The sequence below is a fragment of the Mauremys mutica genome, chromosome 8 (assembly GCF_020497125.1).
Source record: "Mauremys mutica isolate MM-2020 ecotype Southern chromosome 8, ASM2049712v1, whole genome shotgun sequence".
Classification (NCBI taxonomy): Eukaryota; Metazoa; Chordata; order Testudines; family Geoemydidae; genus Mauremys; species Mauremys mutica.
The window spans coordinates 12,788,777-13,077,134 of NC_059079.1; the positions used below are offsets into that span (position 1 = coordinate 12,788,777).

At 44.7% G+C, this 288,358-nt stretch overlaps 4 protein-coding genes and 3 long non-coding RNA genes across 11 annotated transcripts; 4 read left to right on the forward strand and 3 right to left on the reverse strand.

The window, feature by feature from the left end:
• Positions 1 to 3,378: 3,378 nt before the first annotated feature.
• LOC123376379 lies at positions 3,379 to 21,612 on the reverse strand. Its single transcript, XR_006581766.1, has 3 exons — positions 21,475 to 21,612; positions 12,851 to 13,074; positions 3,379 to 4,624 (listed from the first exon to the last, which is right to left on the reverse strand). It is a non-coding gene; the product is annotated as an uncharacterized LOC123376379 (long non-coding RNA).
• TMEM61 (transmembrane protein 61) lies at positions 13,242 to 27,763 on the forward strand. Of its 3 annotated transcripts, XM_045028320.1 has the most exons (4): positions 13,242 to 13,574; positions 13,865 to 13,912; positions 19,023 to 19,387; positions 25,310 to 27,763. In XM_045028320.1, the coding sequence occupies exons 2-4, from the start codon at positions 13,871 to 13,873 to the stop codon at positions 25,593 to 25,595; spliced, it is 693 nt and encodes a 230-aa protein (XP_044884255.1). In that variant the 5' UTR covers positions 13,242 to 13,574; positions 13,865 to 13,870; the 3' UTR covers positions 25,596 to 27,763. The 3 variants fall into 3 exon arrangements, with proteins under 3 accessions (XP_044884255.1, XP_044884256.1, XP_044884257.1); XM_045028321.1 differs by lacking the exon at positions 13,865 to 13,912 and having other exon boundaries at positions 13,243 to 13,574; XM_045028322.1 differs by lacking the exon at positions 13,865 to 13,912 and having other exon boundaries at positions 13,243 to 13,570.
• Positions 27,764 to 27,938: 175 nt separating this feature from the next.
• On the forward strand, positions 27,939 to 49,069 carry BSND (barttin CLCNK type accessory subunit beta). Of its 2 annotated transcripts, none has more exons than XM_045028319.1 (4): positions 27,939 to 28,277; positions 44,753 to 44,844; positions 45,685 to 45,951; positions 48,377 to 49,069. In XM_045028319.1, exons 1-4 carry the CDS (start codon positions 28,248 to 28,250, stop codon positions 48,813 to 48,815), a joined length of 828 nt encoding a protein of 275 aa, XP_044884254.1. In that variant the 5' UTR covers positions 27,939 to 28,247; the 3' UTR covers positions 48,816 to 49,069. The 2 variants fall into 2 exon arrangements, with proteins under 2 accessions (XP_044884254.1, XP_044884253.1); XM_045028318.1 differs by lacking the exon at positions 27,939 to 28,277 and adding an exon at positions 41,134 to 41,333.
• Positions 28,350 to 62,389, reverse strand: LOC123376380. Its single transcript, XR_006581767.1, has 4 exons — positions 62,268 to 62,389; positions 31,291 to 31,475; positions 28,588 to 28,647; positions 28,350 to 28,473 (listed from the first exon to the last, which is right to left on the reverse strand). It is a non-coding gene; the product is annotated as an uncharacterized LOC123376380 (long non-coding RNA).
• A 3,665-nt stretch (positions 62,390 to 66,054) lies between these two features.
• On the forward strand, positions 66,055 to 85,523 carry PCSK9 (proprotein convertase subtilisin/kexin type 9). The gene is made up of 12 exons (XM_045028093.1): positions 66,055 to 66,486; positions 68,665 to 68,856; positions 70,827 to 70,950; positions 71,775 to 71,908; positions 73,839 to 73,980; positions 74,748 to 74,944; positions 75,912 to 76,095; positions 79,362 to 79,532; positions 81,357 to 81,505; positions 81,876 to 82,056; positions 82,749 to 82,930; positions 83,163 to 85,523. Exons 1-12 carry the CDS (start codon positions 66,310 to 66,312, stop codon positions 83,361 to 83,363), a joined length of 2,034 nt encoding a protein of 677 aa, XP_044884028.1. The 5' UTR covers positions 66,055 to 66,309; the 3' UTR covers positions 83,364 to 85,523.
• A 1,705-nt stretch (positions 85,524 to 87,228) lies between these two features.
• On the reverse strand, positions 87,229 to 199,875 carry USP24 (ubiquitin specific peptidase 24). 2 transcript variants are annotated; one of them, XM_045026979.1, is made up of 67 exons: positions 199,481 to 199,875; positions 176,824 to 176,989; positions 175,704 to 175,771; positions 172,023 to 172,166; positions 171,039 to 171,161; positions 169,744 to 169,779; positions 169,009 to 169,074; positions 166,271 to 166,336; positions 164,276 to 164,350; positions 162,758 to 162,916; positions 161,557 to 161,671; positions 160,871 to 160,974; positions 156,435 to 156,542; positions 155,866 to 155,961; positions 155,607 to 155,768; positions 153,709 to 153,816; positions 152,705 to 152,854; positions 151,910 to 152,041; positions 151,071 to 151,182; positions 150,731 to 150,807; positions 149,596 to 149,736; positions 149,379 to 149,432; positions 148,747 to 148,862; positions 147,245 to 147,311; positions 146,938 to 147,048; positions 146,441 to 146,539; positions 146,189 to 146,359; positions 145,607 to 145,692; positions 145,353 to 145,446; positions 143,793 to 143,948; positions 140,103 to 140,200; positions 139,227 to 139,322; positions 138,831 to 139,059; positions 136,897 to 137,056; positions 136,497 to 136,652; positions 135,302 to 135,372; positions 131,789 to 131,949; positions 130,903 to 130,964; positions 129,905 to 130,096; positions 128,834 to 128,951; positions 127,922 to 128,066; positions 127,306 to 127,425; positions 126,737 to 126,862; positions 126,406 to 126,504; positions 122,853 to 122,935; positions 121,802 to 121,943; positions 121,031 to 121,150; positions 120,394 to 120,614; positions 119,497 to 119,621; positions 118,928 to 119,069; positions 118,431 to 118,581; positions 117,186 to 117,281; positions 116,310 to 116,413; positions 114,402 to 114,515; positions 112,457 to 112,553; positions 108,234 to 108,350; positions 107,572 to 107,661; positions 107,129 to 107,231; positions 106,020 to 106,141; positions 105,513 to 105,626; positions 105,156 to 105,221; positions 102,462 to 102,528; positions 94,804 to 94,882; positions 93,748 to 93,823; positions 91,892 to 91,978; positions 91,447 to 91,557; positions 87,229 to 91,237 (listed from the first exon to the last, which is right to left on the reverse strand). In XM_045026979.1, the coding sequence occupies exons 1-67, from the start codon at positions 199,808 to 199,810 to the stop codon at positions 91,175 to 91,177; spliced, it is 7,815 nt and encodes a 2,604-aa protein (XP_044882914.1). In that variant the 5' UTR covers positions 199,811 to 199,875; the 3' UTR covers positions 87,229 to 91,174. The 2 variants fall into 2 exon arrangements, with proteins under 2 accessions (XP_044882914.1, XP_044882912.1); XM_045026977.1 differs by having other exon boundaries at positions 107,572 to 107,664.
• A 414-nt stretch (positions 199,876 to 200,289) lies between these two features.
• On the forward strand, positions 200,290 to 203,705 carry LOC123375744. The gene is made up of 3 exons (XR_006581573.1): positions 200,290 to 200,497; positions 200,786 to 200,981; positions 203,436 to 203,705. It is a non-coding gene; the product is annotated as an uncharacterized LOC123375744 (long non-coding RNA).
• Positions 203,706 to 288,358: the final 84,653 nt, after the last annotated feature.

The following is a 288,358-nucleotide window of genomic DNA, read 5'->3' on the forward strand; positions in this document are numbered from 1 at the left end:
TTTTTCTGTTGTTGTTTTTAAGGCCCTATCCAGCAGAGGGGAATAGATGGGTCCAAGAGTACAACACAAAACACTGCTTTGAGACCGGACATGCAACTGACCATTAATATAACAGTGAAATGGACTAAACTAAGAGCAATGTCAAATGCACAAAGTAAAGGAACTGATGAAATAGAGACAATTTTTTTCATGCCAGCATTTTTCAGTTTTAGTAATGTTAGGTGTTACTTGTAAGAATGGTAGATAAAACAAAATTCGGACAGAAATCTAATTTTCAAGTCCACAATCTTCCTTTGGTGTCTTCTACAAAAGTAAAATTCTAAATCTGATTAGTCAATCAATGTACTTTGTGGCCAACGTAACACTGATTGCCCTTGTAATTTTATACAGTACTCCCAAAGTTTAGGGAATAGGATTTATTAGCATACAAAAACTCTTACGAAAAAAGAATGAAACAATTGGGACTGTTTACTTTAGAATATAAATCCTTCGACTTCAGAGCATAATCCAACCTCAAACTAATTTTCCATAATTGCCTACCACAGTGCGCCTTGCAGTATCCTTTCAGGCAGCTGGTACTGGTCACTCAGAAACAGGATACTGGATTAGATGGACCACTTATCTGATGCACTATGGTAATTTCGGTATAACAGGCTCCCCTTGCTGTCTGACTTCACCACAGAGCACTGAGCAGGATTGAAAGGGATTTTTTTAAATCTTCTGTTTAGCCATGTTTGAGTCTCCACCCTACTGAGAAAAGATTAAAACCGTATAAAAATCAAGTATAAACCAGTCTCAATAATTGTATAGTTCAGTTCATGAAAAGAAGCTCACTGTTGTGCAAGAAGAATCTGTTTCTGGCAGGTGTGTGGGAATCAGAAGAATGGTGCAAAGCTACGTATATTTCATTGGCTCAGAAGAGAAGTCTGTTGGAGCATGAAGGCTAAATGAGCCATTCTGTATGGGACTAAAGGGCTGATGCATGTCATTCTAGATTTGATCTGGAGGAAGACAGGCATCCTGAGCAGATTTTTAACACATGATTTCAGAGAGAGATCAGGTTTCAAGTTAAAGACTTCAATGAAAAAAATGTGGTGGAATATAATCAACCATTCTATAAGCCAGTAACTATTATTCCTTACAACAAAATTCCAGAGTAATGGCAAACAATCCTGTTCTAATATGATTGTAAAATGTAGTGGTTTGGACTATTTCCGTAGAATAGCATAGTCAGTCATTTTTACACTAACTAAGAATTTAGAGCTAACTTGTATGATGAAGCAGGGCTGAGCTAGGAAGGAGGAGCAAGTGCCATACCTGGGTGTTAGTTACCTGGCAACATTATTGAGTAAGGGATAATAGCACCAGAGGAGTTAGGGTCGTTATGCCCTTTAAAAGGTGCCAGAGCTTTACAGTGTGCCTGGGGATAAGGCCAAGATGAGACCTGGGAACACTTAGGAGAGATAAGGAATGGCTCATACGCAGGTGCACAAGGGGTAGAATGTGTCCCTGCTCCCTTTCCTCACCCTAATGCACATGTGCAGGGGCCAGCATAATTAAGAAGATTTTCAAAGGCACAAATGTGTTCGGTGTCCAATACCCATTGACTTTCAGTGGCAATTGGGCTCTCAGTTGCCCTTTTGAAAATCTCCCCCTTAGATTTTATGTGAAAAGAATATTATCTGTTGGATGTTGCTCAGTCACCCTGGTATCTAGACATTTACTAATAACTAACTTCAGGGAGACATTTACAAATAAATTATTGCTGGATATTAAAATATCAATCTCGCATGGTTCCTATCACCTGACATGTTCTGCAAATATTTCAAGTTAGGGAATAGAGGCAATAACTTTTGGTGAGGAGCACCTGAGGGTCGATTGTCATAATCACATCTAGTGTTGAGTGTCAGAAACTCCATTTTACTGGCAGACGACTGTACTGGACAATCACTTTCTAGCATGTTAGCAGTCTCCAGATGGTATTCAGAGAGGGTGAAATTCATCCCTCTGTAGAGAGTTCAGATAAGGTCCACCGCACCACTTGACCCCAACTTAACTCTCTCATTATAGGCTTGACTGGGACATAATCGATAAGGAATGTCTGGTTTGAGCTCTTTGCACTGGGAAGAATTTCATCTGAAGAAAAGGATAGTTTAGTGCAGGGGTGGGCAAACTATGGCCCGTGGGTCACATCCAGCCCGTGGGACCGTCCTGCCCGGTCCCCGAGCTCCTGGCCTAGGAGGCTAGCCCCTGGCCCCTCCCCGCACGGTCCCCCCTCCTCCGCAGCCTCAGCTTGCTCGCTCCGCCGCCGGTGCAATGCTCTGGGTGGCGGGGCTGTGGGCTCCTGGGGCAGCGCAGCTGCAGAGCCCGGCCTGACCCGGTGCTCTGTGCTGCGTGGTGGTGGCAGCAGCAGTGTGTGGCCCAGCTCCAGCCAGGCGGTGCGGCTGTAGCGCTGCCAGCCACCGGTGCTCCAGGCAGTGTGGTAAGGGAGCAGAGAGGGTGGGTGGGCTGGATACAGGGCTTGGGAGTTCGGGGTGGTGGATGGGGCAGGAGTGTGGAAAGCGGTCCGGGCGGTTGGGGGGGAACAGGGGGTTGACTGGGGGCAGGAGTCGAAGGGGGCAGTCAGGAAGGAGGGGGGTTGGATGGGGCAGCGGAGGTCTAGGGACAGTCAGGGGACAGGGGTGTGTGGATGATGCAGGGGTCCCAGAGGGGCCGTCAGGGAACGGGAGGGTTGGATGGAGCAGGAGTCCTGGGGGGGGCAGATAGGAGGTGGGGGCCGGGCCACAACCCCCTCCCCTAACCGGCCCTCCATACAATTTACGAAACACAATGCGGCCCTCAGGCCAAAAGTTTGCCCACCCCGGTCTAGTGGTTTGAACACAGACCAGAGAACCAAGCATTCTTGAGTTACAGTTTCAGCTCTGACACTGAATCCTTTTGTGACCTTATGCAAATCACTTCACTTCATAGCTCTAGTTTCTGAATCTGTAAAAGAGAGGCTAATAATACTTCCCATCTCACAAGGGTGTTGGTATGAGGCCTTATTAATTAACTGGAGTGGGCAAAGTGTTATATAAATGGAACCATATATTTGGATTATCAACCAAGCATCAATTGCATAATAAGATGGCATGATCAGTGCTGATAGAGAATTTGGATACACCTGCTGCTGTAGGGGTCACATTCATTGTGTGGGGAGGAAGCAGATGTATAATGTGAAATAAAATTTTGAAGTTTAGCAAACCCCTGCATTTGGCAAATGCTTTGGTGGCTCAGCACCGTAGGTCAGGAAGCAAGGTCAGCTAACGGTCAGAACATTCACAGAGCTACTGAAATAAACATGCTGCGGAACTTCCTAGAGCTTTTGTGGATTGTCTCTAAAGTTTATTAAATGCAGCTTTACAACGGCCTGTGAAAAGACACACTGTCTGGGGTTTATAAAAATAATAACTAGTCAAAACAAAAAGCTGGGCTGGGAAAGTGATTTTGATCCTCACTGCATTGTCACTGTGGGGCTGTGCCACGAGCAGCAAAATAAAATGGCTGTGACCAATCATCACTCTGCATTAAACCGTTGGGAAGGAGGTCCGGAATCTAGTGCTACAGATGGACATCTACCGCATCTGGTATGTCATGCAGCACAGAAAGGTGTACGCGGCGGGAGATGGCAATGGTGGTTTCTTGGGGTGGCAATGAATCGAGAGTTGGTTTTGGGCCCCGTTGAGCCCATGTATGCTGCTGTTCAGGAGTGAGCAGTGGCAGCAGCCATAGGGGAGGCTGTGATTGTTCCATCTTTTCCTGCATGAAGAGGTGCCCAGTGAGATCTAGGATTGTGATGGGGCTCAATAGCAGGAGAAGTGAGGTGTGATGAACAAAAAAGCCTGGGTTTATTCATATAAAATTTCATTAAAAGGGCTAAGAAAGGATCCATTTATGTGGCAATATTGGGCTACCCTTTTCCCTCCGTTCAGAATGTTATCAAGCAGCAGTTCTCAGTCTGTGGGTTGCGATCCTTAAAGGGCTTGTCAGCTGTTGTCGGGGATGCAGGGCGAAGGGCTCGTGAGCAACTTCTTCCTTTCCTTGCCTCTGATCTCCTGATTGAAGCAGATTTGCTCAGTCACTAGTACTCTGTCCTCAGAGGCCCAATAAACCATTATGCTGATTATCACATGCAGCACCTCCATTGCAACACTGTGGGACACACACAGAGTATTCTGGTGTAATCTGAGGATTGAGGTTTGCAAACATCTTAATGTGAAGTAATGGAAGGGAAAAAATTCAAAGTTATTTTAATGGAAGGGATGATATGGACCAAATTCTTAGTCACATTTTCAGCTCCCAAAGAAGATGCACCTGCACTCTGCCACTTAACTGCATAAGCCACAAGTACATTTATTACTACCATTCTTCCAAACAAAGCTAAGACATTCATGGCCTTCACCATTCATTTCTTTTCATTTAATAATCTGCTCCCTGTCCTACTTGGTTTATTTACAATTTTTTTAACTGTTATGGGCCAGATCCCCAGCTGATGTAAACTGGTGTAATTCCAAGCTATGCACTAAAAAAAACCCCTAGTTTAACTCCAAGTCAGCTGTGGATCCAGCCCTTCATCTTCATTTACCTACACAAAAGAAAAAAATAATAATGTAAAAAAAAAAATACAGACAGGAAACAACCAGTTAAAATTGCTGGTTGGCTATTATGTAGTTAGCTATCACATCATTTACATTGCTTCCAAGCATTTAAAACAGGTAAATTAATAGTTAAGGACATCAGAAAACTTACAGTGCCCAAATAATAAATAAACATATTTTCTGATCATCAGTGCTCTTCTTTCATCAGACATCTTAAAATATAAACACAGTGGAAAAACCACTCAAAAAAGAAAGAAAAGTTGTGTATGTTCACATTAATCAGCCTTAAATGCAAGCTCATGTAACTTCACACTAAATTGTTAATGTTCTGCACTTTGCTATGGTATGGAACAGCCACTATTGCAATCCAGAGTCTGTAGCAGCTTCCAAATACAATTGGTCTCATGCTTGTCAGTGGATAGAGCCTGGAGGGTTTGGCTAGTTACTCCTGGGGGAATTCTGTGCCACTGGGCATGTGCAGAATTTATGTCCCCTGCAGATTTCTTTGCTTCCCCGCAGAAAAATGGCTTTCTGACAGGGAAGCAAAGGGAAGCCACAAGAGTGGTCATACGACCCTCCCCAGCAGCATGTTTTGGGTGCCCAGGGCAGCTGGCAGAGAGGTAAATCACTGTGGGGCAGGAGGCGGGACTGGGGAAGACCCGTCTGGTGGCTCCTACCCTGTGCCGGGCTCAGTTGCTAGTCCTGGCTGGGCTTGGAAGGACAGGACTTCCTCTTCTCCTGCATGACATCTGGAGCTGTGTCAGACCCACCTCTAGATTTCTCCCCTGGCTGTAGGAAGCTCTACAAACTCTGTCCCTACCACTGCCTGCACCCATGACTCCTCAGCTGCAGGGGGAGGGATTACTGTACAGGGAGCTGCTCCCCCATCCACCTAACCCTTGTGCATCCAGACCCCTTCATGCCCAGACCCTCCCGCTGAGCCTCACTCCCCCCACACCCAGAACCCTCTCTGACAAGCCCCACTCCCCCTGAACCCCAATGAGCCACCCACACCCGAATCCCCACTCTACCATGCCCTAACCAGTTGCACCTGGTTCCCCACCCCACTGATCCCCTCTCCTCCAACATCTGGACCCCCACTCTGAGCTCCTCTCACTCAGGCCCCCCTGCTGAGCTCTATTCCCCCAAACCCAGACCCCCCTGCTGAGCCCCAACCACCTTCACCTGGACCCCTCTGCAGTGTCCCATTACCGTTGCAACCAGAACCCCCCCCAGCAAGCCTCCAGCGCCCAGATCCCCCACTGAGTCACCCACACCCAGATTGCCCCACACAGAACCCTCTCAACCCACACCTGGATCCTCCCACGCTAAGCCCATCCACACTTGGATCCTGCCTTGCTGAGCCTTCCTGCCCACACCTGGTGCACCTGGCACGGAGGGGCAGGGCCCTGGGATGTTTCTGGGGACGGCCCGGTCCTTGCACTGTGTCAGGGTTGGGTGCAGCCTCACCACTGAGTCCGTGTCCTGAGTAGTGGGGAGCTGCACAGTGATCTCCCACCTCTGAGCAGCTAGTGGCCTGTGCTTCCCAGTGCCACGCTGGAGCCTCCACATTTATTTGACAAATAAAATTTGCAGAATTTTAAAATACTGTGTGCAGAATTTTTAATTTTTTGGTACAGAATCCCCTCAGGAGTAGCTAGTGGATGGATCATGCACACACACTGGAGAATGATGGGATGTGTTGGCATGTGTTCTTTATGGTCTGAAGTGGTTCTACTGCTTTTTGGGCTGTACACATCAGAGGAGGTGTCAAGATTACTACCTCTTAGTGCCACTAAGGTTTACCCCATCTGCCACTGTCTCCATCTACGGTGGGGTGGACAGGCCAAACCTGAGTGGTGTATGACACCGTGTGCCAGGTCGCAATGCCAAAGAACAGGGAGCCAGGCCCACTCCTGTTGAATAGAAGCTGAGGATGGGGTGAGCAAGCCTCCCTCTCCCTGGCCTCACCTTTCAACACCCCCCACTCTACTCTTGCGTATGTTGATGTAGCACAAACTACATTATTTGGTAACCTTTTCTGTAACTTAACTTCCCCCCTCATACCTGTGCAGTGAAATTTACTAAAAATTTTAATGTCATAATCATTGCCTTAACAATAATGTCTTCCCAGACGGCCTGCAGTGCATCTCTCCAGCACATATTAACACCTGTCATGCACTTCCTCAACAGAAGGGTTTTACTTGTACTGTTTCATTTAGGAATAAACCATGCTAGCATAACATTGAGATCGGGTGTCAAATTCACCACTGCTTTAAGCAGGCACAACTCCAGTGGAGTTGGGCCCACTTATACCAGCAGTGAATTTGGCCCTCCGACTTTTAATCCATGTTACAGAAAAGGTGCACCGTTTGCATCCTAAACACAGTTTGCATCCCTTATACAGGGTTTTCAAATATATTTCACAGTCATTTTATAACCCTGTGAAGGAGGTAAAGCCCAAAGCTTCAAAGGTAATTTAGGCATCTAACCCTAATTGAAATCAATGAGAGTTAGGCACCTAGCTACCTTTGAGGATCTGGTCCGAAGACTCTAACCTTGTTCTGAGGATGGGTCTTTTTAAGGCTGGCTGCATCAGCATTGTGGTAGTCTGATTTTGCACACAATTTCATAATACACTCGTGCAACAATGCAAATGCTTGCAGAGTGCCTGCTCCCAATCAGGAATGATTATACTGCTGTGTCAGTGAAAATAGTGCTGGGAAATCATATAGCCATGGTATGTCTATGGGCTGGGTACTATCGTATCACAGTAACCTGCTCCTTTGTGTTTCTGTACTGCCCAAAATGAAATAAAATAAAATACCTGGATATCAAGTGCTCCCTTGATACCCTGGTAATATCTGAGTGCAGTTGAGAGGGTAAGGCGGAAGCTTGAAAGATTGCTTAGAATATCTGGATGATGTCAGTTTATTTAAACATTATTGGGCTAAATTTATTGCTGGTGTAACTCAGTTGAATTCACTGGAGTTCCACAAGTATAGAATTTGGTCCATTTTCCCTATTATTTAGCAAGTAGTATTATAATTATTTGTATTACCAATCACCATCACACCTAGGAGCCCTAGTCATGGACCAGGAGTCGGACCCCTGTCTTTATGATGTGAACATTTAAAATCAAGGATGCACAAGAGTCATAACATATTATATTCAATCTACTTATTGAAACCTGACACCTTCTGGGTTTCACAGAGACAACGTGACATTCTGTGACACTTTGATATTTAGCTTAGGGATTGCAGCCATTTTGGCCAACAACGACTGAACAAGAAACAGCCCTAAAGTGTAAATTTCTACAGGTTGAGCTAAACAACAGGCTCTATCACCCAGAGTTGTAACAGACCCACCTCCTTGAATACTCTATTGAATAGAAGCTCTATGGAGTGGTCACAGAGGGTAACAAACAGTGACCAGAGGGGTGCGCAGGGGCTAGCACAATTATTGTCCCTAACATGCAGGAAGGAAGCCCAAACCTCCGAACGTTACACCATACAGTGGTTCTCAGAGTCAGGGGAAGTTTTGCTGGAGTAAGGATTGAGTAGGGGCTTTAGAATCTGGCCCAACGGTTTTAATGAATTCCTGATTCCTAGAGTCGGTGACAGCTTCTGCCATTGCACACCCTAGTGGAGGGACCCAGCGCTGGAACGTCCTCCGGAACAGGGTTCAGTGCACCAGTCCACAAGCACTGAGAGCAGGCCATCACAGACTCAGTAATGAGTGGCTCTACCTGGAGAGGAAGTGTAAACAAGGCAGCTGGAGAATAGTGCCCCCCGTGCCCATTAAAACTGCCCTCCCTGGGTGAAACCTTTGCGGCAGGACAGTCGTGCAAACATCATCTGCCCTGCCCTAGAGGAGAATGGTCCAGCAGGGGTAACTCACACCGAGCATCTTATTTCAGATTGGTACCTTTCATCCTTCCAGGTCAGGTGCTGTAAGTGCCACTTCTTGTTCTTGGCTTTCAAGGCATCACACAGCTCCTTCCTACACCTCTTCCCTGATCTCCAGTCCCATTCCCACCCTGTACGCTGTGCTCCATCGACACCAGCCTCAATCCCCCTTTCATCTCCTTTCACCAATGTCTCAGTACTTTCGTCCATGCTATCCCTCGTTCTAGGAACGCTTTTCCAGAATCCATTAACCAAGTCTCCACTTTTGCCTCATTCCAACCACGTTACTTCTGTAGCACAGGATACAAAAGACTCTTTAAAAAATCAATACAAAATTCCACGTCGTTTTACTCAAGGTGTACACCTTTACTATCCCTCACCCCTTTTGGGGTCTATTAAACCCACCATTTCCAGTGTAAACTCTTCAGAGAAGGAGCCTGCCTTTTTGTGTGATCCCTGTGAAGAGACAGTCTATTATTTTATAGCACACTTGTGACATTAGAAGAGAGTCAGTGGGAGCTGCGGTTGTGTAAGGAATGTGGAATCGCTTAATAATAACAATGCACTAAGCAGTTACTGTCAGAGGTCCAAGTTTTCTTTCTGCTGCTGCTGTGAGGTCAGTTTGCAAAAGTGCCACTAATTGTTAGCAGGAACAATATGGAGATATTATAATGTTTGTACACCGGGACATCATACATCCTGAAACACTTAAGCATGGCTCTGAGGGACATGGTCAGCTGATCCTACCTTTACCCAGAAGCAACTCTGACTATTTAATAAATGTTTAAAAAACTCAGACATCATATTTGTGTTCAAAATGAGACCAATCCAACTCCTTCTTCAGTCTTTACTCCCCTGGGTTCAGGGCCAGGGCTGGACCAGTCCCTTCACTGGAAACACATATGGGAAGGGCCTGATGGGGAAACTCCACAAAGATCTCAGAGTTTCTCCATCAGTCATTCTGGCTAGAGAGTGGGCTTGATTTTGCCTGTGTGGAATGAGACTCAGTTCCAGCCCCCAAAACTCCGCAGATCTCCTGTTTATCATACGTTGTTGTGTAGCACCTGTAGTGTTATATTAGGTAGTAGAACATCTAGATAAAAGCAGTTTACTTAGCCAGTAACTTTCTCTGCTCTCATTTTCACAGCTGAAGCTATTTGCATTTTCTCCTACATGTCCTCACATTTTTCTGCTTGATTCTCTGTTGAAACCATAATAATGGGGCTAATTCTTCAGTCTTAACTTCAATGGGAGTTTAGCCTGAGTAAACTTCAAGGCTAGAACTCAATGGGAATTTTGTCTAATTAAGGACTAGAGACCTGATCCTGGGAATTGCAGAGCATCCTCAATTACCTTTGAATCAGTACCTTGCAGTAGACAGTTAGCCAGTACATGGCTGCTTGTCTGCAAAGCAACACTGGAAGGGAGCACATGAATGGCTCCCCCTAAACACTAGAGAGAATTTAAGGTCATGGTTAATCTAAAAAGACCTCCATGGCCCAAGACTACCATACCTGCCTCTATCTCTGCAACAGGGCCTTCTCCAACAGTAGCGTGCCATCAGAGTGGTGCTGCTTTACCGACTGTGGTTCTGGTGTATGGTTATTACACCTTTAAGAGCTGGAACACTGAGTGACAGAGTTCTAAAGACTTGCCAGCTGGAAGAAGCTGCAGCTGGAGTTGTTTGGAGATTGAACCCAAGAAAGTAGAAGAACTGGATGTAGTTTATAAACATAGACCTACTCATTGTGTTAACTGAGTTCATTTTTCTTGTTACATTTTCACACTGTTATTCTGATCTAATTAAGGTCACTGTAGCCAATTAATAAAGCATATTTGGGAAAATGGATTTTGGGAGACATAACACTCAGGAACAATGGAGCTGTCCACAAAGACTGTACATCTCAGGACAGCTGGAGACAGCTGTAAAACTCCTTTCCTGGAGAGACCAGGATGACCATGAATCTCACAGCAACTTGAAACCAATATAACTTACACTTCATTATCATTGGAGGAGGAAAGGGAACACTTCATTATATTGTTGCCCGTCTGCTGAGCAGTAACATATATCCAGGGTTTGGCAGGTCAGTTTCCCAGTGGAGGACCATTGCTTCTACCCGGAATCTTGCATAAATAAAAATGACATCACAGCATGTCTTCCCAAGACTGAACACTTGCTCATGCACTAAGAAAAAGAATGTGGAAGGCTGTATATAACAGCTTCTCCTCATAACTCCTGCTGTAATAATGTTCTTTAATGTTCCGACGAAGTGGGCATTCACCCACAAAAGCTCATGCTGCAAAACGTCTGTTAGTCTATAAGGTGCCACAGGATTCTTTAATGTTCTTTAAGTGCACCCAGATTCTATGGGGGCCATAAACTGCTTTGCAAACATGAATGTACCAGGTTTAGGTGGAGGCAGCATAGACTAGTGGCTAGAAGTGAGATTCAATATTACTGCGTTCTATTCTGTGCTCTGCTACTGTGTGAACGTGAGCAGTTCACTTACCCTCTCTGTGCCTCCATTTTTCCCTCTGGAAATTGGGGAGACTAACCACTTTTGTAATGATGTTTGTGGGTGAAAGATGTTGTATACTTGCAAAGTGTTAATTCATTATTAATTATTACAATGGTAAGTCTTGCAGCACCCTTACAGGGATGTAAGTGAGCTACAGAGATGTTTAGCTGTTTCTGGGGAGAAACATGACAGCTTTTAAGCAGCGACAATTTCTGGTCATGCATGTCAAATTTTACAGAATTTCACCTGGACAATTAAAAAGCCCATAAATCCAGATAGCAAATAGAACAATAAAGGTGAACTGGCCACCAAACCTTAGGCTGGAACACGCTCAAACTTCACACTTGTTTGGAATCCAGATCCACAGGTGATTTGAGCCACTTCCAATTAAAAGTATTCAGCCTGGAAACTTATGCCAGAAACAGGGAACACTAGGTCTCTATCTTAGGTGCTTTTGTGGCCCCCATTACCACAATAGCCGAGCCTCACAATCTTTAATGACACACCACCACTGCAAGGCAGGGAAATGCGCCCATCCCTCATCTACAGGGAACTGAGGTACACAGAGGCTAAGTGACTTGCTCAAGGTCACACAGTACAGTTGTGGCAGAGCACAGACTGCACCCCATCTCTCCCCATGCCTAGGTCTGTGCCCTAACCACTAGATCATCCTTTCTCAGCTACCCTCAGCCTCTAAACTGCCCCACTGCTGCTACTGACATGTTTGTTTCTGTGCTGGCTTGTGCTCAGAGCCAGTGCCTTTCCTAAGAACATAAGGATGGCCATACAGGGTCAGACCGAAGGTCCATCTAGCCCAGTATCCTGTCTACCGACAGTGGCCAATGCCAGGTGCCCCAGGGGCACTGAACCTAACAGGCAGTGATCAAGTGATCTCTCTCCTGCCATCCATCTCCATCCTCTGACAACAGAGGCTAGGGACACCATTACTTACCCATCCTGGCTGATAGCCATTAATGGACTTAAACTCCATGAATTTATCTAGTTCTCTTTTAAACCCTGTTATAGTCCTAGCCTTCACAACCTCCTCAGGCAAGGAGTTCCACGGGTTGACTGTACGCTGGGTGAAGAAGAACTTCCTTTTATTTGTTTTTAAACCTGCTGCCCATTCATTTCATTTGGTGGCCCCTAGTTCTTATATTATGGGAACAAGTAAATAACTTTTCCTTATTCACTTTCTCCACATCACTCATGATTTTATAGACCTCTATCATATCCCCCCTTAGTCTCCTCTTTTCCAAGCTGAAAAGTCCTAGTTTCTTTAATCTCTCCTCATATGGGAACTGTTCTAAATCCCTAATCATTTTAGTTGCCCTTCTCTGAACCTTTTCTAATGCCAGTATATCTTTTTTGAGATGGGGAGACCACATCTGCAGGCAGTATTCAAGATGTGGGCATACCATGGATTTATATAAGGGCAAAAAGATATTCTCCGTTTTATTCTCCATCCCTTTTTAAATGATTTCCGCAGCATTGCCCACTCCAAACATTCAAAAACTATGAGTCTCCCCCTCCCCCCACATCATGAGATTGCCTTAAAATCAGGAGATTAAAAGAAAAACACAGTTGGGTTTCTTTTTATTTGCCTTCTCAGTTTTGAGCTCCTGTTTTCAAGCTTCTTTATTGTAATTTAACGGGCGAGGCTGGCTTGTTTTTAAATGAAAATTGAGCTTGTCCTGTAATTGCATCACTTTATACCTCATGCTCCCAGCAGGATGGGAAAGGGAAGGTGAATCAACAGCGAAACGGAGCAGCCAGCCAGACTTACTTAAATCTTGGGATCCGGCTTCTGCTTTACTTTAAACTGCAAGCCGAGCAGAAACAACCTTAGGCAAGCGTGGTCGCTGGGCAGCACAGGCAGATTGCAACACGCAGGGCTTTTCCACGAGGACTTCGGTGAAACAGCTGTAGCTTGGGGGAGGGGGCGTTGATGGGGTTCACACGACGTTCTGCCCACAGTCCGATTCTGGGTGAATGGTTTTGCTCTGATTCCTGTCGGGGCGAGAGAACGCGTGTATGGAAGACAAGCTTTCCGAGTGGGAGGGGTGCTTAGTGCAGGGCTGGGCTGTGGCTGGCTAGGCAGCAGGAGGAGCTTTGTAGCCACACTCCCTTCATGAGAACAGACTTTCCAAGGGCGTGTCAGTGGCATAACAGAGGGTGGGGTTTGCTAGTTTGCATGGAGGATCTTGTGCAGCAGCATCACTTCTGACTCTGAGATCACAGCAGCTGCTCTTGCTGTTTTGTGATTTGGGGGGGGGGGTGTTTTTGCACTAGCTCAGTGGGAGCCTCTCCCCTGGGGGGCGCTGCTGTTGCCAAAGTTTTCTTTGCAGGCTCTGGGGAGCTTGGACGGTCTGGCTGGGACCGGTGTATGCAAGGCTAGCGTTCCCCGGAGCGGAGCCGTCTAGTGCTCTGGCCCCTGCCGCTAGAAGAGTTTCATTGCTGCTCTCCATGTCAGCTGAGCGGATGGGGGGAGATCTGAGGCTGTGAGGTGGGTGAGTACCCCCCTACTTTGCCTCCCAGCCCTAGGCATGCAGTAAGGGAAGGGAGGAGCAGTGCTTGTTAGTGACTTTGCACCATGAAGATGTTAGAAACCCAGAGGGGAATAGGGTGTATTCTCTTGTTAGTGGGGTTGCTTAAAATCCAGATCTGGCTGATAGCAGTCAATATAAAGTGCCCCCCCCCTTTTTTTTAAAGGGCTGTGATCCCTATGGGCTGAGTAAGCTAGGCACTGTGCCTTGCTCTGCTAATCAGAACCTGACATGTTGCATAATTCTATCACCAGTCATTTATGTGTTACCAGTTTCCAAAAGATTGTGGCCCACAAGTTCAGGTATGTCTTCATTTTTGGGTGCACTGGGTACCAAACTCTTCTCATCCTTCTTTAGTCCCCCAGAGCACACAAAATCAGCAACACTTTTTGAAAATGTGGTTGCATATCCCATTGCAGAAGTGCTTCCATCTTGTAAATCTGCCATCAGGGCATGTGAGCTCATCCCTAGCCCACATATGGGAGGTTAATATATTAGCAGAGTTACTTGAATGCTATGTTAAAACTCAACCTGTGTTTTGATTTTGTTTTGCACAGAAATATGTATCTGTATATCTCAAATCTAAGCTAGATGGAACCTTCTTAAACAATCCAACTTCTCAGCCTACTTTGTTTTCTTAATTGTATTCCTGGTAATGTATTTGTGAGTATTAAAAGTATCAAGAACGCACAGTGGAGAGACTGGCTATGGAGGTGGATCCATACTTTATCTTGATATGGGGGAAATTCAAGCCTCATTCTGTCTCTTGTGGCTCTGGATAAGATGGTTTTTCTAACTAACAGTAGATCTTATGAATCATCATCTGCATAACTGTATGGGGGATGCAGTTTTAAGTATCTTATTGGAGACATCTATAGTAATAATGGTTGTATATGCAACATACAAATACATTTTCCCGCATAAGGATTGTTTAGAATCAGGTCAAAGGGTTTTCTCTTTATGGATTAATATAGGAAACGGGGTGGGTGGGTGGATGGGGGAACAAGCTATTCAAGTATCTCATTGGCTGGGTGACAGTATTTGAAATTAGTAATTAGCCATCCTTGGTGGGAGGAGGGGTGGTCTCAGTGCATCCTTCTCTTGGAAATTTGTTTGCTAGTACCTGATATGAGTCATTTTGGTGCATTTTGAAGAGCAGTTAAGTCTTTTGCCTTTGGAACTATGCGCACAAGGAAGAACCGCAGTCTCTTATAGATATGGTTTTAGCCATATCCGCAGAGAGGGATAAAGTCCTTTCCCTCTTTCCCCCTGCTTCTCTGTTCTCTTTCCCCTTCAGCTCGCACATCGGGATAAACGTTAAATGTTTGAGAAGCCTTTTAAAAATGGTTTCAAAGCATATCCTGCGCGTTTTGTTGTTGTGGGTGTAGTAAAAAAATATGCATGATGGTGGGAATGGAGATGGGGGTGTCAGAGCAGGAACCTCATGTTGGAAAAATCACCCTCTTGGATCCAGGCTGATGCGCGCTGGGTGGGTGGGTGGGTGAGGGAAGCTTGTGCTGTCACTGCCTGTGCTGTGCCTATTATGTCAAGAGAGAACTTTATTCTCTAGAGCTGTCAATCTATCACACTTCACAAGCATCGAGACTCCCTTCAGCTCTTAACCTCCCCCACGCAGTAATTCTGCAAGGCAGAACTGAAGAGCGTTCTCAGGGTTATTTGGATACAAAATAATGAACAGGCATCTGCTGGATTTCAGATAAAACCTCACCTGTTCAAGTTACCTTCATACTGTAGAGCCCTGCATCATCAGTCCTACCCATGAGGGCAATGTGGGCAGTACACGGGGCAGGAATCCACCCATCCAAAGCTGATTGCAGGATTGCCAACTCCAAACAGCCCAGAATCCTGAGCTGGGTCCCCAAAAATCATGTATTGGGGAAAGAATGAATATGGAGGTGTTTTTCTTTGCTTTCTGGGTCTTTAGGGTGCACTTAACTCATGTTTTCAAGCTTTTCTCGACAACTATTTAGGCTAGAATCTTATTTTTTGTTAAATGGAAGCTGAGATTTTCATGCAATCACTTGACTCCAGAAGCTGGGGCTTTAACAAAAAACATGAACTATCACGAGACTCATGATAAAATCATGAGAGCTGGCAATGCTGCAATTGCGGGATCAAGGCCTTTAACTTTAAATACTTTGATAGCTGTGTTAATTGAAGCCCTGAATGTACAGATCTTCTAAATGGTCTTAGCCTATGAAAGTCAATTGAAAAGCCTCCTAAGTGGGAGACGAAAACAAACACTTCAGTGCTTTTGAGAGGAAGTTGTGTTTTGAAGGGGACTCTGGTATTGAAGCCTTTTAGGTTAAATTGTTCATTGAGACCCTTCTCAGGATCTCACATTCAAAGGCCCCCTGATCCTGCAATCTGAGATGTACAGGTGGACTTCTACATCCAGCTGAAATTCCATTGGTGGGATGGATTTGACTGTAGGATCAAAGGGCTGAATTTTGAATTGGCATCCGTACTTCACTAAATTTGGGAATACTTAGATCCAGGACTTCGGTGTCAGGCTCATCGCTAATATTTCCATAAACAAATCATTTTTCTTCGTGGATTATTACTTCATTCATTTGAAAAAAACCTCAGTAGAATTTAATGCTCACAAAAAATACTGGATTGACAAACTCTGGAGAACAGAGTCCTCTGTCTGCATGATGAGGTACCACACTTCAAGGACAGCACATGGGCAAACTTCTCCATGCTACCCTGCTTACGTACCCTCAGGCTGCACTGTAGGGGTCACCTTCATCGGAAAGTTCAGTCTCCTTCTCCAGTCAATCCAACCGCTGCTTTCTCTGCTTAGATTGCCAATAACAGTACTAATTCCAATATGGAGACCTGTCTACTTACACACATGAAACACTAATTCATTTTGCAATGACCACTAACCAGTCAGCAGATGGTAATTTTGGCTTAGGGCTATCCTGGGGTGGATCTGAACCCATGACCTCAAGCCGAAAGATGTATCACATTATCAGTCCTCTGAGTCATCCAGGCTTCTGGTAACTTTAATAAATCTTGCTTTTCAACATCGCTCTTCATTAAATGTGGATCAGATCACATAGCATTTCTTTCACTACCAAGTAATTCAGGTTTCCATTTAGTTGGCCCGTCTGATAAGTAGCTGCAGTCTTGACAATGCTGAACTGACCTTGAACTTTTGGACATTTACTGGCGCTTTTGACGTAACTACACTTTGTGGGTTACAGATGTGGTATAGAGTCATCTGCCTACTCAGTTTTGAAGATGATCTTAAAGCTGACTTGTAACATGAAAAATGAGATTAACTGAATATCACTGCATCAAAAATACAGTAAAGGGCAACCTCACTGCTCTTGGAAAAGCTGCTGAACGACTGTATTCAGTTTGTGTAGCATATCGTGTGTATTCTTTCCCCCGCATTCTTTTTACTATGAGCATATACGTTATTATTATTATTATTAATTTAGTATTACTGTGCCTTGTACAGGCCCAACCAAGTTCGAGGCCCCAGGTGATGGGCAGAGTACACACACAGATAATGTCGTGTTTTACAGAAGGGAAAAATCCCATATTTAACTAATAGACATAATCTGATCCAGTTGCCAAAAGCCATTCAAATTCCAACCCATGTAGCAAGGGCTTCCTGTAGCCACAGAATCCACACCATGCCACAGAACTGGACTCCAGAACCTAGCTTTTCAGTCTAAACAATATTGTTTCTGACTCGTGTGGTTTTGAAGTTTATACAGATCACACTTTCAAGGTTAGCTGATACCTTCATGCAGCTGCAGAAAACAGTAGCTCCGTGTGATGTGAATTTCCTCATTCATGTCAATGTGTTTTGACTCTGGACCGTAATGATGGCATAAATCTGAATGCTGCTGAGCATTTCAGCAGACGCAGCCATCTAATTTGCTTATCCCTCAATCCCAGCCACCCCCAGAACTCCATATCTAGTTACTAAACTTTTCCCCTCATCCCCAACACCTTTTACTATGCAGAGATGCACCATCAATACATGTGCAATATCATAAACTGAGACTGCAGGAGAGAGAAAATAAATTACATTTAATTTCAAAATAAATGTCTATTTTCTTATTTAAATGAAACTGCCAGAGAATTAGAACCAGGGACCTTACTACAGAATTGGGGTCCAACTTGTTGAGGAGTGCATGGGAAAAGCAATGATCTGTTTGCCCTCCAAAAGGGCTTATTTTATACCCGGCGGACAGTGACGCCTATTAAAATCCTAGCTCAGAACTCAGTCTTTGATAGGAACTCTGTGATTGCCAGGTGCTGTAGTTCTACAGCTGAAAGTTAGAAGACTAAGACTTCTGTATATCTACATGCATTTACCCCAGTGCAATTCATTTCATTATTGTGGGTAGCTCCAGTGGAAGAAACTAAGATGCTGGCAAACCAGGAAGACATCCAAAGCAATAATTGCTCTGGGTGGAGACCAGAAATAAGCTGCCTGAGCTCGCATCCAGGAGGTTGGGTGGATCCAAGCTTGCATGGCTAGCGCAAGCCACCACGGGTGCCGCAATGTCAACACTGCTATTCTTAGCGCACTAACTCCAGCTGAGCTAACACAAGTCCATCTACCCAGGCTGCAGTGCAGATACAGCACCTGGCAATCACAGAGGTCCTAGCAAAGACTGAGTTCTGAGCTAGGATTTTAATAGGCGTCACTGTCTGCCGGGTATAAGATAAGCCCTTTTGGAGGGCAAACAGACACAGCCTGGTCTATCCCTCGTTGTGCTTCGGTCAGAATACCTGCTGTCACTGAGCCAGTGTTTTACAGTCACCACTCAGATGAGAAAACATGTAATAATTGTATCTGATTTGGAAGGGGTGTTAGCTTAGGTTTATGCCCTTTCCCCTAACATCTTGGAAAGAGCTTTGACCATAAAACAATCTGCAAATCTTCCAAGATGGTAGGAAGTCTGGAGTGAAATCTAAAGACAAAAAATTTGCAAATCTCTGAAGCTGACTTGGATACCAATTCTGGATTTTCATCTAGCCTGGATGTGAATGTTAGACTTTTTTTTTTTTTTTAAGACTAAAGATATTTACAAGGTCGCTGAAGGCATCACAGGCCCAAAGCCATAGCTATCTTTACTCTTGGGCTCACGGGGCCAAATTCCCTCCTCAGACACATGTGCAACTCCCATCTGAAATGGTGGGAAGTGCCTATGTGAGAGCAGAGTTTGGCCCATAGTAAGCAGTTTAAGAGGACACTGAAGTCTCTAAGCCACAGAGTGGTCCTTGTTTGACAGCTGTCCCATCTGGAAGGTCCTGCCTTCTGGAAACCATGACAGCATCCCTATCAGCTCAGTCCCTTTCCTTTAGTTCAGCGTGACCTAAGCCCTGTCACTTTCTTCTTTTCACCTGTTTGATATCTAGGCATCTGGCTGTAGAATGGCTGCCTCTCTCCGCTATGGAGTGACCATCACTGGAGCTATCCTGCTGGTGACAGGAACGCTTTGTTTTGCCTGGTGGAGCGATGGAGAGGTGGGACCCACGTCTAATAATGATGCTATGGCTGTGCCTCATGGAGAAGCCAAAGTGGTGCCAAACTCCTCCTCCTCTAATGCACTGCTCAGGTCTGTCAGCTTCTTCTGCTGTGGCATCGGTGGCATCCTCCTCCTCTTTGGGCTTCTGTGGTCGGTGAAAGCAAATGCTCGGGGGATGTCTCGACACTATCAGTACCACTTCTCCAGAGACCTACACTACTTCACCGTGGAACCTCTTGATAAAAGGACGTGCAGGTTAGTGCAATCTCTGCTACCGATGACTCTCAAAAGGGAAACTATTTTTTTTAAACATGAGTTCTTTTAAACTCTAGTTTTCATTGATTTTTAGGATATCCAGGACCAGACAATAAGTAACTTACATGATTAAACTACCATACAGTAAATTGAGTGTTTATATAGGATATGATATGTTCAAAGCACTGATCAAACTTAACCTCCCTCACGAAGGAGATGGGAGGGTTAGTTAAGTACTACTTACTCCAGTGTGGCCAACTATCAGGACTTTTAATCACAAGTATTCACTGTTTCTCTGAAAGCCCCAGCTGCTGGAATCAAGAGACTCTCAGCCTTTCTTTGTTAGTAAGTTTCTAGCTTTCACAACTTCAGAGAAAATCTTGAAAATGTGACCTGAGTGAACTCTAAAAGCTCAGAAACCAGAGAGCAAATAAAAGAATCCAAAACTCATGGTTTTTAAGTCAAACACATGATTTATGGGGCCCGACTCACAATGTTTGGGGTTGGCAATACCTTAGTACATACCTTTTTCCTACTGTGGGCCACTAGGAGATTACTACCTTAAGAAGACAACTCTCTGTCCCAATTCCACATTTTCCCTATGGTAACTCTTGTCCTTGGTTATTTTAAAAGATAATATTAGGACTGCATTAAGACAAGGTAGAAATAAGCTCACTTTGTTGTGATGGATGGTGCTGCTCAGATATATTTCCCATTGACCATTTTGTGTCTGCAGTATATTTCCTCTCCATGGATGTGTAGGACTGTATGCTCATTAGCATCAAAACTCCCGTAATTCCCTGTAGTCTCAATTGCTTTGTTCCCTTCGGGTTGCTTTGCAGTTTGGCTCATGTTTGCTGCTGCTCCATAGCTGGTGTCATCAGGAAATGTGGCTGTGATTGTTTTTACCTTCGAAGGAACAGCCACCAGACAGATTGTCTCTGTGACAGGTTTCAGTTTTTGTGCCATGACCCAACAAGCTGAAGACTACAGGACATAGATTCTTCTGCAAGAATCTGTGCAATTGAAGCCTTCTGGCAGGGCACAACTGCTTGTTTCACTTGCCTACGCGTCATTATTGTGACAGGTACAGCTCTGCAAACTCCTTGGCAGTGTTCTGTGGCTCAACAGTGGTGTTTGCGAAACTGTGGGATGCCATAAATATTAGGGCTAGGAAAAAACAATTTGTGACATTCAACCTGATCATCCTACATTGGGTGGGGGCTTTTGCTTTAGGACCAGCTCTCTCAGCTGGTGCGAATCACCGACTGAGCCTCCCCCAAATCCCATGGGAGTCTGGTCCATTGCCCAGTTGCTTAGTTGTGAGCCTTTTCCTTTTGCCTAACCTCAACTCTTCCTTCCTAAACTTTAGGGCAGGGCCGGAAGTGTACCACTAACTGTAGTAGATGCTGATTTCCAGGCACGTCCCACCACCAGGAGCATGTGGCCTTTCAACACAATAGGAATTGCTGGGACTTGCTCATGACGTAACCAAACCAAGAGTCCTTCAGGCCAGCTGGCTCTGCCCATGTGCGCATTGATCTCAGCCACCATTCTCGCAGCACCATATGCAGAAGGCTATTTCAAGGCACTGTCTTAGTAATAGTAGTGGGCATCTCACCACAGCATGTGGCAGTGGTTTTCATTGACTTCACTGTCCGTACAACTAATCTCAGTCATTTTAAATAGAAGCAATTTGTATTGGACACAGGGTAAAAAAAAAATACTGAAGAAAACCATCACAACTAACTGCTAAGTAGAACAGAAATGCAGTTAGACAAAAGGCCTGATGCAAAGTCCATTAAGGTCAGTGGAAAGATTCCCACTGACTTTGTTGGGCTTTGGGGCAGACTCCCCAGCACCCCAAAATGCACATTTAGCTACTTCATCCGGTTTGAATCTCTGGGACTTGTTCCCAGCTCTGAATCAAAACCATTTTTTCTTCTGTACTCATGCTGTCTCTGAGTGGCTTCGGGGGATGTTTTTGAAAACAAAATAAATAACCAAGGGGGAAAAAAGCCCTTAGAAATGTCTTCTATAAATCAGGCTATGGGAAAAATAAGTCTAAAAGGAACATAAGCACTTACTGTAAAAATTCTCTCTTGGGACACAAATTACAGGCTCCTGCTCATCCAGAGGCTTTTTGGGAAGCTTGTTAAAATCCCGGGCCAGAGCCTCAGCTGGTGCCAATCAGTGTAGTTCCTTTGGCTTCAGCGGAACAATGCTGGTGCACACCAGCTGAGGTCTGGCTCACCCATTTTGGCCTTTCTCCTGTACTGCCCCCACGACCTGGAGGTGATTAGCCCAGTACTGGGTTCACCACAAACACACAGTTCAGCAAAGAAAGCATTGCCGTTGTGAACGAGCTCATTCCACCACGGCAGCTGTGTTGGCTTTTGCACTTGGAAACCTTTGAACAGAGCAGGGCAGGGAAAGGTCATTCTGTTTCATGGAGGGCTGCAATATTTTTAAATTTGGTTTAGTTCTGATTTGGAATGAAACCACCAAATTCTCCACAAAGGGAATGGATCCCTGACTCCGGGGCAGTCTGCTTGGTGCCTACCCTGGAGCTGCAGGCAGTGATGAGCTGCCAAAATATTAACAACCGGTTCCCTCCTCCTCACCCCACAAGGGGGTCGTGCCCCCCCCTCAGGACTCCTGCCCCATCCAACCCCCCATGTTCCTTAACAGCTCTCCCCCCCGGGACCTCTGCCCCATCCACCCCCCTTCCCTGTCCCCTGACTGCCCCCTGCCACCCCATCCAACCCCTCCTCTCATTCCTGATGGCAGCCCGGGACCCCTGCCCCATCCAACCACCCCTTTTCCCTGTCCCCTGACTGCCCCCGGAACCCCTGCCCCTGACTGCCCCCTGCTGCCCCATCCAACCCCCACTCCTTCCTGACTGCCCTCCGGGGACCCTTGCCCCCATTCAGTCCCCCTGTTCCCTGCTCTCTGACCACCCGACACTAATCCACCACCCCCAACTCCCCTGCCCTCTATCCAACCCCCTTCCCTGCCCCCTTACCGGAGGTACGGGCCGGGCCGGAGCTGTGCCGCCCGGCTGGCCGGGGTTGGGGCTGGGCCAGACTGGACACGCGCCACCCGGGGACGGGGTCGGGGGCCAGGCTGGAGCCGTGCAGCGCCTGGAGCCCTCCTCACGCCCCCGCCCCCCTGCCCCACTCACCTGCGGGAAGCCGCTGCTTCCTTCTCAGCCCTCCCAGGCTTCCCATGCGAACAGCTGATTCGCAGGAAGCCGGGGAGGGGGAGGAGAAGCCGCGGGAGCGTTCAAGGGAGGAGGCAGAGGCGGAGTGAGGTGAGCTGGGGCTGGGGGAAGGGCAGGAGCTGCTGGAGCTTTTGTTAAATTTTAAAGCCCTTTTCGGGGCTAACAACTGGTTCCTGTGAACCGGTGGGAACCGGCTCCAGCTCACCACGGGCTGCAGGTCCTGGCTGCAGGTCCCCTGCTCTAAGGCCAACTGGCAGGTAGGCTGTCCTGGAGCCATAGACCCGGGGAGCCCTGGGCTCCCCATTTCTGAGGCAGTCTGGCAGGTGGGCTGCTGAGGAGCAGGCAGGAGCCAGGCAGGTTTCAGTCAAACCCCTGCCTGGGTTCCATTGGAAGTGAATGTCTCCGTGAAATGTTTTGTTTTCCACAAATCAGCAAACTCCAGTGAACAAATGTGTTCTTGGAATTTCCCCACCCGGCTTCCGTCCCACAGCCAGCCTGGGGCAAGTTGCTGATTTTCAAACTTGTTTGTTTGAAAAGGCCAGTTTCTCACCATAAGCGAATTGGGCAAATTCTGGCTTGCAACTAAATTAGCCCTGCTGACTGCCTGAGAACCCTGTTGACGGGTGTGTGGGTGTGAAGAGCTCCATGTAAAGAGGTGCACACAAGAAGCCACTTGCCGTGCACAGCAGGAAGAAATGTATTAGTCCTACAAACCCCAGGAACAATGCTGGATGTTCCTATTATTCATATTACCATGGCGCCGAGGAGCCCTCGGCATGGACCAGGACCGCCTGGTGCTTGGGGCTGTACAAACAGAATTCTTGAGCATCATCTACTACCACCTTATCTACTAACTATTTACCTATATGCAGACCTTCCCCTTTATAGAGCATTCCTGTAACAGATGGCAACTCTAACGGTGTTCGCACTAGGCTAGGACTGAGACCCGTTGGCAGGGCAGTGTAGGACAGCTTGCACAGTGGCGGTCTGGGCGCTGCCTGGTCTGTGGATAATTCAGGTAAACACCTCACATGTAGAATTCATTGTGTTCCATTCTAATGATGAAAGTCTCCTGTGGTGACCCATGGCCACCTGGCTGTGGCATCAGTCCCCAGTTTTTGGCTCCCTTAGGTACAACAGTTTACAGACTAAGGAAGAATCATGGCTCGATGCTTTCAAGGGATCCCACAGGGTTTCTCTGGAGTGTGTGTTTGTGTCGCCATGTCCTAACACTGCAAGACAAACATCAGTCTCAAGCCAGGCCCTGTTACAGATTTAACTGAGAGGTTTGTGGCCATGGCCTTACACACATTTCCCACCCCCTTTGAAAAATAATCTCCCCTTCAAGGAAAGGGGAAGTGAGAAGATCAAAGGTTGTGCAAATGTTTTACCTGTACACAGCCTATGTTTACTCAGCAAAACAAAGTTGAAAGGCACAAACGTTGTGTTTTTCCCAGGTTCTCCCCACTGCTGATTAGTTAATGATTAACAGTGGACACTATTAATAATGAATAATAAATAATAATAATAATATATGTATTTGGCTTGTAGCAGCATCCAGAGACCCCGGACAGGATCTGCCCATAACTGTTTTTGGTACCCTCATCCTCCCTTTCCTCCATTTTTCCTCCTTTCATTTGCCACACTCGCTTCTTGCCTCTTGTTTCAAATTATACCTGTCCAGGCAGGAATGCAACCTAGCAGCATGTTTGTACTGTCCTTGGCATGTTAGCACAATAAGATCTTGGATTGTCATTGGGGTCTTTGGTTCTAAATTACATGAAGATGTTTTTTAAAGACATAAATAAAGTGCGCTAGCCCCAGCTGCAACAGAATCTAGGCATCACTGGCTGGCTGAATTCCTCTAGACATCCCAGCAGAAGTAAATGCTAAAGAGCAATTTGAAGGAGAGGGTGGGAAGGAAGCTTGAAGCTATAGCATCTCTCCAGGTCTCCTGAAAACCATCTGCATGATCATGTCAGATCAGGAGAGGCCTGCACTTTGGGATGCCCAAACGCACAGACTGTTGACGCTGCAAAGTATTAACAGTTTCTCACTTTTCAACACACCGTTATAAGCACCACCACATGGCACAGAGTGGCAACGGGCCTTCAGTACTGTGGGCATCTGTGCCTTCAGTCACTTAAGATGGGGCTTCTCAAATGACTTTAATTAAAGTGGACCACACTTTCATGCAGAAAATTTCTCTTGAAACACCTCCCTTGACTTCCGTGTGATGACGACAACAGTTGCTTACATTAGTAAGTAATATGTAGCCACCCTGTAATGCAATGCTTAGCATCTGGAAGGAAGGAGAAGCCGCCAGCACCAGGGGGGCAGTAGAAGCTGTTAGATGCTGAGCACTTTTGCAACTTTTGTGTCCAGCAAGTGCTCCGTACGCCACCACCAAGTGCCCTGCAGACTCACTTTGGGACCACAGTCTAAGGACCTCTGGTTTAAGAATTGTGACTATTCTTATGCAATTGGTAGTGGTAGGTCCCCCCATCCCCCTTAAAGAAAGAGTAACCTGGTCAAATTCAAACCTCTCTATTGGGTAGCCAGGAGTTTTGGAGCAACCGCTAGCTAATGTGATAGCTACTTTTACCTAGTCCATGTACTTCATTATAAATCCTATTTTACAATCTGATGCATTTGATTTGGTTTAGCTTGATGCAGTTTTGCTTTGCTTTTTGTTTCAGTGCCTGGGATGCCAATGCTGTCCCCACCTATGAAGAAGCCCTGAACTGCAGGCCTGCTCAAAGTACCCTAGATTATATACCGCCTTATCGCGGGAAGGAGGAGACTTCACCCCCTCTATATGGAGACTTAGATGAGGATGATACGTGGCCAGGTGGCCGCAGACGCAGCTCCTCAGACAGTGTGCTGCTCAGGACCATGCCATCCAGGAGGGAAACAGAGTCATGGGGCGAGCCCAGTGCTACACCCCCGCCCTGCTACGAAGACATCAGTGTACGTGGTGTATGATCTACGGACCACATACAATGTGTTGGACTCTCTAGATTGCTGCCTAGTCTGTTTGCTTTGGAGCCGGCCCTTTCCTCCTCTAAAATAATGATCATAAAGTGAGAGGGGAAACATAGATCAGCTATTCAGATCAAAATGGCTGCTCTGTCTTTTCTAGGAGTAAATCCAGAATAATTACAGTAAATCCAGATAAGCTCAGTGCTGCCATTTTCTGAGCTGTGTGGATAATCAGTATGTTTTAAAGCTTTCATATTTTTAATACAATCACTGATGCTTGCAAATATTTGACAGGTAGCAGGACAGAGGAGAAAATATTTTTGAGATGCCTGTTGAAATGCACAGGGAAATCTTTACTAGAGCGATCCAGCAAAGCCTAGCATCTTAGGGTAACATTTTCATAACAGCCTGGTGACTTAGGTGCCTAAGTGCCAGCTTAAGAAATGATTTGGTCACTAAGGAGGCTAAGCTGCATTGCTGCTCAATGACACCAGCTAAGATTCTCCGTAGTGATTTTTGGGTGCCCAGCATGAGCCACCTTAAAGGGGTTTGATTTTTCAGACAGCGCTGAGCACCTCGCCTCTGAAAAACAGGCTCGTAAGGAGCCTCATGTTGAGCACCACAAGCTTGAGACAGCCCAAATCACCAGTTTCTTTTGAAAATCTTGGCCTTAGTTCCTACGTGCTGAATGTACTTTTGACGTTTCCCTAAGTCACCAGGAACCGAGATAAGAACACCGGGGCTTAAGCCTTACCCAACCATTGGTCATGAGCTGAAGTGCTCAGCACCTCTGAAAATCCAGCCAGTAGAGAGAGAGAGAGTGTGTATGTGTGTGAGAGAGAGAGAGAGAAATGTGCTTACTTCAATAGATTGTTCCCCAGGAGGAAAAAGAAACCAGCTTCCCTGTTCTGTGAGCAACGCAAGACAAAACTCTCCCAAATAATGTTTTGTGGGGAATCCTTGATACTAATTAGCTAAGGAGTCGAGGGCAGTGCTTTATAATCTGAGTGGTTTGTATTCAGCCTGCTGGCCCTCTAAATCAGTCACTTTGCGGCTGTCTCATGGAAAACCCAAGTGTCTTGGTGTTTCAGTCCCTCCAGAAACAGCTGTGGGTCACACTCCTGGTGAGTGCAGGAGAGTGGGGGAAGGGTAGCGTTGTCACTGTTATGGATGGCAGTGATGACTAGCCAGCATACTTTATGACTGTCATTCACCATACACACGGACACAAATGTAGGAAGTGCAGAGTTCTCGTTGTCGTGGGAAATCACACACAAGGCAGCGGGAGATAGCAATCCGGTAAAATCACCATGGTGACATATATCAAAGCATTAACAGGAGGGAAGCAATCAAGCAGCTTCAGGGAATCAAAATTTATGGCCATTTTAGAGCGAGACTAAGCTAGCTCCTCAGACAGTGTAAATTTGCAGAGTGGCATGACCACAGAGGAACTACACTGATTACACCAGCTAAGAATCTGTCCGCTGGTCTTTGGAGTGTTGCCTCTTTAGCTGAAAGTCTGCTACTGAGTCCACAGCAGTGAGCGCTCCCCAGGGCTTACAGTAAACGCTTCACAGTCGGATTGGAATTGTGTAAAAGAATTTGTAGTTGCAAAATAAAAATCTCTCAAAATTGTTGCGAAATTTTAGGCATCCTGCTTGGGATCTCTGCGATTCTGTGTGCGTTTGCATATACAGACACTCTAGAGACATGAGGAGATGAGGAAGAGTAGCTTGTAGTCATTGCTTTTGTGTGAGTGGTGGGGTTGTGGGGTCTCTGTTTCCTAGTAAATTTATTTCTCCTTCATGGGTGGGCTTGTCTCCTCCTATTTCTTGGGCTGGGAGGGGTTGGGTTTTTGTTTTTTAAGGAATTGTTGCTTGGTTCTTTTGTTGTTTGTTGTTGCAAACTGAAGTTAATGGACCATCTTCCACCCACAAAAAGATTAAAGCAAAAATAAAGCATATGCTGCGCTTACAGTTAATTTTCCAAAACGGTGACCAATAATTGCTTATAAAGGACGTTCATTCATATCTCAGCTGTTTCCTGTTTGTTCTCCCCTCCCTACAAATGACCTCAAATACTTGTGCTACTTCACTTACTGCCTTTTGGTCTTAAGCATGTAGTAGGGTTTTTTTTGTTTGTTTTTGAGTTTGATTTTCAGCTAGTGCACAATACACCCAGAGCTACTTCAATATGTTATACAGTTTCAATAAACAAATGTGCATCTAAGCCAGCAGTGAAGGCCAGATAAATTACAGGCTGTTGTCATTTGATCCTTGGCATCTAAGCAACAAACTCTGAAAAAGAGGGATTGTAGTGGAGTTTCTTCTGGCAGAAGGTCCATAACCTTAGATGTGTCCTTGTCAGAGGACGTTTATGTTGTGAAGCGCTCTGCAGACCCCATAGTAGATATGAAGAACAATTCAAGGACCTTCTCTGAATCTATAGTTCTTCAACAGCCTTAAAACAGCTCTGTTTCTAATAAATAATCTCTCGCTATCTGGGGATGGTGGACAATATCCAAGGCCAAATCTTTCCCCATGCTCAGCACAGACAGAACTGATGTAATTTCACTCCTTGCAAGCCATCTTCTAAGACCGTAACACTTACTAATGTGTGAAGGAAGGCCTGGCTCCCAAAGAACCTCCACATCCAATGAGAGAAACTTTGAAGGACGCTGCTGAGGTATTTTTCAAATATTGTTGTTGCTCCCTCTGACTATGAAAAGCTGTTCTCCTGCCATTATCTTTGCTCCTCCCTCCCTCCTACACTCCCACTGACTCTTTATGGCAGAGTCGCTGGCAGTTGGTTTCTTTGTATTTATTTACAAAGAGAATTGAAGCATTTGTTTTGGAAATAGAGCCAAAGAGAATTCCAGAGCCTGTACAAACAGACAGAAGATAAAGACAAGGTCAGATGAATTTTGGGTCTGTCACCAGCCTTAACAAAACCAGAAGGGCAGCAACAGAGAACTGGAGTGAAAAAACGTATTTACCTCATGGGATCTGCTTATCCTTAACCCCTCCGTGCCTGGGACTCTCTACAGGGCAGAGCTCTTAAAATAAAATCATGATGATTGTGTCTCAGTAACTGAATACTTTGCACTTCCCTTGCATCTTCCACCTGAGGATCTCACCATGCCTTACAAACTGGATCATTGGACTAAGCCTGGTAGGGCCCCTCTGTGGTGGGGTGGTGGAATTATCCCCATTTTGCAGGTGGAAGGCTGAGATGTAGAGGGCTCAGTCATGGCAGTGCCAGGAGCCTGGTGAACGACATTGCTTCACAGGCTGCTCCTGGAGCAGAGTAGCGTAGCTGACTGTGACCCCACTGCTGCCCAGTGCATGCTGGGGGATGGGGAGGGGATGTGTGTGAAGCCTTGCTCGCTCTCATGCCTCCCTCATCTGCGGGAGAAGGGGAGCAGGGGCTTTGCAATGGCTGCTTCCCCAGCTCCTCGGGCTCCTACCATTGATTTAGGGACGTGCCTCCCACTCCCCATATTCTCCAGTGTGGGGGCACAGAGCGGGCCCCGATCTGACCCAGAGAGTGTGACTTGCCCAAGGCCACGAGCTCCATCTGCAGTCCCATCGCAAAGCAACACTTGGGTCACGCCTAGAGTGGGTGAATGCAGGGCTTAAATTCTCAGATGATTTCCTGGGGCTCGGGGCTTCTGCCTCGTGGTTTTGAAAATATTGACCAGAGCTCTGCTCCGGACAGCTCTGGTTGAATTTAAGCCCTAGGTGCATGTACAGTTGTTGCTGGCTGGTTCTAGCATAGCTTCCCTGGCTGGTGGAGGCAGGTTTGTTTAGAAAACAATCCCTCCTGAGGTTCTTACTACCACAATGGGCTATCAGGGCATGTCTGCCTAGGAACCGCACACCCTCCCTCCTCCAAGGACATTTCTGGCTCATAGACAAAATGTTTGTGGGCCTGATTCTCCACTGCTTTGAATCTGACTGCACAAGCTGCAAGGCAGTGAGAGGTGGGCCCCAGAAGCTTACCAGGGAAATAGGGCTAGCACCCTGGTAGCTGGGTCTGGCCTGCAGCTGGGAATTAGCCTGCATGAGCTTCCAGTGGGATATGAAAATACAGGGAAAGTTCTACCTCCTGCCACGAAAATTGTTCCTGCTTAGACTTCCTGGAAAACCAGACAACTCAAGATCACAGGGAGTCCATATCCCCTGAAGCTACATTGCCACAGCTGCATTAGAGTTAACATTTCCACTTCCTTTTTAATCTTCTCTCTAGTTGCCAATCCCATGCCATTCTATGAATGTCTCTTAGATCCACCAAAATCAAAGCCAGCTGCTAAGCACTTATGAGCAACCATACAGAAGCACCTAAACGAGGAGATTATAACCAACGAGGAAAAGCCTTGCTTTAAACATATGAGAAATACGATGTCCTTTTAATTTAAAACCCCTCCGTGGGCTTTCATGTCAGGCTGCCCTCTAACCCTGACGCCCCCCTCCTTCTAGCATAATTACCACCCTCTTTAAAAATCATCGGGGCTGCATCTAGCTTCATAGATTCCAAGGCCAGAAGGGACCATTGTGATCACACAGTCAGACCCCCTGGAGAGCACAGGCTGTAGATTAAGGATGTGCACACCAGTGGAGCTACAGTCTATTCCTTTACACCCGAACAACCACTAATGCTGCACCAGCACAGACTGGGGCATACATTGGTGCTGCTGAATTTGGTACTAAAGCCAGCTGCACTGGGACATCATTAGGGGGTTGAGCCAGTGTCACTACATCATTGCAGGGTGGATTTCCTTAGTATACACCAGGGATCGGCAACCTTTGGCACCCGGCCGATCGCGGCTCCCACTGGCTGTGGTTTGCCGCTCCAGGCCAATGGGGGCTGCGGGAAGCGGCATGGGCTGACGGATGTGCTGGTTGCCGCTTCCCGCCAGTGGGATCGCGTGCCAAACCTGCGGATGCGGCAGGTAAACAAACTGGCCAGGCCCGCCAGGGGCTTTCCCTGGTGGGTCGCGTGCCAAAGGCTGCCAATCCCTGGTATAGACAGTACCCTAGTGTCCTAGTTGTAGAGTGGGCTCTGCAACAAAGGCCGTGCTCATTCTCTTTCAGGGGCTGAGCTGGGATCAGGGTACACTCAGGCAGGGCTCACAACGAGCACTTTACTGGCATAGGAATACCAGGTTACCATGCCGGCAAAGCAGTGCTCGTGTGGACACAGCTATACTGGCAAAGCGGCACTGTGTACTGGTACAGTGACACCACCCCCAGGAATGAAACAAGCTATACCAGCAGAAGGGCAGGTTTGCCAGTATAACTGCGCCTGCTCTAGAGACCTCTGCTTGTAGAACTATGCCGGGCAGGGACTCACACCGCTTCACAGCTATGTCGGCAGAAGCCTGTAGCACGACCCCGGCCTCAGGCTGTCAAGAGACACCAATCTGGGATCTACCGGCCATTGGCAGAGGGTTCGCTCAGACAGACTGGTGCCGGCCTGCGGGAAAGGTGCCCACCTTCCCGTCCAGCTCTGGGGAGTCCTCTCCAGGCAGGTTTTGCAGGGATCTGGCTTCTCAGAGCTGGTGGGATGGCCGGGCTACTCCCCCCAAAGCTGGGGGTGGAAACTCGCAAAATGGGCCCCTTGGTGCTGTAATCTCCCCTTTCCGTGTGGGGATGTGTGTGTGGGGGGGTGTCTGAGGTAGCGGTAAGAATAGAGGTACCTGGCAGCGTGGTCCCAGTGAAGCACTGCTGCTGAAGAGCGAAGCCTCTGTGGAGATGTCCATGATCTCTTGGGCTGCAGTTTCCAGGGGACCTGAGTCCCTGGATAATTTCTAGGGCACATGGGGGACTGGAAGGACTGGAACATTAAGCTCACAGGGCTCCCTCTCCCCTCGCAGGGTTATTCCTGTAAAGGGGAGAATAGGGTCCTTATTGTTTTACATCCATTAATCACTAATAGTTGTTGAAAGCAACAAAGAGTCCTGTGGCACCTTACAGGCTAACAGTTAGTCTATAAGGTGCCACAGGACTCTTTGTTGCTTTTTACAGATCCAGACTAAGGCCTGGTCTACACTAGGATCTTAAATCGAATTTAGCAGCGTTAATTCGAACTAATCGCTCAACCGTCCACACCAGGAAGCCATTTAATTCGAACTAGGGGGCTCCTTAGTTCGAATTTGGTACTCCACCCCGACAGGTGGAGTAACGCTAAATTCGCACTTGCTAGCTCGAATTAGGCTAGGTGTGGATGCAAATCGAACTTAGTAGCTCCGGGAGCTATCCCACAGTGCACCACTCTGTTGACGCTCTGGACAGCAGTCGGAGCTTGGATTCTCTGACCAGCCACACAGGAAATGACCCGGGAAAATTTGAATTCATTTTCCTGTCTGGGCACTTTGAATCTGACGTCCTGGCTGGACATCGGGGCGAGCTCCGCAGCACCTGCAACGATGCAGAGCTCTCCAGCAGAGGAGTCAGCCCAATGCAAGAATAGAAAGAGATCCCCAGCATGGACAGACCGGGAAGTCCAGGATCTGATCGCTGTGTGGGGCGAGGAGTCTGTGCTGTCGGAGCTGCGCTCCAACAAGCGTAATGCAAAGACCTTCGAGAAGGTCTCCCAAGCCATGACACAGAAAGGATACAGCCGGGATGCGATGCAGTGCCGCGTGAAAGTCAAGGACCTGAGGCAAGGCTATCAAAAAGTCAGAGCGGCAAACGGACGCTCCGGAGCACAGCCCCAGACATGCCGCTTCTACGAGGCACTGCATGCCATTCTCGGTGGGTCTGCCACCACTGTCCCACCACTGACCGTGGACTCAGTGGATGGCATAGTGAGCCAGGACAGTTCCTACTCGATGTTCGCCGATGGGCAAGACGACGAAGGGTCCGTGGAGGAAGGCGCAGGCGACAGCGAACACAATGCCGCTTTCCCTGACAGCCAGGATCTGTTCCTCACCCTCACAGAGATCCCCTACCAACCCTCACCGGCCGTGAACCCGGACTCAGAGTCAGGGGAAGGATCAGGCGGTAAGTCGTATAAACAAGAAAATATTTATTTGCTCGAAAACATGTATACCAAAAATATAAATTCTATCTATAAATACTATATCTAAAACTTTTTAAAGGGAAACTAAACGAACAGTAGGTCTACACAGATTGGGATGGAACAATAGTCCTCCATGGACAATTCCACAAATGCTTCAAACAGTTCCTCAAATACCCTCCGCAGGAGGTTTCGAGGAAGAGGTGCCCTATTTGGTCCTCCGGTGAAGCTCACTCTTCCACGCCACGACATCCTCAGATACAGGGGAACCATCGCCTCTACCAGCATGGCCGCGTAGGGTCCCGGTCGGTGAAGTGCTTCCCTTAACATCCTTTCTTTCTGCACTCGAGAGACACGCCTCAGGGTAATCTCGTTACTGAAGTGCTGCATCTAATTAGGGCAATTAGCGAATAGTTACTGTTCTTAATGGTTTACTTATACTTTGCATAACAAAGCCCCGCGCTTAGCAGCCACGTGCTGTAGGCCACACAGGAAAAGCATACATTGATCTTTCCCCTGCAGTGTCGGGAGTGGCTGCAAAAGGGTCATAGTATCTGATTTCCAGATTGCCGTTAGCACGATGGCACAGCTATCCGTTAACTGATAAGCATAATGTACTGTAAGGCTTACCAGGACTCTCTGCTAGAGGGATTCTGCTCTCTCTCCCGACTTCTCCGCTCTCCTGTGCAATGGCGCAGCCAATCAGAGCGTAGGCCAAAATGTTGTGCTTCTCTGGAGACCACGTGACACTTGTTGTCCGGTACGGTCTTCTTCATGGAAATTGACTAGACGGTGTTCACTGTTCGCGAAAATGTATCTGTACAAGGAAATCACTAACTTTCCCCATCACACAGCTTCGGGTCCTTCCCGGACTGCCCAGGCATCCCCCTCGCAGAGACTGGCAATGATTAGACGGCGAAAGAAGAAGACTAGGGACGACATGTTCGCTGAACTGATGGTCTGCTCCCGAGCAGAGGCTGCAGAGCAGAAACACTGGAGGGAGACCCTATGTGAGCAGCATCGCACACTCATGGAACGTGAGGATAGGTGGCGGCAGGAAGACCAGCAGACCACCCAAACGCTACTTGGTCTCATGAAGGAACAAACGGACACGCTTCGTCGCCTTGTTGATGTCCTGCAGGACCACAGGCTGGAGGACAGGGCCCCCCTGCAGTGTCTCTGCAATCGCCCTCACCAGCCAAGAAGTCCTGGCCCCCCCTCACCCAAAAGTACAAGACGGAGGGGTGGTAGAGGACGTGAGAACTGTCACTGAACCAGAGCAGAGCGGCCGTGTACCCCGCACTTCTCACGTTAGAAATTTGTAGAAGTGCTTCCCTTATAGGCTCAGCCAGTCCCAAATCCAAGGTTCATCCCCCCACTGTTTATTAGATTAATAAAAGCTGTTTGCTGTTAATCACTGTTTCCGTCATGTCTTTCCTGTCAGAGGATTTTTCGGTGTATGGGGTGGACAGGGGTTTCATACTTGCACGGTATAGCCTACAGTACCAGGGTACAGACTTGGGGAAAGGATCAACTGCGGGGCACACACACACTGCAGTCAGTAGGCACCAGGGTCATTCTGTGTTGTGTATGCTGCCCCTGTTCATTTCGTAATGTGTATAATTGTCCAGGGTCCTAGCGCCTGTCACGCCATTACTGTGAAGGCAGGCTGCCCTTACGATGCACTTGCAACGGATCCACGAGCCTATCCGCTGCCCTGAGCCCCAACCAGAGCCCTCATCCACGGACAGATAGTCACCCTTCTCCCACACCCATCACCCCTTCCCACGCAGAAACCCGCAGCCCACTGCCGTCATCCAAACCCCTATGCAAAGAAGGCACCACTCGCCCCTTCCTGCAAACCCTCCCCTTCATGCAGAACCACTGTCATCCGTCCCCCACCCCAGAGACCTATGTAGGAGCAGGAGGATGTCAGTCCTCTATGGAGGAAGCGGTCTGTACGTCAGTGCACACCGTGCCCAGCACAGTATGCGTCCATGTCTCAACACCAGAACAGAAATGCAAAGTAAAAGAAAGATTTATTAATAATGAGTGTAACAATTACTTTGCTTAAAAACGTGCTTTGGAAGTGGGGGAAACTTGGAGAACAAGGCATGTAGCCGCAGATCCAAATCGACACAAACTGACACAGGCCCAGGGTCAGTTTCTCTTGAAAGCAAGTGGAGAGTCATAGGTTACCCTGATCTCCGAGGAAACTTGCTTTCAAAGCCTCCCGGATACAGAGCGCTTCCCGCTGGGATATTCTCTCGGCACGGGTGTCTGGCTGAGCGTAAACTGCAGCCAGGCGATTTGCCTCAACCTCCCATCCGGACAAAAAGGCCTCGCCCTTGCTCTCACACAGATTGTGCAGCACACAGCAAGCAGCAATAACTACGGGGATATTCTTTTCGCTGATGTCCGAGCGAGTGAGTAAGCTCCGCCATCTCCCCTTGAGACGTCCGAAAGCACACTCCACCACCATTCTGCACTTGCTTAGCCGGTAGTTGAAGAGTTCCTTCTCACTGTCCAGGGCGCCTGTATAGGGCTTCATGAGCCAGGGCATTAGCGGGTAGGCTGGGTCCCCGAGGATCACTGTAGGCATCTGCACATCCCCAACCGTTATTTTGTGGTCCGGGAAGAAAGTACCTGCCTGGAGGAGTCTAAAGAGACCAGAGCTCCTGAACACACGCGCGTCATGAACCTTGCCCGCCCACCCGACGTTGATGTTGGTAAAACGTCCCCTATGGTCCACTAGTCCTTGCAGCACCATGGAAAAGTAGCCCTTTCGGTTAATGTACTCGCTGGCCTGGTGGGCCGGTGCCAGGATAGGGATGTGAGTCCCATCTATAGCCCCACCGCAGTTTGGGAATCCCATCGCGGCGAAGCCGTCTATGATGACCTGAACGTTTCCCAGGTTCACTACCTTTGAGAGCAGTTGCTCAACGATTGCGTGGGCTACTTGCATCACAGCAACCCCCACGGTAGATTTGCCCACGCCAAAGTGGTTCGCTACTGACCGGTAGCTGTCTGGCGTGGCAAGTTTCCAGAGGGCTATGGCCACTCGCTTCTGCACACTCAGGGCTGCTCGCATCCGGGTGTCCTGGCGCTTCAGGGCAGGGGCCAGCAAGTCACAGAGTTCAAGGAAAGTGCCCTTACGCATCCTGAAGTTTCGCAGCCACTCTGTGTCATCCCAGACCTGCAGCACTATGCGGTCCCACCAGTCCGTGCTTGTTTCCCGGGCCCAGAATCGCCGTTCCACACCATGAACTTGACCCATTGCCACCATGATCTCCACTGCCCGGCGTACCCTGCTTTGTGAGAGGTCTGCGCCACTCTCCTCACCGCGCTGCCGGAGCCTCCTCGCCCGATTTCTCAGTAGCTGACTGTTGCACAGGTGGACGATAAGGTGCGAGGAGTTGACAACGGCCATAAGTGCAGCGATGATCGCAGCGGGCTCCATGCTCGCAGTGCTGTGGCGTCCGCGCTGTAACCGACCAGAAAAGTGCGCGAACAGATTTCCCGCCGGCGCTTTCAGGGAGGGAGGGCGTTTGTGAGTGACGGTTGAATGATGACAGTTACCCAAAACCACCCTCGACACATTTTTCCCCCAGCAGGCATTGCGAGCTCTACCCAGCATTCCAATGGGCAGCGGGGAGTGCGGGAACTGTGGGATAGCTTCCCACAGTGCACCGCTTCCAAAGTCGACGCTGGCCCCGTGAATGTGGACTCAGAAATTCGAATTAGTGTATTTAGTATGGATACACAAATTCGACTTCATAAGGTCGAATCCACAAATTCGAACTAAGTTGATTCGAAATAGTCTTGTAGTGTAGACAAGGCCTAACACAGTTACCCCTCTAATAGTTGTTGGTGTCCCTGTAATATTGACCTTTGCCGGTGCAACTGTGTGTCAAATCCACACGGGGGCGCCAGGAGTCCAAAGCTTTTAGTCCAGCTATTCCTAAATCCATTTTTCAAAGGGAGATAACAAAATGAAAACATGGGAGCATTAAGAGTCGCAAGGGAAAGGCAGTCGTTCCTCCCACGTAATTGAAATCGCCCATTAACTCCCCAGGGTCCAGTGGAACCAGCTGAATGGCGGATAGGGTCTATGTTGCCCTCTGCAGCCCTTTAAAATACACTTACATGGGAAAAATCATGCAGCTGAAAATGATGTTTAAAAGACACATTTCTGTGATTTGATTGTTTGAGGCACCCGGGGATGGAGGAAGGACTAGCCCTGACTTCCTGACTCCACGCAGGTAGGCTACAAAGCACGTTGGTGTGACCTCAGAGGAGGGAAGGGTGGGGATCTGATACACGTTCGCATGAGGGCTCCCTCTCCCTAGGTAGTTCTGGTGTTTCCATCCCCAGAGTATCCAAATAACAAGGGTGGAACCTGAGATTGTCCCTCATGCTCTCTTGCTTTGGAGTAGCAGAGTCATCTGCCCTCTCATTTAAGCCACACTTCTCTCCTATCCCGCTAGTATGAATCCATTTAAAAATCAAAACAATCACGTGTCCTCCCAGCTGAATGGAAGCATGAGCTTGGTCTCTCCAGAGAGATGGCGGCCATCCCAAAGCCAAACACTCTATCCTGGGATTGGGAGAGGTGCCTGTCCCCCTGGGAAGTTCTCCCTCTCCATCTCTGCTCCTTCCTTCACAGTCTGTGGGTTTGTTTTTCACTCCTTCTGCTCTCCCTGGCTCCATTTCCCACCCTCCTTTCTCACTCAAGTTTCTCTCTTTCCCCCGTCCCTGCTCCATTTCTCCCAATCTCATCTATGCAGGACAATATGTGATTTCAAGTCAGCCATTAGGATCCACGACACAAGAGCGGGGCCTGCTCTGTGCTCCAAGAACTGTCCTGTGGGGAAAGTTTTCCATCCATCTGACTTCGGGCTAGTACCCAGGCCTATCAAAACTGGCGTCCCAATCCCATCTCCTGGAAAGCAGGGAGATGATGGTCATTGGCAGCTGAGTGCAGGGCGCACCCCAGCAAGAAGGCACGGAGGGCAAACAAGGAATGAAGAACCAGAGAAAGAAAAACATGATCCCTCATTTTGTGGGTGTGATTGATCTCTCCTTGTAGGGATTTCTGAGGGGCTCTTTCGGTGGCTGTTTCCTCAGCAGCACACATCACTAGAGTTGGTTGAAATGTGTAAATTTAAAGTTTTCTGTTATTTTATGAAAAAATTGGAAAGCAAAAAGTTTACAGTTGTTGTAAAAGCTTTACCAAAGCACTGAACATTTGTAGCAGAAATCAGTTTTATTTTTATTTTTTTTTGAAAATTAAAACTTTTTGAAAATCAGCGCTTCGGCTTTCTGTTTTACAATAAATGGGAAATTTCAATGAGAACCAAATAACCATAATTCCCCCCCGCCAAAGTTTTCTGCAAAAAAGTATGTTTTGACCAGTTCTGGCCAGAATCCCTTCAAAACACACCCAAAGCTCTTGCTCCTGGGGAATCATCATGGTGCGATTTCCCCCATAGCCATTGGTAGACATTCATCTGTCCTGCTTGAAGTGTGACCTTGCTCGTAGTCCTTGCAAGAAGAGGATGAAGTTTCCAGTGCTAACAAGGAATTATCCTGTTGCATCCTACCTACCTGTGAGCTCTTTGAGGCAAGGTCTGTCTTCTTGCTTAAGTGTCTGCACAGCACTTTGCACAATGGGGGTCCTGACATAAGAACATAAGAACGGCCGTACCGGGTCAGACCAAAGGTCCGTCTAGCCCAGTATCTGTCTACTGACAGTGGCCAATGCCAGGTGCCTCAGAGGGAGTGAACCTAACAGGCAATGATCAAGTGATCTCTCTCCTGCCATCCATCTCCATCCTCTGACGAACAGAGGCTAGGGACACCATTCTTACCCATCCTAGCTAATAGCCATTTATGGACTTAGCCACCATGAATTTATCCAGTCCCCTTTTAAACATTGTTATAGTCCTAGCCTTCACAACCTTCTCAGGTAAGGAGTTCCACAAGTTGACTGTGCGCTGTGTGAAGAAGAACTTCCTTTTATTTGTTTTAAACCTGCTGCCTATTAATTTCATTTGGTGACCCCTAGTTCTTGTATTATGGGAATAAGTAAATAACTTTTCCTTATCCACTTTCTCAACATCTCTCATGATTTTGTATACCTCTATCATATTTCCCCTTAGTCTCCTCTTTTCTAAGCTGAAGAGTCCTAGCCTCTTTAATCTTTCCTCGTATGGGACCCTCTCCAAACCCCAATCATTTTAGTTGCCCTTTTCTGAACCTTTTGAGGTGAGGAGACCACATCTGTACACAGTATTCGAGATGTGGGCGTACCATGGATTTATATAAGGGCAATAATATAGTCTCAGTCTTATTCGCTATCCCCTTTTTAATGATTCCTAACATCCTGTTTGCTTTTTTGACCGCCTCTGCACACTGCATGGACATCTTCAGAGAACTATCCACGATGACTCCAAGATCTTTTTCCTGACTCGTTGTAGCTAAATTAGCCCCCATCATATTGTATGGATAGTTGGGGTTATTTTTTCCAATGTGCATTACTTTTCATTTGTCCACATTACATTTCATTTGCCATTTTGTTGCCCAATCACTTAGTTTTGTGAGATCTTTTTGAAGTTCTTCACAATCTGCTTTGGTCTTAACTATCTTGAGTAGTTTAGTATCATCTGCAAACTTTGCCACCTCACTGTTTACCCCTTTCTCCAGATCATTTATGAATAAATTGAATAGGATTGGTCCTAGGACTGACCCTTGGGGAACACCACTAGTTACCCCTCTCCATTCTGAGAATTTACCATTAATTCCTACCCTTTGTTCCCTGTCTTTTAACCAGTTCTCAATCCATGAAAGGACCTTCCCTGTTATCCCATGACAGCTTAATTTACGTAAAAGCCTTTGGTGAGGGACCTTCTCAAAGGCTTTCTGGAAATCTAAGTACACCATGTCCACTGGATCCCCCTTGTCCACATGTTTGTTGACCCCTTCAAAGAACTCTAATAGATTAGTAAGACACGATTTCCCTTTACAGAAACCATGTTGACTATTGCTCAACAGTTTATGTTTTTCTATGTGTCTGACAATTTTATTTTTAACTATTGTTTCAACTAATTTGCCCAGTACCGACATTAGACTTACCAGTCTGTAATTGCTGGGATCGCCTCTAGAGTCCTTTTTAAATATTGGCGTTACATGAGCTAACTTCCAGTCATTGGGTACCGAAGCCGATTTAAAGGACAGGTTACAAACCTTAGTTAATAGTTCTGCAACTTCACATTTGAGTTCTTTCAGAACTCTTGGGTGAATGCCATCTGGTCCCGGTGACTTGTTAATGTTGAGTCTATCAATTAATTCCAAAACTTCCTCTAGTGACACTTCAATCTGTGACAGTTCCTCAGATTTGTCACCTACAAAAGCCAGCTCAGGTTTGGGAATCTCCCTAACATCCTCAGTCATGAAGACTGAAGCAAAGAATCCATTTAGTTTCTCCGCAATGACTTTATCGTCTAAACTGAGGTTCCTAGGTGCTATCACAATACAAGTAATAAATCAACATCATTTCCTTTTCAATAGCTCACCAACATAGTGGTGCAAAGACACACCCACGAGCTCAGGAACACCGTGCTGTATGATGTGCCTGGAAGGCATCAGCCTTATCTTTTCTACCAATGTGGCTCCAGAATAGCTCAGCAGCACAGGGACATCCGTAGCGTCTGGCCACAGCTGACATCGGGTCATTAATCTAACTGGGCCAGGTCTTTTTTGTCAAGGGCCTTAGTCTGTGCTAAGAGAATCAGTAGCCTTTGCTCAGCACTGGTGTAAGCCTGGGTGTAGATGGAACATCGATGACTTTGTCACCCCCTGATAGAAAAGTAGGTCTGGAAGGGAGCTCAGGGGGTCATTGAGTCCATCCCCCGTGCCGAGGGAGGATTAAATACACTAGACCATCGCCAGTATACCTAGCCTGTCATGCAGAGGGGTATTCATTTTCCTGCAGGAGATGTGCCCTTCACAGAGCATTGAAAAATAAACAGGCACTGCCCACCTGCCTGCTCTGGATTGCCCACCTCTGCCAAAATAGCAAGCCAGCTCCAGACCAAGCCGCTGGTATAGCCAGGCCTGGGATGCTTATTGCTGATCTCTGGGCCCTGGTGCTACTAACCTGCCCCCTCCCCCTGTGAACTCTCCCTTTCTGACTCACACTCCCTGGCTAAGGTGTTCTGGAGCCTGGGCTGCGCGTGCCTCGAGGGAAGGTTAGAGTGAAGTGCACTGGGCAGCTTCACTGGAGTGTGAATTTCAGGATCTTGTTTGCATTCATTACACTCCCATTAAAAACTGGCTGGCTCAGCCCTGGGCAGGACTGGTCTGAATGTGCAGCTGATCCTCAGTCCCTGGCAGCCTCTGGGAACACGCTTCTGGCTGTGCACCTGAGGAGTGCTTGGCGGGACACAGACAGGCACGGGACTCCCTGGCATCTGTCCCCTCCCATCCCCGGGCTCGCTCTCTGCATTCTCACTCTGCCCTGGGTTTCTACCTGTGTGATTTGCAATGGCTGAGGATAAAACTTTCCGCTACGGACTCATAGTGCTGGGCTTCTTCCTGGTGATGATTGGGATGTTCATCATGAGCGTGGACAAGCCCCAGGTCTACATCACCTTTTGCACCCTGGGGGTTTTAAGCATAGCAGTGGGGATCACCTGGAGCATGTGTCAGTGCTACCCCAAGGTAGGGCCGAGTCTCTTATCTGTGCTTTCTCACTCTGCCTCTCTGGCACAGGGGGGGACATGGGCGGGGCAAAAACCATCCACAGGTGCTTATCGATAGTCGCTGATGGCTTAAATTCCCATTGAGACAGCTAACTGCCCTGTTGAGGGGTAGGTGGTGCAAGGCTTAAGGCACCAGACAAGGAGACATGGGTCCTATTCCCATCTCTGCAACTGACTCACTGTGCAGCCATGGGCAAGTAATTTTACTGCTCTGTGCCTCAGTTTCCCCATCTGTAAAACGAGGATAGTGGTATTTACCCTTCGTTCCAAAGTGCTTTGAGACCCAGGGATGAAAAGTACTAAGTATTAGTATCCACTTATAGTCACTGTAAGGCTTGGCCCAGCCTTCCTTCTCTCCTTTGGCAGCTGATCTGTCACCGGTCAGTGCTTATGGCTGGCTCTGGGATATTGCTGAGTGTATATGTCCTATTGACTAGCTGGCAATTTCTCCTGGGTGTGTAATGCATTGCTTCCCTCGAGAGCATCAAGGGGCTTCAGAAGATGCCCTCTGCCACAGTTAGGCAATTCAGACTAACTTTCAAAGGGGCATTTAAAAGTTACCATAACTTTGGGTTAGTTTAAAAAAGAATATGTGAAACAATTGTGAGTGGAGCAGGGAAGAGAGGACAGACACTTTTTTTGCCTTACTTTCTCCACCTGCCCCATGGCACCTCCAGTTATCTCTGTGCATGGGGAGCAGACACTTTGCCACTGTCCATGGAAGGGGCTAGGGGGATTACAGCTAACTGGTGTTACAAAACTGTATACCCTTCCAGCTGTTCAAAGTGCTCCTTGATACCGAAGAGGAGATGCCCCGTAAGGACACACACGCTTTGTTTTTCTATCCCCAAAGAGCCTGCTTTCTGCCAGGTTTGGCTTTAACCCTTAGGATGCTAAGACAGCTGAGGAGGCTGGCTGCCGTTTCCGGAGAGTTACAGATGCAGCAGGCACAGGGGAAGCTGGACAGGGTGTCTTTCTTCTCTCTGATCCAGGGATAAAACCACTTCAGGCTTTACTGAAAGCAGTGCTGACTTTCACTGGGCAGTGCAGTGAATCCCTGTTCCTAATGAAAGAAGGAATCATTTAAAAGAAACTATCCTGTATGTCCCAAGCCCTTTGCTATACCTCTCAGTGGCAGCTGCAGTGTAAATCATTGCTGTGAAATGATGAACAGGAATCAAAGAATGAAGAAAGCCGTGATTCATTTCTCAGGGTCGCTGTTTGAAAGCCACCCCCAAAATCCCCATTCCCCTCCCCGATGGAAGTTGAGTAGATGATGGCCGGACCTTGAAGGATAAGGAGAGAGCCCCCTCCCCCATTTTCAGCCGGTCTCTTCACTGTCTGCTTTCCAAAGGGTTCCTCTTGCCTTCACAGGACTCTTGAAACAAGTTCTATTGGGAGACACGTAACAGAGGGGCAGGCTGGTGCAGCAGAAATGTTTTCATGCAAGCAGCTTATTGAACAGATTCATGACAGAAATTTGTAGAGTGGGGGGAGAGTGAAAGAAATTTGTAGAGTAGGGGAAGAACTGATCTTTTGCCTAAAGAACAACACAGCTGTGTAAGTGAAAGGTACAGGAGATAGCCAGGAAGCTGCTGGGAGGGGGAAGCGTTTATTTATTGCTCATCCATGGCTGATAGTTTTATATAAAGTTGTTTTAAATTCAGTTTAGATTAAGGGAAAAAGAACCCCTAGACCCTGCTGAATCCATGCCCAACCCCCAACCCCTGGACTTAGGTGGGTCATTAAAACCCCTTTTGGAAAATCTCCCGGTTAAAGAATGTTGATAGCGCAGTAAAACTAAACTCCCATCCTCTGAAGAAACATCAATCCAAGAACACCATTTTCCCACTGGAAACAAGACAGTAGCTCTAGGGTTATGTCTGTAGCCTAGAGTCCCTGAGTGACCCAGGGATACCGACCAAACCCTGGTGTAGACAGCACTATGTCGACAGGAGGGCTTCTCCTGTCAATGTAGCTACCATCTCTTGCGGAGGTGGAGTCCCGATGGCAACAGGAGGTCTCCTGTTGGCGTAGGTAACATCTGCACTAAGCAGTACAGCAGTGCCATTGCAGCACTGTATGTGTAGACAATCCCTCAGTGACGCCGAATGGCTCATTAGGAGACCCGGGCCTATGAGAGTGCATGTTGAGACACAGCGTGGGCTGGAGCGGGGAGCGGGCAGAACTGGAGGTTATAGCACAATGAGCTGAAGGGTTCACCTGTGACAGGGATCCGTTTCCAGAAATTTGTATTATATTGTGTCTTTAATTGCTGGCAATTAGGCCTTTTTAGTGTCACTGAGAGAGAGCTGTGAGCTAGAGTTTGGATCTGGAGCCAGACTTCGGATCTGGAGCCAGACTTCCTGAAGGTTGGGGTGGGGGTTGCAGGGGTTGGCTCTGGGGCTTTGGTTTGGGCCAGAATAGCGATAAAGGCCAGCCATGAAGTTTAGAAGCAGATCCAATCCTCAGAGTCTCTTGGGGCGTGGCTTGGGAATGCTGGGAATCTGACCCATTGGGCCCATCCTTTCCCAGATGATGTCTCCATTTCAGAACCACAGCCTCTGGGTTGCAATAACCTATTCAAACATTAATCCCTCTCGGGGAAGATTCCTACCTCTCATCCCCCAGAGCTCTGGCCACCAAACATGGCTCCTGGAGGGAGGGGAAAAGCCATGGAGCCCCCAGCTTCTCCTCAGACTGAAGTCCATGATGAAGCTCTGACTCCCTTGAAGGGTCCCTTTGGGGAACGGCCTGCCTGTCTCTGAAGGGGCCTGTCTCCCCTCCAGATCTGCCATCATTTCTGATGGTGCTGAGGGTGGCCAAGCTGGCAACTCCTGCTGGGATTTGTGCTTCAGCGCCTGCAGGGCCACCACTTGGCCCAGTACAAGCACGCTCTCAGTTCCACTTGGGACGAGTTGGCATTTCCCGACCTGTCTCCTCTGCGCCTCCGAAGGCAGGACACCTATTGTCATCCAGCAGGATGGCAGGATTGAGTATTGGTGACATAATCGAGTCCCAACCCGGCCAGGCTTGAGGTTCTGAGCATGCTGCATGGACCACTGAACACTCAGGACCTTTCACAACCGAGCCCCTGTCATGGTTCTTTTTATCAGCCGGAGTTTCCGGGCCCGGGGACCAGCGTGCATATTATCTATTCTTTGTAAATGTGAGCTGGGGGCTTAGAGAGCTTTTCCTTTGCAGTGTTTTGGATGTAAAAATACCTACTTGAAGTGCCAGTAAAGTGTGATGTCACCGCTGGGAAGGAGTTAATGATAGCCCCACGCCAAGGAAAACTCCTCCTCCGCTGCAGGAGATTCACCCTCTTTGTTCACATTCACAGGAATGATTCATCCCTCTTTTTTCCTCCCTCCCCAGATAACGTTTGTCCCCATGGAGACGGAGTCCGAGAAGTTCCTGTCACACAAGCCTGCTGTTTCGATAGAAAATGAAATTCCGGAGAAGAGCTGGTATGTTGGAAAGACCCCAGGCTCCCAGCCTCAGCTCAACAGTTTGCAATCTGGTTTTTAATGAGCGCCTTAGCTTGTACACAAGGTTATCTGTGTGCCTCCGGGGACGAGGTCAGGGTCTGAAAACCCTGGCACGAGGGAGGGCTAAAAATATTTTGTCTAAAAAATAAATAAATAAATAGTAAGCTGAGGGGGGAAAAAAGCAGCAGCTTGTTCTGGAACTGAGGACTCCGTTTCCATGTTCTTTCAACCCTTGACTACATGGCTTCTCTCTGATGAGGCTGCCAACAGTGGTGTGGAGGAAAGGAGGGGGGTGTGACCTGATCTGGCAGTCCTTTCCCAGCTAGACGTCCCACGGATTTCAGTCCTTTCCCAGGCAAGACCCCCCACTGAAGTCCTTCTCTGCTGTTCCGATGGTGGCCCTATTCTAGTGCCTGTGGAGCGAGTGCCAAATCCTGCAGTCCTGTCCTAGCCCACCCCCCACGTCAAACGGCCATCCACAGCAGCAGGGACGCGCTGCAGGCTCGCTCAGTAGAAACTAGGCCAAGACCTATAGTTAATGTCAATGCCTCTCAGCCGGGGGGTGACTGTTGATCACTACAGGCTGGATCCAAACCGCCCCAGCCTGGGGAGTTCAGATGTGGGGGATCTGGGTGTGGCCCCTCTCCAATACAAATCCGCTCGATGTGACATGAGCACGCTGCCCTTCCCTTTTGGGGCATTTTATTCGTTTCCTTCTCAGCTCATGATAAAATTCCTGTGTCTAACCAGAAACTATTGGAATCCAGTTAAATGGCAGAATTTAATAGCGTCCCTTCCCCTCTTTCTCCCTCACCCCAGCTCCCAGACTCCCTACACTAGCCCAGAAGACGCTAATGCCTATGAGAAAAGCCTGCCATCTTATGAACAGATCCAGAGGAAAGCAAAGGGCTCTGTGGAATGTCTGGGGATTCAAATGGCCCCACTCCTAGGTGACTGTGAGCTCAAGCCAAGAGGATGTCCCCATTCCTTTGTACAGGCCAAGGCTGAGGTCCACAGGATCTCAGAGAACAATGGAGAAACGCACAGAGATCCAGCAACCCAAGTGGTCACAGCAGCAATCAGCAGGTAGGTGACCTTGAGGCTCGGCTATAGAGGAGTCCAAAGGGCAGTAAAGTTGCACTTATGGAGATTCACACATTACAGACATAACAATACACAAAAAATAGGCAGCAGATACGGTGATCAAATCCTTCCAGCTAGATACACCCAAGAGGAACATGCCTGCTGAGCTGTTGGATGCTCCGGGTACCCGTAAGCTCTTTGGGCCAGGGACTGTCTCTTTCTATGGGGGAAAAATAACCTACAGCACCGAATCTCAGAACCTCGGCCTCGTGCTACGGTGGTTGCAACCAGCAGTGTAGGTGTTTAGGCTCAGGCTGGAGCCCCTCCCCCCTTGCCAGGTTTCAGAGCTCTGGCTCCAGCCTGAACCCAAAACGCCTGCACTGCTGTTTGCAGCCCTGGTGTGTGAGCCCAGGGCCGTACTTCGTGTGTGCATCCTGGGAGCTATTGCAATGTAAACAGCAGCAATGCAGGTAGAAAGCAGTGCAATCCAGTGCAGGTAGGGTGCACGGCTGTGATGCTGGATGTTCTGGGCACATCCCAGGCCCATCAGGAGACGTGACAGCAGCACAGCATAGGAGGTGGAGGTTCAGCAGTGAAAGGGTTATGGCAACCGGCTTCCTGCTTAGCCGCTGTGGTTGTGAAGCCAGAGAGCTGCGTGGGCCAGCAGGAACACGGTGCCTGGTGACTGGCAAATGTCTCTGCAGGCGAACGATGGGGCGTGAACTTGCTTGTCAGACGCGTCACACAGAGTTCTACAACTGGATTGAATCCATTCAGGCAATTTAGGACACTCTGAGTTCACATGAACCTAACTAGGTGCTGCAGCTTTCTCTCCTCTCCCAAACCCAATTCAAGGCCAATGCAACAGGCTTTTACTAGCCCCTTGTATGAAAAACAGAGCCTGGTCTCACGAGAGCCTGAGCCAGCACGCACTGAAGTCAAAGGAAGGGGTGGGGCTTTTTTGGGAGGGGGAAGGTTTTCAAATGCACCAAGGACAATTGGGCAGCCATTTGTGCCTTTGAAAATCACCCCCTGCAAGATTAACTGCAGGATTCGGGCCTTTCCTAGCCTTCCCGGGGGATTGCAGGGTTTCATTTCCCTGCTTTAAAGCAAAAACAATGACCTATTTCCCAAACCCTGATTGTCAGTAGGGTTTGGGCCCCTTAGCATCCCAGCTGGGTCCTACATAGGGATCCATGATGGCAAACCCCTGGATCACGGGGGCTCACGGGTGTTGAATATTATTTCAGTGCATATGTTCATTGAAATCATCATTAGACTGAACCTTGAATCTAGCTCCCCCTCTTGATGTAATCAGCTGGTATTTAGATAACATTGATGATTAAAATTATGTTCTCTTCGGGAACTTTTAATCAAAGTTTGGCAAATTGTTTGCTTTTTTATCCAAATTATTTGTAGCAGACCGGATCAAATCACTTCCAAAATCTGATTGGGGAAGGCAACTTCCTTACACTGTTATACGTTTCAATAAACAAATGTCATTCCTCAGAGTAAATCCATGTTCCCAGTTCAGAGTTTCAGGCAAAGAGAGACCTAACTACTTCTTCATTTAAAGACTTCAAGGAAGGCGTACAGATGCCACGGTGATGGGCGCAGTGTAAGAAGCTGGATTAGAATGGTCAGAACAATAAATCCTGTCGATCCCCAAACTGCTTTACAAACGCTACTAACTGATTGTATGAACTACTGATGTAGGACTCAGATGGCCCCTCCTTGCTGGAATGTGGCCATCTCTGGGGTAGAACATGGTGGCTTTTTAATGTGTCCATAAGCAACACTATTCAGCTGTTTAGGATGAGAGGTGAAGAGTATCATAGCCAACTAAAATGACATGGGGAGGTTAGCTGGGTCATTGCCTTCTGCCTAAGTGACATGCCCTTGGTCTGCTTAAACTATTTCTGGATAATCAGTTAGTGGCTCACCGCAGGTCTATCTCCTGGGTGATGAAAGGAGCTCTGAGCTCTCAGTTCTCCATGAACCACTGGCAGGAGAGCCACCTGTGCCAGGATTTACAGCAAGGAGACTGTCAAAGGACACAGTGAATTGTGCAAGCTCTCCTGGGAAGCTGCTGCACAGCAGATGAAGGAGAGGAGGAGGGATGGGCAGGTGGGCTCTTCTGAAGGTACCAAAATGGAGAGATTGGGCTCCCTACGTGTAGTGTCAGACTCTCACCTGACTGGTGGCAGCTGAGAGCCACAATGGGGAGGGGAAACAAACAGAACAACGTCATTATGAAAACCAGGCACAAGTCAGCTAGCGGAAGGAACACCACGAACCCAGCGAGCATCTGCTCAGCTTGATTTACTGTAAACCCCATGGCCAAAAACACAAAACAGGGAAACAACAGTACAGAAACCAGCCAGTAAATGAATCCGTGCCCTTCAATGTACCTTTATGCCATTTCCAGCCCATCAGAGAGGTCCCGCAGGGCAGCGCCGCTGGCTTCCTTCCCGGATGACACCGACCTTCCCTCTTCGGAGGGATCCACTTCCGGCAGTCTGTTTCTGGGGGGATCCACCAACTCACTGAGGAATCCACTCCCATCACAGGGGCACACCCAGAAGCCCAGGGCTGAGCTTCCTCGCTATGAAGATTTTGCCCTGATTGATTCACCGCTGGCGGAAGGGTGGCGTCCAAGCCAGGAGCAAACACCGGCCCTACCCCAGAACTACCCATCTGGGGCTGCCTCAGCAAGACAGTTTGCACTGGTCTCAGGTCCTGGTTCAAAGGCAGCAGAGTCAGGAGAGAGACAGAGTGTGGGAGAGGACGACATGTATTATGGGTTAAAAGAGGGGCCGGAGAATTTACTGATAGCGGATGATTTTGTCTTTGAGCCGGAGACCTAACCCCGGAGAGGGGAAAGTGACCGTCAGAGACAGGCCCAGGTTGCAGAGCTCAAGTGCTGCTCAATATCTCAAGTGCCTCGCAGATCAGCCCTGCTCAGACTGGGGGTCGGGGGCAGCTTGCTGGGAGGCCACAGCCAGCTGCAGGGTTTGTGGCTGTTCGGTCGGGTCCTGGCTCCTGGGAGTGCGCTGGTTTGTAGGGGGAAGATAGGATGTTTGGAACATTAAAAAAAGGTTTGATTCATTACGGAAAACACAGCCTGTCTCACAGTCACCTGTGCAATACGATTGTTTGGAGAGCTTTCGGAGAGCAGTGAATGCCCAACGGGCCAGTACTCTGCATTCACTCTCCCCCTCACCCCCGTACATATCTAGCTGCTGGCCCACCCGACATGGAAGCTGCAATCCCAGGGAGATGCCTTGGGTACTGGGAGTCCATTGGCATCAATTAACAGGCCTCCTCCCTGCACCCATGGAGCCAGGTTTTTAAAGGGGGAGATGTAGTTTGGGCTCATAAAACGTGCACCTGTAATTCTGTGCCCAAGCCCCAGCCAGTTGCACGACAACGCTCAGAATCCGGACACCCGTCTGTTGGGGCCCCACCGCTCGTTCTTTGGGCCCTGAGTGAATAGGAACAAATTTTATGGGTACTCATCCAAAAGGGAGGCCAGGGCTCAGGCTGGCTGAAAATGTAAACTCCAATGTCCAAGAAAGAACACACTGGATTTTACGTTTGCCCAGTGAAAATAATTAGGTAAATACGGTACTCAGGAAAGTGAGCCCTTACTCAGGCCTGGCGACCCAGGTCTACAAGTGGCTGATCACCTGGACGTTACCGGGTGGAATATGAGGCCCTGGTAGTACTTGTGATAGTCCAGGTCTGTGCTGCCTAGGCGCTGGGGAGCCGTTGTCTCTGCATATCCCCAAGATCTGTGGATTTGGCCGGCGCCACAGTCTTCATAACCCAGATCTCTTCCCTGAGAGCATTCAGTGCAAGTACCATCTGGAGATGGGAAACCCTGAGCCCCGCATGCAGGTTTTTCTGTAGGAGGCAGTCATACTGCACCATACAAACTATGGCACGGATACTGCAAAGGCTTACACGTGTGGCTTTCAGCCTGGGAGCGGCCCCATTGTCTTGACAAGGGCTGTCGATGCGAACAGAGTTCAACACACGCGAGAGCCTTGGCAGGATCAGGGTCAGATCATGTGCTTAGGAAGGGAGGAGAAAACTAACTTCTCGGATTGAGACAGCAGGTCTAGTTTCTAGGTAGGCAACAGTGTATTCACCCCAGGCGGACTTCACAAAGCAGAGATATGGCAAAGCTTTTTTCTAATCATAAAAGCCCCACAGAATTCAGTTAGTACCAATACTAGGGATCTTGAATGCTGTTTTGCTATAGTTTCCAGGTTAAAAGGCACTTCAGCTGAGAATGTCCAGCTCCTTAACGCCTCACCTCCACCGGTGGCCACAATTTGGGGGAGGGGTTCTGCAGGCGAGGGACAGCCAAGCAGAATGCAGCTCACGTGCGGTCACCTCCTTGCCTCCAAGGAACCACTTCATGCTCCGACAGATGCCTCGCGGGGTCAGCGGGGCAGAAAATCTGCAGTGACTCATGTCAGTTTCAGGATCCTGCAGCTGCTGAGCTCCTTGGCTGGTCAGTTTGCCTCCTGGTGCTGGGAAATGAAGCCAAGCTGACAGCAAGCCATGGAGCAAGCCAGGAGCAGCTGTGTGAAATTGACAACGAGCGGCAAAACAATTGCCAGCCATGTGACTCCTAACTAGGCCATCTGCAAACCAGGTCATTTATTCAGGACCCACAGTGCATCTCTGTTTGAAAACCTGGGCCCTTGTAGTGGTAAAGGGTAGGGTGACCAGATGTCCTGATTTTATAGAGACAGTCCGGATTTTTGGGGCTTTTTCTTATACAGGCTCCTATTATCCCCCACCCCCGTGTCCCAATTTTTCACACTTGCTGTCTGGTCACCCTAGTAAAGGGCCATGTTTGTGGCCTAAAGTTGAATGATACAGCGATGACGGTGTTGCAGGTTTTATCCCATTAACATCTGGTTTCATTTTATCACAAGAACATGTTGTGTGCAGTTGGAGTTTTCCACAGGAGCTAAGTGCAGAGAGTCCTTGATCTGCCTTTGCGCGAAGGGCCATGACACACACACACGGTTACTTGGCTTTCATTCAACAGGATCGTACGCTTGAGCACTAGGCTGGTGCTTCAGGCCATTGGAATTAAAGATCTCTACAGATTATTTCTAAGGGGTGCTTGGGGATCCGAGAGTGGTTGTGTCTCATATATTGGGCCTTGCATTTATGTTTGTCACAGGCTTTTTAATGCCTAAGGGAGCCCTTGATGTCAAACTAATGTGTTGTTTGGTTTTCTTATGATATAGCAAGATAGAGGAAATACCATGAGAAGACCAAATCTCACTGCTTGTCTGCTCCAGAAATGGCTCTCTGAGGTATTAAATAGCCTACAGAAGGCACATACCGAGGTGGATTTCTCCAAATGCTGCTGTTCGCAGCTGTGGGCGACAGGGCGTCATGCAGAGTCCTAATTTCCCACGGAGACTTGGGGGTACAGAGTAAGTGTTCTCCCTTCAGGCCTGATCCCCACTGCCCCACACATTAGCTGGTCATTTACACCTGAATAAAGTGGTTGCCAATGCTGCTGAATCGTAATTCTCTACTCACACGTGTGCAAAGGGCTGCCAGGAGTACTAGACAGTGACTATACAAGGTGCAAGGCAGGCCCTGGCCTGGTACTAAAAATTAACCCAAAGCAGAGCCCTGAATCCACACACATCCCCGCACCAGAGCCCGGGAAAGCTCAGACCCCATTCTGGCTTGGAGGCATCTTATGACTTGGGCATATCTCTAAAATGGTCAGAGACCCCAGGGAATGGAGAGGGAGGGATTCAGTGTCACCCACAAAGTCTTTCATTGGGACTGATTGTTACCAATCACAAGCTACTTAAGCAACTGGATGGCTCAGTTAACACCCCGCAGCAATACGCCCCTGGTTCTGATCTGGCTCCTAGGCTGTTGGTGAATTGTTGCTCGAAGACACTCCTAAGGAAAAAAATCCTCAGGGTAGTCTTTGCAAGCGGTCTGCTGCAACTGAAGGGTGTGCAAGTGAATTAATCAAGGAAGTTTCAGTTCCTAACAGCCAGAAATTGTCTGTGGTGAATGGATCCACTGACTTTCCTTGTGAACGATCCAGTGTGGGTAGCTCTGAGAAGGTCTCAGATGGAATGAAAATTGTTAAGAAAGTTGAACAGCCCTATGACCAAGTGGCTGTGCTTGGCCAAGGCTGCCCGGAGGATTCAGGGGGCCGGGGGCAAAGCAATTTTGGGGGCCCCTTCCATAAAAAAAAGTTGCAATACTATAGAATACTGTATTCTCCTGGGGACCCCTGTGGGGCCTGGGGCAAATTGCCCCACTTGCCCCCCCGTCACCGCTGGGTGGCCCTGTGCTTGGGCAGCTTGTTGGGAAGACAATGGCGTTGGAACAGCAATGTCGCCATGCTGATTCTGTGAGTGACCAGGCGGCGTCTCAGGTTCAGAGGGAAGACTGGGCAGCGAGGCTGTTGGTAGAAGGTAGTTCCCATCTGAAGAATATTGGGTCACGCCTGTGAGATGAGTTGGCGGTCTCCCTCCAGACTGCACTGTGTAGGTGCCTGGAACAGAACCACCAGTGATTTGTAGCTGGTAGTCTCATTAGATAGGTGAGTTGGCCTTTCATTCCCTGACCTCTCCCTTGGGTACAGATATTCCAGGGCAGAGCAGAGGCAGACCCAGGCTGTTTTCTTTGGCTCAGTTACATCCCATGACTCCTAGTTAAACCATTGGACCATCTCTGAACAATTCCCCTGGTCTGGTGGTGGTAACACCCTTCATGGACCTCCTGTTGAAGTGGTTGTACTCTGCATCAATAATGAAAGAGTGGATGGAAGGGAGAATGGGGGGATTGTTCCACTGTGGATAAACACTGAAATAGTCATTGGGCATGAGAGACTGGGAATGACTCTGGGGGCCAGAGTTTCAGGCACGCACCCGGGAGATGGGAGACCCCAGGTCCATCCCCTGCTGCTCCAACCACTCTTTCATTGTTTAATCCAGAGAGCAACAGCTTCAATGGGTGAATCGGAGTATCCCAGAGCTCAGTGGTTGGAGCACTCTCCTGAGAGGTGGGAGATCTCTGTTCAGATCTTTGCTTCCCCCTCTCTGCTAGGCAGGGGGCAATTGAACCTGGGTCTCCCACATCCCAGGCAAGTGCACTAGCCCCTGGGCAGCACCCCCACCCCTTCCTGGAATGGGGCCCAACCCAGTAGGCAGTCTCAGAGGATGCCTACCAGATGGGGTCCTGCATGCAACGCAGGCAGCCAAATGCCTGTCTCTCTCCAGTTCCTGTATTGCTGTGGGGCTACGTTGGGAGATGGGTGTCCAGATGCCTAGAGTGAGGCAGCAGCGTGCATACCAAGCGGCAGAACATAGGCACTGAGAGAACTGAGGCTCTGAAAAATGGAGATGCTGAGGGAGTTTAGGCACCTACAGGGTTTAGTACCGGATTTGTGGATTGGCTACAAAGCTGGGACATGGGCAACCAAACCCAAGACTTAAGCGGAGGCACTTACAGTTCTTTTATGGATCCCACCCTATCTCAATAGGAAGCATTTGGTTTAAGTCATTTTGTCAGAGACAGGCCTTGGCACCAGAAGAGATGAAAACATAATTGCTTTTAAAGTCTTGTTTACAATAAATAGAGAGGCCCAACCCAGTGGTAGCTATGACCTGTACACGCCCTTCAGAGTCCTTCCTGGAACTCTGGACAAGTCACAGACACTCACCTTACTGACAGCATATTGGGCATGACACAGCTTCCATATGAGGAGAGATTAAAAAGACTGGGACTGTTCAGCTTAGAAAAATAAAAAAAGAGAACTAAGGGAGAAATATGATAGAGATCTATAAAATCATGACTGGTGTGGAGAAAGTGAATAAGAAAGTGTTATTTACCCCTTCACATAACACAAGAACCAGGGGTCACCCAGTGAAATTAATGGCAGCAGGTTTAAAACAAACACAAAGGAAGTATTTCTTCACACTCAACCTGTGGAACTCGTTGCCAAGGGATGTTGTAAAGGTCAAAAGGATAACTGGGCTCAAAAGAGAACTAGATAAATTCATAGAGGATAGATCCATCAATGGCTATTAGCCAAGTTGGTCAGGGACACAACCTCATGCTTTGAGTGTCCCTAACCTCACTGCCAGAAGCTGGGACTGGATGACGGGGAATGGATCAGCTAAATAAATTGCCCTGTTCTGTTCATTCCCTCTGAAGCATCTGGCACTGGCCACAGTCGGAAGACAGAAGACTGGACTAGATGGACCATTGGGCTGACAGTATGTCCATTGTTTCTGCTCCTGTCCCTCCATTTGAAGGGTATTCAAAAATACCATGGCCAAAAATTTCAGAGGTGATTAGTGATTTTGGGGATCTCAGTTTTTGGATAAGACACCTTCCAGGTCCTGCCTTTCAGAGGATGGGTTTTCAGCCCTTTCTGAAAGCCAGTACCCATTTTTTTGCAGCTAAAGTCAATCACCCAATATTGAGACATCCAAAACTACTGGTTATTTTTGAAACTTGAGATCAGTTACTGGTTTAGTGTTGTTGCCAGGGTGCTGGAACGGGGGGGAAGGGGGCGGGAGGCCATGGCCCCATCACTTTCTACAGGCTGTAAGGGCGAGTGACAGGGGAGAGAGAGTGGAGAGGAGCCAGAAGGGCCTCAGTGGGAGTGGGAAGGGGAAGAGGTGACAGTGCCCCCCCGACTTTCAGGGAGCGTCTGATGTTCCTGTCTTTGGGGCAAATGTCAGCGCATCCAAGTGAGTTTGGGGAAAAGCTGATTTACACAAATCATGTATAGACCATTCTCCTTCAGTGGTATATGGTTTATTAGGGTGGGACCTTTCCAGTCTCATTCAATGGGAAACGCAGCCTCTTTTTTGGCATTACTATACTATCCCTGGGGAATGACCTTCCCAGGGAACACTGTTGGGTTAGGATATTGCTCTTTCTAACCCATGTTAGAGTAATGGTGTCAAGTTGCAGTGGGGGAGGTTTAGGTTGGATATTAGAAAAAACTTTTTCACAAGGAGGGTGGTGAAGCACTGGAATGTGCTACCTAGGGAGGTGGTGGAATCTCCTTCCTTAGAGGTTTTTAAGGTCAGGCCTCATCCCCTGGCTGAGATGGTTTAGCTGGGGATTGGTCCTGCTTTGAGCAGGGGGATGGACTAGATGACCTCCCGAGTTCCCTTGCAACCCTGATATTCTATGTTAGCTCTACTGGATGCTGCACAGTTCTCTGTCTCTGGGGACCATGCAATCTTCTCTAGACTGGGCGGGACACAGGGCCACCCTTGTTAAGTGGCTTCTTCGGTGTCTGATTTGAAGTTAAGCTGCGGTAAGTGAATCCTCCAAGGCCCACATGCAGGATCACATCCCAGAACTAGTGCATCAGGCCTTTCAAAGCCCCCCCTTAAGACCTACTCCCACTGTGGTCCCTACGGTGACTTGACACCTGCCAATGGCCAGCCAGCCTACCAGGGTCATTAAGATCATGGTTATTTCCTGTTTACGTATAGCAAACAAATGGACGGTCCTTTCAGCCTTGCCGACTCTGCACACCACTCCATCTGTACGTAAACCCTCGCCCGCCCCCCTCTCAGTTCTCTTCCGCCTACCTCCCACTAGCTGTTCCTCACTTGTATCCTAGGCTGTAAACTCTGTGGGGCAGGGCCTGCCTCCACCTAGGTGGTCATACGGCATCTAGCACAATGGGACTGACTGTCACACAAAAAATGACCTTTGATCCATGCTCACTTACGTCCTGCGTAGAACCAGAGACACTGGAAGGCAAAATCCAAGGTCAAAGACTGAGGTGAAATCCTGACCCCATTGAAGTCAGTGGCAAAACTCCCACAGGGCGAGGCTTTCTCCCACTGTGTATGTATTTATGGCTGACACTGCTGTGATAAAGGTGGGGAGTAAAGAGGAAAGTGTTTCCTAAATACTGCAGGCAGGGCGCGTGCAGCTGTCCAAAAGGAAACAATTATTCCAACTGTTTACACTTGGCTGGCTGTTTTCCCTTGAACTGCCATCTACGTTCTAGAACGACCGTTCTTTGGATCCTCCAGAAGTCGCCTCGTACTTAGCTCCTCTTCTGTCTCTTCTTCTTGACTCGTCGCACTCGGAGGGCGAATGCTCCGTTGAGACTCTTTCCCTTTCCACGCAGCTCTCTCCATTTCTCCCTCGAACCTTCCTTTCCCCTCGCTCCGTTTCTATGTGGCATTCTGGGTCTGCCTCACGTGACAGATAGCACATGGGCCATTGGTTAAACCAGCGGGGTCACATCAAGGGTGAGCTGTCTCCATGCTGGGGGAGGGGAGCAGGCTGGTCTGTTTAGGAGATTACCACTGGCTTTATCTTTTCATTATTTGTCAGACAGTTGGCCCGAGGGACAGCTGGGAACAGGACACGAGTAGATTAGGGGCAAAACTCTGCCCCACGTTACAGTTTGACTTCAGTGGGGTGGCCAGGATGTTACGGGGGTAGGATACAGCCCTACATCTCCACTTCAAATTCAGCTTTGGACAGTAGGTGGCGACAGCTATTGGCCGTTCATAGCTATTCTGTCTCACGTGAAGTGAGCCCTCTCTAGGTTCGTACGCAGGGCCCCATCACCATCGCACCTGAGTTGGTCATTTCAGTCCATCTTCCAGCAAGTGTCAGCTACAATCGCCATGGCTGATAAGCTCAGCAGAGACCTGTGAGTACAGAGATGGGGCTATCCCCTCGCTCCAAGAGGTGGCCCCTTCAGCTCAGGGTTCAGGCACATCAGGAGGGCAGCTGCATTGACCGAGCTCAGATGCCAAGTCTGTCCGTGCAGCATCTTCTGTGCACACGAACCACTACCAGACAGCCCCGGTGCGATAATTGCTCAGGGAACGAAGCTGACGTTAGTCTGAGTCTGAACTATTCTGCTATTGCGGGAGGTTAAACATTGTAGGAAGAGAGACATTCCTGCATGAAATTAAAAACGGTACAAAGCAGAAAGCTAAAACGTTGGCTGTATGGCTCAGCTGCTAGCTGGGCACGATCCTAGGAAATAACCTTGACGTGGTGCTGGGGGGAGGGCAAGGGAGCTAAAGAACCCACAAAATTTTCTAGCAATAACTAACTTCACCGGGGAAGAAATGAAAACCCAACGTGTTCCGATGAGCAACTCGTGTGCACCCCAGGTACTGTAAAGCACCCCCTCTGGCTAGGCGGCCTGCTCTAGCAGAGAGGGGACTCGGCTGGTACCCTGGAGATCTAACTCCGCCACCTGTGTGCTTGCCCTGCAAGGTAGGGCAAGTCACGTCCCCTCTGTGCCTATTCCCCTCCCACCCTTGGCGATGGAGAAGCAAAGATCTTTGTGGGGCAGGGTCAGTCTCTCAGCGTGGGTATGAACAGTGCCTGCCTGTGTGGCTGTGGAGGGCTGGCTGGCAGTGGATAGATTTTAAGGCCAGAGGCCCAGTTCCTGCACAGCCCAGTTGATCTGGTGCTGGTTAGGGCCAGCTCGGGGTAAGTGCCATGCAGCTCCTCCCATCTGCCCTCCATGGAGGGGACATGGTAGGGCTGGAGTAGCAGGGCTGCCTGGTCACTCCACCACCTGGGTTGGGAATAGGGGGAGAATCTCTTCCCCCAGCACCTGTACCAACTATCCGAGCCGGAGAGTGGGGTGGGTCTCTCGTTGTCCTGGTTTTAAGATGGCAATGAGAAGCCAGCTTTTGTCCCCCAGACAGCAGAGGTGGGGTCAGCAGAGAGGCAGATCTTTGGTTTTACAATAGGCTAGTGGAGGCAGGGACACGGGCACATTGTACATTGTGCAGCTCAGCTGCTGACAGCACAGCTTGCTGGTATTTTCAACATGAGGCAGGTAACAAAGAGGCCCGAGCTTCGAAGATGTGGCACACCCAGCGCTCCCATTGATTGGGTCACTTAGTGAGGTGCCTAGGTAGGGATTTAGGTGCCTTCCTTTAGGCACCCACATTTGAAAACGCTGTCCTGAGTCTTTCCAGAGTCCTTCCTTATTAATCAAACCTAGCGCTTGGCATGGGGTCTGCTCCCCTACTGGCAAGTTTGTATATTCGCAGTATATCTCTGGTACAGGTGGGTGTCATAGCCTCAAAGGGATGTCTTGGCTGAGAACATCGCTGGGGAGATGAACCTCCCGCTCTGTGATTTCAGTCTGTGTTTTTAAACCAGGGCTCCAAGTGGCTGCGTGAGCTAGTGGCAGAATAGAAGGCTCTGAAAACTTGCATCTCTGGCGGCTGTAGGGGAGACAGACATGCCCTGATTGCAGCTGGTTGAACCAATCCTGGGATGGTCAGTCAAACCTTTCGAGCCTAAATACCGAGCCAGCAAGCTCACCCGAACAGGCTCTCAGGGGCTGGGAATGGAGGGGAAACCACCTGTCAGGCCTTTCACTGCTGGACCTGCCCGTAGCTCTGGAGGGGTTCAACAATGGAACGCGAACCAACTGGGCCTGGTTTTCTCTGAACTAGGAGAGCTGCTCCTAGTCCGGCTACTGTAGGAGTCAGAACAGTTTTAAAAACAAGAGCACAAGACCCCCTCAGTTCATGATTTGGGCCATGTCTACACTTCTAAGCGTACAGTGGCACAGCTGTATTGTTACAGTTGTGCCACTGTAAGAGCGCTTTTGTAGCCGCGTTATGCCGTCGTGAGAGAGCTCTCTCGTCGACATAATAAAACCAGCTCAACGGGCCGCGGTAGCTATGTCACTCACCCATCAACATAGCGCTGTACACACGAGCGCTTATACCAGAAAAACTTATGTCGCTCAGGGATGTGGGTTTTTTCCACACCCCGGGTGACAAAAGTTTTGCCAACATATGTGCTAGTGTAGACCTCACCTTGTTGGTCTAAACCCTTTACACTGGCAGTTCTTTACCTGAATTCAACATTTAATCTCTTGGGCCAGTAGTGATACTAACACCTATTTCCCAGCCCCTAGTGTACTCTTACAGAGGAGATCTACAGTACACAAGCATGAATACGAGATGAATACATACAGGAAATACCCATTTGTGAGTGTCTCCATTGTGTTTTGACTTATGATTATTTGTGGTCTGAGTGCAGGACTGGTCAGGAAGTTGGTCTCGTTAACTTCTTAGGATAGGACAAGAAGCAATGGGTTTAAATCACAGCACGGGAGGTTTAGGTTGGACATTAGGAAAAACTTCCTACCTGTCAGGGTGGTTAAGCACTGGAACAAATTGCCAAGGGAGGCTGTGGAATCTCTGTCATTGGAGGTTTTTAAGAACAGAATAGACAAACACCTGCCAGGGATGGTCTAATTATTATGTAGTCCTGCCCTGAGTGCAGGGTACGGGACTAGATGACCTCCCGAGGTCCCTTCCAGTCCTACACTTCTATGCAGTCTCTCCTGGGAGAGGAAGCATGGGTATTAGTTAGAACTCAAGCCCCTGTTCTATTCCCTAAGCTTTGGCACCAATTCCCTCCCATTGGCACATCCCCCAACCTCACTGCTTCACTGTCTCCATCTTTAAGCTGGGGACAACAATTCTTATTTCCCTCACAGGAGGTGTGTGGGAGTTAATGGAAGCTCATAAGTGCTAAAGATTACGGCGCAGTCCCCTGGCATAAAATGTACCATTTTTCTCTTACCAATCTAAATAGTACAAGAAGTAACACAAATGCACAAGTGTTTTTTTGGGCGGTCTCTGTATAAACAGATTCAGGAGCTCAGTGGTAAAGCTCTCTACAGAAATACCAAAGGTGAACTCGAGTCTGCCTTCTGTGGCCTGCAGTCCCATTATGCAGCTCAGCTGCCGACCTACGATTTACTTATCAGTTTCCCTGGGGATTTTAATGTCTCACTTCAAGGCAAACATACGCTGCCCAAAGGAGTGTTTTGGGCTCTGAGTTTGCAGAGGATTGTGTGTTCCCCACTGAAAGAGAATTACATGCCAGGGGCCAGACCCTCCACTGGTTCGTGTTAGGGCTCTTTGGCCACTCCCCCTGGTTGGTGCCAGTATGGAAAGGAAGCGGGGTACAATCAGAGAAATGAGGCATGGCCACGATGCCCCTATGCCAGGCCAGGCTGATCCTCTGCTGCAGTTTTGGCACACGGCTGTTGCAGTCCAGCGGAAGTTAGAGCTGCCCGTAAGCAGCTCCAATAGAAGGCAAAGGAGTGGCCATGCACAGAGCAGCACTAGGATCAGAACGCAACACAGAGCCGAGCACTACGCCACCGGTGCGTGCTACCCCCCTGCCTCACACTGGGTGGAGTTTGGTAGTGCCCAGCTGGCTCAAGAGTTTGCTGCTGGAGTTTTGATAACCTTGTTGCCTCCTGCCCTCTGCTGGCAACGCGCATATTGTCATTCCCAGTGCATTGTAGATACTGCAGGGGAGGAGGACAGGCTGCTGCTTGAATTTTACACACTGAATGAGAGTAACAGTTACCTGCTTGCTGGTCTTTGACAAATTCAAAATTCACAAGCAAAAAGTTTCACTCAAAAGTTGACTCAGTTTCCCCAGCTGTAAGATGGGGATAAGGGATATTGACCCCTTTGTAAAGCAATTGGGGATTGTGGATGAAGGCTCTTTGTACCAAGAGCGAGGTATTAGATAAGGAAACTCATAATATCAAGCTGGGGATAGCAAACTCACCCAACACTTCTACTCGAAGCTCTGGCCTTTGTTCAATATGCTCATACTTGGTTTCACTAGAAGCATAGCCAAGTGCTGCGCGTTAAGCAGAGCAGTGATCTGCGTGGGACTTGTAAGCTGGGCTGCACGTCCCTTTGGAAGCAGCGAATCTGTGAGCACGGCGAGTGTCCTGTGGAGCAGGGGCTGGACGCTCCAGGGAGATGCTTGGAGGTCGGGCTGGGCCTATGGCTGCAGAGCGACAGCAGGGCCTGCGAGGCCTAGAGGGGAATGCTGGGGTTGCCTGTGGCCTATGGGTTGAGGAGCTGGCCCACAACAGGCACAGACAAGATGTGGTGAGGCTAAGGGCAGGGGGTAGGGAGGTGCCTCCCAGCCCTGCGAAGCATCGGCCGCCCTCCCCCTTTGAGAACAAGCCGCTGTACACCAGAGAGCCTCAGCAGCCCCGCCCCACTGTCCCCGGTGCACCCGGAGCACTCCCAGTACTAGGGGTGACGGGACGGATGGCTGTGTCCGAGGGCCTCGCTTCTGTGATCCTAGCAAAGCACCTCAGCGAGCTGGGCCACGGGAGCGCGTGAGCAAGACCTTGTCTCCCCATCAGACTGTGCCCATTTGGGTGCTTTGTTTCGCAGGGCTAAGGACTCGGTGATGTATGCACCACAGGCCTTGCAGGGAGGGATTTATACCAAGGGCTGCCACTATCTGTCAGCTTCCAGACACACGGACAGCGCGGGGCCTCTCGGGTATTCCCACAAGCTGACTCCAGCAGCCAGCCTCACCGCCTAGGTCACCCGGCCCCCAACAGGTGGAAGCAACAACTTAGCAACTGTGTGGTTCCCTGGCTGGAATCCCTACCTGCCAGCCCCACCTGAGCCATTCAGCAGCCTGGCTCGGGAGCCAGGGCTTTGGCGCACGGGAACCAGCGCACGGCTTGCTTTCTGGCCAGCAAGCCGCAGCCCCCACCCCAGGGTTCATACAAGATGGGTTCAGGCTGGAAATTGAACCTCACGTACACACACAAATGCCCAATTCCCCTGTCCACATCCCTCAACCCAGCCTCTCTGGGTCTTTAATCCGCCTGTTCCCCTATGTTCTAACGCCCTTTCCCTGCAGTATCCTGCCCGTCACATTCTCCCCTCATTACACTGCCTTCCTCCCTGCGCCCTGTCTTACCTTCCTCCCCGTAAGCCGACCTGTCTGGGCCCTGGCTCCCCAAGTTCCCTCATCCCTCACTACCTGCCTCCTGGACCACACACACTGATCGGGAGACAGCGACTTCCAACCCACTGTAAACAGGAGGGATGGGGACAGTCTTACTAGGGTTGCCTCACCTCCACTTGAGAATCGTGTAGGGAACTGGTGGGGGGGCCACATTAGCTGAGCACAGCCTGGCTCCATCCTCACCTGGTATTAGCCAGGTCTGAGCAGGCTACCAGCCTCAGGGCACCTCTCGATGGCCATGCACGGCAGGCCCTCTGCCTCAGTTTCCCCACCTGATCTGGTGGTTTACATGGCTCAGCCCTCCAGCCAGGTCACTACAACACTTCAGTCCCCTTCCCGGGGGAACAGAAGCCAGCGTCCCAGTCCAAACACAACATAAAGGAACGATTGGCCCAAATGGGCTCAGCACTCATCCCCTTTATTCATCCATTCACCCCGCTGGGCTCAGCTCTCATTCACTCTCCTACCTCTTCTGGTGAGACACCCCACTGCCAGGGTCTATCAGGTCCCCAGGTACTTCCAAATCGTTCCTTGTCAATGCCTGTCTTCCCTCCAGGCAGGCTCGATCAGGCACCAATCCTGGCTCAGCTCCAGGCTAGGCTCTTCTCTCACCACATGAATGTTATTGATCTGTGCTCCTCGTAGCCCAACCCCCAGCTGAGCAGGGCCTTCCTCCCTTCAGACCTGGCACCCTACAGGTGTAGCAGGAGGGGCTGATTGGGCCTACAGCGGCACATTAACCCTTCCAGGTCTGCCTGGGGTCTGTGCGAAATGGACAAGAGGCAGAGAATTGGCAGCAAAAGGATTGGTGGCTCCCCTCAGTTACCCCGCCTGATTTCTGATGTCACATGGGCTCGGACAAGTCACCCCTTCTGTCTTCTCATTATGCTAATTGATTTGTTTTAACAAGGTGAGTGGTCAAGTCCTGCCCCAGTAAGACTTGCATGCGCTCGGGACTTTAAATCAAAGCCATCTTTATACCAGATGGTGTTGTTGCCCCTTCAGCTGAGCTGTGAGTTCCGATTTGCTGCAAAGGTCCATTTAATGTTATTGCTTTTGCACCCGAATGTCCGAACCCAGAGCCTGATGCTGCAGCTGTTGTGAAGCACAGATTTTCACAGGGGCCTAAGGCAGTTTGGCACCAAAGTCCCACTGAGTTTCAATGGGTTTTGCTACCTAACTCCATTGGGCTCTTTTGAAAATCTCATCTTACATCAATAGCAAGGTTCCTACTGACTTCAATAAGAGCAAGCTCAGCCTCTGGTAATAGCTCATTTGTACCAAAGAGAAGCTGGTGTGATTATCTCAGTGTTGCTCAGCACATGGTATTTAGACCAAAGGACTGGGAAATATAAATAAGGTAATTTTAAATGTAAAATATTATTATTATTTCTTAATATTATCACATAACCCCCTCTTCTCTTTAGCCACAGCAGAGCCTAGAGGTGCAAACACATAGGAGACAGTCCCTGCCCTGAAGAGCTTACAGTCTAAATAGACATGTTAGAGGGGAAACTGAGGCACAGATAGGTGAAGTGACTTCCCCAAGGTCACCCAAAAGGTCAGTGGCAGTGCTGGGAACAGGATGCAGGTCTCCCGAGGCCCAGTGTATTGAACAAATCTGCCTCTCTGAATGAGCCCTCCAATATACTGTATATTTTGGACTAAACTACGATAAATTTTTGAAGGCGTCCTGCCTCAAAGATGCTCTGTATAAATACATTGTCCTCATGCAGATATGTTAAACATTTCCTAATGGTTTGGTAGCAAAGATTTGCAAAGAAATCCTGACAGCTGCCCAGAAATATAGACCAGAACACTGGAAGAAAAAAATCATTGCAGTGTGTGACGCGTCTGTAAAAATTCCTAAACAGGATTAGAGTCCTTCATGAAAATTCATCTCCAGAGTAAGCCCATAAGCGACTTACAAACCCCTTCCTCTGAAAACTGGCGTTTAGCTTCCACCTTTGATTTGCCAGGTCTCTCACTAATGCATGGAAAGTCTCAGTTAGATTTTTGTTATCAACAGCAAAAATAAAATATCCTGAGCAGAATATATTAGGGTTAGAGAGGGATCTCTTCCTCCGTCTCTCTGTAATGTTATTACACTTGAACCTTGCTAATTCTTTGCTCCTGTGCAAACATAGGAGCCACAACATGTTATCAGTTTTTAAGGAGACTTCCCGAATGAAATTCCCCCAGCTGACCCCCCATAAATGTCACAAAAGACTAGTGGGGGTGGTCCATTTCTCAGCAAAGGTTTAATAGTACTGAGTTGCAATTGGCTGTCATATTATAATGATTTGCCTAAAAATAGTAATGCGCAGTGTTACTTGGCGTCTGGTTTGTTTTGTATCGAGAGAGATTCCGTTTAAAGGTATATCACGGACCAAAGTTTCTTTCTTTTCGTTTCTTTCCTTGGTGCAAAGCACTGAATTGTCATGTTGAGGGTTCCAGATTTGTCATGGAATTTTTTATTAAAAAAATCACAGTCGTGGTAAATTTAGTAAAAGTCGTGTCGGCGCCATGATTTTTGATTAAAAAAAATGCCCTGACAAATGAAGGGGTACTGACTACCCCCAGCAACATCCGCTGCCCCAGCACCCCAACCCTAATCCTGGCTTAGAAGGGAAGGGAGGCAGGGGCTGGAGAATGAACCCACCCACACTCATCCTGGGCAGTGGTGGCTCCTGTGCCCCGTAGAGCTGAACCTGGCTCTCTGCTTCAGGTGCTGGAACTTGGTATGCTGGATTGCAGCGCCACTTAGGTTTGGCCTGCTGCCTTGCTCCTCGCCATCATGATGCATTGGTGGCTGGCCCAAATCTGAGACCCCACAACTGGGTTGCAATGCCCAGAGTGGGGAGGTAGGCCCAGCCCCACGGGACAGGAGCTGCAGCTGCAGGGTAAGTCACGGACACACAAGAAGATCATGGTCAAAAAGGAAAATCACACTATCCATGAATTTTTTTTTCAGCCATGACAAACCTGCAGCTGTAATCATGTTGCATGTAAACGTACACAGATCCTGCTGCCCTACTGTGGTTCATTGCTAGGGACAGTTTGCCAATGTCACCTCCTGGTGATGGCTTTTCTGTTGTCTTATGTGGGTTACTCTGCAGGTTGCCAGTGATGGGTCTGGGTTTGCTGTTCACTTGTTCAAAGGAGCAGGTGCAGCAAAGTGCTAACTAAGATAGATACATAGAGCATGTTCTGGTGGGCTGACTGGGTTCTCTTATCATGACGTTATTAATGTTTCCTGGGGACGGCTTTTATCTCACTCCAAATGTAGCTAGATCTTTGCAGGGATTAGTTTGCAGGTCACTCTGGATTTTATGGAGCAGCCCTTTTATTTTGTCTGCCTTAATCCTAGGGTTTTACAGTAGGTGAGGTGCGACAAGGAAAGCACTGAATCCCTGCCCTGAGGGTCATGCAGAACTGCACTAGCTGGTTTTAAGGTTCATTCTTTTCCAAAGCTTCTACTACTATTTTTGTCTTTTCTGGGACATCAGGATGTCAACATAACTGCTGCCCCTCCTCTGGACTGTTTATCTGGTGGACTGTGTGTTCTAGTAATGGACTTTGTTAACCCTTTATTTTTGCTAGCTAATTAAAAAAACAACCAAATTCATTTTCCCATGCTCTGTCTTATTTATAGGACTTGCAGTCAGGAGGCTTGTCCCTAGCTGGGCTAATTTGGTATGTCTGTGTACGTTGCTGTTTTAATGTTAGCATTTGCTTGTGGCTAGGCTCAATACGATTGTGTGATACGCCTGCGTTACCCTTGGAAAATATACTTTCCTGGGATCAAAGTGCTGGGAAAATGTTAATTTATTATACCCTGGAGAAATGGAATCAACTATTTCTTGTATGTGGTAGCAATGGAATAACCCCCAGTAGGGGTGTTTGCGAGTTTGTAATATGTGTACATAAAACTGCATGCACATTACAAGTATAAAATATAGCAATGTCTATTACATGCAATCACTGCTGAGGTGCATTTAATTAGACTGTTCTCCTTTGTGTATTTGGAGTGGATCATGCACAGAAAAATTTGCATTTTTCTTCCTCAAGCTGTGAATGGTTTTTTTTTTTTGTTTAAATAATCTTGTAATATGACGCCAGGAAAGAAAAAAGGGGCAGAAACCTGATCTCAATGGATAAGTAAAACTCCAATTAATGTTTAACAAGCTAGAATGGTCCGATGGGACAATAGTGGCGTGATCCGGCACATCCACGCCCAAAAGATTTCGGGAAGCACGTGGAAATCTGAGGGGGGGGGGGGCGGAGTGGCAACACCGAGTGTGTGTGTGAGGGGAGCACTTGCCATTCGCTAATCCGGCTCAGCCGCAGCAGCAGCAGCTGGCGGAGCAGCTTGCGTTCCCCACGGAGCTCTGCCCGCGCGCCCCCAAAGGCTCCGCGCTAGCCGGGTTCTAGGCTCCGCCTCGCGCCTCCCGGCCGGGTTCTAGGCTCTGCGGCGCCCGAGCCCTGGGTTCTAAGGCTCCCGGGAGCATGGGCCGCTGCCCCCGCGCGCTGCTGCTGCTGCTGGGCACGCTGGCCCTGCTGGCCCCGGGCCGCGCCGCGGAGGATGAGTACGACGAGCTGGTGCTGTCCTTCCCCTCCGAGGAGGAGAACCAGACGGAGGTCGCGAAGCACCTGGGCTCGGCCGCTTTCTACAGGACGAGCAAGGTGAGCGGCGCCGGGGCAGGCGGCAGAGGGGGCTGGGTCGCGGGCGAGGGGCACGTAGCCCGCGGCGCCCTGGGGAAGGGAGCTGGAGCCTGGGCAGCGCCCCGGGGGCCGCCGAGCACCAGAGCACGCGGCCGGGGAGCCGCCTGGTGCCGAAGAGGCGCTTGAGCTGCTCAGCCCAGGGCGAGACAGGGGAGCCCCGGGGGCAAGGCACGAGGCCGGGCGAGCTGCTTTCTGGTTCTGCCTCTGGCTCCTCGGCTGATCTTGGGCAGGTCCCTTAGCCGCGTGGTGCCTCAGTTTCCCTGGTTCGTGCACATGGCTCCACGCACATGCAAAATAAAACGAAGAACTCGCCCCACAGTGCTGGTCTCTGCCCCTTGGGGCTGCCCGGTTCCGGCCGTGGCCACCTGGTGCATGAGCTCCCCTCTCCGGACCACCCACCTCCCCAAGTCCTTTCCCTTGGGCGGGGTGGGCAGGACCATAAGTTTAGGAACTAGGAGTGCTGGGGGGCAGCAGCACCCCCTGGCTTGAAATGGTTTCCATCATAACCGAGTTTGGTTTAGCACCCTCCTCCCGACTATAAAAATGGTTCCAGAACCTCTGGGCAGGACCCAACTCTCTTCCCACTCCCAACCCCTCAGGGGCAAGAGCCTCCTCTTCCCCCAGGAGAGCCTCCCCCACCCCCAGGACTCCCTCTCCAGGGGGGGGGCAGGACCTTCCCCCACAGATAAAATGAATCAAACAAACTGTTACAAAGAATAAAAAGGATTTTGCAGGCTCTTGGTACCCTGCTGCTGCTTGCCCACCTGTGGGACCTCCTGATAAGAGGTCTCTGGGTTAGGGCTGTGAGTTGTGATGATGATCAGGTGGATCTCGGCATAGAAGAGCTGCTGAGACAGAGCTGACATGCCTAGAGCCTCTTGTGCAGCAGGCGAGAGGCGACTGTGCCATGGGATGGGTGCTTGCCACCTTGTCGGTGGGAGCTCCCTGGGTGGCTGTTGAGTGTCTCTTGTGCCCTGTGACAACCAGAAAAATCAGATAAATAAAGCTTTGCGCTGTGGAGCGTGCAGGGCTGGAGGATTGCAAGGCAGCCATGCTTGGGAATGAGGCTTAGGGAAGTTCACATTAGGGTGCGGGGGCAGGCAGTGACTTGTGGCACTAACTTGTTGCAGCTACGATGGGCTGGTGCCTTAGATTGTGGACCTGGCCACAGTAGTTTGTTTCCTACCTCTTTTGGGAGCAGGCTCTTAAGCCCTTGTAGACCCAACTGTGTGACTTTGGAAACAGAGCTCTGGCGGGACCCTTTTCTTACCCTGGCGGAGGGTAGGGTTTGGCTAGTGATGCGGAGAGCTGCAGGTGCAGAAGGATTTGGGGAGGAGAGCAGTTGGCTTGTGCTGAGAGCGAGGAAGGGTTCTGGTTACTGAGGGTGGGATTGAGTATATGGGATGGGGCTGGGTTGGTGTCCCACCCACTGACCTGCTAGACTGTGCACTTAACCCTCGTTCTTGCCTTCTACCTCCCCATGATGAATTGGTGATTTCACACTGTTTGGGGCCTTGGTAAGATGTTTTCCCAGTATAATGCAGCTGCCACAGCCATGGCATAGAGAGCGTCTGTGTCCATGCAGTTTAATGAGAAGTGTAGGGTATTTCATTCCCATGTTAAGCTCTGAATAGGCCTGGCACCTGCATCTCCCCATGACTTCTTCATCTGCAGCTGTGAGATCGCAGTGCCTTTCCATGAGTATAATATAGGCTCAGTGCATTCACAGTGTTGCCAGCTCTCGTAAGTTTTTCTTCAAGTCCCAGTTCCTGGAGTCAAGTAATGATGTAAAAATCTCCCTTTTGTAAGTTTCTAGCCCTTACGGTTGCAGAGGACAGTTTGTAAATGTGATCCACATGGGCTCTGCAGATTCAAAAACCAGAAGCCAAAGAAAACCTAAATTATTTTTTAAAAGATCTCATGAAGCCAATCTACGATTTTTGAATGGTTAGGGGTCACAGTACTGCGCACAGTTCTTTCCTTCTGATCATGTGTAGATTACATTACAAAATGAACTCTGCTGTGCTGATTAAAGTAACAGCTCAAGCCACTGAGCTTGCAGTGAGAATTTGAACAGCAGTGTTTGCTCTGTGAAGGTGCATGGCTTTGAAAAATCTGCTTCTGCTTGTTTAAATTCAGGACATGTGGAGATTACCCGGGCAGTACATAGTGGTGCTGAAGGAGGAAACTCATAAATCCCAGACAGAGAGAACCATCCGCAGGCTGCAAGCTCGAGCAGCGAAGCACGGCTACCTAACCAAAATCCTTCACATCTTCCAGGATCTGTTCCAGGGATTTCTTGTTAAGATGAGCAGTGATGTGCTGGATATGGTAAGAGGATGTTGCCCATCTGTCTTTTCAGCCTGCACTGGTTTTGTTTTCTGTTCAGAGGCATCTAGGGTAGGGCAGGCAGTATGGAGAGTAGGTTCCCCCCCAGTGGTAACAGTTCTGTTTGAGGCAAGAAACATGTAGATTGAAAGGCAGGCAGGCAGGAAAGCAACATAGGCTGGAAGTAAAAGGATCCAACCTAGAGAATGTTTGTCTGTCTAGATAGTGAGAACATCTAGAGTTGCAAAACTAAGGATTAAAATACCCACCTCTCCATCCACATGTTTGCAAGGGTTGTAAATCCTCATGCTTCAGGGCAGGGCCAGCTCCAGCGTTTTTGCCGCCCCAAGCGGCGAAGCAGGAGAAAAAAAAATCAAGCCGATTGGCGGCACTTCGGCGGCAGCTCAGTTGCGCCGCTTCATTCTTTGGTGGCAATTTGGCGGCGAGTCCTTCGCTCCCTCTCTTCCGCTTTGGCAGCAGCTCAAAGAGGAAGAGAGGGACTGAGGGACCCGCCACCGAAGACCCGGACATGCCGCCCCTTTCCATTGGCTGCCCCAAGCACCTGCTTCCTTCGTTGGTGTCTGGAGCCGGCCCTGCTTCAGGGCATAAACTAATCTCTAATTTATGGGTTTAAGGAAGAAACTCTCCTGTGGGTTGATTATTCCATAACTGCCTGCATGAGGCGTTTTGTAACTTCCTCTGAAACATCTGGTGCTGGCCCCTGTCCAAGACAGAATCCGGATTCGGTGGACCTTGGGTCTGACCCGTCCGGCAATTCCACTGTCCCTCTCCAATCTGACAAAAGTCATTGCGCTGATTTTGCATACCTGCTTTCCGATGCCCGCTGCTTTGCGTGGGATCACACTGATATTTGAAACAAATTGTGAACGGTGGGTCTGTAAAACTCAGAAAGAATCCAAAGTAAGGCAGATCCAGTCAGGAATCCAAGGTGATGCAAGTCCCAGGTACTCTACCCACATGGCTGGATACAGACTTGTGGCTGCTAGTCATAAGTCTTCACTGATCAAAGAGCACGTGGGAGTAATTTGCACTTAAGCTGAGGCAATACAGTGCTCCTCTTCTGAGGAGGTGACTGTGAGAAGAACATGGAATTTCCACAGGAGAAGCAATTCAGTTAAGGAGCTGTTTTACTTTTACTGGTCTCTCTTGACAGGGCTACTACAGATTTAGGAGCCTGGGCCATTCACAAGGTCTTTGTTTTTGCTGCGTTAGGACAATCATTTTGCAGTTGCAGACATGGACGTCAGCAACTCTCCATCTCCCCACAGCCCTACTCCGTCATGCTGTCTGGGGTCGTGTGCGCGTGTTGCCACATAGCGACTTGAGTTTGAGGTCTGCCCTTTGCTCCCAGGGCAGTGGGGAGTGCTGGGCACTGGTCTCTGTAATTACGCTTTGCACCTTCCACTTGAGGATCTCAGAGCACTTTGCTGAATTTAACCTCACAGAACTGAGGCACAGAAATTAGTAAATGAATGTGGTAGAGCGAGGCCCAGAATCCGAATTCCTTGACAGCCAGATCTGTGCCTTAGCCATCAGTTCCTATGTCTCTAGGAACCCCCTGGCCTTCCAGAGCAAGTGGCATTGATGAGCTCTGCAGGGAGCTGCATCCAGCACTGCTCACAGGAAAGACAGGTCACTGTGGTACATGCGTATTCTAGCAAGGAGGGCTACAAAGGGGCACATCCTTGGAGCTACAGGGGCAACCGCTGGAGGTGTCGTATCCTGTAAGTGGCCACCTCAATGCATTGGGAGGCTCCTGCTCCCTACCAGTATTTTGTCTGTGGTTGCACCTCTGCTTGGAGCTCTCCCACCCTGGTGAAAGATACTGGTCATGTGGCATGAGGAAGCTGCTAGATAGAACAGCTGAGAGCATCCCATGTTGTGTCTGTTCTGCCTGGTGTGCACCAAGTACTGTGTCCATGCCATCTCTCTGTGATGTCTCTTTTGCACAGGCTTTGCGGCTGCCGCATGTTGATTACATTGAAGAGGACTCCTACGTGTTTGCTCAGAGCATCCCCTGGAACCTCGGCCGGATCGTCCCGGCACAGTACAAGTCTGGCGAATATAATCCTCCCAGTAAGGGCTCCCTCTACCCCTGTTTGAATTTATTTTAAAGGAGAATTCATGGGGCAGCAGATGATTTTCTAGGGGCAATATTGCACCCTCCAAACGCATGCAGAGAAAGTAGGAAACATGCGCAAATGTAGTTCCAAGTGTGTGCAGAAAAGTGGGAGAACGTGAATCTCAGAGAGCACCTTTCTCCCTACCCTAGTGGGACCGATGTCCTCTTCTCCAGGGAGTTTGTTGGCATCTTTGGCACTCTGAGCTTTTGGGGGGGTGTGGCTTGCTAGGGAGGGGGCTGAGCCAATCGACTCTCCATGGTAACCTTCCCCTCCAAATCTGGGATACATTTAGCTTGTGAGGACGGGGCAGGTTGGCCTCATCTGGAGCAGAGCCCTTGGTCTACATTGTTTTCTCCTGCTCTCCCTGCGGCCTGTTAGCGCCTTCTGCGCTTCCTTGGGAGGATGGAGCCGAGAACGGAAGAAACCACTATAGCTATGGTTCTGGCGGGCCAGGGAGCTTGCATAACTACCCTGGAAGTCAGTGGGAGCTGAGTGCATGCAGAGTTTGCAGGATTGGGCCCTATATAGGCACTGGATGGATGCGTTGTTTGTTGTTATTTCCCTTGCAAGCCACTGTTTGCAGGAATTGATAACTTGGCTGTAAAAATGTAGCCATGTGGTTTGTAAGATGGCAGTGCCCAGAAAACATCTGTGTCTCATTGGCTAGAGTGCTGGACTGATGACAGCTACGACTGCTCTGGTCGTAACGGTGTGTGTGCGCTTTCGGGGGGCACTGCTGCCTTTCGCACTGACTGCGCCGTGGCTTGTGTTTGGTAGATAAAGGAGATCTGGTTGAGGTTTACCTGCTAGACACCAGCATCCAGAGCAACCATCGGGAGATAGAGGGCAGAGTGTTTGTGACGGACTTCGAGAATGTGCCAGAGGAGGACGGCACACGCTTTCACAGACAGGTGAGCGAGCCTGTGGGCTCTGTCAGGGTCCTGGGCTCTCACTGCCTGTGAGAGGAGTAGCTTGGGCCGGTGGAAAGTTTTGCGTCAAAACTGTTCTTCAGCGGAAAATGGAGTTTTTGATTACAGTTTGTCATGAAAAAGTGTTGGATTTCCATGGATGATTTCACCCTGTCATTGAGACACCCCCAAAATTCAGCCAAACATTTCTGTTGGGATATGCTGCCATGGTGTCACCTATCCCTCTTGCTAGCTGGACTCCATCGCCCATGAAGCACCCTGGCCAGGGGCTCCCATGATGCACCATCTCTCCAAGAGGGGAGACTGTAGTCCCTCCTGGGAGATGCAGTCCAACCAGGGAGCCAGGATACAGAGGAGAATGGGGGGACGAGGCAACCAGATTACAACTCCCATGATGCGCTGCTGCAGCATTTCTCAATCAGAACTTCCTGGGTTTTGAACGTTTTCTGATTTTCTAATTTGAGCTAAAAAATCAAAGTTTTCTCTGTGTGTGTGGAGGGGGGAACCCCCATTTTCCAATCAACTCTAGCAACAGCTTCAGGGAAGATAGCACAGTGACTGATGCCAGGGTGGGCACTGTCTGCACGAGGGTTTTCTGCTCTGTTCGATGGAGGATGCCAAACACAGCTCAGCTTTCCAAGCCTCACCTCCACATGCGGCTGTCCTCTGTTGTCCTGCTGATGTGGAGTCCCACACGTTTTGAATTCCTGTCACGCAGTGGGTGTTTCGTTTGTGCCCAGGCCACCTACACAGTTGTATTCATAGGCTCTTGGCCTTGGTAGAGTTCCTTGAGCCAGTATTCTGAATTTGAATTATTAGCTGAAGGGTCTTGGCTCCAGAAACCCCTGAATTCTTACTACCAAGCTCGGCTACTGACTGGCTGGATGACCTGGGCAACCTCTCTGAGTCTCGGTTTGCACATCTGTAAAATGGGACTAATAATACCTGCCATAAGGGTATTGTTAGGATTGATTAGCTAGTATTTGCAGATGGGCTCAAAGGCTAAGAACACCTGCATCTCAGGTTCACAGCCCAGGGCCTTCAGTGGGATTGGAGGGTGCCCAGCAAGGATGGTTATATGGATAACAAGACTATCCAGAGGTAATGCAAACAAAGAATTTTGGAAGGGATAAAACCTCATACTTCAGGGCTTAGGCCAGTCTCTAACTACTAGGGATCAGGATCAAACCTTCATGGGGGGCAGATTGTCCCACATCTTGCACCTGCCTGTGAAGCATCTGGTGCTAGCCACTGTCAGACAAGATACTGGGCTAGATGGACTATGGGTCTGACCCAGCCAGCAATTCCTGTGTTATTTAGCAGCTGTGTCACTGAAAATGGCTAATACACTAGAGCAGTGGTCCCCAACCTTTTTTCTGGCGGGCGCCAGCCGAAGGACCACTCCCACGGTGGAGCACCCGCCGAAATGCCGCCGAATTTCGGCGGCATTTCGGCAGCGACGCCTCTTGATGATGTCACTTGTTGGCGACAAAGCGGCGTCAGCGAGAGGCGTCACTCCCAAAATTCGGTGGCGACGCCTCTTGATGATGTCACTTGTCGGCGACAAAGCAACATCATCGAGAGGCGTCGCCGCCGAAATGCCGCTGAAATTCGGCGGCATTTCGGCGGGTGCTCTCCCGGGGGCCAGGACGCGGGCGCATGGCACCGCGTTGGGGACCATTGCACTAGAGAATGGCATAAAAGTGTAATGGTAGAAATGGTGGTAGCAAATAACGGGCCTGATCCTGCATGCACCGACATGCATGAGTCCCTCTATATTGACATCAGTGGAACCACTATCATGCGTGTGAGAGTGTTTGCAGGATTGGGCCCCAAGCGTGTGTATGGGGGCCAATGCATGGGATGATTCTGGAATCATTTGCTGCCTTGCTTGACTTCCCCTCTCTGGCAGGCCAGCAAGTGCGACAGCCACGGGACCCACATGGCCGGGGTGGTGAGCGGGAGGGACGCTGGCGTGGCTAAGGGAGCCAGCGTTCGCAGCCTTCGGGTGCTGAATTGCCAAGGCAAAGGCACGGTCAGTGGGACCCTGATTGGTGAGTAAGAACCAGCGAGGTGTGTAATGTCTAACCCTCGAGAGCCTGACGGGACAGGTGGGATTTTGGGGCCAATTCAACGCCCACTGAAAGCCAGTGCCCATTGGCGTCAGTGGCACTTGGCTCAGGCCTCTGGGGCCAGATTGTCAGAAGTGCTCAACTCCCATTTAGGCACCTAAGTGGATTTTCAGAAGTGCCCTGCACCCAATCTGCTGAGCTCTTTTGAAACTGACCTTTAGCACGGTCACTGTGATATGCCTCCGAACACCCTGTGGCGGGGTGCACTCGTCCCGAGTGAACAAGGGGTTAACCACTTTTCCCAGCCTCCCTGCCAGTGCACAGGGGAAGGACCACCCGCTAGTTGCTGCAGGAATACAGGGCTACGCACCCAACATCCTAGGGCCGGGCTGGAGCCCGGCCTGGGAGCGTTTTCTCTCTCTCTCCAGATTGTGTTTAGATTTCTGGTTACCATAAACCTGGTCCCCGGAAGGAGAGCCCCTCCCAGAGGGCACCTCTGCTGGGGTTCTGGTGACTCATCCCATCAGCGTGCTCGCCTGTACTGAGCAACGTTGCTGATTCACCAAGTCTCTTTCCCTGTCTCAGTCCGTGAAAGGATATTTATATGGAAAGGATCTTGCTTCTTTCCAGCTGGAGGGGAGAGCTGAATCTGGCCCCCCACTAGCCAGCTAGCAGGATGCGAGTGAGTCATTAGCGCTGCCCTTTTCTGTGACCATTCTCTGTCCGTTTCATTTGTGCGTGATCAACAGGCCTGGAGTTTATCAAGAAGACCCTGACTGCCCAGCCCTACACCCCCTTGGTGGTGTTGCTCCCTTTTGCTGGAGGCTACAGCCGTGTTTTGAATGCAGCTTGTCGGCTGATGGTGCAGACGGGGGTGGTCATGATTGCTGCAGCTGGCAACTACAAGGAGGATGCCTGCCTGTACTCACCTGCATCTGAACCAGAGGTATGGGGCTGGGACACTGTGCTTTCACAGACTGAGACACCTGGCTTCTATTCTTGACTCTGCCACTGTTTAGCTGTTGTCTGGCCTTGACCAAGGCACGTCACCCTATCTGTGCCTCAGTTTCTTTGGGTGTAGAATGGGGATAACAGTCGCTTCCTGCCCTTTGGACAAAGCGTGCTATGGGTCAGAGTCCCCCCGCAGTTTGTTCGCTGGCGGGGAAATAAGGAGCTTTGCCTCCTCCTTGCTCAGGCCACATAAGGCTATGCCCAATCGCGATCCCTGCTCTTGGGGGAACACACAGACCATTCTGCTGCTGCTTCTCTATGGCTCCCTAATTGGGACGGCAGAATCTCCCTCCCCCAGGCACTTTTGTGTGGGTTGTGCTCGAAAGGCACCGTATGGTGCAGGACCTGTTAAGGCTCCGTGGGCAGGGCTCGTTCGCAGTACCTGGGGTATCGCAGACAGTGCCACGATGTGGGGTGGTTTTGCCTCGTGCGACTCCCAGGTCCTGCCCCTTCCTTGTTGGCCGGGATGCTGCACCTTGTTGTAGATGGAGTGTCACTTGGTGGCTGTCAAGAAGCTTGTGTGTGAGGTAGAGACTTACTAGCTGGGGCAGCATGACTAGGCCTGAGTGTCTTTCATCGTGTGACTATCTGTAGTCTCCAGCACGTTACTGCTGCTGGAAGGAGCTCTGGGCTCCTGGCTATACTCACCCTTGCAGTGGACTTTCAGAGTCTCCCTGAGCAATTATATAGTCCTGGTCCTTTACAATTCCTCCAATCCTGAAGGAGGGGTGTGGCTTTGTGTTCCTGTAAAGGCAAAACGTTATTCAGTAGCATTCACCCTGGTGGGCAGGAGGAATTGTACAGGCCGGGGTGGATTTATTTGTGAGTTTTAATGCAATTATGGACCATCCGTTCGCTGCTGACGTCCCAGTTGACTCGTGTCATTGCGCTGTAACCCTCAGGTGATCACTGTCGGGGCAACCGACTTCCAGGACCAGCCTGCCTCCATGGGAGCCTTAGGAACAAACTTTGGCCGGTGTGTGGATGTCTTTGCCCCGGGTGACGATATCATAGGGGCCTCCAGCGACTGCAGCACCTGCTTCACTTCCCAGAGTGGGACGTCCCAAGCTGCTGCCCACGTGGCAGGTGAATCGATTTTTTTTTTTTAATGCAGCAGTAGGAAGCAAGCAGTAGTGGCTGTGTGACCGTGTGCCCAGCAGGGTAAAAATGAACCATCCCCTGCAAAGCACATTACATTGACTAGCACAAGTGCAACCTGGGCAGAACTGGGTTCTGTCACACCTCGGGGGTGTGGTTAAAATGTGAGTCCTAGCTCCTCTGACGGGAGTGGGGAGGCATTGGACCTGGGCTTCCTGTGTTACTTGGGGAAAGCCATTTAAGTTCTCTGTGCCTCAATTCCCCATTTGTGACACTAGGATAATAGTCCTTTGTCGATGTAGTGTGTGAGCTCTGTGGGGCAGGGACTGTCTCCTGTTATGTGTTTGTACAGCACCTAGCGCAATGGAGGCCTGATCTCCATTGGGGCTTCTAGGCCTTGCCATATAATACATCGGTGCTGTAAAGAGGAGCCATGTTTTACCCCTCTCAGGTAACAACTTCCGTGTCTCTCGTAGTAAAGACAAGACAGGACTTGGCTGCAATCAGGTGATTCGTTTCTGAGGCTGCTAGAAGGTGACCAGAGTCATGGAGTGTAGGTGGGGCCCTGCAGACAAACAGGCATCGTGCTGCCCCGGGGGAAGGCGTAAGATAAAAACTACAGTGCACAAGGCTGCAAGCAGTCAGTGCAAGGCCTGATGCTGCACTGTTCGAGAGCAGTGGCCCCAGGACAGCTGGAGCCCAGAGCTACCATTGGTATTGGCTGTGAGTACATCTACACTGCAAAGAAAATCCCATGGCACCAAGGTTCAGAGCCCAGATCAATTGACTCAGGCTGGGGGGCTAACAATAGCCGTGTAGATGTTCCCGCTCGGGCTGGAACCTGGGCTCCGAAACCTTCCCCCCCCTTGCCGCATTTCAGAGCCTGGGGTCCAGCCCAAAACGGGAACATCTACGCAGCCGAAGCCCTGAAAGCCTGACTCAGTTGCCCCCCGCTGCGGGTTTTTCTTTGCAGTGTAGACATACGGTGGCATCTGGGCCACATCAGGTAAGGCCCTCCCTGTGCTGTCCATCTACATCAGTACATCAATTTCCCCCCTCCCCGTCTCCAGCCTTCCAAAGCAGCTTCATGAAATCCATGCCTGTGCCCTGATTAAGCAGTGAGAAATGCCCGGCTGTGTGTTACTGTCTAATAGTGATATGCCTTGTGGATTCCTGGGCCCAAGGCTGAGTGCTGTTAACTGTACACATGTTTCCGTCTTACACCATAAATACACACGCTCTGTCCTAGTGCGATGGTAGAATGTGACTCCCTGCGGGATGAACAGGCAGGGGAAGACGAGAAAACGTTGACAATGAGGAAAATGATTTCAATTAGGCGGCAGGTTCCGTTAGGGGAAAATAGTCCCAGATGGCAACAGGTTTTTTTTTATGCTGGGTCATTAACATTTTTAATGGAAACATTTAGGTGAGTGAATCCTTTTTGAAGCTCACGCTGTGGAGAGGAGGCTGCAGAGACCTAGATGTTCCCTAGATGATTCTTGCCTTGTGCATCTCCCTCCACCAGGCTGATGTGTATCAGGGAAGAATTAAATGAAGAAACAACCTGAGCTTGTGCATTGAAATGTTTTTGCCTGGAGGTTAAGTTTAAGGATCTCAAACGTGGGATCTAGTCAGGAGAATATTGGTTTTGCAAAGCAGAACTTCCTTTCGGTCCTGATTCATCGCAGAGTGAAATGGGAGGCCTGCGCTGCACTGGAGTATGACTGAAGAGGCAGCATGATATCCAGGGTGCGATGAGGTCCAGTTCCTACTGAAGAGCTCGTCTGGTGCAGTGCCGTCGGTGTCACAGATCCACAGTGGCTGGTGCATGCCCCAGCCTGTGACCCCTTTCATGGGCTGGGCCCCAAGGACTCTGATAGGTCCATAGAGACAAGTGCAGGGCCTCCAAGTCTCTGAAACTGGGCTTGTGGGTGCCAGTGATCCATGGCTCCCTGCAGTGAATCCATCCAAGCCAGACTCCTGTGGGAGGCTTGTATGATGCCCCTTCAGGGCACTGTGCTCTCAGTGAGTCTTTGCAGCCACCCCCGCCGCCTCTCTGAAACAAGCTAACAATTTAGTAGGCACCTGGCCTGCAGCATCAGACACTCCTTAGGGTAGCAAAGAGAGGAAAAGGTGAAGACAGAGTCCGGCCTGGCTGCGGTGGAAGCCATCTTGTCTTGCTTTCCCAGTCTCTGTCCCTTGGTCCTTGGCCCCAGGTCTGTCTCTCTCTCTCCAAAGGCCAGGTAATAATTGGAGATATACCAATCTCCTAGAACTGGAAGGGACCTTCAAAGGTCATTGAGTCCAGCCCCCTGCCTTCACTAGCAGGACCAATTTTTGCCCCAGATCCCTAAGCGGCCCCCTGAAGGATTGAACTCACAACCCTGGGTTTAGCAGGCCAGTGCTCAAACCACTGAGCTATCCCTCCCTGTTAACCCAGGCAGCTGACACCTTGTTCCTTGGTTCTCCAGCTGTGGCCTTTGCTCTGCTTCCCTGACGAGGGGTCGGGGGAAAATCTCCTCCCTCTTGGTTGCTAGTTATGAATGTTCTGGCCCTTGGGGTTCCCACTCTCTTTCTGGATCCTCCATTGATATGGGTCAGTCTCAGCCAGTCCTTAGATGACCCATTCATACCATCCCAGGCAGTTATGTGATGCAACACCTCATGTCCCCTGCTCTGTCCCAAGAGTAGCTGTGTAACCTTCACCGTTCGTGCACAGCAATGTAAAACACAGAGGCACTGAGGCATACATGGGCATCCTAAAGTATTCCCAACATTCCCTCTTCATTGAGGATCACAGTCTCAGGTACTCCTGGATGTCTGCTCCAAGGAGAGTGCAGATGTCATTCACGTGACCTCAGAATGGGTCTTTGTCCCCTGCTAGTGGCTGATCTGCAAAAGAGACTTGTGAGCTGAGTATTGTGCTGCTAGGGGCTCAGTTGGGAAGTAGCAGCTCATACTTCCAGTGTGAGAGATCCTGGGTTCAAACCCCACTGATGGTCCATGGTCGGCGGTCATGTCTCTTCCCTCCTCCCCGTGAAAGGTGCCTGGTTCTGAATTGACATAGCTGCAGTGCAAATGCAAGTGTAACGAAGACTTGGTTTTGATGATACAAATTCTGCCAGCTGTGAGCTACCCTAGTCTAAAGCAGACGTGCGGCCGCTTGCCTGTATATTCTCCAGGGCTTTCTATACGTGTTTTGATGTTTAAATCAACGTTTTACAATCGAAATGGCGTGTGCGCTTCTCTCGTAGGCATCGCAGCCATGATTCTGAACACTGACTCTGCGCTGACGCTCTCCGAGCTGAGGCAAAGGCTAATTCATTTCTCCACCAAGAACGTGATCAATGAGGCTTGGTTTCCTGAAAACCAGCGGCTGGTCACACCCAACAGAGTGGCAGGACTGCCCAGCACACCCCTAGCAGGTAAGTCACATGTGCTCCCATGGGTGGCAAGTTTGTAGAAATTTTGGTGGTGCCCAGAACCCGCCCCCCCCCCCAACTTCGCCCCCACCTGCCTAAGGCTCTGGGAGGGGTTTGGGGAGGGAGGTCTGGGGTGCAGATCCTGGGCCGGGGATTAGGGTGCAGGAGGGGTGCAGGGTGCAGGCTTTGGGATGGAGTTTGGGTGCTGGGTGCAGGCTCCGGGCTGGGGCAGGGGGTGGGTACGCAGGAGGGGGTGAGGGGTGCAGGCTTTGGGACGGAGTTTGGGTGCTGGGTGCAGGCTCTGGGCTGGGGGTGGGGGTGGGGGTGCAGGCTTTGGGATGGAGTTTGGGTGCAGGCTCTGGGGTGGGGGTGTAGGAAGGGGTGAGGGGTGCAGGCTCTGGGAGGGAGTTTGGTGGTGGGAAGGGGTGTGTGGAAAGGGGGAGGGAGTTTGGGGATAGGAGGGAGTGCAGGGGTGAGGGCTGTGGGGCTGAGGATGAGGGGTTCATGCTGCGGGGGGGGGGGCTCAGGGCTGGGGCAGAGGATTTGGGTGCAGGGGGATGAGGGCTCTGGCTGGGGAAGAGGGTTTGGGGCATTGGAGAGGCTCAGGGCTAGGGCAGGGTAAGGGCAGCCTGCCTTGCCATTAGTGCGTGGCAGGCACTAGGACCCTGGGGCAGCAGACAGCAGTTCTGCCGGGAGCCGCTCTACTCCGGCAGCAGAAGTAGGCAGGGGAGAGGCGCTGTGCTGCTTTCTGTCAGGCAGGGACACGGCGGGGCGGGGGTGGGAGACCCGCGGGGGCCGGGGCCCGATCCAGGCAGGACCAGGGGAGAGACCCAGCTCCAGATATTGCTGGAGCAGGGCACCCGGCCCTGAATATTCCTGGTGCTCGAGCACCGCAAACATATATAACCCGCCGCCTCTGCGTGCTCCATGGGGCAGATGCGCAGCAAAGGGAGAGGCTCCAGGGAGCAGCATTGCCTTGATAAGGTGGCTGAGATGTGCATGACTGAAATGACACCCACTCCTCTGAGGATATGTCTACACTGCAATGAAAAACTCACAGGTGGCCCGTGCCGGCTGTTTGAATACGGTGTAGCTGTGAGGGCTGCAGCCTGAGCCAGAGCATCTCCATTGCAATTGAACAGTCCCTTGGCACCAGCCCGAGTCAGCAGCCATGGGCCAGCTGCGGGTTTTGAATTGCATTGTAGGCCTAAGGTAAGTTATCCCGAGTGACTTGGCCGTGCTGGATTTGTGCAAATAAAGTAATGTAGGGTTGCCAGGTGGCTCGTTTTCAACCATAAAGTCTAGTAAAAAAGGGGACCTGGCCGTATCCGGTCAGATGTACTGACTGGACACCACTGCGGGCAGGGGGGCAGGTGAGACACCAGGTTTTCAACCCACACCAGTTCCTGCTCAGCCGGGACCACCTCCTACCTGCATCTCCTGGGCAGGCAGGCAGGCAGCAGGCTCCCATCCCTGCCCCAGAGCAAAGGGAGCCCAGCTGTGGGGGGAGGGAAGAGGAACGGGTCAAGTGACTAGGAAGGGGGCGGAGGGAGAGCAGCGAGCAAGCCGGGGGCGAGGCCTTGGGGGGAATAGGCAGAGCAGGGGAGGTCCAGTGTTCAGAAGTTGCCAGGGAGTTTGTGCACGTCGAGGGCGCAGCGGGTCTTGCTCTCATTCTAAACCTCTTGCGGAGCAGCGATACGTGCGGCTTGGTGCGGAACCGAGCCCACTCGGGGCCGTTTTACTCACGTGAACAAACACGGCCCCTTGAGCAGTCCATGCGCTCCCGAGGACGCGGCAGCGACTGATGACTGAGCTGTCCCTTTTCAGGTGAGCAGCTGTACTGCCGCTCCGTGTGGTCTGCCCAGTCCGGGTCGACGCGCTCTGCCACGGGCGTCGTGCGCTGCAGTGGGAACGAGGAGATGCTCAGCTGCTCAAGCTTCTCCACGAACGGCAAGCGGCGAGGAGAGCGTATCGAGGTGATGCTCCGCCCAGGGGTGGTTTGGGGCGCCACAGCTGACCCTCAGGCATCTCATGTCTTGTTAAAACTCTCAGGCCCAGTTCCTCAGAGGTACATAGGCGCCTGACGACCATTGATTTCAGTGGGAGTCCGGCCCCTAAATACCTTAGGCCTCAGCCTGTAGGACCGAATAGTTCATTGAGGATCCCACTCATCAGGCCTTACGCAGGCAAAACTTCCCAGCACTCCAGAGGCATTTTGTTTCTGTCAGGGCTGTCGGATTTGTCCCTTAGAAAATAGTGTGCGTGGGGAACAACCTAAAGGCTCCTGCAACTCCCGTGAGCAGGGACTCGAAACGTTGCCTTACAGTGGTGCCTTCTGAATTGTAGGTGCATGGAGGCAGGAAGCAGTGTGTGGCTCACAATGCGTTTGGCGGCCATGGTGTCTACGCAATAGCGAGGTGTTGCATTTGGCCCAAAGCTGACTGCCAGATTCACACCCGCTCCCCGACTGTGGATGGTACTTCTACAACTGGAGTGGGCTGCTCCAAGGAGAACCACGTTTTGACAGGTACGGTCGGCTGTCTTGCTGACGACAACAAGCACCCTCTCTGCCTAGTCACCTGTGCAACCAGAATAATCCTACTACATTCACTTGGGAAGTTCAGTTTCATATTTGTAAAGTGCTTGGAGGCCCTTGGGTTAATTTATATCCGTGGTCTTATTTATGTGCTGTATGGGCTGGTTTGATAGTTCCTGAACTAAGCAGCCAGCTGATGCTTTAGTCTGTTTCCAGTACTTCATGTTCTCCTCGTATAGGAGATTGTGACACACACACATTCCCTTAGCATGGTGACAGCGTCAGTGACTCAAAGCACCTCTCGCTGTTGTCTGTGGGTTCCAGTTCCTGGATTTCTGGCGGTTTGCAAAATGAATAATCTGTTAGCCCTGACGTTCAAAATTAAACACCCTACTTAGGTCACAAGTACAATTTTTGGGTCTCGTCTTACCCTCCAGAGTGTATTTGCCCACGTATAACAATCGCCATGCTGGTTTGACTGGCATCCTCCACTCTGGAGCGGCCTCTGTTGGTGATATCCGGGAGCATTTCATACCAGGATTGAGGTGCACCGGCAGAGATGCCTCCCCCACACCATTCCGTGCTATTTCATGTTTTTAAGCGAAACCGATTTCCCTGACAACGAATGCTCAAAGCCTGCTCTTGTGAGCAATTAACCTTGAAACGTTCTGTATTATTGGCAGGTTGTAGCTCCCATTCTCTTGCTGGAGAGTTTAGTGACAACGTCAGACCCGTTCTAAGGATGGAGACCGGACACCACCAATGCGTAGGTAGAACGGATGTGACCTTGCATACTTCCTGCTGCCACGCCCCCCACATTGAATGCCAGGTGAAGGAACACTCACCTGTGGGCTTCCAAGAAAAGGTACGGCAGAACCAATCACCGTAGGTATTTGCAGAATCTTTTTGCTAGCTGTCTATTGAAATCATTCCTACTACATTCTAATGGTTCTTCATCCCCCACCCCAATAAAGCTGCTTTCTTAGCATCACTCCAGTCATTGAAATAAATGGAGCTGTCCCTGCTTACCCCAGTTCTCAATCTGACCCATATTTATACATCCCCACAAAGAGTGATTCCATCCCTCTTCCCGGTAGGTGGCCGTGTCCTGTGATGAAGGCTGGACTCTGACAGGATGCAATGCATATTCCTGGGGTCCTGGCACCCTTGGCGCCTACGCCGTGGATGACACTTGTGTGGTAATGAGCGCTCTCGCTGGCAAAGGGGCAGCGGCCATCGCCACTTGCTGCAGAAGCAGACATTTGGAAAACGACAAGCACTCTTCCAACTACAAGTGAGGATACTGCCTGTGGCCACAAGGCGCCCCTGCTGAGCCGAAACTGACATCACACCAAAAAAACCGCATTCCAAAACCATCACCTTTCCAGATTCCAGAGCTGAGGCCGCTACTCCCAGTTTGGTCAGGGGTGATTGTGGTGGAATAAGAATCACTAATTTACTTGCAGGTGGGAGATGTAATATCTAAAATGCAAGGGTTATTGGTGTCTGGAAATGCTCAATCCCAGCACCCTGAGGATGAGAGATTCCCTCCCCCCCCACTTCTTCCATAGGACCTCCTAATTTACCGCATACGCATTCTAGCAGGGCGACATTTGGCAAAAAGTCCTGGCCACCAGTTTTTCTATTACCAAGCAGCAAGGTTATAAGCTCAGTGTCAGTAAGTGGTTTGAGGGTGACCTAAGGAGGTGTATTTACTGCACCAGGTCAGCAAGCACCTTTACCTGTTCTTGGTATGGTGGCTAGGTACCTTGGTTCCCTCTCCAGCATTCTGTGGGTATTTGTGTTACCACCTCATCCTTTTTCCACACTCAGGGATGGATTCTCCCTCCTGCTATAGCCCCCGGGAGCCCCTTAGATTTGGCAAGGGGAGAATTCCCCTGGCTCAGGAACTGGTGTGATGTGGCGCTCTCTGCGTCCCCTAGTGCAGAGTGACGGGTGGGGGTGAAGCTGTCGGGGCTGCCATTAAAGTGATTCTGGCTGGTATAGTCTCCCATAGGCAGTTCAGCTGCCTAAGCTGTCTCAGCCTTCGCAGCAACACACACTTAGGGTCCAAAATGTGCCTTAAAGCCACAGTAGTCCCCCCCCCCCCCACCTTGGGCTCAGACTGATCCTCCCGGAGGTGCAGCACAGGGCCCTTGCTCTCTGATTTGCAATTAGCCAAAAACCCCAGCAGGGATTTAAAATTTTTGTTTGTTTGTTTCTAGTAAAAAACCTTTTCTGATCGTTCTATAGCTTCTGTCCTCCAAGCAGAGCCCCAAGTGCCTTACAAACCCCAGCTCCAGCAGTCATGGCACTGAAACGTGCCAAGTGAAGGCCTCTGTGCACAACAGAGCAGTGTGGGCAGTGCCATGGATTCCCCCACCTGGCTGCCTCGGAGCTGCTGAGACAGGTGAGGTCAATGGGGAGGGAATTATTCCCCGCCCCACAGTGGAAAAGCCACCAGAGAGGAATATCAGGGAGTTAGCCCCACTACGGCAGCAGCAGGAATTTGGCCCAGGCCTCCACTCGGTCTCCTCATTGGAAGTCATCCCTGGCCACACCATCCCCACACGCTGATCTCTCGGCGTGTGGAGGTTCTCTGTGCATAAGGCCTAGTACCCTCTGTCTGGGGCCTGTTTCCTTCATTAGCTGAGACCAGCCACATGAGGGTCTGTTCTGATTATTTTGGGGATACAGCCTCCTGTCCCCTAGGAACTGAACTGAAACCATCACTTCACTTTCTGTAGGCCCCACAGCAGGGATCAGCTGGTAACAACCAATACCCCAGTGCTGAATGCAGTATGAATTCCTAGGAAGGACATTAAAGCTCATCTACATGATTTGTAGCTTAGCCAGGCTTGGTTTATCTCACTACAGTCCCTGACCCCCAATGCATTGAGATTGTTTATGTAAACATTTATAGTACAAAAGTGATCTTTAGGGTGTATTCATTTACCTTGTCAGTTTGACAAAACCAGAATCTCTGTAACCAAATGCACTGTTGGTGTGGGCTTTTTTCTTGTTTACTCCTCAGATTTCAACTAGACCCCCTCAGCGCTAGCTCATCTAGTTTGGCACTTTTTGCAGCGTTAGCGTGGCAAGTAGACCCCATTTTACTCAGTCAAGCTTGCAACCTCTAGTTTAACTGCTTGCTTAATCAGATGTTAATCTGTAAAGATAAGAGTTTTTGTAGCTTTTTTTTTTTAAAAAGAGTGAAAGAAAGTTGAAGTATAAATGTTGACCTATTGTATTGCTTTAACTGGTCTCCTTTGGGGTCCTCCCTCCTGGGAAATTTGTTTGAATGAACATGCTGTAATTCATTACCTGTTTTTTTTTATAAAGAAAGCTTTCATAGTACTGTGGTTTTTACATTTGTATCTTGAAAATATTTATTCTGAGTTTTATAAACAGCACATTTTATAATGGTGTCTTTTTAAAATAAAAATCTGTATGCCACAGCTTGGAGTTCATCTGTACACTCAACTGTTTTAGTGTAACATGGCAGGAGATTAAATCTGGAGATAAAGCATTGTGAAAGGGCATCCATCTCCCTGGGAACTTGCATGGTGCTAAGCCATCCATGTTGCTTGAAGTTGACAGGAGAGGAGACAACTCAGGCGCACAGGAGGTTAGACCAAATACAGGACAGTGAGCAGGCGCCCTGGCTCCACTAAGGTTTAGCTGTGCTGAAGCTGGGAGCGAGCCGCCCACCTGGTGTAAACTTGTGCTAGCAGGGCTTAAGCCAGTGCACTAAAACCAGCACTGTGGATATTCCAGCTTGTGCTCCCAAACTTTCACCTGAGGCAGAATGGCTGCAGTGCTATTTTCAGTGCGCTATGTGGAGCCCCTATGCCTAGTGGGGCTGAAAGGATCACTCCCAACTACAATGGTAGATCCTGAGTGTTAGGCCAAGAGCTTGGACATATGAGCCGTTCTGTGCCTGTTACCCTCTCTTACAGGGTAGCAGTACAGCTCCTCTTAGGAGAGGTACTAGAAGGGCAAATTCTCTACCCGTACCCTTCCACTGTCACTTCCTCTAGCAGAAGTGATTGATTCTTCCCATGGGCTAACAGTGAAGCTATTCTACACAGGTACCCATGATAAGCCCTAGTGGTGAATAACAAAATTTGACTCCCACATGAACTGCATAAACCTGTTGGTTTGTGTTAAAAGAGGCCTTAGATGGCAAGTTACCAGTTAATAAATAGCACAGTGTTGGCCCTCTGATTAAAGGCTTCCACAGATTTGCTTCTAGTCATTCTGTTTAGAAGCTGCTTTTACCATATCATACCCATACTAAAGCTACCCTCCTAAGAATGTTTGAGCAATTGTCTCAAATAGAAGTATGGATTTAAACAGTATCTGACAAGTGCTCTAATTTAGAAGTACATGGAGTTTCCATAAGGGAACAGTTGGGCTGTTTTAACATGTAAAATGTTTGAACTTTAAACTGACCTGAACAGTCAGAGTGGATCTGACCATACTCTCTCCTTAAGATATAGCCCACCAAGGCGCTGGGAAAATTGAGTTCGAATTACAGGTGCCTTGGGTAGGATTTTCTGCAAAGTCAGTTATCTCAGTTTGGTGTACTAAATAAAATACATCTAGCAGGACTTAACCTGCACTTACAGAAGGGTGGCTGTAGTACAGATCGCTGTTGTAAGACGACAGCCCTATGTGGCAGGTAACCTGCAGCTAACAGTAGGGATGCAATGGGGTTGGGAAAGGTGGCATCTGTGATGTAGCATCTCTCAAACTTCTACTGAAAGCACATGCAATGGTGTGTGATCTGCAGGGGGAAGAGAAGGTAGCAGCTACGCCAGCTTGGCACTGAGTCGGCTGGCATCTGGCACTCAAGTTCTTTCTTCCCTCTGAACCCTAAACAAGGAATAAATCTCTTGCATTTAGCTCCCCAAGAAATGATAGGAATTAAGTTGATTCTGCTGCTTTGTGGGCTAGCTAGGGAACTGACCAGTGCTGAAAGCCTGGGCAGTCATGGAGAACACCGAGTCTTGGTTATGCCACATCTGAACACAGTACAGGAAGACTTTCGTCCACATTAAACACTTCCCTGGGGAGGTGCTTTATCATAAAGACATTAAAAGCAAGGATTGTTCTGCATAAAGGGGTTTAATTTGCTCAACTAAACAGCAAATAACCCATCTGAGGATTGTCATGTGATTAACATTAAGCAATCAAACACACTGCAGCAGATTAGACTTATTACAACCTGAGAGGTTTCTAGCACTTACTCAGTTTCCTTACAGATATTAATCAGTTTTAATACAAGATTAGCCCCTGCCTACCTGTGCCAAAAACACACTATGTTAGCGCTGTCAGGACTCGGATCTTTGCAACAATCTGATAAGTGTGTGCGCAATATTTTTTTTAAGCAATCAGGGACAGCCTGCTCGATTTTGAACTCAGGACATCTAAATCTGAGGAAAAATAGGAAACCTTTCCACTTCAACTTACAACTACTTAAGGGAGAAGGTTGGAGGGCAGAACACATTGCTGGTCAGTAGGATGCTCCTTAAAGAGCAGAAACAGATTTAGTAAAAGCTCAAAAAAGGGTATGGAAAATGATGTGCACTTTACTGTGCTAATTGGAACATTTCATGGCTTACCCAAAGAGATCAAAACTGATTTTCCTAAATGAGAGAGAGAGCAGTGAATAATTGCCACTGTGCCTGAACAACAAAACAGTAGCAACAGGGGCAGTTCTCTCTTTAACAGCAGCATGACCCATGGCAAATGAGTATTTTCTACTACCCTGAGGCATGCTAGGGCACTTCAGAGCCTTCTGACATCTTCCAATATGGTGTCTGCTGCTTCGCGGTTGATACATGAGCAAAGTGCATCGCTCCATTTGGTGAAGGGGTGAGATAAGAGAAAGCTCTCACAATGCTTAAGCCCCTGAGAAGTGTGGCGTAATAGCTTGCTCGAAGATGCAGATTGTCAACGGTTAAAGCACCAGTATATTTCACACTAGTGTATTGTCTCAAGGTTTTGGACTCCTGCTACCAAGTAATTAACATGATAGGGGGCAGCCTTATCATGCTTGAAGATTAGTTGTTTCTTCTTAACAGTGCAGAGGTGCTGTGCTTTTATTTTGCTGATTAAAACACTCATCCACAGGATACAGGGAGCAGGCATCTGTCAGGAAGGGTTTTGTTTAATTAAGAAATGTAGAGTTCCGACTTACATACCTGTTTGTAGCTATTGTGTCTTCTCCTTCTACAAGGAGGAAGACTGGGCACATATAACAAGTCTGATGTCGTTTTGTTTCCTGCTTTTCATACAAGTTCTTTCTTTGAACCAGCATAAGTGGAGTATGCAGAATCTCACTGTTTTATGCATCATGCACAAAGAAGTCAGTATCAGTGCAAAGTGTGGCCCTCAGGCAACTTCCAGCTAATCCTACTATGTGACAAGCAAAATATTCAAAGAGGTTAGCCAGTCTAATCAAGTGACTTTATTCTGCTGTAAGAAAGCAGGGTGGAGTAGTGCAGATGGCTATTACACCTGTCTATGCTTGTGCTTGCAGACAGCCACGCTGTAAGGGTGTACAACAGAATAGTGTTGAAAGTAATTCACCTCTTTCAAATTAGATGTCATCTTGTCCCGGGGCTGTCAAAAAAAGTGTATTAGGATAATAATCTACTGCTTATTACCTGAAGGACTAGCTATGGGAAGGTTCAGGGTAAGAGGATCAACAACATGACAGCACAGCTTTATGAACAATCTAAAGACTACACTAGTTTTCTGTGAAAGGAATAACTTTATTCCATTGACCAGGATTCCCAAGACTATTCATCAGGACTGCCTGTTTTTTCCAGTGCCAATGTCTATGCATTAGTTGGACAAATCTATCCCCGAGAGCACATAGGCATGCTATGGCTGCTCGCTTACTGAACATATTGTAAGATGTATAAAAACATTTTCATCCAAAAGACTGGCAGTAAAAATTACAACATAGAAACACGTCACAATTTACACAAAAAAAGCTACTTTTGTCAAACTATATTAAAAAAAATAATCTTCAGCAGGTTCAAATGACAGCAGCTGGAAACCAAAGTATTGAAAATTATAGCCACTGACTTTGTACAAGCATGAGCAGAACCATGAAAAGTTTCTATTGATGTGGAACATACAGTGGTGATCTGAGCCATCTTGGTGCAGTTGTGCAAGTGATGTTACTTTGGCCTGCAGTAACAGAGGGCATAGTTTCCATAGGAAATAATAGGGATTTGAAGTGACAATTGATGCTGGCCCCTAGGAACGACGACATCAAATCACTACTGTATATTGACTATTTCTGAGATGATTTATGACCTGTTATGAAGTAATAGGGAAGGTGGGGAAAGAGGTGTCTGAGAAATGATTTATTCAAAATTAATTTAAAACATCACATTTAAAATTTCCCAGCATGTTATCAGAAACATTTATAAAATCTGCTAACTCTGCCATATTTCAATGATGACATTGTTTTGAAAAAAATATCCACTACAATGCCATCCTTATTTTGAACAGGCAGTTTCTGACTTGGGTTCTCTAACCTGCAATAAGTTATAGAGCTGTACAACGGAAATCCTATCGGATGGTTGCTTCAACAATGAAATGACTGGTTAATTTCAAGATTAGTGCACAATAGTGAAAAGCCATCTGCCAGTTCGTGTTTTGACAATAGTACATAAAAGTAAAAAGAAAAAAGGCACTTTTTGGCTGGTTGTGCCTTTGACTTGGCAAATGTATCCATTTTGGAGGTACGCAGGCACTCCTTAAGATTTCCCCCATTTCTGTGCATTTTTTTTTTAAAGTAAGGCAGACTCCATAAATAAAGGCAAAAGCAGTGCAGACAATGTGAAACTGAAAATGCAAAAATGTACAAATATGAAAACTCAACTGGCACAAAAGAAGCGAGTATCCCGAGCTACTAGAAATGACTGAATTGCATTCAACATGGAAACCAAAACTCTGCTCATGTAGTTCAACTGGTTTCCAGTTATTTATGAGCCAATAAACCTAGCTGTGTTATTTTCAATGTTGCCTGGTCAAGTGAAAACACAAAGCCAAATCATTCTTTCCCTGCATTAAAATTATTATAAAATCCACACAAAAATGTCTCCAACTCACTCAGGGAATTATTCATCATATACAACCAATACCAACTTTCTCAGTAACTTCAAAGCATAAGCAAATGATTGCAGATCACATGATTAAGACTACAGTTTATTCAATATGTCTCCAAGTCTTAAAAAGATGATTTAATGGAGTCAAACTGCAACAATTCAATCTTAAAGTGCTTTTTTTCTTTTTAAACATTAAATTTTTTTTTTTTAAATCCACCTATGTCATTTCATACACACCTGGTACTAGAGAAAACAAAGCTTTTTTATTGCTCTTCCCAATTTGACATCAGAAGGTTATCAGAAAAAGCTCACCAGTTCCAGAGTTCTTGTGCCAAAGTCATTCTATAAGGAATCACAATCTTTGAGAGCTCTCTGCGTGACCCCTCTGTCAGGCGCTATACAAACGAGCGGGGAGACATATTAAATACAAAGGTCCTTGTGTAGACTGATTCTTAAACTAATATTTTACAATGTAAATGTAAGTCATCACACATCTTTACATAATTTTGAATATTCCTATTCAATATTATCAGAAAGATTAAAAATTTGCCCTCCATACCTAAAGGCAGACTGATTTTTTTTTCCTGTATAAAACCCAAAAGAATCTTTTTTTTTGCAGCATCACAGAAAAAGCAACAGTTTTACATTCACTCATTTAATGTTCACATAATAAAAATTTCAACCACTAGCTTTTTTTTTTGTATTTGATAAAATCTTGACAAACTTTTATCCTGCCTGGACAATCACACTAGCTACCGCAGGAGTTCTTTGCAGCATTAAAGTTCCTAAACCTCCACAGATGAAGAATGCTTTGAACTCTGAAGGAAACAAACTTCTTCAGGGGTGCCACTGATTCTTATAAAGCATTCTCTCTCCAGCCTCCTCTGAAGGTGTACACGATGGGACTCCAGTTTCAAAAAGGTGCCAGGCATTAAATATTTCAGTTTAACTCTTGCTCTTGAGTTCGTACATATCTTCTAAGGGTCAACGTCGTCAAGGTCACTTTTAGGCTCACCAATCACCATGGGAGACTCCGAGCCCTTTCAACACACAAAAATAATGATGGTAGTACACACATTGTTCTTTGAAAGGTATACAGTGAAAAGTTAGCACCCTGATTGCAGTCAGGGTTATTTTGTCTGTATCACATCTTTAAAATGCAGCCATTAAGTAAATATGCAGTACAGGGAATTCTTAGTGTGAAGCCCACCATGAATTCTTAACATGAGAAGATTATTATTTTATTTACCTGTTGTAGATACCTGTCTCCATTCTCATTGGCTGGACTACTCTCTGATCCATTACTGCTTCCTGATTGATCTCTCTCATTCAACAGGGCTGTGGCATACGCCAGCGTGTCCTAGGGTAGAATGGAAATTCAGGAGGTTAGATGCCAAAAAGGCCACATACCCCATTCATTCAATTATCGTAATTAAAAACTCAAAATCTGCCAATATTGATCACATGCTAACAGACCTGCCATAGTTTGGCAGGAAGTAACCAAGGTAACCACGTGGATTCACTTAAGGGTGCCCACTGTAGCCAGGAACAGACTTAAGATCCAACCTCCACAGGAAGAATGCATTTAAGTCCACCTGTCTATAGTAAGATGCCAAGAAAATGGCCACTCAGCAAGGAGTAGGAAGGGGAAATGAAAACAATATAACGCTACCTCTTGTGATTATGACATGTACCTGTGCTGAAATAGTGCGCTGGAAGGTTTTTGCAGTGGATGTTTCATTGGACACATTACTCTGTGGAGCCCAATAGTGTTCCGACATCTAAATAAAAACCAAAGTAGAAATTAAACCTGAGCAGCAGAAACACATTACATGCCTAAGGCCTTGCTTGTATATTCCACAGCAGGATGGGCCAAAAAGCCTGTGGCAAGGTTCCCCAAATCTGTGGCATACCTGTGCAGCACACTGGACAGCCTGTGTCCGCATCACTGAAACATTCTGATTTAATTCATTAAAAGGCACCAAAGCCAAGATGTATGATAGCAGTACAGTAACACTGTTCTATTTTTATAGCAAATTTCATTTCATGCCTGTTACCACATTTTCAATTTTCAGTATGGTGCAGTTTTTGCACTGGCAACACAACTGCCTAGTAAAAAGCTGTCAGGGAAAAAGATGGAGGTTTTTGCAGCTGGAGAGAGTCTCGGATTCTGGAACAGCAATGATACCCCATGCAGTGCTCACAGAGAGACCGTGGCCTAATCTGGACTGCAGAAGCAGAACATGGACTGGTTCTACTGACCTTCACACTGAAGTGTCTTTGAGTACTGGAGAGCATTGCCTGGCCTGCATTAGCTGGGAGCTAGAGTTCCTAGCCATGGCAGTGGGAATTGAGAGGACAGTGGTGTCTGTTTAATGCATACATTTTTCTGTGTTGAACCGCAACAGGTTGCAAGAAATCTCCAGTGGAAGGTGGCTCCCTGCACCAGTATGCTGGCAAGGGAAGGTTTCCATACTGGATTTTCTACATTGAACTTCAGCCTCTGAAAGCTTCCAAAGCTGGCTTTCCTCATGGGGAGGGACATTAGTCATGGGGACCAGCACTGATTTAAAAAAAATATTCTAATTTATAAAAACTATGCACGAGGTTTTTTTTAACTGCTACCTGTGTGTACATTTGTGTGCACACAATCCTTTCTATTTTAAAGTAAGGAGCCAAATAAAGTGACTTTTCCAAATGTATCCATTTAGCCATGTCATAATACTACTTGCGATTCCAGGAAAAACTTGCACTCTGTCATAATAATGATCACAGAAACCATGAAGGCATGATCACATGCCTATTCCAAAAATACAGCAAGGGAAGATTTGAGCTTATAATTAGAGCTGGGCGAATGACTGATTTTTCATTTTGGCCAGCAAACCCTCCCCCCCAAAAAAACAGGGACAACATCCGGGTCAGTTCAGAAAATGTTTTGATTTTCCTGATTTGGGAAGAAAAGATCTGAATCCGTATCTCCTACCTACCATGTGAGTGTGTCAATCACCAGGCAACAGTCTCTCTCACTCTCTCTTTAGTCCAACGAATATTTATAGATTTACACAAAGTGGAACTGTGGAGATTGACAATAGAATAGCCTAGAGCCCATTGGTTAGGGCACTCACCTGCTCAACTGAATATTTATGTATTTATACAAAATGGAAACCTTCAACAGGAAAGAGAGCAATCTACCACAGAGTAGCCTAGAGCCTGATGGCTAGGCTGCTTGCCTGGGAGGGAGATCTGTGTTCAAGTCCCTGTTCCAGATCAGGGATTCACACGTGGGTCTCCCACATCCCAGGCAAGTGTCCTAACTACTGGAGTAACAGTTATAAATGGAAGGACAGACACACAGAGACAGTTTTCTGAAGCTGATTGTGAAAACCTTTCCCCAGCCTAAACTATCAGGGGAAATTTGTGAATAGTTTTGGGTTAACAAAAATTAAATTAAAAAAAAATTCACATAGATCAATTTATAACAGAAATCTGCAAATGTAACAAGGAAGAGAAGACAGACAGTCTCTCCATAATATTGCCCCAGCCAAATTACCTTCTTCTGTAGCCACTGTACAGCCCAGCTCCAATGATGAGAATTCTCCTTGAAATAATCTTTAGCAGCAGGGCACCTTGGAAATTGAGAGCATATTTATTATCCACAATAAAGGCAATCCTTTCCGCTAAATCTGAAATTCAAAGACTGCTCCTTCCTTCACACACATTACAAGAACCAAGTCAGTCACTGTCTTCTCTACATGTCATTATTGCAAACATTTATTTATTTATTTATTTATTGAGGACAATGCTATAATAAATTAACTGGCTTAGTGATACACAAATAACAGTTGAATGAAATTTACATCAGATAGTCTATTACGTAAGTAAGTTAAAGGTGAACCAAGAGCATACATTTTAAACCTTTAATTATTAACAGAATACATGATTAGACTTAAAAACTCAAACATTTTGAAATGAAAGATCTGAAATCCTTCCTTATATTTATCTTCCAGAAACCTGCATTTTGCATGCAAGAATTGACAATTGCCTTAAACACTACAGAATACAGCTCTCCTGCTTTGGATTTCGATGTTGGTATTATCATCTGTGGCAGGAGAAATCCAACTCAGCAACTAGCAGATTTAAAAATACCCCACATACAACTTCAATCCATCTCAAGGGAACCTAGCATCTCATTTTCAAGAGATCCAGAAAACTTCTAAGTCGACTTCAAGAGCAGGCCTCTGAACTTCAACTGCATTACAGTAACCCAGCCGACAGGAGACAATTTGTGAGAACATAAGAACATAAGAAAGGCCATACCAGGTCAGACCAAAGGTCCATCTAGCCCAGTATCTGTCTACCGACAGTGGCCAATGCCAGGTGCCCCAGAGGGAGTGAACCTAACAGGCAATGATCAAGTGATCTCTCTCCTGCCATCCATCTCCATCCTCTGACGAACAGAGGCTAGGGATACCATTCTTACCCATCCTGGCTAGTAGCCATTTATGGACTTAGCCACCATGAATTTATCCAGTCCCCTTTTAAACATTGAGGCTGTTACTATGGAGAGATTAACATGAACTTTTCACTTTCTTTTACCATTACTTACTTCTGAGCAAGAGTAACAAGGAACTTGACACACTGATAGCAACGACTGCTGTCCACATGGTTACTATGGTGCATCAAGGCTGGAATGAGAGAAAAAAAAGTTACCTACCTTTTTGTAACTGTTGTTCTTTGAGATGTGTTGCTCATGTCATTCCATTTTAGGTGTGTGCGTGCGCCCACATGGGGGGGTCAGAGATTTTTGCCTCAGCTGTATTCGAAGGGCCAGCTGTGGCGCTCTCTTGAGCCGTGCTCATGCATCAGTATATCGGGGCCAGCAGCCCCACGGGCTCTCAGTTCCTTCTTGCTGGCAACTCCAACAGAGGGGCAGAAGGGAGGGTAATGGAACGGACATGAGCAACACATCTTGAAGAACAACAGTTACGGAAGGTAGGTAACTGTTTTTTCTTCTTTGAGTGCTTGCTCATGTCGATTCCATTCTAGGTGACTCACAAGCAGTAAGTATCAATGGAGGTGGGCTCAGAGTTCACGATCTTGCAGCACTGCTCTGCCAAAGCCAGTGTCATCTCAAGATTGCTGGGTAAGTCTAGAATGAGATGTGAACATGAGGACAGAAGATCAGGTAAAGGCCCTACAGATGTCTTGGATTGATACCTGTGCCAGGAAGGCCACTGACAACACTTGTGTGCTAGTCGAGTGTGCTGTCATGATCGCTGGTGGAGGCACCTTCGCCCGCTCATAGCGGTAACGGATGCAGGCTGTGATCCAGGACGAAATTCTCTGAGCAGACACTGGACAACCTTTTATTCTGTCTGCCACCGCAACGAACAACTGCAATGACATACGGAACAGCTTTGTTCATTTGTGTAGAAGGCCAGCGCCCTCCTGACGTCCAGGACGCGTATCCTGCACTCCTCATCTGACGCATGAGCCTTTGGAAAGACTGGATAAGTATATATCCTGGCCAGTCTGAAACTTGGAAACGACCTTGGGCAGAAATGCTGGGTGCGGTCGCAGCTGGACCATATCCTTGTAGAACACAGTATAGGGTGGCTCCAAAGTAAGCACCCTGATCTTGGACACTCTTTGGGCCAATGTTATCGCAACCAGGAACGAGACCTTCCAGGAGAGAAGCAGGAGACAGCAGGAAGCCAGAGACTCAAACGGAAACCCCATGAGTCTCGACAGCATGAGATTCAGGTCCCAGGGAGGGATGGGATCCTGGATGTGAGGGTAAAGACACTCCAGAACTTTCAAAAACTGTGCTGTCATGTTGCGAGCGAAGATTGACCTGTCTTGGAACAAAGGATGGAAAGTGGAGTTACTGGTCAGGTGGACTTTGATCAATGACAAGGACAAATCTTGGAGTTTGAGGTGCAACAGATAATCCAGGATCTCCTACAGCAGGGCCTGCTCAGCCCGAATACGCTGTTCCAAGGTCCAGCATGTGAATCTTTTCCATTTGGCCAGGTAAGTTGCTCTGATGGAGGGTTTCCTGCTATTCAGAAAGCCCGTGCTGTTGGACACGGGCTGAGCATGTCCGTTCTCCCACGCTTAACCATGCAGTAGGCAAGCTGTCAAGTACAGCACTGCACTGGTTTGGATGCAAAAGGCTGCTGTGGTTCTTTGACAGCAGATGTGGCCAGAGGGGCAGCTGCAGCGGGGCGGCTACTGAAAGGCTCAGCAACGTGCCAAACCAGCGCTCACGAGGCCATGCGGGGGCTATTAAGATAACTTTCTCCCTGTCTTGCCTGATCTTCGCAAGGACTCTGTGAATCAGCAGCACTGGTGAGAAGGCATACATCAGCGCCCCCGACCATGGAATGAGAAAGGCGTCTGATAGGGAGCCCCTGCCCATTCCCTGAATCGAACAGAACACGCAGCATTTTCTGTTCTGCCTGGATGCAAACTGGTCCTCCTGGGGAGTTCCCAACCTCTGGAAGATTATGCTGACCACCTCTGGATAAGTGACCACTCGTGGCGAGAGGAGAAAGTGCTGCTGATGTGATCTGCTAAGACGTTCCTGGTCCCAGGCAGGTGTGCGGCTATCAAATGAGTGGCATGCTGCACACAAAAATCCCCGAAGTGGAGAGATTCTTGACAAAGGGCCAAAGACCGGGCACCACCCTGCCTGTTGATGTCATACATCACAGCAGTATTGTTCATCAGGACCTGCACTACTTTACCCTTCAGGTGGGGCAAGAAAGCCTGGCAGACCAGGTGAATTGCTCTGAGCTCCCTGACGCTCATGTGGAGGGCCAGACCGTCCCACAACCAGCAGGGTATAGCACCAAGATATTATGTCCAGCACCCAGTGGTCTGAGGTGACACACAACCAGGCCGAACCGTAGGGATGAAGACGTTTGAGGAAAGGACAGGGTGGATCCGGGGAATTGATGGGGGCGTCGCTCTTGACCACACTCTCAAAATGAGCGCTTCTGGCCCTTGGGATGCTTTTTCAGGTGCGTGGGAGGACGTTTCTCAGCAGACCCCTGACACCTGAGGCTGCCAAGGCCTTGGTAGCAGGGGCGGCTACAACGGCTTCTGTGAAGACCGTGGTGTATGCATACCCAGCAAGCGAAGGGTGGCCTGAATGTCCTTCAACCCATGCAGCCTCACATCCATTTGTTCAGAGAAGACACTATTCCCATCGAAGGGGAGGTCCTGGATCAAGGTCTGCATCTCTTGGGACAGGCCGGGGGTCTGAAGCCAGGACCTGCGCCTCTTAACCACCGCCAACGCGACCACCCTAACCGCTGAGTCCACCATGTCCTACGCCATTGGGGCGGGGGGGGAGCAACTAGCCGCTGCGGTGCCTTCCTTCACCAGGGTGCTGAATTCTTGGGCCAAACCCTTTCGGGAAGGACTCCTGGAACTTATGGAGGGAGTCCCATAAATTAAAATTGTACCTGCCCAAGAGGGCCTGATGGTTCACCACCTGGAATTGCAGGCTGACAGCAGAATACATTTTCCTCTCAAAAAGGTCCAGTTTTTTGGCCTCTATTTTTGGGAGTTGAGCTGGTGTGCCCCTGCTTGTCTTTTTTGTTGGCCACAAAGACAATCAGCGAGACCGGAGATGGGTGGGTATAAAGGTACTTTGGCCAGGATAAAGTACTTCTTTTCGTCCCTTCTGGAGATGGGAAGGATAGAAGATGGGGTTTGCCAGAGGGCCTTGGCAATTTTGAAGACTCCATCATGCACTGGTAGTGCAACATGGGTCGGGATAGAGGCTGAGAGGACGTTGAACAAGGTGTCCGCCTGCTTGGCTATCTCCTCCACCTCTAGGCCCAAGTTCTCGGCCACCCATTGAAACAGGGCCTGGTGTTCTTTAAAGTCGTCAGATGGGCTGGCCCACGAGAGTCCCGGGACCCGCCTCGTCTGGGGATGTACCACTGGGGAAGGCCCCGGGACATCGTTCCCTGTGGGAGAGGGAGGTTTAGGGGTGGGTACAGTCTCCTCTACCCCAACCTCTGAGTGCGACTCATGAACCGAGTTTGGTGCTGCCGGTGCCGCCAACTGTTGCGCCGAGGCAGCAGCAGAGGAGCGGTGTGAAGGGGGCATCGTCATGACCGGCATGCCCCATGCACTCCAATAAGGCCAGTGGCCATGCTGCCAAGGCGGCACAGGCAGAGGCCTCTGCTCTCTTGGCACTGGGGGAGCTTGGGAAGGTGTCGATACAATCAGGAGTTTGGGTCCCTCCTGGTCCCAGGAGTCAGTGGTGGATCCTTTGGGGCTAAGGGCCCCGACAGGGGAGGCATGTCCACATGGCTTTGGAGTGGCAGGTCGGCCCAAACTGGGTCCTTTGCCCGATGGCCTTTCTAGCCCAGTTCCGAGGAGCCGTGCTTCTTTGTTTTCTTTCTGGGCACCAGAAACAGGGAGCAGTGCTGGGTGGAGCCTGGTGCTGGGGGTGCACTGCTCACTGAGGCCAAGGTACTAGGGGAGTCTTGGCAGGATGGCTTGGAAGCCGGACAACGGACAGCCTCCATGAGGAGAGCCCGCAAATGAATATCCTGCTCTGAGTCCTGGGTCGACATTTTTTACAAATATGACACTTGTTCTTCACGTGCGATTCCCCCAAGCACTTGAGGCAGCTGCCGTGGGGGTCACTTACAGGCATAGGCCTGTTACAGTCCATACAGGGCTTAAATCTGGGAGACTGGGGCATGCCCTGCCTGGTGTGAAGTCCTCGCTGGGACTCTAACTTCTAACTCCTAACAACATTTAACAACTACTTAAGACTAACTACTATAAACAAACTATTTACAAGGCCCTAAGGCTCTAAGTCAGAAGAGATGAAATCACTAGCCCTGGCTATGCAAGGAAAGGAGCTCCAACTAACCACCACGGGTGGTAAGAAGGAACTGAGAGGACGTAGGGCTGGCGGGGCCCGATATACTGATGCATGAAAGTGGCAATCAAGGGGGCACCATAGCTGGCCCTACGGATACCGCCAAGGCAAAAATTTCCAATGACTGTGAACCTGGGCACAGGCCCACCTAGAATGGAATTGACATGAGCAAGCCCTCGAAGAACAGAAATATTTAAAACATAATTCACACACAGTTTTGTGATACAAACAGCTACAAATTGGATTGAAAATATCAGGCTAAAGCAAAAAAATTCTGGCATTCTATAATTTAATTTTATTAGAGCTTTCAGAAATGTTAGACATTTATAAAATATTCACGCTAACAGTACTAATTTTGCTCAAGACTCTCTTACAGTTTATCTGAACCCTCCTTTTTGTCTAAACTAGATCAAAGTAAAACTGCAGGCAATTATTTTACGCACTGTACCTGGATTTCAAACAGCAGTTTACATACAAGCTGTAAATTTCTGGTAATACTGTTATCTTCCTCCTATCCATCCTACTATAGATTTTTACCTGGTTCCATCTACTAGGAAGCAAATTAACAATCAAAACCAGGATAAAGGACCCCAGCTCACCAACTTCCAACTGGAGTTAAAACTTCTAAAGCAATTATCAGAGGGGTAGCCATGTTAGTTTGTATCCACAAAAACAACGAGGAGCCTGGTGGCACCTTAAAGACTAACAGATTCATTTGGGCATAAGCTTTCATAGGTAAAAAACCCACATCTTCAGATCCATGCAGTTTTTTACCCACAAAAGCTTATTTACCCACGAAAGCTTATGCCCAAATAAATGTTAGCCTTTAAGGTGCCACCAGATTCCTTGTTTTTCTAAAGCAATGTCTAACTCCTCAATATATAAATGAAAGCAAAATTCATCACCCAGGAACCCCTTAATGGAGGATGAGCAAGACTACAATAAGCCATTACAAGTCAGTAATTTTCCTATGTTAAGTTTCTTGTCTCTGCATCCTACAATGGAGTCAGGGTGGATAAAAATATGTTAATTTTTTTTTAAATCAGATTTTGTTGAATTAAAACACATTTTTCTTTAAAATAACCATTTAAAATTGAATTTGAAATTATAACTAGTAGTTCTGCATCCTCTCACACCTAGTTCTTACTCAGAAATTGGAAAACAAGCTTTCCTGCTTTTTCAACTCCCAACTGGTTTCTTAACTCTGAATGAACGAGTCACTGAATTGAACTAGCTGAAAAAGCTGCAACGAAGAAAATATTCTCTCTGCACCTACAAATAGCTGACAAAAGCTGGTTTAGCACTTCAACAAACTCTGTTCTAGTAGCTTCCACCAATTCAGTGGTTTAATGTAAAAGATTTTAATAATGATTATAAGTTAGGCCGTAACATAGGTTCTAAAGCATGAAGGACATGGAGACCAGAAACAGCTAGTTCAATTAATTAACCACAGTTACTTATATTGTTTAACAAATCAGTTGGTTTTAAATGCAAAACATTGTTACTTGATTTTTTCTTATGTATCAGCACATAAGACTGTTTAGGAGTTAAATAAAACTATTTAAAAATTATTTTTGCGCATTTAAAGTCCAATTTTCATCCAGTTTGATACAAATCCTGAATTAAGGAATCAAGAAAAAAAGAAATGTGTTGTCATATTTTCTAACATAATAAATGTAAAAAAAATGAATCTGAATAAATGTATTTAAGCTCTATACTTGCTTAAATTTAAATATATGTATCTAGATATAGCATATCCCCTTGGCTAGCTAAAGAAATACCAAATTTAGTATAAAGGCTATATTTAGTTGCAAATCAGCATGTTTTAATGTTTGCCAACTGATGATTTAAATCAATTTGTTTTAAATAATCTACCCTGAGCAGAGGTTGCAAGAAAGGATTCCAGGATCTGCCAGAAGCGGACTTGTTACCCAAAGGTTGTTTTGTAAAGGCTTTGTGGTCTTAATAACAGTAGAGAGCACAGTAATGAAGCCTGTGCAGTATCTGAACAGTTTCCAGGAATTCCCGGTTTAACTTAGTTATCCTCATACCAATAGTAGGATCTTGTCCATGTGGCCAAGGACAGTAAGATTTCATGACAAATGAAAGATACCATAAGGGGGATTGATGTTCAAACTCACACCTGAGAAGAAGGGACAGCCCCGCAGCTGTTAAGGTACAAGATCCTTGAACAAATTTTCCTCGACATCCGGACAGAAAAGCTGCACCACCCTTGGAGAATCCTACTTACAAAACCCACAGTGGTAGAAGATTTCCTCCCCACCGTTTCCAAGAGCTCTGTGGCAAAGTAGTCCATGTGGGTGGGGAAGGGCTCAGCAACTTGCTGACTGGGGAGAGCTCTTGGTAATACCATTATTAGAAGGGGAGAGCAGCTCACATTAGAACCAAATCTGGGATGAGGCTGTATGTGTGTGTGTCACATCCCCTATAGTAAGAGAAGGTTCTATCATTCCATAGGAGATTAGGGCGGCTGCTGCCCCCCCACCCCCACTTTACCTTCCAGGTCAGAGAAGCTTTGGGGGAAAAGAACCTTGACTCATGGAGTGGGGGGGGGGAGGGGGGAACATCTTAGCTATGGAGAGCCTGCATTCGGATACCAGCCCTCTGATTCAGCAGGATCAGAGCACCTGGAGATGAGCTAAGGCCTGCATACAGGTTTATACACTTTTAAAGGCAGGACGCATGCATCAAGTCCTTGGTAAGATTATTGAATCAGAAGAGGGGTCACCACATTCATAAGGGAGAAAGACCGGAGGAGGCAGCAAAAATATTAAGATGTGTAAGGAGGAGACTCTCTCGAGGAGTCTTGTGCAACTGGGTTGAAAGTCAACCAGCAAACTGAGAGAAATTCCCATCTCTTCCACTTACTTCACATTTTCTTCACATCTTTTTTTCCCCCTAGGGAAAGGCCAAAAATGTTAATATTAGTATATAGGTTGCTTCCTATATACTAACCGCTTTTCCTCCTGGTCTCCAGTGCAAGGACTACATTGCAGAATGGGGCCGGGGAGAGAACCTTTATGACAATACTGTATATTTGTGTGTACACCCGCCCACCAATAGTTTGGACCTGATCTGAACTCTGAATGGCCTTCCCTGATGTACATGTGCTCCATCCCTCTATCAGCTCAATGATTTGTTTTGTTTGGGAGAAATAAGAGTCCATTTCCTCCCGTCTATCACCATGATGTTCCATGCTCTGCTTTTGGATAACATGTGAAATCAATTTCACTAAGAGGTTCTTCAGTTCAGCAAGATATAAAAACCAATAGGTTATCTGGACATTTGTCAAAGGAAAGCATTACCACATTTCACACAATAGGTCTACTTGCCTAGCAATCCATTTTCAGTCTCAAATGCAAATTTGACCCTCTCTACTTGTAAAGGGTCTTCAATAACCTGTGAAGAAAAAAAAAGGGTTGGTAGAACTTAGTGTTATGTGAGAGGTACTTGCAAGGTGGTCTCCATGATAACCATGGTCTCAGGTTCTTCAGATTTTTGTGTTCTAAATCATAGAATTGTAGGACTGGAAGGGATCTCGGGAAGTCTTCTAGTCCAGTCGCCTGTACTCAAGATAGGACTAAGTACTATCTAGACGAGGGGCGGGCAAACTTTTTGGCTTGAGGGCTGTGTTGGGTTTTGGAAATTGTAAGGAGGGCTGGTTAGGGGAGGGGGTCGTGGCCCAGACCCCACCTCCTATCTGCGCCCCTCCCCCATCCAACCTCCCTGTTCCCTGATGGCCCCCCCAGGACCAGTGGCCCGTACACCCCTCTCCCCGGGACCCCTGCCCCTGACTGCCCCCCCGCTGGCCCATCCAACCCCCCTCTCATTCCTGACTGCTCCCCTGGGACCCCGCCCCCATTCAACCCCCCGTTCCCCACCCTCTGATCGCCCTGACCCCTATCCACACCTGTACCCACAACCACCCCCCTGAACTGCCCTGTCCTCTATCCAACCCCCTTGCTCCCTTCCCCCTTACTGCACCGCTTGGAGCACTGGTGGCTGACAGCGCTATGCCATCACCACTGTGCAGCACAGATCACCGGATCCAGGCCGGGCTCTGCAGCTGTGCTGCCCCAGAAGCTCATAGCCCTCCCGCCCAGAGCATTGTGCCGGCAGCGGAGTGAGCTGAGGCTGCGGGGAAGGGGGAAAAGCAGGGAAAGGGCTGGGGTAGCCTCCCGGGCCAGGAGCTCAGGGGCCGGGCCGGATGTGGCCCGCAGGCCGTAGTTTGCCCACCTCTGATCTAGACCATCCCTGACAGGTGACTGTCTAACCTGTTCTTAAAAATCCCCAACAACAGAGATTCCACAACATCCCTCGGCAATTTATTCCACTGCTTAACTACCCTGGCAGTTAAGACGTTTTTCCTAATGTCCAACCTAAACCACCCTTGCTGCAATTAAGCCCATTGCTTCTTGTCCTATCCTCAGAGGTTAAGAAGGACAATTCTTCTCCCTCCTCCTTGTAACAACCTTTTATGTACTTGAAAACTGTTATCATGATCCCCTCAGTCTTCTCCAGACTAAACACACCCATTTTTTCAATCTTCTCTCTCAGGTCATGTTTTCTAGACATTTAAATCATTTTTGTTACTCTTCGCTGGACTCTCTCCAATTTGTCCACATCTTCCCCGAAATGCGGGCACGCAGAACTGGACACAATACTCCAGCTGAGGCCTAATCAGTGCCGACAAAGTACCGAAAAAGAGCGTTTATACATGCTGACTTTTAGCGACAGCTGCGTGGTGCAGACAAGCCCAAAGAAAGCTATCAAGTTGATTTGATACGATTTGTTCTTGACAAATCCACACTGACAGCTACTTCTCACATTATACAAACATCACACTAGGTGTTTGCAAACTGACTGCTTAATTATTTGCTCCACTGTATTTCCAGGTGCTTTCCAAGAACTTAAGCTGACTAGTCTGTAATTACCTGGGTCGTCCTTATTCCCCTTTTTATACGTTGGCACTATATTTGCTCTTTTCCAGTCCTCTAGAATCTCTCCTGTCTTCCATGACTTTTCAAAGATAATCGCTAATGGCTCAGCTCCTTGAGTATCTTAGGATGTATTTCATCAGGCCCTGGTGACTTGAAGACATCTAACTTGTCTAGATATTTTTTTAACTTGTTCTTTCCCTATTTTAGCTTTTGATTCTACTTCATTTTCACTGGCGTTCATTAACTTAGATATCTAAGTGCTACTAAACTTTTTGGTGAAAACAAAAAAGTCATTTAATATTTCTGCCATTTCCACACTGTTATTGTTCCCCTTCCCCCGCTCCCAGTGAGTAACAGGCCTATCCTATCTTTGGTCTTCCTCTTGCATCTAAACATGGCTGAGGGGTGAAAACATTATCTAAAGTTGTATCTGTTCTCTTTACCTCTTATGTCTCTAGCTAATTTAATCTTGTTAGGTGCCTTGGTCTTTCTAATTTTGTCCCTACATTCTTGTGTTGTTTGTTTATATTCATCCTTTGTAATCTGACCTAGTTTCCACTTTTTGTAGGACTCTTTGATTTTCAAATCATTGAAGATCTCCTGGTTAAGCCAGGATGGTCTCTTGCCATACTTCCTCTCTTTCCCATGCAGTGGGCTAGTTTGCTCTTGTGCCCTTAATAATGTCTTTTTGAAAAACTGCTAACTCTCTTGAACTCTTTTTTCCCTTAGACTTGCTTCCCATACGATCTCACCTACCAACTCCCTGAATTTGGTAAAGTCTGCCTTCTTGAAATCCATTACATTTATTGTGCTGTTTTCCTTCCTACCATTCCTTAGAATCATGAACCTGATTCTCTTCAGGTCCAAAATGAAAAAACAAGACTTGTAGCATTTCAATGACTACTGCAATACTGAGTAAGTAACACAGACAAATAGACAAACTCTCAGCTGAAAGGAGGAAAGATTACAGGGTGTGTGTGTCAGAACTGTGACCACCATAATAATGCCTTCCTTCAGTCAGGTATTTAAACGTAATCCAGCCTGCTTGGGCAGTGCTCCGTATACAAGTCTTTACTATTCACTTACCAATATCTCATGAAGTAACTGGAATATGTTCTTCAGTTCATGAGGGGGAGCAGTTTCCAGCTGATTCTGTATGTTAGAAATACAAAATTCATCAGATGGTAGAATACACCCCAGCATAAATTTGATGTAATTCAGTAATAGTTCAAAATATGCCAGATAGTTAACATTCCTTCTTTGTAGTTTACAAAAAACTGTTAGAACTATTTATTTGAACCTTAAATCCTAAAGGAAACTCCAAGGAGCGTACAGACTATACTTAAGATCCCCCAAAAATATTTAAAGCCCTCGGAACACAATCTGAAGTTCAAAGCCTGGAACAGACCATATGCTGAAAGTCTCCTTTGATTAGCTTTGTACCTTGATGAAATGTAGCATGGTGAAGGAAAAGTGCTCATTACAAAAGCAGCAGTACACCACCATCTCGATGAGAACTGACAATGATCCAGTTAGCTCCCGTAACGCATGCATCACCTAATGGAGAGATACATATATCATTTCAACACAGCTATAGTGTTACTCTTAAAAGCTATAGTGTTATGGGATTTTTTTAGTATCCTTCAGGGATGTAATTTTGCTTCCTACCCCACGGTGGCCAGGTCAGTCCACCCCCAATAGCATTCCATAACATTGCTGCTTTCCATCTCTGCTAAGCTTGCCTTCAACAATAACTTTGCTTGCAGCCCACTTATGAGCTATGTTACTGAAATTTCCCAGTGTAAAAAGGCTGAGTTGATATTTTCTGATGTGTGTTCCAAAGGCTAAAATGTTTGTTTTATTTCTCAAGTGTAGTGGTATTGCAAAGAACCAACATAACCCCAGCTTTTAAAACACACTAGATGTGGAAACATTTAGCACAATAGCTACCTCCAGTAAGTAAGGCTTCCCCTCAGACAGGAACAACAAGGCTTCCACTTCTTCATGGAGGGACAGAAGTGGACCTGAGACAGTGATGCTAAGAGGTGGACGCTGTTTAAAGATACCAGGAGCTAAAAGAAAAATAGAACACACAACCCATGGATATAACACTGTTCTGCACTTCAAAAAACACCATCATTTCTGTGACAACGTTGGGTTTGCTGCAATCTCTGTTGGCAGCAAATAGTTTCCAAGAACCTTCATCTCAAATGCTGCACCACATACAATACGAATCACCACACAATCACTTAAGCACAGAAAGTGAACCATTTATTACAGTGTCAGCATCCTAGTGACAACTTAATAAAGTGCTAAAAGACCACAGCAAACGAGTTTACTTACATACATTAACCTTGGATACTTTTATCTCAAGTTTTAAACACAATCACTACCACCACATTCAAGTGTTACAACAGAATTTAGCACCTTTCTAGTACTTTAAAATCTCAATCTCATCTCAAAGTTTGGCAAATTTAACAATTCTGTTCAGTACTGAAACTTTTCTTTCAAATGAGGGAGAGGATGTCTCTAAAGTCCCACTTCAAGCACTGAGGATCCCAACTTTTGTCTTTTTATCCCTTCCACAGCACTTAGTTTAACAGGGGTGTCTTTCCAGCGGCAGATGGCTGGATACTTAACTGCTTATTTAACTTTACCTAATAATTAAATATCCTTTTGAAAAGGATACGGAAAATGCAAGCAAAGTACAAAGTTGAAAGCTGGTTGTGTCTGGTACATGGTCCAGACTGGACTGACATGGCTTAATTCACTCATGCTGGTAAAACTCTCTTGGACACGTGGATGACAGGGTGCTATGAAAATGATATATTCACACATTCCTAGAGTGCTAGCCATATTTTTAGTTCACCATGGTATTCAAGAATCTCTACATGTACACAAATGAAAAACACGTGGGCTCTGCTGTACATCTCACACACACTATTGGTTTCAATGTTCAAGGTAATTTATTTCCCTCAATGATGACAAAATTAGTTCCCTCCACAAATGTAAGATCATCTCAGCAAAGTGCCATATAAAAACTGAAAAGTAACTCTTACCCACATTCCTCTGTGAGGAGACATCAGAGTGCAAAACAAGTAGTGCCACAGTATTGTGAAGGAATCCAAACTCCCGAGCTTGTGCTGAACTCCACCTGCGGTTCTGTTTGGCAAAGCATAGAGCAAAATATACATCACTCCCTACTTACATCGGTAGTAACACATTCAAAGCCAAGCTTCTATAACTTTTTCTTCCCTGGATGCAGTGAAACCTTTCTGTACTACATGTAATAAAAACCCACTCAATCCATCACAGCTACGAAACATCAATTCATTCAGACAAAGGTGGAGTTAAAGCACAGATGTAAAGGAAAATGATAAAATAATCAGAGGAATACGCCTTTTTAAACCTCATGAAAAGTTTGTCCTCTGACTTAAGCATATTAAAAATATGGGAATAGTCAACCTAAGCACACACGACATACATGCCATTTAGGTGTTACCTGGTTATTTTGCCGGTTGGGGCCAAGGAGAAAGTTGATCATATGCCTTAAAGCAGAATGTCGGAGAAGAAGATTGCTAGCCCTTATACCCTGCTGTCAAAAGACAGAATGCAAAGTTATATTGCTGTACAGATAAAGAATTACGTTTTTTAGGAGCAAAAGTAATTTGCTGCACAGGCTAGACTCTAAATTCCCTATTTACGAAGAAAGTGTTTCTCAATAAGCTACACCTTCACGTAGCAAGAGCACTGAATAAAGGATGCTTTATGAAATTCTTCTTTAGTGGTTTGTAAGCTTTGTGTGCCTTTAAAACAATTACAAACCATGCTGTGATGTACAGCACCATCCTCTGCTATTCAGCTTTCCACTGCAAACCTTTCAGCCTATTTCTTTAAATATTGTCAAATTATTGCATTTAGACTTAAGCAACACAGGCAGGGTTTAACATGTATACATTGCTTGTATTTCTATACTCTTCTGTCCCAATCTAGTGTTCAAAAGCCATGTACTTTACAGAGATAGGAGTTTTACTCATTTGAATTCTGGAAAGTTCTCTTTACCACTGTTTTCTTAAATAGGTTATAGAGTATCCAAAACCAGTTCCTTTTCTCACGCCCTTTTAAATTAAAATAATTTGAAAAGCTATTAGTTCATTTAGTTACCTTGTGTACAAAGTTGTTGAACAGGAAAAAGTACTGTGCACAGTTTTTACAGTTCTCGGGAACATCTTTATCCAACAGAGCAAGTAGCACCTCCATCAACTGATGTAGACTTTTTAACTGTCAAAAAGTAATATTTAAATTAAAGTGGCAATTGTCTACTGTGTAAATCATTCAAAACACCCCCTATTAAGGTTGAGGGCTAGTTAACATCACTGTGTTTATATTCAGATGTACTTATTGTGATGAGAAAAACCAAACCAGGATGAAGCAAAGTCAAAACCTGCTTTCCCCTTTCAGACAGTAATATTATGTACATTATGAAAATGAAAGCAAAATATCAACATTCAGCAGAACTTGCTCAGAGAAATGGAATTTGGCCAGCTGTGTCTCATTGGGCCATTTAGCAGACTTTCCTTATAGGCTTAATTAGACAACTTCCTAAACAGTGGCCCCAAAGGGGTAGGAACATCCTCCTCCCCATGAGAGAGTTATCTTAATCCATCACACAGAAGCATTCACTGAAAAAGTCCATATACAAAGTTAGGAAATTAATTTCTGCTGTGAATCGTAGTCTGGCAATTAAGATTAATTTAAAAGCCCATTGGCAATGCATGGAAATATGCTAGCAGCACAGAACGGTGATCATATTTTCTCAATTTCTCTTACAACTCAAGGACAATTCCATGAGAGTACGTCTAAATTCATCTTTTCCACCTGGAAAAAAACCACTGTTTAGAAACTACTCCTTGTTTCATATTTTCTTGCGGTTTCTCCCGGGTGGTATTACTAGGGACAGTTGCATGTAAGCAGGAACACTGAAAAAGCTCATCTACTGAGGCGAGCTCACCCAGAGTTAATCCTCTAATCACCATTGCATTTATATTCACTTCAGGGTACTATATTACACTGATGTCAGAGACTTCTGACTTCAGATAAGGAAGGGGAAGCAGTTGCAGGTAACTCAGATTCTGAATGTGTGTACACCAGACTTGGTAATATCAAAAGAGAATAAACCAAAACATGACAAAAAATGATTTCCAAACAATGTTTTTCAATTTTTGTGTGTGGGGTCAGCTTCTCCTTGAGACAACATACTTGAATGTTACTTATATATTTTTACAGGGAATACTGTGTTTTAACTAAACTTGAGCTCTTAAAATTGATGATTGATTGGTGATCCCTCAATTTCGAGGATGATCTCGATCTCTACCATGGATTTACATATGGGTCCTGAGATGACTCAGGAGTCTGATCCTGGGACGGCAAATCCGCCTGCAATAGGTACACATTTTGTGGCAGCTCAGAGGCTTGCTGGGAGCAAGTTATTTCTTTTTCCTTCCTCCTCTCTCTTTTCGGCTTCGAGGGTGTCGCAATCCGATATGAAGTTATGGCTTTGAATGGCCAATTGTCGGTCCACGGCCATCTTGTCCTGTTAAAAGGACAGGACTGCCTCCATCTTGGACTAGGTTCTTGTATATAGGAGAGGGCAGAGACTCAATCCTGCCCAGCAACACTGGCTGTGTATGTTCTCCTGTTGTTTTTTCTCTCTCCTGCTGGGCCATCTAAAGGTCAGGCTAGTTCTGTGTGTGAAGGCCTGATTCTGCCCGGCACCCTGTTTTTTTTGGGCCGGTCGTCTGGAGGTCAGGTTAATCCTGCCCAGCGATTCACTTTCCCGCTCTTTTTAGACCCAGTCATCTAAGGGTCAAGCTTGTTTACTTGTCAACTCCAGTGTGCCGTGTGCAAATCCTGCTAACGTGGGGTGGCAACAGCTTGAAGCCTGGAGGGAGGAGGGACCAGGGAGCCAATCAGATACCGACACGAGGGAGTGAGACCTCTTAATAGAACTAGGTTTCCCCACAAAATTTATGTGGAGCATCCGCGTGTTAGCTGAAGGACCTGATCAACCTTTTGGCCAGGGTCTCCTCCCGGTAAAGTGCGCTCGTATTGTATCGTTTGGATTCGTTGTCGTTTGGACCCGATCCCGGTCAGCTCGTCATGCTTCCGGTGTCTGTTCTGCTGGTCAGCTGCGCCTGGAGTGCGGTATTTACTTTTTGATATCTGACAGTTAGCTCATCTAGCCTCTTATTTTTCCCCTCCCTAACTCAGTACCAAGTATCTACTCAGGATATCAGGATTGTACTAATGAGCTCAGAATTGCACAATTGCTTAGCTAGCTTGTATAGTTGTTCTAGTTGTTAGTGAATTGTTAATTGCAAATTGTTTCATGTGTGTGAATCACTGCTCTGTCTTTGTCCGGAGTGCATGAATCTGTGAGCTGTCTCCACCTGGAGATTAGCAGACCAAGAGGTTCCCGTCCCCGCGGTCTGAGTGAGTGGAATCTGCCCAGCTGCAGCCGCACCACACTCTGGGTTACCCTTAGTGTGAAAGCAAGGGTGACTGAGGCAGTGGCCCGTGGGTCTCTTTTCTGTGTTGCACCGGGCACCGCCCTGACGAACCCGATTCCTATCTTGTAAGATTGGTGTGTCTGCCTATTTGGTGTGGTGTGGTGAGCAGTATAAAGTGTATTATTACTGTGTTTTGGGGTGTGTTTGTACTTTTGATACCATCCCAGCCAAAGTTGCCTACTCCCCCGGCCCAAGTTGTAATTATCCCCCAAATAAACATAGCCACTTAGCTTTTCACTGTTATTCTGGTCCTGCCTGTTTTTCCTCACTCAATACCAAGCTTAACGGACCGCAATCTATTTCGGACAGAGGACAAGGCACTTCTCCTCAAAGTGGGCCACTGTCTGATGGAGAATATGATGCCACTGGGGTCGGTTGGTAGCTTGCTCTTCCCAGCTTGTGAGGTCCACATCAGTTTTCTTTGTGTCTTTGTAGCATTTCCTCTGACCACCATGGGATCTCTGACCATGGGTGAGCTGTTTTGGGAGATGAGAGTCTGGCATCCGCACAGAATGTCCAGCCCTGCGAAGCTGGGGCATGAGGGTCATTGCTTCCATGCTAGTGACATTGGCTTCAGCGAGGATGCTGACGTTAGTGCGGCGATCTTGCCACTTGACGCGAAGGATCTTCCGGCAGCATCGTTGGTGGTATCCCTCCAAACTCTTGAGGTACTGTCGATAGGTCACCCAGGTTTCGCATCTATAGAGGAGTGTAGGAACAATAACTGTCTTATAGACCTGGATCTTGGTGTCCTGCCGTAGGTCACAGTCCATGAAAACGCATCGGAGCAATTTCCCAAAGGAAGCACTTGTGCACTGGATCCTGTGGTGGAGCTCACTCTCGATGTTTGCATTTTGAGAAAGTTGGCTATCAAGGTAGCAAAAGTGCTCAACTCTCTCCAAAGTCTGATCCTCGATGGTGATTTGTGGTGGGTCATGTGCAAGGCCTGAAGCAGGTTGATCGAGCACTTTAGTCTTCTCAATATTGAGTGAGGGTCTAGGCTTCGATAAGCTTGTGTAAGAAAATTCAGTATGGACTGAAGGTCATTCTCAATGTCTGCGAGAATGACACAATCATCAGCATACTGAAGATCAGTAATGGATGCCCTGAAGACTTTAGACTTTGAGTGGAGACGTTGAAGATTAAAGAGCCAACCATTCATTCTATATTGAATGTCAACTCCATTGGGGAGGTGATCTTTAAACAAGGACCAAAATGACTGCTAAATAGATGGAAAACAGGGTTGGGGCAATAATGCATCCTTGCTTAACCCCAGTTCTTATGGCAAAAGGTTCCATCTCAAGGCCATTACAGAGAACCGTAGCAGTCATCTGATCATGGAGAAGCCTTAGGAACTTAATAAATAAAAAATTTTGGCAGCCAAATTTGGCCAGCACCTTCCATAGGACTTCATGATTGACAGAGTCAAAGACCTTTCTCAAATTGATGAAAGCCATGTACAGGTCCTGATTTTGCCCCGAGACTTTTCCATCCTCTGTTATCTTAAAATTAAGGTGCATGTCATTCCCCAGCAAACTTAACTGCTATTTACGTATAGATAGAGGGCTGAGATCCCGTGATGTGCACCAGACATTCAAAATATGCAACTTGGGACTCCAAGACTGGGGTACACTGCATTATTGTGGCTAGAGGAAATGCACATGAAGAGATTCAAGAGCTGAAGAACTATGGAGAGTGAGGTTATTAAAACCTTCTACTTTGGTCATAAATAGAGGTGCATGCTATCTTCAGGCAATACAGCGCCAGCTATAACATTACAAAAATCAATACACTAATTCAGAATTAAATATCACTGACCTTATCCTGATAAAGCAAGGCACCGTCTAGAGTTTTTTCAAGAATGGTGGCAACAGCAATTCGCACCTCTCTTACACTGCACTCCAGCAGGAAAGTCCTGGAAAATACACAATGAAGCTGAAGGGAGCTTAGGATCAAACCTTCGGTTTGTCTATGCTACTACTTCATGTTGAAGTTTGGCATTTGGCATGTAAAAGGACAAAAGTTGAGGCTTGCATTCATGTTTGCTCCTGTTGCAATTGCCAATGTTTTAGTTTTTTAGAGCAGTGAACCTGCATTTGATCACTTTAAAAGACCTAACTGAAGTTATAGTACAATTAATAAGAAACATCTATACATATAGCATCAACATTCTTCAATCAGCGCTTTATTACATAGCATACAGTCCGGTTGCATAGCAGATTCCTACCATATGTTCCAGGTCACTCAGAAGTGATTAAATGGGATCTTGCCTCAACTTCTGAGAGCTGGCACACTTTCCCCACCCAGTGGTCTTCACCAATGGATGATCTTATACACGGCATGATTACCATGCAATCTTCTCTAGCAATAAAAAAATCCAAAAGCGATTTCATAACAGCATAACTACCACCATCACCTCCTCTCCAACATTTTCCATCTTAGATTACATGATAGGTGCTTTGGAAATGCCTACACTAGATATTTCCTTTTCTGATCAAGAACCAGCGAACTGACTTCCTGATATGAAATCCAACATACCTCGAAGCATATAGGTAATTCAGAGAGAACTTTGTTTAAACACTAGTGAGTTTTATGCAGAAAAACAAAAGGCCATTCAAAGTTATGGGTTCTCTCACAACTAAAGTTACGGAAGGAATGTCAACCTTGAATTTCTTTGCCTCAATTAGTGATTATTATTGCTAGTTAGCTAGAAATATACTACAACGATCAGGTGACACATGGGAATACAGTATGACAGCTGAAGAGCTATTCCCTCAAAGTAATTATGATTTATCGTCTAAATATTTAACACAATTAAGAAAATGCTTAAACTTAGATCATGAAGCTTTCTAATACATTGGAATATGTGCTAAAAAGTTAAGAGCCTTGGATGCAAAACAAAATTTTCTTGTAATCCCAAAACAAGCCAGTATTTAGTTCTGAGCTCTCCACTCACTGAACTGTAACAGCACCAGCAATGGCCTGGGTTTATTATGCTCAAAAGAGTTGCTGTGGACATCCCCACTGAAACCTTGGAATAGGGCAAGATAAACCCAACAATCTGCAAGGAGGATTTAATGTAAATGCCTCTAAGAAAGAAATAAACTAGGCTGAAGAACTTTTGCAAACAACCACTTCATAAAAAGCTGAGGACCGACAAAACTTGAGAATTCTCAATGAAAGGCATTCTGAAATAAGGCCTGACTAGCACATTTTGGTGGACTTTGTTTCTTGAACACAAATTACCTCCCTTTTCTATTAAGTACAATAAAAGCTGTTTGATAACATCCTTCTGAGCAACTTGAACCATGAAATTGCTCATCTAGGGACTTCACTGTAGAGGAGTCAGTGGGTGGATGAACTTATTCAAAGAATATGCTTTAGCTTTTACATCTTTGTAAGAGAAACAAAATTGAGAATTCCTGCAACGATCTTGTTAAACACATTTAATCGTGTTTTCTGTTCCCTTCCTCTCGTAGCACAAACAAGCCAAGAGCTCCACAAACTCTTGTATTTCAAAGCAATCACTAAAACGAGATTAGACATTTGTTTCTCCATTTACGTGGATATCACTATTTTATTATATTTATTGGCTTCTTCATGAAAAATTAAGCAATTAGACAATGACAAATACTATTTCAAAATATATGATTAAGGGATACAGAATATACTGAACAGCTCTTCTACTTTTATTAGTATGTGCCAAACCACACCTTTAAGAAATGTTACTTATATTGACTTGAGAGAGGATATTGGTACTTACTTTACAAGCTCTCGTCCCTCTGATCCAACCAAATATTCAACTAGCCACTGACAAGCATCAAAACTTTTAGAAAGCAATGCATCAATGGTGGCAATCCATTCTTCTGTATCAATCCTTTTATGAAGCAGAGACAGCAGGATCAGTAAAACAGCAGAATTTCATATCCGACTTTCTTGTCTGATAATCAATATCTGGTGTTTTTAGAGCAGGGGTGGGCAAACATTTTGGCCCAAGGACACATCTGGGTGGGGAAATGGCATGCAGGGCCATGACTGTAGGGCTGGGGCAGGGGGTTGGGGTGCAGGAGGGAGTGCGGGGTGTGGGAGGGGGTGCGGTGTGCAGGAAGGGGCTCAGGGCAAGGGGTTGTGGCAGAGGAGGGGTGCGCGGTGTACGAGGGGGCTCAGGGAAGGGGGTTGGGTTGCACAGGGGGTGCAGAGTGAGGGATGGGGCTCACGGCAGGGGTGCAAGGAGGAGTAGGAGGGGGCTCAGGGCAGGGAGTTGGGGTGAAGGAGGGGTACAGGGTGCAGCAGGGGCTCCGGTCAGGCTGTTGGGGTGCAGGAGGGGTGAGGCAGGGGGTTGGGGTGCAGGCAGGGGGCTAAAGGCAGGGGGTTGGGGTGGAGAAGGGGTTCAGGGTGCAGGCTCTGGCCCAGCGCTGTTCACCTGGAGTGGCTCCAGGATGGCAGCAGTGTGCACCGAGGCCAGGGCAGGCTCCCTGCCTGCCATGACCGGCTCCCTGCCTGCCATGGCCCTGCGCCGCTCCTGGAAGCGGCCGGCACCACGTCCCTGCGGCCCCTGGAGAGGCGGGGGGGCAGAGGGCTCTGCGTGCTGCCCTTGCCTGTGGGTACCTTCCCTGAAGCTCCCATTGGTTCCCCGTGGGCAATGGGAGCTTCGGGGGAGGTACCCACAGGTGAGGGCAGCAAGCAGAGCCCTCTGGCCGCCCTCCCCCAGGAGCCACAGGGACGTGGTACCTCCCCCTATGCTCCCCCTCCCTCACGGGCTGCAGGGACGTGGTGCTCGGCCGCTTCCAGGAGCGGCACAGGGCCCACGGCCCCACAGGGGTGGCAATCCTGCAGGCCAGATCCAAAGCCCTGACAGGCCGGATCCAGCCCGTGGGCTGTAGTTTGCCCACCCCTGTTCTAGAGGTAGTTATCGTTCTGCTGTGCAGCTTTCAGGGCAGCAGGACCCAACTGGTCAGTCAAAGGGGAGTGCTTTGATTCCTTTTTCTGGGGAGCTACTGCTTCCACCACTGAAAAATAGCTTAAGAATTTAACAAGATACAGTAACTCAGACCCTCTCTCTTTGTTTCACCTGTCTACAGCGTATAAAGGACCCATGTCTTGATCTGAATTGAAAACATGTTGGATAGCACAGGACAAAATAGTGAGACATTTAGGAAAAAGATCATCCATCACATTTTACTGTCTCAAATCTAGCCTAGCCATTCCTGCACTGAGATCCAAAAAGTGGGTTTTAACATTATTCATAAACTCTGCAATACTCAGGAAAAGTAAGTATTCATTTAAAACTAAGAATTTACTTGTGCTCATAAATTACCACGATTTAGAGTTCTTATTTCTCAATTCAGAATACACGCTAATTAAAACTTTGACCATTTTACTTGTATTTAAATCCTTTCTACCCCCACAACGATGTCATGGGTGACAACCACAGAAGTGGGCAACTGCAGTAGAAATAAGTTGTCAAGTTTCCCTCCCTGGATTTTTGTGTGTTGGGCAAATTCCGTTTGTATTTGGAATCCCACAGCTGGACAGTATTGCTGTGCTGGTGAAAATCAACAGGATTTGTGGAGTCAAGAGGTTTAAATGTATGTTTCAAAAAGTTACAGGATTTACAAGCCAGCAAATCTCATCGGGTGTGTGTCCATAGAGCACTAAAATGAGTCCTTACCTGAGTTTTTTCTTGGTTCGTAGATAGGTTTGGAAGAGGAACTGGACCGCTAGCTGTAGGCTCACCTTTGCCATACATGGGTAATAGGGGTGTTTTAGCTTAGTCTAAAAGAAATAACACATTCACTCCAGTCCAGCAGTACCACTTTTCTGTTCATATTTGTAAAGAATCAGTAAACATAGCAAAATACTTGTTTTTTAAAGTTTTGCTTCATTTGGAGGCACATTGGCCGGCCCCAAATTTTACCTACACTGAAATGAAGACTCTCCAGCTCAGAATACAAGAGCGATCTAAAACCAGGGCTATACCTTTGCTAAAATATGAACTAGCTTGCTGAAAAACCCAGCCAACCCAGGATGCTGGTTTGTTTACTGTTCCGTTATTGTGAGTAGACAGGACTGTATGAGCTCCAGGCCTCTGGAGTGCATCTATCAGAGCTGCTAGGCTTATAAATGTCCCTTTAAAGTTGGAAGCATTGTTTTACAGAAAGCTTCAAGAACTGGAAAAAGAATAATACGAAGGTGACCAATATCACTTGCGATCCACCCTTCATATAGAAAGGGAATGCTAACCAGCCAGAGCGTAGCAACTTGCATCCCTGTCACACAAGTTTTTAATTACAGAACTTTAAATCATACTTCTGTACATTTTACTGCAGTCTGATGACAACTGTTTCCATGATCAGGAACAGGAAGATAGCATCAGCTTTTAACTAGATGCTGTCACTAGGAAACGTAATTGGAGATATTGAATAGTTTAAACAAGAATTCCATTAATCCACCCAACTGCTTCTCTTCTGACTGGAGCTCAAACAGCTGTACGTATGCCCTCCTGTCCAATATTATAGCACCCAAGGATTAAAATCCAGTTACTTACAGCATTCAGAGAAGCTAACGACAGAACAAAACTGAAATAGTCACTACTGTACACATCTCTATTCTTCATAAATTTCAGATTTTCATCTCTCACCATCTGTAAAGGAGAAGTGGTTATTGTTAGTAATGAACGGCAAGAAACCATTACATTCTCCCAGGTTACAGTGCTCACATTAACATTCCAATCCTACCTACTCCGGAGGGATCGGCAGTGTTTGGCACATGGTCCTGCAACTAACTTATTTGTGCTTCGAGCTCACTGTATTGCTTTGGGGAAGTTAGTACTGAGAGATTTCCATAAAGGCAATTATTTTCTCCCAAAACATGGTAAGAATCACACTGGCAGCGTGCGAATAATTTACCCACTTGCCCAGCAAAAGACAGCTTGTGGTTTTGTTTGTATTTAGGAATGTTACAAGACTACGTGCCAAGAAAATGAAAGCTTAGGATCACTAACGTGCTATACAAAAGTTATTGGAACATAAAATTAGCAGGTGCAACAAAGAGTCACGATAACAGAGTCATGCATGCAGTTTCCCCCAAGCAAGTTTCACTAGAAACTTCACAATAAGTTTAAAACAAATTCTGTTTTCTGTGACTACATGTTTTAAACGCCATACTGCACTGTAAATCCTCCTGTACTCCACTGCTTAAACTATCACCAATTCTCCATCCATTGGCTTCCTATCTTACCAAGCCAACTTCAAAGCCCTCATAGGCAGAGGTAACATTTGTATGTCTGAGCTTGTCTCCTTCTCTTTGTTTTGGTTTCTCCCATTCTCCTCACCTTACGGTTCTCACACTTTGCTCCAAAAATAAGGACAGCTAGATAGAATTCCTATTTATCTGACAAATATCTTCTCTGTTCTTCTTCACACTCACTTCAAGGACTCCATCCTTTCTGCTCTCATCAATCATCTCTTCTCTCCCCCTTATATACATGGATTTTAATGTCCATTTAGATTGTTTTAAACTAAAAATTCTTCAAGGCAGGGAATCTGTCAATCAATGTTTTTGAATTATATGGTGTAAAAGTACCATGCTGTACAATTAGTTATTAGCATTGGATGGATGGCTACAGGAACGAGTCACAGTCCTGAAACATTTTCCACCTTTAATCTAGTTTTGTTTTCAACAAATCTATTTCTACATTACGGTCAGCTTCAAAATAATGTATTTCACCTGCTATGCCTAATAAATTAATTGACAGAAGCAGCATTCAGTCCCTATTTTTGGAGTTCTTTACCTGATATATTCGTACAGGCATTTTCTCTACAAAGAGTCCCTTCTTTTCTCCTTTTCTAACCAGCTTCGTCAATATGGAGAGACGGTCACTGTTGGGTCTGTGCGGTCGAGGTGATGACTGGGGTGAAATTTCTGGAGAAGATGGAGCAGACCTAAGAGACAGACAAGTTTAATGCTGATAATTGAATCCTGAGATAATCTTGCAAGGCAATTTTCAATATACCAACAGGAAAATGTCATCTTAATAAAGTGTTTTGATCCTTATCTCCATATATTTTTGGAGTCTGTTGGAGTCAGTGTCAGATCTCTCACTACAACAGTGGTGGGAGCATGAAAGTTACTCACGGAAGCAATAAAAAAGTACTCATTCAGAGCCTTTAAAAAACAGAGCAGACAGCATGCTCCTTTGGGGGACAGGAATTATCCTATTCTTAGTTTTTTCTACAGTATCTAGATATCATGGAATCAGAAATGCCTCAGATAGGAGGATAAACTTACAGCGAGAGATCCTCAGCTTCTTGCCGTACAACGCTGACTCGACTTTTCTTTGGTAAGACTGGAGAGTTCTGATCAGAGACTCTCTGGTAAAACAGCATGTAGGCATTCCAGTATCGCCGACGCACGTCGGGATAAGGGTTAGCTTTAAGGAAAAATGAGGTTCAAGTCAGTCTTTGTAGGTATAATTAGACTTATAATCCCTACAGGGGAAACACTACCTTTTGCATTAATTGTCTATTGATTTAAGTAATTTTAACCATTTTAGTCCCAGTCTACTCTGAGGGAAATGAGCACAAGGCATGAGGCTACAGGGAATTTGGTTCAATAAGTATTATTCAACCTTCTCTCTAATGAGCAGTGAAAGCATTCCTCAGTAATGTGGAAAGCTTTATGAAAAGTTGCCTAGGAAGGTTTCCTAGTCAAATGGAACTCAAGACATTCTAATTCTAGTCATTCCAAGTCAAAGTGTTAATCCTAGTATGTTTGGATAAAATTTACTTAATTCTAACTCTGCAGTGAATTAGTATGAAACAAAGCCATTATTCATTAAGCCTGTACTTATTACTTACACTGATCATATACTTTTGGTCTATACTCTCCACCAAAACATTCATATTCCAAGGTTTCATCAGTTAACTCAAATTCTTCAACAATGGTGTCATTGAATTTATACCATTTTCCTTTTCCACATCCCCTATGGTCAAACACAACAGAAAGTTGAAAGAAGTTACAAGATAGGTTTGAGTGCCTTAAATTAAAAAAACAATTCTCTAGCAATGAAATTCCTGAGACTGGATCTGCTTTGATGGTGAACAAGGGCTTAAAAGAATTCTGAAAGTTACAAAAAAAATTACTTTAATGAAAAGGTGTGATTTAAAATTCAAAAGCATGAAACATGTCATCTAATGTTCAGATATCATTGAAAGCCCCAATCTTGCAAGCCTACAGGGAACCCTAATGGGTATGTCTACACTGCATCTCGGAAAAAGCCTTCCAGAGCCTTGGTTAGACAGACGTCTGATAGCAGGACTCACCGTAGCACACTAAAAATAGCTGTATAGACGTTGCCACCTGGGCTGGAGATCAGGCTCTCAAGCCCCCTGCCCCTCCCCACCCAGGCTTGAGAGTCCCAGCTATAATGTCAAAGCAATGTCTACACAACTATTTTTAGCTCACTAGCGTACGTCTGTCTACCCTGGCTGGCCGGCTTGCACCCAGATGCAGTGTAGACACACCCAATGACATTAACTGGGGTAGCTTACAGGATTGGACCTTAGTTCACACTAGATTTGCAATTTTTTCCAGAAGCGCTTACGTTTTTTCAGTAGCTCACGTCTTTGTTGGTAGCTTTAAAGGACTCACTACGTTTAACAAGGAACCTGGGATGTTCCTTTTAAAACAAGTCATCTTCAGACCCAGTTGCTTTGGTCCTAACCCACTAACGTGTGATCATTGTCATTCGTTACCTCCTGTCCTTTATAAAGGAATAATAGTGCCCTGCATGGGCTTGGCCACTGTGCACAATCACACCAACAAGCTCGTAGTTTTCTGTAGGGGCAACTTTTTTTCGTGGGGATCCTCCACCTCCTTGATCTGTATTTCTTCCATTGTCACCAACTTCTGATGAGGAATCTTGTCGAGCCATTCCTGAAACTGTGTAGGGTTCCATGTTCAACATCCAGGGAAACTGTTCAAAAGCAAACATCTTGCATTAAACTAAGACACCATCTGGTATGTTACCAGCTTTGCTGTAGTTGCATAAAAACACAAAGACTTACTCATAAATGCCTTATACACTGGAAATATCAAATGAAAGTGCTGTGCTTTTGCCTTTTATCTGCACAATGTATAAGGTAGCCAGCATTTCTTTAAGAAGCAGGTTTTTCCTCTTGCTTTCCAGGCCATCAAGGACTTGGGAGTAAAGTGGAAACAACAGACTCAGCCCTTGAAAGGCTCCACAAGGAGCTACATTCAAACATTATCACTGCAGAGAAGTACAATGGTCTCTGAAAAAATGCTTTTTTTGAGGAAGGGGATGAAGGGAAAAATGGGAATTCAAGAGGAGCCCCGGGGGAGAGGGAGAATATAGAGCAGTTCTCTTACCCTTATCTGTTCATCATATTTAATGGAGCGGCCACTCTCCCAATCAAATCCAAATCTCATCAGGTGGATCACCAAAACACTGGGCAGAGCTTTAATGCAGGTGCGCTTCACTGTAGTTCTCTTAAAGAGAGAAGAAAGTCACCTGTCTAGATACCCATTAAAAACATTGTACGATTCTTGTCTAGTCTAAATGATTTTTAAAGAATGTCCCAAAAATTGTACACACTGCGCCAGATGAAAGTTAGAAACACACACACAAGCAATGAGTACAGAACCCACGCAGACAGGGTTATTTACACCTTTAGAAAAAACATCTTATATTATCCAGTCGCTCATCTGAGCATTCATAATGTACAAAACTCAAGTCATAGGGGACGGAACCTGATGTTTGGTGAGGGCTATAGATTTGGATTTAATCTTGTGATCATGAATGAAAGACATTGTTCCCTCAAAGAAATACTAAGAGCTATGTCGACACTTCACTTATGTTGGTAAAACTTTTGTTGGTCAGGGGTGTGAAAAAAAGCCCCACACCCAGACCGACAAAAGTTGTAATGACAAAAAGCGCCAGTGTGGACAGTGCTGAGTCAGCATGAGACACTCTCCCGCCACCGAAGCTACCACCCCTCACTGGGGGTGGTGAGAGCTCTCTCCTGGTGACAAAGAGCAGCTACATGGTGCACCTTACAGTGACAAGATTTTAGCGGCACGGTGTACACATAGCCAAAGTCATAGTGTGTATTTTAATCTCTCCTCACAAAAGTAAAGTACCTTTTCTTTGCATTTCTCACAATAGTATGCGTTACTTCCCTCCAGAACTTCTCCTCTAACAAATTGATCCAACGAAATTTCCAGACTTTGACATGAAGTGACTCCAAGATTGAGCGCCATGAAGGCTTCTTCGCGCTCGTACCTAGATTCAAGAGGGGGAAAAAAAAGCCCATTTAAAATATTCGAGAACAAAGCAAAACATATCTAGATTAGATATGTCCTCCTAGGTAGAATCTTCAAATTGTTAGAGCAAAGGCTGGAAATCAAGAAATGTGTGATTTATTCCCAGCTCTGCCACTGACTTGCTAAGTGATCACAGACAAGTAATAATCTGCTTATTAGTTTTCATAAAGATAAATAGCCACTTCTGGAAACTATAACTCATATAAAGAGGATCAGCTCTGAAAGTAGTTACAATTTCTGGTCAGAGCTTTTTTCACTTTTGTTGAGATTTCAGCTGCTGATTAGGATTATTTTCTTACACCTACCTGACTTTACAAGAGAATCATGACTTAGAATTATTTTCTATTTGATCTAAGTGGCCATCAACTGGTTACAGGGTTCCTGCTCTCATTTTCAGCTTCTATTTTGGAGCCACTAATTAGAAAAAAATGTGATGACCGATATAAGGAATTATGAAAGCCTTAGAGTTTTAGCTTGGGAATGCTAGATTTTTCCTATACTAGATAAGGTGCTGGAAGCATTTTAGTCACCAGCTGTTTACAAAGTACCATTTTGCTCTCCTTTTTAAAACTGGAGACATCACATGGTACTGTACAACTAGGTGACACGGTTCCAAATTTGCTCACGTAACATTAATATATGAGCAATTTTAAACAAGAAGGAAAAGTGGTCCTGAATTCTGAGCCAGTAGGACACAGGCATAGGAAATTAGGTTGTATAGGGCAAACGGTCAGTGAATATTAAAGGGATTTGCAATACTAAGATTACAATAAAGTTGAAAGTTTATTCCTCCTCTCACATCTGTTACTTTAAGAAGCAGAAGTAAACTCCATTATGTAGGGACGCCACACACTGCCTAGTTACTTACCTGTGAGGACAGTCCTTACAGATCTTCTGATCCGAGTAGATACCCTGAAAAGTATTCTTAAATATTTGGTCTCGTCCTATTTTCTGTTGAAGATAGAAAGTTAAAGTATCAGTTGGATATTTTTGTAATGTACAAAGAGCAGCATCCGGAATTTAGTCCCATTTTTACCAATTACATAAAAAAACCCTGTGCTAATGCAACATTAAGGTCACAAAGTACAAAAGCAGAAACTGCAGAAGTTAACTCATCGCAATGTTAACTTACTCACACTGTGTACAGAGTACTTCATATATACACCCCCCCTTGATTTTTAGTGTTTCATACAAGCTATATCACCAAGATGCATCCCCTCAAAAATTTGAAAAGCAAGTCTGTCTAAAATTAAGATCAGAGATAGTCTTCTATTTTAATCTCCATTTCATCATTCCCCCTCCCCATCTTACTTTGCCAGTGCTAAATCAATCCTCCTAAAACGCAGCATGTGTAATTTGATGCCGCATTATAATTTTTTCACGGAAGTTTAAGGCAAATAGGAACAGGCATTTGGGAAGTGAGGTTTTGAAGTTTAAAAGGTTGATCTCACATGAAAGATTAATAACCGTTTTTTAACTGTTGTTCAAGATGGGTTGCTCACGTTCATTCCATTGTGGGTGTGTGCACTCGCCACATGTGCCAGTGCCTGAAGTTTTTTCCTGTATCTGTAGGGGACCGACTCTGTCATCCTCTGGAGTGGCATGCGTATGCGCCGGTATGAGGCACACTGCCGGCCCCCTGCCTCTTTCAATTCCTTCTTGCCAGAACTCTGACAGAGGGGAAGGAGGGTGGGTCATGGAACGGACATGAGCAACACATCTTGAAGAACACCAGTTATGAAAAGTTAGTAGCTGTTTTGTCTTCGAGTGTTTGCTCAAGTCCATTCCATTGTAGGTGACTCCCAAGCAGTACCTCTGGAGGCGGACAGGCGTTCATGGATGGGTCAATTGCAACACCGCTCTGCCAAATCCAGCATCATCTCTGGCCTGCTGGGTAATGGTGTAATGCTCAGCGACTGCCAGGAACCTGCCGAGTAGTGGCTGTGGCTCTGTGATTCGGGACATGGAGGTGGTCCTGGCGAGTGGGCCGGGGTATTGTGCCATGGGGGTGACTTCTGTAGGAGGTGCCATTGAGGGCTTTCCCCTAGAAACGGGTGGGAGGGAGGGATCCTTAGGCTTCTCTTCCTGAGGAGTAGGCAGCACCAGGAGGAGAAAGATGTCTTTTGCCGCTTGAAAGGCTTCTGGGGCGAATGGCACCGTGAGGTACCATGTACCTCTACCATTCCCTGGGGTAGGAGGCAGATTGCGGGGCGGACTAGGCCCAATAGGCAAGGCTGCTGCGTGACTGCGCTCTGGTGGCGGCAAGATGGCCCGACTCGGTCCAGGGTTGTCATCTCCCTTATCCTTACAGGACCCTGGGGAACTTCTTGTGCCTTTTGGCTGGTACCGGTGCAAGGACAGTCACCGGGAGACAGCCGGTGCCGGGGGTGCACTTCTTGTCGATGCCGAAGTACTCGGCACTGAGTCTGAATGTGCCGACTCCGAGGCCGGTACAAGAGCAGACTCCACGAGGAGTGCCTGGAGCCTGATGCGTCTCTCCTTTCTGGTCTAGGGCTTGAATCCCTTGCAGATACAGAACTTTTCACAAATGTGGGACTCACCCAGACACTTCAAACAACTAAAATGCAGATTGCTGATTGGCATGGGCTTCTTGCAGGCTTGAAGCCCGAGGGTGGGCATGCCCCATCCCTGGACTAAGTCCCTCGGAGGACTATGAATAACTAAGTACACTAACACTATTAGGAACTGATAACTATACAACTATTTACACAATACAAATTCAAAGAACCACTGAAAGAGAAACTACTTGCTAGAGCAAGGGGAGCGCTCCAGCACCGACACTGGTGGTAAGAAGGAACTGAAGGAGGGAGGGGGCCAGCAGCGCCCCTTATATTGGCACATATGCGCGCCACTCCAGAGGGCACCAGAGCCGGTCCCCTACAGATATACCACTGAGGGGAAAACAGTGCATGGGGCGAGCACACACACCTACAATGGAATAGAAATGAGAAATCACTCAAAGAACTGCAATGACCTAGAAATTCCAGGTGCGTTTTATTTGTTTATCTGGATGATGATGTCTTTGATTAGTTGTGGTATTTTTGGGGTGGGGGCACGGGGAGGTGGTGAGTTTGTGGATGGAATTAAAGTAGTTCCTGAATACATTATGGCTCTAATGCAGATATAGTTCCCCAAATCCAGACAGGGAGAGTCGGTTTATGGAGGCCTGGTACTTTCTGGCTACTGTAAAATGATAACGTGGGCCATTGAGTAGACTAAAAACTTCCCTCAAAGTAGGTCTCTTTCCATGACTGGGTGAGTGGGAGGCATGAATCCACACTTGGAGTGTGAAAGAGAAGGGGCCTTTTTTGGGTGTGGAAGGGTGAAACAACGTGCATGGGGAGATGTGGTTCATTTCTGGGCAACTTGCAAGCGCCATGGGAACTGATCTCACTGAGGAATTCTTAGCCAAAAGAAAATTCACAAGCCAAACACTCCCATCTTAATAAAAGTGAAAGACATAAATATCTGTCAATAACTTTAGGGGAACACACACTGAAATATTGGAGTTCTCGGCCCTCAACATTAGAATGCCGGTAAACGAAAAGTTAATGTCACCCAAACACACCTTAACCAGGCCCCCAACTTTATCACTAACCAGAATCAATGGAAACAAAGATTTAACCCTAGTCTCAAACAATGCACATCTTTCTCATATCACTAAGTCCAAAAGACAGGCATGATTTAACTGGCCTCACTGAGCCATCTGTATAATTTAAATAAAAATGCATCTGTGATACATCAATACACCAGATTAATTTTCTGCCTTCTAAAAGCTCACCAGGAATGACTTTTTTTTACATTTCTTTCCCCACAAATGATTACATTCTGGAGAGTAGCTTGGGAACAATTTCCCCTCCAAAATATTAATCAACATAATTGTTATATGATGGATTTAGAATAAATGCCATATTTTGGGCTATGAATCACGTGGGGCCTTGACCTAAAGTTCCATTACCAAGGATTTAAGTGGTGGGGATCAGAGGCATCATGTGAAGGACCTAGGGTGGCAGGAATTATAGTTACTTATCAAACATACGTAACCAAAGCGATTTTTGCCAGAATTCTGGACACCACAGGCAAATTACACAAAGGAACCGATTTAGGAGATTTAAGGTGCTAAAGCTACAAGTTATGAACTTCTCAGAGTCTATCAAAACCACGTTTCCCAAAAGCCCATCCAAAATGCAAGGTGCAAAAGGTGTGCAGGGTGGAAGGTTGACAGGGCAAAACTACAGTTCATTTTAAATCTCTGTATTTTGTTATAAAATATTAGTAAGATTTTGTTGCACTTGACAAAAATTGTTAAGAACGACACAGCAGTTCTTAACTTACTTTCCAAAGGTGCAGGGACAAAAACCCCCACCAAAAACACAACAGAAACCCACACAAACTTCTACCTTGAGGTATTCATCCATCTGATCTATAAGGCTAGTAAAGAATTCATAAGCATCTTGTTGCTCTCGAACATAAAGTTCCTTATTCCACATCTTGAAGATCTATAAAGACCAAAAAGATAACCAGTTTTATAGCCACCACCGTAAAAAGTGAATTTTACATGTTTATGCTTCTACCTACCTTAAAAAGGATATTTATTAGTTTAAGACCAGAGAGATGTTTAATTACTAGTAAGAATCATAAATATTGACATGGATTCAGACATGGTGAAACAAGTCCCACATATTAACTAATTAGGAAAATTATATAGGCTGAACAAAATGGAAACGATACCTTCCAAAAGTTCTCGGGTACATAATACTGCAATTTGCTTTCCATCAAATGGCCAAAGAGAGATTGAATTTGATAGAATACACTGTCATCTGGATTGTCCATATCATCGTCGATTGAAAGCAATGCCTTGGGGGGGAAAATAACCATTTGTAACATTTGCAAAAATATCACATAAGAATTTAAATTAATAATTCTGTTACTACTGCGTGTTTAAAACAAGGCACAAGTGTTCCTAGAAGACAAAACTGAGTTTGTGAATAAAAACTTACATTTTAGATAAAACTTGCAGTGCTAAACAATAGATTCATTAAAAAAATCCTTTTTAAAAACTGATTAAGAATTTCCATGTCCTGAGCCATTCAGCATATTTCAACACTCCCGATAGGAATCTATTTTGGGACTTGAATGAATTTACAGTAGGACTAGTTAAATATTTGTAAAATAATTTGACTAATTTTGTAGTGTTTGACAAATATTTGACTAAAAACCCTTTTCTTTACTCAGCTCTGATTTATAGTAAAGTATGGGCTGGCAGAAAGCATTTGTCAGAAATTAAAAGTTAAATTTACCTCAGGGAGACCTGGCTGCATGTATAGCTGCTGGAAGACTGCATTCATGTAACAAGTGGCACCACCATTCTTCAGCCCCACAAATCCTGAAGTGGATCGACTATCCACAGGTGGAAGATACTTTTGGGAAAATTTACATTTCTCTGTATCAGTTGATTATAGAAAGTATGGACTCCAACAGCTTGTAAATCACATTATTATTATTATATAGGCAGTTATAAAAAGGTATGCTGGCTGTCAAACAACATTTTCATACATTTCACTGAGATCTGGGCCAAATTTGTGAGAGCTATGCAAACAAATTGTTGTATGTGGCTGTACAGCAAATATTAATATAAGATACCTAAGAACGGTCTACAAAGTTGGGTACCTTTTAAATCAAACCAGTCAACGATTTTTAGACAATAATTTTATTTATCAAGATGACAACTGCCTAATAGACTCAAAAGTGTGCTTGCTCTTGGAAAGATGAATAGGTATGCATTCATTCAGATCTGATTACCATCACTTTAAAATGAAGGCCCTGGAACATTAGTGATTGAAACAAGTAAGTGGCTATAAACAGTATTTCAAATCACACGGAATAATTTAAATTGCATCAAGGCATCTTACTTACATCAAACTCCTTCGTAAGTGCAGGGTCAGGCTGATGGTGCATAGAAAGTAGCTCTTTTGTAATAAGCTGAAGATTGGAAAGTGAGCTATCTGCCAACATCACTAGCACTTCATAAGCTGCTAATCGGCTACCCACTGTACTGCACCTAAAAAGAAAACCATAAGTGGGATCTATTAAGTAGGTAGTCATACACCATAATTTTAAATACTGGCAAATCTTGTTAGTCAGACTGTGTAATCCCCTTATAATTACCAAAGGAAAACAAAATAAAAAAGATGTTTAGAGACCCCTCAATAGTCTGATTCACAACTTGCTGTGAGAATTTTATTCCCTGGACCGGTACCAGTGAATGCTACTCATTTTGTGGGAAGGAATACATTTGTGCTGAAGGTCAAAAAAAGACACCGCGAGACACCAACTGTGCACGTGCGTCCCATCTGCGCACTGCTACCAAAAATCTCTGATCAATGGCGCCAGGACGCACCGACACCTGAAGTGGAGCACCCACCGGGGCACCACTCGAAGAAGAAGTTAACTTTCCATGCATGTGTTATTTAGCCATCTTCCCATGGTGATGGATATTCTTCAGGCTAGAGGATTCCCCACCACCTCTAGGCCAAGATACCATGCCCACTGGGTACAGCTCTCTGCTGCATGTGACGTTCTTAATAGGTTTGACAGGCAAATCCTTTGGGATTTAGCGATTAGTGGGAGTTTAAATGCACACAGGAATTGGCAAGTTTTGGTACAGCCCTTTATCAAATGCACAAGTAGCTCATTATTAAAGTCCTCAAAGATAGAGCTGGAAAGTTGACCCATTGCACTAATCCCCACAGCTTACAGTTCCAGCCTGCAATCTAGCTAGGCAAGAACTTGTACAGTGTGAATAAAAATGCAAATTATTTTCTTTACTTTGGATGAAAGTCCTGCTGACTGATGGCAGCACTGCCAGCTGGAGAATTGCTATTCAGGATAATCCTAGATGCTCGGAAGAGGAAATCATCTAATAACTGTTTAATCAAAGACGAACCTGTAAGAAAGCAAATCCACATTTAATATTAAATATCTGCCGTATTGCTACAAAGACAGTCAAATCTTGTCCATATCAAGAAAGCCACCTGTTTAGAACATCACCATGATAGTCTTTCAGCAGCAGCAGGAACTATCCTATTTTCTTCATTATTGATTTTTCAAATCAGACACTAGTAACTATCAAAGGAAAATATGCTCAGAATTTCTAGATGCTGCAGCAGTGGTGAAGCAGCAACAAAACTATATGCAGCCACAATATTATTATTCTCCTGTAAATTCCCTCCACACAGACCACGGCAGAGAAAAATGACTTTAAATAATTCACTACAAATCCCAAACCAAACCCAACCTGCAATGAATAACATGGTTACTAACTCAGGTAAGTTTTTCCTTGTAACCCCTCACTACGTCTCCCGGTACCAAATGACTTCATAAAGCTATGTCTACACTTATGGTGGTGTGTAAAATACAAACACTGTATGCCCAGCTAGCATGGGTATCAACAGCAGTGTAGAAGGGAAAGCATGACTTTGGTGAGTAGAGAACCCTAAACATTCGAACCCCAAGGGTATACATACACATGCGCTCTACACGCCCAAGCAGTGACTAAAACATCCACACTGATATTTTTTTGCAGCATAGCGTCCTGCTGCCAGATCCTTTCCCCACCGTAGTGAAAGGCTCCAGCAGTGGAGAAAGGCTCTGACAGTTCCCCGCTGCCTTTCACTGAGGCATGTAGCTACGCACTGTAGGGACAAGTGTGGGTGTAGGTTGCCTTTCACTGCTGTGTGTAGCTATATGTGTAGTGCCTGTACTCTATTTGCCATAGTAAGCATAGATTTGCCAAAGACACCATCTACTTCTTTATTAAACAAAACCAGACATCTTCAAGTGATAAAGAGATCAAACTCCAATTGGTTTATGTACTTGGGTACACAAAAGGATACTTACCGAGCATTTCCTTTTCAGCCCCACACAGTGAAAGAAGAGTCTTAATGAGCCTCAAGTGTCCTGCTAATAAAATGTTGTCAGCTTCACTGGTCTCACACTCAGCTGTGCGGTTGGGTTCAAAGTTATCCAGCCAAGTGATCTCATCTTCTAACATGAGAGCTGGGCTGACCTTCAACTGTTCCATTTCAGAAGCTATGGAATAAACAGAGAAAATTGACGTTAAAGACATGAACTTAAACACCGATAGACAATCTGATTCCAAGAATTTCACAGCTTTGATCATTAACAATGGATATGGCACATTATATTTCATGTCAACAGCAGGCATTTAGTTATGCAGCTAATTAAAAAGCTCATGAAACTGCAGCTCACCATCAACTTATTGATGTTCATTGTAAATTGGTCAAAAGAAATTTAGCGCATGAAAGAGAGGGGAAATGTACATATCTGTACAACTACAGGTAATACATAACCACATGTAAAAAGGTGAAATAAGATGTCTAAGTCTTTAAGGTGAGCATTTTTAAATGTGCATGTCTAAAGTTAAGCATGTAAATTCATAGTTAGGCACCTAAACTGAAGGCCACAGGTGCTCAGTACCTCTGAAAACCAGGCCACACAGGGAGGCAGCCAAGTCAAAAGCCAAGTGTCACTACATGACAAGATGGGGGAGGGATGTAAGGGGCAACAGGCAAGAAGTAATTCTGTAGAAAGGGACAGAATCTTGAATTGAAAAACATTAAAATCTGCAAACAAAAATAGAGAATTAAGCCAGGGTATAGGCAAGATGAATTGAGAGGGGTGAACCATTTTTTAAAAAGCACAAATATAAAAGCTTGTGTTGCCCCCATTCCCTGACTTCTCAATGTCTTGTCTACTTAGACTGTAAGTTCTCATGGGCACAGACTTGTCTTACAGGTCTAAGCACCTAGAACACTTCTGGTTGCTATATAAATGCCATATTAGAGTTCTCATTCCAACCTGGAACACATACTTACAAGTGAGATCGTCCAGTAACTGGCATCTCAGGTCAAAATACTCTGTACACTGGGATAAGAGCCTAAAACATAGACAAGTAATTACAAATGGGAAGAGGGTTTTTAAATAAGTCTAAACCTTAGAGCATTTGCTTAAACATGTACCATTCATCCACCCAATCATACCACTGTTATAGATTTACATATTTATACCTCCACATGCACACCACTGTAGCTTCTAAGCAAATTTCTTCATAGCAGCCACTTTTTGAATTTTGGACTGACAATTCAATTCCTCCCCCCCAAACCTCACAAAACTACATATTGGATGATCTCATACAGTTGATAGAAAGAGGATAAGATGCTTCAGGTTCTTAAGTTATTCTTTTTCTACCATGGTGGACATAGAATTTGCATATCAAAATTAATGTTGAATTCAATTTCCCAACTAAAAAGCATTCTTCAGAAAAGTCAATGGAATTGATATCTACAGTCTAATTAAAATGCAATAGGCAGGGATGGAATGTGTAAGGTCAGTGTCACAACCAATGGGTCCAGACTTAATGTTCAAAGAACCAAACATCTTTGTTTAGCATTCAGTCTGGACTCTCCTGAATAAAATGTCTTGCCATTAAACCTTGGATGGCTGGAAGCACATAGTGGCACCTCCATGCACTTGGGGCAGCATCCAAGATCTGAAGGTTACACCCAAAGATACAAATGAAATAGACTCTAATGTTCACAGTCTACTGTAGACAAGAAACTTTAAAAAGTTTGACTGGTGCAGTATTAGTTGACTGCTAAGTTTACATCTTCAAACTTCAAAGATTTTGAAAATCCTTAATGCAAAAGCCTTTTTCTAAAACTTGTGAATTTTCTTTTCTGAATAAGCATGCATGTAACTTGCCTCTGGTTGATTCCTCTCATGATGCTGGTTGGTGACCAAAGAGGCAGCTGGGCAGTGAGAATAACACTTAAGAGAAACTGATTTGGTTTTTGTACATCTGGGTGAGTTGATGTGTCTGTCTGACTAAGGGTATATAATTGGTCACAGGCAACGCGACGAATCTGAAACAAAAGCATTGTAAGTATTCCATATTTCATGTTCCCCAAGATACACTTACTTTGATTAGAAATCTATATCAGAAATATAAGTTAGAATCAGAAAGCCATAATAGACTGTGGGACCCACCGCGTGTGGCTTTTTGTCCCCCTGTAGTAGCAACACCATGTCAAGTTGTTTATAAATTTGCTACTGCCTCTGAGTTAACGGCCCTGGGTTCTTCAGCTTAAGCAGCAGAGACTTGTGCTTTTCGATCCATAGGTCTCTGTTTCAATCCTTGCAGATGACCCTTTCAGGGAAGTCATTACAAAGCATCCCATCCCATACGTAATCCTTTCACATCTCAAGTTAAGCAGCACTGGATATGAATCAATAATAGAATGAGAGACCTCTAAAGAGCCAGCAAGTGCTGTAGAACCAATGTTGGCAATTTGATAGATGGCATTCTTCTCCTTCCCAGTCAGAACTGAGCCCATGAGCTAACACAGCATATGAGGATTAATGAGATGCCTTCTTGTGATTGAGATGTTAAAGCAAGATCCTAATCACTTGTTGTCTTTAAGCACTGTGGCACTATTCATAGATAGAGATGCTGGCCAAATTCCAACTGGAGTAACTTGACCTACTGAACTCACTCTGTTAAAGAATAATAGAACATCATTTATTTAAATATTTTGGATGTTCTCTACATTTTCAAATATATGGATTTTAATTTACAACACAGAATACAAAGTGTACAGTGCTCACTTTACTAAGCACAGATATAAAATTGCATTTTTAGACTACTACTTAAGGAGAAGTAGGCCTTGGAATTGCATCTTGTATAGTCCCAAAATAAGGTCACCTGAAAATGAGAACAAGCATTTGCATGGCACTTTTGTAGCCGGCATTGCTAGGTATTTACATGCCAGGTATGCTAAACATTCATATGTCCCATCATGCTTTGGCCACCATTCCAGAGAACACACTTCCATGCCGATGATGTGTTATGGCAGTCTCGGATGATGACCCAGAACATGTTTTAAGAACAATTTCACTGCAGATTTGACAAAACGCAAAGAAGTTATCAATGTGGGATTTCTAAAAGTAGCTACAGCACTCGACCCAAGGTTTAAGAATCTGAAGTGCCTTCCAAAATCTGAGACGGACAAGGTGTGAAGCATGTTTTCAGACATCTTAAAAGAGCAATAGTCCAATGCAGAAACTCCAGAACCCGAACCACCAAAAAAGAAAATCAACCTTCTGCTAGTGGCATGACTCATGATGATGAAAATGAACGTGTGTCAGTCTGCACTGCTTTGGACTGTTGTCGAGCAGAACCTGTCATCAGCATGGAAGCATGTCCTCGGGAATGGTGGGCGAAGCATGAGAGGACATATGAATCTTTACCATGTCTGGCATGTAAATATCTTGCGATGCTGGCTACAACAGTGCTATGCAAATGGCTGTTCTCACTTTCAGGTGACATTGTAAAAAAGAAGCAGGCAGCAGTATCTCCTGCAACTATAAACAAACTTGTTTGTCTGAGTGATTGGCTGAACAAGAAGTAGGACTGAGTGGACTTGTAGGCTCTAAAGTTTTACATTGTTTTATTTATGAATGCAGTTATTTTTGTACATAATTCTACATTTGTAAGTTCAACTTTCATGATAAAGAGCTTGCACTACAGTACTTGTATGAGGTGAACTGAAAAATACTATTTCTTTTATCATTTTTACAGTGCAAATATTTGTAATACAAATAATATAAAGTGAGCACTTTGTATTCTGTGTTGTAAATTGAAATCAAATATTTGAAAATGTAGAAAACATCCAAAACATTTAATAAATTTCAATTGGTATTTTATTAACAGTGTGATTAAAACTGCAATTTTTTTAATCTCAGTTTATTTATTTAAGTTAATCACGTGAGTTAACTGTGATTAATCAACAGTCCTAGTATCACTACAACATTAAGATTGGAAAGTCAAGCATCCAAATGTCAAGAAACCCCAAATGTTTATGGTTGCTCTTGCAATGTTCATGCAATGTTCATGCAATATCCATGGTGGATATGCTATATATTTTGCAATATATTAATAAAAAGTAACAACAAGTGTAAACAGACAAAGGAAAATGCAAAAAACTACCTATCATAAAATATACAGCATGTGCTATATGACCAAATTAGTGTGGTTGGCACAACCTTGACTTTCAGAATATCCAAACTTTTGAGGGCTTGCTCTCAATCACACAGAAAAACTAATGCTAGGAGGCTTTTGCACTTAGCTGTATGTTTCAGAGGTTTCGGTGGGCACCTGAGGCCTGGGCTACACTAGTGGGGGGAGGGGGGGGTTTGAACTAAGATACGCTACTTCAGCTATGCTATTTGGGTAGCTGAAGTCAAAGTATCTTAGTTTGATTTACCTGGCCGTCCTCACGGCGGCAAGTTGACTGCTGCGGTGCCTGTCGACTGCGCTTACTCCTCCTGCCGAGGTGGAGTACGGGCGTCGATTAGTGGATCGATTTATCGCGTCCAGACGAGATAAATCGATCCCCAAAACATTGAACATGTATAGACGTACCCTAAGAATTCACGCGCTTCTCCAAACCTCTTTGGCTGGAAAGCTAAAAGGAACAGCCCCTTGTGAGATTCTCAGTCTTGACTGGGAGAGCGATAGTGTAGCCTTCAGACCTCCCCAAAACTGGGTTATTCAAACTAGTCAGCATAGTCTTACTTTCAACTAACATTGGTGTGACATAGCGTGAGTAGACTTAGCCTGAGCACTTGGTAAACATCCCCACATGGGGAAAATTAGGGAGATAACTGGTTAATTACTGAACAATTAGCCAATTAACAAGGTGGTTCAGCTCATCAGCTGAGAACATCTAGAAGAGAGACAAGAAGAGGAGTGGGAAGGAAGAACTAGAGAAGTCCAAGTTCTCTCCCCACCTCACCCTGTGCCTAGGGAAAATGTAAGAACTTTGAGCTGTGGGGAACTTGTTCAGTTATATTCACACGGTAAATAAAGCACTTGGTGTTGAACTTGCCACAAATCCCCTGTGAAGACTGTTTGCAGAGAGGAATCCAGGGTAAGGGAACATTGCCCTGTGACAACTAGTCACAGATGAAGCAAACAAATCAAGATTATACTCTCACAGTATGACATAATACTTTAAAAAGGTATAATTTTTAACTGAGACAGGGATTAATACTGCAATCAGTGATGTCTGATTGAGTAATATACAAAACATATTAATCAGATACTGAAAGTGCTGAAATGAATATTTTTGTCTGAGACCAGTAATGTAAACAAGATGTTATATTTCAGTGGGACCCTCAGTGAATGACTTAGAAATCTTAATTGCAGCCACTCACATCAGCACTTGGTGATCCAAGTAGAATGTCAATGATGAAGTCAGCAACACAAGGCAAGCTGTAGAAGGATCCTAAAAATGAAAATCCCAGTCAGTGTTTTTTGCCAATGGAACTTGTTAAAAATATAAACAACTGATTATTTATTTATATTTATTTATTAAGTACCACTAGAACAAAAATGCATCTTGCCAATACCAAGGATGAGAGATATGTGGGTATGGAAAAATCTTCTTACACCTTGATTTCTCCCCTTCCATAGATTGTGGATTATTAATATAAATATGACCGTTCCTCTTTTCTCCCCAGTGAAGGTTTCAGCCTCTCTGTATGTGAAGGCACAAGTGCTAGTGAAGTGATTTACTAGCCCTATGGTTGAATTTACAGCTAGACAAACAGTAACATCAGCAGACGTGATTACTTCAAAGCAAAGCAGTAACCATTTTGATGCTAACATTAAGTAAACTTGCCCAAAACACACAGTTCATTAAAGCCATGATTCAGCAAGGTACCTGAGCACATAAGCAGTTCCACTTATACAAGTATCTTGCTGAATCAAAGCCTAGGAAACATAACCCCTGCACCCCTGTAAACTATGTTTATTGCACTGCTGCAGTTTATTTCAGAAATGAATGCTGCGGGAGATTTCAGTGAAAAAAACATTAACCTGCAATAAAACATTAACAAAGAAAATAATAGCAGCCAATAAGCAATGCAGCACGTCTACACCAGCAAAACACTTGTGGTAATTGATCAATAAAGTATACAATCCCAAACATTTCAGTTTCATTTGCTCTCATCATAGCTGCCCCTCAAAGAAATACTGAAAGAATATTGTTTATCATCCACAAAGCACTAGTTCTATAGTGAAGTTACATAATGTAAGGCTTTTGAATACAGAAGCCTCCTCACTAATTTTGTTAAAAAAGTGATTTAAATATTTTATCCCAATTACCTTGATACATTTATAAAAATATCAGCAGGCCATCTAACATTAAATCTTGCAGAGAAAACCAGCAGACTGAAAGCTTCCTTTCCATTTTTTTAAATTAAGTTGTATCTGCAAATTGAGATGCTTCAATAAGAGCAAAATTCAGTAAGGAGGAAAGCACAAAATATATAAATTCATCTTTAAAACCTGACTCCCCACTAATTACATTATACTGAAAGTCTGAATTAATAAGAGTCTACTTCATACCCAACTGCTGACTGCGTAACTGTAGGCACGTAACGAGTAGAGACAAGGCCTCTCCAGCAATCAGAGCATCTTTGGTGGATACAGACTGCTGTCTCACACAGATTCCGGCGTGGAGTGCTGTTGGCTCTCCTTCACTTCCTGAGCTACAATTGCTTCCTGCATTAGATTAGAAACAACAAATGTAATAATCAGTTGTGGTTTTTAAAGCTTTTCTGATCAACATTTCTCTTCTAAAAAGTACTTTAAAAAGTACTTGTAAGAACACAGCAAATACAGTAGATTTAAGTAGCAATTTAGAAGGCGTTCATCTTCTAAGAACTCTAGGAGTCTTACAAATTGGAGTAAGTTGAGAGTATTTTGTTTAGACTAAATGATGCAGTCTGAACTATGAGTGACATACCTGAGCTGCTAAGTCTGTTTCGAATCCCAGCAGGAAATAAAATGTTACTCTCTTTTATCGGTTGACTGCTCCCCACTAGGTCAAGTCGTCCTGCAGCAGCAGCCCAAGAAAGTCGCATGAAACAAGCCACTGTAGACGTGAAATCATTTATCTCCATTGTCTGAAGGAACAGGAAAAAGTGGTTACTTTTGCCACACCCAACAGTCTCCTTTACCACGAGGAAAGGAGGAACCACAAGGTCTTTCCATTCAGTTTTGTTCCTTGCTCGTTATCAGTGCCATGACACAAGGACTTTTTGCTCATATGAAACAGTGGGTAATATGGCTTACTGAAAGCCAGCCAGCACTGTCTTTCAAATAGAAAGAAGAGTCACTACAGAGACACTCCCCTCCTTCCATCTGGAGCTAAGCATGCTAACTTCACCCTGGTAGAAAAGCACCAACTGAATCTTAAATTGAGATCCTATACATGTTAGCACATTGTGCTAGCTATAGATCACAGCCCATGCAATTTCTTTCAGTCTGACAATAGGAAAATGGGTCAAGTTATTCCTTTTATAGCAGTGTGTTTTAGTACGTGGCCTCTCCCAACAGATTAATCACTAGGAAATTCTGATTCTGGATGCTTAAGATCATCTTGCTCACTCTACAAAAAAGTTAGATGTGTTTTTACCAAGCTATTGCGCACGTTTCATTTTTATAAAATTACAGTTAAAAGCAATTTTGGTATATTAGAAACTTCAGGACTTTAATCAGATACGCATGGGGGTCTAGACACATTGGCAAAAGGCAACTGGTCAATCCTCAATTCTGCTTTCTGCGACGGTACAATGAAATCAAATACTTCACCTCTTCCTTTTGCAGATGGGACAGTGTGACACATAATAAATATAACGTAATATAAAATGAACAGAAAAGTACATTATATCTGAACGTCTTCAAACGTCCCCGGCAAACCAATGTGAATAGCCAACCTATTGGTTTACTACTTCAGCACGTTATAGATCTTTCAGAGACACGTTGTAGTTAAAAATAAAAGTCAGGGTGAGATTTGGGGGAGGGAGGATAGGACCTGGATTGTCTCCTAAACTTTGAGATGAGACCTGTGCATAGAGAACCAGTTTCACAGCACTACTTATGTTAAACTCCAGAAACTAAAAGCAAGTTTCACCTTTCACTCTACAGCACACTGCTATATCTTCAAGACTGTCAAACCTTCCCTTACTTGTGTGAAGGAAAATAGGGGGGCCTTAGGATTCTGGGCAAGCTTACAGGCCTAAAGAGTTGAGTGAGCATGTTTTTGTATGGAAAGTCCCCAAAGCAGAACAATGGCTGTGTGTGTATAAAAGGCATGAGGTGGCAGAATGAAAAAGTCCCCAAGTAGCATAATTTGCAATAGCCAGGCTTATGAAATATATAACCGCAACCGTTGTGTTAAAAAGGTCGCTGATCGCAAAAGAACAGACAGTGAGTAACAGGAGGGGCTTAGAGGGGGAATGCTTGTTTTTGCTTTTGGCCTATGCTGATTTTGCAATGTATTCCAAATAAGGTAATTAATACGGAACTATGTGCAATTTGTCTGTGGTTTTAACATTTATAAGCTGGTTAAAGTTTAAGGAAGGCAGAGTAGCTTGCCACCTTGCATGGGCTATGCTGACTCTCCTTACTTATATGCTCACATAAAATAAAGGAGCCTCAGGCGTTTTCTGATTCAAACACGAATGGTAAATTTCCCACAACAATTTGGGGGCTCGTCCGGGATCCACAGCAGACCCCCGCAGACTGGAGGACTGTGGACCACTCCCCACCGTACCCGGGCCCATATGAAAGGTCCTTTTAAAATCTCTATATTGGGTTCTAGTGGAGGACTGCAAGTTTCACCTTTCACTCTACAGCACACGGCTATATCTTCAAGACTGTCAAACTTTCCCTTACTTGTATCGCAACCCGCGCTGCAGGTATGATCTCTTCCACCCTAATGGAGGACCTGTCAGAAACTGACAACTGTCGGTAGGATGACTTCTCAGGTGTTCCACAAATGGACATCTGCCTGCTAGCCTGCCGGCTCACATTACGGAATGGGCGTGAGGTCAGTGCTTCTACCCCATCTTTGAGGATATCCTCATCTAGTAAGGTAGGAAGTGTTTGGCCAACAAGTAAGAACCTAAACACACAAAGAAAAGAGTCAGGTTTATTTTTGAATATTGGGTGATCAGAATTTTAGTATAGAAGTCAAATCACTGTTACATTTCAAGATAACAGGCCAACGGCTAAAAAAAACGCAAGTAGCATTACTAGTGGTCTTATATACAAGGAAAGGCAATCTCATACCTTGCAAGTTGCAGGCAGATGGAATAGACTCCCTGTCTTGTTTCATAGTCCACTTCTGATGGGATGGAGTCTCTCTGCATCACATTCACTACCAAACTTAAAAATAAGAGAGACTATTTTATAAGATGGTGTAAAAAAGAAACTGTTGGGAACGAGTTTCGGGTATTCCCCCCCACCTCCTCAGCCATTCTCAGTGACTTAGTGCTGACAGAAGTACCAGACTGATGCCTCTTGAGAACGAGATCCCTATTTTCCCCCCATTACAAAGGGCTTCGAGAGCTATAGATGAAAACTGCTGTAAGAGCAAATTAGTATCACTTGATAAGTACAGCACAGCCAGCAGCTCTGCAAGTTTTTCCAAAGTGCCCACTGTCCCTCCACTCTCACCAGGAGGGACCAATTTTATGGATAAGAATGGAAAGATCAACTGCACTGACCAATTCTTGGTCCATTTTAACACTGCTAAAAATGCCAACTAGTATCAGCTGGGGAGGTTGTGTAATATGCACATCTGTATTCTTGAACTGAAGTGAGACCACTTATTTAGCACCCAAATACTGACTATAGCAATAGAAAAAAGAATGCAAATGAATTTGCTTTGATTCAGACTTTAACGCTATATACATTATACACTATATACTGTAGATACAGAGTGGCTGACATTACTAGTGAAAGTAAGTAAATCTACAGGTAGTTCCTTATTCGCAGGACCCAATCCATTTTAGTTTTCATACTGCTAGATGAAAACAACTGAACACCTATGCAAGTATGCTATACTATTAGCAGCGTGTTAGAGCCTATTACAGAAACTATACAGTTATCACTGATAAGAAAGAGTTAGTGTTATGGAAAAAAATAAAATGTCTAAGGCCTAACCTCAAGCCTCCTGCTCTCAGAAAGTTTTCACAGAAAGATTTGGCACAATTTCTTGCCATCTCATCATCTGCCGTTGGCATCAGCTTGGAGCTCAGTACCTGAAATGCATGCAAATAAAAATGTTTCATAACTAGTATACACAAAAACTATAGCATCTCTGAAGTGGCATCCAATATCCTAGGCAGTCTCATCCTAAAACTGAGCATTTCCCGCTCTCAGTAATTCAAAGATACAGCCTTGCAACGATCTGACCCATAAAGAGCCAAATATTTTAAAAAACATTTCCTTCTGTTTTTATTCTCTGACAAGTGACTGATATAATTATAAATGGCTCACACAGTAAGAAGGGAAGAGTCTGGACCTGCATGTGAATTACTTCTTCAGGCTTAAGAGGAGCTCTGGAGGGTTACAATTCTAACATCTTTCTAGTTAAGATGTTGTTATTCCATGGAAGTAACTACTAAATAAGATCTCCCAAGGATGAGGTTTTGATTTTACATTTCTACTTTTATTTTGAGGTGTGAAAAAAATTAAGAGGATTCAAGAAATTTTATGGCTTTTAGGAATGTCATCTTTATTATACTGCTCCTCTCATTTGCAAGAAGGTACCCTTCTCAGTAGAGAGTGTCAAAGTGCAGTGATGGTCAGAAAAGTGACCACATGGGGACCTGCTCATCTGACAGGTGAGATCCTCATGTGTATTCCGAGTTGAATCTTCTTCCTTTAACATTTAAAACAAGTTTATTTTTACTATTTACTTACTCCAGTCGCAGAATCTTTACTATTACAAGAGGTATAATCCACAAGCCAGAATGGAAGTCAAGATGTGTTCTGTTCTCTGCAATATCCTGTAAGATTTCATGTTTGTGTCTGTGACTCAGTGTGCAGAGCCATTTTTCAGTAAATAGCCATACTAATGTTCTTGGCTGGACCCATGTTTAATAGCTTTAGTAGACTAACAAATATGAGGGATTAAAAATAATTCTGGCTTGTTAAGAGAAAAATATTTTCCATTATACTTAACTGAACTTCAGGAACAAATCCGCTAATATAATCCATTTAATTATCGCACCTAAGGAATATTTACTTAGGTTTGCTTCCTCATTAGCCTCACTTCTGGGAAATAAGCATTTTGTTACTTATTTGGTCTGAAGTGAAAAAATCATTTTGGGATTCTAATGCCACTGCAAAACAGAATCCTCTCATCCAGGAGGGCATCTGTACTGTGACACAGCAGACTGCTCTCTCAATCTGGGAGTTTCAAACACGTTTTTGGGGGGTTACAACCACTCTACCTTTCTTCATGGCTCGTTGGAAGAGGAGGAGCCTGAAACTTTTTGTTAGAACATGGGATGTGGTATGCAAAAAGTGGAGAACTGCAGTACTGGTAACAGACATATGAAGGTAAATGGTTATTACAAAAATTCCTACAGAAGGCTTTGCAGACACCAGGGTTGAGAGATGAGTGTATGCCTCTGTCTGTTGCATCCGGGAAGGGTTTGGAGTGGGGGGAGAGGGGAGGAGGATTCTTATGCCCCAAATACACTAGGAAATTAACCTGTTGCTGGCAACAGTGGCTGGCAATGGGACCCCAAACCTGCACATATTAATCTAGATAGGTCTGTAATGGAGTTGTAAAGAGTCATCCTACAACAGTATTTGACTCATTGTTCTGACATGTGAAAAGGCAGACAAGATATACAAGGGATGTGGATTAATTAGGCCGCAAGTTTAACTTAACTGCTATGGGAATTATCCAACAATAGTTCATACCGTGCAGGTCATGATTCCATCCCTAGTTATCTGAACTTGGTGGAGGGCTGCTGTCAGGACCCCACCCCTCCAGCTGGTCCCCAGCCTGTTCCTGGGAACTCACTGCCCTGTGAAGGGGCTGGAGAAAGGAGGTTGTTTTCTCACTGTATCAGACATTAGGATCTCCCATCCCATACCTCAACTTTAGGGGATGCCTTCCCCTTAGTCCACTTCCAATTGCAGTTTATCAGGGAACTGGACTTGTGTGGAACAAGTACATGCACTGGACATTAGCCACAAAGAGCTAACAGCAGTTCGCTTAGCTGCCTTCTCCTTTACTTCCACCTGGGTTCCCAGATTGTTAACAATTTCTTATCTAAATCTGCTAAAATATATCCACTCCCTTGTTGGAGAGGCCTACCCCATCACCCTGAATAACTCCCATACCAAATATGATTTTTTGGGGGTGATTAACATCCTTCCCTGTTCCAGATGTTCCCACATCTTCTGGTCTTGTCAGCCCACAAAGGCCTGGCAGCTCCCCACCAAAAACTTTCCTCACTGAAGCATTTCAGACCAGTTAACAGTCATCCCCAGGAAGAGGTCCTGGGTCTGCCCTACATCTCAGTGCCCTGATTAAATTAACCCTAGAGCTGCACATTTATTCCCCTCAGCGTAACTATTTGTAAATTTGACACACATTCACCAAATAGTTTCAGTCAAAAAGCGATGGCATTGGTGGTGTTTCCCTTCACATTTTAGCTCAGTGGTTAGGGCTTTCTCCTGGGACACAGGAGACTGGGTTCACTGGAGCAGGGATTTGAAGTTGGGTCATTTTCACTCCCACTTTGTGTAAAAAGAGAGACAAGGTGTCGGAGGTTATATTTTTTTACTGGACCAACTTCTCACCCACCTTGTCTCTAATATCCTGGGACCAACACAGCTACAACAACACTGCATCTAACATTTGTCTAAATAGTCATTGGAACAGAGAGAGAAACAGCTTCAACAGGAGAAAGTGAGTAATATATTCATCCCTTTTCCTGCAGTTTGAACTTGTTTCCATTACAGTAATATCCCTGTCTATTTGGAGATTCAGAAATACAGTATACCACACTAATTGCATCTCCTAAAAAGGCCCCTCCGGGACCCTAATAGTGGGCCGTGGCATATTTCTTCTTAAAAAGCAGTTAATGTTTTGCTTTGTCAGCCCCCTTCACATCTTCAGTGACATCTGGCGGTGGCTCATTTTAATGGAGAACTTATTTTGTAATCCAAACAATCCAAATTAAATTTGGCTTGATTTTCAGAGATGTTGAGCACCCCTGGCTCCCATTCATTTTTAATAGAGATGCATGTGTTTAGAACCTCTGCAGATCCAGACAAAGGCCTTCTATGATAGCAGAGAGAAACATACAGATAAATTACAAAGTTGTCTGTACTGCTTACTAGCACATTTAAAAGCCATCTTACAATTACAATGATAAGAGAGGCCTGGGTTCGTAATGAAACCTTAAGGAGAAGCTTCATACTTCATGCTCCAAGCTCTTTCGAACCTTTCATTACTATATGATCATGTAATGTTCTGCTCTACATCACTTGTTTTGTGTAACAGATTAATCATACACCTCTACCTCGATATAACGCAACCCGATATAACATGAATTTGGGTATTACACACAGTAAAGTAGTGCTCTGGCCGGGGGGGGGGGGGCTGCGCACTCCGGTGGATCAAAGCAAGTTCGATATAATGCGGTTTCACCTATAACGCGGTAAGATTTTTTTGGCTCCCGAGGACAGCGTTAGATCGAGGTAGATGTAGTTCAGCTGATATTTTTAGCAGTTGACAATATTTTTAGCAGGACTTCACAAACTGTATCCATTGCTTTAATTGCAATGTTAGAAAACTAGGGGCATATTGACAAAACGGTTTCTTACCTCTAAATTGTAGAGCACTCTAAAGGTGGACATGCCAGGAGCAAAAGATCTAAAGAGACTTTCCAATATCGAACTAGCACTGGGCTGGTGTTGATGCTTTGAAGACAAGGATGGTGATTTTGAAGACTGAGAACTTGATTCTGACAGCAGTGTTTTCTGAGGGGAATAAGCACAGATATAAAACTGCACTTTTAGAATACCACTTAAGGAGAAGTAGGCCTTGGAACTGCATCTTGTATAGTCCCAGTAACAACCCCTCTCCACCCTCCCAGCCACCTAGAAACAAAGCATTAAAAACCTTGAGACAATATTATTCTGCCTTATCACTAAAAAGTTTTACATAATTGAAAACTTCACAAATGAACACCCAACACAGTGTGACGTTGCAGTCTATATGATTTTATAAAAATCTGATGATTGAATATGATGTAACTGGAATATGCTTCATGCAAAAGGTCTCTTGTAAGGTTTCATTACAAAGCTTATTATCTACTGAGTGTGATCATCCTATTTGTATAAATATCCCACTCTTGTATCTGAAGCTAGAAATATGAAATATAACTGAGGGCCTATTGTAATTATGCAAAGTGTGGGCCATTAATGGTGGTTTGGAATCTTGATGACTCCCATTAACAGGGACAATTGTCTGCAGATGGGTGTGTTTCACCTGTAAGTCTTCCTGTATACCTGTGTGCTGGCAAGTGGGCAATGAAGTCTTGCAGTGACATGAGATCATGTCACCTGAACTGGAATCCATCTTTAACCTGGTCTCTTTCCATTGAGAAGGAGAGGGTGGAAACCCAGAGAGGGACAAAGGATTCCCGCCTTATGCAAAAGACATATAAAGGGTGGAACAGAACAAAGAGGAGAGAGGAACCATTATGAAGAATCCCCTAGCTACCACCTGAGCTGGAACGAGAGCTGTACCAGGGGAAAGAATTGTGCCCAGGCCTGGAAGGTGTCCAGTCTGAGGAAAAAACTTACTGAAGCATCTCTGAGGGTGAGATTATCTGTATTCAGTTTGATAAGACATAGATTTGCACATTTTATTTTATTTTGCTTGGTGACTTAATTTGTTCTGTTACTACTTGGAACCACTTAAATCCTACTTTCTGTATTTAATAAAATCACTTTTTACTTATTAATTGACCCAGAGTATGTATTAATACCTGGGGGGAGCAAACAGCCGTGCATCTCTCTATTAGTGTTACAGAGTGCAAACAATTTATGAGTTTACCCTGCATAAGCTTTATACGGGGTAAAACGGATTTATTTGGGTTTAGACCCCATTGGGAGTTGGGCATCTGAGTGTTAAAGACAAGCACACTTCTGTGAGCTGCTTTCAGGTAAACCTGAAGCTTTGGGGCAAGTAATTCAGACCTGGGTCTTTGCTGGAGCAGACAGGAGTGCCTGGCTCAGCAAGACAGGGTGCTGAAGTCCTAGCAGCTCCCAAGGGGGTTTCTGTGATACTGTGTGTGATGGGTTGTATTACAAAATCCCTGTTAAATGCCTCTTTTTAGCCCTACAGAGACAAGAATTTAATATGGGTTTAATCCATACCTTTCTTCCTAGGGAATCTAGTTGATCAAGTGCTTCCTGAATAGCTGGGTCAGTAGGAATCAACAGCAGAAGCTTCCGTACACGCAAAGTTATCCTGGAAAGTTCAAAGCAATTATTCCACACAAGATAGGATTCACTCAGCTTCATATTGGACAAGAGTCCATGTAAATTGGTAACAATTTTTAATGATGTCTTATTTGGACTTTCAGTAACAGTATTTCTCCAAATGTTTAATAACTATTTAGCTTGTTTACCTTGGCTCCTCTAGGTTAGCAAGCTGGTAAAGCATGTCAAAAACATTACACACGAGAGCCATCACTACTCCAGGGAGGGATTTCTCCTGAAGATTAAACAGACACAATTACAAAGGTTTTTTTCCCCAGGGATGTCTCAGCTACTGTCTAGCCCAAGACACAGTTTGAATTCCAATACCACCCCCGCATGTATCTCTTATATCTGCATGTCACTGTGCAGTGTTACATCTACATCAGACAAAAGATGCTCTCTAGGTCAATTATTAATTGTGAATTGGAGAGCAATGGCAGAATGGTACAGTTAGCTTGACCCATTCCCAAATTTTTAATTTAACACACCTGAGCTTCACTGGTTCCAATCCTAAATCACCTGAGATGAGTCTTGCACTGTGTGTTGATTTTTTAATACAAACAAATGCAAACCAAACTCTCCCATTTTTAATTCTGATATTTAGCAGAATTTGAAACCAAATCTGGAAGTGAAGGACTACAGCATTATCTTACTCTGCCACTTCACCCCAATTGTGACGTGCTTGTGAAAGGGTGCACTGTAAAAGCAGATTTCAGACTACTATACCGTACCTGTTCCATCACATAAGATGAACTAAAGACACCACTACTGTTGCTGGAGCTGGTTGAGGAATCAACAGAGCTTCCCGAGGGGGTTCCACTTCCTGATGTTTTTACTGTAAGTACATGTTCTTCAGAGAAACCCAGCTGGTGGAGTAGCTTCTGATCTTTATTTACCGTTAGCTGCAACAAAGTATTTAACGCTTAGTTCTGGTGAAAGTAACGATTCAAACTCACAAGATAAAAGGTAACTCATTCACATACCAGATTTTCATTTGCAAATATCTGTATATTGTCCACAGGAGAATTCAGAAGCTTTGCTATTTTCCACCTGACACTTCCTACAGTTTCATTGCTATGAGCCTGTAAAATAAAACAAGATCGTTTGGTGGAAGCTGTTTAAACAGTGTGGCCTGATTTTTTAAGTGTTCTGTTAACATTAAGGGGTTTTTAGCTCCTCCATTAATATTAATAAAGGTCTTTTCAGCCCGGGAGACTAACTATACAGGGGAAGAGAGAAAGTGACTATACCAAGCGCTGCAAGAAAATATTTTCTTTCCACAAGCCTTTCCGTTATTATAACTTTAGGTGCGTACATAAAGCTTTTAGAAAAATGTGGTTTTCAAGCTAGCTGTGCCCATTACACTTCTTTAGCTTGTGCTTCAAGTCATCCCTGCAACATGACGCGGTTAGTGAATACTATGTTTTCACAAATAAATAAGGTGAATATGGCATGACGTATGTAACTTGGGTAAACATACCTCTATAGTGAAGGTATCTTTGGTAGACTCGTATGTAACATTAAGTGTTAAAAGATGTCCGTGGAAAGAAGCACCATGAGGTAGGATAGTACGAGGAACAGAGTAAAGGTCCTAAAGAAAGGAAAAAAAAAAAGATCAGTGTAAACAATTCTGGAAGAACAAAAACATTCTCATAGTATTAGCAGTAACTGATTCTACGGTACATTGGCCTGAACAACTCACGGTATTGTTAAAAATATTGAGCATCTAAATTTTTGTCTAGTTACAAGAAAGGACATGAATGTTAAGTAACAAGAAAATCTCTTACCTCTATAGTTATCACATAGCGTTCTGCCAGAAGTAGCAGTCTCTCAATTATGACAAGTTTAGTTGACCTAAAGTTTGTATCCAAAATTTAAAAAAGGATAAGGTGAGTGGTTTCAGTTCAATCACAAAAGACAACAGCCGAAGGCAAGGACTGAATTTAATAGAAACTAAATACAACTCTCACTCTTTGAGGTGGTGTAGCTAGATTGAGGCGCATTGGCAAAGCAGAGTGCAAGTCTTGAATTGCACTTCCTGTGTCATACTAGGTCTCGGGACATACACTGTGCATGTCTAAAGGGCCCATCCCTGTGCCCAGGTACTAAAACACATAATACATCAGTCCCCTCAAGGATGACAGTCAACCCCCCTCCCCCAATATCTCCTACTCCATAGATCTGATGGCTCTTAAGCACCAATGATCTTTGTAGTTTCGAGGACTTCAGCATTTAGACTTTCAGTCTCGTTCTTTATATTGAGATTGTTTTAAAAAAATCTCTTCTGAAATCAAATACATTTTAATGTAAATATGAAAAGCTACTGTGCGAGTGGCTGTACACTTACACCTAGAGACAGAAATATTACAAATATTAAAAGAAAAGGAACTTATTCCACTAAAAAGAAAGACACAAAGTTAAGTTTGCAAATATTATTCCATGATGTTGACTTGCTTATGCTTCTTCAAAAAAATAGTTCCATTTAAGAACAGAACTTGCTACACAGTGGAGAGTAACCACTCCCCCTTCTAAACACAGGGGCTGAGTTCACATACAGAGAGCTGTTGTTCTTATTTGTGGCCATTAATGCAAACACCTAAAGATTGTTTGTAAGCAAACCTTGGTATCGTGCCCAATAGTACACTTCTGTTCAGAGAAGGAGATGGATAGTGAAAACAACCACCATTCTCTACCAACACACAGTTGTGGCATTTAAAACCTAAGAGATTTTTGTCTACAAGAACACTGATGGTGGTGATCCTTTGAGATGGACTACCTTAAGACTCAAAACTTACATTTTGGTAATTACTAGATTCTGATCAGCTAAGTCTGTACAGAAATATTCCCCTCCCCTCTATGTTCTCTCTCTACTGATGTCCTTCAATGTTCTCAGCTCCCTGTCTTTGTATGCTCAGTAGGGAAAGGAAGCACTACAACTGAGCAACCTGTTCTGTATGAGGAGATGTAAAGGGCTATAAAGAGGAGAAGCTGCATATTCCATCGCTGATGACTCTGTGTGCCAATGATTTACCAGAAATGCAATTCAGCAGAGCATCAGTATTTAAACTAAGGAAGCCCAGCCTACAATTACCTTGTATTCTTGGGGGAAAAAATAAAATAAAATAATATTGATTTTATGATGTAGAAAGATTTGGAATATAAAACATGAGGCTGTATTCAACAGGAGTGTTCACTCTCTTCAAATGCCCATTATTGTCAAGATGCTTCCCACATGAATTTGAGTGCTGAGTTAGACATTTATTACGTTTATCCTCAAACACAGACTTACCTGTAGGGAGACTGTACTGATGTTGCTACAGTAGGCATAGCAGTTGCTGTAAGCATTTTTGTAGCTCTTGTAACAGCATGTGTTAATGTCGGACCACCAAGTGCTGAACTGGCTGCCTAGAATTTAAGATGCACCAATGTAAAACAGCATTTATACTGTATTACTTATTCTGGAGTGATAAATTATATGAACGCTATTTGAGCTCTTCCTAGTTAGGCAATAGGAAAGGTTACAAAGTTTAACTACATTCTGCGGTTTTCTACATCCATTACATTGCAGAAATAGTGTTACGGAGGAGAAAAATCTTAAGTCCTCAATAAAGTTGATTTTCAAGTTCAAATAATTTAACAAGCATCTTTACCATGATTCAATATTCTAGTCTTCACATAATATACAATTTGCACTGTGATTTGAAGTTCAAACATCTTCAGCTAAAATGCAGAAGCTTGTGAATTCTCCTCTATAAACCTTTAAATTTAAGATTAGCAATATTTTGGGAAAGAGCATAGGATTGCATTCTCTAGTTTTTGAAAAGCAAGTTTTTTGTAACACTGCTTCAATTCTGCAAGTAAAACAACACTGAAGACAGAAAGGGCTTTAGGAACATGAACAAATTTATGTATTCCACTTACCTCTAATCTTGTATAACAATCAGCAATGAATTTCTTGTGTAGCGACACTGAATCCTGAAGGTATGAAGGACAGATACATTAGCACTTTAAAAATAATTTCTTGAGAATAAAATGGTCAGCAACAAATTTAATTAAATGCAATATATATCACAACTTCCAGAGTATTAGACCTCTTCATATGGGTCGAATACCTTTCTTGGTAACAGACTATACTTACCTTTTTCAATCTAGGATTTAGATTAATATAGCTGTAATTTATGATCAACTGAATGGCCTCATTAGCAATTTCTTCATCAGGTGATTCCATTGCTATTTTCCAAATAAAATCCATCCCTATTAACTCCAGTTTTTCTACATTCTGTTCAAAGGAAAATACATTAGTAAAATACAATTTGACTTTATACATGCTTATAACATGTAACAATCATAAAATCACGCTTGTTTTATATCTGCTGGAAAAGTAACTTTTGGCTAAAGTCTTAGAAGCTGTATTTTTCAGTGTGTTGTCAACGCTATAAAAATGTTTATACAATACGAACTAAATTTACATAATCTCAAATCTACATAATCGGTGGAAATTTTAAGTCTAACCCACTTTGTCTACATGTAGACAAATAATGACTTCTGCAGAAAACAGTTCACCAAGCAATGGAATAATGAAGAATTCAAAGATAATTTTAGGAGTTCAACAATCATACAAAACATAATTTATTTTACACAGATAAGTCAAAAGAGCAACAAATCATAGGCTAAAATGCTCATCAAGTGGCATATACTGGGGTAATGTACTTCACAACAGGTCTAAGAGCACCATAGGCAAGTCTGAGGTAAATTAACAGTCCCTGATAATAAGCAGATCCAGATGTATACCTCAACATATTTTTTGCCATATAATTTTATTTTAAAAAGCAGTGCAAGATCATATTGAAGTTAAAAATAATTACAACATAATTACGATTTAAATTTACTAAACATCTCTCTTGTAAATAGGTACACAAATAACTAAACATACAATAGGTTTTTTCTTTAGGCATCAGCAAAACAAGTTACACACACTAACTTCATTTGCTCATTAACAATGCAAAGGAAAACTGGGATTGGTCTTTAAAGTTTCATGACATTATTGCGTTCCACCCTGAAATCTTTTACATCAACTTTCAGCATTCATGAAAATCCCACCCTTAATTTCTCAAGGTAAAAAGCAAGAATTTGTAATGAAAATACTAAAAGGACCTGAGGTATTTTAGTACAAATATGACCATATAAAATGGCTTGCTGTCTTTTTTTAAAATAAGGACCTGTTCCCCAGATCTCATGTACTGTTCATAGGAGTGAAAGTGCAACACACTTACCAACTGAGTTCCTTGTCGTTTTAGTCGATGATCACATAGGTTCACATTCTCAAAGAACGTCTTAAATAAACTAAAACCTATATGTAAAAATCATGGAAGATTTTTATTTAGAATAAATTCCTGTTTTTATTAAAACAGGACATTAAATACACAAGAATAAAGGATAATCTTAATAGCAATTAAAAATTTAGAATCATGGAAAAAGACCCCTTATTGTGTTAGTTTTTTAGACCTGTGAAGAGCTTTAAAAACTAAGTTTAATGTTTTATTAGAAAGCAACTATCTAGTACTTGGGTATATATTTACTCCTATGACCTGGTGACCAAAAACATTTTCATACCATTCATAGTAATTTCATATGACTCCAGTTTGAGAATTTTCTCTTTGAAGAGCTGCTGTTGTATGTCACTCTCCAGATCATGCTGTCCTTTTGTAAACCACTCAAAGCACATCTGTGAATGAGTACAGGTGTATAAGTGTATATGGTCCATATTTTGAAGATCAAACAATTTTTTTAGTACATCAACATTGCTTTTTCAAATTACTTCAGACACTATAGTGATGAGTGCATAAAAAGCTTAGATAAAAGACTTGTCATGAAAAGGCAAGATAGTCAAAACATTCAGTAGTCTGTAACCATCTGAAGTGCACTGCTGTTGCACAGAGCATTACTATGCATTATGTATCAGCATAACTCAGATAGTAGTAGACTTTCTTCTGGAGCAGAAGGTTCAGATTCCACACCAGGACTCAGGTTCTTACATATTATACAACCTGCAGTGCTGCATTAGGGTACCAGGCATTATTACTAATGCCATCTATTGCATAAAACATTAAGTGAAGGTTCCTCATTTATGACATCCCTGGCTGTTCAGATGGAAGTTACAGCTCAAAGAGCAGATAACCCTCATCTAGTCTCCTGACCAACATTCCCTTTCAACTAAACAGGTCTTAATGTTCAAGGCAGTATACCATTTACAGTTAAACACATAATAGCTGCTCCATTTGCCTATACTGTCCTTGCACTAACAGGATCGAATGCATTAGTGCTTTGTAAGGCATTTGAAGACACTGAATGAGACAAACATTATAAACAATTTATTTTCTATACATGCATTCCAGTCATGAGCTATTAAATTCCTTTCCCGCCTCCAGATGTTGATCTCTTGGGCTTCTTACCTCTCGATCTAACTCACAAACATCTTGACCCGTCACAAGACATTCCCAGATTTCCCTGGCACGATTCCAACCCAAATAGAGGGTGGCTTCTTGCAGAAAAAATGCCAGAAATTTTAAATGTGCCTCTAAGTACTGAAAAGAGAATAACAAAACTGAGTGTCATCTTTCCAAAAGAGAACTTAAAATTAGAAATACAACATTTTGTTCTTTTTTATACATTTTGCAAAGTGTGAAGAACCAAAAACTGACTGATCCTGCAATGAACTCCATGTGGACAGAGCAGGGCCTGCAATTATGATTTCTAATTTTCACTGTTTTAAACAAAAGACCTCATTTCAGGCACCTTTTCAGAAAACACTTGGGTTGCTCTCGATCCCCATAATAGTAACTAGCCTGAGCCACCACCTGGCATAAAAAGGAGATCTAAGGTGCAATACATTGTGCTGCGAGTGCTCTGTGGATATATGAATCCATATACTAATAGGAAAATATTTTTTGATTTTAAGTAGTCGTTACGAAATTCAGCCATTTAAAATATGCCACAAGTTTTAATATAGAGAGGCTACCCCACCATTTAATTTAATAGTTAAGTAATAAAGCTCAATATATTAGAAAACAGTGTAATTTTGGAGGGAGGAAATGCAGCATATATAGATACAGTGTACATTAAGTGTCCGATATTTTACATTGTCTAGTCGTCTGTGTTTCAACTGACCATGGCTTTTTTGGGGTGATTTGTAACATTGTTCATCTGACAATTTCTAGTAACTAACATTAGAAAGCAGTGTTCAGTACCTCCCGGTAAGTGTATCGGCCATCCACTAATGTTGTTCCAACTAGTCCACCAGGACCTGCTACAGATGCAGCCAATCGATGACATGCTATTAGGCTTCCTGTCACCAGTTTCACTATTTCAAAATTTTTCTTCAAGTCTTGAATAATGCTCTTGGCAGAAACATTGAGAAAGACAGTGTAAGAAATGAAGCACCACAACAGGCACACTTAGAGGTTTTGCATTTTTATGGGAATTCTCTTTAAAAAAACAAACAAAAAAAAACTAACTGTGGGTTTTTCAGCACTATCCAAACTGTCACAAAGGAGTCCTGAAGGTTCACCTTCATCCTTCCCATTTACAAACCATCCTACACAGCAACTGCTTTCAGCATCTTTTTTTTTTTTTTTTTAAATTGGAGATATACCAATCTCCTAGAACTGGAAGGGACCTTGAAAGGTCATTGAGTCCAGCCCCCTGCCTTCACTAGCAGGACCAATTTTTGCCCCAGATCCCTAAGTGGCCTCCTCAAGGATTGAACTCACAACCCTGGGTTTAGCAGGCCAATGCTCAAACCACTGAGCTATCCCTCCCGCCTCCACTGAGCCAAACATTTCCACTCAAAGCTGGCATAACGCAAAGCACAACTTGGTAGCAGATTGGAGCCATTTCTATTTTTGAAAGGGCATAACTGATTTTATTACTTCAGTCAAAAGTCAATAAAAAACAACCTGTTCCCTTAAATTTGTCAATCAGGTTCACTTATAGTTAGTAATGGCACAAAGATAACGTGAGCCAATTCAGACGTGTCAGAAGAGATAAGCTTATCCACATATAATGGACAGTGCAGAGTATTAAGGAATTACCATTGTAAAAGTATACTGTTAAGATACTACCACTACATTAAACTCCTCAATTCAAATAGTGCCATAAATTAATACCATATTTTTAACTTAAAGTTTGTTATAAGAGCTGAAGTTTGATGGATGTAACTTTGCTTTAAAAAATATTTTAGCAAGAGCCTTACCTTATCTTGCTTTTGGTACGTTTGTTTAATAAACGAACGTGTGATTTCATGGAGCTGACGTAAAGCTGGTACCACCCAAACAAATTGGGGATTATGATGTTGGGATGACTAGTAATAACAGAAGTTAAAATAATTACACACGTGTACATGCTCAACAATACTATAATTGTTTCTTGTAAGAGAATCCTAGAAACCTATTTATCATCCATGCCCCAGCTTCAGGATAATAATTTTCTTTCATGAATCTGCAGTCACTAGTCCTTGGTTCCTCTCCACTGAGAGTCTCGGTTTCAGCTTTCACAATTAAACCAGATAGCTGAGGAAGGAGATGGCTAGCTGACTGCAGGTAAGATGGAGAGGTAAGCCAAGGTTTAGAGGGCAAATGTAACCGAATACAGCTACTCAATGAAAGACCAGGTTGGGGAGGCAGTGAGAGGAGACAGGCAAAACAGAACTTAAAAATTATTTAAAATACTACCAAGGGATTCAGAGCCGGGGCGGAGGGGGGAGATCTGTGGTTATCTCAATGAGACATTTTAGGGTCACGAGGAGCCCTCTGATAAGATATTTAAACTCAGGTTTGCAAGAGAACTTAAAGTTTGATCCTGCAAGGTGCTGAGTACTTCTGTCAGAAGCATTCAGCATTTTGTAGGACTGAACCCTTGGGGGGGGAGGGTATTTTCCATAAAGTCTGACATTAGAAGCTGGCACACCAAATTCTGTTTGGGAAAGAAGCATCTTGATTCTAGATTAGATGCTAACAATCAATGCTACATTCTCAGCAGCCTGTTCATGTCAGAAAGAAAGCTACACTGAAGACCTCTCCATACCTTTGACAGTGCTGCCAATATTCTCTCAAATGTTGTTTTAATTTCTCCTTGTTTATGGTGGGGGTAGATAGGTAAATGTTGCATTTGTAAAACTAGCTTAAAACTACATACTATCAAAGCCCTAGATGGAGGCACTGCAACAGGGAGCAGTAAGAAAAAAAACTGTTACAGAAGGATGCCTTGGAATAAATTGGAGGCGTTTCTAGCAAGAACAGGAAAGAGAAGTGAACATCAGATACAGAATAGTCTGGATTTCAAACAAACATTCCCCCTAGCGCAGACAGCTTGAGATCGGCATTTCTGATTTTTAGAGAAAAAGCAAGAATGCAAGGTACCTTGGCACCTAAGGAATATCTGTTCTACCAAAAAAACAAAAAAACAAAACCCAACACCACACAAAACAAAACAAAAAACCGACAACCCAACTCTTGGATGATGTTGGAAAAACAGAAAGGCTAGTCTAAGTTTAGTTTAGCACGAGAGAGGGCAACCGAAGTAACAACAAGCCATTTCCTTTATAATGGCACATTTTGGACTATGGAACAAGGACAGGTTCATTCTTGCAGGCCTATAGAAAGATCATTTATTACATGGGCAGATCTGTAAACAGAATGGGAAATCCTTTAAGCTATGTGCCATGAATTTTACATGGTCAAAGCCCTCTCCCCTCAAAAACATGCTGCTGCCCAGGAGACATCTGAGCAAATTCAGCTGCAAAATGGGTTCTTATACCAGAAGACATTTTTCATGCCTGTTTCTTTAAACAAAGGACATTACTGGGTTTTAAAAACCAATCTGTATTTTGAGACTCGTCTAACAGACAAATCAGAAAACATGATTTTCTCTTTCAATTGTTTAAAACAAGGCAAGAGACTTACTAGGAGTCTCACGGTAAACAAGTTGGCTCACATAAAATCTCCCCCTCTCAGATTCTCCCAAGGTACAAGCGTACAGAGGCAACAAGTGTCCAATTCCATGTAATTTGAAAGAAGAGTCGATACTGCCCAAGCCACTCTTTAGAGAATATACCATTTTTCGGAAAAAATGTAATTCTACAGAGAAACGAACCCTCTTAATATCTTCTATGCATTTGATGATGTAGCTCCTTTTGATTGCTTCCTTCACTGCATAAGCATCACTAAGAATTGTCAGATGTTCCTCCAAGGCCTGCTGAATTAGACCACAGGGTAACGTTGGAAGATGAGCCAGTTCCCAAAGCACCTCTAGGACCTTCAAGAACAGCATAAATGGTCAGGGACACTAGTAATTACAAAAGAGATGCAATTCTATTCTTTATCTTAACAACGGAGGATTTTATTTCTCATGCCTTTCCGGTGGTTGTCTCAATGCGTGCTTCCCGACCAATGCGTCCTATCAGGCTCAACAGTTTTTGTCGCACTCTGTCACTCTCAGTCTCCCAGCTCTGCAGGACAAAGACACAGAATTTCTATTACAGCAGCAAATATGTAATAAAAATGCAAAGTTTCAAATTAATTGATTCCATCTATGGCCTATTTTACTGTGATATCACCAATTAATAAAGGGACACGGTTTCAACACAGCTTGATTAGATGTGAACTCAGTTTTGTTAACACGAGATCTAATTCACCAAACACTTCCAAAAATTTATCACAAGTGGCTAGAGGCAATAATGAAATCTTTGCCTGAACATACTTTAGCTGTAAGTACACATAACATGGTTAAAACCCGAGTTAAAAGATTAAAATCGACAGCACAATGGGAGCTGAGTTATTTAAAATGAATATTTTAATCTTCTCAAAGTCATATTATAGGTTTCAAAAAAATTGTATTTAGAAATGTTATTTGTAGACTAGATGCTCAAACATATCAACATTCCTGTTTTGATAAGAAATTTAAATTCAGATAAAGATTTACCTTCTGAATAAGAACAAACAGATGATTAAGTTGATCGGAGCTGAATTTCACAGCAGCTGCAGCAATAATAGTATGTATGTTTTCAATCACAGTGGATGATTGTCCTGACTAAATAAGAGGGGAGGAAATGAGACACAACAACTGGTTCTTTGCAAGGAGGAGAAAATCAAGACTGTACACATCATGTAAAATCCTTCAGATATCTGAGCAACAATGGCTATAAATGAGTATTGACATCTCATGGAAAGACAATAATTTAGAGAATCATTCTAGAAGAAGACAGGACAGTACTCAATCTACCAAACCCCCAAAGGTGGCTGAAATACTGTCCAAAAAGAAACAGTTTATATTTGTGAGAAAAGTGCTACGTTAATTGAAAATATTCTGGGCAGATACTGTAGGGCAGGAGTAACTGACCTTAAATTAACTGCTCACTCTTTCAGAAGTATTTTCTATTTCAGTGTTTAACCATTTTAAGAAATAGGAAAAGATGTGCCAACACAGGTGTTTGCAGGATTTCCACATCCTAGTGGCCACCATTACAGACTTTTGATTGCGTCAATTAAGGTAGGATGGTGGAACCCATAGAAGCAGAACGAGGAACCACAATATCCATCAATCTGCTGAATGTACAGCTGTCAGTTTACTGCTTGTCAAGATGTTCAGTCTAAAATTACATATGGAAATACTTTAACATTTAAGCAGGAAGGTATTGATGCTATCTGCAGTTGTCTGGCACCACTGCACACAGCAATGACAGATCTTTCCTCTTTTCTCCATACATACATCCATTTTCCAAAGCTATTCATGGAAGTTATGCGCATATATAGAAATGTTTTTTCTGTTTATGAACATTAAGGCCTTGATTCCTGCACCTCTAGAAAGCCTCGCTGAAACCACTGGGATTCCCTCATGAGGAAAGTTATCACAATCCTTGAATCTCACATAGCCTTCAAACACTCACCAGCAATATAAATAAGCAGCTTTCCATAAACACTTCTCCCACCCCAGTCATCAATCTATACAACCCAGTGAGTGCTTGACAGATGAAGTGGGCTTTGCACAGTGACCAGAAAGTTACCAGATCCAGGCTCTGGGGGATACAGGAGTGGAAGAAGTAAAATCCAGAATCAAGGGTTCTCTCAGAAAAATATCTGGTCAACGGCTCAGTCCCATTTACAGTGGGGGCATTGCAGCTAAAGCACTTCCATTGACTGCAATGGTGGCAGTATCCGCAACTCCTGTGCTGGAACTTTTCATTGCATTACATGGGAACACAGAATGAGCATGGGAAGCTTTTACAAGATGGGGGGAAAAAAATGAAAATTGTAGGTTTCTACCATTATGAGAACAGAAGTGCTGTTAATTTAAAATTTGGCTTGGGGATCCCAGCTCCAAAAACGTAACCCTGATAAACCTAAACTGCGTAGTGTCATCCTAGTTTGATGCTGCATGAAAAAGTGGAGCCGAAACCTTCACTCTACACCAGCTGCGGGGGGGCAATCAATTTTTTTTGATGTCTCCCAGAACACATTTCATCACTCCTTGTGTCCTCTTTTCTGTGCATCTTCTTTCTGCATCTCTCTAGACCCGAAACCCAGCCTAACTAGGTTTACTATGCTTCCATCTCTTCCTCAACATCATGCTTCTTCCAGGTGTCCTATACACCCTAGTCATCCTCCCAAATGAGCATGAAGTAGTAAAAACCACGAGCATGGCACCAAATGAGGCCCATCGCTAAACTGCACCACTCACACACTTGCTTCTTGGTGTATACCATCGTCTCCATTTACAATGTACACACCCCAGGGCAAGATTTTGCACACTGGGAAACAAGCACAGATATGAGCAACTTGTCCAAGATCAGAGCAAGTTAGTAGCAGAGCTAGGTACAGAAACCAAAACTCATGCTAGTCTGTAGTGTTCTAACCACTAAGTATGCTTCTCCCTAAAAATAAAGTAAAATCAGAAATAAAAATAGGAAAGAGGAGATTTGGGCCTGAATATGGGTGCATCCCAGAAGGCAGCATGAGGAAGTTCCTGCATTCAGAAGGTAGGGTTTATATCTGAGGGAATTAAATATCCAGTTGAATGAGAGAGACAAGGCAGGTGAGGTGGAAGGGACAAGCTTTTGAGAGTCACAGAGATCTTCCTGAGATCTGGACAATGACATGATAATCATTCAAATAAAGCGTCCTGTTTGACTGCAGCCAAACAGTTATACTGAATCATAAAAAAAAAATCTTTGTATTATGATTTTATGAAGTAAAAAACCCCATCAACACTGAATGCAACACTACACAGGAGATTAATCAATCCGAAGCAAGAAGTGGGGGAAGCCCAGTTGAGATTTTCCTATTAAAAACAAAATGCAAATAGTTGAGTGCCTTCTATGCAAGCTCCAAGAGTCTTCAAGTTCAGTAGTGTACAGAAATGTTATTCTTCAGGCAGAGATGACACACTCAATCTTGAAGGAAATGGGGGGAGGGGGAGAGGGAGGAAAATCAGCTGCTTCATGTGTGGAGCATCTTTAAAATGCTGGGTTGACTTGTCCACATCTGAGGTGATGTGCTGTGTCAGCAGCTACCATTAAAAAAAAAAAAGCTAGGAAACTTCACATGAATACCATTCTGTACAGGATGTGAAAACAGGCCAATAACATAATGTTAATCTGAATACATTGTAGTGCATTGACCAGCCAAGCTATCAACAACTTCTTTACATTACACCCTGGGAATTTTGAACAGAACTTGTTTGCTAAATAGGAAATTTATATTCTTCTGTTTCTTGTAGCCTTGATAAATCAGTCTTGTTTCTTACTAAGAATACTATACTGTTTCTTATTCAGAGAATAACAATTATTCTAAGATTGACGGTCTTGATGCACTATTAATTTTTTTAAAAAGTGACATACATAGCCTATCTAGAAAGACCTTGGCACACAAAATAGAACTTTTTGAAATACAGGAGGGTGATGCATAGGGAGGAAAATTTACTGGATATGACGTCCTTCAGGTAGGGTAGGGTCTCCCTTAAATATGCCTGTTCCCAACCCAAAGTCTAGTTAAAATCTAAGTCTTCCACGAACATTACACAGTTTTAAGTTCAGGGTATTCTATTTACATACCCAATACCCCCACTATCATATTTAGACTCTTTTCAGGAGGAAGTGATACAAAGCCTCTCAATACAAAACCCACGTCAGAAACAGGCCAGCAGGAAGACAAAATATTACAGCTGAGCTCAGAATAAGTGCAAAATGAGTCATGTCAACGTCACAGCTTCACTGAGCAAAAGAGACTTGCTATCATCCCCAACCCTACTGTAGATTTATACAAGGTGTCCAAAAAGCTTAAACTAATTATTTAGTACAAAATATAAAGGCTAAATTGTTTCTGTGTTGACTACAACTTTGCACTAGCACATTAAATTTCAGACCAAGCAGTTTTGGTTGAGGATAGAGCTTTCAAACAGCAGTTTGCATTAAGCATTTGAGAATCATTTTCTACACATTGATTAATGTGAGTGTATAATAAGACTAACAGATTGTTGTCAAGAGTACATATGTAACAGAGTAGAAAACATTAAGAGGCAGTTAATAGAATTTGAGCTCCCTCTATTTAAAGTCAGATAGAGAGTTGGATTCAGACTCATACCTTCATCCAAGAAAATTAAAATGCTAAAGTATGGTCAGAGGCTAATATAATGTTTCACCCCTTATTTTAAAAATCAATGTTTTTTGTAACCCCCTTACATTCACTATAAAAGCATAAAAAAGGCATCAATGAGAAGCCTATTTAATTTATGTGAATGTATTTTGAGAGGTTAACGGAATACTTGACTAAGTGGTAAGGGTGCATGGGAAATGGGGAGAGAGGGTTTATTTGGTTTAGATTGTAACATTTTCAGTACCTCACAATCCCCTCAACTGCCTTTTGTTAACCCCCCCTCTCCCCAAAGTCAAGACCCACTGGTTGAGAAACACTGAGCTAGAACAAGGAGTGCAACCTTGAAGGGAGAGATGTTTATTAAGAAATAAAGATTAACACAGGTACAAAATAAACAGCAATCTAAACTTGTTTAGTTGAAGGCACTAGTTACAATAGTAAACGATTGGAAAATGTGTACATGTTAAGGTGTTCTTTCCCAAAAGCATTTTTGCTGTCAGGGCCGTGGTGCTCATGAGGTAAGTGAAACGCTAATGACCACAGCTGAAAACTGAATGTAAGGAGTCTACACGGATATTTAAGTCCATTAATAATGTACACCATGATTCCATAGGGAATGAACAAAGTAATGTGATCCAGCAAATAAATGGACAGCTAGATTTTCACTATTTTCAAAGTTAGGTGCCTAAATTTAGGCACTTAAGTTTGAAAATGTTGGCCTGTTTTTTTTTTAAATGATACATAAAATAGAACAATCCTTAAGCTTACCTGTATTCTCCAAATTTTAGTGAGCTCATCCAAAGACAATTTACTTCCCAGCAGTTCAATAATTCCCTTTATGCGGTCACAGTACTGTGCTTGGTCTATATTACCTAATTGAACAATCAGACAGCTAAATTAGAAATTGTGAATATCATCATAAAAATGACTTATTTAATACAAGTTATAGCAAGAAACTTGGTACTTTATTTCAAAGGAAGAGTATCAATTTGAAAAGTCATTTCCATCTGAAAATTCTGTGCCTGTTATTATTCCAGGCAATTCTTAAGATTACTAAAAGAGAAAAATAAAAAAAATACCCATTTCTTTATTTTTTCAGCTTGGTTTTTTTGTGTAATTGATAGCATATCGCATCTAGTCAGTTTCAGTGCTTTGAAAAACCTCACACCCTCCCCTGGACTCAGCAAGTAGTAACCTATAATACCAGCAAAGCTGAAAGTGCAACTGAAGAGGCATCAGCAGACAAAAAAGAAACAAGTGTGCTTCAGCATGCTTGTGGTGGTATTCTCAGAACCCTTCTAAATAATCAGAACACTGTAGAAAAACCCAAGCACTTCTTTATAAAGGGCACTCTATCACAAAACAGTTTGAAAAAAGTCCAGTTGACAGTTCCTTGAAGCCTATGACATTCATTCAAAGTTCATAGTGTAAAAACAATTGGTAAAGAAGCTTACCTTCTAGTGCAATTGATAGAACAGAGTTTTCTACTAGCCAGTTTAATAATCGGTCTGTATCTATTGCATTCTTTACAGATTTGGATACAGTGCTGTCTTCTATTAATTTGGTTACCTATAAATCACAGAATGTTAAAACTGTTGCTGAACTCTCTCTCTCTCTCTCTCTCTCTCTCTCTCTCTCTCTCACACTCACACCCCACTCCCCTGCAAAGCCCAACGTAGTACAAGCACCAGGAGAATATAACAATGCACTGCCGAAGGCCAGTTACAGTATTAAAAAGAGAAAAGTCTGCTGGGTACCATTATTACACCAATTTCTTAATCCCATTCTGTCACAGACAGGAGGGCTCTCCCGTACCACAAACTTCTTTAGATTTACTAAAAAAAATTTATTGCAGAACAGGGTTCTTTTTGTGGCTCTCAAATTAGTTATCTATCTCCATGGTAGTAAACCATTACACTTCAGCTCAGTCTACTGATAAAGGTGACCAAAGTACAAGTTCTGGACGAAGCCCAAAATGGTGCATTTATGTAATTTCAAGAGGAATGTGATACACTTATATCCAAGGACCCAAGATTAATGATTAGCTCCAATGTGTTTCTGATTTCAAATGACAATTGAGAAAGATTTAATATATCCCAGAAACAAGAACTGAACCAAGAAAGCCTTCAAATATATATAATTTGGTAGGCTTTTAAAAAAAGCAATTTCTTGGAGTACTAAGATATACCAGCATTGGAAGTAAGGACTGAATGACTAAATTTGCATACTGTAAGTGACTTCTGGAGAGGCTGAATTTAGAGTTTTACTTTTTTATGCAGTTCCACATGAGGAATAAAAAGTTTGCTAGCTCAGCACAGCCTTTGGGATACACCTAAGATTTAGCTTACTATGGAATACCCATGAATGGCCCAGGCATAGCAGAGACTACTGCTCACAAATACAGCTGAAACAATAGTCCTTAGAGAAGGCTGATATGACTTGGACTCTTTCCAAGGAAACCACAACCCTTGCATCCACTGCTAACTTGCAAAAATAATTCTTGTTAGACTGACTTCCTTTGTTCTTTACTTAGAATTAAGACTTCCTTAAGGCCACATGATTGGCATAAAACCACCCCGCCACCTTTGCCTTTCAGACACTACTTTTGGTATAGCAAGAATAGCCTGTCATATTCAAACAAAAATTCAAACTTACTTCTTTGAGGGAATTCATTTTTGCACTGAAGTGGGGAGATTTTAACATGCGCAACAGAATGTCCAATCGTAGATCATCCACCACAGTTACCAGGTCAGGTTGGAAGCGCATACACAGTAGCTTTATAGCAGACAGGAGTTCAGGGATACTAACTAGCCTCTGTTAAAAAAATTTTTTTTTAGTAATGGCTATACAGATTTTTAGACATTTTATTTTAAGCATAAGTTCTGTCATGTTTTAGACTTGGATAATAGACACAAAGGGTAATAACAGTGACCTAGTGAACAGGCTGCTTGATCTATAATCCACAATACTTTGTCTTTCTGTGAACATCTGTAGAAGTATTACTCACACTACTAGAAAGAATCACTATGCAGACAAAGTTTAGGGGTAAGGAAGAAACTTCTGTTGAAAGTTAAGCATGTTAAAATGTTCTAATTTGTAAGATGTATATTTCACGTCTATCTCTATTCTTTAAGTGCACAAACAATAACATTTCCAACACATCATGATGACTATGTCTACATCGTGCACCTTACAGTGGCACTGCTGTGCTGCTACAGCCATGCTGCTGTAATGTACACAGTGTAGCCACTCTTTTTTGTGAGCAGGAAAGAGAGCTCTCCTGCCGACAAAATAAAACCACCTCCAACGAAGAGCGATAGTTTTGTTGGCGGGACAAAGCGCTGTCCATGGCATCGCTTTTCATCAGTAAATCTTTTGTCGGTCACAGGAGTGTTTTTCTCAACCCCTTGACTGACAAAAGTTTTACTCTCAAAATTTCAGCGTAGACATAACCTAAAATGATCTTAACAAAAAAGACACTATAAAGACTTATTAGAAATAGAGGACAAATTCAGTACAATGTAGAACAAAAAAAGTCAGAAGATGTTGACATCTAATGATCTCCTCTGATAAAGATCAGCAAACTCGTTTGGAAACAATACAATATTTGTACCTGTAAACAGAAATGCAATTTTATACTTGCTACAGCCAAAGCAGAGCAAAGCAGCCATGTAGGCCTTGGATTTTTAAAGGTATTTAGACTCTGCTCCACCTAACTGACTTAGGAGCCTAAGTCGCTTTTGAAAATGAGACCTAGAGCTCCTAAGTCAGTTAGGCACTGCAACACTCAGCCGAGCAATGCCTATGTACCTTTAAAAATCTAGGCTATAAGGCCTAATGCTGCAAGGTACTAGGCACCTTAAAGTCAACTAGAATAGAGGGTGTTCGGGACCTTGCATGACTGGAACCAGGTAAACTTGCTGGATAACTATGAGGAGGAAGTCTTTTTAGACAGGAAGGTCTAACACTGAATAAGATTTTAAAGTGGGTCCTGGTAAGTACAGCCAACCCACTAGCACAGTTTCCTATTACAAACATTCTCAGTCTAAATTTAGCTCAAGTGATACTTTCCAAACAGGAACTAGTATAATTTGTTCTCAAGTTATGAGAGTTTAGCACTTTCGACATTTACAGTAGTTTCTACGTGTATATTTGATATAATCAGAATGTTACCTTGTCTTTTAGGTCCTTCTCTTCCACATTCTGTACATATTTAATCATTTTATGAATGACTGGATCCAGCATGGGCTAAGGAATTTGAGAAAATACAAGGACAATCATTTTTTATTTTCCAGAGTCAAGTTACTTGGAAGTAAAATGAAACAATAGCTTCTCTTTCTAAAAAGGTCAAAACAACTTAAGATCACATTTACTTCGAATACATAAGCTAACACAAATATGGCATACATAAACCACCCTGCTGGTATGAACAGAGAATGAAGTAATGTAAAGGAAGAAGCCAAAATTTCCCAGATAAACTAACAGCAGCTTGTACCATAAAAGTATCTAGAAAAGAGATCTAATGTTTTCAACACACAACACTTGCTATACATACAATGAAGTCAACTTGATACCTAGTGTCTTCCTATCAGCCTCTCTTCTCAATAGTGTGATCAAAAAAAACCCCAAACCAGCTGCAATATTCCCAGCAAGCCAGTTTGCCTAACAGCCAGAACTTGTGTTGCTTTCTCTCTGAAGGCTATGGATAGTGTATTGCCAGCAGCTAGAAATGACCACACAGCTCTTTCTAGGCAAGCACATTTATTCTTAAGTTAAAAGAATTACAGAAAAAAACAAAACCAATACATAGATTTAAACATACTAGGAGTCACCCACAAGTCTTACAGGACCCTAGTAGGCCAAAGTCTTTCCAACTCTTTTGCAAGAGCTGGGGCCTCACGTTTCTTGGATCAGAAAGAAGGTCCTGAGTCAGTTTAAATCCAGCCTTTTTCTCCCCTAAAGCCCTTTCTTTGGCTGGGTGTCTCTGGAAAACGCAGTTTGAACTAGTACATATGCCAACCACCCCAGGGTGTGGTATTTCTCTTGATTGTTCAGTCTCAGTGACTCACCTTAATCACCCTCACTGTTCTTAGGTCTTAGAGGAGCTCTGCTAGCCCTCCCCCATTGAGAAGAACACAATCATACACAAGTCATTCATAAATTTAATGCAATGGCCCCTAAAGATACTGCATGGGGTTGCAATATTTTAGCAAAGGTATGTGGATCACAGATATGTTCCTCTCTAGCAATATATTTTCCAACTCACGCTCACATACGCACCCTAGATCTCAGTCACAAAGCTAGGAGTCCAAAGAAAGTGGTACTCATTGGGGCAGATTCTTGTCACACCTGTTTTACCCTGGGATAGTTCAACTGACTGCAAAGGAGTTACTTCTGATTTACACTGATGAAGATCAGGAGATTCAGGATTACCGTCCTCAGCAAATGAATATGGATGTTCACATAGTGAGAAAACCTTCTACTCTATATAAACCAAGAAGTTAGGTTGAGATTTTCAACTGACTTTGAAAATCCCATCCCTAGACTACATAGTTATAATTAAAAATGGCATTTCTACTCTCTTGGGTAACAAATGGCACATGTGGTCTCCTTGTTCTGGGTAGCTCTCCACCACTGTAATATGCAGAAGTTTCTCTAATGCATGCAACATTCCTTCAACCCTTGTTTGTGGAGAAAGTATGTTGAGAAAGCTTCTTCAATAAAGTTTTCAAAAACTGACATGTGTGAACCTGTTGGCTATTAGCCATGTGTTGTGAAAGGCAACTTATTTCCCCATCCCACCTTCACTTGTGAATGCATCTAAAAATTGGTATTTGCACATTTTACAGCAAAAAAAGTGTCACTCAACCAATATTAGCCTATGCAAAACAACTACCCTGCACCCTAAACCAGACATGTTTCAGAGTGTTTCAAAATTAACCACCACTTTGATACTAAGTCAGTGATAAACTAATTCAGTTTTCCACGTTAAGTTTCCGATTCTCATGCCAAACAAGTACCAGTAGTGTTGCCTTCTGGATGCCATTTTTTAAGAAATCCATTTGAACACAGAAAAATTAATACAAAACTCAAGGGAGCAATATAGCTGTGTGTTTCAAAGTTCATTTTTCTACTTTCTGAAATTAACTCATAAAAATGGTGTTTTACCTGCACTACAGAAGAGTTGAGATACTCTGCACACACCCCCAATGGCTGAACTAACGCAGAGACTGCCTGAAAGAAAGATAGTAGATATTTAGGCACAGACACAGTAATCCCTTTTAAGACTGATGATCAAATTCTTTAAAACATAGGTGAAGGTTTACAAGCAGCATGTATCATACATCCCAATTATCCTCCCATTGCTTACAATTTTGCTTCAGCATTGAAGGGACTTCTTGTTACGATGGACAACATGCAGTTCAAGAAACAGATTTAAAATAATGGTATGCATTAAGTATTGCATCTCTTGCTTGCTAACACAAAGGACCTTCTCAACTTTCAGTGGTTTTGGTCATTTTATGGTTCTGTTATTAGAGTCCGTTCATGGTCTGTTTCGGCCAATGCAAGAGCCAATAAACGCTTTGATGGTTCACTCTACAGCACTGTAGAGTACAAATGCACGTTCTCTGGTGGACAGCCACAAAAGAGAATTTCTTTCCCCAAATCCAACATTCACCTTCTTCATGAATCCTATCACTATCTGCCAGACGGCTTCAACAGAAAGTGGATTTCTGTGTAAGACCCAATGCTGAAGAATGTTCCTCATGCAGATCAGTCACACAAGGATTTTCCTTCACACATGGAATGAAAAAAATCTTGAGATCCAAGGTTTCCAAATTTTATCAATTTTCAAGCAGAGTGAAGGAAATTCACTTGCCATATCAAGACCAATTTCCTCCTGAGAAGAGGCAATGACTTACATAATAGTGCGTGTCTCATTACAACCAACAGCCTGCAAGTTAAGTGTCCCTAGTCAAAAATTACATTCTTAAGAAAGGAGTTACTAGTTAGTTAAGAGGAGAGAACCTATAGCAATGCCTAAGTTTAACGAGATAAACTCCCCCTCTGTCATATTTGCATATAAACTACTTGCCTCTCCTTAATAAGTAGGGGGAGGGAGGGGGGGAAGAGAGGAAGAAGTAATCAACCCACTAAAAGGAAATAGCATTTTCCAAATTTGTAGTTCAACTGCAGGTGATGAACAAATTATTACTTTACAATTAAAATTTGAAATAATGTGCTTCCTCTCAGTATTCTGGTTCTCAGACAGTTATTTAGATTTGAAATCTGTTATAGCTGAGTTTTCTAAATTATATTCAACAACAAACACTGTTAGGCTTTATGAACCTAAGACCCCGTATAGTTTATGTAGTCATTAAATGTGTCAAATTTTGATGCAGTAGTTAACATATTTAGAGTTATTTAGTGCATAGATTCCAAGGCCAGAAAGTCCCATTGTGATCATTTAGTCTGACCTCCTCTGAAACACAGGTCATAGATCTTTCCCAAAGTAATTCTTAGAGAATCTCTTAGAAAAAGATGCAATTTTAATTTAAAACTTGCCAGTGATGGAGAATCCTCCATAACCCTTGGTAAATTGTTCCAATGATTAATCTCACTGTTGACAATTTACACCTTATTTCCAGCCTGAATTTGTCTAGCTTCAACTTCCAGCAAAGGGATCATGTTATACTTTTGTCTGCTAGACTGGAGAGACAATTATTAAATATTTGTTCCTCATGTAAGTACTTCTAGACTGAAATCAAGTCAATCCTTAACTTTCTTTTTGTTAAGCTAACTAGATTCATCATCTTGAGTTTATCGCTATAAGGCACATTTCCTAATCCTTAACCATTCTCATGGCTCTTCTCTCAACCCTCTCCAATTTTTTAACATCCTTCTTGAATTGTGGACATCAAAACTGGACACAGAATTCCAGCATTGCTTGCACCAGTGCCAAATAACCTCTACACTCCAGCCTGAGATTCCCCTGTTTACACATTCAAGGATCACTATTAGCTCTTTTGAGCACAGCATGGCACTGGGGGCTCATGTTCAGCTGATCATCTACCATGACTCCCAAGTCCTTTTCAGAGGCACTTCTTCCCAGGATATTGTCCCCCATTGTGTAAGTATGGTCTACATTCTTTGGCCTACATTTAGCCATATTAAAATATTATTTGCTTGCATCCAGTTTACCAAGCAATCCAGATTGCTCTGTTTTAGTGACTTGCCCTCGTCATTATTTACCATTCTCCCAATGTTTGGGACATCTGCAAACTTCACAAGTGACGATTTTATGCTTTCTTCCATTGATAAAAAAGATAGACGAAATATATGAACCAAAGATTTTTTAAAAATAATTTACACATGGGAATCACCTTCCCTGCAATTGAAATGCAGCTACTTCAGTGATAAATGCTAAAACTATGTAACAGTTTACACCCACTTAAAACTGGGATGCTGAACATTATTACCCAAATTGAAATTAATTCAGGACACCAATGCTAATAACTGCTCTTTTCTGGGTAGATTCGTGGGATCTTTAGTAACAAGTGGTCAAGACTTTGTTTTTCTTTCAAGCAGCAGTAGATCCATAATGCATTACAGAACTTTTAGAGCATGGTAACAGGGTACACATGGCTAGTTAGGATGCATCTGCAATATGTAGATTTACACCCCAGCTTGCCAAGTATCAACTCTCCGTAGAGACCAACTCTAAGTCTCATCTCAAATATAGTTCCCTGACCTTCACCCATCCCATACCAAAGAATTCTCACAGCATTCTTTTTGGAGTACTTCTGGTGTACTGAAGAAAGCATTTGATGCACCAAATTACCAGTATCCCTTGCTATAGAACATTAACATATAAAAAAAGAGACATCAACAGAAGATTAACTTACCCCAAGTTCAATATCTTCTGAATGGAGTTTAGACTGAATTGCTGAAAATCCACCCAACTCTGCAAACTGCAAAAAGCAAAAGCAAATCAATGAATTATAACAGTCTGCCTTTTAAATATGGGATTAAAGCAAACATTCCAGACTTTAACTTGATAAAGCTTTGCTCTCCAATGATCATCTCTGAAATAAGAATTCAAGACAAGATGCTTGAGCTGTCAACAAGGATCTTTCACAGTGGGATTTTAAGTTTAACGTAAGACTTGTGCTTTCATGTCTATTTGATGGCTCACTGGACAACACAACATACTATTATGGTGGAGTCCTGGGTTCAAAAGCAAGCTTGAGATTCTCCCTCCTTAAGCAAAGGTGGGTGAGGGGAAGAAGGCTAGAAGATCCACATAGGATGACAAGCTGAGGGACAGCAGGCAGGATGCATCTCTCTAGCATTCCCTAGCAGCTGTTTGTGGAATGGCACTGCAGCCTCAGAGGTGACCTCTGGCCTTCCTCAGCTGAAGGGTACAAATCAGTAGTGCAAAGGTGGGCAAGGAAGCATGACTGCCTGGCAAGGACCTTACCATCTATGTTGGGCAGGGTTAAAAACATAAAAAACTCATTGCTCTACGTGCTTGTCATCCTCTATGGGAACAAATATGAAGAATCACTTTTGAGAGCAATGAATTAAAGTGACAGACACCATATACTATGAACAGTTCTTTTCAGTTTAGCTTTACTTACCCTGTTTACCAGATCCACCAGCCACCCATGAGGTTCCTAGACAATTTAAAAAAGTTAATTGGCAACATATTTTAAAACAATATATGAAAGGCAGATTTTTTTTATCATGTGCTGCATTTAGCATTTTGGGTTAATTAGCTTTAAGTATGTGCTACTACTTCAAAGAATATATTAATGTGTTTATGCTACCTTCTTTACTGAGTGCAGCTGGAGCTTTGGGTTGTTATCATCATCATCATCATCATCCTTTTGTGGACAATCCCTGTCATCACTGACCATGGGTTGTGGCAACATTAAGCTATGTGGCTGCTGACTGACACACAGCCATAATTATAACTTATCAGTATTGTGGAATATTACGGAAGAACTTTCCCTGAATTTTGGCAAAGTTTCGTTTTGTTTTCACAAGCCACGAGCTTTCTTTTTAGCAACAGAGTGATAACCGGAGACTGAAACCTTATTTATCCACACAACAGGTACAGCACCTACTATGGCATTACAAGCCTCAAATTGCATCTCTCCCAGAGTGCCAGGCTGGGGCAGAGTGTTGGGGTACAGGAGGGGGTACAAGGTGCTGGCTCTAGGAGGGGGCTCAGGGCTGAGGTGCGAGCTCCCGCTGAACAGCACTTACCTTGGGCAGCTCCCGGGTGGCGGCGGTGTGGGGCTAAGGCAGGCTCCCTGCCTGCCTCAGCCCACGCCGCTCTCGGAAGCGGCCAGCATGCCCCTGCACCCCAACTCCCGGAGCTCCCATTGGCTGCAGTTTCCCGTTCGCCGCCAATGGGAGCTGTGGGGGCAGTGCTTGCAGGCAAGAACAGTGCACAGAGACCCCTGTCCCCCTCCCCCAGATCACAGGAGCATGCTGACCGCTTCCAGGAGTGGCGCAGGCCAGGGCAGGCAGGGAGCCTGCCTTAGCCCCGCTGCACCACTGGATTTTTAGCCCCTGAGATTGCGACCAACTGTCAGAGGCTCCAGGATCGACCAGTCAATCGCGATCTACCGGTTGGTGACCACTGTGACAGATGGTCTTTTGTTTATTACTGAACTAGCAGTAATAATGGCAGATTTAGAGAGGAATGGGCACCATTCCCCATGGTAGAACATTCTCACAATCACGAAAAGGGAATGCTCTTCTACACAGCAACCAAATTTGGTATTCAAAAGCCACTCAATTTTTTTTGTAAGATTTACTTCAGCTTATTTTGTATAAGTATTTACATATATTGGATAAGCCTTTTATACTCTAGGGTTATAAAGCATTTCTGTTCTATAAAACAGACAAAAATATGTCTGATCACCTTCTGGAAAGTAGATATGGGTGAGACAGCATACAGATTTCCTTCTCCAAAGACTTCTGCCCAGTTTCTCTGGCATACCTTCATTCGATTCTTGAAATGGTATTCATTGTCAGGGTTAAAAGCCTTGAAACAAAAAATAAATTGATACAAAACAGACCACAAAGTGGCTTATATGTGAGTCTCAAAGACAGATCTTGTTAATATTTGATATCAGTAGTTGAACATAGTTCTTGAGCATGGTTAATTTTTCCAAGTGAAAGAAATTAACAGTTTAGCATGGATAATTCATGTTAACGATACTTAGTACTTAACATATACAGTATTACAACTTCAGAACACGGTACAAACAATCTCCAACAATCCTCCAACGTGAGGCAGGTAGATATCCCCTTACTGATTTGCTTCTACAGAGAGGGAGGACAGACTAAAGGGGGTTAAAGTGATTTGCACATGGCCACAGTAGTGTCAGAGCAGGGATTAGAAGACAGGAATTCCTGCCTCCCAGGACTATGGTCATTCTTTTGGCAATGACAGCCTCTTTAGAACAGGAACACAAGCCAAGATTTTAGAAAGTGACAAATGATTTGAATGCTAAAACCTGAAATACCTTAGAGGGCTGATTTTCAGAAAGCACTGAGCACTCAGTCTGAAAAATCAGGCCCCTTTCAGGTCTCTCAAGTTCAACATGCAAAAAATCATTACTCACTTTTTAATATTTTGGCCACAGTTTGAGTTCATGCTTTAAATGGTAAACAGTAACAACAGAAATATTAGAAGTCACAAGTGCTTTCCTGAAGATTGTAAACAAACCATCTATGATGTTTAAGAACAGATTTCTAGAGACTTTCATATTTTAAGGACATTAATAAAACTAATGAATATTAATTTCTTCTAGAACTTCTATTCTCTTTCAAAGTGATTCAAATGTCTCCATGGATGTAAAATATTACCATTACAAGAGATTGCATAATAAAAATACAGTACCATTGTAAGCACACCCAGAAGGCCAACAGGAATTGGGTCTTGTTTCACTCTCTCTGCGACCAGATCTACTAGCAGCATCAACATGTTGTAGATTCCCTCGTGGATTTCAGTACCCCATTTATGAACAGCACTTGATGTCAGCAGCTACCAAAATGAGAAAGACGCATCAATCTCTGGCACTGATCATTATTTTCAGAGTAACACTTTTCCCTCACAGTACTTGATAGTAGTACTCTAATACAGGGGTCGGCAACCTATGGCACGTGTGCCAAAGACGGCACGCGAGCCAATTTTTAATGGCACGCTGGAGCCTGTCCGGACTCCAGCATGCCATTAAAAATCCTGCCCAGCCTCGCCCGCTCTCCTCTGCCCTCCCCGCGGGAGCAGAAGCATTGCCGTGCGCACGGGGTGGGCAAATGGCCCCACTCTCCGGGCACGGCAAGCCGCGGGGTTCGCGCTCTGGAGTCGGAGCGCCGGCCGAGCGCAGCAAGCTGCTGGCCCCTCCCCTGGAGCCCTGCCGCTGCATGCAGCGCTCCGGGGGGTCGGGGCTGCGCCTCCCGCGGAGCAGTGTTTGGCTCCGCAGGGAGGCAGACACGCTCCCTGCTCAACCGGAGCTCTGCCGCCGCTGCGCGCAGCGCTCTGGGGGTCGGGGCTGTGCTCTCCGGCGGGTCAGCGTGTCTGGCTCTGCGTGGAGCCTCAAGGTAAAGGGCCCAGGGCTGAGGGGGTTGGATAAGGGGTGGGGGCAGTCAGGGGACACGGAGCAGGGTGGGTTGGATGGGGAGGTGGGGTCCCAGGGGGGTTAGGGGCGGGGGTCTCTGGAGGGGGCAGTCAGGGAGTAGGGGGGGTTGGATGGGGCATGGGAGTCCTGGGGTTTGTGAGGGGGCAGAGGGTGGATAGGGGTCAGGGCAGTCAGGGGACCGGGAGCAAGGAGGGTCCTGGGGGGGCAGTTAGGAAGAGGGGTTGGCGCATGCAGGGAGTGTGTGTGTGTGTGGGGAGGGGTTGGATGGGTCGGGAGTTCTGGGGGTCCTGTCAGGGGTGGGGAGTGGTTGGATGGGGCATGGGAGTCCCGGGGGTCTGGCTGGGGACTAGGATGTGGATAAGGGTCGGGGCAGTCGGGGGACAGCGAGGGGATAGGGTCCAGTCTGGGGACAAGGAGGCTTAGATAGGGGGTAGGGTCCTGGGGGGCAGGGGTCCCAGGACGGGGTAGTCAGGGGACAAGGAGCAGCAGGGTTGGGAGTTCTTAGGGGGGCAGTCACCCAGCCCTCTCTCCTGAGCCCTGACGCCCCCCCCCACCACTCCCTCTGCCCTGCACACCCCTCAGGCCCCTGCTCTAAGCCCTGTACCTCCCTCATACACACCCAGCCCTCTGCTTGACTCTTTCATCCCCCCCCCAACCCTAGCCCTGACACCGGCACCCCCACCCATACCCAGGCCCCCCTCTGACCTGACACCTACACCCCCCCACATACCCAGCCTCCAGCCCTCTGGGTCCCGGCCCCGCACAGCCTGCTGCTGGTCTTGGGTTCTGGCTGACGGACCCTTGCCAGCCGGGATCCCGGCCACAGGCCTCGCTCAGCTTGCTGCCGGCCTAGGTGAACAGAACCCTAGACCAGCAGTGGGCTGAGCCGGCCGGCAGCGTAAGATCAACATTTTAATTTCATTTTAAATGAAGCTTCTTAAACATTTTGAAAACCTTGTTTATTTTACAATACAACACTAGTTTAGTTATATAATGTATAGGCTTATAGAGAGAGACCTTCTAAAAAACATTAAAATGTATTACCGGCACCCGAAACCATAAATTAGAGGGAATAAATGAAGACTCAGCACACCGCTTCTGAAAGGTTACCGACCCCTGCTCTAATATAAATATTATTTATGATATCTTTATACAGCAGGAAGGTAGGAAATGCAATAGTGATATTTAGTTTCACCATTTTAAAACTTACTAATTAGAAACAGGGTATAGCAGAGACTAAGAGGTAATTATCAAAATACACTGACAGTTTCCCTTGGAAATCACTATTAACTCAGAAAAGTTTTGTATCGAGGATGGCCATTCACTTTACTGTCTTTATTTCTAAGTGCTCGAGTAACTCTGTTAACATGTTTGCAGGATGTTAGATAATCCATTTTTAATTCTTCCAATAAGCTTGTCACACAGCCACATTACTTTGCTTGAAGTCATGGTTTACTATATCACCTCTCTAATATAATTTTCCTTAGAAACCAAGGAAAATATGCACTACTGAAGAGGTGGATGTTTAAAGAACATTTTTAATGGATTGGGAGGCAGCATTAAACCAACATGTTAGGCCAAACTGATAAAAGAACTACATTAGGTTTTTAAAAGGTAGAAACAGCAATTAGGTAAACATTACCAGCTGTGTTTGAAGTGCTTGCATTCAAATTACTACTCTTTAGAACCTCAAAGAACCCAAAGACTATTTATTTTTTTAAGATTTTCAGAAACTACGGTGCATTAAGCTTCATAAGTGGCTTATGGGTATTTTAGAATAAATGTAACCCAGCAGCAGACTTTAAACTTTAACCTCTGCAAACAGAATCTTTCAGCTACCCTCTTTCATCTCTCCTCCACCCCACCGACACCCCAGCTATCCAGGATGAAAACTAAGTGGGTAGAAAGCACCAAGTGGTTAAAAAAAGCACAGACATTAATCCCAAACCAATTGGAACATGATTTTATTTTCTTAAAATCCTTCTACTTGAAATATAATTTTTCCTGGAAAATGTAAGGCTTAATAACGGATATACATTTAGAAAATTATATATGATAATTATTCTTAACTCCTAAAATACCAGTTAGTTTCAAAGGTCTATCCCTTGTATACCATTGGAATATGGGACCATAGATGCGCATAGCACTTTATGTAGCAGGGTAAGGCAGTCTGTGCACCATCAACCAGTGCTAAGACAAAAGCAGGACAGAGTTTGTTCATAGCTTTGAAAAGAAGGACAAAAGTTTGAGACTGACGTGGAAGCGGACATGAAGCCAGCAAAGATAATTTTAAGTGAGACAGAGTGATGGGCAAGGAACAAAATTAGGCCATAGATTACGGAACAGGATGGAGGAAAGCAAGATGGATATTGAGAACTCCAAAGCGTAGGAGTTCACAGTAGGCCAGGCAGGAAATCAAAGCATGGAAGAAAGTTTTGGCGGTAAGCACAAAAAGGAAGGGACAAATTTTGGCTAGGCTGTAACAGGCAGAAGTGGCAGGAGTTAGGAATCTAACTGTGTAGGGTAATGGAGAGAGGAGAGGAGTCACGGATGACTCCAACTTTTCAGACCTGGGGGACAGAACGATTACAATGGAAGAATGAGAGAGGAAGACTGGAAATTAGTACTAAAAAATAATACATCCTAATATTTATGGATCTTTAGACCTTCAAAGCACTGTATCAACATACACCAGATAAGGCTGTGATCCTGCAACTGACTCTGGATGGAGAGATCCATCCATATGAAGGACCCCATTGATTTCAATGGAGCTCAGCACAGATGCAGGATTGGGCATAAGCATTCAATTCTACTGAAAAATGTATATTACCCCAGTCACCATAATATATCTGAGGCACACATCAGAATGGACCAGCACAAACATTTCATGAAATGGACTCCCAAACACAAAAGTTGGATTTGTGCACTTTCCTCCCCCTTACCTTTTTAAATGCTTCAGGCATACATCTGTCCATGAATCTTTTGCAATTCTCATCAGAATCAGAAAGACCTTTTCAAAAAGGATAGAGGGTATATAATTTATGATTACCTCTGGCTGATTTCTTACAGCCTCATGAGCTCTAGATCTCAAAGCCTTGCTACTGAGGTCACAGAAGATGAGCTCACAAATAGTGTTTGCAACACAAAGCAATAAGCATCCTACTGGGATTACATTACTCGTGCTATGTGTCTTCCACCAAAAGGGACTGGAGGTCAAAGAAACTAGATCTCCAGCCTTTTAGAAATTAGCGGCAGTTTAGTTTCCAAACAGTCCATCGGGTACAGCTATGTGGCATTAACAGAACTTCACTTCTGTAGGTGTTTTTCCTTTCAACACCACAGTTTATGTTTTGATACTTGCACAAATCATTCTGCTGCTCATCCACCATAAGAAACTCACATACAACACTCAGCTAATATTTTTACGCACTGTAATGTCTTCCACCAACACAACAACATAGCATAACTTCCTTTTAGCTCGCCAGAGGGCATACTGAAAAGCAAGTTCACGTATACCTTCAACTTCAGGAGTTGAGCATGTTGCCTCCACAGCACCCTCAGCCCCTGACTACTTGCTGGCCAGAAAGGAATCAACCCAAGTCTATGATACGGCAACAGAGTATTTCCACTAGGACAGCCTGGCCAAATAACCTACTCTACAGCTCAATATGGAGTGAGCTTGGACACAAACATCATTAATAATAAATGCCCATTAATACAGCTCTTCATTAACAATAATTTTAAAAATGAAACAATTTTACATACAAAAATATTTACAATCTTTAAAACATCAAAAGAACTGCATACCTATTCTATTCTACAATCAAGCACACATGAAGACAAAATACAAACGCTCTTTGCAGAACCAGTATGAGCTCACAACAGCAGATAGTTAACTGTTCTAGAAGAAGTGCAATATTTTTGTATGGCACCAGGTAGTAAGTATAAAAAGTGCAGTTTTCTAGAGCGTATCCTCTGTATACACCTTTATACAGAATTTGTAAGTACTCTTCCTAATTACACACTGGACCCATTAAAAAAAAAGTCAAAAACATAACTTACCAAGTCTTGCTAGGTAGGTAGATGCAATTAGGCACTTGCCCAGGGACTCTTCTCGCTTATACGGTATGGACCAGTGATCTGTTAAGACTCTGCTCTCCAGTTCGTACAAATTGGTTGTAGGAAACTCAATACCTTCTCCAGAGCAGTTCCCATTTTCATCATTTTTCTGTGAATGAGAAGAGGTGCAAATGAAGAAAGCATTTTTAGCTGCTCCTAGTGATTTCTTAAGCTCATCAACTCCTTTAAGACAAAATCCTGCCCTATCATTAGCATGTACAACTCCCACCGATTTCAAATGGAGTTGCAAGTATGTTTGAGGGGAGAATATGAAGTTTCAACTGAATATTCATTGATACAGGGATTGTACTTTCCTCTATACATTTGTGTGTTTTCATGTCTTATTTCCAGGATTGCCAACTCATGATTTAAACTTAAGTCTTGTGATATTAATTTTCCTGGAGTCATGTGACAGGAGACTCTTAGCTGAATAAAAAACTGCCCTGGTTGTGAAGGAAAGATGGAAAACATGAACCCTAGGTTCAAAAACCAGAAGGCAAATTAAAAATAAGCTTGGTTTCTTTTAAAGTCTCAAGCTTTTAAGCCAATCTCAATTTTGGGGGTCCTGCCTCATGATTCTTGAACACCTGGTGTTAGCAATACCGTATTTAAATAATATCTAACACACACCCCAGGTATTTTTAATCATTTGATATCTAATAATTAAATACCAAACATTCTGTACTCTTAAACATATCACAGAACATATTACATACTAAAGGTAATAAATGACATGCTTATGGTGTGAAGTACCCTATTCACGTCAGAATTCTGCAATTTTATCTCAGTAATTCTCTACTAAATATTCACTGTGAAACATCTGACTAAGCAAGATACTGTATCATTTGAGGTAATTCAGCTGTATGACAATATCATTCCCCCATTTTCAGAAACAGGACAGGCTAAAATAGTTCTAATATGCTAATATGCTGTACGTATAGTAGTGGCTTATCAAAAAAACCCAACCCCAAATCTCAATCACAACCATCCCCTTTTTACAGTCAAAATGAGTCACTAAAAAAAAAAAAAAAAGCTGTGCTGTATTTTCCCCATCCCCCTCTCACACAGGACAAGAAGCAATCTGCAGCTCAGATCAACTTTACCCATTTCCTTGTAAATGCCACTGAATTGCAATTATCCCTGCATACAGAGAGAACACACAAAATTAGCCCAACATTCTTTGTTAAGTGCCACAAGGTAAAACCGTGATGGCAGATAAAATAATGGTGTGGGAAACAAGCTACCATTTCTTCTGTTTCAAATGCTGATCACCCAGTGTGCGGGGAGGCAGTGGGGTTCATAAAGAGGAATTTTCCCTCTGACACTAAAACAGGAGGCAGAACTTTAACAGGAGAAAAGGACAGAATGTTTGGATCAAGTCCTGCACCAGTTGGAAATCAATGAAAACAAAAGTGCAGTAACAGCAACAGGACTGCACTCCGGAGAAAAGCCAGGAACATGTGATACTCCTGGAGGAATTCTGCGCCACGGCACATGCAGAGAATACATTTCCCCCCGCAGATTTCTTTGCTTCCCCACAGAAAATGACAGGGAAGCCATGTGGGGGTGGGGGACCTGGGGATGCCCATGGGCTTAGTTTGGAGGGGCACTGACCTCCCAAACAAAGGCTAGGCATGGGGGGCACACAGGGTCACGTGCTACTGCCCCTCATTTCTTGGAGCACAGAGCTGCCCAGCTGAAGGAGGGTGCCGCTCGGACACCGCCTCATGGGTCCTAGTACTGGTCGTGCTCCCCTTCTGCGTGCTAGCTAGGAGCCATCCTGTCTTCTGTACAGGAATGAGTGCCAGCCGTGAGGCTGGGCTAGGGAGGTGGGATGGTGGAAACAGGGGAAGGTGAATGGGATAGGGGAAGAGGCAGTAGGGAAGAAAGGAGGGTGGGATAGGGCAGGAATGTTGGCGTGAGGGCAGGAGATAGGGGCAGGGGATGGTGGAAAGGGGGATGGGATGGGGAAGAAAAGGGGACAGGGGAAGCAGGAGCCCAGCATGAGGCATCCCCTTGGTGGCGGCAGCAGCAGGGACTCCCCCAATAAGCAGGCCCTTCAAACTCCCCCAGACGAGCCCTCCCCCTGCACCTGGACCTCCTCAATGAGCCCACTCACAGTCCCAGCACCCAGACCCCCACACTGAGCTCCCCACACACACACCCCTTCCACCAAGCCCCATCAAGACACACTCATACCCCCCCTGCTGAGGCCCAACCACTCTCACCTGGACCCCCTGCAGAGTTCCACTGCCCCTGCACCCAGATTACCCCACACAGAGCCCTCTTATCCCACACCTATATCTCCCCACATTAAGTCTTTCTACACTTAGATTCTGCTGCGTGGAGCCTCCCTGCCCACAACTGGTGTTCCTGGCACAGAAAGCAGGGCCCCAGGGTGTTTCTGGGGCAGGCCCAGCCCTTGTGCTTTGTCAGGGGTGGGTACAGTTTCACTGCCGAGTCCCTGTCCCAGGGCAAGGGGCTGGAGGGTGCTCCCCACTGCAGTGCTGGAGCCTCCACATTTGTTTATTGATAAAGAACATTTGCAGAATTTTAAAATATTGTGTGCAGAATTCCCTCAGGAATAATGTGGGGAGGAAGAACAAGGACAAAGCATATTCAAGTGTGTAAAAAAAACAAACAAAAAAGAGTCAGAGAAGTGAAATGAACAAATCAAAAGAAAATCAAAAGAAAACAGAATCCATGAGAAAGTGGTAAAGAATTCAGTCTGTTTGAGCAAATAGTGGCGCTCCTAGTTCTCACTGCATCCCCTATATGGAAGTTTTCACCTTAATTGTAACAGTGATTCAAGAGCAGTTTAGAAACAAACTCAGACTGTATATAACTGACCCATGGCATTCACTATTACGGGTGTCACTGGGATACAGTGGCTGAAGTAAAACACAACAAGGCTGGATATCACCACCGTTAATATTTGTAGATGCACAGTCCAAAAGAGTAATTAAGTCCAAAACTTCAGAGCATAAGCTTGTCAGCAGACAGGAAACAGTTTCCCCCACATCCAACTTTGAGAAAAACACTATATAGTTAGCAAGCAACTACAGGATTTTGTATTTCCTTTGAAGCATCAGGTATTGGCTGTTGCTGTTGAAACAGCTTGATCTGATGCGGTAAATACATTCCTATGTAATTTATGTCTGAAAGGTTTTTTTGGGGGTGGGGGGAGGGAAGGAGATTAGTAAGTTTTTTTAGGTAAGAGGAGTTTGAAAGTCTAGGGTACATATGGAGCTGGAAGGTGTAATTTTCAGTTCAAGCAGACATACCCATGCTAGCTCTAACAGAACTCTTGTGCTTAAAACAGAAACGTAGCTGAAGTGGCACGAGTGGTGGGATGGGTTAATCACCCTGAACGCAATCCCATCTGAGATCCTAAGAATGTACTCGGGGAAGCTAGCACATCCCATGGCAGCTACACTGCCTTTTCAGTGTGTTAGTTCATCAGATGTAGCATGAATATGTTTACTCAAGCCAGAGATCACACCTTCTAGCTCCAGTGGAGACATACCATTAATGAATTTATTATTGCTGAAAGATATTGGAGACAAAACTGACAACACGAGTGCTCTAAAACAGTGGTTCTAAACTGGAGGTACACATATCCCTGGGGGTACATCAACTCATCTAGATATTGGTCTCGTTTTACAACAGCTACATAAAGAGCACTAGTGAAGTCAGTAGAAACTAAAATTTCGTACAGACAATGACTTGTTTATACCTCTCTATATACCATGCCAGGGTGGCCTAACTGTGGCTTGTGAGCCACATGCGGTTCTTTTACAGTTAAAGTGTGTCTCATGGAGCCCCCAACGCTTCCCCCCATTCTCTGCCTACCAGAAGCTCAGGCTTCTGCCCTGTGGCAGCTCTAGGAGCTTCTGCCAGAGACAACTGGTGCCTACTGATAGTGAGGGGCAAAATTTATATGTTTTGTGCCCCCTCTCCCCAAAAAAGCTTGAGTCACACACACCTAGGCACGTCCCCCGTTACCTTCAGCAGCCCCTCCCTGCAACTTCCAGGTGTTAGTTATGCATGGAGCGGCAGCAGCAAACAGCTGGAAACTGCAGGGAGGGGCCACTGCTTTAGCTCCACAGGGAGAGGCAGCAGCAAAAGCAGCAGCTGTTTGCTGCTCTCTCCCCATGGCCACAGCTCCCAGCAGCTGCTGTGCAGGGAGGGGTCCCGGTGGCATCATGTGACTGAGCAGAGCCAGCAAATCCTGGCAAAAATTGGGGTGGGGGGAGGGACGGAACCATGACCCCATGTGCCTCCCCCCATGCATCACCTCTGGCAGTGGGGCGGAGGGGTGGGCGTGTTTCGGGGCTGCAGGTGCGCCCCGGCTCTTGAACTTCTGAAGATTGTCATGCGCAGCCCAGAGGGTCAGTAAGTTTGGTCCATCCCTGTACTGTACACTGCAATATAATTACAATATTTATATTCTAATTGATTTATTTTATAATTATATGGTACAATAATGGCGCTGAAGAACAGGGACGGAAAACCAGTAATTGACAGAACAGTGATGGAAGTGGTCTGCAAAGATTTCTACACCGAACTGTTCGCGTCTCAGATAAATGTCCCAGTACCAACACTTCAACAGACCAATGAGCATGTACTTGTCAGCAAAGTTCGACATGTAGTTCACCAAATGAAGGAAGAAAAAGCCCCAGGTAAAGATGGACTGAATCGAAATAAGAGCTGGAAGCCAAGACCTCTGGGAAACCCTTGCTCAGAGGTTTAGCCATTACTTGGAAATGCAGAAGATACCATCTAGCTAGAAGGAGTCCAACACCATTCTGCTGTACAAGAAGGGCGATCATGAAGATCTAAAGAACTATCGTCCAATATCCCTGCTTTCACATGTCTACAGCCTGTTCACCAAAATAAACTGATTCTGAGTCTGGATGAGCAATAGCCGAGAGAGCAGGCAGACTTTCGAAGGAATTTCAGCACAATGGACCATATTTTCCACTATAAATCAGCTATTGGAACACTCGAGAATATAAATTCCCTTTATGTATTGCCTTCGTCGACGATAAAAAAAAGCATTTGACAGCACAGAGATCAATGCAGTGTTGACAGCTCTTGCAGAGCAGGGCACTGACACAAACTATATCAAACCATTAAAGGAAGCAAATTCTGACTGCACTACAAATATAACTTTATTTGATATTCCCCTTCGCATCCCAGTTAAGAAAGGTGTGAAACAAGGAGACACGGTTTCACTGAAACTCTTCACAGCCTGCCTTGAAATGGTAATGAGGTGGAAGCATTGGAAGAGTGGAATCAACATCAATGGAGAGAAGTTAAACCATCTCAGATTCACGGACGACATTAAACAGAAAATGCTGCGAGAACTCAACACAAAAAGCAGCCAAGTCAAACTGAAAATTAACGCCTCCAAAACGAAATTTTTGTGGCCTGATACCTTGCCAAAAGCCCAAATAATCATCAAGGGAGAACAAATAGAAGAAGTTGAGCAATATGTCTAGTTTGGCCAAGAAATTAACATGCGCCATGATCAGAAAGGTGAACTCTCGCAAAGAAAGAAAGCTGGAAAAATCAGTAAAGCAACACGCGCCAGCCTCTTCAGCTCAACAGTACTGCCAACAATTTTGTACGGCAACAAAAAATGGGCACTGACGAAGACAGAGGAGCAGTAACTTTCTGTCACGGAGAGGACGATGGAAAGAAGAACTCTGGGCATTTCAATCTGTGACGGAGTCCCCAGTGAAGTGATCAGACAGCAGAGTGGAGTGCAGGACGTTGTTGTTGAGAGCATACATAGTAAAATGCAATGCGCTGGGCATATAGCGAGGCTCACTGACTATCGATGGACTGCAGCTGTTGCTGAGTGGTACTCACGGGAACTGAAATGACCACTCGGCCGACCTCCAAAGAGATAGGAAGATTTTATAGTGAAAAGACATGGCCGCACATGAAAAAGGAAGGCCAGGATACGAGAAGAATGGAAGGCATATTGTGATCGGTGCAATCTATGTGATCTATACTATCTATGATTGATCAAGGTGATATGGTAAAAATGAGAAAGTAAGCTAGCGGGGTGCTACCACAGCCACCTATCCACTAGGAAAGGGACTGAAATCACAACTCATTTCATGTAGACCAGAAAATGAGTCGTCTTTTTCTAATAGAAGATAGGATAATTATTAGTCCAGTAAAAAAGAAAAATAACTCAGATAGGTTCTGCACTCATGTGTCACTGACACCTAGGTCACCAATCTGACTCCTACCCAGGCTTGTAGTGACTGAAAACAACCTTTTAGTGACTGGTTTATGTGAAGTGAGTTGTGGACTCCATCTATTTCTTAGTGGATAAGCATCAGTGATTTTTAAAAAAATAAATCCACTACTGGCATAAGTTTGCATCTTGTTGGCAGTTTTAGGAGAGGCTAATGGTACGTCTCCACTACGGCAGCATAACTGCAGACACTTGCTACAGCAATGAAAGGAGTTTTTCCGCCGCTGCAGTAAATCCACTCTCCCAAGAGGTGGTATCTAGGTCAATGGGAAAATTCTTCTGTCGATCTAGAAGCATCTATTTTGGAGCTTAGGTCAGCTTAACTATGTCATTCATGAGGGTGAATTTTTCACACCCCTGAGCGATTTAGCTCGGTCGACCTAAGTTTCAGGTGTAGACCAGCCCTTATTCTTAAGCTGGCATGGATGCTCAACTGCTACTACCGACGTTAAACATGTTAAAGGACTTCAGCTGTCCATTGTGTGTGTCACTATTACCTTTCAGCAGTACTGACCTTTTATGCTTACTTCCCCTAAGATATTAAAAACTGTACAACAGAAGGTGATCACTTAAGTCAGTACCACTGAGGAAATGAGAGAGGAGATGTTAAATACAATTCCACCAACAATCTGCTCTATTTCCGAGGGGGTCAGTCACTTGCCTGCACTAAAGTATAGGGAAAGGAATGCCATTTATACAAGGAAATGGTGACGATGGGTGGTTAGAAGGTTGACTTAATAACGTAAGCCATCATTTTGGGAAAGGGCAAGCATCCTTTGTCATATTCCTTTGACTGGAGAAAATATAGCTGAGTTTTTCTTCTGCTAAAATCCTGCCACAAGAAGATATTAAACCTGAAATGGGTGGTAACTCCCCTAGAAATGCATGACCGCTTCTTGTTAATATCATCCTTGGATACTAGTTCAAATGGTTTATTATTCAACTTTTAAAAAAAGAATTAGCGTAGTGCTCTTGAAAATGAGGGTTTAATAGCAGATGCGAGAGCCAGATATCCTGCAGAAATGCACTATGCATGCATGTTTCAGTATTACACTATTTACTGAGACCAACTGTAGATTTAATTAACTTTGGCAAAATTCTCTAGTTATGATTTATAATCAGACAGCCACCTTCCTCAACTCCCTCTTAGAATTTAAAAGTATTAAATATTTTTTGTATTAAATGGATAATTTAACAGTTATCCAATACTAAGATTTAAATTAAGATTTGATTTGTTACTTTAACTGTTAAATAAGAATTAAATTATTTTATTCTTGGTGTAATTTAGTATTAATAGCAACTTAACTCTGGTGATGTTTTCTTAATTTTAATTTTACTTTAAGACTTTTAATGAAGTTCATAAAATAGAAGCAGATATGGAGTCATATTTCTTTCAATAAGCAATGGGGGGACCAGAACCTTTCAGGACCTGGGATGAATACTAGAGGTCAATCTAAAAGTCTCACTAGTCCCCGCTAATAAATCTGTAGTTTTTATACTACGAAGGTAATGTCTCACGGCCAAGAAAACAGATCTAAGTGCCTCAATTTGTTGTTTCAGAGACTTCTCCAGTGATTTCAATCTGTGCCTATATGTAAACACAACTCACATTGAAGATCAGTAAGTAACACATTTGGAATAAGAAGCACAGGATGAGGAGCCAAGAAATATGGAACCTGCTTCCAGCTCTTCCATAGGCATGGCTCAGCGACAATGGGTAAGTCACAGCTTCCTGGTGCTTCAGTTTCCTCAGCTATAAAATGGCAACAATGGTACTTCTCTACCTCAGTGTGTTGAGGCATGGTTCATGAGTATTTGCAAAATGCTTCAAGATGCTGAGATGAAAGGCAGTATAAAAGCACTATATCAGATACTCATAAAACAGGGAGCATTCATATCTGCTCTCTGATCTGTAAGGTTTGATGTCTGTCAATCTAGGAGAGAGAAATGAATCCTGAAACTGAGACATGATAGTTCCAGTTCCTCTTCTAGTTAGCTGTCTAGAGGAATTTTCATATTTAATACAGCATGTATGTTCTGCGGTCTGCCTGGGGTCTCAATTTTTTAAAAAAGCTTTACAAATCCATCTTTAAAAAGGAAGATGGACTCTGCGTCTAGGATCTATTATGGCAGCTGCTGAAAGCTGATTTTTTTTTTTTAAATCAACCACCCAGAGTCACTTCTTTGCTTGTTATATAGTGATTTCAACCAAATATCTCAAAACACTTGGTCTACCTTATAAAGTGAGATGTAATGCTAGTCTTCTATTCATTTTATAAACTGGTGGACATCAGCACAGTGGTTAAGTGATTTCCCCAAAGTCACACAAGTGGCAGATCAGGGAACAAAACCAAAGATTTTCAACTCCCAACATTACCCTAAATTCATCTAATCCATACTGCTCACAGCAAACTTGGCATCCATTTCTAATCTTAAGAGAATCAAAACTAAACTTTGCAGAACTTCATTAGTGAAAGTCAGTGACAGAGCCATTGTGATTTACAGAATTTTACCAGTTAGTAAGTATAGTACATGCCAAAATGTACTATAAATGTGGTGTTCATTTATTTTGAGAGTGCAGTCTACCTTTAATTATTGATAATACTTCATAATATTTAGGTAAGTGTTCTACATATATATGGTTAGAATAATTACGTTTTAGCAAGACAAGAAGTCACTACAGCACTTTGCTATTAAATCTTGGTAAAGGAGGGACACTGCTTCATGTGTGAAAATTATGAAGTTCACTGATTAGCAAGCTCAGGAAGGTTCTACTTTATTGCTGTTCTGCTACCAAAGTGTTACCAAAAAAGTCCTAGACTGCTTAAGCATTTGGATGATTTACCTAATTTCTACAGAAAGTCAACTCCTTTAGCTCAAATTTGTGCTATTTCACACAAATGTAAATGTAGCTTGCAGCATAGGTATGGGAAGCAATTAACCTTTAGTAGCACTTGTACGGGAGGATTGCTTTTCACTTCACAAGAGAAGTCCTCTTAGGGTTAGCTCCACCCAGCTGAAGCTAACTGGGATTCTTTTTACAGGTGAATTTAAATATGCTCCCATCAAACCTCTAACTCAGTGTTCACACACAGAGCAAGATGTAGGCTCTGAGCCTACTTTCGACTAACAGTAATGTTACCATGGATCTATCAGTGGGCTTAACCTTCTTTGATACAATCCCTAATAACTATTAATAATTAGGCTCGATGGAAAATGTAAAAAGATTAACCTATTTTCTTCACTCTACACTGGGTTTGTTTTTGTAGCTTGCAGTTTTCTGGATAAGACTGGATACAGGAATGCTATACACACTTCCAAGAAGAAATCCTCTTAGCCCAAAGCCAGTCTAGAAATTAAACTTATTTAATTAAAATTTTATCAGAGTACGGCTGGAACTGCAATTCCTGGTTTCCAGGGTAATGGTGCAACGTTACCATTCAGTGTTCCCCAGCCCACCTGTCTAAATGTTCAGAGTCCAGCACAGCGCCCAAATATTAGTAGGGCTATAGCTGAACACAGACAATTGGATCCTAAGCCTATGGTTTGCACACATTTGATTTCCTGGGGGACATGTGGCTTAAGGAAGGGCAATATTGATCCCTTTAGTACAGTGCTTCTCAACCTGTGGCCCAATCAGCATGCAACTGCAGCCCCTGTGACATCCTCAGAGCCATACAGGTAGTATATATATTGTGTGGCTATGGCCCAAACACCACAAAGAGCTGCTTATGTGGCCCACAATGGTAAACAGGTTGAGAACCACTGCTTTAGTGTAACCATCATACGGTCTGGAAACCATGACAGATCAGGAGGTGCAATAGCACCTATTGCAAACATTTTTTGGCCTAATTTTTAAAGTTAGGTAACTAGCATTAGTCTGGGAAAGAGGAAAATAAAGCCATTACTAGGAATGCCATTGATACTGTAAGCTTCTTCTGTGGCCATGTATATGCCATGTACATGTAAAAACAAATCTGAAGGTGAGAATGTTTTAAATACTATGACAAGAAATATTTTAAACAGATTTGTGTACAGGTATATTCCACATTCATAGCTGCAATTCGATAGTCTAGTCATTGTGCTGATGCTGAGAAGTAAATAATTATAAACATTTTGGAGTGATCACACACAAACATACTGCTTGCCAGAACTCCAACTAGCAATCTTTAGTAGGAATTAAATATTGTGCCTTAATGAATGACAGATTTCCAGAATTTAAAAAACAAAATCATTAGTATAATTTGCTTCTGCCAGCACACTAGGTATTGTCATCACAGTGCTGCAAGATCACTAGAGATATAAAAATGTTTGCCCAATGACAAAATAAGTCAGTAGGGAAAGATTTTTAGGATTCTAAACCAAGTATTAAATTAGGGTGATCACAATAAATCCGTAAGGAAAACAAAACTGACATTTCTCTTAAATCTCAGTATGTAGCACTAGCCACTAGACCATCTTGCTTATGAAAATCAGCAAGTGCCTAATTCTGCTTGCTATGAAGAGAACAAGAATATCTCATGTCAGTTCTAAGCCTCCATACATGGAGCTTAATTCAGATATTACTCTTACTTACACCCACTTACTAATGTAGGAGTGTAAAAGGAGTCTAATGGCAAAACTTACACAGCAAGGAGCTATGATAAATGTAAATGTAAGTAGGGGGTGGCTTTCTTTAACTCATCTTCTTACACGCTTCTGTTAGCTGTTTTTTCCCCATCCACAACACTCCCTCCTACCCCCACAGCCTGCGAACACCACCATGCTAGGTTCCCTTAAACTCCAAAGGCCACATACAGAGACAATGAATAAGGAGGGGTAAACTTCACATTAGTGAAGCATGTGCAAGTAGAAAGGGAGTCTGCATTTGTGTAAATAAGACAAGTGGAGGAGTTGAAGAAACAAGGTAAATTCAGACTACCCCCGACTCCTCTGAATTTGGCTTAGAGCGTGGCAGAAACGTACATATCGAAAACTATTCCTATTGCAATTTAACATACCCAAGTGCCTCTGAAAATAATGGTTACAAAGAAATAAGCACTTCCCTTGCCCTCCCAGCCCTCTTCTTACAAAGAGCTACTGTTTGTTAATCCAAAAGCATTCCTAATGATCTGCTGGAATTAACTTCTAACACTGGCAATTTGTTTTTATCCCCATTTTCCTTCAGTATTTCACTTCCTTATTAAACAGCTGCCACAGAATAGTGCTTTAGACTGGGAAGATGACCAGAAAATGCAGCTAGAGAATGTTACTTCGAAGAGACTTCCTGCCCAGCTGAGAAGCTGCCTATATACAAAGCAAGTTGACCTCATCTGCACTGACTACAAACATCACCTCTATAACATGTATCCTGAGTCAATCTAGTAATTTAAAAGCATTTTTAATGTGGTAACTACTTCAATACACTGCAGATTACACGCTAAGCAATTTGCAAGCCCTCTCAAATACAAAGCTAGAATTTAGCATTAGCAACTCCCCTCTTCAAGTAGTTTCTTGGTATCTGTCTCTACTTTTGGCCCATCAAGATTCATAAATAGTGAAAGATGTGCCAAGTTACTTTAAAAAAAAAGCGCTGAAAAATTTAAATAGGCAAAGCCAAGAAAGATGTTCTCTAGCTTACTCAGTAGTCTTTAGAAATGCAAGTGTGTTAAAATTCTAATGCCACTTGATAGCCACATGGGCAGCTAGACAAGATTTTAATGATAGCATCCACCACAATGCTTTATTTGATTGCTTAATTATTTTACAAGGCCAATTCTTATGTAAAACACACTGTAAAGACTTCCAGAATCCACCGCAAAGATCTTCATGTTGTATAGCTCAAAATAAGTATGTGCAATAAACAGTACTGTCTGAAATGCACAGCAAGATCATGGGCTTAAATTTAACACATTTGTTTAGTTAAAGACTAAGATTTATCACACATGACAAAAGAAATTATTCTTTGCAAACCTATTAGCTCCCTCTATGCAAGGATGTCAAAGGACTTTAAAAGCCTTAATGCTCACAGTACACTTATGTGGTGGACAAGTATCGTTATTCTCATTTTACAGAGGGAAACCAAAGCACACAGAGCTATGCCCAAAGTCATACAGTAAATCTGTGGCAGAGTCAGGAACAGAATCAACAAGTCCTGAGCCACATTACTGTTAAACACAGAAACTACTCTCACGCCACATTATTGCAACTCAGTTTTGAGATGCATGCAGTATAGCTAGTGAAAAATTGCTGCTAGCACAATGTTCACAAAGGTTACTGGCCCATTTCCCTTACAAAGCCTCTTTTCAATGAGGTAGAACATGAGAAGAATGTTGGCAGAATGATGGAATTGCACCTAGAACATAAAACTACCTTTGAAAACAATCTTGGATGAGTCTATAGTACAACCATATCCTTGTGCAATATGGTAGAAAGTGGAACCAAAACTCATACATCACAAATTGACGAAGAAAGGACATATTTAAAGTGAGTCAGGGATAGCTAGGAGGCATACAATCTATTAGTTACACTTTAACAAGAAGGTCACAGTAATGATTGTTAAAAACCATTTAAAAGAGTAAGAGAATATCCAGAGAGAGATACTAGAACCATTATAACCTGCACGGTTGCTACTACATTCCAGAAGTTTAATATTGTCATAGTTTCTTATTGGATCTCACAGAATTTGTGGACTCTCTGGTCATGCTTCCAGCATTCTCCTGGCTTACCTACCAAAACCCTTGCTGCTCCTAGCTACAGAATCCCTGCATCTGGTCTCTGCACACTGGTGAGTCTGCTCCATTTTGAGTCTTTCCCTCCCAGGCAAGATATCACTATAAAACAACATTTAAAATCTAACTACACATTTCACTTTGCAACGTTAGTAGGGATAAGGGGAAGCTGGTTTAGCAGGATCCTGCACATTCAATAAAAGCCAATCAAGCTTAAAAAGATATTGCACTTCTGCTTTTAAGTAAGATGGGATTTTTCACTGGGGAGGCTTTATCATACTAGATACTCAATACTGGGCCATAAAGGGAGAAGAATTTTTCCTATATGGCTCAGTGAATGCTCAAATTTAAGGAAGAATGTATGGCAAGCAGACTTCTTGGGTTTTCTTGCTTTCTTCCTTTCCTTCTCTCCAAGTGAAAAAGATATACAGTAACTCCTCGCTTAACGTTGTAGTTATGTTCCTGAAAAATATGACTTTAAGCAAAACAATGTTAAGCAAATCCATAAGAATTATTGTAAATGGGGGAGTTAGGTTTCAGGGAATTTTTTTTCCACCAGACAAAAGACAATTTTTATATATATATATATATATATATACACACACCTCTACCCCGATATAACACGAATTCGGATATAATGCGATAAAGCAGCGCTCTTGGGGGGGATGGGGCTGTGCACTTTGGTAGATCAAAGCAAGTTCAATATAACGCGGTTTCACCTATAATGCGATAAGATTTTTTGGCTCCCGAGGACAGCTTTATATCGAGGTAGAGGTATGTGTGTGTATATATATATAGATATATAGATATAGATATAGATACACACACACACACAGACTATAAGTTTTAAACAATTTGATACTGGTATGCAGCAATGATGATTGTGAAGCTTGGTTGAGGTGGTGAAGTCAGAGGGTGGCATATTTCCCTGGGAATGCCTTACTGCTAAATGATGAACTAGCAACCAGCTGAGCCCTCAAGGGTTAACCCATTGTTGTTAATGTAGCCTCACACTCTACAAGGCAGCACGAATGGAGGGAGGGAAGACAGCATGGCAGACAGAGACACACGTGTGAAAGATGTGCATTGCCCCTTTAAGTATGCTGACAGCACTAAGTACACTGCCTTTTTTAAGTAGATCAGCAAGTTGAGACAGAAGCTGCTGCCAGGAAGCTCCCTCCGTTCTGATCCCTGTCGTGTCCCTCCACCACACTCTATGGAGATGGGATAAGCAGGGTGCAGGAGCGGGGGGAGGAGGACACCCTGACATTAGCGCCCCCCTCTCCCCCCCCACAGAGCAAGCAGGAGGCTCCAGGCAGAGGGCAGGGGCAGCACAGGGCAGTGAGACAGCTGAACTGCCAGCAATTGACAGCCTACTGGGCGGCTGCTGTACAGGGAACTTACGGGAGAGAGGAGCTGATAGGAGGGCTGCCAGTCCACCCTGGTTCCAAGCCCCCACCAGCTAGCTCCAACAGGCTGCTCTTCCTGCAAGCAGTGAACAAAGCAGGCGGCTGCTTATAACGACATTATAAGGGAGCATTGCACAACTTTAAATGAGCATGTTCTCTAATTGATCAGCAACATAACAATGAAACAACATTAACCAGGACAACTTTAAGTGAAGAGTTACTGTATAAGTCAGTCTCATAACAGAAGTACTGTATACATTTTGCTCGCTTTCTGATACCACTCTCTGAAGAGAAAGTATGTAGATTTACTGCTTAAAAAAAAAATCAACAAACAAATCAACATACCCTTACAGCCCCGACTGGGGTTATTCTATCTACTACCCAAGATCCACAAACCTGGAAATCATGGACGCATCATCTCTGGAATTGGCGCTCTCACTGACAGACTGTCCGGATATGTGGACTCACTACTCAGACCCAATGCCACCAGCACCCCCACTTATCTCCGTGACACCATTGATTTCCTGAGAAAACTACAGTGCATTGGTGATCTTCCAGAAAACACCATCCTAGCCACCATGGATGTAGAGGCTCTCTACACAAACATCCCACACACAGATGGAATACAAGCTGTCAGGAACAGTATGCCTGATGATGCCACAGCACAATTGGTTGCTGAGCTCTGTGACTTTATCCTCACACACAATTATGTCAAATTTGGTGACAATATATACCTCCAGACCAGTGGCACCGCTATGGGCACCCGCATGGCCCCACAATATGCCAACATTTTTATGGCTGACCTGGAACGTTTCCTCAGCTCTCGTCCACACACACCCCTTCTCCACCTACGCTACATTGACAACATCTTCATCATCTGGACCCATGGGAAGGAGAATCTGGAAGAATGCCACCACGCTTTCAACAGCTTCCACTCCAACATCAACCTCAGCCTGGATCAATCTACATGGGAGGTCCACTTCCTAGACACCACTGTACAAATAAGTGACGTCACATTACCACCACCCTATACTGAAAACCCACCGACCACTATGCCTACCTTCATGCCTCCAGCTTCCATCCCAGACACCACATGATCCATTGTCTACAGCCAAGCGCTGAGGTACAACTGCATTTGCTCCAACCCCTCAGACAGAGACCAACACCTACAAGATCTTCACCAAGCATTATCAAAACTACAATACCCGCACAAGGAAATAAGGAAACAAATCAACAGAGCCAGAAGTGTACCCAGAAGCCTCCTGCTGCAAGACAAGCCCAAGAAAGAAACCAACAGAACTCCAGTGGCCATCACCTACAGTCCTCAGTTAAAACCTCTCAAACACATCATCCGTGAGCTACAACCCATCCTGGACAATGATCCCTCGCTCTCACAGGCCTTGGGAGGCAGGCCAGTCCTCACCCACAGACAACCCGCCTACCTTAAGCATATTCTCACCAACAACCACACACCGCACCATAATAACTAACTCAGGAACCAATCCATGCAACAAACTTCGATGCTGACTCTGCCCAAATATCTACACCAGCGACACCATCACAGGACCTAACCAGATCAGCCACAACATCACCGGTTCATTCACCTGCACGTCCACTGATGTAATATATGCCATCATGTGCCAGCAATGCCCCTCTGCTATGTACATTGGCAAAACTAGCCAGTCTCTATGTAAAAGGATAAATGGACACAAGTCAGACATTAGGAATGGCAATATACAAAAACCTGTAGGAGAACACTTCAATCTCCCTGGACACACAATAGCAGATTTAAAGGTAGCCATCCTGCAGCAAAAAAACATCAGGTCCAGACTTCAAAGAGAAACTGCTGAACTTCAGTTCATTTTCAAATTTGACCCCATAAGCTCAAGATTAAACAAAGACTGTGAATGGCTAGCCAACTACAAAAGCAGTTTCTCCTCCCTTGGTGTTCAAACCTCAACTGCTAGAAGAGGGCCTCATCCTCCCTGACTGAACTAACCTCGTTATCTCTAGACTGATTCTTGCCTGCATATTTATACCTGCCTCTGGAAATTTCCACTACATGCATCTGACAAAGTGAGTATTCACCCATGAAAGCTTATGCTCCAATACATCTGTTAGTCTATAAGGTACCACAGGACTCTGTCGCTTTTTACAGATCCAGACTAACACGGCCACCCCTCTGATGCTTGCTAAAAAATTGACAATCATCATCATTCATCTACAACCCTGTTTCAAGCATATACAACAGCTTCTATTATGGCCAGTAAGAGAGATATGAAAAGAGTAAACACTTCATACTTCTTGTGAAAACAGATTAATTTAAAATCCAACATGTTTAAAGAATGTAGTGTACAGAATTCTATATTTTTTCCAAATCAATTTGTCTGCTGGTTGGAGTAAATCTGATATGCATTCAATTTATGTTATGCTAACAGGGCCTAATCAAGACTTGTATAAGCAGGTACAACTTAGCGGGTCCAAGGTGTTTTGCCTTATACAGGGAGGACCTTCTGCAGCAACTGAAACCCTACTGTGCTACCTAATTATGTTTTAGAAGAGCTGCAAAAATAATCAAACTTTTTTTTTTTGCATTTCTTTGAATTTTGACATTCAATTTTTATTTTTCTTGATGAGATGGGCATGAAGATGCCAACAAGATTGACTGTAATCGAAAAACTGCTCTCTCATTTTTACCATATAATTATAAAATAAATCAATTTAAATATAAATATTGTAATTACATTTCAGTGTGATACTTCGGCCTGTTTTTCACTTGTGAGCCTTGTTTGAAGCTCGATCCACACGCAGCATGGCTGAGGCATGTAACTTAGCTTCCTGGGGCCCTGGGCAACTGCCCTGCTTGCTGCCCCGTAATGCCGGCCCTGCACTTGCAACCCCCTAACCCATCCCGTGACCTCCCTAGGGGCTGCAACCCCTAGGGGCTGCAACCCCTAGGTTAAGAAACACTGATCTAAAGGAGCTGCATTTCGGCGAGGACACCTCTTGATGATGCCACTTGCCGTCAACAAGCAACGTCATCGAGAGGCGTCCCCGCCAAAATTTGGGAGCGACGCCTCTTGATGACGTCACTTGTCGACAGCAAGCGGCGTCATTGAGAGGCGTCCCTGCTGAAATGCCGCTGAAATTCGGCAACATTTCAGCGGGTGCTCTCCCGGGGGCCAGGACACAGGCGCATTAAGATGCCCCCACGGGCACCACGTTGGGGACCACTGATCTAGATAAAAAAGCATAACACTCCAGCACTGTGTGCCACTTGTGAAGTGATAATATAGAAATAGATTTAACAGAGAGAGGGGCAATATCATATTTACTCTACCATGCATATTTTCTGGCAAGTCTTAAAATGCTAACATGAAGTTCAACAGAAACAGCAGAAATATGCTAGTGTATGCTGAATACTATTACTATAATTCATGTTCATTGACTTTTCAACAGCATTATATGCCAGAAGTAAATGCTGAACAGAAAACTTGCTGTCTTTTCATATCTCATACATTCCAGAACATTATATTGGTTATCTCATCTCAAGGGTTGGCCAGGCTCAAGAATTGCAAGGCCTGCTCAGTACTCCCCAAGCTGGAGGATCCCATTTTGCAGTACCCCTGACGTCAGTACTGAGCAAGGGCATCAGCTCTGCCCTGCTCAGCACTCGAGACAAGTGTCAGTTAGTGGAAAAGATGGGGGTGGGAGGAAGCAGCAGACCTCTGAATCAGGTCAAAACTAACAACCGGATTCACAAAAATAGAAGGTACACATATTTATCCCGATGAAGCCTATCAAACTTTGTACTACTGGCTCTTGGTGTGTAATGACACTGGTTCAGGACTACAGCAAGAATCAGACACTGGATAAGTTTCAGTTTCCCTGCCATCACTGTTAATTAGATTGGTAGCTGAAAAATGCAGTGACACCTCAGGTATGTGAACTATTCAGATACCAGGGAGTGAGCACCAAGGAAATTTGTATCTAAAAAACCTGAAAAACTAACATGAATTCCAGATTCTTTTTAATTGTAAAATTAGGAAATGAAACTAACACATAACATTGCAGATCAGCAAGTGCATTAGTATGAGTGAAGCACACATCAAGTCACTAATCTGTCATACTGCAGGGTTTAAGTTATATATAATGAGCTCCCAGCCCTCTAAATTTTCCTCACTACCAAATTCTCTCTTTAAGATCAGTTTTTGCCTTCATAGGAGAATTTTTATTTTGATCCATTTAGAGGAGGATGGAAACAATATAACAGCCACAGTCCTCACTACAATCAAAGGATAAGAAAGTTTCTTAGCTCTTCTCCCCACATAACAAACGTTTAATCCATTCACTGAAGGTGGGCACAGGTAGATAGACTCTTGGGCCTTGCTCACTGAAACTCACCCATTCACCACAAAGCTTAAACCAAGAGATGTTATTAATTACATCATTTTTATTAATATACTGCACAGTATTCCTGATCAAGATATTACCTTCCTGATTAAATTCTTCCTTTCCTGTGTTTTCATGGGATTTTATCTCAACACTCCACCTTTTAGATTCTCATCCTTTGGCTTTGTCTAGCCTTAGACTGCATATCCTTAAGATGTGCAATGTAAATGCATAAATAATATACTTGTTAATTTGTAATTACAGTGTACATTATCACTGACTATTATTAAATGTACGTAGCATCTATTTACAAGCAGCTTAGGCATTTTAATCATTGAATCAAAGTTTATAATTTGTAACTCAAGAGAATAAACCTTGATGTTTGAAAAGAAGAGACATATCATACTAAAACACCTTCTGAAATAAAAAAGGATTTAACATTTATTTCTAAAGGGGTCTTAAGTTGTTATCATAAGTTCTAAAAAGAAGAGATCCCACAACCCCAGAGCCACCAAGACACAGACACTCTCTCTTCTTGCAAGTCTCAGGCTCAAAAGCCCCAGTCCCATGGGGCCTCAAAGAACAGAACAGTATAAGGGGAATTAAGGGCTCAGAAAAGTCTCCAAGATGTCAAATTTATTTGGTTTTTTTTAAAGCCTTAAATTTAATGGGCTCCATGCCCACACAGGCAAATAAAGCAGCAAGCAAACAGGCTCCCCCTGATATATCTCCAAGATAGGTGGAGTTGATGATGGTTGAACAGACTTTTTTGGTAGCTCAAGGTAGGGAATTTGGCAATAATATAACCCATCATCATGGCATGCATCACAATCAGCAAGTGAATTATATGACTATTCTAAATTCCATCACTTTGCTTATTTATCAAAAACTGAATACAAGTGCTTAACATGCAACTCTAGTAATCACAACATACATAATAGATAGGTGTTTCTAGGAATATCCAAATACCGTGGAAATATTTTTCTCTGGAAAGTTTCATGGATTCTCAAGAGAACACCTTATTTAAAATCTCATTAAAATTATTCCAGAAACAACTCATCTGAAGCACAAAGGGGGCATCTAAAATTACTATAAGGAAACAAGAAAAAGGATCAACATGTATTTGGCCAAAATTTTAATTTTGTAAAAACAAGCTTCTATAAAACATAACCAGCCCCACTCAAGCAATTCTCCTGAACACTGCAACACTACTAATTTTCATTGTCCATGATGAGAAACAAATAATTAAACTAAAATTTAAACTTGATTTTAAAATATATTAGTTTTTAATAATGTAAGCTAGCATTAGTAAAAGAAAGAGCATCTTATGTTGCAAACAAACTTTTCTCAGTGGACTGAATCTCTTTAACCAATTGTATATCTTGAAACTCTGCTTCAGAAGGTGTTTATTATAGTAGTCTCCTCATATAAGTATATATATAGGAATGCTCCAGGTTACAATTTAAAACAAACAAACACAAAATAGAATAGCAGGTCACAGCTCATACCTTAAAGGAGGAAAAATTGGAATACGTGAAGAACTGTAACAATGCAATACAAAAACATCTAATTTTGTTCTCTAAACTATTCCTGTAAGTAAGACTTTCACATTACAAAAAAATAGGCTCTCGATCTTGTAATCAGATCTGTCAGTGTGGAAGAACCCTTGCATCTGTGTGGATCCTATTGCTGAAACTGTATTCTCAAATGCTCCTAACCCTCTGCAATGTTTCATATTTTCTGTATTTTGTTTTTGTTTCCCTAGCTTCTGTAACACTACCACTAAAAGGGAAATATTTTACTATAAAGGGAAACAGTGAAGTTCACTATACACAAAGCATCAAATATACAAACAAAGGAATTTCCACCCGCTATTCTTTCAGAGGTAGTATCATAATTTAAATATCATTTGTAACAAGAATAGGTTAAAAAAAAGACATGTAATGTTTAAATGATCAGTGTCCCTTTAAATATCATATTTAAAAACATCTTATCTCATGTTTAACTATACATGTTTATTTGAAATTAAAGATGTTAAATATCCCTTCCTCTTGGTTATAAACTGCTTACTGACAACAGATCTCACATACTGGGATCATGATATCCGCCCCCCACCAGCCTCTCCAAGCCAGACACTAAAAACCAGGTTTTGTTTTATCCATTGTAACTTTGTTGATTCACACAATATACAGTTCTGATCTTGCAGACATCTCCACACGAGTAACGTTATGCACGTAAGATAATCCATCAGGCAAATCCTCCACTGGTGTACATCATAGCATATCCGCTGAAGATTTTAACCTATTAAATTCAACAGGACTATTCATGTGCCTAAGGTTTGCCTAAGTAAAGTGATGCAGTGAAAGTTGGGGCACAGCCTATGTGTGTGTATATACACACATACAGATAGTTATACACATATAATAGCAACATTTAAAAATACAGATAAGCACCAGTCATCCCCATATATTCAACAACCTAGACATTAATTGCCTCATTTCTTAAAGCCATCATGGGAAAGGTGAGTTTTGAATTCAGATTTGAGGGAAGAAAGGGTAATGGCTTTACACACAAGGTCAGAGAAGACATCCACACATGAGAGGCAGCATAGGAGGCATTAAGAGGTTTGCATGAGAAGCTGGAATAAGGGTTGATGATAAGGCTGGCATAATTGACAGAGCAGAGGAGAGATGAGAGAAGAGACAAAAGCAGACCAGTAGGAAGAGGCAAAGTTGTGAAGGGGCAATATTCTTCAGAACCTTTATCAAAAAGCTATTCTGAAATACAGATAAGTAAGTTGGGGGGGGGGAAATCAATATTTTAAGGCATTTTTATTTCAGTTTCACCATCTTTTAAGTTATCATTTATTCTTATTTCCATTACTTCTATCTGTATTAACCTAACATCCAATAACAAACCCAACTCTATTTTGATTTGTGCAAAGCAAATCAAGGTAATCACACTGTATTTTTTCTTTTTTCTCTCTTTTAACCAAATAATCAATAATAATAATAATAAATAGAACATAACAGTGTAGAGCCACCTGGCTGATGCAATGAGGCAAAGGGAAAAAAATCCTGGCAAAGCCAGATAATACTATGTTCCTAAAATGGTTAGAGCAAATGGCAAGCACTTCACCACTTTCTAGAAACTGAAATAAATAAATACAGCATATTTTCTCCACAGTCACCAAACAGGAGAAAAATGCCATGCTGTGCTTTTAGTGGGCAGTGGGGCGGGGGAGGGGGGGGGAAGGCAGCGATACCTTGAATGAATTGAGCCGATGATGGCTGAAACTGGCTCCCACATGCCAAGGGCTGAGCTGCTCCATTTTGGGGGCAATCTACAACAGGATCCATATTGTGGGAGAAGCTAAAACCACCATCAGTTTGTGCTCTGCCAGCACATCAGGGAGCAGCGAGAGCAGCGCTCACCCGTGCACCCACTGAGTTTTGGAGCCGCCCCAACGCAGCAGTGGAAACCTACTAGCTCCCCGATGCCTTTGGCCCAGTAGCCCAGTCATCCAGGTCGGGTGGAGTCGGAGCCCGGCACCCTTACAACCAAGGTATTTTTTGCACTGGGGCTGGGTGGGAGGCGGCCGCCGAGCATGTTGCCAGGCGAGCGGTGGGAGCTGAGCAGAGAGGTGGGGCTGTCGCGATCCCACCCTCCCGGGCCGGGACCCTGCGGGGGATCGGCCCGTTAACCCGGGGATGAGCAGACACCGGCCGGTCCGTTAGGTGCAGCCCGGCGCCGGCTGACAGCTCTCAGCGCCCGGGAGTGAGGGGCCCCGTCCCCGGCAGCCCCCCGCGCCTCACCTCGGTCTCCACCACCTCATGGTAAGCGGGGGGTGGATCGAACCCCCCGCCGCCGCCGCCTCCGCCGCTCCCCCCGCCGCCGTCTCCGTCCCCGCCGCGGGAGCCCTGCCCGCCCGCCGGCGAGCCGAGTCCGCCTTGCCCCGGCTGGCCCTGCCCGCTGTCCATGGGCTCGTAGCCGCCGTAGTGCAGGCCGGGCCGCTCGTTGGTGAGCAGCGCCACGGCCTCGTTGATGTCGTTCTTGGCCAGGCGCAGGGCCCGGCGGATGGCGGCCGCGTCCGAGAAGCCCATGCAGAGCAGCGTGGTCATGTGCTGCTCCTCCTCGCTCTCCATGGCCGGGCCGGGGAGGGGTAGGGGCCGGGAGCCGGGCTCAGGCGCTGCCCGCTCTGCGCGCCGCCATCTTGACGGCCGCCTTCCCCCTCCGCCTCAGGACCGCCGCCGCGGAGCCCCGCACCCACCCGGAAGCGGCCGGGGAAGCCCGGGTGGGGGACACGCCTGGGGCCCTGGTCACGTGACAAGGGAGGGGGCGTGGCTTCTTGGGTATGAATGGAGGCGAGGCGGGCCGGGGCGGGGTGTGAGGGAGGAGGAGGTTGCCATGGGAACCTGAAAAGGCTGCTGCGGGGGCAGGGAGAGGCTCTGAGAGGGAGGATGCAGCCTCCTGAGGAGCCTGAGCGGGAGAAGGGTCTCAGGGCAGGAGGGTACCTGGGGAGGCTGAGGGAGTGGGATGGAGGCTCCCAGGAGTGGAGGAGAAGGAGGGGGCTGCCAGGGGTCTGATGGAGGAGGCTGCGAGGCAAGGAGAGAAGAAGGAGGCTGCTGGGGGGGATAGAAAGAGGAGTGGACGAGGGTTTTCCAGACTAATGCCGCCCTGTCCTGTAGCGGGCGGGCTGCGAGGACTGGGAAAGAGCCTCCCAAACCTGCCTCTGCCCGCTTTGCTTATTTGTGCCCATCTCTGCCATGCCCATACACCCGGTACGAGCACAGGCTGGCAGAACTGCTGGCATAAATGAGGACGTGACAGAGGTAAATGTGAGGTACATGTGCAAATGGTCAGGCAGGGTCAAGGAGCGCGGGCAGAAAAGTGGTGGGTTCTGCAGATGTAGAGGCAAACCCTGTGGGTGCAATTTAGGAGGAAATTTGAAAAGCTGACCCTAAAATCAGGGACACTACAACTAAGAAAGAGGCATTGGTTATAATGCTGTAATGAGCTGAGTACTGTGTATCCTCTACAGACTATAATTAGAACTGCTCAACTGTATGCCATAGACTCTGTACTGCTAGCTATTAATGGAGAGTCTCCTTTAACTCAAGAAGTAGGACCTGTGCTTTTGGAGTGGGAGGATCTGAGCTACATCATCACTATCATTATGAAATTCCAAGTGGCTATGGTATGGTGTGTAGTGACATTGATGTCCCAGATGCCTTGGATTTGTTACAGTACTCATCAATGAAGATAAAGATTTCAAGAGACACAGTTTTTAGATGAAACAACGGACAACTCAACATAGTAAATGTTTACTCATTTTGTATTTCAGTATGTCACTAGCCGTCACACTCCTCATGTCAACATAAGCAATGGGCAGAAAAAGTGGTCACACAATATAAACTTTCTAATTCCTCTCGCTCTTTTAATGGAACTACGTACAAATCAATTGTGTGCAAGTTCTGAGCTCTTTTGGAATTCACCTTCCAGAACTAGGGAGGGCACTTTCATTCACACTTTCATTCATACCTCCAGTCATGAGGTACTAGAGTTCATTGAGTTGCTGAAGTTCAAATGTGGCGGGCTTGAGCAAAATTCCAGCATTTCTAGTTGATTCATTTAATATGTTGAATGTTGACTCTTGAGTCAATCATATTACCTACAGTAGTGCTTTCATTTCACTTTTTTAAAGCACTTTACAACCATTAATTAGTCCTCGACACACTGTGTGTAGGTCAGACTTATCTCCATTTTACAGATGGGAAAACTGAGGCAAAGAGCATTTAAGTGACTTGCCTAAAGCTATACAGAGGAAGCCCAGCACTCAGCTCAGCAGACTACATCTGTAATTTTGCATGCAGGTGAATGAATTAAAGCCTTATTGGCTTGCAGGCAGAAGTAGTAGGGAAGCAGAATGTCAAGGACTCAGTTGTAATGATAGATGCTCTATTATAGTCAAGCAGTGCTGAAACTTGCGAGCTATAATTTTATATTGGGCAGACTGATGACATTTTAGCCAAATGTGGAGGTAGCACTGAGTGATAACAGTGCAGTGTCACTTGAGAAACCAGGAGTGCCAGTCCCAAAGGTCCCTTTTACCATCTCACCAGACAGGGTTCATTGGAGACTGCCCTCAGGCAAAGACCATGTTTTACAGCTTAGTGGAGGTGCTGGGGAGGATATTTAGTAATCCTCCAGGAATGTTGTGGGTCCCAAGTTGCATGCAGTTTTCCTGTGATATCACTAGAAGGAATTTATGCCCCAGATGGAGGAGGTTAGCTGAGCAAACCAGCCCAAATGGAGCATTACAGAGAGGATGTGGTGCCTGGAGACCCAGAAGGTCATTGGAGGGTGCAAGAAAGCACAGCAATAAGTTTATTATCAAAGATTCAAGAGACAAGAGACAATGAAAAAGGATAAAGGGAACAATAGGGTTACATAAAACATGTATATTTATAACATGATTTCTAGAGACTAAATCTAACAGGCTAACTTTCTGTCTAAAGTTTATCTCATCCAAATGTCCTTTGCAGCATTTCCAGCCATGGCAGGTTGTGATCCTGTTTTCATGACTGTAATTGCACTGCCCAGTTATTTGCTAGGTGCAGGATGAAGGGTTGTCTTCCTTGCCTTCTCCTTATATTCCCCAAAGTTCATTGTCTGAACTTCAGAATTTGGATGACCTCTACTCTCATCGCTTATTCTCTGGTGTGCTGCCTCCCTGTTGAGTTCACAACCCTCCCATTGACTTCATATGTTAGTGAGTCTCCATTGTGTTAACTTATATGCTTAATTTACATGCCAGCAAGACAGGTGATAAACATCTTTTTTATGACAGAAAACCTGTTTGTCAACTCTGTCTTGATACAGACTTTAGGAACATATTCCCAATATACACACATAACTCCTTACATAGTTACTGTACACACATTTCACAACAATATTAACAACCAACATGTTGTTGGCTTTCATTTAAGACCTCATGTGATATTCTTCGGAGAACAAGAATGTACATATTGGGATATTCTTGTAATCCCATTGCCAATTGGCACTGAGGAGTTTTTAAGGTCACAGGATGCTTATAGCAGGAGTGGGGAACGTTTTTCTATCATGGGCCATTGGCCCACAACAAAAATTAGTGGCGAGCCACACACAGCCCCATAAGGGAGGGGAGGGGTACATCAATGCTTGGGGCTTCCCTCCTGCGGCGGGGCAAGCCTGTGCTCACAGCTCCAGCCCTGCGGGGGGCACCGAGGCTTGGAGCTTGCCATGGGCCGGGTGAAATTAAGCAACAGGCCGGATCCGGCCCACAGGCCATAGGTTTCCCACCCTAGCTTAGAGCATCAAAATAGGTACTTTGGTCACCAGGAATGTGTGCAGGTATTCAGTGATTGATTTAATTGTGTTCCTATTTAATATATTGTGAATTTACCAGCTATTTGAGTTGTGTTATTTTTACAGAAATTAACCAGTTCCTACAGAATTAATGGTATGCAAATACCTAAGAACCCCCAAGGATGTTACTTACTCACAAAAGAGTATTTTGCAATATTCACTAATGTTTTGGTAGGTGCCAGAAGTACATGACCTTGTAGACAGCTTTTGGGATGGCAATCATAGCTAGCTTGGATTTGTTAGACAGACAGCCTAAAAATAAGATATGACTGAATCCAGTATAATGACTTTTGCAGAGATATTGGTGCAGGGCTGTTGTGTTGATTTATATTTTTAACTGGCTGTTTATTCTTTTCTTCACAGACCCAAGCAATGCTGTGTTTTAGATATCACCTTTTCTTAAACGGCAAATGCAACATTTTCACTCTGTGAGAACAAACAGTTGTATTGCTGTGGAGACAATGCATGCACAGCACAGGCAAAGGGTGACACCCTGGCCCAATGGGAGTTTCCCCATTGACTTCAACAGAGTGAGAATTTCACCCAAAATCTTTGAATTTACTGGAAAAAAAATTTGTGATCGTGTTTTTATTTTCCTATGTGCCTATAATAAATAAAGCTTCAGCTCCTTGTAACTGAAAGTGACTAACAAATATTTGGCGATTTTAGTAGAGAAGAATTTAAATTTGTTATACTGTCATCAAGTCCTTTATTTTGTCTGTATGATTTATTTATGGTAAAGGACTGACTGTCTGAAGTAGCAGAGTAACATGTTATCAAGGAGAGTTTGCGATGAGATTAAACCTTCTTGTTTATAAATCCTTTAAAACTATGAATAAACAGTCATACAGGGAAGTGGAATAAAAAGACAGGTACATTACTGTTTTGAATACTCAAAACTCAGGTAGGTAAGCAATAGGAGCGGCATAAAACAGGAGTTTTATCCTCCATGGTAAGAAATACATATATAGAAATGGTCTCCTCAAAAAAGAGTTTCTCTTTCCAGACATTCTATGAAGGGACACAGGGCTTGTCTACACTTACCGCATTGCAGCGGCATAGCTGTGCTGGTGCAGCTGCATTGCTGTAGTGTTTAGTGAGCTTCTCCCATCAGCGTAGGTACTCCACCTCTCCATGAGGCGGTAATTATGTTGATGGGAGAAGCCCTCCTGTTGACATAGCACTGTCTACACCAGGAGATAGGTCAGTTTTCCACACTCCTGAGTGACGTAATTATACTGACATAAGTTTGTAGTGTAGACCAGGGTATGCAAGTCATGTGCATTACAAAAAGCAGCTGTGTTCTATTTGGGAGGGAAGAACACTCTTTTTGACTCACTTTAATGGTTTAGGATAAGGCACCTGATGCAGGCAGATCAGATGATGATAATGGAGATTTCCAGTCTGGTAGCCAGCCAAATGAACAGCATCTCTCTCCATGGGCAGAAGGGTGAAAACTATGGGTGAGAACTGGGCACACACAATTGTCAACAAACATGGCAGGATTACGCAATAAATTAAGAAATGAATAGCACATTGGTCTTGAGCTGAGATGGTCATTTTTATTATTTTAGTTAGGTATGTAGCCTTTTGTTTTATTTAATGGTAATTTTAGCACTGTTATACTACAGTGGGTTTGCCTTTGGCGGCTACAGTCTTAAGTTTAATAAGAGTTATCTCTGTTTGTTTTAGATTTAGAGCTCATAGGAACACATGAAACCAAAGGCAAGTAACACAATTACAAGAACAAAGTTCACTATTTTTAGTAGTTTTATTAAAGCTGCCAACAAAGTTATAAATGTTACAGCATATACAATTCCTAAATATATCCATGCACCAGTTATAACTACAAACAGACTCACATAGTATTAGGGTCTCATGGCCATCTGATGGACTGATCATCAATATGGGGATGGATCATGCTGGAGATTTCCCATAGAAAGCTCAGTTTTCCCGCTGTGGGCGCCCTTTTTTATAATGTGATTCTGTCTATACTTACATTCCGCGCATGTACACGAAAGTGTCAACCTTCTCTTACTGGTTTGTGTCCCCTAGAAACATATGGGACCCTGAATTCTATAGGCCGTGTAGGTTCTCATTAACATTGACATACCACCTATATCCGGTGTTAAGACACATGTTGGAGACAAGATTTGCTTTTACAGCGTTTTATAATTTAAAATTTAATCTTTTGGCTAGACTTTCACAACATTACCAATTGGTGCCTTTCCCCCCATAATCTTAGAGCATATTCCTCGGTCATTTACTTATGTCAGCATTTCATGTCTCCAAGGCCTAAAATAGCTAAGCTAAAATCTTGCAGGCTTCAAAACACAGGTTCTTGCATTTTAGCTTGTCTTACTTATATCTAATACATAATTCTCCGTAAATACTGATCAATCTTATACTTCGATAATCCTACTAATTAACTCACAATGAATATATGATATAACATGTTGATTAATCATAAAATCACACAATAAATGAATAATAAAGTTAAATAATTGGCTACATCTTCATTCACCCAAAACATAATACATATTAACTTAAAACATTATAAAAGAGGGATGGCATAATGAGTGTGCTTTATAGTAGCAGGTGACTTCCAGCTCTTTAATATAGCTATTTGTTGCAGCACCTCCTCTTTTAACACATCAGTATGTATTACCAGAAGAAAGGATATTGGAGAGAGTTCTGTCTCCAGTAGCTTCTTTGGTGAAGTTGTGAAGAAATAATTTAGCTTATCTTCAGTTTTAAAGAGAAATTTTAAAGTGAGGAATCAAAAGGGCTCAGTAAGGATCATGAAAGATATCCTATAAAATACAAATACAATAACAGATACTAACAAAGTAAATACACAAATGCAGTTAGATATTGAGACATCTAGGCAAATATAGGCAAAATACACCTCTACCTCGATATAACGCTGTCCTTGGGAGCCAAAAAATCTTATCGCGTTATAGGTGAAACCATGTTATATTGAACTTGCTTTGATCCACCGGAGTGCGCAGCCCCCCGACCTCCCCCCGGAGCACCACTGTACCACATTATATCCAAATTCATGTTATATTGGGTGGCATTATATCGAGGTAGTGGTGTATATAAATGAAGATTTTAACAGAGACAAAGTTTGTCGGTGTTAATTGGCACCATGTGATACAGGCAAGTAGTAAAAAACAACAAATAAATGCAAGACTCTTAGGCCTTGTGGATTTGCCTGCAGTTACAGCTGCTGGTGGCCAGATAACAGTATAGTTGCACTGGTCTGTACTCTCAGGCAAAGCTGCTATAAATTGTGATTTGCACTAATGCTGCTTACCTTGGTTTCAAGCAGGGGGTTGCTCATGTGCATACGTAATCCTAATTACAATATTTACTTTTTCTGCTTTGTAACCCTGCATTTCAAAGTGCTTTACAGAGGAGCGGGGAGTATCATAGCCCAATATTACCGCAGCCCCACCTAACCACTTCTAGTGTTGCAAATCCTGGTGTGATCACTAGAGGTGCAACATCCAGCAAAGGCAGCAGACTAATCCCCTTCTCATCCTGGTGGTCAAAGAACACAGGAGCGGAACTCTGGCACTTTTTATTATAACAGTACTAGCTATTCTCTTAAATACAAAACCAGAGTTTCACACTGTTTCCATTGAATGAGAACAGCATGATGCAGCAATGGAAATAGTGAAACAGTAATTTAAGAGAAATACAACTGGGAGGAAAGAACTTATTCAACGGTCTGATCATAACTGCTCTGCAGTGCTCACTCCTGATTGACCATATATGGTGTGTCTACACTGCAATTAGACACCATCGGCTGGCCTGTGCCAGCTGACTTGGGCTGGCAGGGCTCAGGGTACGGGGCTGTTTAATTGCAGTGTAGATATACCCAATCTTGTGTTCTGCTCTTCAGCTCAGACCAGCATTACAAGACTTCCTCCCACTCCACAATTTAAATGTTAAAAGAAGTCACAAGGATGTTGTGATTCTCTCCAAAACAAACTGCAAACCCAGGAAATACAGATATAGGGTTAAATTAAAAAAAAAATCTAAACATGTAAAGGTAGCCAAACAATCATAACTCCACCCTGTAGTAGTCATGCAATAATCATACAATTATGATTGATGCATTTTAATGTTTGTGGTACTAGATTCTATAAAAATGATTTTAAAGACATAATTTTTATATTTTTCCTCATGAGCTGAGTAAAAGCAATGCTTCCTATATTCTGTTCTACAGAGGTTCTTATACCACACTCCTCATCATAGTACCTGAGTGTCTTCCAGTAGCATGTTAAATGATACGACTAACATCTGTTGTGCTATTTCTCCTTTCATCTTCTCCTCAGGAGCCAAAGTGTGTGCAGTGGGGTATCTGGTTTTGATATGATTTATACATGCAAGTTGCTATGTATTTATGTTAGAGAATGCAGGTCAACAAAGTTCACCTTTGCAATTGGAGTGGAAGTTGGTGAAGTTCATGATGGTCCTCAGTGTAATCCAGAAATCACTTAGTGCCAACTGACAGAGGGCACAGGGGTTTACAGAGACTGCCTGAGTCAGATATGTACATATTAGTTCACCAACGGGTGGCATGTAATGTCTCTACTGAGAGCCAGTAGGCCGCTGGTCATCACAATCATTGCAAAATGTATGTAAGAATAGTATTTAAGAAGTTATATCTCTATACTGAAAAGTGTGTTGGAAGAAGTGATCTGCATCAGACAGGTTCCTTTCAGGCAGGAGGTAACAGATGCTTATCTCCCTGACTGGTCATATGTGTATTCTGTATTGTCCACTTCACAATGGAGGTCTATTTGCATACTGAACTGGATCCTAACCAAGAGAAATCAACAAGAGAGGGAAGTCATAGAAAAAGAACAATCAGTGGGGAGGGGGCGTGCCGGTGTGGAGATTCTTGAAAAGGACTGTCCCAATATATCTAAGGGTACCAAGAGACATTTCACTGAGAAGGGAAGCTGACTTGTCTCATGAACAGAAATTCACCGCCAAGCCTGGTTGTAAAGTACTGGTGAACAATACTTCAGATGAGAGTATCTTGTTATTTAAGTCTAGACTCTAGAATGTGTATTATGATTTTATTTTCTATGTAACCTTTTGTTTCCAATGCTTCTACTTGCTATCACTTGAATCTCTGTACTTTGTTAAATAAACTCATACATCGTTTCACTGTAAATATATCTAAGTACTGTGTGTTAAGCAGAGTGGTGATTGGAGGTGGAACTAGTAAACTGGTGTGTATGGTTTCTGTGAATACTAGGGGTGTTCAGTAGAACAGGGTCTGGACACTCTAGAGAGATGCTTGGAGGTTGGAATGTGCCTTTCAGAGAGAACGGGGCCTGCGCAGATCTAGAGCAGGGATCGGCAACCTTTGGCACGTGGCCTGTCAGGAAAAGCCACTGGCAGGCCGGGCCGGTTTGTTTACCTGCAGCGTCCGCAGGTTCGGCCAATTGCAGCTCCCACTGGCTGCGGTTTGCCATCCCAGGCCAGTGGGGGCTGCGGGAAGCAGTGGCCAGCACATCCCTCGGCCCGTGCCACTTCCCGCAGCCCACATTGGCTGGCGAACCATGGCCAGTGGGCGCCGTGATTGGCCGAACCTGTGGACGCTGCAGGTAAACAAACCGTCCTGGCCCACCAGTGGCTTTCCCTGACGGGCCGCATGCCAAAGGTTGCCGTTCCCTGGTCTAGAGGGAAGGGCTTGTGTTGCCAGTGGATCTGGGGAGCTGACCCATAATAGGCACAGAAAAGGCTTCCACATGCTAAGGGCAAGTGGTAGCGAGGTGCCTCACAACCTTGGGTACCCTTGGAAGGCATCACACTTAGTTCCTCATTACAGCCAATAAAATCATAGCGTGCAAATTAGCCATGGAAGGACCGTGATGGCTGGTTATCTCTGATGTCACAATGGCTCCAGTTAAGCAGAACCAGAGCTGCTGGCCTGATCCTGTCTATAGTCTATTCAAACATAACCCCCCCACACACACATCTCTATGAAAACCTGTTAAGGTTACTAAGGGACAATAATACAAAACTAAAAGTAACAACCCCCCCCCGCACAACAGAAAATACTATGCAAAGCCTATCCCTTCATAAATCACCTCTCAATCATATACACAACCACAGATATTCAGACGCACTGTTAATCTCTCTAGCAGTTTTTGGGAGGCTATGTGGTATTCTTCACAAATAACAGAGGTTTTAAGTGCAAAATTCAACTCAGTCTTAACTAAGGAGTTATGATGAGCATCTACATAATTTTTGAATGTTTCCACTTCTAAGGATGCAGAAACTGGATTAAGAGTGGAATATGAGCATTCCTTCAACCAATCAGGAAGGAAAGACCACCAGAGTAACCCAGCAGCTCTTATTCAGGATCCACGTGACTACTTAGAGCAGGGGTTGGCAACCTATGGCACACGTGCCAAAGACGGCATGCGAGCCAATTTTTAAGGGCACGCTGCTGGCTGCCGGGGTCCCGGCCGCCGGCCCCGCTCAGCCTGCTGCTGAACTCAGGCTGGCAGCGGGCTGGGCGGGGCCAGCAGCCAGGACCCCGGCAGGCAGCAGCGTGCCATTAAAAATCCTGCCCGGCCCAGCCCGTTCTTCTCCACCCACCGCTCTCTCCTGCGGGGGCAGAAGCTTGGTCCTGCCGGCTGCTACTGCAGGGCAGCCTCCATCGGCAGCCAAGCTCCCTCCTCACCTGCCTCTTCCCCCAGCTGTGCTGGGTTCCTGCCCCTCCTCCTCTCCCTCCCTGCAGCTGAACAGGCCCTGGAGAGGGAGGGGGAGAAGCAGAGCTGGAACCGCAGCTGTAGTGTGCTCGCTGCTCCGGAGAAGAGGTGGGGATGGGGCCTGGGGGAAGGAGGGAGGAATCAGGGCAATATCCCCTCCAGCCCCCTGCCGTGAGCCGCTCAGGGCAGGGGGCTCCGAGCATCCCCACGACTCCAGCCCACCCCCCCAGGCCCCTGCCCTGACCCCTGCACCCCACACACATACCCAGCTCCCCCACACTCCATGCCCTGACTCCTGCACCCCCTCACATGCCCCCAGCCCTCTGCCCAGAGTCCTGCACCCCCCACATACCCAGCCCACCACTCCCCATGCCCTGACTCTTGCACCCCCCACATACCCAGCCCACCACACCCCATGCCCTGACTCTTGCACCCCCCACATCCCCACCCTGAGCACCAAACGGGAGCTCCTGCACCCCCACCCCCACATTCCCACCTGCACCCCTCACACCAAATGGGAGTTGTCCAGGTACGCGCTCCACACCCAAACTTCCTGCCCCAATCCTGAGCCCCCTCCCTCATTCTAGCTCCTGGCCAGACCCTACACCCCAACCCCCAGCCTGCTTCTTCACCCCCAGCCCTCCCCCAGCTCAGTGCACCCCCACCCTCAGCTCAGTGCAGAGAGAGAGGAAGAGAATGGGCTAAAACCAGGGAGAAGGTAGGTACCCACTGTATGTGGGCAGGGCCAGGACCCCAGACCAGCAGCGGGCTGAGCGGGGCCGGGACCCTGGCTGGCAAGAGCCGGTGGACGGAACCCCAGACCGGCAGCGGGCTGAGCCCCCCACTGCCGGTCTGGGGTGCTGGCTGCTGGTCCCACTCAGCCCAATGCCCGTCTGGGGTTCTGGCTGCCAGCCCCTTGCTAGTCGGGGACCCGGCTGCAGGCCCCACTCAGCCCACTGCCAGCCTAGGTGAATGGAACCCCAGGCCAGCAGCAGGCTGAGCGGGCCAGTGGCGTAAGATCAGCATTTTAATTTAATTTTAAATGAAGCTTCTTAAACATTTTTTAAACCTTGTTTACTTTACATACAACAATAGTTTAGTTATATAATATATAGACTTATAGAGACCTTCTAAAAACGTTAAAATGTATTACTGGCACGCAAAACCTTAAATTAAAGTGAATAAATGAAGACTCGGCACACCACTTCTGAAAGGTTGCCGACCCCTGGCTTAGAGGATTCATTGACATCACCATGGAGGAACAAAGATTTGCAATTTAATATAACTGTCAGCTATTTTTCAACCGTAGCCACCACAGACAAACCTGGCTGAGCATGAAGATGATGATAATACTGCGGGTGCTAGACCTCAATCAGAGCAAAGCAGAATTATATTAAAATGTCTCATTTACTGTTAACACTGGAAACCTGGCTGGGCACTCATACTTGTGAGCACATGACTGAGGATTCAGAAAGAGAATTAAAGAGAAGCCTTTTCCCATTAAGTCAATGGGAGTTTTGCCACTGACTTCAAAGAGCAGGATGAGGGTCTTGGTGGCAATGAAATAGTGGAGACACAGGGATCACAATAAGTTATAACGTTCATAAATGCCATCCTGTGATTTGGAAAGGAAGTGGACCATGGCTTTTTGGAAGAAAGGCCCTACTTCTCTGTAAGGCCAAAAAAGCAACCAACCAATATGCACAAATATGTAAAGAGGCAGGCTGGTCCAATCTTTCATTGGACCAGCTTTTTCTGGTGAGAGAGTCGAGAGACAGGCTTTTGAACTTACACAGAACTCTTCTTCAGGTCTGGGAAAGTCTTTGAGTAAGTTTCCCAGACCTGAGGAAGAGTTCTTGTAAGCTCGGAAACTTGTCTCTATCATCATCATAAGTAGGTCCAGTAAAAGATATTATCTCACCCCGCTTGTCTCTCTAATATCCTGTGACCGACATGGCTACAACACCACTGCATACAAATATGTAGTGACATTTTAGAGAAGGCACTAGATATGAAACAAACATCTGAAGTTTCCGAGTCCTGATGCCTGGATCACTCTAATCTATTAGACATCTCACTTCCCATCCCTTTAGCATCCTAATGTCCAGATAGCTTCATTGAATTCTTCTTGGGCTGGAGGGGCTGAATACAAGGGGATTTTATTTCACAATTTCATTGTCCCAGTATACCTGTGTGCGACAGCTCTCAGAGGAACCTTAGAACAGTCTCTGATCATACGTATCTTCCATTCTGTGATGCAGAAGCATAAATAAATAAAAGGAATAAGAGAGATAAAGTGGACGAGGTGAGATCTTTTATTGGACCAACTTCTGTCGGTTAAAGAGACACACTTTCTAGCTCCATAGAGCTCCTCTGTAGGTCATCCACTGTAAAGTTGTGACTGCGGTATAAGGACCGCTGTCTGCATCTGAATATTGTGGCTTTTGTGGTCAATCACACCCTGACATAATTTTCACTTTTACAATGTAGTTTCTAGACAGAGAGCATCTGGGACAAACTGTGAGTGGTAGGAGGGGGAGAGAGTCTGGTCGCTTATGCGGGATAATGGGAGAATTAGGCAGCTAGGAAGGAGTTTAGATTGAGCCCAACACTGGTGGGGTGAGAGCACTCTGTGGAGGAGTAAATTTGTCTAGTGCACTGCAGTGTAATGCACTGAGGATGATTGTATTAGTGTGCAGTGCTCTAAGAGTTAAGGCAGCTTTTTGTAGTGTGTGTGTATATACAATATACAGGAAACAAAACTGCTTGAGAGTTTCCTGCCGCAGATTGCATTGATTTGCTGCAGTACAGTGCCACATGCTGAAGCAACAGAGAAACTCCTCTTTGGTCTTTCACCCTGTATAGATTTCTTTCCAAGTGTGTTTGTGTCCTTTAAAGCAGAACCTGCCTCTTCAGCTCCTCATGGTGTAAATTCAATGTCGGAGCTGAAGAAACAAGTCTATAAAGGAAAATAATTCTAAAAGCTCCTATTAACAAAGCATTTAGTAGACATAAAACATTCTGCGGGGGGAGAAGCTTGGCTGATGGGTGTTAACTCTATTACATGGCTACCTCGATATAACACCACCCGATATAACATGAATTTGGATATAACGCGGTAAAGCAGTGCTCCGGGGAGGTGGGGCTATGCACTCTGGTGGATCAAAACAAGTTCAGTATAACACGGTTTCACCTATAACGTGGTAAGATTTTTTGGCTCCCAAAGACAGCGTTATATCAAGGTAGAGGTGTACTTTGAGGAAGAGCCTCAAGAAAGAAATTAAACAAGAGGGAGGGGGAATGGACTCTTACTTTACAGATCCTGTGTGCTTTTATTTGATTTTAACAAACACATTTGTTAAACAAGTGGGTGTCAGTAGGCCAGATCCTCAGCTGGTGTAAATCAGCATGGCGTTGCTGATTTACATCACATGAAGATCTGGCCCATAATTCCTACCATGCTCATGGGAGGCACATGCACATACTGAAAAGAAATGTTACTCTATTTGTCTTCAGTGTCGTATAAGGACAAAGTCACGTTCTCAGTACCGGGGCTTTGCTTTGGGTAGCATCCAGCAGTCATTCTGCACCTGCAACACCATGCAGTGGTTTTTAAGAAGGGAAATGATAAACAATTTCTCCAATTGACATTCCAGAGGGAATTTAGGCAGAGAGCTTGGGAGCAGTTTTGGTTGTGGTAGAAGAGTACTTCCCTTTGGGACATTTCCATTGCACTTTGTAGCATTTCTACTTCACTTCTCATTCAAACAGGCTCCAACGCACTTTACAAAATGCACATACCAGGATCACGCACCCACCAACACCAAAACTTGGACCACTCTAGGGTGGAAGGCAGCAGCCTTTCTGTGCCACAGAGTTTAGGAAAGGAAGTCAGGAATAATTTCTGCAGATGGAACTACAAGCAGCCCATTTAATTTGGTTAGAACAGCAGGGTTAGCTTCCAAGAACTACCAAGAGCTCTCCAGTAGTCATGACTGGATAGGGGCCTTGGTTTTCTTTTGTCTCACCTAGAGCAGAACTGTATGTATCCCTAACATCAAACTGATACTGGACTAATAATGACTCAATAGGAGAAGCTTCTTGCCCTTACCCTTTAAGGCATATTCAGGACTGAGCTCCATCTCACTTATCAGCCATATTACCGTATCCCACCATCCACTGCTACCTTTACTCCACCAGCATTCCCAGCCTATTTGGCCACTTCTCCCCCGCAGCGCTTCCTTACAGCCCCTACGCATCACAGAAACTCCTCTCCCTCTGCCCCCCGCACGTATTGTAAAGACACATCTTTAGCCTCCTCAAGACTCGCTTCTAGCGTGTCGTCTCCCAAACGCTGTTAGTAGATAACAGCTAGGTCAGTGGTGAACGACATTATACACACAGCTAGTCTATGTCAAAATGATTGATACCTTGTCCTCCCTCTCCCCACCTTATTTGCTTGTCTTATCCATCTGTTGCTATTAGCCTAATTATAAACTCCTGGGAGAGGGACTATCTTTTTGCTACATGTGTACAGCACCTAACACAATGAAGCATCATTGGAGGCTACAGGTGTTAGTGTTCTGTAACTTACAAGTAGATACTACTAATAATGAATTAGCAAAATCACATCCTGCAGCATCTCGGTATCCTAATAAAAGAGTAGGTTAAAATCCAGAAGAATCCCATAACACTACAAACTAGAAATCATAGACCCAGTGCTGAAATACAACCACCTCTGAGATCAAAGGAGGTAACACTACAACACAGTGATTAGGGCACTGACCTGAAAAGTCACTGCACTAGCTGAAGCAAAAGCAGGTATTTATCCAGAGGCTAAAAGATTAAATGTGTTCAGGACATTAGGGTTCTCGTAGGCTCATCTGAAAGGCACCACCTCCAGCAACATGGTGCCCCATATATCTATGCAGGGACATTTACTCATACTGATTCAGGGAACTGTACTACCTGCTAAATCACCACCATTGCTTCTTACGGTACCCATTTTTTTTTCTTGAAGGTCTCTTGGTTTGACCAAATCTCACATTAAACAAGATCCAGCCAGGTCAGTTAAAGGATGGGAGACTTCTAAAGAAAGTCCAGTGTTAGGAATCAGGGCCTGGGATCAACCCGCTAACCGTAGCTGAAACCTCTAATTGGACAGATCATCTGAGTGGCATTGCTAGGACTGCATTTAGGCCAATCAGAAGGAACTGGCCCTTGGCTACTCTGCACTTATGTCTGCAGCTGTGATTGTGCCTGTCCCCGCCTTGTTCCCAGTTTTGCTCCTGACTCCCAGTTCCTGCCCCTTGGCTCTGACCACTAGGCCTGAGTGCCATGACTCCGATCATTAGACCTGAGCACTCACATCCCAGGCTGTGGACAAAGGAAACCTAGATATATGCCAATGGGGAAGGTGGTTTGGTTTTTGTTTTTACCGTAGCCAAAGCTGCATAACGACTTGTGATGTCTTGTGAAATACGTAGGTGAACTATTTATAAATACAAACAGATTCTGCCTCTGCATCTTGTGGTCATTTTTCAGTATAATCCAGATTGGGCACATTCTCCCTGCCCAAAGTCACACTGCAGGTCAGTGGCAGAGCCAGGAGTCAAATCTGCTTCTCCTGAGTCCCAGAGAAGTGCTTTACCTACTAGACCACCTTGCTTCTCAGTCTTCTCACCACTGCTACTCTCTACTGACTGAGCCTGGAGTCAGCCTGATGAACAAGAAGGAGACTCTTTAGTAGGGTGACCAGATAGCAAAAAATCGGAATGGGGGTGAGGGAGGTGGGGGAAATAGGAGTCTATAATAAGAAAAAGCTCACCCAAATTGGGACTGTCCTTATAAAATCAGGACATCTGGTCACCCTATTCTTTAGCCAATTACCAGTTCTCTGAGCCATCCAGTTCTAGAGAAACAGATTTATGTTGCCAAATATTTTTTTCTAAAAGGTGATTTAAAAAAAATAATTGCAATGAATTTTTTTTCTCAGGATTATTTTTCCTATTAGGTACAGACTAGCCTATTCTTTAACATATTACAGGGCTACAGTGGGGAAGAGAATCGTTTTGCCTTCATAATATCAATAATGAACCTGACGGCTAGTTGTAATAGTTTCTAACTGTTTTGCACTGCTGCCCTCTATTGGGCCATGAAAGACCAGTGGAATAAGCTACTGAACAGCTGTGAAAAAACACAATCTGTTTTGGGGATTTACAACCAGGGGAAAAGCAGAATCTGGGTTAAAAAAACTTTGTAGGGGACTCAAGAAATCATTAAACCCCTTCAGGCTTTATCTCTGGACTTTAAACACTGCATGAAACCAATGACAGCAAAGTAACCTACTAGCAGTTTCATCATTAGATGCAGGTATGAAAGGAGAGAGGTACTGCAGAAACCAGCTAGCTGTAATAATGAAAACATGAGGAAAGGTTTTAAGCACATGATCAGCCTCCTTGACTAGAGTTTTATATGACTGTCGATATAGACAGCAAAATTACACACTTTCTTCGGAGGATTTATTCTTCCAAACATAATTGTTCCACCAGGAAACAGAATTCTCACTCTCCTTCTGCTTGCACACTTCTTGGGCTTCTCCTTTCCTTTGGCCAGCATCCAATGGTGGCTGGTTGTGGCCATTCACTAGCCACCTTAGGACGGATGCTGCCACATGGTACCTGACTGTGGCTGCCTCGTACCCACAAATCACCTAAAGTCTGGTTGTAGTGTGGAGGGGTTTGCATGTGAGGAGGAGTTACTGGCGTTTCCACCAGAAATGACTTCAGAGCAGATTTCCAATCTCCCAAAGCAAAACGGGAGTGTAATGTAGGGCATGGGTACTCTCCAGCCTTACTTCTCCCCACCTCTGGTCCTCCACCCATTACTCTTGAACTGTGGAGATGTGTTTGTTGTGCCTCTGCAGTTTTTAGGACCCGGGAGTAGCAGACTGTGAAGCTACTACTCTCTCCTCTCCACCTTTCTGGTGACCACTCTGGTGCATAAGGCAGTGTGGCCAACTCTCATGATTTTATTAGTCTTGAAATATTTGGTGTTTTTTTCTTAAAGCCCTAGCTCCTGGAGTCAGGTGACCATGTGAGAATCTCAGCTTGCTGCTTTTTTTTTTTAATGAAAGTTTGTAGCCCTTGTGGTTGAGGAGAAAAGCTTGAAATGTGAACTCCTCCAGGTTTAGAAGCCAGAAGGTAAATAGAAAGAACCCCCCATTTACTCCTTTTAAAAAAAATTTCATGATGTTTTTGAGGCCTAACTCCTGATTTGTGAATGTCTGGGGGTCGGCACTACCGGTATTGCTTTCTTTGCTGCTGTACAGCAGAGAGGAGCGTGTTGCCCTGTGTATACACGTATCCTGAATCACCAACATCAGCTCCTGCTGCACCAAGCATTTCCTTGGAAATCCCCCATCCTAAGGTTAACCAAATCCTACTCCCATCTAGCTAATGATGAGGTTATAGGCTGCAGTGGCGTGGCTGCAGATGGAGCCCAAATATGAATAATCCAGGGCCAACAGAACATGGATAATCTATGCGGTAGATTTTCCTAGAGAGTAGGTTGAGTCCATGAAATTTAATCTTAACTTGAACCTAAACCAGATGGCCTTTCCCTCCCAGACAGGAGGTTTTCTAATGCCTTCAATACAATGCACAGCCTAGTTGCCTCTGCCTTGCATAGTCACATGTATTGCATTCTGATGCTCTTTTTATGGGACCAATTCTGCCACCCTGGCTCCTGATGAGCAGTAAATTATTCTGTGCATGGTCTATGTATTTCATTGGGATTATCCAAGGAGGCGAAGTACTCTAGGGTGACAGAGTCTGCCCCAACATTTGCTTTGTATTTTTATAATAATAATTTGCAGCTAGAGCATGTGGCGCCTTTGAAGCAAAGCTTGTCTTACCATTAAAGGGAACAACGAGGAAAGCTAGCAAAACTGCCCAGGAAACTTTTCCGAAAAAACAGGCCAAATTTTTAAGCCAGCAATGGGATCCTGCTGTCCAGTTGCATTCATTTTCACACAACATTCCCATCTCGGGAAACGTGGCAGCCTCTCGGTGCAGACACAAGCAGCGCCTGCACCCACAGTCGAGCTGCAGGGACTGAATACTTATGTTTCTGGCTCCCTGAGCTGTCAGAGAATCCCAGGCCTGGGTGCTCAGATTTACACACAGTTCATTTTGCCAGCATGTCAGGTTTCAGCCTGGCTGAAAACATACCCATTGAATCCCTGAACTTTAGTTATAGGACAGACTAAAAATGACTTAGCAGCTATATTATTTCTCCACTCGTGTTCATCGGGGTCACTCATTTAATTGAAAGGTTGGGAATCACCTACTCCAGGGGTTCTCAACCTTTTTCTTTCTGAGCCCCATGCTATAAAAACTCCACCCGTGCCACAAATAACTGGTTTTCTGAACATAAAAGACAGGGCCAGCATTAGGGGATAGCAAGCAGGGTAATTGCCTGGGGCCTCATGCCACAGGCCCCCCCAAAAATTATATTTAGGGGGGGAGGGATAGCTCAATGGTTTGAGCATTAGCCTGCTTAAACCCAGAGTTGTGAGTTCAATCCTTGAGGGAGCCACTTAGGGATCTAGGGCAAAAATCAGTCCTTGGTCCTGCTAGTGAAGGCTGGACTCAATGACCTTTTGAGGTCCCTTCCAGTTCTAGGCAATAGATATAGCTCCAATTATATATTGGTCAGGCTTCAACTCCCTGTAGCAGGACTTTGGCTTTTTGCCCTTGCCCCAGCAATGCTAATGCTGGCCCTGCTTGGTGGCCCCCCTGAAACCTGCTCAGAGCCCCCACCCCCGGCACCTCAGACCCCTGGTTGAGAACCACTGACCTATTCCATGCTGGCCTCTGGGTGAATTCAGAAAAACACCTTTTGTCTGAAGCTATTTTGTTTCTACTTTACTGCCACTAGGTGGCGCTGTTGGCCAGCCTATATCCTGGCAACAAAAACCTGAGATGACATATTTCCCCTTTATCTGTTTTATTTCAGATTAGCTGTCCCAATCCCTCCCCCACGGCCGCCTCTTGTAAACTCAGAGGCCTTGGCACTCTCTGCTATAGCACTAGTTTCACTAGAGCTATTCCCCGAATTACTGGCCATTCATTTTTATCATGCAAGGTCACTGAAATATCTTGTTTCAGTCTGTTTTTCCTCCTGCGGGGCACATATCCAATATACCCCATTAGTTTTTAGTATGTCAAAGATCTGCATGGAACTGCAGTACTGGACAGAAGTAGGGTTAGCACTCTAAGAACTAGACCTCACTAAGCGTTTGGAGGTGTTCAGAGCTGGGGGTCCATTAGAGAGGTTTCAACATTCAATCTGTACTTAGTTCCAGTATTCTCCAGTGTTCAGCAGTAAATGGATCTATGGCTTTGGTTTGCATCCATCTCTACTAAATCCCAAACATACAAGGAATTTAGGGGGAGCAGACAGCAAGTATGAAAAATCGGGACGGGGGTAGGGGGGTAATAGGCGCCTATATAAGACAAAGCCCCAAATATCGGGACTGTCCCTATAAAATAGGGACATCTGGTCACCCTAAAGGAATTTGATGGGCCCCTCTGCTGGCACAAGTGTGTTAGAAATAAGAATCTCAAGATTAGAAGGATAAAAGAGGTGGCATAACATTTACCTTTTTGCCTCATTAAAATAATTGACTTCTGCAATAGGGTCAATATCTTTCCTGCTTTGTGTGGAATGCAGCCGGCCTGTTTGTGTGGGCATGTGTGGGCGAGGCTGCCTGCTTGCAGACTGATTTACAAGAAGCTGATCTAGGCTTGTTGAACGACTTCCTTCCTAGCAAAGGACTAATTGCATGGCTGACACCTGATCTTTACACTGAGCCGCAGGCAAAGCAGAGAGAGGCCATGCCCACCTTTTCCTGTACTCTCAGAACTTCAGCAAGGGCCTGGGTGGCTTTGTGTCATTGGCTTTCCCAGATGACCAGGAAATCAAACTGGTTCTAGTCTGGCCCTTTGGAGTAAAGGAGGGACTGTGGGCTTCTCCTGAAGCCGCAGCCATTCCAGTCATAGTTAATGCATATGGCAAATACTGAGCTCACCTCTTAACAGGTAACTCACCCGGGGGCCAAATTCAGCCCAGGTGCAAATAGGCCCAACACTCATTGATTTCAGCAGGAGATACCTCCATTTATACCAGGAATAAATTAAGTTTTTGGGGGCCCAGTTCACAGCCAGCACAAGCCAGGCCACAGACAGCCCCTTACAACTAGCCTCTTTGGGTGGCGTGCCAATGCTAGCCATATTGTAACCCCTCTTTCCCTGGGGCCTGGGAGTCAATTGACCTGCCCCCACATAGGGGATTCAGCACCTTTCCCAGGCAGCAGATGCTGCCTGCTGTGGGTATGGAGCTTGGCCTGAACTTGAAGCTGCCCCAGCTGGCAGGAGCTCTGGTACTGGTGCTTGACCTTTCAGAGGCAAAGCTCCTGCCTAGCCAGAGGCATTGTAATTTGCACCCCTGAACCTGCAGAGTCGAATCTTGTCCTAGGAGTATTACTGCAACGTTTGTTGAATAAAAATGTGCGTTTCTAACTATATATGTGTATAAAATATAAATGTTCTTCAACGTGTATCTACAGATCCAACTGAAGTTATTGACCCAGGCTCTCATCTGGCGTAAAGTGCATTGTCTTCAATGGATTAACACCAGCGGAGGAACTGGCCCATGCAGTATTATACGTTACTTTATTTTGTGTAAGCTGATTTCACACAGACTCTGTCCTCTAATGCTTTACAAAGTGTTAATACCTTGACAAGGTACTTTGCACTTACATAGTCACTTGCATTTGAAGATCTCCAAGTGCTTTGTGCATCATAGGCCTGGGCTACACTAGTGGGGGGGTTCGAACTAAGATATGCAACTTCAGCTACGCTATTTGTGTAGCTGAAGTGTCTTAGTTTGACTTACCTGGCCGTCCTCACAGCGGTGAGTCGACTGCCACGGCTCCCCTGTCAACTCCGCTTACTCCTCCTGCCGAGGTGGAGTATGGGCATCGATTAGCGGATCGATTTATCACATCCAGACGAGACGCAATAAATTGATCCCCGATACATCGAACACTACCCGCCAATCTGGCGGATAGTATAGACGTACCCCTAGTAAATAAAGCTGCTACATCTATACAAGGTGAGGGGTTTGGGTGATAATTTGACACTATTTGTACAGCACTTTGAGCATAGGAAGTGTTGTTGCACAGGGATCTCCTAGTCCCTTCAGAAACGCAGCCGTTTCTGAAGGACGTTTAAAAAGGGGAGGGTAATTTTGAAATGGATGATAAAATGGATGTGCAGCCAGCTATGCTGTCTAAGGCTGAGTCTAATGTGGCCACACTTCCTTGTAAATATGAGGAAAGCAGCTTTCTGTTCTAATTACGTTTACTATTAGCACTGAATGTTTGTATCTCAATAATCCTAGAGGTGCTGATCAAGACGGATTAGGATTTCAGAGTAGATCCAAATTTAGCGTGTCTCTCCAAACTGATCCATACAGGTATGTAATAAAAAAGCTTCACAAAGGAACCTATTCAGTTCTTTATGGATCACTATTGCAGAATGACAGTAATCCACACCAATGGCAATAGCACTGTTGGAACCTGCAGTGTTTTGGACCATTATTGTAGCATTTTTCCTTAAGGGAAGTTTATTGATTGGTGGACTGCTCTGATTATATGGAAGTTATACTTTTCCCACTTAGAAATCATTGGTCCCAAATGCATCCAACTGTCTATAAACTCACGGCAAGGACAGAGAGGTGCTAAAACGTATCAGTGAGAATGAGCCATTCCTCTGCTCTGACAGACTGACCGATGCTCACAGATCACCAAAATGCTACAAGAAGTTTGGGTGGCCAACCATTTCTTGTAGATGTGAAGGGCCTGATTTTGCTCTCCAGTCGTGTAAATCAAGAACAACTCCACAGGAGTCAGTGAATTTACACCAGTGTAGGGCAGATGTAAATGAGATCAAAATCACCTATAGTGTGTAACTCCATTGATTGCAAAGAAGTTACACCATGGATAGACTTGGTCCCTAGTCTAAAAAAACATCTTAGCAAAATAGTTGGCTGATATACCCATAGGGCTGGCCTGATAAACTTCCCCAGAGACCTCCTTGATAGTAGAGTACCTGCTATAGAACAGGAGCAAAATCCAGGTTTTCCTGTGACTTTACCTCTCAGAAACAGCTGTGCAAATAGATACAATATAAACAGAGGGAGGGAGTAAGGCCTCATGGTTAGAATGCAGGGTAGGAGTCAGGAGGACACATGTAGATTCTATCCCCACCTCTGCCACTGGTTCATTATGACCCTAGGCAAGTCACCATCTCTCTGTGCCTCAGTTTATCCTCCTGTAAAATGAGTAAAGGTAACTCCTTGTATACAGCAATAGGATCCCTCCATAAAATAGAGCTAGCAATAATATTTAGAGTGCTGTTTGATCTTTAGATAGAAGTTAAGTTGCCATATAAAATGCAAATTATTATTCACACTGAGTCACCAGCTGGATTTTAAACATAGTGATGCTTCAGATTCCGGAACCACTATTTTTTAATGAGTGGGAAATCATTAATTGTACTACAAAGCATGATGAACATTCTGTTGTTGTCAAAGTGGCTAGGAGCAGAAAAACCTTAGGCGCCTAGCTTTAGACACCCGGTTTTAAACATTTTGGCCTGTGTGTTGGAGCATGCATGTCAAAGCCCATGTCAGCATGTTGGATAAGGCAGATTATCAGAATGTCACAGAGGTCTGTGCATTTGATCACACTGCTTCTCAAATGGATTTAAGATGTATCTGATACTCAGTGTGCTTACCCTGGTACGGAAAGGTGCCTAGAGAATATCCAGCTATACACACTAGCTGTTTCTCTCCCAGGACCAAGCACCATTGCTTACATACAGTTCAGGAAGCGGTTGCTGGCCTCCTGCCAAGACATGATGTTATTTCCATCCAGTTGAGTTGCGTGCAACATACTGGATCTGCAAGAGCAAATGCAATTAGATCCTGCTGTCATTCGGAGAGTGCAATTCCCTACTGCCCCTGCCATCTTTCAAGTCAAATCTACTGGCAAAGTTCCTCACTGCATTATACCAACATCATAGGCCAGCGAGTTCAGCTTCCCAACTACGTTAGAGGGTTGCAAGGGTTCCTGAATTTCAAGTTCTTACTCAGCAGATCAGCTTGGTGTTCAGGCTCTGACACACCATCAGGATATTGGTCAACAGTCTGAGATCTTCGTCTACAGTATAAATATTTAGTGCTGTTGGAACAGATGGTACAGAGCACTGAAACCAAATCAGTGCATGTGCATGCAGCATAGAAGGAACACAGCAGATGACATTCAGAGACTACACAAAAGCAAAATGTTTTAAAGTGGATTGTGATGCTGTTCTGCTGTGACTTCCATGGGTGTGACAAGACATTGGGGTCTATGCTCACAACGGGGTGCAAGGGATGGGGATTTAATACCCATTAAACTACTACTAGCACTGATGTCATTGCCAACCTAAATCGCCTGTGCATTGATGGACCATAGACTCCTAGGGGAATACAAGGAATAGTCCAAGAGGAAACAGCTTTGCTAAAGACTCATTTAGACTGCAGATCAGGGAAAGTGGTGGAAGCACCGTCATTTACATCACTTTAAATGTGGCTCAGGAAACATTTGAGAAACATACTTCAGGGACCAGTCCTATAGTTGCAAAGGGATACTCTAGAAAACCTTCTGAGTTTTTGCTACCCCAACATCTAGGGGCCCAATGTCTGTCCTCCAATCCATGAGTGCTGTTTCCAGGGATTTCAGTGAGAGCCACTCATGCCCAGTGAAGGATTGGATTTGTCCTTATGATATTTTTTATTTTAAAAGCAAATAGTTTTCCAATGTGATCCTGAAAAGCCTTGTCCATAGGAGTGCCACGCTGTCTCTTTTCCAGCATCCTCTGTTCTAGGTGAACGTCTGGGCCTGCGGTGGCATCTCCACTTGTAGGGAGAATTTGCTCCATATTGAAATGAAACTTTTCCTGCTATTCTGGTTATCATAAAGTCCATACTGTCATGAGCCCTCTGTGGATGCAATGGGTTCTCAGCCATTTGGATCCTTCGTAATGTAAAAAAGGGATGTTCAGAGAGTTTTGTGCATTACAATTCCCTTAGCCAAGCCAGGAATGCAGTTCCATTCTGTCCCAGTGATAGCTCTTGTCATTCATGTGAGAGTGACTCACAACGAACCAAAGGATTGGAGTAATTCCTAAATGGGATTTAGGCATCTGAGTCCCATTGATTTTCATGGTGGTTGGGACCTTCACTCCCATTTTTGCCTTTGATTTTACAATCTGAAATGAAGATAATAATGTAAAATAATGGTGAAATTCCTTGGATTAAGAGGGAAGGAATGAAAAGGAGGGAAAAAACAGGCATTTGCTACCAACCACCAGGAACGGAGGAGAGTGAGATGAATTCCTAGACTAAAACTTAGCGTCCTCAGGAGTCTCAGAGTATTGTACTTGGGTCTCTTTAAATAGCTATGCAACTTCATCCTCAGTTATGCAAAAGACAGAATTAGAGGGCAAAGGGAATATAATAGAGCTATTGCCTTTGGACTCTAGTCATGCATATGCTAGCGTCTTACAAAAATCATACAGATTGGCTTGGATAGGAACACCGTCAAGTGGATTGGAAAGTAACTGAAATACCCTGAGAAAGGGCAAGGATTCATGGCAATAGTCCTGTAGATTTGGGGAGAGGTGATGGAAGTCTGGTCTACCCTACAAAGTTAGGTCAACAAAAGCCGCCTTGTTGCGCTGACCTTTTTTCTACATTTAAAGTTGTCTCCCACCGCTGTAAGTGCCCTGGTACGCCGACATAGTAACACCAGCTCCCTCAGCAGCGTTGAGCCATGGTCAATGTAAGGACGTCGGCACAGTGCGAGCGTAGACACCGTGCTACCTATGTCGACCCTAACTGTCCCTCTAGCCCTTGTCCTACAATGTCCAACACTGACCCCTCTGGCCACATTCGTTAACTCCACTGCCCAGCATCATGTAGAATGGAAGCCCACTCATCCCCTCCCTCCCTTGAAACCCCAGTAAATTACTGAAGTGCTTTTTGCTGATTGTCCAGCATGGCGAGCACACCTAGCGGCTTTGTTGTGTGCAGCTGACCATGCCGGCTACACACTCCAGACACATTCCTGCCTGGAGCAGACAGGAGAGACTAGATCTCCTAGGCCTGTGAGGAGAAGAGATGCAGGCCCATCTCCAAACCAGCCACAGAAATGGGGACATCTACAAGCTTGGGGGATGCAGGAGTAAGGGTACAACAGGGACCAGCAGCAGTGCCGTGTGAAAGCCAAGGAACTGAGGCAGGCATATCAGAAGGCCAGAGAGGTCAGCAATTGCTCCGGTGCAGAGCAGCTGACCTGCTGCTTTTACAAAGAGCTACATGCCATCCTTGGCAGAGATCCCACCATCACCCTGCACACCACCACGGATACCTCTGAGGATGTCGAGTCTCAGGCCCCTGCCGCGATCAGCCAGGAGCAGGAGGTGGATGAGGATGAGGAGTAGTATGGAGGACAGGCAGCTGAGGGATCCAGCTGTGCCACAAGCCAAGACCTCTTTTTCATTCCACCTCAATTCACCCAGTCCCTGCAGTTGAGCCTGGGCGAGCCCAAAGCAGGGGAGCAAACTGCAGGTAAGTGTGTAAATAAGTTTCCCATTACTGTGATCTCTGGGAGCCACAGCTGTATATGTAGCTACAATGGTCATCGGTATTCCTTTCCCTGGCTTGTTTAAGCTTCCTCAGTGTTTTGAAGTTAAAATGTATTTTTTATCAAGTTCTTCAGACTTTTTTTGGAGCTGATTTAGTAACTGAATAAAGCTTTTATTTATCTTTAGCAGTTTGCAAGACATGGCAGAGAATGCCTGCTGGCAGTGAAAGTCGTGCTCTTGTACACTCAACCCCTAGGATGAGTGCCAAAGACTGTAGTCGTCATAAATGTACAGCAAGCACCACAACGTTATTGGCTGCACTGTCAGTGATATATGCACAGACGTGCAGCAAGCACCACACAACTCCCGATAGGCCTCATACTGCAGCGCCAGGTTGAGCCCAGCATACCACAGCACGTTACTGTGGCTGGCTGTTGAAGTGCTCTTTTAAAGCCGTATAGCTCCTCCCTGAGCTCAGCTGATGGCTCTGCTGTCAATGCCGCTGTCAGTTTGGTGTCCCTGCGTTGGATGGCTGGAATGAACTCGGCACACGGATCCAGGAATGGGGCTGTGCGTATCTGAAAGTTCTGCAGCCACTGCTTTCAGTGTGATTCCACCAGCCAGTGCTCATTTCTTGGGCCCAGAATCAGTGCTCCACCATCCGCAGCTGCTCTGTGAATGCCACCAACAACTATGAATTGGTTTGCACTATGTCCCACAGCAATCTGCCCTCCAGGAACACGTCACATTCCCTGCTATTCTTCTTGTGGCTCTGCAAATACTGGAGGATCTTGCGTCCTGTGCTTGCAACGCTCATGACAACAGGGCAGAGCTGTGCAGGCTCCGTGCTTCTGCCAGAGATGGCGGACAGCGACAAGTCCTGTGCGGGTTTGTGGGAAGTTGAAAATGGATGTGAAAATTATGGGATAGAAATGACATGGGATTAGGGTGACCATATTTTCCAAAAGGGAAAATGGGACACCCCCAGGCTGGACTGAATCCTCACCCCCTATTGGGGGCTGGCCCAAGTCCTCCCTGAGGTCCCACACAGGGCTGTCCTGCACCGGTTGGGTGAGATGACCAAATGAGTCTTTTCCATCACCGTACAATAGGATACTATGGACTACACCAGGACATAGAATTTCACCCAGCAATTCCTGCAGAGGACATAATTATTCTTCCTTACTACGTAAGGGTATGCTGTCAAGCCCAATCACTTGCGGTTGAATGAGAGCACAGTCTCAACTTAAACTCCAAATGGTGATGAATTAACCATTAATGGAGGGTCCAGAGATCCTGTAGCAGCTCCCTCCCCTTGGAGAGACACAAGATATGTGCTCTGTAGATCAGTTAGTTATTGCTGACTGCTTTGGAAGGAACCTCAGCTTCCAGTAATTGCATATTCCTTTTGCCTGGCTACCACATTTCATCTGAATGCTCTGAGCACATGGTGGGAGAATGGGAATATTTTACTCTTAAATTATCCTTCCCCCAGGTTGAATTTCATGTAGGCTTGCAGAACTCCAGAATTCAGCCAGCTGGGTGAGGAGGAGAAGCAGGAGCTTTTTACATATGAATGATTGGGAGTGTTATGGCATCACGGGGCTTGTCTTATTTTTTCAAGTGAATAAAGAGGGAAGGGGAGTTCAGTTCACCTGATTTACAGAGGGGTTGACTCAGATCTCATCTATGCTATTCTCAATGGACATTAAAGGGGAAATTGCCGTTTACTACTGGTGTTTTCTATTTATTTTGCTGGAGTCAGTTCTAATATTCCTTTACTCAGGAGGATATTTTATTGTTAGAGTGTTGGGGACTGTTTGGTGTCCTCCGACACCTTCTGAAGGAAGCACAAAGGAATTACTTTGGGATTAGAGTATTAAAGATGTCTAGAATCTTTCCCTAGTAAAGGAATCCTAGGACTTACTCTACCTGGCTAGACTAGTGCTATCACGTCTCTACTAGGAGCTAGTACCTGAAAAACCTCTAAAGCATTTAGCCTGTTTTGCAATCCTGTCCAAAAGGGAGAAATCTTCTTGACCCTTGCAGTTATGAGTTTACAGCCTTCAGCACAACCTTATCTCACAGCTACTATGTCATCAGTGCTCATGAAATCAGCCAGCTTGTTATAAACTCTAGCCAGAGCAGGTACTTTGCTGGAGCCATCTGCTGCACTGAATGCTAGAGGTTGAACATGCACCGTGGAAAGTGGTATTTCTTTGGTAGTTCTCAGCAGCCCGAGCTTGCTGCAGCACTCCTCAGTTCTATACCAGTGCAATCTCACTGACTGGTTTACACTAGTAAATCAGAGGTAGGCTCACCCTTTAATTCCACTATAGGTCCATGTAAAAGGGCATGACTGATCACTTTCTGTCCTCCCTGTCCACTGGTACTAAAGTTTTTGAATTAATATCTGAGCCCTTACAGAGAATCTGTATTTTTGTATACAGATTCTCATTCCTGGCTCGTTGATTCCATCCAATAAAGTGACACTGTAGCTGTTAAAAAGCAGGACTACTGCTGTTTTAAGTAATGACATAAAACTCGAAAGATACCCATCACTAACTGAGGAATGATCAGCTGGAGTTCAAGAACTTGACAGTTTCACCCTTGAGTCCAATCCGGAAAAAAATATAAATGGACATAAAAGGAGAGAAAGGGAAACAGAATGAAGGGGAAATGGGAGAGCAAATACGTTTCTAACTTTTATGTGGTTCTATCGACTCCAGGAGAAAAGCACCAAATCATGGATCTCCTTGTGCAAGTCAAGATAGGGAACATGCAATGGTTTAGGATTTCTCTTTTGATCTGTTCAAGAAGTAGGCCTTATTGTAAAAGGACTTTGGGTGACAAAGCTGAACAGACATAACATTTCTGCGCTAATATTTTTAATTGTGTGTGCACAGTTTTGTCTTTTATTTTTATTTTTTTTGGAGGTGGGAGGGCGCAGAAAGTGAACAAGGAATTTTCCAAAGCCGCAGCCACAAAGGCTTGAATTGTAGTTTTCTAGCAGACAGCATGAAAACCTCTGTCACAAGCAATCAGCATCCTTGAGGAGGTGGCCTATTAGTCGGGTATTTACTAATTGGGATCATTCTTTGGCATGTAATTGTTTGTGACACCAAAGCTGATTGGACCATTGGTGTAGCTACATCCTGCAAATCGCCCATGACAGTTTTGATGAATTTGAAGATTTGAGTCCAAATAAACCTGTGCAAAAATGCTTTGACAATATATACATATAGTCAAAGCATATATATATATATAGATGAAAAGAGTCCTACCTGGGGTCAGATCCTGAAAACAGAACTACATGAGTGTGCATACATGTTTGCCAATTAGCCTAAGCGGGGCGGGCAATCAGCTGGTCTTGCAAGACTCCCCATTTTCGGTTAGATTTAATTAAAAAGACTGGAGGAGGTCTAGTCATGTGAAATTAAAAATGGGGGAGGTCAGTTTAAACAGGACAAGGTTGGCATTACAACAGAGGACTTCTGGGATGCTCAGAATTTATTAAAATACCAATGGAATGAGCTCACATGCAAGTCAAGCCACCTGACTGCCGCACACTAGCAAGACGGTCTCCAGCACACATGGATTTCTCCTGTAATTCAGCTTGCTCAGGAAGGAATAGATGAAGGTTGAAAACAGTTTTATGGAAGAATCTGGTAGAATCCAATTGGCTTCATCCTTATGGGGTTTTATAGGAATTACTCCAAACACTTACAGAATGTAACAGAATTTTATCCCTGCCATAAAATTCCATAGGTTGGTTTAAAAAAAACAACAACCCTTGTGGAATGATCATTCTTTGTTCATTACATTCTACTGGACTTATTTCCATCAGGGCAATTAATCATTTTCTCCCAAAATTTCATAGGCAATGAATGACGTTTCAGAGCTGTTCTGGGATTTGGGAATCAATTTTGCATTGTGCTGGGTTTCATTCCTCCTGCAATCTATTGGATCAAGATCTCTTCAATGCGTGTCTTCTAGAGAAGCCAGCAAAATCAGTACTGGAAACGTGTCAGACAAGCATTGCACTAGCAATTCTACAGTCACCATCTGGAAATTTTCACTGGCAAGCACAGATTTGCTTGTATCTCCCTTAACCAGCTTTGTCAAGGCAGGAAAGTTATTACTGCTGATGGAGTATGTGCCTGATGTGTTTCCTGAAATCCTAGGACTGGTGATGGTTAAATCATGGGACACGGGGATTCACAGGGCTCCCAAGGTGAGAAGGTTCCATTTTCCTACTCCCAGCGTAGTCCAGCTTGCTTCCTGAGCCAGATTCCATTTGTTCAGCTGCTGCTTCTCTCTTGTTTAGCAGCCCTGCCCTGCTCCCTGCCCCTTTCCACAAGCAAATGAAGTCCCCGGTGCCAATCCCGATGGAAACCTTTGAGGAATTCCCTAGACTTGGGCTTTGAAAAAGGCTAACACACTGTTAATTCTGATCTCTGCCAGGTCCTCTCTGCTGAGCCAGTGATTTGTATCCCACGTGAGGTCAATTCAAACGGCACTCTTTGCCAGTGTTCTTGGGTTAGAGGGTTATATAGTGAAATGATGCAATTCAGGCTTTGGTATGCTCAGAAATCCTAGATTTAGTGCAGGCAGGGGCTCAGCATGTTCCTCTGAAATCCAACCACAAGAGTGACCTGCAGCACTCCTGCTATTCTGGTCCGGGACAGAGACTGCCAACTGTGCACTGGGGTTTGTGATGTGAACAAATGGGGAACTAGGATGAGCCACCACCCCCCTCCGCCCCTTGTCCAAAAGGCTTCCAGACGGCGCAGATTGGACAGTGACAAGGAAGAGAATTCACTCCACAAACAGTAACTTTAACTTGTGACCTAAGCCAAAATTTGAACTCACTCCACCGCCCAGGCCTGAAATAATGCCAGTGTTAACAGAGCAGGGTGATGGTAACACAAGTTGTCCTAAAGATTTGTCTTTATAGACTGGGATAATCATTGAGAACTTAACTTCCTCCCATGGCGGCAAAGCTGAAGGCAGTTCTCTGGGAGGGGAATCACAGCTGCAATATAGAACTAAAGCATTAGAGCATAATTGTGCAACCCTTCTTCTTAATCAAGAAACCCCATCAAGGGTTTTTCCACTAACTGAAATAATTTTGAACAACTAGGTTCATAGAAACCAAACTCACGAACAGAAGGAGAGGTGAAATTGATCATACATTACTTCCCATGGATGATGTGCTCATTTCTATATACTAATCATATTTAATACAAACGCCATCTGGCACCACAGGAGGCTGAACCGTCTTCCCGCCACTAAAAAAATAATAAATCAACAGGGCTTGCAAAGGTAGCTGCAGCACGAAGTAGGAACGGGGCGGGTTGTATTGTATCTGGCAAGAACCTGCTCTTGCACATCAGGCATTTCCCGCTTGACACTTTCAATGCAATGTGCTTTCCAAAGACTCTGGTGCCCATTAATTAAAATTTCGTACCCACCGTTGAAGGCACCCCACCTATTAACTTCATGTTATGTTAGAGACACAGGGAGGTCAAGTGACTTGCCCTAGGTCATGCAGTGAGTCTGTGGCAGGCCCAGGAATAAAATGGAAGAATCCTGACTCAATTCTTTGTTCGAAACACTAGCCAACATACCTTGCCCTTTCAGAACTGCCCAGTCACATTTTAAAATTATCCCTATCATTGGCCATCGGATTGATGGAGGCAACTGCATTTAAAAACACTCTGTAAGGCACCCCCTCCCTGCAATGAGATCCAAAAGACCCCTCTGTCCATGTGCTAGCCCATTAAAACCAATGGGTGAGCAGGTCCAGCCTTGAGGATCCTGTTGCAGGATCAGGACCTAAATCTGTTTAAGGAACTGACCTGCTCAGAATTTGGTTGCTGAGAAATAATAATCCTGAATTATACAGGGGGGAAATAGGACATTGTGCTTGTTAACTTTAACTCTGATAATCCTCTGGGGGTTCAGCAGATCCACAAACAAGCGATGAACTCCAAGCATTCTTGGCAGGGGTCCTGTATCCCACAGCTCTTCTGCAATTGAATTCAATGCGTCTTCATTAACATGGTTCAAATTTGGTTTTTGGTTTGGTGAAACACAGTATAAATCCCAACCCCCCCTTGTCCTCCAGGCATAGGAGTCTGAAAATACATATGGAAACACTTGTGCTTCGCTCTTTCCTCTCTCCCCATTTAAGCTTACATTTGTATCGCACTTTAAAAAGGAAAGCCCTCCAAGCCCTGAGCAATGTATACAGTTCAATAATACATGAAATTCAAAGCCACACATTAATCACATTCACGTTTAACGGTGGGTTTGAAACCTTGCTGATTGGTTGGCCTTTGTTCCAATGTGAAGAAGAAGGGGGCAGTCTAACCTCTGGAAACCAGAGTTCAAAAGCTGCCCCAGGTAACAAATGAAATAGAGTTTATGGGCCTCAGCCCATTCCCCCTTTGGGTATGTCACAATACCATCACTCAATCTCTTTTCAAAGGAGGCACAGGCAGGGTTGGCTCCAGCTTTTTTGCCACCCCAAGAGGCGAAGAAAGAAAAAAAAAAAAGATAAAGCTGCGATCGGTGGCAGCTCCACCGCGCCGCTTCTTTCTTCAGCGGCAATTTGGCGGCAGGTCCTTCCCTCCAAGAGGGACTGGGGGACCCACAGCTGAATTGCCGCCAAAAACCCAGACGTGCTGCTCCTCTTCATTGGCCGCCCAAGCACCTGCTTCCTGTGCTGGTGCCTGGAGCCGAACCTGGGCACAGGGTAAGTAGAGAGGCTTTGTAGGTCAAAATAAAAGAGCCCAGGCCTGGAAAACCAGGGATTTCTGCAGATCAGAGCAGAGCCAGATTGGCAGGGCTGCATGGGGACGGTTGGATACACACTATTCAGTTTCCAAGAGCCTTCATTGTCATAAGCTCTAGTTCATTAACAGAAGATTTAGAGACGATTTTTAAAGAAAAGCATTTCATGGTTGAGGGACTCATCTGCTAAATGTCCCTGAGGGCTGGACTGTTAAGTGTTATCAGTGGTGACCCTTGTCTAGGACCTAATCACTCACCTTCAGTGCTGCATCTTCCTTCCCTCTGGCCACCCAGCTCCTCACACATTTCACTTCAATCCGTTCAAAATGCTGCTGTGAAAATCATTTCTCTTGCCCACTGTCTGGAACCAGCCCCTCCTCAAGTCCCTGCACCGGCTTCTCTTCATTTCCACAGCAAATTGAAGCATAAAATGTAGTTGTTAAAATCCTACTCTATTATTCACTCTTCATGTTACAACTTTATACTGAACACCATGCTTCCCAGGAACCAGAACAATGGACTTGGTGGTGGTTTTATGTTGAGAAAGCTATTTCAAAAACCAAAGTGTTGATTGGTCACCAGAAAAACAGTGTCACCATTGACTTGCAATGAGATTTAGGAGCCTAAAATCACTTTTAAAAAAATTGGGCTTCTAAATCACTTAAGTACTTGTGAAAATGTCACATTAAGCCTAGGGTTGGATATGGTCCTGGTGTTCCATCTGCATGTGATAGGTGCAATGAGCAATAGCATCCAAAGGGAACTTATAAACATTCAACAAAAGAAGACCCATGTAAAACAGACTCTATAAAGACAACACTCACAAGCCCTAGATGTGAGACTATCCATCACCAACAAGAGACTTTGTGAACTTGTAGCTACATGAGAAAAGAAGAAACAGCTATGAAATGAATTCCAGAAAGTCCAAAATAAGATCTTAAACAACACAGCTAAATGCTAAATTCTGAAGGTATAAACAGCACAGTGTTGGATTAAAACCTGTGCATATATAAGTCTGACTGCAGCTGGTTGGAAGTTTTCTGGTGGAATGTTTTTCTTTTGGGGAAATGCCAGCTAGTCGAAATCTAAACGTTCTGTGGGAACCTGTTGATTTTGCCGAGTCTTCCAATGGAAACCAGACAGGTTTCAGAATATCCCACAGAATGGGAATTCCGGATTATGACCAGCCCTAATTATGAACTGTTGCCATTCTATTATCCAAGAGCACTTTCTGTGCTAATCTCAGCCTAAAAAGGCAGTCAAAGTGAGAAGAGTTTGATCCTGTGTGGTCCTCTCCAAAGCCAAGGATTGAGAATAAGAAGGTCTTTTACATGTAATGGAACACTCAAATAACACCTTAGATCGAATGTTACATACCTTGTGCCAATGTTCAGACATCCGTGTTGAGAAACAAAGAACAAAGCCTGATGAGAAAAATGTACATCCTGTGTGTTCTACAGGCTTTCAAATGTATGTGAAATACAATTATACAGGTGTAATACAAGGCAGAATATTTCATTCATGTAGAGAGATACAGTATTTTACCTAGTTATAGTAAGCACCTGTTAAATGTTCAGGAACAAAGTATGTATTGTTCTTTTAGTCCCACGTTCTGGTTCTATTGAAGTAAATGGTAAAACTCCCATTGAGCTCAACAAGACTGGATTTGGCCTTTAGCAATTTTAGTTCAGGAAGTTATTTTATATATATAGGAAGGTTTCCAACTTACTGAGCTTTGATGCAAATAACTTTTCAAATTTGTGTCAGAAGAATTAAGTGTATCAAGTGAGCAGTACATAATTAAGGCAAACTTTCCACTGCTGAAAAGGCTGCCTTACAACATGACTTGAAAAATAAATGGACTTTAAGAAGGGCAGCTTAAAGCATGCCTACTGGAGCTTGGATCTGGGCAGACCGTATGATTTCCCAAAGCACTTAGCATGCTGTTGGCACTGCTGACCATTTTAAAATGTAGGTCAGAATTTTCAAAGGTGCCACTCAAAATCAATGCAAGCTAGGTGCCTAACTCCCTTAGGCCCTTTTGAACATCCCAGCCCTAATTATTACAATCAAGGTTGCAATGTGAGCAGTTTTATTTAGGACTCGATGAGAGAGCTGGTAAAACTTCCATTGACTTCAACTGGAGCAGAGTTAAGCCAACATGAAGTGTTCTTGAGAATCCCACCCTGATGTTCATAGCGTGCCACCAACCAAGAGCAGAGCTAACTGCTTCCTTCCCCTTCTCCCGATTCCTTACCTGCTAAGTAGGAAAAGGTGGTGGGGAGGGGTGGGTTCTGGACCACTCCAGCTTCTGATCTAAGGGAGGGCTGGAAAGTTCCCATTCCCATCTTCCTCTTCACCTGCCCTCTGGTCTCTCACCTTGCTTACTTTAAATTGCCATTTTTCCTGACAAAACCCTGGACAAGATTTCATGCAAAGCCAAAGAGGAAAGTCACATGCAGGCGCTAGAACCTGAAAGGAAAAGTAATAGTAACTTGCCATCTCATGGACCTTTCCCACCTAATCCACTCCTGGTTGGCAACAGTGGTAAGTAGGGGTACGGCATATGCACCGGAATCCTAAAAACATGGTACATCCTGTGGTATTTATCCAGTATTACTCTGAATGTAAAAAACAAGTATGACTCGCAGATTTTATTTACAATAAAAAGTTAACTTAGTACAAATCATTCAAAAATGCATCCACCCACTGGGAATTCATCATGCAGCAAAATGTTCAGCAACTCATCTGTTAGGAATGTTCTTCATTCCCAGAAGGAAGCCACTCACTATAAGTCAGACAGAAAAACAGGTAGAAAGGATTCATAAGAAGAGCTGGCCAAATGCTCCGAACGTTTTCCATGATTATTCACTGCACTTTGTGCTAAGTGAACATGGCCAAACATTCATGTGATTGAGTTTTGCTAGCACAGATGCTCGTAGAAAAGAAGTTCTAATCTTGCATCCTCACTATTAATTTGGGGCGTGCCCCTCTAGGGAAGTGTGGAGGACTATCTGGGAGGGGACACACGGTGGGGCCTGGGCCATCCCGGGTGGGGGGCGAGGAGAGAGCACCACCCAGCTCCACTCTTCCTCCAGCCCAGCTCCAGCCCCAGATGCAGCTCCACTCTGCCCCCAGCTAAGCTCCGCCCTCATTCCCTCGCTACCCTCAGGCCAGCTCCGCCTCTAGCCCCAGCTCCTTCCCCATACCCAATTCTGCCCCAGCTCCACCTTCAGCCCAAGCTCCTCTGCTGAGCCAACTGTGAAGTAATGGAGGGGGGCATAGACAGATTCCATTATTGGTAAGGGGGGCACAACAGGAGAAGTTTGGGCACCACTGCTTTAGAGTGAATTTTAAATTTGCTTCCTGAGAGTATTTGCACTGCAAACCTCATGAGCTTCTTTCCTCTAATCAGGGAACAATAGCCGTGTAACTTGTAAACCACTCTCAGCAAAGCAACACCGCTCAAGTGGCATGAGAACATGACATATTTCTTCAAATAACTGAGAACCAGGTTTTAGATTCATAGATTCCAAGGCCAGAAGGGAACATTGTGATCATCTAGTCTGACCTCCTGTATGACACAGGACATAGGACTAGGCTGAATTAATTCCTGTTTGAACTACAGCAGATTAAAACCATCCGTATGGTGATCTTCAAACTGGCCAAACCAACAGAAAAAGAATAATTTTCTGAATTCTGCCTCATTATGACTTATTCACTTGGCCTTCCAAACAATTTTGTTGCGCCAAAAATTGTATTTTAATGGGCATAAGCTTAAAGGGACACTGCCAGATAGTTTAGACAAGAAGTTCATTCCCCTTCCCACTCCTACATACCGTGGATCACATTGCAGTCCAGCTCCAGGGCCGCCCAGAGGATTCCAGGGGCCCGGGGTCTTCGGCGGCAGGGGGCCCTTCCGTTCCGGGACCCGCAGCCAAAGTGCCCCGAAGACCCGCGGCGGGAGCCCCCCGCTGCCGAATTACCGCCGAAGCGGGACCCGCTGCCCGGTCTTCAGCGGTAATTCGGTGGCGGGGGGGGGTGTCCCCGCCGCGGGCCGTCGGGGCACTTCGGCGGCGGGTCCCGGAACAGAAGGGGCCCCCCGCCGCCGAAGACTGGGCTGCGCTTCGACGGCCCCGGGTCCCGCTTCCCGCCCCCCCCGCCTGGCCCCGGCTGCCGCTTCTCCCCCCACCCCCCGCCTGGCCCCAGCCCCGGCCCCGGCTTCTCCTCCCGGCCCCGGCTTCTCCCCGGCCCCGGCCTCTTACCGAGCGCGTCTCCGGCGGGGCCTGAGCTCCGTCCCGCTCAGAGCCGCGTGGTGAGGGGGCGGGGCTGTGAGCTCCACGGCGAGCGGAGGCAGCTGCCCCACCCCCTCCCCACGCCGCTCTGAGCGGGGCGGGGCTCAGGCCCCGTTGGAGCTCCCAGCCCCGCCCCCTCACCACGCGGCTCGGATCGGGGCGGGGCTCAGGGGCTCGGCCGGAGACTCGGCGCTTGATGCGCTGAGGCTCCAGGAGCGGGGCGGAGGCGGGAGCCTCCGCTCTTCTCTTGGGGGCCCCTGCAGAGCCCGGGGCCCGGGGCAAATTGCCCCCTTTGCCCCCCCCTCTGGGCGGCCCTGTCCAGCTCATGGACCTTTCTCCTCCCATTCACAATTGTATGTCCAAATTCCTTTCTAGTCACAATCAAACAACATTCCTGAGGCATCAATGGCCTACACAGTGGGGTAAAAGTCATCATCATCATGTTCCTATTAGGCCTCTGACGTTTAGGGCAATGACGAAGCTCCTTCACTCCTGTCTATTTCTGGCAAGTCTTTCAATGGTTCCTCAGCTTGGCTTCCACAGCTCTTTGCCATGTTGTTTTCACCTCATTTTCACTTGCCTTCAGGTGTCCATCTTATTGCTACTCTGATGATGGAATCAGTTTCCATCCGAAGGACATGACCGATCCATCTCCAATGCCTCCTGGCAATGATGGTGCTCAGATCCTCTTGGCTGCACTATGTCAATAGATCTTGGTTTGAGATTGTTCTGGACCATAAGATATGGAGGATTTTTCTGAGGCAGGTTGTATGTAATGAAGACAGTTTGGACATGTCATACTTTCTCATTCCCCAGCATTCTGCACTATAAAGTAGTGTAGAAAAGATGCAGCTTTGATATATCTTGAGTTTGGTTTTGGTGTTGTTTTCTGATGATTTCCAGACTGTATCTAAGCTCCTGAAGGTGTTCCTGGCTTTATTGATTTTGTTCTGGATGTCCTGGCTTGTTCCACCATCCTGGCTGATGGTGCTGCGCTGCCCAAGTATGTGAATGTTTCTACATTGGTGAGAACATAATCCTAGCCGTACTGGTGATGGTGAGGAAATATTAAAGGTCATGATATCTGTCTTATTGCAGTTGATTTTCAGTCCAATTTGCTGGCTGAATGCATTGAGTCGAATTGTTTTTTCTTGTATATGGTGCTGGGTATGTGATAGGAGGGTGACATCATCTGCAAAGTCCGAGTCTTCAAGGGATGAGAAGAGTGTCCATTTAATGCCTCTCGGCATGTCTTCTGTTGTACGCCGCATTACCCAGTCGATGGCAATGCTGAAGAGGATTGCAGACATGACACACCCCTGACATACTCCTGTTTTGATTTCAGAACTGAGCTCACTGTGATCAACACTGCATGTAAAGTTGAAATAGAAGCTTTTGATGACGTTGATTATACGGAAAGGAATTCCATATGTCCGTAGAATGCACCATAGGCTGGTCCTGTGAATGCTATCAAAAGCCTTCTCAAAGTCTATGAAATTTACGTAGAGTTGCCGTTCCCATTCTAAATACTGTTCTATTATGTTTCATAGAGTGAAGATCTGGTCTATGCATCCACGCCCTTTCTGAAAACCAGCTTGCTCTTTTCTGAAAATGCTATCAACTGCCTCTGATATACGCTGGACTATGATCTTACACAGTGCTTTGCTTGGCACAGATAAAAGTGTGATACCACGCCAGTTATTACAATCACCGAGAGTTCTTTTCTTTGGTATCTTCACTATAACCCCGTTGGTCCACTCATCTGGCACTTTTTCCCTTTCCCAGACTGATGTAAACAGAGGGGCCAGGATAGATGCTGCTAATTTAGGATTTACCTTGAACAATTCTGCATTCAAGTTATCCTTGCCAGGAGCTTTCACAATTTTTAAGGATTTGATGGCTTGAATGATCTCGTCCTTAGTTGGGGTGTCTATGTTGATAAAAGTAGGTAAAAGTAGGAAAACATTTAATGTAATTTTAGTTATATTTTAAGGCCATTTAGTTGCTGGAACAAGTAGGTGCCAGCACCATGTGACCAGCCTGTGCTCTATGGACCACCTATCAGACCTTGCTGGGAACCTCTGGTTTAGACCAAAAGAATTAAGTTTTGCTGAAAAAGCTGCTATCCCAGAAACCTAATTTGCATAAAAATGTTTTTATGAATTTTAAATAAGGACGGGGTCCCATTTCTCTGTGGCACTGGACATCCAAAGAAGCTGGACGAACAGCATCGTGCCAATGCATGAGAACCAGAAGATGAACCTTGACCATCTAGTTTCACAGAAAACTAAATGCAAATGGTGAAAAGTAAGTTTGTTTTTGGAAACTTCCTGATTTTTAAGGATATAAGAAGTTATTTATGTAAGGGCAGGTATCAAATTGCAAGTGTGGGAGGGACTATGCAAATAAGATTTGTGTCTGACTGTGCTAATGCCTTGCTTAGCCTCTGAGCATGCCTGGGGGCAAGAAACCTGATCAGATTCATGCCGAGCTGAGTGCTTGTGCAATGGAAGTGCTGCACCTTCTCTCCTGATGAACTGGACTTCTGAGTGCTTACTAAATATGACAATCCGTAACATGTGGTAGGAATTGTTGGGGTGCTGTAATTGCTTTATCACACGTGGACTTCTGCTGAAGTCAATGGGAGTTCTGCATGCAGGGGGGGCTGAAGAATGAGCCCCAAAGGAGCCGCATAGGTAGAGAGAGGCAGACTTGCAATTTACACACAGAATTAAATGTGTCTGCATGGCTGAAGTTATTGTTCCTTTCAGAAGATGCAGTTCGATCGCTCCTTGCTACACTCGTGTCTAACTCTGATGAGCACAAATGAAATTTGTTCCCATGGCCAGGGGTTGGGTGGAGGAGTAGGTGACATGAAACACCACATTTGATTTGCAAAGTCCAGTTCAAATAACTTTTGACTGGACTGACTTGGTGCATGAAGAATAAACGCATTTTCCTACAGCCTCCCTTTGGGCAAGCTTGGAAAATGACTGTTCTCTAAGAACAAAGGGTAAGAAAATGGCGGCCCATTATAAACTCCATGCAAAAGGAAAACTCATATAAAGTTATGGAAATGAAGGTTTCCAAGCTCAGAAGGCCCATTTTGTAGTGTATCATTATGGTTTACAACTTGGTAGTGGCTGCTTATATAACCCAGGATGCCGTGCAGGGCAGTACATGGGCAAGTAGCCCACTTTGAGCCTAATGAAAATGATCCATTGCAGCAGAAGGGAGTTCAGATAAGCAGGACTGTTGCCAACACAATAGGGATATTCTTCTGAAAGGCCGTGAAGCTAAAAGAAAGATATTAATTCTATTGAAAAGTATTGGGTTCAGAACGTTGTATCCAGTGAAAGGACACAGGAATCTTCCTTGCATTCAAATCCTGAATTGCAAAACAACATCTCACCCCTTCGGGATGCAGCCAGATCGTTCACAAAAGCCCCTTAACTTAACATGTCTCATTCTTGCACAGAACTCCCTGTTCTTTGATCCAACTAACTCAAACCAGGAGGGCTCAAAGGAGGGAGGGGGGGAAGTGTTTCGAATAAAAAAAAAGAGCAAAAAAGAATGTAGAATTATTTAATTTAAAATGTATGGTTTAATTTGCTGCATGTTCCAACATGAGATGTGGCTCTAGGACGAACTGATTAAACAAGATCACTTGGCTACCAGCCCGCACACATTGTTAAGCAAGGCAGCCTTTGCACTAATCTCTCTCCTTGGCCCCCGACCCTCCTCCCCTAACAACGTGGCAAGTGAGGGCAGACAAAACATAAGCTGTAATGTTACAATACATTTCCCAATGGATCCGATGACATTTTTACAGCTGGGGGACGTTTGACATTGGGAGAGGAAAGTGGCCACCTATTTTAGGATGGGGATAGTGCCAGAACCTTATTTAATAGGGAAGAGGGTGATGGGCAGTGACAAATATATTGAGGTTTTACAGTGTTTCGTGCCTACTTGCTATTGTCAAACTTTTTAAAGTGGAATATTGGAAGAAAGGCCTTTTTTGTTGTTAATTCTGAAAGAAAAGTCATCCCAGGTTGTTTTTTTTTTTTTACAATTTATCCTGACCTTAGGCTACTTATTTTATCTCAGGTTTCACTGACATTTTGAGAATTCCCTCTGGCATCTGGTGCCTATTTATAAGGTAGAAAAATAAGGAATCACTTAAAAAGATGCAAGACTAAATGTGAAATTTGTGTTAAAACAACACCCTTGGAGATTGCAATGTAATAATTGACCCCTTTCTCGTTTGTATGTCTAATGCCCTCTTTGTTCTTTCTACAGCTCACAAGGTATTGAGTGTATTGGTTAAAGAAGGGTTTCAGACCCTGGAAAAATCCTCGTTCCTAAGGGTTTACTATTCTTCTATCATGACAATTATACTCTAACATTGACTTTCTTCTTGTTTTCCATTCCGGGTAGGGTGAAGGCCTATGAAAGAATCCTATTGGTCAGAACTCTTGCAGTTTATTGCTTTTAAAGATTTGGCAAAAACATCATTAATTTATAAAAAACTGCTTCAGCTATGATATAGACACCAAAAATCATGGACTGAAAAGAGACACTGGATTTATGGTTTATTACAGCATTCTGTAACCCACTAATCCCCTCTTTTTGTCCTAGGACTGCAGAGGTATTAATGGGCCACTCTACCTTGAATGGTCCCTTACAATATGTGCTAATTCCTTATTCTAAACAATCTCTTCTACCTTGCATTTTGCTGTGAGGCCTGAAGAAGAGCTCTGAGTGGCTCAAAAACTTGTCTCACTCACCCACAGAAGTTGGTCCAACAAAAGATATAACCTTACCCACCTTGTCTCGAATATCCTGGGACCGACATGGCTACAACTACACTGCATAGTTCAGATATTAACAGATAAGGAATTACATTTGCACAAAAGCTAATGTGGCCTGAAACCTCTGTCTCAATATCATCTTTAAAATCTGTGAGGCTGAATTTACTCCAACCAGAGGTAATGAGGGGAATTAGGCCATTAGCTTTAATGGGAACAGAATGAGGCTCGTGGTTTTGATATCTCATGAGAAAGATCATTTCTCTTTTGGTTCAACATTCATTAGGTTTACATGCAGTGAATGGTGTGCCGGAATCTTCCCCACTTTGCATTAAATAGAAAATACATCTAGGAGAGTCTAAATGTGATACAGATGGGTTTCTGTCATCCAAGCCTCATATTCCTTGTTACACAGAACTGTGAAAAATACAGATCTGGATTACTGGATCTACTTGTAATTCAGTGTGAGGAAACTGGGAGTCCTGTAGATGACCTTTGGAACTAAAATGGATTTAAAAAAGCAGTCCCTAGTTAAGAAGCATAGCTGTGTGTTTTAATCTAGGTATTTCTATGGCCACCATCACTATAAAGCAAGCACTCCAGTAGTCATGTTAGTTGATCATATGTGTGTTTGTAATATATATTTAAATCTAGTGACAATGTTCCTTTTTCTCTCACTCCTTTGGAATATGCATTCTAAAAAAAACTTTAGTGGCATATTACATTTAAATATAATGATTATAGCGGCAGCCTCTGCCATTCTGTTATACAGGGTTCCATCTTCTGTATTGGCAAATGGGAGCTGAACCAGATGAACGACATTCACTGAGTCACATGACATAGGTATAAAGGGGCACAGCTGGTGCACCAATAACACTGTAAAGTCACGACTAGAGAAGACGGAGGAATGTGAGGGATCTAAGTAGGCTAAAGGAGTGGTTAGCAGATTGTATATTGTTGGAAAAAATGTCAGGTAATGCACATTAGAATGAACAATTTGATCTCTTGCTACACAGCTGGGGTCTAAGCAAGTTGTAAGGATAAAGACCTGGGCATCACGGGCGACAGCTCAGTAAAAGCCTCTGCTCAGCCTGCAGCAGAGGTCAGCAATCCAAACTTCAGTGCAAGGAACAGAGGAAGATACTAAAGATAGTGTCATGCCATTGTGTAATGCAGTGGTACATGCTCACATGGAATAGTGAGAGACAGCCCAAAGAGAGGGGGGCAGGATTGGGTAACAAAGGTAACTAGAAGCACCGAGTACCAAAAGGAAAGAACTGATTTAGACTGTCATTTAGAGAGGAGACAAATAAGAAGGGACATGACAGAGGGATCCAAAATGATGGTAAATTGGGAATAAGGGGGGGAGAGAATCTTTCCCCCATTCTCTCATGTTAGTTTCTTCTCCTTGCCTGATCAAGTCCTTATCACTGCTGCTCTTAGTTTTCTGAGGCAGCAGCATGAAATTGACAAGAATCTGGCCAGACTCATTGCTCCTTTCTGATCTGCAGTGAAGTTGATCAGCTGCTAGAAAGCAGCATCGGAAGGTTCTCATTCCTCTGCAGCTCCGGCATTGGGGAGCACGGGGAGGGGCAGGTGAAGAGCGGGATAGTTCTCCCACATTTGGAGGACTGAACCCCTGTCTTTTCTGCTGCTTTCAGAGTAGCTCACTGAAATAGGCCGGCATCTCTGTTCAGTCTCATTGCTGGGTAAAATGCAGCTGTGAAAATGAACATACTTGGTCAGTTTCAGTGTGCTGCTAATTCTCACTAACCAGAGGAAGTTCACTGCTCAACACTGGGGGTGGAAGGTGCATATTTCATGCTTTGACCGTGGTGCACACAGGGGCTCTACTTGCACGTGTGACTGGACATATATGGCTCTGTCACTACTTATCATGGTGTTGTGCAATTTAACTATTCATGCAGGAGCCAGCCTCCCTGTTAATAAGCAGCCAGAAGTGAGATGAACACTAACAGGATCTTTGGTCAGCTGGCATGAGCTCCTCCAGTACAACAAACACCCTGAGAGCCGGACTGTATGAAATCCCCTGCTTGGGGCTGCATTGTATAATACAAATCAGGGCTGTTCCAACCCAGCATCGTTTGCGGTCTGTGAGCTTAGGAACATCCCTCCTCCTTCCCCCCACCCCAGGCCAGAGTTCCTAAGGCAAGTGCCAGTTTTATGAAATCTTTCCCACCCCGCCATGTTATTTTTATGGAGAGGAACGAGTGTTTATTTTCAAGAAGATTCAAAAAAATATATTTCCTACCTAAAGAGAAGGCTGGGCTAGGGAAACTATGAAAGAGATCATTGTATTCTGTTTGTCCTTCTATCCAGAAGCGTGACCAAGATTTTAGTAACCAGGTGCATTAGGTGCAAGGAATGTATGTGGAGACACTATAAATTACTGACACTTTCATCTATAAAAGCCCTAGATTAAAAATTCAGCCCTATGTAAACCATTTAGGCTAAAACAAATGTTTGGAGGAGGATTATTTACTGTGGCCAGCCCTACTGCTACTATTTTCTCATGTCAGTGGGCCAGATTCTCCTGTGTTAAGAGTGCAGCCCTCACTCACGCTGGTGAGCCGTACATGACTAGCACCAGTGGGTCAGTGGGATTATTTCTCATGAGCAAGTGCGCAGCTGAATAAGGCTTGCAAAGGTAAATCCTGATTTAGGATGAGCCATATCGGTAAAGAACAGTCTTCTCTGCCAATCCTTCCAAAATACGGTTGTGTGAAGTGGTTTGATTAATGTGCTGCTGCTCAGAGAAAGTAAGTGCTGCCTACATGAGAGCTCGGTCACGTCAAAGCACATGGAGCTTTGGGTTAGAAAATGCCCCTGCAGCAAATTTGTCACAGCTGTGTAAGACCATTTGACCCAGTCTATTTCTTTTCCTTGTATGACCCAGGCAACGTGAGAGAAAGGAAGCAGCGCAGCTGCCTGGGCCTAGCCAGGGTGCCGCAGGTTGTAACACCACTCACTCAAACTGAGCCTGGCGCTCCCTTCTCCCACCCTGGTCACGGGATGCTGTGTCGAGAGCCAACCCCAGGCTGGAGTGGGGAGCCAGGCCCAGCCCCACTGGACAGGAGCTGCCTCACTCTGCAACGCCCCTTTCAGCCTCTCACCCCCGAGGGCAGGACCTGATGACCCCCCATGTCACCCCTCCCACTTTTAATGGCTCACTGCAACCCCTGTATTGTTGTGTGTGTGTGTGTGTGTGTAAGCAGGGGATCCAGGCACATGAGAGGCCAGAGCAAAGTGCCCCCTTTTGATCCTGCCCCTGCACAGCCCTGGGCCTAGCACTATCTACACCCTGCAGTTGCTGCACCTTTTGTCACCTCCCACATCCACAGAGTTCCTTGGCCAGCTGGTGCCCCAGGAGCAGAAGCGAAACAGGATGAAGACAAGAGCTGTTTTTTGGGAACAGTAGGAGAGGGCAGAAGATGGAGGAGGGCTAGAGACCTGCAGCGTGCAGGAAGCGTGGCAGAGGTGGAAAGTTTCCGATAAAGTCTCTCGCTTACGGTGAAGTTCTGAGAGGTAGGGACAAAAATTAGTGAAGCTGTGTCTTAGTGACTTACTCTATCCCTTGGCATATTTTGAAAGACCGTTAACTGTTAGGAGGACCTTGGTGTATGTCCCGTCTGAAAGACAGCATCTCCTATGTGCCTTTTCTCCATACTATCACATTCAGGCATCTCTCCAGTCCATGGCAGGAGGCAGAGATGCCCCTTAGTGAAACGCTGACTCCACAGTTCCTGCAGTATCTTATTGCCTAGTGGGATTTGGCGGAAAAGCCAGAACTCCTTTAGCTTGTGTGGTTTGAAGACGCTGTAGATTCAGGAAATGCACATTAGCCTCACCCTACCAGCTACTTCTCTCACAAAGCGGTCTGTTCTCCCACAGGTTCTCTCTACCCCAGAAGAGCCTGATTTTGGAAAGGAACAACATTAAAATTTCTTACAAATCACTTTGAAGACAGTAGAAAGTTAGGCCAAAGTTGTCAAATTTTAGGTCACTAGATCTAGAATTAGGTACCTAATCTAATCCAATTTTCAGTGCCCCTGAAAGCTGTGTGCGCTCAACACCCTTGGAAGCTAAATCACTTATTGGTAACCTTATGGCATCACCAGACAGTGCAACTGTAAATGGCCTGAGCCTACCTAGTTCTGTTTATAGGAGCTAGATCTTGGAAAAATGCTTATTTTCTGCTGTGATGCACTTTTTGGACATTACATAGCACCTGTAAATTCTGTTTTAGCCAATGTCCGTTTTTGTAGGGGTAGCAGTCACTAGAGTTTATTCTCACGCAATCAAACAGAACTGTACAGGATACCTAAAGCGTTCTGTTTAGGTGCCTCCAGTTAGGCACCTGAGTAAGAAAGTTAAGCATAATGCACAAACCATTTAAAGGTGCACTCATGCTTAGCTATTGGATACCTTGCTGCTGGACTAAACCATTTCCCCTATTCCCAACCAGCCTGCCACTGTTCACTAAAACAGAAACAACTCACACGTAGAGTAGTGGATTGTCTTATTTTAACATGACCAAAAGAGGGACCTTTGAAAGAAGTTGTCAGCAATAATTTACGTTGCCACAACATGAAGCTTGAACTGGAATTTTTTATAACCTACGACTTGTCAGATTTTTTTTCCCCTTCACAGAACCTTCCCCTTTAACATACTTTTCAGGACAATACCAGGCAGCCTGCTTGTTATTTTCAATTAAAATAATTTGCATTTTTTGTGTGAAAATTGCTTCACCAGTGGGGCCACTTGAGTGGCCAGTGCAATATATCATTGTGTGATCTGGCAAAGCCATCCATTTATAAGCTAGTCTGTGTCAAACTAGCTTTTGGCAAAATGGGAAAGACACCTGGTTTAGTTTAGGCTCTTCACTGTGTAATTATCAAGAATGCGTCGTCCTCTGACTCCTCTTGGATTGAAAACTAAGGCTGTCATCCAGCTGAGAGGTCTGCTGTCATTCAGAAGATGCTCCAGGGCCTTCTGCTCTCATGATGTATGAGATCATAACTTCGCATTTGCAGTCCTCCCCCTCCACTCCCCATTCAGGATTAGGCATTATCCCCCCCCCCCCGCAAATCAATGTGGGACTCACATTAGAGATAAATAGGGGTACAACTCAGCTCCCCCCCATGGATGATTCTACTAAAATGAACAGCAATTTAGTTCATGAACATTTACTTGTCATTAGGCTAATACCATATTGAGACACATGGAAGCAGGTCATTCTAGGAGCTCTGGTTAGAGGACACCTGCAATACGGCTCAGGAAGATGCCATTCAGAAGGTTATGTTTGCAGCCAAGAGGGCTGGAAAGAGAGCTCCAGCATAGTTATGCTTTTTTGGTGGCAGCTGAGGAGCCAGCCCACAATATTTAAACAAGATGAAAGTTTATATTCCAGGGGCACATGATAGGGCCACTACAAAAGTGCCTGTACAGTGCACTAGTGATTACCAGCGTGAGCCATCCCTAGAAGAATATATTTAATGAGTAAATACATTATGAACTAGGGGCCACTTAGATTCCAGCAGCAGGTTCGTACAGTGCGTGGTTATACATTTGAAGCATTTAACAGTGATTTATCTACAGTTACAGGCTTCACAAATGACAGCACCACTGGTATGTGATTGGAGAGGGCTAAGTGTCTTTGACTGTAAGCTCCTGGGGAACGCTGAGTGCATAATCAGCACTTAAGCAACAGTAATACAGAAGTAAAGACTATGAAGACGACAGAAGACTTGAGGAAAGGTAGTGGGGGAATTGCTTGTTTTCAATTCCAGCCAATGATTTCCTGACCAAGTCCCTGGATAATTGGGTTTGAAAATGTCATCCACAGAGGCCTGTGTTTGTGTCACACTATGAAAGTAATGTGGAAATGGTTAGTTTGGTTTTGGGAACTTTAACTGGCTGGCACTTGAGGGCAACAAGCTTGTGTGTGGGAGATCAGCCATTACAGTGCTCAGCTGTGACCAAATTAGTCCTGCTGAGGCTGTTTCAGCCTCTCTTTATACAGATAGGATCTGATTCAATGGGTACCTGCCTCAGCTGATTTAAATGTACATCATCAGGGCCATGTCCCATCTTCCTGGCTCGTGACACAGCTATCCCATTTGCAATATTAAACTCATTCAAAATGGAAGGTTTTTTTTTTCCTCCCTTGTCTTTCTCTGTCACTTTCTAAGCCTAGAGGGAGCTCCCTATGCAGTACACTGGTCAGTTGTCTAAATACATTCCAACCAGTCTTGATTAGTTTCTCCTCATCTTCTGGGCGAGGAAGATAGGTGGTCTGGAAAACAGAGTTAAAGTGAAAAAGTTCATGCCCAGAACAGCTAAACAAAATTACTGAGGTCAACTTATTTTTCATAATTTATCTTGTAATATAAGCCAGTGCAGTAGCTCTGTGCAAAGGCGCTTCAAGTTTTGAAGGTCAAAGGACCTGTATATTTATCCACAGGCTAAGTCTGGCTTAAGTAGACATTGCTAACGTTTGTATATTACCTCATCTCCAACTAGAAAGGGAGCACTCGATAGTCTGGGATTCTGGCACTCCTTACTAACTCAGTCGTAACTGTCCCCTATGACGCAAATAGAACAATATTGTGCATTAATGAGTTGATTACCAAGGACCAGTTAAACACCAAATTCTGCCACTAAGGACTTGAAGCACTATCTGGTCTTCAGTGCCAAGACCAGTCTTTTCTTAGTCTTGTATCACAGATTTCAGCCCATATAAGTGATTGTGTGAACATGTATAGGGTGACCCTAGTTCCCTCTAAGCTGAAAATGGGACATTGGGTAAGAGATGGTCAGTGCTCAGGGGAGTTTACTTACCGTATGCAAAATAGATAAGCTATATATATATATATATATATATATATAAAAGTTTCATATATTTTACTTAGAAGTCAGTAATTACTGGCATTGTTCCTTGCCTTGCTGTTCTTCAGGGTGTGAAGCTGCTTGATAGCAGTTGTATTTCTCTGACGATGCTATTTTTCTGAGGGTTTGCTGGTCTTTCAGCAACTTGTCATAGAATGCAGTACAGTCTAGAGAAAAGACAAGCATTCATAGTAGAGACATTCAGACATGATTTTTCAGGACACCACGTATCATTCATAATTGAATAAACAAAACAAAAAACATTCAACAGGTGCTGTAGCACCAGGCAGACATAGCACAAATTCCACAGCGTTGGCTAGATCTGTGTATTGTACTGCATTACAGTCCATCTCTCGAAAAATCTTCTGCCACCTTTCGGTGACTGGCGTTCTCAGCATATTCCTCAGCAGAGCCCACCTCAAACTTTTCGGTGCACTCAAAGGCAGGTCTCCAGTGCTCTAAGTAGGACAGGCATGTTGTGTAAAAATTGTCAACTACATCATAAAAAGCTCCTTTTTTTTTCGTTTGCCTGCATTCTACAAGAGTGTGCAGTAGGTTCTTCACTTCTGTTGTGACAAATCTTTCTCCAAGCCTCTCTGATAAGTTAACGTGCAGGAAACATATTTGCATTACAACTTGTCACTGACAAACCATTTTTCTGTATAGTCTCCATTATGTTTTGGAACATGGCAGTTTGTTTGCTGGCAAATAGAAGCCACAATTGAGTGGCAGGATCATCAAAGACCTTCTTTAGCAGTGTCGGGCATTCATCTTGAGAAAGAAAATGGGCTTTAAGCCCATCGAAAAATCAACAAAAATCCTGTGTATTGCTGGTCCCAGTGAGAGGACTTGTGTGCTGCTATGCTCTAGTAATTTGGTATACTCAATTTCAACAAATCCACAGAAGTCTTTCAGCTCTTCAACATGCACCGTGTAGATATGAAAACATCGGAAACCTTTACAGCAAAGTTCTCCGCATCTAAAGGAAGACAGTTGACTGCAGTTTGGAGGTAGATCTCTTTTCCTAAGCTGGCCAAGAGCTTTCACCACAAATAGTTTTCCCCACAATGTATGGCTCCCCTAAAGTTAGTATTGGTGTTGTCTGCCCATATTCCAACAATCTTGTCACTAAGAATACTTCTCAATCACTTGCTGGATGAATGCACACTGCAAATGTGATGTTTCTCCAGGTAGAGACGAAAAGTCAATTTTTGTGCAAATTCCACCCAGTGGAAGAAAATACCGATAAGAACAGGAAATCGTTTTTTGCTCCTTTCTGTTCGGTGCATCCACACTAAGCGTAATAAAGGAACACTTGTCCAACTCAAGCTGCACTTCTTCAATGGATAAAGGGGCAAAAATGTTGCAAACTATTGCCTCAGATTTTGTGCGAGCAGATGAAAACTTGGATTGGTACAGTTTCCTAATTAATTGTGAGGTACAGTCCATAGGCGATGGGTTATATGGGCCCATGGTGCCTGTGCTCCACCAATATTTAGGAACGTGGACCCGGCTCCACCAATGTTTGGGCTTACTGTGCTTTGGGGGGTGCCACGCTTCAGGGGGATGCGGGGTCCAGGGCGGCCTGGGTGGGTTAGAGTGGGGGAGGCTGGTGCCGGCAGCAGTGAGCAACCCGGCCTCAGCCCACCCTGCCAGCTCCCAGTGTTGCTCAGGGGAGAGGGCGGAAGCTGGAAAAGGCAGGGTGGGGGGTTGGGGGAAGGGGTGGAATGGGGGCGGAGCAGAGGCGGGCTGGGGCCAGGTTGCTGCTGCTGGCGCCAGGCCCCCAACTAGCCCCCCAGGCTGCCCTGGACCCCACATCCCCCTGTGGATGGGATGGCTCTGCTTGGACCCGTTCTGGGCACCACAAAAAACCAAACATGGTACAGTCACTAGATTGGAAATTGTGGTCATGCTGCACTGAGTGGTACGCAAACACTCCCTCACTGGTAAAAACTTTCAGCTTCTGTGTCTTGCCTCAGAAAGCAATCCTGAAACACGTGGCCCTATACACTTCCTTTTATCAGCAGCTCTATGGGTCTTGCTTTGAAGGTGCTGGGTAATATCATTTCGACCGCTGTGGGCAATGGAGAAATGTGCTCCACGCGTCTCGCATACAACTTTGCTGTTGTCCAATGTCCAAGTGTCTTTTTAAAACTTGACCTGTTTTTGGAGGTCTTCATTAATTTTACCGACGTTTCCTAGACATTTTTATAGCAAAGAAAAATGACCACACACAAACTATTGATTTTTCCAAGGACACAGGTATGCACAAGCCCTCTCCAGCCTGCCCCACAAAAGGTCTAAAAACATCACCTGGCAACATCGTGTGATGGGTGGCAGCACTGCCTTCACGGCTGGGCAATGGAGCGCATCAGCTGCTTGCTGGGGTGCCTAGCTCTGAAGGCAGTGCCCCTGCCAGCAGCAGCGCAGAAGTAAGGGTACCATGGTGGCATTATCACCCTTACTTCTAACACAACCAGCCCTTGACTAAGGAGAATGGTCTATGCTCTTTATAGAGATTTTTTTGGATACACGTCAGTCTGCCTCTGGCTGGGACTCTGCTCTTGGCAGCCCATTTTGCTGAATCAATTCCTTGCTGTGGGCCAAGTTAATCTCCAAGTCGAAGTGTTTACACCAGAGATCTCTATGGCCTGGTAAATCGGCTACTGAAACACCAAGGGAGAATCGATTTGCATGTGTTCCTTCACAAGGCATTCTCTGAACGCGGGCTCAGTCCAGCATCTGAACACAGCAGCACTCTGCCTCTATGGCAGCCAGCCTGTTTGGTTCAGGGGGACTCTTAGCTACCGCAAAATGTGCAATTAAAACACCTTCCTATTTCACACCATCTCATCATTCAGGCTCCCAAGTGAGGCAAACATTGGAGCTGTGAAGAGACCATCACACTGCTTTCAGCCTGCAGCTGCAACTCAGCTAATCAACAAGACCCAGCACTGCTCCTAACCCCCATCGGATGACCTGCGTGCGGCATCCTTCAGCCCTGCTGATGCGGACAATCCATTTAGCCACGTTTTGTGCCCATCAGTGAATGGGGTTCCTCCCTTCTCGTTGCTGATCTCGCACTGAGCTGATGGGAAAATTAATTTTCGTGCTTCTCTACAGCCTCTCGGTCAAGTTGCTCAAAGCATTCCACACTGAGCCTCTCAGTCAGGAAGGCTCAGACTCTGAGGCGGTGCAGAAGTGAGGGTGGCAATACCACATCACCCGTACTTCTCTGCTCTGCCTTGCAGCTGGCAAGTGGGGCTGCTGCCCACGGGGTCAGCTCTGAAAGCAACGCTGCCTGCCAGCAGCAAGTTTCTCGGCCGCTGCTGGTGGGCATTGCTGCCGTCCGAGCTGATCCCCCCCTGGCAGCAGCCACAGCTCTCTGCTCTCCACTGTCACCTTACTCTTCGTGCATCCTGCTCAAAGACCAGTGGCTGCAGCCACTGAACTCAGGGAAGAGTGCAGCATTCTCAGGTGTGCTGCACACGCATTTTACCAGACCACCAGGTTCCTTGGGAAAGGATTATATGTGGGCAGCGGGTACCATAGGCTGGGGGAGACTGTGCCTCCCCAAACAGCCAGGTGTGGCTCCACTCCAGGCCCCCCCTCCTGCTTCCTGCCCACTCTGTATGTGGCTGCAGGCCGCCTGGCCTCCCGGGGCTTGGGAACGGGGGGGGGGGGCGGGGGAGGTGCTAGCCTGGGGCAGGGGCTGGGCCTTGGGCAGAAGGGGCAGGGCTGGGTGCTAGCTTCCCCCAGCCTGTAGTTCACGTGCCACCCATGGTTATACATCTGAGGCCCAATCCTTTACGTAAACTCCTCACTATCCTTTGATGTAAGCAGTGGACAGCTGTCCCAGGTTGACCCAGGCCCTGTAGTGTCCAGCTGGAGAGTGGGAGCTGCTGCCCGGGCCAGGGGGTGGAGAATACAGGTTTGAAAGCAGAACTGCCTCCCAGCAGCAAATTTCTCTGATCATGCTGCTGGTGGACAGTGCTGCCTTCAGAACAGATACCCCCACCCTGCCCCTGCTCTCCCTTGTGCCTGGAGAGAGGGGGCTGCTGCTTGGGGTGGTTGGTGGGGAGGAAGAAACCGCTCTGAAGGCAGCACTGCCTGCACAAATCAGGGACAATACAAATCAGGGACAAACGCTCAGTTTTAGTGAAAAAGTAGGGACGGCCGGCCCAGAGCTGAAAAAGGGGGACTGTCCCAGCCAAAACGGGACAAAAAGTCACACACGCATGACAAATAGCCTCATTTAAAACAAAGCAACAAGCCACACCAAGCTCTGAAGGTTAAAATTGTTATATCCTTGGGGCAGCCGGTGTAGGAAGCAATCACTTGAGGCCAGAGAGCAGGCAGCTAACCAAAACCTCCATTTTATTTACAGATATACAGAGAGCTCACTCAGCCAGTTGAAACCGGCTGAGCTATCCCTTAATAGTCTAACTCAGTTGCCATAGTAACAAAACCCATGACAACCAAATACACAACAAAAATGGGAGAAACAAACCATCCCCACAAATCCCTTCAGCTGAAGCAGTGTATGTTCTGAACCCGCAATGAAGGGATAATGAAGTACTAAGATCAATGGGCTTCAGTATTTCACCTTTCTGCTTTGCACTTTGATTTTTTTCCCCTTAATCTTTCTGGCAGCAAGGGCCTGATTCTCCACAGTCCTGCCATTTAAACTATTGTCAAGGGGGGTTACATTGTTCCCTGGTGTAAGGAAGTGGAGAATTCTGATGGGATAGCTATGCAATGTTAGTGCAAAATCTGTCAGTGACTACACAAAGCCTTGGATCAGGCCCTGGAAGAGCTGGATTGAAATTTCTTCCTAATTATCTTCCTGAAAACTGGCAATTCTAAGGATGCAAAAATGGTAGTTTCTAGTAAAAAGTTCAGGTTTTGTTTAAGAAAAATAAAAAAAAACCTGTAAAATTTAAAACATTTAACATTTCTTGCAAAGAACACTCAGGATTTTTTGAGCAGCATTATCTGTCCAGAGCCTGGGAACATAATACCTTAGTATATTAATGTTCCATAGGAAATCAGAACTCTCCCAGCAATCTCTTGAGCTATTTCCATTTCTGCCCTCGAAAGACATGTGCTCTCCCACTAAGAGTGAGTGTCTACATCCAGGTTTGCCTGTTTAAGAGTCCCAAGATTTTTAGCACAACCCCAGTTATATGAACCTCAGGCTTCTGAAACAGCATCTCCCAATAATCAACATCAACAGTCCCTTTATAAAAAAAAATAATAATAATAATAAAAAAAAAAGATTGAGCTTGATTCTCCACTGCTATCTACACCTGTGCATAGATCATATGCCAATCCTGGTGTTAGAAAGATCAGGCAGCGAACCCAGTAGGCCTCAGGGTGATGAATTGTTTCCCTGTGGCACACAATTACACAACTTCTCCCTACCCTCTTACACATGCTTAATACTCTTGACTTCTCTTTAAGATCACATATTTTACCAGTTGGACTCTGTCTTCTACACCTGCCACACTGCTCAGAACTTCACAATTCACAGATAGTGCCATAGGTGCTGGAACGAGGAACTTAGCACCCCCCCACTATGCAAATTGTTCTAGCACCCCTGGATAGTGCAGGCCCGTGGAGTAGTTAACTTATTTTCTGTCTAACACATGCAATATGGAGTCCCAGCACTGGATCTAGCTTCCTGAAGACCTAACATTAACAAATGTATTTGCAGTGCAAATCTTTCTGCTGTTCTACCTCTGTATGCAACAGACCACGGAAGTACTGTAGATTCCAAGAGGAGGCACAGACACGTTTTATGGCCGTGTAAACACACAAAAACAAGCTAGTAGACTCTGGTTTTTATTTGGTGGTAATTTTGATCAATAGCGGCTAAATCATTTACAGAAGAAAAATAAATGTGAACAAAACTTCAAGTTTATGCTCCAGCTGTGCAAGGGAATCTTGGTTTTCTTGCCTGTCCTTGTCTCCCTGAGCTTGTCAACAGTAGGAATTTACACTAATAAAAGCCAGACGTCCAATGCAGGTGTTTGCAGAGTGATAGTAATCTATTTCTGATTAACTACATCTGCAAGAGATCTCCTCATTACAAGCAAGGAAGTTGCTATAAAGTGGTATCATATAGGGGTAGATTAGCAATTTAAAAATATTCTAGACTTCTCAGACTCATAGGATTTCTCAGCAAGGTTAAGCAAAATCTAAAGATAATGCTGATGGTATCATAATCAGGGAGATTTCAAACGTCCATAGGAGAAAAAAATGGCAGAATAGCATGGTATAGAAAAAAAGTACTGATACAATTATGTAGTGCTGAAATATTGCTCTGTTAGGAAGTTGCATTATTAAATTAGAGTGGGGCTTTTGTTAAACTCCAAGTCCTGGCAGGCTCCCCTGAGTCAGTAAGTCATCGGCCTTATTAACGAAACGGCTAAAGAAAAAATAAAGTGCTGATCTTTTGGAAAAGTAGCTTTGCACGGTTTGTGAAAGCTACTAGATTGACAGCCCTGAGACTGAGATCTTGTTTCCTCTCAGAACAGACTCAGCACCAGCAATGGCTGCACAAGGCACCCAGCACTGTCTACCAACACGTCTCATCCCAGAGGGAGGGGAATTAAAAGGTTTAGTTGACATGGAAATCTATCAATAAGGGTGCCAAAACTTTCATGCTTGGGGACATACGCAATGTCTGCATGTGCAAACCCCACACTTACAACTGAAAATGCAGGATTTTGAGTACCTATTAGTAGCTATACACTTAACCGTATTTGCACGTGGAAAGCCATATTTGCATATCCAAAGATGGAGACCATCTGAAAGCATGTCCCTTAATGCCACTTGTGTCAGTGATTTACATGAAGAACACTGGTGTACCAGAAACTGGACAGAGTCCACAAGTGAAATATTTAGTAGATTTAGAAGAGTGGAACAACGTATGAAACACTAAGATATTTTTGGCATTTTGATACTGTACATCCCCTTCATGCAATGGGACATGGGAAATATAAGTCTCAAAGTTAGGTAACATGAAACAAAAGTTGAAGGTTTTGTCCTCCCACTATAACCAAATTGGTCCAGATTTGCTTACAAACCTGTGCAATGTTATATTTCAGATATATCTATTTTGGGAAGGAAAGGGACTCAAATCTAAAAGGATTTGTTTGAATTATTAGTGAAAAACCTAATTTTAGAAACTCAACATTTCAGTGAGATCAGGATGCATGGTTACATGTACAAATTGTATTCTTTTCCATCCCCCTGTCTAGATACTTACATGGCCTCATCACTATAGTATGAAAACTTCAATCACGAATGGATAATATCCTCAACAATCTCTGAGGTAGGGAATAATAGGGAAAATGAAGGCATGGGAGTAGATTAAAGGGCATGCCCAAGATCACACAGAAAGTATGTGCCTGATCTGAGAGATCAGAGTCCAAATGCTAAGTCCCAGGACATTGGCTTATCCCTAGACCATTCTTCCTACATCCTTAGTTTGTGGTGTAAATCCCATAATTTTATGAACATTACCCCTCTTCCCCGTAACATTTTGCAAGATAGATCTTGGGTTGTGTAGAGGCCAGTTCTTGCATTTATACATACTAGAAGGAGTCCTTCAGTGTAACACATCCATGCCTGACTACTCGGAGGACTTCCTGGTTGCCATAAGAGCTGATCAAATATTAGGGGAAAAAATGGTTGGCAAATAAGCTAGATGGTGGATAGAGATGTTCTGAATGGAGAAATTGTTTGCCCAGATATACAACAGTCTGAATAGAGGAAATACTTATTCCTGGGTAATTTGAATTGCCTAGTCACGTGTTACACAATCGTTCTAGCAGTCACTGTTCTGCACACAATGACAATTCTGAATGTTGGGGGTAGCTGGGATTTATCCCAGATCCTCCTCTTCATTGATCTAAAGGAGAATCTCCCATTAGCTCTTAGGCGTATGTGGCGTAACCAGGATAAGTTGTTTTGATTCTGTGTAGTAGAGGGTGATGTTTCGCACACAAACTAGCCAGCCCACTCCTGGAGTGTACTGCTTTCAATAAGCAGTGCAAGATCTGCCCTTGCCTCAGAATGGTAAAGTTGGCAGGAACTGAATTAAGAGAACACATGCTTTATAGGAAGCAGATTGCAAAAGCAATAGATAGCATTTTTTATGCAATTACATAGCAGCAGTTGAGACATGTAATTCATTCATTTGCAAAGCTTCCACAAGCCTCTATTCTGCATTATTTTGTTTTGGGTTTAGGGAAGCAGGATTACAGACTAGTTTTTTTTTTAAAAAGATTTTTAGTTGCCTAATTCATTGACATCAGTGGGAGTTAAGGCACCTAAATACCTTCAAAATCTACAAGTCTCAAGCTCCAGTTTTTCTTTGACATCCCAAAGGAAAACAAAACAAAACAAAAAAAACACGATTGACCCAATTCTGCCCTTATAGGCACAAGCCTCTCCCAGTCATGCCATTGCCTTGAATGGAGCCACTCCAATTTATACCAGCCAGCAATCTGGCCCTTTATTGTCAAACAGCTGTAGCTGAAGGGTTAAACTGAGTCCAGAGTATGACTTCTCTAAGCAGGGCAGGCTCCAGGGTTTTTGCTGCCCTAAGCAGCGGAAAAAAAAAAGATTGTGATCAGCGGTAGCTCCACCGTGCCACTTTCTTCTTTGGCGGCAGGTCCTTCCCCCCGAGAGGGACCGAGGGACCCGCCGCCGAACTGCGTCTGAAGAGCCCGACGTGCTGCCCCTTCCCCTTGGCCGCCCCAAGCACCTGCTTGTTGAGCTGGTGCCTGGAGCCGGCCCTGTCTCTAAGCACACCTTGCTTATGGTAATCATTTTAGCATGTGACTACCAAGGGCTTATGGTAATCATTTTAGCATGTGACTAGATAATTGGAAGACATTATGTAAATTAAAGGCAAGTTAAACCACTGTAGAGCGGTCACAAAAGAGACGTATCTGCAATAGAATTTAAGCCCACTGTACATGCTGTGTTTCTGCTGCTGAAAAGGTCATCGAGAGACCTCTCCAAAACCACTAGAGCTGTATGTGTTTTACATTTGCATGCAGGCAGGCAGCAGGAACACCGCAAGCCACATCTGCATTTGAATAGGTGAAGCCAACACGATACCACATGGAGCTGAGTGATGCTCAGGATACTGGCACATAATTTGGCACACGAGGAGTTTGCTCTCCCCTGGATGCAGGCCACCCTCCTCCCACTGACTTACTTGTGCCCAGGGATGGCAGAGAGTGAACCAACCCGCTGGAAGGTTATTTACAGAACGTGCAGTTTGTCTTCCCACTGCTTCTGTTCTTGCCAGACTCCTGCTTGAGTCTTGAGCAATATTACTGCACAGAGTACAGCTCCGCTTCTGCAAGGAAGGCTTAGCCCAGAGTAACTCAGTCCCCCGTCTCAGGCTAGGTACACAGGTCAATGTACTAGCACTGGCTTTCCTCCCTCCCCAGACCTGGCGGGGCAGATTCCTTGCAGTGGCCACATGGCACATTACCAGCAGCTCCTTTACAGCCTGGTGGTTAGTGCTTTGGCCCAGTTTTCTCCCCATCAGTGGCTAGGGACAGGATTTTCGAGACAAATACACTGCCTGCTTTCATCACCAACATTGCATATGCTTAGGATTCCTTCCAGTAGTCTAACAAAGTAGCAGTTTTCAGAGCACTCCTCCAAAGCGAGACCTGGCTAACAGGACATTGTGGATAGTAACACTAGGACTCTGTGTGTCCCTCTATGTATGCTGCTCTTGGAGCAGACTATGCTTTCTTGGGAGAGGGATAATCTTCCTTTGTGTCACTGAAGAAGAGAGATTCCCCCGCCCCAAGTGAATTTAAAGCTGAACTTGCGATTTGCTTAGCACCCCCAGCCATGCTCAGTTGAGTAGACAGAACTAGATTGACAACTCTTGCAACTTAAGTTGTATTTATGCACAGAACAGACAGGGCCAGGCAGAAGAAGTTGCAATGTTCCTACATTCCCTCACCAGAAGATCCTTAGAGCTGCCCATTTTGTGATGTAGACACCTGCTCACTAGGAAATGGACTGAGACCATCAACTTATTCCCCATCCAATGTTAATGACATTTGAATCCAGCATGGCCTGCTAATGAGCAGAGCAATGATAACCCACCACCGGCACACACTGATCAGAGTGCATGATTAGGAACTACCTAGCAGACAGACTATGAAGGGAAGAGACAAAATGCAAAGTTAGTGAAGGGTTAAGTGCCCAAATCCAGACTTGCTGTGTGCCTCGTAAAGGCGGCTGTGTATATATTCACACACACAATTAACAGCCAAAAGCCATATGGGCAAATTCAAAAGGTCACCTTAAACCCATCGCATGAAATCTGAAACCGAGTCTATTTTCAAACACCATATGCAAATTGTGGAGAAAAACACCAGTACCATGACTTCTGCTGGAAACCCTTCATTATGAGAATCTGCTTTTGCCTTATGATGCCACAGGCATTTTATTGAATAGTTCCTGAAGATTTACAGGATTCTAGCCACTTCCTCCACACTGCCAAGTCTCAGCTGCCTCTGTGATGCCGATGGATACATTTCACTAAGCAGCATGCCAGAGGCCAGTGGGATCCCAAGGGGGTGTGCTACATCTGTCAAGTTATCCAAAAGGCCTGAGTGATGAATGACAGTGTTAACATTAAACAGCTTGCCTCTGATGTTTTTCAAGTGTGCCTCCCCAATGGATCACCTGCTGCCCTTACTGCTAGAAGATAAACCCAGAACAGAAGAACATTACCTCATTAAGAAAGCTGGCTATAATTAAGAACAGAGACAAGGCAACATCTCCTGTGTACTGGTCTGAATGTCCACACTGCCTTTCAAATCCCTCTTTGGAAAATTAATTTCCATACACATGCAAATAGAGGCGCTGTTGATTAATCAATTAACTCACACGATTAATTTTTTTGAGTTAATCACAGTTCTAATTGCACGGTTAAACAATAGAATACCAACTGAAATTTATTAAATATTTTTGGATTTTTTTCTACATTTTCAAATATATTGATTTCAATGACAACACAGAATGCAAAGTGTACACTGCTCACTTTATATTATTTTTATTACAAATATTTGCACTCTAAAATGATAAAGAAACAGTATTTTTCAATTCACCTCATACAAGTACTGTAGTGCAATCTTAGTTATGAAAGTGCAATTTACAGATTGTTACAGAACTGCACTCCAAAACAAATGTCAAACTTTAGACCCTACAAGTCCCCTCAGTCCTACTTCTTATTCAACCAATCACTAAGACAAATATGTTTGTTTACATTTACAGGAGATAATGCTGTCCTCTTCAGATTTACAATGTCACCTGAAAGTGAGAACAGGCGTTCGCATGGCACTTTAAGCCGGCATTGCAAGTATTTACGTGTCAGATATGCTAAACATTCATATGTCCCTTTGTGCTTCAGCCACCATTCCAGAGGACATGATTCCATGCTAATGACGCTCGTTACAAAAATAATGTGTTAACTCAATTTGTAACTGAACTCCTTGGGGGAGAATTGTATGTCTCATGGTCTGCTTTACCTGCATTCTGCCATATATTTCATGTTATAGCAGTCTTGGATGATGACCCAGCACGTTTGTTGTAAGAACCCCTTCACTGCAGATTTGACAAAATGCAAAGATGGTACCAATGTGAGATTTCTAAAGATAGCTACAGCACTCAACCCAGGGTTTAAGAATCTGAAGTGCTTTCCAAAATCTGAGAGGGACACGGTGTGGAGCATCCTTTCAGAAGTCTTAAAAGAGCAACACTCTGATGTGGAAACAACAGAATCCGAACCACCAAAAACCAAAAATAACTTTCTGCTGGTGGCATCTGACTCCGATGATGAAAATTAATCCATCAATATATTTGAAAATGTAGAAAACAAGCAAAAATATTTAAATAAATGGTATTCTAGTATTGTTTAATCACATGATTAATCTGTTTAATCGCTTGGCAGCCCTAGCAAGTAGTGAAATGCTTAAAAATGAGCCATCTAAGAGCTAATCCTGTATATGTTGTGAAAATGAGGGTCAACAATTGAGTGGCTACAGGACCTCCATATGAAATTCCATATGCCGGAGGTTTCTGTATATAATACTGGTTATGCCTAGTATCGGAATCTTCAGACAAATATGTACATAATATAGGTGTGTATATCAAAAAGGATGCATCATCTTGGTTAAGGAACACAGAGGATGAAAATGCACCAGTCATGTGACACAGCTTTCTGATACCACACTTGTTCATTATCTCTGTGTGCCTCCCACAAAAACACAACTCTGCTTGCTTCAAGCCAGGGGAGGAAAGCAGAATAGAAGGACAAGAGGAATCCTACTTGCCCCTGGACAGAGGGAGAGAAATGAGGGTGGGGGGGAATCAGGTCTTTCAGTAGACCACTGAGTGTATTTAAACTTTGTCATGTGCTGAGCTATGATGACAAGTCTTTTATAGGCATCTACATAGATTAGGCTGCAATAGATACAGGTCTACTAGGCTGCTATAAGAAAGCTGATTTGTGGATCAAGCTAAAGAATATCAGAATGTTCCGGAAGAACACCACACAGAATTCTTTGTTGGCTCAGGGGTGATCAATGCAGAGAAAGGATGAAGCAGCAATATTTTGTATTTGGCTATTATGCTGCTGGTTTAACTCCTGCCAAGAAGAACAGAATGTTCGCACGTTTCTTTTTTGCTGTTTAATTAGCTCAGTGCAGATAAGTCTGGAGTGGCTGTGCTTGAAAATGGTTATGATTATTAACAAGGCTTTTTGCTCCTGCTGGGATGAAGTCCTTTCTTGAGATTAGTGTGAGACTTCCTTTCTCATTCAGCTGTGTGCTAAGAGCTGCACTCGAGCTAAGGGTCTTTTCCACTTGAGTTGTAAATGCCTCTGGGATAACTTTAATATTAAAGGTTTAAGAGAGTTACGGAAGACATTCATATTAACGCAGAGCCACTTCCTGTGCAGCTCTTACACTCTACATAAGAATTCCAGAAAAGCCTACATAGCCAGTGAACATTTACAGCTGAGCTATAAAGAAGTCTGCTCGGGGCTGAACTTGTCTCTGGGGGAAGAAATTTTACTGAAATATGAGTTCTGCTCAGGGCCGCCCAGAGGATTCAGGGGGCCTGGGGCAAAGCAATTTCGAGGGCCCCTTCCATAAGAAAAAGTTGCAATACTATAGAATACTGTATTCTCATGGGGGCCCCTGCAGGGGCCCGGGGCAAATTGCCCCACTTGCCCCCCACCCCCGGCAGCCCTGGATCTGCTTGGCTATCTTCAACCTCACAGGACCAGATATAGCCCTAGGTCATGCAGGCTTTATGGGGAGTGCTCTGACAATACGTAATTGTCAGTCCACCGCCAGTGTAACCCAAAAACCTCGGAAAGACCATGGCCAGGATGACTGGCTGATGTGCTGACTCACTCCAGCCTCTCCTGTAGAATGCTCAGCAGAACCTAAACCAGCCTGCCTAGTTAAGCCCATTGGGAGGCAGCCGGTCAAGTCAGCACACCCTTCCTTGCCTGTACCCCAGGCCGCAGCAGAGCCGCTGCTCAATCCCCACAGGTGCAGTAGAGCTGGTGGAAGTTTTCAGAAGTGTAGCTGGAATTTCAAAAGACGCCAACAGAAGGGATTTTTCATGACAAGTTTTGCAAAAAACCACACAACCAGCCATCCTGTTTTTTGGGCTGGCTTCAAAATGGATGTAGACTTTCAAACAGACGTTAAAAGGGGCCATTCTGGAGAAAAAAAATTGTGAAAGTGTTCCCACTTTTTGGAAGGGAGGCACCAGGGCAGGGAGGCACCATTTGTAGCAGGGACAAATCAAACCTATAGCCATCAACATCTTTGTTTTCACCTCCCATATAGCCTTCTTATGACTTCATGGTGTATTTTAAATAGAAGGTTTTAGCCCAGAAATTATGTAGTTGGGGAGAAATCTAATTTAAACCACCAAGTAACGTCATTTAAAAAAGTAAGTTACTGCTACTGATTCACCTCACAACCCTCAGGGGTTGTACCGTATGACTGGAGAATTGCTAAAATAGTTCCTATCTTTAAGAAAGGGAAAAAAAAAGTGATCCAGGCAATTACAGGCCTGTTAGTTTGACATCTGTAGTATGTAAGGTCTTGGAAAACATTTTGAAGGAAAAAGTAGTTAAGAACATTGAGGTCAATGGTAATTGGGACAAAATACAACATGGTTTTACAAAAGGTAGATCATGCCAAACCAACCTGATCTCCTTCTTTGAGAAGGTAGCAGATTTTTTTAGACAAAGCAAATGCAGTGGATCTAATTTACCTCGATTTCAGTAAGGCATTTGATATGGTTCCACATGGGGAATTATTAGCTAAATTGAAAAAGATGAGGATCAATATGAAAATTGAAAGGTGGACAAGGAACTGGTTAAAGTGGAGACTACAACGGGTCACACTGAAAGGTGAACTGTCAGGCTGGAGGGAGGTTACTAGTGGAGTTCCTCAGGGATCGGGTTTGGGACCAATCTTATTTAATCTTTTTATTACTGACCTTGGCCCAAAAAGTGGGAATGTGCTAATAAAGTTTGCAGATGACACAAAGCTGGGAGGTATTGCTAACACAGAGAAGGACCGGGATATCATACAGGAAGATCTGGATGACCTTGTAACCTCGAGTAATAGTAACAGGATGAACTTTAATAGTGAAAAGTGCAAGGTCATGCATTTAAGGATTAACAACAAGAATTATTGTTATAAGCTGGGGACGCATCAGTTGGAAGTAACAGACGGAGGAGAAGGACCTCGGAGTATTGGTTGATCACAGGATGACTATGAGCCGCCAATGTGGCCGTGAAAAAAGCTAATGCAGTCTTGGCGAAGTATTTCCAGTAGAGATAAGGAAGTGTTAGTACCATTATACAAGGAACTGGTGAGACCTCATCTGGAATACTGTGTGCAGTTCTGGTCTCCCATGTTTAAGAACGATGAATTCAAACTGGAAAAGGTACAGAGAAGGGCTACTAGGAAAATCTGAGGAATGGAAAACCTGTCTTATGAAAGGAGACTCGGAGCTTGGCTTGTTTAGCTTAACCAAAAGAAGGCTGAGGGGAGATATGATTGTTCTCTATAAATATATCAGAGGAATAAATACCAGGGAGGGAGAGGAATTATTTAAGCTCAGTACCAATGTGGACAAGAACAAATGGATATAAACTGGCCATCAGGAAGTTTAGACTTGAAATTAGACAAAGGTTTCTAACCATCAGAGGAGTGAAGTTCCGGAACAGCCTTCCAAGGGGAGTAGTGGGGGCATATCTGGCTTCAAGTCTAAGCTTGATAAGTTTATAGAGGGGATGGGATAATGGGATAGCCTAATTTTGGCAATTAATTGGTCTTTGACTATTAGCGGTAAATATGCCCAATGGCTTGTGATGGGATGTTAGATAGGGTGGGATCTGAATTACTACAGAGAATTCTTTCCTGGGTGTCTGGCTGGTGAGTCTTGCCCACATGCTCAGGGTTTAGCTGATCGCTATATTTGGGGTCTGGAAGGAATTTTCCCCCAGGGCAGATTTGCAGAGGCCCTGGGGGTTTTCACCTTCCTCTGCAACGTGGGGCACAGGTCACTTGCTAGAAGATTCTCTGCATCTTGAAGTCTTTAAACCATGATTTGAGGACTTCAGTGGCTCAGACATAGGTTAGGGGTTTGATACAGAAGTGGGTGGGTGAGATTCTGTGGCCTGCATTGTGCAGGAGGTCAGACTAGGTGATCATAATGGTCCCTTCCGACCTTAAAGTCTATGAGTCTATGATTTATTACACCAGCAGTGAACTTGGCCTAGTGCATTGGGAGGTTTATGCAATTATTTGTATTATTCATTATCCTCATGACAATAATGCCTTGAGGGCCCAGATAGGTTGGGGCCCTGCTGTAGTAGGTGCTGCGCAAAGATAGTTCCTGTCTACGTTGGGGTTTAATACTGCTGCCCATCCCTAGAATAGCTGAGTGCCTTCCACGTAAAGTCAATAGCAATAGCAAAGTTCCTAGGGGACTTCTGGAAAAGACAGACATGGTAGAGATGGCATGGTGAAAACACTTCTAGGGGTAGGGCTTTTGTTTTGCTTATTTTTAAGAGGGGCTAGTGAGGCTTGAGGCTAGACAGGGGTTTTCATATTGTGAGTCTCATTTCTGGTGGGAAGGTGGTCTCAGAGAGGAATGCTTTGCAATGTTTCCTAAAGACGGTCAGACTCTGGATTTGCCCAATCTCCTCTGGAAGACTATTCCATAGCTGGATCCCCTCGACAGAGAATGCTTCGTCTCCAAATCTCACATGCTTCTTCCTGGGCTTGGTGAGTTGCATTGCCCCAGAGGAGCACAGTGGCTCAGAGATAAAAATTCATTCTTATCCATTAATTACTTTGAAAATTGGGACCCAAGCCTTAAACTGGCATCAGAAGCGGATTGGGAGCAGACTGGAGCATGGGCCTGTTGTGCTCACAGCAGCCTGAGCCATGGAGAAGGAGGACTGCATTCTGTACTAGGTGGAGTTTGGGCTTCAGAGTCACATTCTGCTTCAGATGCTGAATTACTGTAATTCATTGCGTGGAGGTGACAACTGAATGGATCACTGTGGCTGGATCCTTGTTCAGGAGGAAGGGACCAAGTTTCCTAGCAAGCTGGAGATGAAGACATTTTTGGAAACTCCGGCCATCTAGTCATCCAAGCTTAGCAAGGAGATAAACAGGACCCCAGGCTTCACACATCTTTGACAAATAGGATTTGTGCACCTTCTATAGAAGGTAGAGATGGTCTTGGCCCCTTTTTGAGCAGCATCTCTTTGGTCTTGCTGGGGTTCAGTTTCAGCCCCCTGCTCTTAATCCAAGAGTTAGTTTCCTGAAGGCACTGACAGCTTAGTGATGGTGGCGGTTGTCTCAGCTGAGAATGAGATATTGTAGAGTGTTATCAGCATGAGCCTGTGCTGTCCCACCTTCTCCCAGTGGTCTCATGTAGATCATGGAGAGGCATGATATAGTATAGGTCTCTTTGGGACCCTGCAGGGCCTTCGGAGAGAAGGAGCAGTTTCCTGCAGAATCAATGGTGCTGGGTGAGTTCTTATCCACACTACAACAGGTGGGTGAAACAGGAGGAGAGGAAAATGAGGCAACTGTAATGAATGTAGCATACCCACTCAGTGAGGTGTTCTGACCCCCTTTTGTGGTGGCTGGGCCATATACAGGATGACTCGCCTACTTTAGCCTTGCTGATAGAGCTGGTTTTTTAGCTCAGGGAGTAGAGGTTTATGCTTTAAAAATCCAAGGCGCCAGGTTCCATCCCTCCAACTGAAAACCCACTCAGTAGCATGGCTTTACAACCGCCTGTTTTTCAGACTCTCTGTATGCTTACATCATAGCTGCAGTGAGCCAATCAGTAGCAGTCATCTCGACTTGTGTGCATAGCTTGTCATTATTACCATGCTTCCTTTGAGTACTCAGCTAGGCTGTAATGCCACACACCAGGGATATTATGGTGATTATATCCAAGATACTCATGTACTCTGTAATATCCCATTTTAAGAAATCTGTCAACATTGGCACATAAGTAGGTCATTACAGAACACAAATGTTGCTACTCAGTCAATTGAATAAAAGTACTAGAAGATGTATTTTCATGAAGCATCACAGCCCGGGCCTGTGCTAAAGCACCCTTAATTTTTTTTTGTGCTAGATTGCCAAGTTCTAAAGTCATCAAAAGCCTGATTAATAATTGTACTTCAACATCTTTCAGCCCAAAGGATGTGCTCATGTACTAGTACAAGGCCCACATTATTCATCAGTGAAATGCAGTCATCTTTGGAAAGGCCTCAGCCCTTCCCTGCCAGCTCCATCACCCGAGAACTGCAGCAAGAGAAGTAAAGAGTGATTAGGAGGGAAATGAAGGTACAGAATCCGGGGACAAACTGGAATATTGCCAGGGTACCAGCCCCCTAAAAAATGTTCTATTGGACCTTTATTGACAAGTGACCTACATTTTAAACTTTTGTAAAAGTCATGTCTGCCTTACATCTAAACCCCTTTTATGCTGGGCTGGATTTCAAGCACAGACTCACCAATTGAATCCATCCATTTCCTGTTCCAGCTGAGATTTCCTTTGAAATCTCCAACCTGAGTACTGCTCAGGCCCAACTAGGCTAAGTCTGTAATCTGATGAGATGGCTGTTCAAGATAAAATTGCTACAGGCAACTATTTCAGACTATAATACTACAATTCAATGGTTTGCAGACAAAGATGTTAACCAAATCCCCAAACATGAAATAGTTACACTTCAGTGTTGCTTAATTAACAGATATTTGGGACATGATGTCTGTAGAGTTGCCCAGTGTACCTGGTAGGCCGTCACCACTGATTCAACTCTCCAATGGAAATGGAAGACTTAAAAAGAACCCTGCAATGATCTGCTGTGAGAAGCTGCAGTTGACCCTAGCCGTGAAGCAGTTAAAGGTTTGGCTAAGAACCCAAGCAAGGGAATTGAGAATTAAGACTGAAACACTAGCCTTCGCTCGCCGTAGTGTGTGCATAGGGATGTGTGAACGGATTAGGTATCAAGAGCAAATTTGAATGCTTGCCCAAAACTCAGACCCCAACCTTTGAGGTTCAAAAATGGTCAGATACAATTTAAAAACCAGGCTTCTTATTTTCATGCCCCTCTACACTTCCTGGTTCCGGCCAGTAAAGCAAGAGTGCCAAGAACTGCAAGAACATCTGTTTTCCAGGACAACCAAAAAGCAGGAAGTAATGGAAACCTCCCAAGAAAGCCAATCATGAAATTTTGAGTAATTACATTGGCTCGGTTCTTTGGGTGCTTAGCTGAATGGCTGAACCTTTAGAGGTGCTTCCATCACCAGTTAGGGGTCAGTTTCACTGGGATGTCAGACAATGGTGATCTTACAGACTTGTATGTACTTCCATACTTGCACAGAGGCGTGTGTTAAGATTTCAGGACAAGCTTTCAGCTTTAATTCAGATTCTACTCCATTTTGTGGGCATGAACCAGAACCTTGAATGGAAGGTTAATATATTTTAAAAAGGGGGCAATAAATTACACCTTTCCAGTTTGCCTTTGAATAAACAGTGGTAATCAAAGGAGAGGAAGTCAAAAATCAACATTCACATTTTAATAATTAATAATGAAGTGGAAATGACCTAAAAAAAAATCTCAGCCTCTGTCTGTCCTACATCCTGCTTGGGAGCAATTCTTTAAGAAGGGAGACAAGTGGCAATGAGGTTTGATTTAGCACATGATGCAGCCGATGGTGGCGCGAGGTTGCCTCTACTGAAAATGGAGCGAGAACAGTGGGTCAGACTCCTACCTGATTGAGGTAGCGTCCCTCTTGCTGACTGCCTCTTGTTGATCCCTACTTTACTCATTGCTAGTTAAGTTCTAAACAATGTTTAGTTTAGGTCAGAGTTTGGGTTTGAGGTAGGGAACTGTATCAGAGCCAGGGTTTGGAGCCAATGGTCCTGTAGCTCTAAACTGTGCTGAAGCAGTAGATCTCTCATTGACATTTCCACCACACAAGATGTGGGAAGTCTTAAAAACCAACTGATCTTGGAAGAGGTCTACCTTTTGGGGCCAAAAATGCCTTCTCAGGGCACTCCTACTCACTCCTGTTGATAGCCCTGCAGATTTCAGAGCTGGTTGGCCAATTCTCTCCATTATAGGCATCTGGATGAGTTCCCCAAGGCTCACCAGCCTAACTGGACACTAGGGTTGCCAACCTTCCCAGTTTTGCCGGGAGCTTCTTGGAATCAGGCTCTATCTCCTGGAGGCTACTGAAGCCAAACCGGGAGATTTTAGGCACTAAAAGTCCAGTGGTGCAGCAGGGCTAAGGCAGGCTCCCTGCCTGCCCTTGCCCCATGCCACTCCTGGAAGTGGCCAGCATGTCCCTGCAGCCCTGGGGGTGAGCAGGGGAGGTTAGGGGTCTCCACGTGCTGCCCACGCCCCAGCTCCATAGCTCTCATTGGCCAGGAATTGCAGCCAATGGAAGCTGAAGGGGTGGTGCTTGCAGACAGGGGCAGTGTGTGGCACCCCCTGGCACTCCCCCAGGGGCCACAGGGATGTGCTGGCCATTTCCAGGAGCGGCACATGGAGGGGGCAGGGTGGCTCATGGTCAGCAGTGCTAAGGGAGGCTCAACTCCTGCAGTTCCCATTGGCTGCAGTTCCTTATCTTGGGGAAGGCTCCATTATGGGCAGCTTTGTAGATGGCACTTAAATGTGAACTTACATCCAGCTGTCTAGGGTCTGGACTGTAGGGTGACCCTCTGACCTGAGTCCCAGGAGCAGACCAGGGAGTAAACTGGGAGTCACTCATCCCTCCTGCTTCCTCTGAAGGGAATAAGTTATGGCGGCCTCTGCTGAAGCAGCTGCCCCCCTCTGGGCATTTGCCTGGCACATAAGAGGCTGGAGCCTGAGCGCCTACAGCTCCCCATTCCTTCCACCCACTGCTTGCTCACAAGCGGGGGAGGATAAGTGATCAGACCCTGTTCTCCCCACCCTGGCTAGTCACAGTCTGAGCAGGAGGGGGTTTTGATTCCCTGTGAGGCCAAGCAAAGACTGAATCAATCTAACCCTAAATAAAGGTCTCCATATCATTGCCTAGAAAATACATCCTGTGGTACAGTGTTTGCATCTATGTATTTAGATATTTATAGAGCCTGGATCAACCAGGTATCTGAATGCTCCCCCTCCCATCTCAGCAATTGTGATGGGCCTTCACCTGTCTCCAGTTGGCTCAGCAGATAGTCTTGCAGGCCATCTACAGCCCACTTCAAGGCAGTTTCCTATTAGAGTCTTTACATGGAATACCTTGTTAAAGGTCAGGAAATCATTTCCATCTTGAATAAGCCACACCGTATTGTTGACTCAGTGAACTCTGCCAGTACTGTACTGAACTAACTACTTGTAATCTTTCAGGGTAGCTATGAGTGCCAGAAATCTAAAATAGCCTGGCTGTGTTTGACCTTTACATTTAGTAGGAAGATTGTATTACAGCAGTAGTTTACTGCAATAGCTTTGAAGATTCTTTGTAATACATCATTGTATCTTATGTGTAGGGTAACCCCAGGGGGTGGAACCAAGAGTAATGGGATGAAACTGAGCTCAGGATAGTTTTGGCAAGAAAGATTCCCAACAGCAGGATCTATGAGATTATGGGATAGTCCCCAAAGAGGAGTGAGAGAGAACCATGGCAGGTGGCAGATCATCTTGTTTAAGGTCACCATGACAGCTCTGGACATCAGATATGTCTGATTTTCTAAAGTAGTGGTAGACAGGGTTTTTCAGGCCTAGTTACTTCACTCAAAGTAATTGCCTTCGACTGAGCCCAGCTACAATCCCTTCTTTGGCTGTGTGGGCAGATACCTCCAGTAGCTATCCATGGCTTCTGAAGCTATCACAAGCATGTGTAACTATTTCCACAAGATCCAGGCTCCAGGGGCTCCCCATAAGTCCTCTCATGGTTTTCTGTAGATTTAAAGAGTTTGGAAGCCTGCTTAAACCTGTGTCAGCTTTCAGTACAAAAGTGAAAGAGCAACATCTTACCATTTGTCATGATATTAGGCCCAACACTGTCCTGTCTTACACAGTGGGCTACCCCTGGTACCCAATGGAGCTGCAAATCAAGGCAAGATTTTGCTCATTGTATTTAAGGGGCTGGTTACGATCGGCTGGTGAAATAGCCTTTGATTGTAAGCTGCTGGGGACAGGGACAGTGTCTTACAAATAATAATGCGCAGAACCAAAGTATCACCACAGCTTCTAGGAGCCCCAGTCATGGAGAAGGAGTCCATTGCGCTAAGCATTGTGCGAACAAACACACTCCCTGCCCCCAGGAGCTTACAATCCAGTATAAGGCACGGGCCAGATGGATAGACGCCTGGGGGATACAAGGAAGCAATGAGACACTATTGGACAGCATGAAAGGCAGTGGTCTCAGCCCACCAGCAGGCTGTTTTCATAGGCATTGTGGAAAAGGAGGAGAGGAGAATAAGGTAGCTTTGTGGAGGATTACAGGGAGCTCCTCCCAAGCACAAGCTGCAGCATGGGAGAAAGCACAAAGGTGCTTGTTTGAAAGGTTAAGAAGTGGGCCCTGAAGGCTGCCATCCTGGGCCAGCCATGGGCAGGAGTCACCCTCTTGCCACTGAATGGGAGCATTGGTGTAGTCAAGCTGGAATGCCCTTCCAGTACTGTTAAGCGGCAGCAGTGTTGTGGTCAAGCCAGAAGGGGGCCTGGTCCCCTTACCCTGTTTTCCATGATCCTCCCCAGGCACTGTGGGGGGTGTATTAGCTTCTAGGCCAACAGGTCCCATGCCTGGGGCCCCAGCCAATTGGGGGGGCCCATCAAAATGGGCACCCCCACACCCCAACCCACTCCGCCTACCCGGTGCTACTGCTGGGGAGCAGGGTCACGATGCTAGCTTTGGTAAAGCATTTTACAAATCCCAAATGTTCAGCCTTACTTACAAGACACGGTCATGGTGGGTAAGTTTTCCCCTCAGCACCAATAGAGAAGTCTAGCATCAAAATTGTTTAGGATGCGTTTCACTCGGGTTCTTGCTTGCTTAAAACACACATCTTTATGGACAAAGTCAGCCAGGACTGTTATCTGCAGCAAGTAAACTTAGAGACGACATTTCTCCCTACACAGACTTAGCTTCAACTCTAACCTCTCAAAACTCCCCCAATCCCTCATGTCTCTTAAGAAGGAAAAACCGCTTTATTAATTCCCCACATAAATATCCAGAACATAAACGCAACACTAACCTTCAGCTAGAAGAATTTATTTGCCCTAGAAAGCTTTTCCAAAAAGTCAACCAGTTCCTGAGAGCAGGATTAGAGCTAGTTTAGCCATTACAGCCAGTTTAGCCATATAAACATTCACATTGGGGTCTGCAGCACAGGATATGAACATGAATGAAATGTACTAAAAAATATGAGTTGAGAATAAAAGCTCTCCCCTAAATCTCTCTTATTGTATAAGCTGCTATGAATTAAGGCCCTTTCAGGCTGATTTTTAGTCATCAACATAATTATTTCAGAACATATTCCAGACCAGCCTTTTTTATAAGTATTTTAACAACCTGCAAATCAGGAAACTGTAAATCAGAGAAATGAACTGAAATCAGCAATCACAAGGCAGTAGGTCTCATGCTTAGATTCTGACAGCACAGAATGAATAGTGGAGGTCTGGTTGTCTTGCTTTAGCGTGCCAGAGGCCTTTAAACCCCGAGAGCCTTAGATCCACATACTTTGGGGAAGTTCAGATCCAAACTTTATGGCTTGGGCCAGTCCTGTTCCATAACTCGATGGCACTTTGATTTTAGTTTCTCTGGAAGATTTTACGTGAACAATTGAGAGTTTATTCATACAGGTTTTCAGAACCCTATGAAATTCTTATTCAGTCTTTAAGAAAACTGTTTAACAGCAGTCACTGGATCCAGTAGATACTGACCCATCCCATCAAATAGAGAGCTAGAATCTTCAGTAACAATGACGTGTAGCTGGGGCCAAAAATCAATTCATGTTTTTATTGGTTGGGATTTTCAGGAGCACGGTCTTACCAGTGCTCCTGTGTCACATCCTTACAACATGGTGGCAAAAGGAAACTGACAAAGATAGCCCAACTGAAGCCAAATCAACTCCCCAGTCTGTAAGGGAACTGCAGTGCTTCCTAGCTTTTCTGCAGAGAAATCAGAGAAGGGTGAATTTCTCCCTACTGTTACATGGGACAGACTAAGGGGCTTTGAAGATCTACAATCTGTTCCAGGGGAGCCTGGAAGTTGCTGCTAAATGCTAGACAAAGTAATTCAAAACTCTGAACCTTTAGCCCCAGGACACCCGATATAGAACGAGATTGTCAATGCCACCTAGGGGATTTACATAAACAGGGCAAAGGAAATTAGCAAGAATTGGGCATGGAAATCCTCAATCTTGGACTTCAACTTCTGTGCCACAGTTTTTCAATCTGTCTCTTGGGATGGCACTTCCTGTGGATAAGGAAGACTAATGCAATTCTTAATATACTCCTATACCATGGTGGTGAGTACTATAAATAATAGCCGACAGTACTGGTAATATGATCTAAGGGGAATGTGATTTCCTAGAGTCTCACGGGAGGGCAGATTTTCTCTTGTCCCTTTGTCATTTCTGGGTACCCATCACCATGGTAGAGAGGCACCAAGCATAGTAACTAAGATTGAAAGCGAGTTGTACACAACGGTCAAGAGAAGAGAATCCCAGCTCACTGAACATTCAATTCCTGTTTTTATTGGTGGGGATTGTCAAGAGTCTAAGTGAGTTAGGCACCCAATGCCAAGGGAAATGGACACAATACCCAGAGTCGTTTGAAAAGTCCAGCAATTACTGTTACTGTTTTAACACGGGTGGGTCCTAGTTTAGCCAATGTTCAGACATTCCAGTGTTAATACCTGCTCTTATGTAATGCTTTTCATTGCGAGATCAGGACCATTAGCTCCACTACTGGGGAAACTGAGGCACAGAGCAGTGAAGTAACTTTTATGGGGTCAGCCAGCAGACCCGTGGCAGAGCTAGGACTAGAATCCAACTCTCCTGCATCACAGTCTACTGCTCTAGCCACTAGGCACTACTGCCTGCCTAAAAATCATTTCCCATACATCCCCCCCTTCCTTTTAAGGGTGCGTGATGAGACATTAAGACAAGCTTTTACTCTTTCCCTTGTGCAGCATCCTCTTAGCAATTGTGGTGAATGCCAGCTCCCTGGCTGATATGGGACAGAACCCTGGCATGAGCACAGAGAAAACAATACCAGCTATTTGGCACCTTCTGAAACAGAAGTCTGTCTAGCTGGGACATCCCTAGGACCTGCAGATGGGATGCAGAACTCTGGGACAGAGCTGTCTGGGATTTTAATGAGATGTGGCTCAGGAAAGGACTGTCAGGAGAGGGACACTGGCTGGGGCTGAGAGGTTGTTTGATATGGAGATCTGCTGTACCTAGTTATGTTAGAACCCCTCAGGAGCTAATGAAACAAGGTGAGGGGAGCAGCTAGTTGGTCAGAGTCTGAGGATCATGCAGACAATCTGACTAGTGTTGGGGAAAAAAAAAGCTGTGTTCGCAGATGCACCAGGTTAAAGCTGGTGAGAGTGGACACCGCTCGTTTGGGAGCAGGGGTCCACAGGTGGTTTAGAAAGGAGAAAGCTATTCAGTAGCTTAAGGCACAGCCTCACTTCTTCCCCTGCCCAGGAGAGAACTCACTTCTGTAATGCTCACAGCTTGAAGAACAAGAGTAATACTTTGCACTTCTGGCCATGTCTAAATGGCAACAAAAGACCTGCAGCACAGCCGGGGCTCCGGTCATATGACTGTTGCGCAAGACTCAGGCTGTAAGACTACAAAATGGCAACATAGACATTTGAGAACTCCTCCCTCAAGGGGTTTCAGAACCCTAGACTCCAGCCCAAGCCTGAATGTCTACACAGCAATTTCATAGCCCTGCAGCCCAAGCTCACTGACCCAGCCCAAACCACAGGTCTTTTATTGCAGTGTAGATATAGCTCTTCAAACAAACAGTCTTAAAGTGCTTATATGAAGTAAGCCTCCCACCAGAGGACTAGGGAAGTTTTAGCATATTTTACAGATAAAATAGATCTAGAGAGGCTTGAAGGGACTTGCCCAAGATCACAAAGACAAGGTAGGTGAGATAATATCTTTTATTGGACCATCTTCAGTTGGTGAGAGAGAGAGAGAAGCTTTCAAGTGAAAGAACTGAAGAGCTCTGTAGGGCAAAGTCTTTCATCAACAGAAGTTTATCCAATAAAATATATTACCTCAGCCACCTTCTTTTTAACATCCTGGGACCAATAGCTACAACAACACAGCAAACAAGATCACAGAGACAGATGCAGGAGCTCCTGACTCTCAGTTGGGGAAAAAGTTATTAACAGGACCAGCTTCCTCTCCTGTAATCACCAGGAACTACTAACACAATGAACACCTGCCTTAAGGTAGCCTTTTGATAGCACACAAGATACTCATCAAGAGGCCTTCTCACTGCCATAGAGTTAACCAAAGTTTCTGTTGTTTAACTTAGACACAGAAACAAACAGATTTCAGCCAATGAAGCCTATTGCAGACTGAAAGTCTGTTTAGGTTCCTTCCTGAGGAGTCTCTCTCTGAGAAGTCCATGCAGTTTTCTCTTTAAACACAGAGATAAAGTGGAAGAGGGAAGGTAATTTGTAATGCCACTTATATAGGGAGAGAGATCGCTCTGCCCAGTGCACAGCTGAGTCTAACTAAGCCCAGAAAGATGGTATAAAAGGCCAGTCCCAATAAGGAGGCTGGTTTTTCAGTGTGTGATTTTCAGGGTAGAGTAGGTATGTTCAAAGCAGGAATAAGAGTTGTTATAGGTTGTTTAGAAAGAGCTGCTTTACTACCTCTGAAAGATTTTGTTGTCTTTGTTTAGTTAACCTATGTGTGTGCCCTTATATAGACTTTCTAAACCTGGATTCTGGCACAGAGTAGCTTAGTGATTAATAAAACTAGGCAGCATTCTCTCTTCTTGCTAACTTGCTTATATAACAGTAGACAGTAGTTTACTGGGCTGGCTGACAGCAATTTCTCAAACAGCCTTTTGGAAAAAAAAACTATCCCACATAAAGCTACTAAGAAATCTTCCCTCTTTTTGCAAGCAGGCAGATATGCTGCCAGTTGTCGCTGCTATGTGAGGGGCTGAACAATCATCCTTGTAGCACAGAATCAAATAACAAACACAAAAGGGTTTTCCTTTTGGAGCTATTGTGTGGGGCCTTCTTGGCAGGGGAGGGAGAAAGAGCTATTGTCTCTTTCAGAAACAAAACAGTGCTCTTCTGCTGGAGTAGAAAGACCTGTGCGCCATTATCGTGCAGTAAATACATCCTCTTCAGAGAGCATGCTTGCTCCCCGCTCTACTTATTGTGCAATTGGTAACTGCCAAATCCCCTGGGATGGAAGGCCTTGTACTCTAGCTGTTGAAGGAGTAATGTCCCCTGGCTGCGCAGCATGATAGGGGAGTAATAAAAACCTCATTTTTAATAGAGAAAGTATGTTATCAAAAAAGAACAGGGGCAGGCTTGCTTGAGAGAGAAAGCTCTTCTGGAGGGACAAAGCCATCATTAGGGAATGGGATAGTAAATAATGACCTTTCTATAGGTGTTTTTTAAAATCACCCTATAGAATTTAGTGGAGAAGAATATCACTCCTGTAGAATTCCAAAAACCTATGGGTAGGATATAACTTTCTATTTCAGTTTGATAGTCTTTTAAAATAATTTCTATATAGAGTCCTATTGCATTTCTACAGAACCCTACTGATTTTGTCTCTCTCGAAATTCGATAGCTATTTTTTATAAGGGCAAGCCCAAATTTCTATTTGTATTTTTAAAGAATAAAACTGTATTTTTCCTTGTAGCAAAAGCCTCCTTTGTGGAATCACAGCTCTTTATAAACAGGAGGCATTTGTTAAAGAAAATAACTACCAGCTATAGCTACCAATACCTTCACACAAGCTTGAGTTCCAGCCGTGTCATCTTTGTTTGCTAGGGACTATACACTGCCTGGAACTCTGCATAGACCTGCCTAGTGGCTGAGATAAAGAGGGAATGTATCATTATGCAATCTAACTGGACCGCACTTTCAATATATACCCATATGGGTACCATTCTTTATATCAATACCATATGTTTTAAAATGAATTCGTGTCAGTGATACTTGTTCAGTCCTACTTGTAGTAGTACCTCCCAGTTAAGATCTAGGGGGAAAAAATTCCATGATGTGACAAATATATTCAAAGAAGAAACAAGGCTCCACATATATGCTATCTCTACTTTAAGTTGCTTCCCTCCCACCCCACCCCACCCCAGTGACCCCACCCCCCTTTCGTCTTGAGGTGCGAAGTCTAAAGAAAGATTTCTTTGTCACTGCATCATGTATTGTACCGGACTCCTGCAGTTGCTCAGCGTCCATGTGTTTCATCAGTTAGTTTAGAATAACAACATATGCAGTGGGTTTCTTTAGCTTTATCTGGCCAGGAAGTCCCTTTGCAGAGCATTGCTTTTGGCAGGAGCAATTTCAGCTTGTTGTGCTAGTTCGCGTTGATGAGATCATTGCAGTTTAACCATGTGCTTCACAGATGTCCCAGCGCTGCCTCTTTCCGAGAGTGGGACGAACTTCTCCCCTGCCACTACCACTGTCTTTACAGAAATGGATTCAAAAAATTAAGATCACATATCAAGTTCTTCATGGAAAGAAGGAAAATATTCCAGGGACTTCGTCATTTCCACTTTAGGCCAAATATTTAGTTTTAAAAAAAAATCCCAAATTCCAGTGTCTTTACGTTTACAAAACCTAAAATTGCTCAAATTTTAATTAAAAATTTCCATAGTAAACAATTTCTGTGATTCAGATTGGAACTTTCCCTCACAGCATTTGCAACCTAAACATCCCAGCATCGTGTTTCGGAGTAGAGTAATGTATTATTCAAGGCAGGAATAAGGGTTGTTATACAATTATAGGTTGCTGGGGAAGAATCTTTCTACTGTCTCTGGAAGTGAAATTGACTAGAAACAAATGATTCTGACTAGTGTATTTTCATTTCTTCAGCTGAGAGCGATGAAAAAAGCATCTTAAAATAAATTAGATTTTAATACTTGCAGTTTGAATAGTCTCAGGGATGAATACACATAAGTGAGGACATTAAAGATAATCAGGAGCAAGAGGGATGAAGTTATCCGGAGGAAAACTTGGGTTGAGTATCAGGAAAAGCTTCTTGACAGTGAGATAGATTAGCTTGTGGAGTAACGTCCCAAAGGGAGTGCTTAGAAGCCCCTTCACTTGGCACAATTCAAACTAGCCTGTTACAATAGCAAATAATCCTGCACTGCCAGAGATGGACTCTTGATTGCTAATATGCTTTTTATCAGTAGTATTCCTTTTTTAACCTGACAGAGGAGTCTCTTTAATATGGTCAAGGATAAAATCAAGGATGCCACTGATGCTTCACATCAGCAATGGGGATAGAATCCAAATACAGGTATTTCTTCTCTGAAACTCCAGGACCCCACCACTTGAGCTAACAAAGAATCTACTGCAGCAGTTAGCAGTGTAGGGCCTGTTCTACAACAGTGCAGGACTGATTCCATCCAGCAGAGGGCAGCGGTCTCTGTACATACTGTACTAGCCACTCGGTGGCAATATCGTTATTAAGCATGTGTTCATGGTTCTAAAACATTTCTCCTTTCCCATCCAGGAGATTAAAGGCTAGGGCCTCTTTCAGTTTAGTAGACAGAAATACTGAAGGAGGCTCAGTGGATTTCCAACACCTGATAAGAATGGTGTGATAAGACCACCAGTATGATTAAATTTACTACTGCTGCCTGCTAAAAAGGCTAGTTTCAGAGCACTTAACGTTTGGCAGAGAGCTTCGAGCACTGCAATCAAAGGCACTCAACTTCAGGCTATTTCTAAGTGAATTGGAACAAATGTTCAAGACAAAAATCTTGAATGATAAATTGGAGGTCTCATACCCTAACATGGGCTCAATATACTGTACCTACTAGGATATTTTTCTGTTGTGTTTGTCTTTTATAACACTCTCTGGTAGATGATATTTTAAAATGCGTAACTTCACAAATGCATCAGAGCAGTCTTGGCTGAGACCCGACCCAGTGGATTTATACCAGTGCTTGTGAAAATCAGGCCCAATGTATTTTGCAGGATTTAACACAGACAGAGCTGTTGCAATAGAATCTGTGAGAGAGAGCAGCCTGGCTGGGAATCTGATCATAGAACTCCTTGGGGGAGTTCTGAAGCCAGGAGCTGCATTTGTGAGCTATGAGCTGCACTTACAAAGTGTACCTGCTGCAAATACATGACCCGTAGTCACCTGTGATGCTAGTAACTTAGCCTGCCTATTTGTCAATTCATTCCCTGCGTCCTAACCTTCCCAACTGCTCGGAATTGGGGACAATATTTTTATGGCCAGGACTTATACGTATGCAGTTCAGTCATATTATCACCCCATCATCTGCGATGAGTCCAAAACAAGCTGTTCTGGGGCCTGAGTCAAAACTCTTTGAAGTCAATGGAAAGACTTTGGATCAGGCCCATAGTTTTCTTGCTTAGCACTCAAAGCCGTAATAGTCTGCCAGGTTATAATGAGGGTTGTTCAGGTAGAATATGCCCTAAAATAGGTTTTGCATTTCTTAAACATTCTGTCCAAACCCCACTGGAGGGTCTCTGCTCAGTTCTCCAGGTAGGGTGACCAGATGGGATGAAGAAAATATCGGGAAACATGGGGGGGGGAGGGAGGGGAGTCCCGCCAGCACAGCAAAAAAAAAAAAAGCGCGGAGTCCCGCCGGCAGAGAGAGAGGGGGGGGAAAAAGAGAGAAAAAAAACAGAGTCCTGCTGGCAGAGAGAGAGCGAGAGAGAAGAAAAAATGCGGAGTCCAGCCAGCAGAACAAAACAAAACAAACAAAAAAACAGGAGTGTGAAATATCGGGATAAATTGCGTCCTGACCAAACATTGATCGGGACGCGGGACAAACACCTAAAAATCAGGACAGTCCTGATTTTATTGGGACGTCTGGTCACCCAATCTCCAGGCAATGTAAGGTTGTCTCGATTTTATAGGGACAGTCCTGATATTTGGGTATTTTTCTTATATAGGCGCCTATTACCCCGCATCCCGTCCTGATTTTTCGCACTTGCTGTCGGGTCACCCTAGTCAGGCATCACCCCACAAAATGACTCTAGAGATGCCCAGATTATTTCCCAACCCCAACTGTGATCCATTTAATCCTGTGCATGTGAGCAGGAGTCTAAGTAAGCATCCAGTCCCGTTTAAACCCCAAGTTCACTTCCATCTTGAATCCTAGTAAGGTGGATTTGACCAGTACCTCTGGGGACAGAGCATTCTAACCCCAAAGCAGATTGTTCAACACACTCTCTCTAAATGAAAGGCTATCCATGTGTATTTAATCTACACTTTAAAACCAATTTCCAGTGTTCATATTCTTCCTGTTGTTTATTTCAGATATTGTAGATCACTTCCTTTTCTCCAAACTCTGAAAGCTGAGGCTCTTCAGCCTGTAGCTAAGTCTGCCCATACCTTTGATCAGTAGCTTTTCTCCAGAACTTAGCCCAAAATGTGCACAAATGCTATGGAGATGTATGGTCCAGCAAACAGTCCACAACCCACCTAGGAAGGTCTCACTGTGACTTTGGACAAGGATTACAATCACCTTCCTGGTCTCATTAATAATACTCCTGCTGATGCAGCATAAGATCCTCTGGCCATATTTGCTGCCATTGAATAATTGAATAATATTTCACAGCTGACTTGAATTCATAAGTGTTTCCATTGTTACTCCACTCCAGGTCTCTATCTGGTATAGATGTCTAGTTTGGATCTAAAATGTTTAGATCCAAAATCATCCTTTCCCCCTCTGCCTTGATGCATTTAAATCTTCCTGGAGATGATTCATCTCACTTAGAGTTGTGTCACTTCTGACCTTCACCATGAGCTGGAGCACATTGAGATTCAGAGCACCTCAGAGAGTACTTTGCAACACTACACCCATGCAGGATTGGGGCTGTCGTGTGGAAACCTGTTTAACTTCAGGGATTTATACAGCTGTAAACTCTATGTTCTGTGAACCGAGTGCGTTCAGTTATTCTTCCTTCCTGCTCCTCCACAGTCTACACGTGCATTGGACACAGTGTTTGTTTGGAAGTCTCCAGCATCTTCCAACCTCAATCAATACCTTTGCAACCCCCTTTCAGGTAGTTGAAAGCTTCTATCAAATCCCCCCCTCACTCTTCTCTTCTGCAGACTAAATAACCCCAGTTCCCTCAACCTCTCCTTATAAGTCATGTGCCCCAGCACCCTGATTATTTTTGTTACCCTCCGCTGGTCTCTCTCCAGATTATCCACATCCTTTCTGTAGTGGGGGGCCCAAACTGGATGCAATACTCCAGATGTGGCCTCACCAGTGCCGAATAGAGGGGAATAATCACTTCCCTTGATCTGCTGGCAATGCTCCTACTAATGCAGCCCAATATGCTGTTAGCCTTCTTGGCAACAAGGGCACACTGTTGACTCATATCCAGCTTGTCGTCCACTGTAATCCCCAGGTCCTTTTCTGCAGAACTGCCGTTTAGCCAGTCGGTCCCCAGCCTGTAGCGGTGCATGGGATTCTTCTGTCCTAAGTGTAGGACTCTGCATTTGTCCTTGATCAGATTTCTTTTGGCTCAGTCCTCCAATTTGTCTGGGTCACTCTGGACCCTATCCCTACCCTCCAGCGTATCTACCTCTCAATACCTTTGCAATCCCTATATTCAGCTCCTCATCCATTCTCCTGCCCTCCTGCGTACGCACCCTTGCTTTTCAGCAGTGCTACTGGAACCTTTCCCCTCATCCTGCTTCCCCTTCACATATTTAAAACTCATTTGTTGTTCTGCCTATGGTTTTTGTTCCCATGCTCCCTTCTCAGACTTTTGCCACGGACATTATTCTCCAGTTGGCCCCGATAACTCACTGAACTTGGTCTCAAGTCAATAGTGGGCTTATTTTAATCTATTCGAAAAGATTTCCTTTTCTTTATCAAAGCTAAACAAAAACAAGGAAATTCAATTAAAAACAGAACGATGTTTAAATAACAAAGGTTGTGACACAAGCTAGGAAATCCAACGATAAGAGGAGACAATCCACTCATTGCCTGGAATGAAGAGGCACCGTGGTACGAGTTAAAGGCAAATTTCAGCCATAATATTGCATTTTTCTGGGTTTCGGTTGTGTTTAAGAGCCCTAATCAGCTGGGAAAAGTTTAAGCAATAGCTCCTATCTGCTCTACTGAGAGGGAAGTAATCTTTCATTGCTTCCCTTAGCACAGCTGCTCTCTGCGGGTTAAGATTTAATTCTTGACTGTAGCAATATGAAGGTTATGTGCCCCCAACTGAATTGATGTACAGAGACATGTTGAAGATAGCCATAGGATTTTTGGGAGATGCTCGAACTGGCTATGTCTGCTTCCATGTCTCATCCACCAATGATATAGTGATAGAATTTCACCTACTGGTATCTCCAGGTATTGTAAGCTACAGAGTCTTCCTGACAATGTTCTGTTTGTTAAGAAAGGTAGCTGACAGCTGGTGTTTTCTGCAGACTGCACCCAACAACTTGATTGCTAGTCGTTTATACTTCCTTTTAAAAAAATGTTTCCTTTCAGGATTTGGAGGAAAAAAATCCTGTTTGTTTTTGTCTTCCCTTGTTTGTACGATGACAACTAAACATCAGGATCTGTATATTTGAAGTCCAGAAGCAGTAGATTACTATTAGATGATAAAAACATCTTGTATGGATCTGCAGGGGGTAAAAACATTCATCTATATGGGAAAAAACGAATACGATTCTAAGTGGGAGGAGTGTGAACATGACTCTAATTCTCTAATTTCATTCAGGTTCTTCTATGGGGTATGTGGTACTTTGCCGTCATGTTCTCAATGCCTTCCTCCCCTCCAATCTGGTGTGTCTTTGGATGACATGTGTGAATTTTCATGGTACACTCTCACACCAGGCATGGAATGAGGTGGATTTTGATGTACCATATATCAGAGCCTGGGCGTTCAGTGCAATGGGGAGTTGGGGCAATCAGACCCCCCACAGTGCTTAGCTCCACATTTCCATTAAACAGTAAGAGAAAAGATCCAGCTTCTGTTCTGCAGAACCCTCTTCCCTCTTAGCAGCTGACTGGCTAGACACTTGGGAAGCTGCCTAGCGAGCCCAACAAGGAAGTAGAAGGTTGATTGGAAAGTTGAAGGTTTAATTGAGGTTGATGTTGGCCTGAGAGCTGAGTTCTGCAGGGAGGTGAAACATTTATTATGCTAATTCCCTGGGGTTTGACTTGTTGCAGCCCTTTCCCTCGCTCTGTCCTGATCATGACCCGGTGCTGCTCATGCACTTTCAGAGAGCGTGAGGGCCAAATTCGTAGCAGGAGGTGGTCAAAAGCAAGGTGTCCCAGCAAATCCTTGGAGATGAGAACGCTGGAAAAAATGCCAACAATGCACAGCCAGCACTGCAGGGCTCTCGATTCCCTGCTACTTTTACAACACGTGCAATAAATCTTCCTTTTTTACTGGACAGGCGTAAACAAGAAAGGCTCAGGGGCCTGAATAAACAGGGTGCAGTGGAGAAGTCGTGCTGAAAGTGCTAATGCCAAACATTCCTTGGTTGGTTTAGAACTAACAGCATCACTGACCGTCGTGAGGGAGTGTACAACAGCATGAGCTGGCTGAGAAACACTGTGGGGCATATTCTGCCCTCCAAGCTATGCGTCTGAGAGCAGAGGCTGGGCCTGAGTCCATTCAATGAATAAGGGACTCTTCATTTTTGTGGTTTACATTTGAACTTATGATAAATATTTTTTCTTTCATCAAACCTTGTTTGCTTGTTCTTTTAAATATTCGGTTGACTTATGATTCTTAATATTCTGTATTCCTGAAATGGAATACAGCTATAAAAGGAAGGGGACGCTGGGGCCGATCACATGTGGAAGCATTGCAACTGGAGAATGAGTATGGAGAATGAGGGTTACAGGAATAAATTATTAAAGTGTTTTGGAAGGATTATAAACCCTGATCCCCCAAAGCATCGTCCAACCTCCAACTTAATGTGAAATAAAAGTAGACTGATTTTCAGAGCAACTGCAGCTCCCACTGGAGGTTATGGGGATTTGCAAATTCTCAGCACCTCTGAAAATCAGCATCCTCCTATTTGGTGCCTATTTTATGGCTCTAGGTGCTTAACTTTAGAAGCACTCAGATTTGCCAATGTTGGGACTTTTAGTCTATTTGTGCCTCAATTAACCCCTTTGTAAAATGAGGATCATAGTATCTGCCAAGCTCTAGGGCGACTCTCTGAGGCTTAAATAACTAATATTTGTAAAGTGCCCTGAGATTCTGGGATGTCAGGTGCTACGTTTATTATTAATCCTCACCCAAGGCAGAGCAGCCAGTGAAAGCACGTGAGAATTTTGGACAGGTTTGTGCTAGAAGATGCCCCAGTCACGCTGAATCCTGCCTTGTGGTCTGGTATAGTGGCCAAGCAGAGCCTGACAACCTGGGAAATACTCATACAAGGTGAAACTGTCCTCGCTCTTCTGCTGAAGGCAGCGCCTAAGCCCTACCCCTTCTCTGTGCAGAGCAGGCTGCTGTAAGGACGAAGTGCCTCATTCCCTTTTCCCCAGAGCTGCTCTCAGTTGAAGTCTTGATCGGAGGGACAGGAAGTGTACGCGAATCCACGCAGCTTGACCCTTAAATTACAGATGCCTAAAGCTGAGGCCCACCTGGAAGAAGATGTTACAAAAGAGGTGAAGGTGAATGATGTGATCCCTTTGAAATTCCTTTTGTTACACTCATAATTGCGGCCCTCACTCCAAATGCAATGGCCTCAGGAGTGTTATCCGCCTCCATCTTATCTCAAACTTAACTGCCTGGGTGGCTAAGTTTGCCCAAGGCTGTTTAGGGCTCATCCATCTGGAAAGACCTTTCACAGACTGTGGGAGAATTCTGCCTGGCAGGAAGGAAGACCACTTTCTTTGCCTAACGATTGACAATAGCTGTAATTATGGTTGCACCAGCCGACATCCTGTGTGGTAGTTTTCCCCACGTGACGCATCCTGTGAGTGTTCCCCGGCCCCAGGACACTCAAGCAGAGCTGAAAAGTTTGGACAGCCAACTCCTGATTCAGGCTATTCACACATTAGACCCATTCTTTCTGCCTACAGATGCCTTGGAGAAGGAGAAGTTGTGAGGCTGTGATACAGGTATCTAGTCTAGAAGGTGAAACCACCTGGTTGTGAATATACAGTCATTCTTTGTGTCAGTCCTTGGTCAGCTATCAGGTAGCGACAGGGTGATCCAGTTACCACTGCCTGGGTAATCATCACCAGGGCTGTCTGGGAACAAGAGGCTAACAGGTCTGTCACTCAGGCCAGCCCTCACATAGTTTGGCCCTTGTGTGTTAGAATCTGTACCCACAAAACCCTGTTGCTCGAATGGTTTTATCAGGAGCAAATTGTATCACTTACAAAGTGCAATGGCAGCTATTTGCACAAGCCAAATGGTGCATGCGCAAGTGGAAGATTCCCGCTGAAAATGTATTGTGGTGGTTCCTGAGGCAGTTAGAGGGGAATAGGAGACCAAAAGGAGAGTGTTTGTACTGCTCAGAGCTTAGGACTGCTGCAGTCTGTGCTACGGCATCTGGGAGGCAGGAGTACTGCATTCACTTATTGTCATACTGACTTGCTGTAAGATCTTGGGCAAGTCACTTAAAGCTAGTCTGTGGCTTTTGAGGAACTGGCAGCTTTCCTTGTGTAAATCCTGGCGTTTGTCCTCCTCCCTCTCACACAAAGCAGGAAACACGATCTTTTCAATTTTCACAGGGTTAAACTAACTGACCTTTGGCTGTTACATTGTTTTATGCTAAGGCAGCAGTTCTCCAACCATTTCAATCTACAGACCACCTTGTTAGAGTAAGATCCTTGCACAAAATTATCTGCCCACCCAACAACCTACTCCTCAACCCCAACTCTTTGGTTCTCAAACCTTTTGTTTTGCAGACCACCAATTATCCATGGACCATGGTTTGATAATCATTGTGCTCCAGCATGTTGGAAGAAGGGAAGGGTGTATAGAGAACTTATTTATGTATTGCCACAGAGTACATGGGACTTTACCGGATACTAGAGGGACAAGATCTAGCCTCAGATTTCATAGTTAGATGGAAGACAAAATAACAGGAAAACAGACAGGGAAGATGATAAATAAAAAGAAGGTGATACAGCCCTTATGTACACGAGGGGATTGTACTAGTGGGTACCATTCTCTTTCCTTAGTATCCGCACTAGTCAGTAGTTGGTGATTGCACGATTTGATCTAGCAGCAACGTGTGTTTCCAGTTTTGTAATTCTATGCAAACACGTTTACATTCAATTTTTCAGAACACAAATGAATTTGTTACTTGTGGCTGACAGAATTATTAAAATATATCCTAGAGTCAACCCGGAGTGGCAGGCCCTTGTTCTCATGTGAAGAGGACCAAGATGCCGTGATAGCAGACTTCTCCTGTCCATAGTTTAACCTGGGACAGGAAACAAACTGTTCTTGACATGCTATTATGGATGATATTAACCAACAGATTCACTTGTATTGAAGTTCCTTCTGTGTAACAAAACATTGTAATAATCTCCCCACTGCAGATAGAATTTTCCTTTTCTACATGACCAATCTTTGGGAAAGGCAGGAAGGGCTTTTTCTCCCCCGGAAAGGGGTTTAGTTAGCAATTTAGAAGTGTTTTAGTGCATTGCAATTTGATTACTTAATCATTTTGCCAGCAATAATGTTAAAGTGGTCTCAAGTGGAATGTTTTGGATGATACCCAGTTGAACGGAGTACATCATCATCAAGCCTTTAAGAAGCGCAGTGGATGGGATCAGTTGCAAAACCCCTCTCATTCTCTATACCCAGGCGAACCTGTATCCTGTGCACATGCTGTATTTGTGTTGAATGTGGAACTCCCATTAACATCTTTGGAAGTTACATGCATGAAACCAGAATGAAATAGGAAATACACAGTGCAGACAAGGGATCCACAGAGTGGCTCAGAGAGGACAACTTTGACCTTAATTTTAATGGGAGTTTTACATCATTTTGCTTTGTTCTCTTATGGCAATGCTGTTCCATCTGCAGAGCTCATCTGTGTCCTCTGATCTTCTCTCTCCCTCTTTTTCATCTTCATTTTAAAATTTCTGTCTGAGCTACAGTATACATTACAAATGCCTATCATGTCTATTTGAGCTGCTCAGCTATGATGTTTAAAGGGCAGAAAACGACATGGTGGCGCATGGTAAGTTTAAAGGCCAAAATTGGAGCAGTTTTTCTGAATGCCATCCCAATCTTTGGTTCTTTTGAATAAAGCACATCTTGAATCCTAAACACCCCTTCCCAGAGTTTTCACCAAACAAAACCCCAAACCATGGAGTGTTGCAAAATCATTTTGGGTTTTGCCCATCTCTGTAGAGTGATGGGTCAGACTGGCCCCATTTGAATCCCTTGCCCTCCAAATTTTGGTTTTGCCACTCCTTTAATTGCTCTCTTTTCCCAAGGGGTAGAGTGCTTTTCCTCAGAGTGCTACTAAAGCCAAGTTTTCCTGTCCGAAATGGGAGAAGAAAACACTTAAATCTCTCCCGCAGGAGCTGTGCTGCCAGTAATTTTGAATGCATTTAATTTTCTTTGCTTTAAACACCCCTGTTAACGCTTCCTCCTTCCTCCTCTTTGAGTTTGCATTCCTCAGGTGTATAATGGGAAGAAGGGCCCAGCTGAGCAGCAGGAATGATTGACACAAAAGAAAGTGTTTCTTTCTCCATGTCCCAGTGAAAAGAATATGTGTGGATCACACGGAAAAAGGCCTGGAGCTACAGCAGCAAGAGCTTTGAATCAGATCTTCCAAAATGTTCTTGCTGTGAGGTGGTCACCAAATATGCTCTTTAAACATCAGTGAAATGTGACAAGCCCAGATCCTGAAGCCGTTCGCCATTTGGCTTTCATTATTTAATAAAAGTTAGATTGACAGAAAGCTATTTAATGAAAGACCTTAAGAAAGAACATATTGTTGATCTGGAAAACTTGATAAACAACTGGCCGCCGCACGCAGTATTTTCATGCTAAACCAACATAAAAAGATATTTTCTCCCCCTCTTAGCTTTTCTTTTCAGGATAATGCAAACATGTGTTTTGCCCCCATGAAAGGGACATGATTTTGATCAAGGCTTTGGCATGTCTTGCAAGCCCAGAGCAATCTTTCTCTGTTTGCAAATATATTTAAAAAGTTATCTATTTAAGGCAGGCTGTTCCCCCTCATGAAGCAAATCTTTTCATTGCTTTCACTGTGACAAAGTCCCTGGGCCAGCTCCACACCAGTGTAAATCCACGTAGCTCCACTGAAGCCTACCTTTAAAAATGCTTTCAAGTGTCATAATGACCAAAATGGGTCTGACCCTCAGCTGATGTACATAGGGCTGGTCTTCACTATGGGGAGATCAATGCTGCTGCAATCAATGCAGGAGAGGTCAATTTAGGTCGCTAAATCGATGGCAGAGCACTCTCTGGTCGACCCTGGTACTCCACCTCTCCGAGAAGAGTAAGGGAAGTCGACCGGAGAGCTGGAGTAGGGTAACTTAGGTTGACTTACCCCGGTAGTGAAGACAAGCCATATAGTGAAGTCAGTGAAGCTATGCTGTTTTACACCAGCTGAGGATGTGGGCCATTGTGTTCATTATGTCACTTGAAAGCCTCTTTAGCAGAGCATCAAACAGTGGTTGGCTAGAAACATAGCTGTTTGTTTTTAATTAATGAACAAAGACGCCCTGTAAACTAGGATTTGGTATCAAACTATGAACGTCTGCAATTGCACTTTTGCATGTCATTTGTTGTTCTGATGCATGCTGCCCATGCTTCAAATCTGTCCATGCATACGCTGGTCCTCCCTCTGACACTGTTTAGTACAGTTTGTTCATCCATGCATACAATTCCTTTCTGATCTTTGAAGCAATTGTGTGGTTTAATTTATGAGAATGATACTGAGGGTATGTTCCTTTTAAAAGTGAAATCTGTTCTCACCACTGCTTCATCCAGGACTAGCAGAGGCAGCAAACTTTGAGAGACTTTTAAGGGTATGTAAGAATGGTGATAACACTTATTAATGTTGCCATTCTACACCAGCTGAAGCTTCTGAACAGTCTTCTTGGGTAACCTCACAAAGAAAGCAGTAGAGTAATTCCCACCTGGATACCACACAGAACCATGCATAACTCTGCCAAGGGCCAGA

Bases quoted from the DNA above. Each gene is read 5' to 3' on its own strand.
- USP24 (XM_045026977.1), bottom strand. From the start codon at position 199,810: ATGGAGAGCGAGGAGGAGCAGCACATGACCACGCTGCTCTGCATGGGC. The intron at 169,075-169,743 runs GTAAGTAAAGCT...TGCTTTTTGCAG, and splicing joins TGGTGGATCTGGTAAACAGG to TTTGCAGAGTTGGGTGGATT. The intron at 162,917-164,275 runs GTAACATTCTGA...TTTTTTTAACAG, and splicing joins AGAAGGACCTAAAAGACAAG to AGGCTAGTTAGTATCCCTGA.
- BSND (XM_045028318.1), top strand. From the start codon at position 41,157: ATGGCTGAGGATAAAACTTTCCGCTACGGACTCATAGTGCTGGGCTTC. The intron at 41,334-44,752 runs GTAGGGCCGAGT...CTCCCTCCCCAG, and splicing joins TGTGTCAGTGCTACCCCAAG to ATAACGTTTGTCCCCATGGA. The intron at 45,952-48,376 runs GTAGGTGACCTT...TGCCATTTCCAG, and splicing joins GTCACAGCAGCAATCAGCAG to CCCATCAGAGAGGTCCCGCA.
- TMEM61 (XM_045028320.1), top strand. From the start codon at position 13,871: ATGTGTTACCAGTTTCCAAAAGATTGTGGCCCACAAGTTCAG. The intron at 13,913-19,022 runs GTATGTCTTCAT...TTTGATATCTAG, and splicing joins ATTGTGGCCCACAAGTTCAG to GCATCTGGCTGTAGAATGGC. The intron at 19,388-25,309 runs GTTAGTGCAATC...TTTTTGTTTCAG, and splicing joins CTTGATAAAAGGACGTGCAG to TGCCTGGGATGCCAATGCTG.
- PCSK9 (XM_045028093.1), top strand. From the start codon at position 66,310: ATGGGCCGCTGCCCCCGCGCGCTGCTGCTGCTGCTGGGCACGCTGGCC. The intron at 68,857-70,826 runs GTAAGAGGATGT...TCTTTTGCACAG, and splicing joins GCAGTGATGTGCTGGATATG to GCTTTGCGGCTGCCGCATGT. The intron at 82,057-82,748 runs GTACGGTCGGCT...TATTATTGGCAG, and splicing joins GGAGAACCACGTTTTGACAG to GTTGTAGCTCCCATTCTCTT.